This window comes from Anabrus simplex, chromosome 1 (assembly GCF_040414725.1).
Source record: "Anabrus simplex isolate iqAnaSimp1 chromosome 1, ASM4041472v1, whole genome shotgun sequence".
NCBI lineage: Eukaryota > Metazoa > Arthropoda > Insecta > Orthoptera > Tettigoniidae > Anabrus > Anabrus simplex.
In genome coordinates this window covers 808,588,365-808,876,722 of record NC_090265.1, presented here as the reverse complement: position 1 = coordinate 808,876,722, position 288,358 = coordinate 808,588,365, and the positions used below count along the sequence as shown (strand labels likewise).

At 39.2% G+C, this 288,358-nt stretch overlaps 2 protein-coding genes across 10 annotated transcripts; both read left to right on the top strand.

Moving 5' to 3' along the window:
• Positions 1-34,145: 34,145 nt before the first annotated feature.
• LOC137496979 (uncharacterized) lies at positions 34,146-55,301 on the top strand. 6 transcript variants are annotated; one of them, XM_068225237.1, is made up of 4 exons: positions 34,667-34,728; positions 38,440-38,658; positions 47,853-48,109; positions 54,881-55,301. In XM_068225237.1, exons 1-4 carry the CDS (start codon positions 34,726-34,728, stop codon positions 54,882-54,884), a joined length of 483 nt encoding a protein of 160 aa, XP_068081338.1. In that variant the 5' UTR covers positions 34,667-34,725; the 3' UTR covers positions 54,885-55,301. The 6 variants fall into 6 exon arrangements, 4 of the variants coding, with proteins under 4 accessions (XP_068081338.1, XP_068081337.1, XP_068081336.1 ...); XM_068225236.1 differs by having other exon boundaries at positions 47,853-48,129; XR_011017560.1 differs by lacking the exons at positions 34,667-34,728; positions 54,881-55,301 and adding an exon at positions 34,146-34,215 and having other exon boundaries at positions 47,853-48,280.
• Positions 55,302-113,311: 58,010 nt separating this feature from the next.
• LOC136857041 (uncharacterized) lies at positions 113,312-253,645 on the top strand. Of its 4 annotated transcripts, none has more exons than XM_068225231.1 (5): positions 113,312-113,611; positions 141,446-141,598; positions 179,885-181,575; positions 202,225-202,407; positions 253,219-253,645. In XM_068225231.1, the coding sequence occupies exons 1-4, from the start codon at positions 113,483-113,485 to the stop codon at positions 202,403-202,405; spliced, it is 2,154 nt and encodes a 717-aa protein (XP_068081332.1). In that variant the 5' UTR covers positions 113,312-113,482; the 3' UTR covers positions 202,406-202,407; positions 253,219-253,645. The 4 variants fall into 4 exon arrangements, with proteins under 4 accessions (XP_068081332.1, XP_068081333.1, XP_068081331.1 ...); XM_068225232.1 differs by lacking the exon at positions 253,219-253,645 and adding an exon at positions 243,858-244,491; XM_068225230.1 differs by lacking the exons at positions 202,225-202,407; positions 253,219-253,645 and adding an exon at positions 192,986-194,334.
• Positions 253,646-288,358: the final 34,713 nt, after the last annotated feature.

Sequence of the window (288,358 nt, the reverse complement as noted above, 5' to 3'; positions counted from 1 at the left end):
CCGGATATGTTAGATGAAAGTGAGGAGCCTGGCACAAGTAAGTGGAAGCAATGCCAGGACTCAGCTAAGGGCCCCGTGGTCGCCAACCCACGCTCCAAAGTTCAGAGCCCCTGGGGCCCCTTTTAGTCGCCTCTTACAACAGGCAGGGGATACCTTGGGTGTTATTCTACCTCCCCCACCCACAGGGGGGACTTGCAGGGATTAGCTTTGTTTGTAACTGAGGGGTTTTATTGTACCAATACCTTCCGATTCATGCTGTGGATATCTGTTATCAAGCAGTCTACACCAATTTGTAGCTCGTCCATGTAGGTTAGACATCATTGTTTAGAGTCAATAGAGTTGTTTTACTCATGTTCTTCAATGGGGAAAATCCTATTATATATTTTGTGTCTGAACGCTTCATTGCTAAGTTTACCACCATGGTTGGAAGTGCGACTATATCATATGTCAACATACGATATAAGAGTTTCCAGTAAGGAAGGCTTAACATCACCGGGGCTGTTCATTGGGCTGGCATAATCATTTCGGGTGTACTTCATTTTCATCATTTTCATTTTCTTCATTTTCATCGAATGCTGAACATTAGAAATTGTCCACCACTGCGAAACTAAGACAACACGTTATGTTTCATAGTTCTTATGAGAGTGAATAAATCGAGGAATTTCGCACCTTGAATTATTTTTAAACATTCAAAATGATGTTATAAATATCATTTTAATAGTTTTATAATGTATTTCCATCTATCCAGCGAAGTGTAATCTAAGAGAAAACGTTATTTTACTAAGTGACATTTCGAAATAATCAGCTGTCCATCTATTCTAGCAGAATATGCATGATTCTAGTTGATCATATGTGATGAGTACTTGTTGGGGAAGCGTTTTCAGAGATGCAACAGTGATTTTCCTTATGATGTTACATTTAAGATGTTAAAGTACCTACCACCGTTTGCAAAATATGTACGTGATCTTTTCTTAATTTCTGGCGGATTGAACCAGATATTGTGTAGCTCTTTCAGTGGTATCAGCACAAGTAATTTAATGTGACGCCGGGCTGAGTGGCTCAGGCGGTTGAAGCTCTGGCCTTCTGACCCCAACTTGGCGGGTTTGATCCCGGCTCAGTCCGGTAGTATTTGAAGGTGCTCAAATACGTCAGCCTCGTGTCGGTAAATTTACTGGCAGGTAAAAGAACTCCTTTGGGACGAAATTTCGACATCTCCGAAAATCGTGAGTTGGTTTATCGTCGAAATGAAGTTATTGCGTGCTACCCTAACCTTCATCAGTCGGCAGCTACTGCGCCCACGACGTCCACCATCTTGGTTTTGATATTACGGTCTGATATATTGTAGTCGGTCTTGCTAAGACGTACCATTCTTCTTTACGTAAATACTTTTCCAATATTACGATGCTTAACCTTGAACATTGCGTTCGTGCCACCGCCTATATACTGCCTGCTCTATGCTATGCGGTTAACATGCTTCTCAGCGTGAGCTCTTAGTGTCACGAACCTCCGCTAGAGGCGCCAGCTAACGCACCCAACTTATCTCCGTACCCACGTTATTCTGTTCCAGTGCGTTTGCATCGAGCATTTATTTGTGTGTCTCTGGTTGTAAAATGATTAATTGTTGTGTTCCTCACTGCATATCAAAACAGGAAATCCAAATTTTTCAGGTGTGAGGATTCCTGTTATCCCCGCAAGTAAAGACTTCGAGAAAATTGGCTTAACGCAATATCAAGGCAAGGACCAACCAAGAGTAATCAATATTCCATCCGATTATTCTCGTGTTTGTAGCCTGAATTTTAGAGATGGAGATAAAAGGTAAAACTAAAAGAAAAAATATTGAAGCCAGAGAGAGTGCATAGTCGGTCTTCGAATTATCCCCATTACCTTCAAACCAGAAAAATAGCTCCACGAAAGACCAGGCAGCGACAAGGTATTTCTTCGGAAGAAATCTGTGATGAAACAAGCTCTTCGGCCGCAGGAAATACACTGGATGACGAGTACGAAATTAATTTGAACAACGATTCCAACGAGTAAGAATGACAGCAGTGATCGGAAAATCAGACATTAGAGGCTCCGATCAAGAATTCTGAGACTGCGATAACAGCTGATGACTAATCATAATAAAGTTAAAAGAGTACAGAGACAATTCGAAGACAACCCAGAAATTGATCGTCTGAATAAAATAAAGGAAGCAGCCGAACAAAGGAAAAACGACCGTTTTTAAAAATCAAATCCATAATTTTCGCAAGACAAAATCCGGGCAGTCAGAACAAATCACGCGGTACTATGTGGCGTGGGGAATAGTATCCCAAACGGTTACGAATATGGCAGGACTGCTGGTGTAGTGTCAGCTCCGTCACTAAGTACTCTGGACAGGTAGCCTAAATGAAAAATGTTGATGGTGTTTGTCGGGATTTCCCAATTAGTGAAGGAGACACTTAGAGCTGAATGTAAAACTCTCAGACCAACAGATAGGAGTGTAACAGTGATCGCAGATTAAATGGCTAATTAGGTACGGCTACTCTACGACCGAACCAGTGACAAGTTCCTTTGTGTAGTCAATGTTGAAGGTGTATTTGGCACAGATATTGTAAAATCTTCTGCTCTCGCGAATAAACTGTTGTGTTTTCTTGTAATCCGACTTTCAAATAAGTTCTCTAGCGCTGCTTCCTACTTCCATTAAAGGCGTAGAGTCTACGATCTATCCCTTTTAGTTCAGAAATGATTACTGTAATGCCTTTCGGCAAAACAATCCAGACGGTGTGCATTTCTATTCGCAAGCAGATAAAATACTTATAATGGTTGATTGATGATTTCATCGAGTACGTTAAGATAATTCGGTTGGAATCAAAACGTGAAAAACTGAAGTGTCTGACTAATGAGACGGCAGATGCTGTCTCGCGAACGGTGAAATCTATAGTGGAATGTGTGTCTTACCTATTAAAAAATCAGTTATTTAATGTTCTCACTAGATGATTTTCTGGAGACGCAATAGAAGCTCTATTTAGTTCAGTGAGATTGGGTGGTGGATTTAATGACATGACGAACGCACGCACTGCATTATGTGCTATAAAACGTATCCTTAAAACTAGTCATGAACAAAGGGTCAACGAAATAGTGATAGACATTTTTTTGCGCCCACTGCTGGTAAATAACAGAAAGAAAAGGACTGAGAAGGTGCTCCGTTACTCGTGTCGAGAAAATTCTGAAATTTGTATGTACCATGCAGCATAGGATGATCCTAATATATCTACTGTAACTGGTAAGATTTTATATATTTTACGTTTCTATATCTTAAGCCAAGCTCAAATGTGAAATATTAGTTTCTGTATGGGCATTATCCTCTCAATTAGTAACATGTTAAGGATTATTTTTCATTTTATATTGGTGTTACGGACCAACTCTCATTTAACCAACATGTGCTGTGGGTGCGGTAAGTGCTGCCATCTGCAATGTCGCTGTAAACGCAATTCTCGCGGCACAGAGCAGGCAGTAAATAGAGATTGAGACGGCGGTGGTTCGTGCATTTAACAACATTACTTTACAAGGAATAACTCGACTATATCTTTCACTTCCTCTCATGCGATCCACCTGTGACGTAATCGTTGACTGAATGGTTTCGCGAGATCCGTAGATATTATTCACCATACGATAATCTTTGTATTCAGCTGTTAGATAGCTTTTCTTCCTACTCGTATTTTCAATTACCTTGGTAATTCACTTATTTCATGCATAGCCATACTCCACGAGATATCAATCTAATTTAACTTAATATAGTATTAGCAGATTAAATGTAACGCACTTCACTTAACTGTTTCACTTGCACTCTTAAATATTTCACACTTAGAATACTCTATACTAATGCATATGCCTAGCTAAACTAAGAATTATAATACTTAAGGCAAACACTTAGCTCGTCTTTCATCATATCAGTTGTCAGTTGCTCTCCTCCTGCTGCTCGTCACATCGCTGGTTCATTGGCCATGGTTCGAGGTCCGGTTGGATTCCTCATCTCATCTTAGGTAGGGTCAGCTGGTTGGATCATATCTCCCTCCAGGTTGGTCCATCTGGATGTTTAGCAAGTCATCTTCTTATCGGAATAACTGCCAATATAATCGAATAATGTCGACAAGTAAATGTTCATTTTAAGATTTTCTTAGAGTAATATTTTTTAAAATATTCTATTAGTCTTCTCTTGCGTTCTAGTTAACCAATTCTCTAAATCTGCGTAAATTCTTCCGTCTAGTCTTATAAAAATCTTCAATTTTAAAATTATTTGTTTTTTGAAAATGTTATTCGTTCCTCGATTCTTTTTCTGACGGAGTAATTCTTTCCTTTCCTTCTCTTCTTTTACGACTTCCAACTAATGAATTCCGATGTATCGCTAATCTTGCGCCTCGGGTCTATCCGTGTACGTATTTAAATAAATTCTCGTATATCACGCTGTCTCTATATTTTTCACAGTGTTTCTGCAAGTATCTTGCTGTCTTCTCCTAATTTATAACAGTTATTCTTCAAAACTTCCACCGTAATCTTGACTATTTTCCCTTCTTCGATGCAGCAACAGCAGTTTGCTTCCTCTCGTCTCGAGTTCAATTTTTTAAGTATATTTTTAATAATATCTATTATTTTTCTTGTTTTTTTGAAACAATTCCCCTGACATTGCTCTGTTCTGCGCCGCCTTTGAAAGGTAGTCGTTCCAAGTTCATCATGGCCTCCTATTGTATTCACATGTCAAGACTTTCTTGTATATACTCTCTTGGGCCTGAGTGGTCTATACCTTTCCTGGACGCCATTTTGGAACACGTCCGAAAATGCAATGGGCACAATATTGATGAATTATATTCAGAACTTTCTCTGTTGAAAGAGTCTATTAACGTTGCTGCAACAACCCCCTGTGGGTGGGGGCAGTAGAATAATACACAATGGTATCCCCTGCCTGTTGTAAAAGGTGATTAAAACGGGCTACAAGGGTTCTGAACTGGGGAGCGAGTGTTAGCGACGACGGGGCCATTCTGAGTCCTGGCATTGGTTCTACTTACTTGCACCAGGCTCCTCACTTTCATCTAACCTATCCGACCTCACTTGGTCAACTCTTGTTCTTTTCTACACCGACGGTATTAGGTTGCGAATCCTAGTGGATCTTTCATTTTCACCCCCTTCGTGTCCGACTCGTTGGCTGAATGGTCAGCGTACTGGCCTTCGGTTCAGAGGGTCCCGGGTTCGATTCCCTGCCAGGTCGAGAATTTTAACCTTAATTGGTTAATTCCAGTGGCCCGGCGGCTGGGTATTTGTGCTGTCCCCAACATCCCTGCAACTCACACACCACACATAACACTATCCTCCACCACAATAACACGCAGTTACCTACACATGGCAGATGCCGCCCACCCTCATCGGAGGGTCTGCCTTACAAGGGCTGCACTCGGTTAGAAATAGCCACACGAAATTATTAAACCCCCTTCGTGGCCCTTGTCTTCCTTTGGCCAGCATCTTCATTTTTCAAAGTGTCGGATCTCTTCCCTTTTTTCTCTCTGATTAGTGTTAATAGAGGATGTTTGCCTAGCTGTACAACCTCTTAAAACAATAATCACCACCACCACGTTGCTGCAACAAACATATGTGTAGAAGATAATCTTGTTTATAAAGATGGATGGTTATTTTAAACTTTCTACCAGAAGAAAAGCAAATTAATGGTATTTTTTTTTTTTAAATGGTACGGTTCTTGTGTTCCATTCCTCCGTCAAATGCCTTTGCTGAAAGAACCTTTAGTCATGGGAAAATGTCATGCCCAGATCTTAGGAACGGACACTTAAATCAGAACTACGTGTCAAAATACATTTTGTAATGAGTTTCACAGACATCTATAATGCAGTACTGTGAATGACAAAGAAATGTTGGCTTGTGCAAGAAGTGCATATAAACACAATGTTTTTTTTTTTTTTTTGCTTGTGGCTTTACGTCGCACCGGCACAGATAGGTCTTATGGCGACGATGGGATAGGAAAGGCCTAGGAGTTGGAAGGAAGCAGTCTTAGCCTTAATTAAGGTACAGCCCCAGCATTTGCCTGGTGTGAAAATGGGAAACCACGGAAAACCATTTTCAGAGCTGCCGATAGTGGGATTCGAACCCACTATCTCCCGGTTGCAAGCTCACAGCCGCGCGCCCCTAACCGCACGGCCAACTCGCCCGGTAAAGACAGTTTCAAGCAATATATATGATGTAATAGGTTTTCAGTATGTCTATACTTGGTATAGGTTGACATTTAGCGCAAATTCTGTTAGAAATTATGTCATGTAACTGATAAAACTAAGAAGTGCTACAAACATGACATTTTTCTTCTATTCCCAATTTTAAACAGGTTGTGATTTAGGCTAGAAAATGTTCAATATTTATTTTATTATTTCAGAATTTTGTAGCTTTTTTATGTTTTCATTGAGATGAAGGGTCTTCAACCTACAGACTACAAAATACATTTTGCAATACAGATGAGTGGAATGTACTCTTTTTTTTTTTTTGTTAGTACTTCGGTGAAAACACTCTTGGTCAAAAGAGAGGGAACCTAGCAACACAATGCTTTTGAAAATGTTAACATTTTGTCGTTTTAAAATTTATGATAAAATGTAGATGTCCCGCAAAATTGGGGAATGTCCCCCCTTTTTGATTGTCTTGTCCCCCGTTCCTTCCTTCAACAGTTGGTTACCCTACTCTCGCTCCACATTCCTTACCATCACAGTTCTGCTCTGTTTACCTTTATTTATCGACTAGCTAATGCCTTGTATAATACGAGATGTCTGTATTCGAGAAGAAACAGTTGTGCCGAAAGTATAAGATCTGAAAAATCACGTATGTCATCTTTTGACTGGATTTCCTATTTTAAAATGTGTGCGGTTCTAAGGGAAACATGCCGTACGATGTTTCAGAGAATCTACAGAAAATAACCTGCGCAGTAATGGTGATTATTTGTTTTAATAATAATGTTTGCCGGGCTGAGTGGCTCAGACGGTTAAGGCGCTGGCCTTCTAACCCCAACTTGGCAGGTTCGATCCTGGCTCAGTCCGGTGGTATTTGAAGGTGCTCAAATACGAGAGCCTCGTGTCGGTAGATTTACTGGCACGTAAAAGAACTCCTGCGGGACTAAATTCCGGCACCTCGGCGTCTCCGAAGACCGTAAAAGTAGTTAGTGGGACGTAAAGCAAATAACATTAAATTAATTAATAATAATGTTATTGGCTTTACGCCCCGCTAACTACGTTTGACGGTTTCCGAAGACGCCGAGGTGGCGTAATTTTGTCCTGCAGACGTTCTTGTATTGTACACGAACCGCCGCTGATCTAGAGGATGTTCTTATAGAACGAAACATGCCATTCCACTTATAATTGATCACTTTTTACTGATATTTTATAGTGATCTATGTGTTATATTAGTGTTCGACAGACTTGAAAGCTTATAAGTCGTCATTGTAACGAGTTAAATGGCAATTATGGTCATTATTGTCATACTACATTGCGTTGTCATCACGACACATTGATCAGGAAAAAAAATTAAGGTAACCATCGAAAAAAGAAGGAAGACGCGAAGAAAAGGGAGTAATAAAGGGAGATGGAAAAGAAAGTTTCCCTTGACCTTGGTTGCCCTAATATCGCCTAGCGGGCAGAAAACTAAAAGCGGTGGGCTACAATGTCCTAAGCCCGTAAAACTGATGAACATGATCACAACGATCTGTACCCACAGCGGGCACACCTACGTCATCATCCGACATCCAGACGTGCAGGTCGCCCTTGGGAGTCAAACAGAAAGACCTGCACCAGATGAGCCGAATATGCCCTCGGACACTCCCGGCACTAAAACCCATACGATATATAAAAAGACATAAATGGGACTGAGACTCAAGTGGAAGCTACATTTTACACGTCCCATTGGTTAGGATCGCGCAGCTGTGAGCTTACATTCTCGAGATAGGAGGTTCGAACCCCACCGTCAGCAGTCCCATTTTCACACCAGGCAAATGCCGGGGCTGTACCTTAATTAAGGCCATGACCGCTTTCTTCCGAACCCTAGTCCTTTAGTGTTCCATCGCCGCCATAAGACAGATGCCAAGTGACAGATGACAAATTACAACATCTATCAAGAAATAGCAAGAGGCGGAACACAACAGTTATTTGTCATATAAATCCCGGCTGAGACCCACAAACTAGCGCACCGACCTGCATAGTCGTCCCTAGCTCCCACTGGGGTAACGACAAGGAGATGCTGTTGGTTATGACGAGGCAGAGTGAAGTGCCAATAAAGTGGGTAGGGGGACATATTGGTGAACTATCCGACGATGTAACGCTCCATTTCAGTAGGAAGAGCTGTTTTCTGCTCCAACACTCCACCCCCCTGTCCCCCTGGCGTATGGCCAGAGCGATTACGAGTTCGTTCCTTCCCACCGCGTTTGGAAAACGGCCAGCCTTCTCGGGAGCCAGGAATAGCATTTTATTATAATATAAGTCACACTCTCCACATCACATGTCTACCACGTCGCAAAACTATCGGAAGAAAATTTCTACCACTCAGAGACTCACATGTAGTTCCATTCAGTTACCGGATATTTCCGGTCAAGGAGATTTGCGGTCACTGAGATGTACTTGTACCCACTCACAGAAATTCCCCCAGCAGTCGCACGAGATTTGCGATCACTCCAGCATGGGGTGGGCCTTATTACCTATGGAGGGCTAGCGGAGTCTACTGGAGTGGGTGCGGTGTTATGCGGTTTTGCCCTGGGGTGCTCTTTGGTTGGTAGTGGTGATTTCTGCACCAGAGGATTAAAAATAAAAAACTCAACAAGAAGTCACTACGTATGTACAAACATACAACAAAATCAGAATTAACAAAACAACAATACTGCCCTTACAATGGCCCAAGAGCCACTGGCCTAAACGGGTAGGAATAGAAAAAACATGGTTCGGTTCGGTTAATTTCAGGACATGCTCGCTACCTGCCTGGGCTCCTACACGCTCGTTTCGAGAATCGGCTTACACGAACTCCACAACTAGCAGCAGGCTTGTGATTTTTTCCCGGCCACACCCCGCAACACATCAGTAAGCCAAATAATAACGAGCTCCAATTGCAAATACTGTTGTTCAGGAGATATTCTTAAGTTGACTATAACATTAGGGTCACGAAGAAGTGTTTAGAAAATAAATTATACAATGGCGAGCTTCAATTGCAAGTACTTCAGTTGCAAGCATTCTTTCCGATTATATTAGACATGTTTGCGAAATTAATAACTGGTTCGATAGAAGGCAGTTCGGGTTTAGGAAAGGTTATTCCACTGAAGTTCAACTTGTAGTATTCCAGCAGGATATAGCAGATATCTTGGATTAAGGAGGTCAGATGGACTGTATCACGATTGACCTATCTTTGGCATTTGATACGGGAGATCATGGGAGCTTACTGCCAAAATTGAGTGCAATTGGACTACACAACATAGTGACTGAATGGGTGGCTATATTTCTAGAAAATAGATGTCAGAAAATAAGAGTGGGCGAAGCTTTATCTGGCCCTGTAATAATTAAGAGCGGAATTCCTCAAGACAGTATTATTAGACCTTTATGTTTTCATGATATGAGTAAAGAAGTGGAATTAGAGATAAGGCTGTTTGCAGATGACGTTATTCTGTATAGAGTAATAAATAAGTTACAAGATTGTGAGAAACTGCAAAAAAAAAAAAAAACCTCGATAATGTTGTGAGATGGACAGTAGGCAATGGTATGAAAATAAACGGGGTTAAAAGTCAGGTTCTGAGTTTCACAAATAGGAAGAGTCCTCTCAGTTTTAATTACTGCGTTGATGGGGTGAAAGTTCCTTTTGGGGATCATTGTAAGTACCTAGGTGTTAATATAAGGAATTTTCTTCATTGGGGGTAATCACATAAATGGGATTGTAAATAAAGGGTACAGATCTCTGCACATGGTTATGAGGGTATTTAGGGGTTGTAGTAATGATGTAACGGAGAGGGCATATAAGTCTCTGGTAAGACCCCAACTAGAGTATAGTTCCAGTGTGTAGGCTCCTCACCAGGATTACTTGATTCAAGAACTAAAGAAAATCCAAAGAAACGCAGCTCGCTTTGTTCTGCGTGGTTTCCGACAAAAGAGTAGCGTTAGAAAAATGTTTCAAAGTTTGGGCTGGGAAGACTTGGGAGATAGCTGCTCGACTAATTGGTATGTTCCGAGCTGTCAGTAGAGAGATGGCGTGGAATGACATTAGTAGAAGAATAAGTTTGAGTGGTGTCTTTAAAAGTAGGAAAGATCACAATATGAACATAAAGTTGGAATTTAAGAGGACAAATTGGGGAAAATATTCATTTGTAGGAAGAGGAGTTAGGGATTGGAATAGCTTACTATGGGAGATGTTCAATAAATTTCCAATTTCTTTACAATCATTAAGAAAAAGCTAGGAAATCAGCAAATAGGGAATCTGTCACCTGGTCGACTGCCCTAAATGCAGATCAGTAGTGATTGATTGATTGATTGATTGATTGATTGATTGATTGATTGATACTTTTATTCAGAAGATATTTTTAAGCTAATGACACATTTAAACTTTGTGAGAAACACATTTAATAAAGTGGAATCTGTCCATTTTACCATTTTACCATTGCGCAGTTTTCTTCTGGATGTCGTTCTTTGGTTTTCTTGTCAGTTTTCGGCATGGAACCAGAGCCGACACTATTCAGCCGAATGTAAGGGTCTTTGTGTACTCTTCTCAAGATGGATCGTGAGTGTGATTTCCCACGCGCCTAGACGGAACATAATCACTCCCCAGTCTTAAGAATTTTGGCGTTACAGTTCTCTTTCGAGCATCTCCAACCCTGACCACCAGTATATTTCACTTTCCTATAATGTCTGAATGTAAAGTTTTAAAAGTTAGGAGTGTCTGACCCCTTTCACTAAACAATACTTCGACACTGCTCTCCATTTTCAGTAGCACTATCCTAAACATCTAACAGCACTTTTCAGTACCTTCCTTTCTCGGCGCTAGGTTCACCACTACTATGCAAGTTGCGGAATTCGTGTAGGGGAATTAGTGGACACTTCTTCCACCTTTTTCTGAGAAGTGGAGTTCGTGTCAGTCCTCGAGAACAACGTTCTTCGTGCGTTATTTATAGACTGATAACTTCATCCACAAACACCATCCTATTACAAAAGTTCATGGTGTAAGTATTTACTGTTGTGTGCTGTAATGGAGTTGACAGTTACTAATAAGCCAAATCGTTGTGCACATTACAATGGTTATATGTACAGAAAGTATAGGGAAAGTCAACATGGCCTGAAGGAGATGAACACGGCTGAGAACAAGCGGCAATGAAATACTTTACATCTGAACGAACCCAACTTTTAACACAATATACATTGGGAAGGTTTATACTTCGTTTATAAATTGCAGAAGTTTATGGTTTTGAAAGCATGACAACATGAAATAATGTCTTAATGTTGACGCATGGTTAAAACGCATTTCAAAACGAGCAGTTTTTGCATTACACCTACGATTAAAAGAAATAGGCCTATTAAAATATAAATTACACATTCCTTACCTAAATGATCTAACGTGAAATGAAACGATCAAAATGATGCTATTATTGGATTTTCTGTAAGCCTATTGGATATTTCCAAACTCGAGTGCACATTAAGCTCAACCTATAGTTTTGCAAGCCGTAGTGATATGCACTGGAAAGATTTAAGCTGTGTGTGAATTTGTATATGATAATGCTGGATTTAGAATGTTAAACTAGTAGTATTTCTTGCAATGTTTTCTTTCCATGGAATTGCTTGTTGTACTCTTGTTGTTGGTAGTTGTTGTTGTTGTTGTTGTTGTTGTTGTAAGTCACAGTGTGAATTGTTGAAATACTTACTGTACGTGTGAATTTTTTATATGAGGGTCTTGTAATGTTAAGCACTGGAAATATTTAAATTGTGTGTGAATTTTGCATGTTAAACTAGTAGTATTTCTTATAATATTTTCTTTCCACGGAAATGCTTGTTGTACTGTTGTTGTAGTTGTTGTTGAGTAATTATGTCTTGACTTTCTTATCACATTACTGCAAGTGGTCATTGCCACCGGGGTATTTCCCAATTGCGATGTATTTGTTACTAATAATAATAATAATAATAATAATAATAATAATAATAACAATAATAATAATAATAATAATAATAATAATAATAATAATAATATTTTGGTCGACTAGGTTGATGACCCCCCCCCCTCCGTGCTGTAAGGGTAGCGTGCCTGCCTCTTACCCAGAGGCCCCGGGTTCGATTCCCGGCCAGATCAGCGATTTTTACCTGGACCTGAGGGCTGGTTCGAGGTCCACTCAGCCTACGTGATTAGAATTGAGGAGCTATCTGACGGTGAGATAGCGGCCTCGGTCTAGAAAGCCAAGAATAACGGCCGAGAGGATTCGTCGTGCTGACCACACAACACCTCGCAATCTGCAGGCCTTCGGGTTGAGCAGCGGTCGCTCGGCAGGCCAAGGCCCTTCAAGGGCTGAAGTGCCATAGGGTTTGGTTTGGTTTGGTTTTTTAGGTTGATGACCGCAGTTTTCAGGAGGCACATACCTCTCGCACCTCGGCCGACACAACCCAAGCACAAACACATCTCAGTGACTGCAAACGTCCGTGATTTTGTGGTGACGCAAATGTCCAGACACCGTCCCATTCCACCCCTACTTCTCCTTCAAGGACATTTTTGGGTTTAATGGGCATTGCTTCCTCTCATTTTTCTGGGCTAATCTCTTCCCATTTTTTGTCCTACTTCGCCTACTCTTCTCTAACGTTCACGGTGTTAGGGGTTCGCGGCAAGAGTAAGTACATCTTGACATCTATCAAGGTCCTAATCTCCTAAAGCGGGACCATAGCATGTCTTATTCATCTTATTCTTTCTTGGCGTTTCCTCCATTTACTTGGGGTCAACACTGCATGTGGATTAAGCCCAGTTTACGACCGGATACCAACGTAATGTACACAACGATTTTCCTTATTAGTAACTGTCAACTCCATTACAGCACACAGAATTAAATACTTACATCATGAACTTTTGATATAGAATGGTATTTGTGGCTGAAGTTATCAGTCTCTATATAGTGCACGAATGTTGTTCTCAAAGCGAACGAGTAGGAGCCCAGAGAGGTTAGCGAGCATACCCGGAGATTAAGCTAATGGGGCCCACCCCGTGCTGGAGTGATCGCAAATCTCCTGAGACTGCTGGGGTGCTGGAGTGATCGCAAATCTCCTGTGATTGCTGGGGAATTTCTGTGAATCGGTACACGTATTCATAGTGACCGTAACCCTGTTGCGTGTTTATGTGGTGGTGGTGGTGGTGGTGGTGGTGGTGGTAGTTGCGGTTCGAATCCTGATCAGTAAACTTGGAATTTTTGAAATGGAAAATCACGTCCCTGTGATTTCGGATTTCACATCAAAATCCCTTGTCTGTGATCACGATATAAAGTCACGTAAAACTACGAGTTTACAAGAGGATTTAACGAGATGCGACTAAAATACCCGATCCGACCGGGAACCGAACCCGGGATCCTCTGAAGCGAAGTACGCTACGCTGACCAGCATTCCGAACAGGATAGCTCAATGCGTTGTGGCACGATCAGTTCGCTTAGCTCTGTACTCAGGGGGCACTTGGGTTCGAATCCCTTGTTGGCCGTCTTCGAAATGGTTTTTCAGTAGTTTCCCTATTCAGCTCCAGGCAAATGCCGAGATGGTACCTTTATCAAGACCGTAGCCGCTTCCTACCCCGTACAATTACACCTACATCCACAGACAACGCCCTCTCTCAGTCCCGCGGACTAGGTGTAACAACCCCGCCTCTTATCCCGAAGCATCGGGTTGAATTACCGTTCAGTTCAGGGATTTTTACCTGGATATGAGGACTGGTTTGCGGACTACTGAGCCTACAGTACGTGAGAACAGTTGAAGAGCTATCTGACACTGAGACAGCGACCAAGAGGTTTCTTCGCTCGGACTACACGTCACATCGTAATCTGCATGCCTTCGGGCTGAACAGCGGTCGCTTGGTAGCCCAAGACCCATCAAGGCTGTAGTAGCATGTGGGTTGGTTGGTTCGTTTTTTTTAAAGGAAAACTTGTCGCTACTGGGGATCGAATCTCTGCCATTCAGCACCATTATCATTAGACCAACGAAACTTTTGGAGGATAAGGAGAAAAGCATAGTCACTCATTGAATGAATTAAAGGCGATGATACTGAATTGCGATGCTGGAGGGAATAAAGATTGGGAACTTGGCTGCAAATGGGATTGATCACACCCTGAGAGAGAGAGAGAGAGAGAGAGAGAGAGAGAGAGAGAGAGAGGATTCCAGCCACTGGTTATTATACAGAACAGGTAATGTGAGACACGAGTAATGGGATGCAATAAAATTAAACGAACCGTAACTCACGCGGCATGAAACTAGAAGAACTTTCTGTGAGGAGTAGAAAGTTTGTATTCCCTGCCAAAAGTGACGTATACCGAGCAAGTGGCCGTGCGGTTAGGGTCGCGCAGCTGTGAGCTTGCATTCGGGAGATAGTGGGTTCGAACCCCACTGTCGGCAGCCCTGAAGATGGTTCTCCGTGTTTTCCCATTTTCACACAAGGCAAATGCTGGGGCTGTACCTTAATTAAGGCCATGGCCGCTACCTTCCCAATCTCCCACCCTTCCGTCGCCGAAAACCTTCGATATGTTGGTGCGACGTTAAACAAATAGAAAAAAAAACTGACATATAGAAATAATATTAGATTTCCGTCTCGTTCACTGATCTGAAGCTCAGTCTGAGGGTTGCGACAGCGTGTAATCAGCCTCACGAATTAGAATGTAGGCTGTGTGATAAGAAAGATCGAGAACCCAGTCAAGAAAGCAAAGTGTTATTGTTGTTGTTTGAATCATCATCAGTCCATAGACTGGTTTCATGCAGCTCTCCATGCCACCCTATCATATGCTAACGTTTTCATTTCTACGTAACTGCTGCATCCTACATGTGCTCTAATCTGCTTGTCATATTCATACCTTGGTCTACCCCTACCGTTCTTACCGCCTACATTTTCCTCAGAAACTAACTGAACAAGTCCTGGGTGTGTTAAGACGTGTCCGACGTGTCCTGTCATTCTATATGTTCTTGTCAAATTTAACCAAATCGATCTCCTATCATCAGTTCGATTCAGTATCTCTTTATTCGTGATTCGATCTACCCTCCTCACCTTCAACATGCATCTGTAACACCATATTTCAAAAGCTTCTATTCTCTTTCTTTCTGAGCCATTTATCGTCCATGTTTCACTTCCATACAACGCCATGTTCCACACGAAAGTCTTCAAAAACATGTTTCTAATTCCTGTATCGATGCTCGAAGTGAGCAAATTTCTTTTCTTAAGAAAAGCCTTCCTTGTTTGTGCTAGTCTGCATTTTATGTGCTCGTTACTTCTGCCAACGTAATTTTACTACCCAAGACACAATATTCATCTGCTTCCTTTAAGACTTCATTTCCTAATCTGCTAACTTATTACATGCATCACCTGACTTCGTTCGACTGCACTCCATAACTTTTGTTTTGGAGTTATTTATTTTCATCCTGTATTCCTTCTCCAAGACTCCGTCCGTACCATTCAGCAATTTCTCCAGATCTTCAGCAGTCTCAAATAAAATAACAACATCATCGGCAAATCTCAGGGTTTTGATTTCCTCGCCTTGGATTGTGATTCCCTTTCCAAGTCCCTCTTTGATTTCCTAGGCTGCCTGTTCTATAAACAATGAAAAGCAGGGGAACAAACTGCAGCCTTGCCGCACTCTTTTCTGGATTGCTGTTTCTTTTTCAAAGTACTCAATTCTTATCACTGCAGACTGATTTTTATACAGATTCTAGATAATACTTCGTTCTCGGTATCTGATCCCGAATACCTTCAGAATCTCAAATAGCTTGGTCCAATCAACATTATCGAATGCCTTTTCTACATCTACGAACGCCATGTAGGCTTACGTGAGCTTGTCCTTTTTAATTCGATCCTCTAATATCAGACGTAAAGTCAGGATTGCTTAACGTGTTCCTACATTTCTTCTCAAGCCAAATTGTTCTCCCAACTCAGTTTCAACTTATTTTTCCATTACTCTGTAAATAATACGTGTTAAAATGTGTAGTGGTGAGATGCTAAACTAGTACTGCGGTAGTTTTCACACTTGTCGGTACCGGCTTTCTTGGGAATAGGTATAACAACATTCTGCCGAAAATCGGATGGCACTTCTCCTGTCACATTCATATTACACATTAAATGGAATAAACTCGTCATGATGGTTTCTCCCAAGGCAGTCAGTAATTCGGAGGGAATGCCATCAGTTCCAGGTGCCTTGTTCCTATTTAGGTCTCTGAAAGCTCTGTCGGATTCTGATCTCAAAATTGGGTCTCCCATTTCATCAACATCAACAGCCTCTTCTTTTTCCATAACCATATCATCTAAGTCTTTACCTCAGACGGAAAACCACTTCTAGGCGAAGAAAAAAAAGGCAGGGAGATGGCAGGAACAAATTCAACAGTTGTACCACGGGAAAGAAGTAGATAATAAGATTCTGGAACAAGAAGAGGCTATTGATGCTTATGAAATGGGTGACCCAGGTTTGAGGTCAGAATTCGACAGAGCTTTGAGAGACCTACGTAGGAACAAGGCACCTGGAATTGATGACATAGCCTCAGAATTAGACTAACTGCCTTAGGAGAAATCAGCATGGCGAGGTTATGCCACTCAGTGTGTAAGAGGAGAACTGCCATCCGAATTTGGACAGAATGTTGTTGTACATATTCCCAAGAAATCAGGTGCTGTAAAGTGTAAAAACTGCCGTACGTTAGTTTAGTATCCCGTGCCTGGAAAATTTTAACACGTAGGCGTATTATTTAGAGACGAATGGAAAAGCAAGTTGAAACTGAATTGGGAGAGTATCAGTTTGGTTTCAGAAGAAATGTAGGAACAGTGAAGCAATCCTGATTTTACGTTTGATCTTAGAGGATCGAATTAGGAAGAACAAGCCCGTATAGGCCTACATGACGTTCGTCGATCTAGAAAAGGCATTCGATAATGTTGACTGGACCAAAATATTTGCGATTCTGAAGGTGATCGGTATCAGATACCGAGAAAGAAGAATTATCTACAGTCTGTACGAAAATCAATCTGAGTGGTAAGAATTGAGGGCTTCGAAAAAGAAGCAGCAATCCAGAAAGGAGTAGGCCTAAGACAGGGCTGCAGTTTGCCCCTTCTCATTTTCGGTGTTTATATAGAACAGACAGTAAAGGAAATCAAAGAGTTTGGAGGGAAATCTCAATCCAAGGACAGGAAATCATTCCGGCATTTGCCTGGAGGAGAAGTGGGAAACCACGGAAAACCATCTTCAGGTCTGCCGACAGTGGGATTCGAACCCACTATCTCCCGGATGCAAGCTCACAGCCGCGCGCCTCTAACCGCACGGACAACTCGCCCGGTACTTCGAACATCAATACAGGAATTAGAAAGATGAAGATTTTCGTCTGGAGGGTGTTATTGTACGGAATTGAAACACGGACGATAACTAGCTCAGAAAGAAAGAGAATAGAGGCTTTTGAAATGTGATATGTCCGCCTCTGTGGTGTAGAGGTTAGTGTGATTAGCTGCCACCCCCGGAGGCCCGGGTTCGATTCCCGTGTCTGCCACGAAATTTGAAAAGTGGTACGAGGGCTGGAACGGGGTCCACTCAGCCTCGGGAGGTCAACTGAGTAGAGGTGGATTCGATTCCCACCTCAGCCATCCTGGAAGTGGTTTTCCGAGGTCTCCCACTTCTCCTCCAGGCAAATGCCGGAATGGTACCTAACTTAAGGCCGCTTCCTTCCCTCTTCCATGTCTATCCCTTCCAATCTTCCCACCCCTTGCAAGGACCCTGTCCAGCATAGGAAGTGAGGCCGCCTGGGCGAGGTACTGGTCATCCTCCCCAGTTGTATCCCCGACCCAGAGTCTGAAGCTCCAATACACTGCCCTTGAGGCGGTAGAGGTGGGATCCCTCGCTGAGTCCGGGGGAAAAATCAACCCTGGAGGTTACACAGATTAAGAAGAAGACGAAGTAGAAGAAGAAGAAGAAGAAGAAGAAAAAGAAATGTGATATTACAGAAGAACACTGAAGGTGGGATGGATAAATCGAATCACGAATGAAGAGATACTGAATCAAATTAGGGAGAGGAGACCGATTTGGCGAAATTTGACTAGAAGAAGAGATAGAATGGTAGGACACATCTTAAGACACGCAGGACTTGTTCACTTAGTTTTTGAGGGAAGTGTAGGCGGTAAGAACGTAGGGGTAGACCAAGATATGGATATGACAAGCAGATTAAAGCAGATGTAGGATGTAGAAATGAAAATGTTAGCATAGAATAGGGTGGCATGGAGGGCTGCATCAAACCAGTATATGGATCGAATATTCAAACAACAAAATCAACAACAACAACATTCTTAGAATAACAAAACACGTGTTGTGTTACTTTCCTGACAGCTAACAAACATGTGTTTAATGCCTGTCGTTGTCAATCCCTTTCTAAATGACAGCTTTGTTTCTCGGAATGTCACTACTGGTAAACAGTTCTCTTCTCTGCTAACCATAGGCTAAAGAGGAGTGGCTTGTCTGACAGCCACTAAAAAAAACGAAAAACGATATATAACCTTGATCGACTACCTTAATGATTGGTGAATTTATTTACACCTTTTAAAGTTGTCAGATTCTGAATTGTGTAATTTTAAATATGACTTGTACGGGAATAATCTTCTGTAGTAATATCAAATACTTGACTACTGCTCTTTCTCTTGGAGGGCGCATGTTATAATTGTCCTTAGGGACGCACCACTGCTTATAACACTTATTGAAACTAAATATTTTGATATTCTCGAAACTTATAATAATTCAACTACGGTAAGTAGAGATTTTCCTGAAATATTTCAGGATATTTAGTGAGAGAACTGTTTTTTCTTTAATAATTTTCAATTAAAATAAAGGCTTTACCGAATTTTAAATTAAATATTTCATTGGCAGGTATTGTTCATAGAATATATATTTCAGGTTTTAAAATGCATTGCTGCAAAATAGGCTCTTTTTAAAATTTTATTATATGAGATTAAATTAGTAAAGAATGATCTAAGAAAATTATTCTTGCAAAAGTTAATATTCTTTCAGGAACGTCCTAAATACAGTACATGACGGACGGTCCTTTAGATACCAATCGTATAGATGATATACGAGTTAACGAAGATGGATGCCACAGATAAACCACATTGTACGGTCCTGAAGTCGAGTTTCCTGCGCTCTCTCTTGGCTTCATGTTGAACCGAGTACGTCTTGTCACGGCCGACTTGATGCGACTTGATGCGTCGCTCTAGCTAGAAGCGCAGCGAGCGATCTAGTCGGCCGTGGTCTTCTGGTTAAGCCAGGTCTAACCAGTGTCGCCATCATCCCGTGAAGAAGGGCGGCCCAAGAGTAATCTTTCTTTTGTACCGTTTGGTACAGCTGCTTCACAGGTTGGTCAGCAAGAGTTTTATAAAATGAATGAGAATAATTAATTGAAGGTAATTTGTATGAGTACTACTGGTGATTCCCGGCTCTGCCACAAAATGTGAAAAGTTGTGCGACGGCTGGAATGGGGTCCACTCAGCCTCGGGAGTTCAACTGAACTGAGGTGGGCTCGATTCCCACATCAGCCGAAGTGGTTTTCCGCGGTTTACCACTTCTCCTCCAGACAAATGCCGGGATGGTACCTAACTTAAGGCCACGGCCACTTCCTTCCCTCTTCCTTGTATATTCCTTCCAATATTCCCATCCTCCCCTACAAGGCCTCTGTTCAACAAAACAGGCGAGGCCGCCTGGTCGGGGTTCTGGTCCTCCTTCCCGGTTGTATCCCCTGACCCTTAATCTAACTCTCCAGGACACTGACCTTGAGGTGGTAATGGTGGGATCCCTCACTAAGTCCGCGGGAAAAAAACAACCCTGGAGGGTAAACAGATTAAGAAATTGTTACGGAGTTATCCGTGGTAGTTAGAGGTGAAAGAAGGTGCTGGGATGAACAGGTCTCAACTTACGAAATTAAAGTTAATTTAAAATTTAACAAAGGTTATATTTTCTTTTCAAGGTCAAGAAATAACAAGTATAACAGGAACTCAGTTGTATATCACCAAGTTAAGAAAGTACAATTACAGTTTATTAATGGATTTTGGGCTTCGAGCCCCAGATTCACAATTCTTGAGCAATTAGCCCAACTTTACTTATGTATAAGGTTCAACAAAGGGGCAGAAAACCCCAATCATACCAAGGAGCACTAGCTCCCAATTACCCAATAAAGCCTCCTCGAGGCACACAGAACCCGAATTTAAGAAAGAGCAACCCGCTCTCAAAGTTCAAGCCCATCAACGGCCACACCAAACTCCACCTTCAAGCTGTCCTCCGGACACATAAAAACAGGGGTAAAAATACCCAACCTACTGAGGCCTATTCAGTAAAGAAACAGGACAATGACATGGCCCCAAAATACCAACTTGAGTGGAGGCGTACTCAGCACTCCTAATACACTTTATTAAAACCTAATTTGGCCCTAGGCCGCTTATGCAAGGGCTAATCCCATACTACGGAGGTGACACGAAATAAAACTTGATTACATTACGAAGAGATGGGAAACTGTTATAAAAATGTAGTCACCTCAAAACAATATGAGTGGGAGCTGGAGAGGGTAAGGCACTCTCTATCCCAATTTGTAGTTAAAGAGACAGAACTTTATACCAAGTGTCTTTTACATTTTAAAGGAAGGTTACATGATAAAAGTTTCGAACCTGCCCCGAGGGTTAAACTGCTGAGCTAGCAAACAAAGAAGTTATTAAAAGGCCATTACCTGATGGATGAACTGCCGCCTGAAGAAAGGGGCGCTCCCCCCCCCTGCTATATAATCACACTAGGAAAGATGTTACTGAAGTGGCCCCGAGACCAGAAAATCAGCAGTTTATATATCCTCGTGGAAGATTCAAGACGTTTCATGAATGATTACAACCCGCCCACAAAATTTTATTGGTTACCGAACACAGTTACAGAGCAGGTTGGGGAAGAAAGCCCCGATTGGTCGAAGATGAATTTAAGAAATTCGGGATTGGCTAATTTCAAAACTGGCGGAACGAACGGATTAACATTGCCAACTCAAACAATGACAGAAAGAAATTTAACAAAGAACAAACTTATGACTACAAAATTTCTTCAAAAAAAGGTTCCTTCACTTCGCACTAGGGTGCACAATTGTAGTTCTTAAGTGGTGCCATCTAGAAAAGAATGTTCACACTTCTTGCTACAGAGAAAACAAAAACGAATCGAAACTGACATAGTTCAGAACACTTCAAAATTTACAGTAGGGACATCTTCTGAGAAATCTTAGAATTAATGTGGTTGTTAAAGTTCAGGCTTCCTCCAATAGAGGAGTTTCAACTGGCGCAATGTTTGAATTAGCGGCGTGGAGGTGTACCGCCCGGTACAGAAATAATAATAATAATAATAATAATAATAATAATAATAATAATAATAATAATAATAATAATAATAATAATAATAATAATAATAATAATAATAAAACATTATATAGTCCACCTCCGTAGCGTAACGGTTAGTTCTATTAGCTGCCGTCCTTGGAATCCCGGGTTCGATTCCCGAAACTGTCAGAAATTTAAGAATGGCAGGAGGGCTGGTATGTGGTTAAAATGGTACATGCAGGTCACCTCCATTAGGGGTGTGTCTGAAAGAGCTGCACTACCCATGGGCGCCCGCAGGATCTTTTCCGGGTAGGGGGGGGGGGACATTAACAATTTTCTTGAATATAAAAACCAATATAACGTCAGCAACATTAAATTGTTTACAGAAATTTTTTTTTGCTAGGGGCTTTACGTCGCACCGACACAGATAGGTCTTATGGCGACGATGGGATAGGAAAGGCCTAGGAGTTGGAAGGAAGCGGCCGTGGCCTTAATTAAGGTACAGCCCCATCATTTGCCTGGTGTGAAAATGGGAAACCACGGAAAACCATTTTCAGGGCTGCCGATAGTGGGATTCGAACCTACTATCTCCCGGATGCAAGCTCACAGCCGCGCGCCTCTACGTACAGAAATTTCCGGTTATAACGGATGTTAGGTGACTGTCAGTAAGTTCAGTTCATGAAATAATCTGGTATGATATTAACAATTGAACATCTTTTTTTTGCTAGGGGCTTTACGTCGCACCGACACAGATAGGTCTTATGGCGACGATGGGATAGGAAAGGCCTAGGAGTTGGAAGGAAGCGGCCGTGGCCTTAATTAAGGTACAGCCCCATCATTTGCCTGGTGTGAAAATGGGAAACCACGGAAAACCATTTTCAGGGCTGCCGATAGTGGGATTCGAACCTACTATCTCCCGGATGCAAGCTCACAGCCGCGCGCCTCTACGTACAGAAATTTCCGGTTATAACGGATGTTAGGTGACTGTCAGTAAGTTCAGTTCATGAAATAATCTGGTATGATATTAACAATTGAACATCTTTTTTTTGCTAGGGGCTTTACGTCGCACCGACACAGATAGGTCTTATGGCGACGATGGGATAGGAAAGGCCTAGGAGTTGGAAGGAAGCGGCCGTGGCCTTAATTAAGGTACAGCCCCAGCATTTGCCTGGTGTGAAAATGGGAAACCACGGAAAACCATTTTCAGGGCTGCCGATAGTGGGATTCGAACCTACTATCTCCCGGATGCAAGCTCACAGCCGCGCGCCTCTACACGCACGGCCAACTCGCCCGGTCAATTGAACATCAACCTTTTTAGAATTCCAGGGGGTGGGGGGCAAACGCCCCCTGTTACCCCCCCCCCGTTTGCGTTCGCCCATGGACTACCTCAGGATGAGGACAAGAGTTTACCGTTATATAAGGCTAGGGTCTACATTTAAAGTGGTAGGTATTGATTGTTTGGCCTTCGCTGACGATATTGTAATCATTTCTGAGAATATACAAACAACACTTATCCAGGTAAAACTTTTAAAAGAAATTGCAGAGAAAGTTGGACTTCAGATATCTTTTGAGAAGACCAAAATTATGACTAACATTGGACATTCACCCGCAGTATTAATAACAGAACATGTAAAAATCGACAGGAAGTACTTGGGGAAAGTAATTCATATTAATGGTCTGGACAAAAAACAAATAAATGAAGAGCAAGGAAATTGGAACAAGCTTACCAACTGACGAAGGATACCTTTAACAAGAATGATCTCTCCATCAAAACTAAAATCATGCACTACTACACTGTAATTAAACCAGAGTGTCTCAGTGCTACAGAGTGTATGTTCTCCATGGAAACTGGAGAAATAGAAGAGCTAGAGAGAAAGAAAAGAACAATTCTAAGAAAAATCTGGGGCCCACTAAAGACTCTGAATGGGGAGTTCAGACCCAGGAAGAATGAAGACCTGTAGAAAAATAAAGAAACTGAAGGAATGTCTGATACGATCAGGAAGCGGAGAGTTAAGTTCTTTGGTCGCATAGTGAGAATGGATAATGCCAGAATCACAAAACAAAATTTTAATCACGTTTACAAGAGTAAGGATGGCAATTAGCGGATGCAAAGTATAAAGAGAAATATGGCAAAGATGGGAATAACAGCCGATATAATACAGGACAGACCAACTTTTAGGAGCCTGATACACAATTTCAAGGTTTTACAGGAGGAAGAAAAGAAGGAACGGAATAACATCTGGACAGAAGAAAGGAGAATAAAATACAGAGAAATAACGAAGAACTATAGGAAAACAAGAGAGGAAGCATGAAACAAACGGGAATGAATGCTGTGGGTTACATTACGTTGTCCTAAGATGGCCAAAATCAAGATGATGATAATAATAATAATGATAATAACCGTACACCTGAAACGAGGAAAAATTCCACGAAGTCCGCAGACAGACCTCTAAACTCATCAGACAAACCAAGAAGAAATGCCTGGAAGACCAACTGAAGTCGGCCGAACAGGACTTCCGCAACTACAACACCAGAGATTTTACAGCGTCTTCCGCAACAGATTAAATGGGTACACGCCCAAGAACCTCTGCTTCAGAAAACAAAATGGTAAATTGGCACTCACAGATGACGAAAACACCAAGGAGCTCGCGAGATACTTGGAGTCACTATTCAGCTGCCCAGAATCAGCAGAAAGGTTTCCACATAAACCCCATCCGAACCCAAACCCAGACTCATCCCCACCTACACAAGAAGAAATACACCGACACATATAAAGACTGAAAATCAACAAGGCATTCGGAAACGACGGCATCGTAGCAGAGCTTCATAAACATCTTGGAAATAATTCACTCCAAGAAGTCACACAAATCATATAAGAAATTTGAACAACGGAAAAATTAACAGAAAATTGGACAGACGCCCTCCTTGTTCCACTTCACAAAAAAGGTGACCGAACAGATGTGAATAATTACAGGGGAATTTCCCTGGTGCAAGTCGCATACACAATCCTCTCCGCAACCCTCTTCCAAAGAACACAGGAACAACTAGAACCACTCATAGGCGAATGCCAAGCGGGCTTCAGGCCCCACAGACCCTGTGGAGAACAGATACTCAACCTGAAAACCATCTTGAAATTACGACACACAAGAAAACAAACCACAATCTGCACCTTCGTGGAATTCCGGAAAGCATACGACTCCATTGACCGACAATCCCTCTTCCTAACACTGAATAAATACGGACTGGACAACAAGACTCAAAAAAATCATCGGACTAACTCTCACCAGTACAACCTCCCAAGTAAAATTCAGGGGAAATATATCTGAAAAACTTCAGATAAAAACAGGTGTTCGACAAGGAGATGGACTTTCCCCACTACTCTTTAACATAGCCCTAGACAAAATCATGAGAGAATGGGAACAAGCTCTAAAAGCTCAAGGAAATTGGCAACCATTAAGTACGACAAGAAAACATGTAAAAATCTCCTGTGTCGCTTTCGCAGATGATCTCGCGATCCTCACAACAGACGAACAACAGACAATCAGCCAAATGGAAACCCTTAACAAATGCTCAGAAAAATTCGGCCTACAAATCTCCTTCTCAAAAACCAAGGTCATGTGCAACCACTGCAACCTCCAGAATTTGAACACGAAATTTGGCACAATCGAAAAAGTAACTGAGTTCCGATATCTCGGAGAAATTGTAGTACCAACAGGAAAAGAACAGAAGGCCTTCGAGGTCCGCATCCAGAAAATGAAGAGAGCCCTCGGTCGAATGCAAAACATTTACAACAAAAAATGCCTCTCAATATTCACCAAAATTCGACATTACAACACTGTGATCAAACCTGAAATACCATACGCGATCACCACAGAAAAACAGTACTCGAAGACATCCTGAAAGAGGAACGTAAAATCATCAGAAGAATTGTCGGCCCAAAACTGACTGACGATGGATACTGACTGCAATTTCATACAAAAACCGAAGAGCTCTCAAACCTTGTGGCCGACATCAGAAAAAAGACGCCTGAAATTTTACGGACACATCAAATGCCTTCCAGAAAACAGACCGACAAGAATCTTACTAGAGGCAACAGAAAACATCAAGACAAATAGGTGGACATCGGAAATCCGCGAAGACCTGGAAAAATCAGGAATCAAAGTGGCCGACATCGCAGACCGAACCTGCTACAGAACGAAAATCAGCAAGTGGGAAGTAGAGTCAGAGTAAAACCACAAGAAGAAGACAGGAGCCATGTGGACAGAAGAACGATAAACCACGATGAGAGAAAAACTGAAGGCTGCCTGGCAAAGAAGGAAATGCACAACTTCTAAGTGAACTTTGCGTGATCAGTTTTCCGATCTTTTTCGCATCTATTGATAATAATAATGAGAGAGCCAAGAAAATGAAGCTTGCATTCCACCTTACGAAGAAGAAAAGTGATCTCATTTACAAGACCACTACTGATCCAACCAGAGTGTCTATACGCTTCAGAATACCCAGGATTAACAACTATAAAAGGCATCGAAAAAATCGAGAAGAAGGAAAGAAAAATCCTAAGAAAAATCCTTGAACCCTGAAAATGCGCTGATATTTACTGATTACGCAACAACAAAGGAAAGAACTGTACAAAACATATCAGACGTCATACGAAAACGGGGGATTAAATTATTTGGACACATTTCGAGAATGAGCGACGACAGGCTCACTAAAAGAATTTTCAACAAATCCAATAGAAAAGGCAACTGATATGAGAGATAGCAGATTAGCACCAAGAAGGAAATACAAGAAATGAGTATCATGGAAAAAGATATTCACGACAGAGCCACATTCAGAAATAAGGTACATGCATTTGAGGGGTTTCAGGAATCAGAAACGGCGACCAAGAAGAAACAAAACTGGACGGATGAAAAGAAAGAAGATGCAAGCAAGAGAATGACGGAATACTGGCGCTAAAGAAAACTGAAACCATAGTTTTTTTTTTTCGCACCGACACAGATAGGTGTTATGGCGACGATGGGATAGGAATGACCTAGGAGTGGAAAGGGATCGGCCGTGGCCTTAATTAAGGTACAGCCCCAACATTTGGCTGGTGTGAAAACGGGAAACCACGGACAACTACATTAGAGCTGCCGACAGTGGTGCTCGAACCCACTATCTCCCGGATGCAAGCTCACAGTTGAGCATTTGGCTGGTGTGATAATGGGAATCCACGGGCAACTATCATCAGAGCTGTCGACAGTGGGGCTCGAACCCACTATCTCCCGGATGCAAGCTCACAGCTGTGTGCCCCTAACCGCCCGGCCAATTCGCCCGGTCACAAGTAGTTATTTACGTGGTCTATACCTGGCTAAAATCGACGCAGAATAATAATAATAATATCCCCTGCGGGTGGTGGAATAGAACCCATGGTATCTCCTGCCGGTCGTAAGAGGCGACTAAAATGGATTCTAGGTGCTCACAACTTGGGAGCGTGGGTTGGCAACCACGGGGCCCTTAGCTGAGTCCTGGTATTGTTTCCATTGTTGCAGCGGGATCTTCACTTTTGTCTTTCCTATCCGACCTCTCTTGGTCAAATTTTGTTTTCAGATCCGACGGTATTAGAGCATTCGAAGTCTAGGGAGTCTTTCACTTTCACGCCCTTTGTGGCCCTTGTCTTTCTTTGGCCGATACCTTCATTTTTCGAAGTGTCGGACCACTTCAAATTTTTCTCTCTGATTACTGTTATATAGAGGATGATTGCCTAGTTGTACTTCCTCGTAAAACAATAATCACCACCACCACGTCAGGGATATAAAATATGTTTATCATCAACTTCTTCGATCCCAATATTATTGTCATTCTTAACTTCACAAGATTTGCAATGAAGACTTTTCCTCATCCGCCAAACACAAGTGTCAGACAGACCTGTTTTTGGACCGATTCCTCCAATCACAATGATATAAATCCTACAGGAAACTGATTAAAAGAATGGAAAGGAAACTGGTCCTGATGACATTCCAACTGATGGTTGGGAACTGCTTGGTCAACGTGGAGCAGAATTTCTTGTAGTCTTCTTTATTTAATCAAAATATGGAGGAAAAAACAGTTCTTCGAGTCTGGGTCACCTGCCTGAAAAAACAGTAGCGGCTCGTGGCTCAAATGGCAGGTGGGGCTGATGTGGGTATTAATATTCTTATTAACGTAGGGAGTCTTTCACTTTCACGCCCTTTGTGGCCCTTGTCTTTCTTTGGCCGATACCTTCATTTTTCGAAGTGTCGGACCACTTCAAATTTTTCTCTCTGATTACTGTTATATAGAGGATGATTGCCTAGTTGTACTTCCTCGTAAAACAATAATCACCACCACCTTCTTGCTTCTGCTGTGGTATATACACGCATATCAAACGTTGTCAATACAGTTTTATTGGCAGTATCAGTACAGTTAAGCATGCCTGATTTTAATTCATGCTAATAGTAATATACTTTTAAAGTTACCTCATTTATAAAGGAACTGCGCTCGTCGATTCTTCTGTGAGTTGCAGGGCAGTGAGGCTCCTACATCGGGCCAATCAGAGGCCGCGCTGCGGGTCACGTGACTGCTGCGTCAGCACCTAGTAGTGTAGCTATGCCGGTTCCAGACCTGAGGTATAGTAGGTGAGCAATGACGATTTGAGGATTTTTGCACAAGAGAGCGAGCCTAACCTCACAGTCGCCATCTTGAGGGGCGTCACCTCACTTTTACGGCTAGTTGCATTTCCCGACGCCTAAGAGAGCAATCCTAACTTTATGGAGGGGCGTAACCTTAGTTTTACGGCTAGATGCCCTTCTCGAAGTGGACAGTCGTTATCTTGGAGGGGATTAACCTTACAGGACGTAGTTTTACGGTGAGATGCCTTTCCCGGCACTATCTTGAGTAGTAGAACAATGATGATTTTCTCGATGCTGTTTTAAGTAGTAGAGCAATGGGGATTGACATAAGTACATGGAGGAGTCTTAACTACACAGGGCCATAGTTTTATGGCAAGATGCCCTTCCCGACGCCAATTGCACAAGATGGCGGCTATAAAATGTTCCTTATGAGACGGCTTAGGGGATGCTCGCGCAAGATGGCTGCTGCTCTTATGAGACGGCATAGGTGCTTACTGCGCAAGATGGCGGCTGCTCGTTTATTGTTACTATAACGACGCGATCTTATGCTTAAGGCTGGAGTGAGCAGGTGCTATTATTCTTTTTTTAACCTTCCAGCGATGACGTGATCATAGTTGTGCATGTTTAGACTTGATCATTATGAACGTTACTTACTGACTGAAAGTTTTATAAATAACATGAGTAAGAATTTTTCTTTAGTCTCCGAGATACAGTGATAAAGAGTAGAAAGCTTTATCTAAACATGGCGAGAACATTAATAGTTGATGTATAAGGCTTCAAAGTAAACGGCAACAAATTTGTGTTTAAAGAGGTGGCTGTGTTGGATTGCAGTGTGTGGTGGGCATCAAAACTTGTTAGTTTAGTATTTAGTCCATCTTTCCCTTACTGTTTACAAACAGATGAAGATCAAAAGCAGACTCAATGGATCGAAAATAAATTACGTTTCCAGTGGGAAGAAAAAGGAATACCTTATCGATTTCTGTCTTTAATGATGAACGCACATTTGTCAATAGCAGATATTGCCTTTTAAAAGGGTTGTGAAAAGAAGCAATGGTTGCGTGAGTATCTACCATCATCGTGTGAAATTATCGACATGCATGAATTAGGGTGTCCACCATTTAAAACTTTTCAGAGGGAACATAGAGAAACAAGTAAACAGTCTTTACAGCATGTGTGCATGCTCTTTGATCGGTTATGTTGTAGTGCATGCCGGGAGGTGAACAACATATGTAAATTGCAGTGTCGAAACATTTGTAAAGACATCATGTCATTTCTGACTGATACTAAGTGTAACGCAGTTGAAAAGGCAATCGCAAAGTTTTATTCATGCAAAAATAAACTAAACACTTTTACTGAAGAAGAGTTAAATGCATTACCAAAGGGATTTTTGGTTAATGTAGCTCCGATTGCTCTAAAGAAGATCTGGGATAAGGTGCCTCGTGAGTGGACTTAAGCTCCTGTTTTGTCAGAGTTTCAAACGTGTAGTTTACATCACGAAAAAGTGAGTTGAGGTAGGAGACCTATGAGACAGAGTCGTACATGTCAACTCATTAAACTGTATCACGGGCCTAAAACTATGGAGTTGTCATCGCTTATAAACACTTATCATGGCTGCGAAAAGAGTAAACAAGTTGTCGCAGAAAAAGTGAAGAAAAGTGCTGGGAGAAAGGTGAGGAAGCATGCTGGGAATGGGCTCATCAATAAAGTGATTGGTCTTCACTTCGAGCTTCATCTTCCTAGTTACCAGTACTGCAGCCCTAGAACACGACTTGACGTTCGTTTGGCACGTGGTGTTCCTGGTATTAATACTGTATGCTAGATGCTACCTGCAAAGAGCTTGACATTGCTTATCGACAAAACAATCTTAAACTAAGACGTGTAGTTGATGAAAATCTGCTTCGTAAAGCTATGCTGCGTGTGTTGTCACCTATTGCTTCAGTTGCTGAGAAGATAGCAGCACTTGTTGTTGCCGGTGCAATAAAAGGAAAACTGTTACTAGGTAGTGGCAAAGACAGTAAAATAAAGAAAGGATAAAACAGATTTACTTGAATAGGCTGTCCTCTGAGATCGCGAAGTAAATACGTAACTGGATTAGTAAGCTTAACACGCCTGATTTGAAAAGTAAATATGAATTATCAAAGCATATTACAGGTGTTGTTTAATATTAATCCTATCCTACAGCATATCCTAAATGATATAGTAATAATAATGTTGTTGTGTATTAACTTAGAAAAAAGGAGAGGTAGAGGATTGAGAATTAAAAAAACACACAAGATATAAAGTACATCCTCTTTATTAATCCAAGAATTAACGTTGTTATTAAAACCAAGCCATTTAACATACAGTTTATTCCCACGACGTCGAATAACACGTTCAATTAAATAGTGATCAGGATATTTTGTTTTCTGCAGTTCTTCGATGTAGAATCCTCCTTCAATAGACTGTCCTCTGAGATCGCGAAGTAAATACGTAACTGTATTAGTAAGCTTAACACTCCTGATTTGAAACAATTCAGTGCTCCAGTTGGGAGTGTATCCTTTTGCAAAGATAAACTTGTGTTTGGTGATGCGAACAAAATCACATTCTTTAAAGTGATAGCGGCGCGTATCAGCTGTTTTAATTAACTTACAAGATGAATAGCATCTAGGCGAGGTGTATTGCTTGTAACAAGACGTGGCTTTGCTCCGATAGTGCGATGAGGTGTATCGTTGTAGGTACATAGAAGTCTAGGTAGCAGATCAATCCAACGATATGAACCTTGTGCTGTAAATTCTCGCCACATCATTGTTTTGAGTGTACGATTAAAGCGTTCTACAACATTTGCCTTGAGAGTGCTGAATGTAGAGTAGGTAGTGTTCAATGCCAAGTAACTTGAGGTACCGGTAAGAAGAAAAATCCTTGTTGTAAAACTCTTTACCTTGATCGGTTTGAAGAAGCTTTGGGCAGCGTTTCGATTCTTCAACAATATGTCTAAATGCGTCTTTGACATGAGCTGTTGTCTTAGAACGCACAGGTTGTGCAAAAGCAAACTTCGAGTACACATCAATAACAGTAAGTAGATACTTATACCCCTTATTGCTAGAGGCATATGGAATCATTCCTACTAAGTCTGCTTGCCAGAGATCATTTTTTCCTCGTGTAATAACGCGTCTGCGACAGTAGGTGCGACGTGCTGGTTTATGTAACTCATGTGCGATGTTTACATTTACAGGTGATATCACATCTTGACGAGCCATTGCAAAATAATACCGGCATGTTGTAATTCTCTCTCCATTTCTAGCATTTCTGATTCGTGACCTGTGTGACCAGCATCTTGCGATGCTCTTAGAAGTTGTAATCGTTCAACGAGTAAGTTTGGACAAGACCGACTACAATATATCAGACCGTAATATCAAAACCAAGATGGTGGACGTCGTGGGCGCAGTAGCTGCCGACTGATGAAGGTTAGGGTAGCACGCAATAACTTCATTTCGACGATAAACCAACTCACGATTTTCGGAGATGTCGGAATTTAGTGCCGCAGAAGTTGTTTTACCTGCCAGTAAATTTACCGACACGAGGCTGACGTATTTGAGCACCTTCAAATACTACCGGACTGAGCCGGAATCAAACCCGCCAAGTTGGGGTCAGAAGGCCAGAGCTTCAACCGTCTGAGCCACTCAGCCCGGCGTCACATTAAATTATTGTGTTGATACCACTGAAAGAGCTACACAATATCTGGTTCAATCAGCCAGAAATTACGAAAAGATCACGTACATATTTTGCAAACGGTGGTAGGTAATTTAACATGATAAATGTAACATCATAGGGAAAATCACTGTTGCACCGATGAAAACGCTTCGCGAACAAGTACTCATCACATATAAACAACTAGAATCACACATATTGTGCTAGAATAGATGGACAACCCCACAGCAAAAGAGAACAACAAGCTGATTATTTCGAAATTTCACTTTGTCAAATAACGTTTTCTCTTAGATTACACTTCGCTGGATAGATGGAAATACATTATAAAACTGTTAAAATGATATTTATAACATCATTTGGAATGTTTAAAAATAATTTAAGGTCGAAATTCCTCAATTTATTCACTCTCATAAGAACTATGAAACATAACATGTTGCCTTAGTTTCGAAGTGGTGAACAATTTCTAATGTTCAGCACTCGATGAAAATGAAGTACATCCGAAATGATTACGCCAGCTCAATGAACAGCCGCGGTGATGTTAAGCCTTCCTTACTGGAAACTCTTAAATCGTATGTTGACATGTGATATAGTAGCACTTCCAACCATGATGGTAAACTTAGAAATGAAGCGTTCAAACACTAAAGATATAATAGGATTTTCCCCATTGAAGAACAGGAGTAAAACAACTCTATTGACTCTAAACAATGATGTCTTTAACCTACATGGACGAGCTACAATTTGGTGTAGACTGCTTGATAGCAGATATCCACAGCATCAATCGGAAGGTATTGGTACAATAAAACCCCTGAGTTATAAACAAAGCTAATCCCTGCAAATCCGATCTGTGGGTGGGGGCGGTAGAATAACACCCAAGGTATCCCCTGCCTGTTGTAAGAGGCGACTAAAAGGGGCCCCAGGGGCTCTGAATTTTGGAGCGTGGGTTGGCGACCACGGGGCCCTTAGCTGAGTCCTGGCATTGCTTCCACTTGTGCCAGGCTCCTCACTTTCATCTATCCTATCCGACCTCCCTTGGTCAACACTTGTTCTTTTCAGACCCCAACGGTATTACGTATGGATTTCTAGGGAGTCTTTCATTTTCATGCCCTTCGTGCCTCTTGTCTTCCTTCGGCCGATACCTTCATTTTTCGAAGTGTCGGACCCCTTCCCTTCTTTCTAGTCGTACTTCCTCTTAAAACAATAATCACCACCACCACCATCCCTGCAAGTCATTATTTCTTCTGTGTAACAGTGTACAGATTGCTCCATCTGTCACACTATAAGTTTTGTTATACACCAAGATCTAGTCAAATGTTCCCGCAGGCAAGCTCAGATTCTTTCAAATTACAATTGCATCTAAATCACACGACACTTTGAAACACATAGACACCATATCAATTATCACTATCTAAATGATTTTTTTTTGGGGGGGGGGGTAGAAGAATAAGAATAGGTCCACCATTTAGAATTAGAAAAATAGTTTTCCCTAATCTCAGACTTACTGTCAGATGACATATGCACACTACTGTTTTGTAGAAATATTCACGATGTATGTTCCTAATCCACTTCTCTCTTAATGTTTCATTCTTTAGCGAACTTAAGAATAGATGTATGAGAGGCATTGCCATAGTTCGATTTAAATCCGGTTCACAACACGATCAAAACAACCATATTCTCACATGACTGCATATAATTACAGATCTTAGTGACCACTGACCCATATAAATACACTCACACACTTATATTCTACATAGAAACTAATACTTATCGTCAACTTACATGAAATTACTCCGACTGAATAAGAAAACAAAAACGAATAGGCTCACCATTATCGGTTGGAAAGAGATCTTCCCTAACCACAAATTTTGGTTACACACATAGCCTACGATAGTTTGGTATTTGACTTCCAAATTTTCCCGGTGAATATTCCTTATCCATTTCTCCTGTAGAGATCTATCTTCAGGGAATTTAAAAGCTTCAGCAACGGTATAATTAGATCTACAACCACGAACGCAGCAGGAACGACCCATTTTGTACTATGTTACAGCACGGCAATATAAACACTATTATACATTAAAAATACCATCAAATAAACTTTTAACAAAACACCATACTGATAAACCGTTATAGATTACTATTTTACCAAACATATACTTTATACTTCAATAACTCGATCAAAATAACACTCTTTAACAGAATGTAAACACAGATATACACCAACCACATGTCTCAAAAGCTCGCCCACGAAGTCGCCATTTTCCTCCCAATCGATAGTAACATTAAGGTCTGATATATTGTATTCGGTATTGGTTTGGGTCATTCCAGTATCTAACGTCTACATTCGGCAACAAAGGCTTGTATATAACATTACGACCTCGTGCAGTCGGAAACAGCTTAGAAATAAACTCTCGATACTTGCGAATCTTATTTGCATTTACAGCTACTATCGTCTTGTAATTACGTCGTGTTGCGTCAGTAGCAAAACGTATTGCTTTATATTTTTTAAGATCATCTTGTAGGTAAAATTTTATCCTTGTCAGGTATTCGTGAGAAAAGAAGTTCCAAAAGTCCTTTCGTAGGTTTATAGGTAACACCTTTTACAATAAGTTTGTTGCTATTAATCTTAACATTTGAATTTCCTATTCAGAAACAGTCGTCTTGGTAACGAATACCGTAGGTAGTGTCAGTTTGTCCTGTAAGGAGTTTTTCTATATAAGGTGTAAAGAGAGATCCATAGGTACGGTATCTTGAATGAAAGTTCTAAACTGATTACGATACTCTGGAGTGATCATAACCTCAGACAAATCTTGTGTTGAAGGTGTTTCAGCAATAACATCTGTAGTTAAAAACTCAAGACGCTTAGATGGTGAAGTATCGCTAAGATCTTCTTCATTATCCTCTTCTTCAACTATATCTTGCTTCTCCTCTTCCTCTTCTTGCTTTTCTTCTTCTTTATGCTTTTCTTGTTTATGCTTCTCTTCCTCTACATGCTTCTCTTTATCATATGATGTTTGCATAGAAACAAAACTTGAAGTAGAATGTGGCAATGAAGGGCTCCATCCTCATTACATGCCCAAACCACCTCAGTCTGGACATGCTGGCACAATCTAACAATAATGCAACAATCCCAGCTCTCTTCCTAACCACAGCATTCGTTAATTTGTCCAGTTTGGTTTTCTGAATTGTGGACATAAGGAACTTCATCTCAGATGCCTGCAACTGTGATGAGTCTTTCTTAGTTGAGGGTGCAGGTTTCGATAACAAAGGTTAAGAGAGGTATGAAGTATTGATTGAACATCACTAGCTTTGATTTTGTTGGTACTTTAGGATACCAGTGGAGTGTTCGTACTTGCTGGTAATTGTGAGACCTCTTCTGCACTCAATTTACCACCACCTTTGTGGCTACTGTATCTCAAGATATGACACTGCTGTGGTATGTAAAGATTTCCGCTCTTTCTAGTGGATGGTTTCCTAGTATGATGTTTGCTGGTCGTCCCTCTCTGTTTATTGCCATCAGTAATGTTATGACTTTGAACATCTTGAGACTGAACTCCTGGAACTTAACCTTCCATTCTTTGAGTCTCAATTGTACTTGTTCCTCAGTTTGTCCCTAGATCATAACATCAGCGAAAACAATTGCATTTAGTTCACCAGAAGTTTTCGTGATGTTCTTCATTATGTCATTCATGATGGTGATAAACAATAATGGGAATAGTCCACTGCCTTGCTGGACTCCCATTTTGGTATGGAACCAGGATAAATATCCATCATACAGTCATACACAGCTGGTACAGTTCTCATACTGCATCTGAACTTTTCTCACCAGTCTCTCTATGTCTATGTCTTCTCTCTTGCAATGCTGTCATATTCGTTCTGAATATGAATGTCAGTAGGTCAGGTCAGGTACATCCTGCTACCGTATACGTTAGTACACAGTACTACCTGCGACTGACTCGCCGAGGTTGGGCGGCCTTTACCAAATCTGAGAACGAAGGGAGAACCAATGGCTATGGGCAAGAGTTCACCCTTACGAGGCTTGTTGAATCCATTGTGTAGTTAATGACACATAAATTCAATAGCAAGCTCCCGCTTTGCAGATGTGGCAAGGGACAGCTAAAGGCTAAGGGAGATAACCCTGAAAAAATATCTTCGCTCACGTTAGACCTAACAAGTCAGTTAGAGAATAGCTACAATTGCTTTCAACACTTATACGAGCCTTGGATGCAAGCTTCCTATTCAATCAACTGCAGTTTTCCACTGAAGAATGCTTGGCAACGACAATAAACAAAGCTCACAAGCAGTGTTTAAAAGTTGCTGGTGTGGATTCAAGGACTGATGGTTTTACACATGGCCAATAGAATGAAGCCAGTTCATGTGTAATCTCTTTTGACAGCCTTGCAATTCTGCAGCCACAGGGGCGAACACAAAAATGTAGTTAACATGGAAGTTTTATAAAACAACCTAACTTCATTAACCACCACCTTCTTTGACAGCATAACTTGAACCTCACTAGAATTCAGTTGTGATTGGCTGTAGGCAAGGAAACCTGCCATAACAATGAGAACTCCCCAAAAAGCGTGTGACAAGAAGTAGACAAGGGGCCGGATATTATAAGGAGAACTCCCTGAAACAAGTATGGCTGGCTGAGGGAAGGGAGCGTGCCATAATAATAAGAACTCCCCAAAACAAGTTTGATCTGCAGTTGGCAAATATTTTGCCGTTATAATGAGAACTCCCCAAAACGAGTTTTATGGGCAGTAGGGAAGGTGGCCTGCCATAATAATGAGTCTCCCCAAAACGAGTGTGACCAGCATTAGGCAGGGGGCATGCCATAATAATGAGAACTCCCTAAAACGAATGTGTCTGGCAGTAAGGACAATGCCATTATAATGAAATCACCCAAACTCAATCTTGACAGATTATAGGCAAGGGGGCATGCAAATATAATAATAATACATGATGATGATGATGATGATGAAAAATCCTCATCTCAATCTTCACTGGCAGTAGTAAATGAATGCCTGTCATTATAATAAAATCTCTCCAACTCGAATGTGACATAGTAGGAAATGGGGGCTTGCCCCTCTAGAAAAATCTCCCAGAATCAATTTCGATTGGCAGTAGGAAAAGGAGTGCCTGTCATTAAAATAAAATCACCCGAACTCGAATGTGACGTGGTAGAAAAAGGGGGCCTACTTCTTTAGAGAAAACTCCCAGAATCGACTGTGGCTGGCAGTATTGTACTGGTCATGTAAGACTAAACACTACAAAGCAAATATCGCGACCTTCCTGTGGTATTTCTCGGGTAACGCTAAGAGCAATGGAGTGTAATAAAATCTTACAGCACAATTAGTATTTTACTGAGAATTCCTAATATACTGTATGTAGTGCAAGCACATCAGGTAGTTCTCCATAGGTTTTCTTTTTTTTTTTCACCATGTACAATATCTAGGGATTGATTGAGCATGGGATACGGAGCAGAAAATGTCTAATGATCGTTTGTCCGGAAATGAGTGGTAAGTTTATTAGCGACAATTTATTGAATCACTCTTTGTTACAGAAGTGGTGGTCTATTACGGGCTGTACCATGCAGCCAGTTACAGTATGTGTTGAAAATAGTTTCCATGCACCCCCACGCATGTGCCTCAGACAAACGGTGAAACACTGTTGCAAACATTGAATGCTGCTGCTTGTTCGGCAGGGATAGGTCTCCGGTTACAACGTGCTGCCCACCACATGTTGCCATTTGCCTTGCCATAAGGAAACACCACGTCGCCAGGCTCTTGTGTCAAATGCGGAACCAGTGTGTACAGCGCTGTAACACATCCACTACCCAGTGGGTCGGCACGAGAAGTGACACGGACACAACGGTACCAATGACTATGGCAGGAGAGGGTGCAAGGGCATGATGTAGAGGAGCAGTACAACCCTCTATGCGGAAACCACTCATACTGTAACTGTGGTGACATGGTACAGCGTGTATTGGCCTGCAGTCTCTGTAACAAAGTATGATTCAGTACATGTTCACTAGCATGGACACCATGCATTTCCATACATACAATCATTTGACCATTTTTGTTCTGTATACCCTGCGCGATCAATCCCTAGCGTAGGTACACGGTTGAAGAAATCACCCTGTACATTCTAGAAAGTGTTACATAATTTGAATGTACTGGATATCTGATCAAGTTTGTGATACACACATTATAGTTCATTCTGATCTGTTTACTCTAAGGTATGATATTTAATTATTATTTGGGTATTATATAGGTTTCTGGAAAGTGATACTTGTAACATAACCTTCAGCCCATTTGCACTAAATATCAACTTCAAATCTGTTATTTTGATATTCACACCTGAAATGATTCTGTTGACTTTCTTGTTGAAATCTACAATTGTTAGTTATTATACAACCTATTTTTGAATGTGTCTCTTGGTTTAGGCAGCCCACACCTTTGTTTGTATTGCACAGATTCCACGTCAGTGGTATAACAGCAGGAAGCTACCGCAATAGTAACAAATAAAGTGCTGCAAACGTTGCCAGTAAAATGCTAAATACTGTATGTTTTGTTTGCAGGTAGATGCTGTAGAAACTCAAGAGAAGCTTGATGCTGAAAGAACTCCTAAGTCTATCAAGCTTGGTGAAAAGAAACTTGGTGCGGTTGGACCTAGGGTCAAGAAGGCTCTTACTATTGAAAAACATTCACCAATTGGAAAACAAATTGAAGCAAAGTGTGATAAAGAGCTTTCGAAGAAATATGAGAATTCCGAAAAAGCTATGGTTAAAATTGAACCGGTAAGGAATGTTGTAATTCAAGAGGAACATTGCAAATTGTAAAATGAAATAAGTACTGGTAGTGGATTTGTACATAAAAAATCACCCCACTCTTTGGTTTTTCTTATGTTGTATTGGTAAAAACAAGATGCGTATTCATGAAGTAGATGAGGTCTATAAATTAGACAAATAGGAAGAGAAATACTTCCTGAAATATATATTTTTGCAGATCTGTTCTCATATTCACATAACCAACCCCTTAACAGCACAGTTCTAATGAAACTATTGCTCAGTCTTGGAGATTTTTCACAATATATTATTCCAATATAGGTGAGCCATTAACTCGTCATAACAAAGGTGTTTTTTTAAATAAATCACTTCAACTTATGGGACTCAAACCACCTAATCACGGATTCAGACCGTATGGACTTGAAGCAATAACAGTCATAGCATAGGGATGGAGCCTGGTATATGTTTATTATAAACGTATAAATGTATTTTGAATAATTTCTTCTTGATAGAATCTTCTTGTACTAAAAGCAGAACAACAGAGCCAGGTTTGCTCGCCCATCCATGCCAGCCAATGGAAAATGCAACGTTGCCTAGGTAAATAAAGGGATACACTGGCGAGCTGTGTTCGATATCTATATTTCTTTCCATGCAGGAAACTCATTATACAATAGTTCAATTGTTTTGGTAATGCTGTGTTTGAGCACTAAAAATCCTGAAGCTCTCCTTCCAAGCCCTATGATTCTATGACTAAGCATTCGGGAGATACCATCTGCCCTTGAACGCGGATAATTTCAATAACTGCTTCTCCCACATGAGTGAGGAAAAAAAAGAAGGTGCTGAAAGATTTAGGTACTACCCACTTCCCGCGTCAAGGATGGTGTACATAAAAGGAATCTCATCTATAAATAAGATTTCATATTAGTTTTAGCTTAATATAATTTATTTAAAAAATGTAGGAAGAAACAATTAATGTAATGCATTTAAAATTCAAAATAGAATGTTTCATAATCTTCTAGTATGTTCAATTCATTTGTTGATGATTACATTTTATGTTATTTTTGCTTATCATCATTGAAATCGGCTAGAACTCATCTTATTCACAACATTGATAAATAAACATATTATTACATGCTATCTTCCCCTGTAACAAAGAATTAAGTTTCGTTACAATAACGTTCTCTCAAGGTAATATACTTCGTTATCTGAAATAGTCTTGCATGCTTATATCACAGTTCAATAAAGCACAATGCTTAATAACTTTATTCTTCAAGTATCTTTGCTTCTTTTTGTTTCACTTGTGTCGGGAATTTCAATTAGTTTCTTGTTCTCTTTTTCAGCCAAATATATGCTGACAATAAATTAATACTATTCTGTCATTCACAATTATATCATACAGTTACCATTCCTGTTCAAGGTAAAGATACCATAAAGTCTGGCTTGTCATATACAACCGTAAATAATTATAATTAGAACTATCATATTTCGCGTTAAATAACTAATTTTAGGGAAAACTCATACTTGAATACTTAATACGATATCAATCCTGTATGTGTTGTTATATGCAGTAGCAATGATCCTCTAATGATAATCTAATGATGCCATGATTCATTTAAAAGAGTGCAGCTATTAAACAGAATTTCTACTTTACATGTCCAAGTGCAATAAACAGTAGCTTTTGTAGGGATACCCTTAGATGACCATGACTTAACATCCTACTTCATGAAGGTTAAAACTATACATTGCCATTACTATAATGCATATTCTTGATATCATACAATATTACTCTACTTGTAGCAATTGCTATCCAAGATTGCATTCATTACGTACATGTCCGTCTCGTTGGCTGAATGGTCAGTGTACTGGCCTTCGGTTCAGAGGGTCCTGGGTTCGATTCCCGGCCGGGTCGGGGATTTTAACCTTCATTGGTTAATTCCAATGGCCTGGGGGCTGGGTGTTTATGCAGTCCCCAACATCCCTGCAACTCACACACCACACATAACACTATCCTCCACCACAATTACACACAGTTACCCACACATGACAGATGCCGCCCACGCTCATCGAAGGGTCTGCCTTAGAAGGGCTGCCCTCAGCTAGATATAGCCATGCGAAAAAAAAAAATCCTACACATGGCAGGTACCGCCAACCCTCATCGGAGGGTCTGCTTTAAAAGGGCTGCACTCGGCTAGAAATAGCCACAAGCAATTATTATTATTATTATTATTATTATTATTACGTACATTACTCTAAACCTTCCATCTCTTCTTTCATTTCATCGTAGTATATCCTTTGATTGAATTCATCTTTCATTTCCTTCCTATAATAAACGTATGTCCTCTTAAATTATGCATTTCAACACATATTTCTACTTATTAACCTCAACTTTTCAAAATAATGACTTCCCTCAACGCACAATTAATCTTATTCTCATATACTATTAACATAGGATCACATCTTTTTAATTCGTAATACCATTATCCTGTCTGAAGATGTTCCTACATATTATCTTACAATAACAACGTATTACCTCTTTGCATTCTCAGAATATATCACCTACATTCCTTTCATACTACTACTTGGAATCTTCTTATAAGACCGTCGTCTTCAGCTATTGCATAACGTTTCTTGGATTGTATATCTCTTTTAATTAACTGGGATTTGCTTATTTTCATGGATGACTACCTCACTCCTTTTGCATCAATCTATACTGAAATAACTCACGAGAGTCTAACTCTTTGTAGGTTATTTTTGACGATCTAAAACGGCACTAATTCAACACTTGACTATACATGGTCTACAAATATATTATATACCAAGTTACATATTTTAATGCAAGAAACTTATCTTATTTCCATCCGCTCCTGGAATGGCCTAGGTCTGGTTCATTTTCTGCATCTGACAGCGATACTCGTGGTTGGTGGCTGGCAAGGCAGACGTTCTCTGCGATTTAGGCTTGTCATGGTTCGGCTCAGGTAACCTCGGGTAGACTGTCACCCATCTTCCTAATGGGATTCCATCTTTAGATGATCGATTATGAAATTAGAATGCATAATTGATATCAGCTGACACATGTTAATAATATTCAAGGCCTTCTAATTGATCAGCTCTTTTTCTTTATAAATTTCTTGGGTTGGTCTCTAATTTGTATACTCAGACCTTCAATATGTCAGCAGTTATCACCAAATTTATATTAAACTGGTCTGTTTCATAAGTTTTGGCAAGATTAACACATTATTGTAGCCCCTTTCTTCTTTGGTCGTTTGATTTTTATCGGAAGACTTTTGCCTCTTATCTTCGATATGTCCATATGCTGGGATTGCCAATGAATTTATCATTTTTTTCTCAGTATTGGGTCTTCTAAACATTCTGTCTTTACACTGCCATCATGATTATACACTAACTGACAGTGACAATGCAACACCAAGGAGGAGTGGTTCAAAAAGGATGAAAGTTGGGGGAAAAACAGAGACGGCACGGATGAATAATTGATGTTTATTTCAAACCGATATGCAGGTTACACAATGCGCACGGCATCGACTCAGTAGGATGTAGGACCACCGCGAGCGGCGATGCACGCAGAAACACGTCGAGGTACAGAGTCAATAAGAGTGCGGATGGTGTCCTGAGGGATGGTTCTCCATTCTCTGTCAACCATTTGCCACAGTTGGTCGTCCGTACGAGGCTGGGGCAGAGATTGCAAACGGCGTCCAATGAGATCCCACACGTGTTCGATTGGTGAGAGATCCGGAGAGTATGCTGGCCACGGAAGCATCTGTACACCTCGTAGAGCCTGTTGGGAGATGCGAGCAGTGTGTGGGCGGGCATTATCCTGCTGAAACAGAGCATTGGGCAGCCCCTGAAGATACGGGAGTGCCACCGGCCACAGCACATGCTGCACGTAGCGGTGGGCATTTAACGTGCCTTGAATACGCACTAGAGGTGATGTGGAATCATATGCAATAGCGCCCCAAACCATGATGCCGCGTTGTCTAGTGGTAGGGCGCTCCAAAGTTACTGCCGGATTTGACCTTTCTCCACGCCGACGCCACACTCGTCTGCGGTGACTATCACTGACAGAACAGAAGCGTGACTCATCGGAGAACACGACGTTCCGCCATTCCCTCATCCAAGTCGCTCTAGCCCGGCACCATGCCAGGCATGCACGTCTATGCTGTGGAGTCAATGGTAGTCTTCTGAGCGGACGCCGGGAGTGCAGGCCTCCTTCAACCAATCGACGGGAAATTGTTCTGGTCGATATTGGAACAGCCAGGGTGTCTTGCACATGCTGAAGAATGGCGGTTGACGTGGCGTGCGGGGCTGCCACCGCTTGGCGGCGGATGCGCCGATCCTCGCGTGCTGACGTCACTCGGGCTGCGCCTGGACCCCTCGCACGTGCCACATGTCCCTGCGCCAACCATCTTCGCCACAGGCACTGCACCGTGGACACATCCCTATGGGTATCGGCTGTGATTTGACGAAGCGACCAACCTGCCCTTCTCAGCCCGATCACCATACCCCTCGTAAAGTCGTCTGTCTGCTGGAAATGCCTCCGTTGACGGCGGCCTGGCATTGTTAACTATACACGTGTCCTGTGGCACACGACAACACGTTCTACAATGACTGTCGGCTGAGAAATCACGGTACGAAGTGGGCCATTTGCCAACGCCTTGTCCCATTTATCGTTCGCTACGTGCGCAGCACAGCGGCACATTTCACATCATGAACATACCTCAGTGGCGTTAGTCTACCCTGCAATTGGCATAAAGTTTTGACCACTCCTTCTTGGTGTTGCATTTGCTCTGTCAGTCAGTGTATATCTTTTTATGTTATGTTAATCTCAGACTTCTGTGACAAACAATGAAATTATTCATCCACTTAATCTCGTTACAGGTAATCGCGTTTACTCTAACTTGATTGAAAGTCCACTTTTGGAAGGAATAGTGTAATAGTACAGTATGCTGGAGAAGTTGGTTTGGAGAAGCTCCTTAGGTGAAATATTGTGGTATCAGGTTACTGTTTTAGAAGTTGAAGAAGTGCAGTGAGATGAAGTTTTGTATTCATATTGTCTCTTAGCAAGCCAAGTAGCAGTCGTATACTGGATGGTGGTATCACTCATAAAGTTTTACACATTAAAACATGAAGTGTAATTTACAGTGTGTACGGCTTTTCAAATACAGAAGTGCGTGAGAACAGAGTATTTCCCCCAAAACGGGAGCTGACAGCTGAAGCACGCAGTGTGGGTGTACACTCAATGTCCACTATTCTTTCTGATCCCAGAAAGAATGTTGAAATAGGGAATAAGGCCATGATTAGATCACCGGGGAAAATTCACCCACGTCAGAAACATACAACAAATTTGGACGATTTTTAAGAGTTCGTTTTACACCAAACAATATTTGACTTTAATGTTGGAGAATTACCAGCACCTAAGAACTTGGTGTACTTAATGAAAGAGAATATTTACTATAAGGGCCTCTTCCATTCTGTTTTACTGTTGTTAATGATTTACTCCCGTGTCCTTCGCCGATCTGCTATGTCCACCTTTATGATGTCCATCCAGTGCATTCTTGGTCTTTCCACCATCCATTTTCCTGCCACATGTTTCTCCAAGTTAACATATGCTATCCTTGTTGGCTCCATCCTCATTACATGCCCAAAACACCTCAGTCTGGACATGCTGACACGATCTAACAATGATGCAACAATCCCAGCTGCTTTCTTAAACACAGCATTCGTTAATTTGTCCAGTTTGGTTTTCTGAATTGTGGACAAAAGGAACTTCATCTCAGATGCCTGCAGCTGTGATTAGTCTTTCTTAGTGACGGTGCAGGTTTTGATAACAAAGGTTAAGATATGTATGAAGTATTGATTGAACATAACTAGCTTTGATTCTGTTGGTACTTTAGATACTAGAGGAGTGTTTGTACTTGCTGGTAATTGTGAGACCTCTTCTGCACTCAGTTTGCCACCTCTTTTTTGGCTACTGCATCTCAAGGTATGAGACTGCCGAGGTATGTAAAGCTTTCTGCTCTTTATAGTGAATGGTTTCCTTGTATGATGTTTGCAGGTCGTCCCTCTCTATTTATTGCCATCAGTAATGTTATGACTTTGAACATCTTGAGACTGAACTCCTGGAACTTAACCTTCCATTCATTGAGTCTCGATTGTACTTCTTTCTCAGTTTGTCCCTAGATCATAACATCATCAGCGAAAACAATTGCATTTAGTTCACCAGAAGCTTTCTTGATGTTCTTCATTATGTCATCCATGATGGTGACAAACAATAATGGGAATAGTTCACTGCCTTGCTGGACTCCCATTTTGGGCTGAAACCAGAATGAATGTCTATCATACAGTCATACACAGCTGGTATAGTTCTCATACTGCATCTGAAATTTTCTCACAAGTCTCTCTGGCACATTTCTTTTTCTCAGGCATTCCTATGTCTTCTCTCTTGCAATGCTGTCATGTCCGTTCTTAATATGAACATCAGTAGGTCAGGTCAGGTACATCCAGCTACCGTATGCGACAGTACACGGTACTACCTGCAACTGACTCGCCGAGGTTGGGCGGCCGTTACCAAACCTGAGAACAAAGGGAGAACCAATGGCTTTGGGCAGGAGTTCACCCTTAGGGGGCTTGTTGAAGCCATTGTGTAGAAAATGACACATAAATTCAACAGAAAGCTCCCGCTTTGCAAATGTGGCAGGGTAAAGATAAAGGCTAAGGGAGATAACCCTGAAAGAAAATCTTCTCTCATGTTAGACCTAACAAGTCAGTTGGAGAATAACTGCAATCGCTTTCAACACTTATATGAGCCTTGGATGCAAACTTCCCATTCAAGCGACTGCAGTTTTCCACTGAAGAATGTTTGGCAATGACAATAAACAAAGCTCACAGGTATTCTTTAAAAATTGCTGGTGTGGATTCAAGGACTGATGGCTTTACACATGGCCAATAGTTTGTAGCCAGTACATGCGTAACTTCTCCCTACAGCCTTGCGATTCTGCTGCCACAGGGGCGAGTGAAAAATGTGGTTAACATGGAAGCTTTATAAAATAACCTAACTTCAACAACCACAACCTTCTTTGACAGCTTAATTTGAACTGCACTAGATTCAGCTGCGATTGGCAGTAGGCAAGGAAACCTGTCATAACAATGAGAACTCCCCAAAAAGAGTGTGACGGGAAGTAGACAATGGGCCGGATATTATAAGGAGAACTCCCCAAAATAAGTAGGGCTGTCTGTAGGCAAGGGAGCCTGCCATAACAATACGAACTCCCCAGAGCAAGTGTGATCTGCAGTAGGCAAATGGCTTGCTATTATAATGAGAACTCCCCAAAACGAGTTTTGTGGGCAGTAGGCAAGGTGGCCTGCCATTATAATGAGTCTCACCAAAATGAGTGTGACCAGCATTTGGCAAGGAGCATGCCATAATAATGAGAACTCCCCAAAATGATTGTGTCTGGCAGTTGGCAAGAGGCATGCCATAATAATAACTCATCAAGACTGGTATGACCAGCAGGAGGCAAGGGGCCTGCCATTATAATGAAATCACTGAAACTCGATCTTGACAGATTATAGGCAAGGGGGCATGCAATAATAATAATAATAATAATAATAATAATAATAATAATAATAATAATAATAATAATAATAATAATAATAATAATACATGATGATGATGAAAAATCCCCATCTCAAACTTGACTGGCAGTAGAAAATGAATGCCTGTCATTATAATAAAGAAAATTCCCAGAATCGATTTTGACTGGGAGTAGGAAATAAATGCCTGTCATTACAATAAATCTCCCAAACTCGAATGTAACGTAGTAGGAAAAGGGGGCCTACCTCTCTAGAGAAAATTCCCAGAATCGACTGTGGCTGGCAGTATTGCGCTGGTCAAGTAGGACTATACACTAAAAAGCAAATATCGTGACCTTTGTGTGGTACTTCTTGGGTAACGCTAAGAGCAATTGAGTGTAATAAAATTTTACAGCACAATTAGTATTTTACTGAGAATTCCTAAAATTCTTTATGTAGTGCAGGCCTATCAGGTAGTTCTCTATACTGGGTGGTTTTTGACCATGTACAATATCTAGGGATTGATTGAGGGCAGGATACGGAACAGAAAATGTCTAATAATCGTTTGTCCTGAAATGCATGGTTTGTTTGTTAGGGACAATTTATTGAATCATTCTTTGTTACAGAAACGGTGGTCTATTACGGGCTGTGCCATGCAGCCAGTTACAGTATGTGTTGAGAACAGTTTCCCTGCACCTCCACGCATGTGCCTCAGACAAACGGTGAAACACTGTTACAAACATTGAATGCTGCTGCTGTTTTTGGCAGGGATAGGTCTCCGGTTACAACGTGCTGCCCACCTACTGATGCCATTTGCCTTGCCGTAAGTAAACACCACGTTGAGAGGCTCTCGTGTCAAATGCGGAACCAGTGTGAACAGCGCTGTAACACATCCACTACCCAGTGGGTCGGCACGAGAAGTGACACGGACACAACGGTACCAATGACTATGGCAGGAGAAGGTGCAAGAGCATGATGTAGAGGAGCAGTACAACCCTCTGGGCGGAAACCACACATACTGTAACTGTGGTGACATGGTACAGCTCATATTGACCTGCAGTCACTCTAACAAAGTATGATTCAATACATGTTCACTAGCATAGACACCATGCATTTCCACACATACAATCAATTGACAATTTTTGTTCTGTATCCTCTCCGCGATCAATCCCTAGAGTAGGTACACGGTTGAAGAAATCATCCTGTATATTCTAGAAAGTGATACTTAATTTGAATGTACTGGATATCTGATCAATTTTGTGATACACATATTATTATCCATTCTGATCTGTTATACTCTAAGGTATGATATTTAATTATTATTTAGGTATTATATAGATGCCTGGAAAGTGATACTTGTAATATAACCTTCAACCACTATGCACTAAACATCAACTTCAATTCTGTTATTTTGTTATTCTCACCTGAAATGATTCTGTTGACTTTGTTTTTGAAATCTACTATTGTTAGTTATTATTCAACCTATTTTTGAATGTGTCTCTTGTATTACACAGATTCCACGTCAGTGGTATAACAGTAGGAAGCTACAGCCATAGTAACAAATAAAGTGCTGCAAACGTTGCCAGTAAAATGCTAAATATTGTATGTTTTGTTTGCAGGTAGATGCTGTAGAAACTCAAGAGAAGCTTGATGCTGAAAGAACTCCTAAGTCTATCAAGCTTGCTGAAAAGAAACTTGGTGTGGTTGGACCTAGGGTCAAGAAGGCTCTTACTATTGAAAAACATTCACCAATTGGAAAACAAATTGAAGCAAAGTGTGATAAAGAGCTTTCAAAGAAATATGAGAATTCCAAAAAAGCTATGGTTAAAATTGAACTGTTAAGGAATGTTGAATTTCAAGAGGAACATTGCAAATTGTAAAATGAAATAAGTACTGGTAGTGGATTTGTACATAAAAAATCACCCCACTCTTTGGTTTTTCTTATGCTGTATTGGTAAAATCAAGATGTGTATTCATGAAGTAGATGAAGTCTATAAATTAGACAAATAGGAAGAGAAATACTTCCTGAAATATATATTTTTGCAGATCTGTTCTCATATTCACATAACCAACCCCTTAACAGCACAGTTCTAATGAAACTATTGCTCAGTCTAGGAGATTTTTCACAATATATTATTCCCCCCGTGTGCTAGGCTGGGCTCATCAGTTGGTACCTAGCACACCTACCAAGACGCATGGCTAGTAGTGCATACCGTGGAGGCCACTGCATTGGTTAATTGTAGCCACCGGCAGTGCCAATGCACTATGAGAGACTTTGTCTCATTGCCAAAAATCGATGCCTGTTTGGCCATCAGATGATATAGATGTTGATTCGTATAGGGAATCTGAAATATTTGTTCCGAATTAGTAAATTTATAATACCCATATAAATGGTCCGTTATTGGACATTATAAATTTTCCAACTAACTCATTCCTGGTTGCCAGCGTTTTGCCCCCGTGTGTTAGGCTGGGCTCATCAGTTGGTACCTAGCACACCTGCCAAGATGCATGGCTAGTAGTGCATACCGTGGAGGCCACTGCGTTGGCTAATTATAGCCACCGGCAGTGCCAATGCACTATGAGAGACTTTGTCTCATTGCCAAAAATTGATGCCTGTTTGGCCATCAGATGATATAGATGTTGATTCGTATAGGGAATCTGAAATATTTGTTCCGAATTAGTAAATTTATAATACCCATATAAATGGTCCGTTATTGGACATTATAAATTTTCCAACTAACTCATTCCTGGTTGCCAGAGTTTTGCCCCCGTGTGTTAGGCTGGGCTCATCAGTTGGTACCTTGCACACCTGCCAAGATGCATGGCTAGTAGTGCATACCGTGGAGGCCACTGCGTTGGCTAATTATAGCCACCAGCAGTGCCAATGCACTATGAGAGACTTTGTCTCATTGCCAAAAATTGATGCCTGTTTGGCCATCAGATGATATAGATGTTGATTCGTATAGTGAATCTGAAATATTTGTTCCGAATTAGTAAATTTATAATACCAATATAAATGGTCCATTATTGGACATTATAAATTTTCCAACTAACTCATTCCTGGTTGCCAGCGTTTTGCCCCCGTGTGTTAGGCTGGGCTCATCAGTTGGTACCTAGCACACCTGCCAAGATGCATGGCTAGTAGTGCATACCATGGAGGCCACTGCATTGGCTAATTGTAGCCACCGCCAGTGCCATGCACTATGAGAGATTTTGTCTCATTACCAAAAATTGACGCCTGCTTGGCAACGTAGTGGGCTCCACGGTATGCACTACTAGCCATGCGTCTTTGTGGGTGTGCTAGGTACCAACTGATGAGCCCAGCCTAGCACACAGGGGCGAAACGCTGGCAACCAGGAATGAGTTAGCTGGAAAATTTATAATGTCCAATAACGGACGATTTATATTGGTATTATAAATTTACTAATTCGGAACAAATATTTCAGATTCCCTATGTGAATCAACATCTATATCATCTGATGGCCAAGCAGGCATCAATTTTTGGTAATGAGACAAAGTCTCTCATAGTGCATTGTCACTGCTGGTGGCTACAATTAGCCAACTCAGTGGCCTCCACGGTATGCACTACTAGCCATGCGTCTTGGTAGGTGTGCTAGGTACCAACTGATGAGCCCAGCCTAGCACACGGGGGTGAAACGCTGACAACCAGGAATGAGTTAGCTGGAAAATTTATAATGTCCAGTAACGGACCATTTATATTGGTATTATAAATTTACTCATTCGGAACAAATATTTCAGATTCCCTATGCGAATCAACATCTATATCATCTGATGGCCAAGCAGGCATCAATTTTTGGTAATGAGACAAAGTCTCTCATAGTACATTGGCACTGCCGGTGGCTACAATTAGCCAACGCAGTGGCCTCCACGGTATGCACTACTAGCCATGCGTCTTGGTAGGTGTGCTAGGTACCAACTGATGAGACGGGGGTGAAACGCTGGCAACCAGGAATGAGTTAGCTGGAAAATTTATAATGTCCCATAACAGACCATTTATATTGGTATTATAAATTTACTCATTCGGAACAAATATTTCAGATTCCCTACGCGAATCAACATCTATAACAGTACCCAGTATTCGGGAGGTAGTGTGATCAAACCCCACTGTCGGTGGCCCTCAAGATGGTTTTCCATGATTTCCCATTTTCACACCAGGCAAATGCTGGGGCTGTACTTTAATTAAGGCCACGGCCGCATCCTTCCCAGTCCGAGCCCTTTCCTGTCCCATCGTTGCCATAAGACCTATCTGTGTCGGTGCGACGTAATGCAACTAGCATTCTCTTTCTTTCTCAATCTGCTAACTGTGTTGATGCGACGTAAAGCCACTAGCAAAAATAAACCCGTAATAGTATGTTCCTTTAAAAAGGAGATAAAAGCGGACTGGAATTCCATACTGTCGTCTGCCAAGTTAAGCACTGAACTACCCGGAAGTCATCGAAGTGTTATCGCAATCTAAGGTGTTATATACACGGCACGTGTACGACCTTGATCAGTGACACTGAGTGGCTGCTCCAGACACTCGAGTGTAAGCTGTGATTCCGCTCTACATTTTTATTCACCCCAAATGCTGAGTGGAAGGCACATCAGCAGGGAGACGCTCAGGCACTCAGCGAGCACACGCTCACTCGCTTAGACTCATTTTTATTCACACCACCCATTAAGATATGAAGTATGGCATTTTAAAGAAGTTTTTCAAATACAGAAGTGCATGAGAACCGAGTTTTTTCCCCAAACCGGGAGCTGACAGCTGAAGCATGCAGTGTGGGTGTACATTCAATGTCCACTATTATTTCCGAACACAGAAAGAATGTCGAAATAGGGAATGAGGCTACGTTTAGTTCACTGGGTAAAATTCACCTAATTCAGAAGCATACAGCCAATTTGGATGATTTTGAAGAGTTTGTTTTACACCAAACAATATTTGACTTTTATGATGGAGAATTACCAGCAACTAAGAACCTGGGGTACCTACTTCATGAAAGAGAAAATTTACTATAAGAGCCTCTTCCATTCTGTTTTACTGTTGCTAATGATGTCCTCCAGTGTCCTTCACCGATCTGCAATGTCCATCTTTACAATGTCCACCCAGTGCATTCTTGGTCTTTCCACCATCTGTTTTCCTGCCACATTTTTCTCCAAGTTAACATATGCTGTCCTTGTTGGCTCCATCCTCATTATATGCCCAAACCCCCTCAGTCTGGACATGCTGGCACAATCTAACAATGATGCAACAATCCCAGCTCTCTTCCTAACCACAGCATTCGTTAATTTGGTATGAAGTATTGATTGAACATCACTAGTTTTGATTTTGTTGGTACTTTGGGATACCAGAGGAGTGTTCATACTTGCTGGTAATTGTGAAACCTCTTCTGCACTCAATTTGCCACCTTCTTTGTGGCTACTATATCTCAAGATATGACACTGCTGAGGTATGTAAAGCTTTCCGCTCTTTCTAGTGGATGGTTTCCTAGTATGATGTTCGCTTTTCGTCCCTCTCTGCTTATTGCCATCACTAATGTTATGAGTTTGAACATCTTGAGACTGAACTCCTGGAACTTAACCTTCCATTCATAAAGTCTCAATTGTACTTGTTACCCAGTTTGTCCCTAGGTCATAAAATCATCAGCAAAAGAAATTGCATTTAGTTCACCAGAAGTCTTCATGATGTTCTTCATTACGTCATCCATGATGGTGATAAATAATAATGGGAATAGTTTACTGCCTTGCTGGACTCCCCTTTTGGTCTGGGACCAGGATAAATATCTGTCATACAGTCATAGACAGCAAGTACAGTTCTGATACTGCATTTGAACTTTTCTCACCAGTCTCGCTGGCACATTTCTTTTTCACAGGCATTCCTATGTCTTCTCTCTTGCAATGCTGTTATATCCGTTCTGAATATGAATGTCAGTAGGTCAGGTCAGGTACATCCTGCTACCGTATGCGTTCGTACACAGTACTACATGCGACTGACTCACCGAGGTTGGGCGGCCATTACCAAACCTGAGAACCAAGGGTTGTAACAATGGCTACGGGCAGGAGTTCACCCTTAGGAGGCTTGTTGAAGCCATTGTGTAGGAAATGACACATAGATTCAACAGAAAGCTCCCGCTTTGCAAATGTGGCAGGGTAAAGCTAAAGGCTAAGGGAGATAACCCTGAAAGAAAATCTTCTCTCATGTTAGACCTAACAAGTCAGTTGGAGAATAACTGCAATCGCTTTCAACACTTATATGAGCCTTGGATGCAAACTTCCCTTCAAGCGACTACAGTTTTCCACTGAAGAATGTTTGGCAATGACAATAAACAAAGCTCACAGGTATTCTTTAAAAATTGCTGGTGTGGATTCAAGGACTGATGGCTTTACACATGGCCAATAGTTTGTAGCCAGTACATGCGTAACTTCTCCCTACAGCCTTGCGATTCTGCTGCCACAGGGGCGAGTGAAAAATGTGGTTAACATGGAAGCTTTATAAAATAACCTAACTTCAACAACCACAACCTTCTTTGACAGCTTAATTTGAACTGCACTAGAATTCAGCTGTGATTGGCAGTAGGCAAGGAAACCTGTCATAACAATGAGAACTCCCCAAAAAGAGTGTGACGGGAAGTAGACAATGGGCCGGATATTATAAGGAGAACTCCCCAAAATAAATAGGGCTGTCTGTAGGCAAGGGAGCCTGCCATAATAATAAGAACTCCCCAGAGCAAGTGTGATCTGCAGTAGGCAAATGGCTTGCTATTATAATGAGAACTCCCCAAAACGAGTTTTGTGGGCAGTAGGCAAGGTGGCCTGCCATTATAATGAGTCTCACCAAAACGAGTGTGACCAGCATTTGGCAAGGAGCATGCCATAATAATGAGAACTCCCCAAAACGATTGTGTCTGGCAGTTGGCAAGAGGCATGCCATAATAATAACTCATCAAGACGGGTATGACCAGCAGGAGGCAAGGGGCCTGCCATTATAATGAAATCACTGAAACTCGATCTTGACAGATTATAGGCAAGGAGGCATGCAATAATGATAATAATAATGATAATAATAATAATAATAATACATGATGATGATGAAAAATCCCCATCTCAAACTTGACTGGCAGTAGAAAATGAATGCCTGTCATTATAATAAAAACTCCCCAACTCATATGTGACATAGTAGGAATAGGTAGAAAAAATTCCCAGAATCGATTTTGACTGGGAGTAGGAAATAAATGCCTGTCATTGCAATAAATCTCCCAAACTCGAATGTAACGTAGTAGGAAAAGGGGGCCTACCTCTCTAGAGAAAATTCCCAGAATCGACTGTGGCTGGCAGTATTGCACTGGTCAAGTAGGACTATACACTAAAAAGCAAATATCGTGACCTTTGTGTGGTACTTCTTGGGTAACGCTAAGAGCAATTGAGTGTAATAAAATTTTACAGCACAATTAGTATTTTACTGAGAATTCCTAAAATTCTTTATGTAGTGCAGGCCTATTAGGTAGTTCTCTATACTGGGTGGTTTTTGACCATGTACAATATCTAGGGATTGATTGAGGGCAGGATACGGAACAGAAAATGTCTAATAATCGTTTGTCCTGAAATGCATGGTTTGTTTGTTAGGGACAATTTATTGAATCATTCTTTGTTACAGAAACGGTGGTCTATTACGGGCTGTGCCATGCAGCCAGTTACAGTATGTGTTGAGAACAGTTTCCCTGCACCTCCACGCATGTGCCTCAGACAAACGGTGAAACACTGTTACAAACATTGAATGCTGCTGCTGTTTTTGGCAGGGATAGGTCTCCGGTTACAACGTGCTGCCCACCTACTGATGCCATTTGCCTTGCCGTAAGTAAACACCACGTTGAGAGGCTCTCGTGTCAAATGCGGAACCAGTGTGAACAGCGCTGTAACACATCCACTACCCAGTGGGTCGGCACGAGAAGTGACACGGACACAACAGTACCAATGACTATGGCAGGAGAGGGTTCAAGGGCATGATGTAGAGGAGCAGTACAACCCTCTGGGCGGAAACCACACATACTGTAACTGTGGTGACATGGTACAGCTCATATTGACCTGCAGTCACTCTAACAAAGTATGATTCAATACATGTTCACTAGCATAGACACCATGTATTTCCACACATACAATCATTTGACAATTTTTGTTCTGTATCTCCTCCGCGATCAATCCCTAGAGTAGGTACATGGTTGAAGAAATCATCCTGTATATTCTAGAAAGTGATACTTAATTTGAATGTACTGGATATCTGATCAATTTTGTGATACACATATTTTTATCCATTCTGATCTGTTATACTCTAAGGTATGATATTTAATTATTATTTAGGTATTATATAGATGCCTGGAAAGTGATACTTGTAATATAACCTTCAACCACTATGCACTAAACATCAACTTCAATTCTGTTATTTTGTTATTCTCACCTGAAATGATTCTGTTGACTTTGTTTTTGAAATCTACTATTGTTAGTTATTATTCAACCTATTTTTGAATGTGTCTCTTGTATTACACAGATTCCACGTCAGTGGTATAACAATAGGAAGCTACAGCCATAGTAACAAATAAAGTGCTGCAAACGTTGCCAGTAAAATGCTAAATATGGTATGTTTTGTTTGCAGGTAGACGCTGTAGAAACTCAACAGAAGCTTGATGCTGAAAGAACTCCTCCTAAGTCTATCAAGCTTGGTGAAAAGAAACTTGGTGTGGTTGGACCTAGGGTCAAGAAGGCTCTTACTATTGAAAAACATTCACCAATTGGAAAACAAATTGAAGCAAAGTGTGATAAAGAGCTTTCAAAGAAATATGATTATTCCGAAAAAGCTATGGTTAAAATTGAACTGTTAAGGAATGTTGTATTTCAAGAGGAACATTGCAAATTGTAAAATGAAATAAGTACTGGTAGTGGATTTGTACATAAAAAATCACCCCACTCTTTGGTTTTTCTTATGCTGTATTGGTAAAATCAAGATGTGTATTCATGAAGTAGATGAAGTCTATAAATTAGAAAAATAGGAAGAGAAATACTTCCTGAAATATATATTTTTGCAGATCTGTTCTCATATTCACATAACCAACCCCTTAACAGCACAGTTCTAATGAAACTATTGCTCAGTCTTGGAGATTTTTCACAATATATTATTCCCCCCGTGTGCTAGGCTGGGCTCATCAGTTGGTACCTAGCACACCTACCAAGACGCATGGCTAGTAGTGCATACCGTGGAGGCCACTGCGTTGGCTAATTGTAGCCACCGGCAGTGCCAATGCACTATGAGAGACTTTGTCACATTGCCAAAAATTGATGCCTGTTTGGCCATCAGATGATATAGATGTTGATTCGTAAAGGGAATCTGAAATATTTGTTCCGAATTAGTAAATTTATAATACCAATATAAATGGTCCGTTATTGGACATTATAAATTTTCCAACTAACTCATTCCTGGTTGCCAGCGTTTTGCCTCCGTGTGTTAGGCTGGGCTCATCAGTTGGTACCTAGCACACCTGCCAAGATGCATGGCTAGTAGTGCATACCGTGGAGGCCACTGCATTGGCTAATTATAGCCACCGGCAGTGCCATGCACTATGAGAGATTTTGTCTCATTACCAAAAATTGACGCCTGCTTGGCAACGTAGTGGGCTCCACGGTATTCACTACTAGCCATGCGTCTTTGTGGGTGTGCTAAGTACCAACTGATGAGCCCAGCCTAGCACACAGGGGCGAAACGCTGGCAACCAGGAATGAGTTAGCTGGAAAATTTATAATGTCCAATAACGGACGATTTATATTGGTATTATAAATTTACTAATTCGGAACAAATATTTCAGATTCCCTATGTGAATCAACATCTATATCATCTGATGGCCAAGCAGGCATCAATTTTTGGTAATGAGACAGTCTCTCATAGTGCATTGTCACTGCTGGTGGCTATAATTAGCCAACTCAGTGGCCTCCACGGTATGCACTACTAGCCATGCGTCTTGGTAGGTGTGCTAGGTACCAACTGATGAGCCCAGCCTAGCACACGGGGGTGAAACGCTGACAACCAGGAATGAGTTAGCTGGAAAATTGATAATGTCCAGTAACGGACCATTTATATTAGTATTATAAATTTACTCATTCGGAACAAATATTTCAGATTCCCTATGCGAATCAACATCTATATCATCTGATGGCCAAGCAGGCATCAATTTTTGGTAATGAGACAAAGTCTCTCATAGTACATTGGCACTGCCGGTGGCTACAATTAGCCAACGCAGTGGCCTCCACGGTATGCACTACTAGCCATGCGTCTTGGTAGGTGTGCTAGGTACCAACTGATGAGACGGGGGTGAAACGCTGGCAACCAGGAATGAGTTAGCTGGAAAATTTATAATGTCCCATAACAGACCATTTATATTGGTATTATAAATTTACTCATTCGGAACAAATATTTCAGATTCCCTACGCGAATCAACATCTATAACAGTACCCAGTATTCGGGAGGTAGTGTGATCAAACCCCACTGTCGGTGGCCCTCAAGATGGTTTTCCATGATTTCCCATTTTCACACCAGGCAAATGCTGGGGCTGTACTTTAATTATGTCCACGGCCGCTTCCTTCCCAGTCTGAGCCCTTTCCTGTCCCAACGTCACCATATGACCTAACTGTGTTGATGCGACGTAAAGCCACTAGCAAAAATAAACCGTAATAGTATGTTCCCTTAAAAAGGAGATAAAAGCGGACTGGAATTCCATACTGTCGTCTGCCAAGTTAAGCACTGAACTACCCGGAAGTCATCGAAGTGTTATCGCAATCTAAGGTGTTATATACACGGCACGTGTACGACCTTGATCAGTGACACTGAGTGGCTGCTCCAGACACTCCAGTGTAAGCTGTGATTCCGCTCTACATTTTTATTCACCCCAAATGCTGAGTGGAAGGCACATCAGCAGGGAGATGCTCAGTCACTCAGCGAGCACACGCTCACTCGCTTAGACTCATTTTTATTCACACCACCCATTAAGATATGAAGTATGGCATTTTAAAGAAGTTTTTCAAATACAGAAGTGCATAAGAACCGAGTTTTTTCCCCAAACCGGGAGCTGACAGCTGAAGCATGCAGTGTGGGTGTACATTCAATGTCCACTATTATTTCCGAACACAGAAAGAATGTCGAAATAGGGAATGAGGCTACGTTTAGTTCACTGGGTAAAATTCACCTAATTCAGAAGCATACAGCAAATTTGGATGATTTTGAAGAGTTTGTTTTACACCAAACAATATTTGACTTTTATGATGGAGAATTACCAGCAACTAAGAACCTGGTGTACCTACTTCATGAAAGAGAAAATTTGCTATAAGAGCCTCTTCCATTCTGTTTTACTGTTGTTAATGATGTCCTCCAGTGTCCTTCACCGATCTGCAATGTCCATCTTTACAATGTCCACCCAGTGCATTCTTGGTCTTTCCACCATCTGTTTTCCAGCCACATTTTTCTCCAAGTTAACATATGCTGTCCTTGTTGGCTCCATCCTCATTATATGCCCAAACCCCCTCAGTCTGGACATGCTGGCACAATCTAACAATGATGCAACAATCCCAGCTCTCTTCCTAACCACGGCATTCGTTAATTTGTCCAGTTTGTTTTTCTGAATTGTGGACATAAGGACCTTCATCTCAGATGCCTGTAACTGTGATGAGTCTTTCTTAGTGAGGGTGCAGATTTCGCAAAGGTTAAGATTGGTATGAAGTATTGATTGAACATCACTAGTTTTGATTTTGTTGGTACTTTGGGATACCAGAGGAGTGTTCATACTTGCTGGTAATTGTGAAACCTCTTCTGCACTCAATTTGCCACCTTCTTTGTGGCTACTATATCTCAAGATATGACACTGCTGAGGTATGTAAAGCTTTCCGCTCTTTCTAGTGGATGGTTTCCTAGTATGATGTTCGCTTTTCGTCCCTCTCTGCTTATTGCCATCACTAATGTTATGAGTTTGAACATCTTGAGACTGAACTCCTGGAACTTAACCTTCCATTCATAAAGTCTCAATTGTACTTGTTACCCAGTTTGTCCCTAGGTCATAAAATCATCAGCAAAAGCAATTGCATTTAGTTCACCAGAAGTTTTCATGATGTTCTTCATTACGTCATCCATGATGGTGATAAATAATAATGGGAATAGTTCACTGCCTTGCTGGACTCCCCTTTTGGTCTGGGACCAGGATAAATATCTGTCATACAGTCATAGACAGCAAGTACAGTTCTGATACTGCATTTGAACTTTTCTCACCAGTCTCGCTGGCACATTTCTTTTTCACAGGCATTCCTATGTCTTCTCTCTTGCAATGCTGTCATATCCGTTCTGAATATGAATGTCAGTAGGTCAGGTCAGGTACATCCTGCTACCGTATGCGTTCGTACACAGTACTACCTGCGACTGACTCACCGAGGTTGGGCGGCCATTACCAAACCTGAGAACCAAGGGTTGTAACAATGGCTACAGGCAGGAGTTCACCCTTAGGAGGCTTGTTGAAGCCATTGTGTAGGAAATGACACATAGATTCAACAGAAAGCTCCCGCTTTGCAAATGTGGCAGGGGACTGCTAAAAGCTAAGGGAGATAACCCTGAAAGAAAATGTTCGCTCACGTTAGACCTAACAAGTCAGTTGGTGAATAACTGCAATCGCTTTCAACACTTATACGAGCCTTGGATGCAAACTTCCTTTTCAACCGACTGCAGTTTTCCACTGAAGAATGTTTGGCAATGACAATAAGCAAAGCTCACAGGCAGTCTTTAGAAATTGCCGGTGTGGATTCAAGGACTGATGGTTTTACACATGGCCAATAGTATGTAGCCAGTTCATGCGTAATCTTTCTTGACAGCCTTGGGATTCTGCAGCCACAGGGGCGAATGAAAAATGTAGTTAAGATGGAAGCTCAACCTAACTTCATCAAACACCACCTTCTTGGACAGCAAAACTTGAACCACATTAAAATTCAGTTGTGATTGGCTGTAGGCAAGGAAACCTGTCATAACAACGAGAACTCCCCAAAAAGAGTGTGACCCGAAGTAGATAAGGGGCCGGATATTATAAGAACTCCCCAAAACAAGTATGGCTGGCTGTAGGCATGGGAGCCTGCCATAATATTAAGAACTCCCCAAAACAAGTGTGATCTGCAGTAGGCAAGTGGCTTGCCGTTATAATGAGAACTCCCCAAAACGAGTTTTGTGGGCAGTAGGCAAGGTGGCCTGCCATAATAATGAGTCTCCCCAAAATGAATGTGACCAGTATTAGGCAAGGGGCATACCATAATAATGAGAACTCTCCAAAACGAGTTTGTCTGGCAGTTGGCAATGGACATGCTATAATAATAACAACTCACCAAGACAGGTATGACCAGCAGGACGCAAGGGGCCTGCCATTATAATGAAATCACCCAAACTTGATCTTGACAGATTATAGGCAAGGGGGCATAAAATAATAATAATAATAATAATAATAATAATAATAATAGTAACATGAGTTACGCTCCCTCGCCATTTATTTCCTTTTTCAGTTTCATTTATTTGTCCAGATCAATCTGTGTGTGTGTGTATTTTATACTTATGTATGTATTATTTTTCCCTCATTCCTTAATAAAATGTATTTCGTCCCTTCCCCTTTTATGACCCCAGAGAAAAGGGAATTTATTTCCGCCCTGGTGGATTTTTCCTTCTTAACGTTGGCAAGTCTTCTCCCGATCTTCACACCCGTCTCGCCGCTTCCCCGCCTCGCCCCGCTCCTTCGAGGAGGTGTGGGGCTCGTATTGCCTGAGGACAGTGCCTGTGGTAGTTGTTGTTCAGATCGCTCAGCACAAACAGGCTGTCTGGTCGAAAATCTGCGGGTCTCCGCTCATTCCATCTGCGGGTGTGGAGGTAGGGAGAATGCTTGTTAACCTTCTTTGGGCTGAGGAAGAGAGTTACTTAAACCTAGGGAATGTAATGTATTGGTTACGCTGCTAGGAGAGGCTACGGGCCTCATTGATTGATAAAAGTAAGCTTCCTGAAGGAAATGTTAATGAATGGGACTTGTTTTTAATGTAATTCATCATATTGTGTTTTATGGACATTGCTTACGAGGCTGATCCTCGCCTTTCTAGTATAATCAGATTCGTTATTTGGGCAGTTAGTGGGTTGTGATATACTTCTCTCATGTTAAGAAAAGAATAGTGGAGATTTTGTATTATGTAAGGGCAGGACGCCCCCCCCCCCCCCCTTAAATCAAAGTTTATTCTTGTTGCAATGCTTTGCAGTAATAAATATTTAGCACAGCAGATGGCTTCAGTTTTTGCTGACTTCACTACCGCCCCTTTTATTTTACGTGACTGGTAAATGGCTCTGATCTTGAACCACTTCCGCTGCCAATTCTTGGTGCAATAATAATAATAATAATAATAATAATAATAATAATAATAATAATAATAATAATAATAATAATACCAACCTCGATAGCTGCAGTCGCTTAAGTGCAACCAGTATCCAGTATTCGGGAGATAGTGGGTTCGAATCCCACTCTCGGCAGCCCTGAAGGTGGTTTTTCGTGGTTTCCCATTTTCACACCAGGCAAATGCTGGGGCTGCACCTTAATTAAGGCCACGGCTGCTTACTTCCCACTCCTAGCCCTTTCCTGTCCCACCGTCGCCATAAGACCTATCTGTGTTGGTGCGACGTAAAACAAATAGGAAAAAAAAAAATAATACATGATGATGAAGAAAAATCCCAATCTCAATCTTGACTGGCAGTAGTAAGTGAATGCCTGTCATTACAATAAAATCTCTCCAACTCGAATGTGACGTAGTAGGAAAAGGGACTTGCCCCTCTAGAAAAATCTCCCAGAATCAATTTTGACTGGCAGTAGGAAAAGGAAAGCCTGTTATTACAATAAAATCTCCCCAACTCATATGCAACATAGTAGGAATAGGTGGCCTGCCTCTGTAGAGAAAATTTCCAGAATCGATTTTGACTGGCAGTAGGAAATAAATGTCTGTCATTACAATAAAATCTCCCTAACTCGAATGTGACGTAGTAGGAAAGGGGCCTACTTCTCTAGAGGAAACCCCTAAAATTGACTGTGGCTGGCAGTATTGTACTGGTCATGTAAGACTATACACTAAAAAGCAAATATCATGAACTTGCTGTGGTATTTCTCGGGTAACGCTAAGAGCAATGGAGTGTAATAAAACCTTACAGTACAATTAGTATTTTACTAAGAATTCCTAATATACTGTATGTAGTGCAGGCAGAACAGGTAGTTCTCTATATAGGGTGTTTTTTTCCACCATGTACAATATCTAGGGATTGATTGAGCACGGGATATGGAACAGAAAATGTCTAATGATCGTTTGTCTGGAAATGCATGGTTTGTTTGTTAGCGACAATTTATTGAATCACTCTTTGTTACAGAAATGGTGGTCTATTACGGGCTGTACCATGCAGCCAGTTACAGTATGTGTTGAAAACAGTTTCCATGGGCCTCCACGCATGTGCCTCAGACATACGGCGAAACACTGTTACAAACATTGAATACTGATACTGTTGTCGGCAGGGATAGGTCTCCGGTTACAACGTGCAGCCCACGACCTGTTGCCATTTGCCTTGCCATAAGGAAACACCACGTCGAGAGGCTTTCGTGTCAAATGCGGAACCAGTGTGTACAGCGCTGTAACACATCCACTACCCAGTGGGTCGGCACGAGAAGTGACACGGACACAACGGTACCAATGACTATGGCAGGAGAGGGTGCAAGGGCATGATGTAGAGGAGCAGTACAACCCTCTAGGCGGAAACCACTCATACTGTAACTGTCGTGACATGGTAAAGTGTGTATTGGCCTACAGTCTCTGTAACAAAGTATGATTCAATACATGTTCACTAGCATGGACACCATGCATTTCCACATATACAATCATTTGACCATTTTTGTTGTGTATCCTCTCCGTGATCAATCCCTAGCGTAGGTACACGGTGGAAGAAATCACCCTGTATATTCTAGAAAGTGATACTTAATTTGAATGTACTGGATATCTGATCAATTTTGTGATACACACATTATTGTGCATTCTGATCTGTTTACTCTAAGGTATGATATTTAATTATTATTTAGGTATTATATAGGTGCCTGGAAAATGATACTTGTAACATAACCTTCAACCCATATGCAGTAAACATCAACTTCAATTCTGTTATTTTGATATTCACACCTGAAATGATTCTGTTGATTTTGTTTTTGAAATCTAGTATTGTTAGTTATTATACAACCTATTTTTGAATGTGTCTCTTGGCACAATGAGAATTCAAGAAGGTTCAACCTATTCAATAAAAAATGTGTTGTACAAGGTGTTCACAACATATTATTTATTATTACTAGTACCGGTTTTGACGCTTAATGGCGTCATCATTAGCTAGATATCACAAAGTGGGCAGAGTACATGTCATAAAAGTTGTATAGATAATATATACATTGCAAAATACAAATGATAGGCTGTTTTCTCATTAAAAGCTAGAAGAATGATGTGTAAAATATGGTGATATAATATAATACATAGAGGCGTTAGAGTCTAATGAGGCAAGTGAGTATTGTACAATAAAATTGGTCTGATGAATGAGAATAAAAATCTTCATATTATAATAAAACGATGCAGTAAAATTTTTCACTCTTCTATTGTTGTTCAATGGAGACATATATAAGTCCAGTTCCAGTGTTGTATGTGGTTTGCAAGACCATCAAATATTTGTCTAAGGCCGGGACATCTGACGTTGAGAGGTTGAATAAGGTTGATTTTTAAGGTTGTCTCAGCTCAACGTGGGTGGTGAAGCTTAAAAGGAAGAAAAAACTAAGTTAATGAAATGAATAGCTAAAAATGGGATCGCGGCCGAATATGATAGGATATGAGACTCACCTTGTTTAGCGTACTGGTTGTATGTTGTGAGAAGAGTTGTGGACGAGTGAGATGGGTGTGAGTAAGTTGAGTGAGTGTGAAGGTAGGGTGGGAGGGGCAGGAAGAAGAGGGAGAGAAGGAGAGAGGAATGGAATGGAAGGGATGGGAAGGCGGAGTTCAAGGCGTGTCAGGGGGGCGGAGTGGCGGTAGTGTGGGACATAGAAGAGTGTTTTGGAGAGCGTAAAATATCGATTTGCTCTCTGTGATTTTGATACCTCTAAAGACTTTGATTAGAAAATCGAAAACGATATTAGGTTTTTCTGAAATTTCATTAAGGTTTAGATTAGGATTGAAAAATTGATCCAAGTGAATAACAGTTTTCCGTAACATCGAGTAAAGGACCTTTGTTTATGTTTTTGAGAATTTCTAGGTCTTGTTCTATGGTAGTGAAATTATGCTTGCGGAACTCGATTGCTGCAGTCGCTTAAGTGCGGCCAGTGTCCAGTAATCGGGAGATAGTGGGTTCGAGCCCCACTGTCGGCAGCCCTGAAGATGGTTTTCCGTGATTTCCCATTTTCACACCAGGCAAATGCCGGGGCTGTACCTTAATTAAGGCCACGGACGCTTCCTTCCACATCCTAGACCTTTCCTATCCCATCGTCACCATAAGACATATCTGTGTCGGTGCGAAGTTAAGCAAAATTGCAAAAAAAAAAAAAAAAGAAATTATGCTTTGAGTTATGTATGTGTTGGCCTATTGCAGAAAAACCTATTATACTTAAAGGCATTGACGTGTTCTAAGTATCTAACTTTGAAGCTTCTCCCGGTCTGTCCAATGTGTGAGGAAAAACAGTTATTGCATTGTAAACGGTAAACATCTGATTTTGCATGAATGTCGGATTTGTTTATTGACTTGGTATTGTAAATATCCATATTTCTTTTGTTGGTTCTGTATGGTTAATGTTGTCTTTAGTCTATGTTTACATTTGTTGATAATGCGTTCTGTGAATGACGAATTATAACCGTTATATTTAGTGATGGCACGCATGGTATTCAGTTCTTTCTTTAGGTTTTCCTTGGATAACGGTATTTTTAGTGCACGGTCTACCATACTATAGTAGGTAGCGCACTTGTTTGCGTGTGCGTGTGTGGAGTCTCTTCTGATAGTTATCGCTGTTTGTGTTGGTTTTCTTCTTCTTCTTCTTCTTCTTCTTCTTCTTTTCCTACCGCTTTTCCCACACCTGTGGGGTCGCGGGTGCGAACTGCGTATCACATGTGGATTTGGCCCTGTTTTACGGCCGGATGCCCTTCCTGACGCCAACCCTATATGGAGGGATGTGAGCACTATTGCGTGTTTCTGTGGTGGTTGGTAGTGTAGTGTGTTGTCTGAATATGAAGAGGAGAGTGTTGGGACGGACACAAACACCCAGTCCCCGAGCCAGAAGAATTAGTCAGAAGCGATTAAAATCTCCGACACGGCCGGGAATCGAACCCGGAACCCTCTGAACCGAAGGCCAGTACGCTGACATTCAGCCAACGAGTCGGACTTTGTGTTGGTTTTCTGTAGATATTATATTCCAGTGAAGAAGGAAGTCTCTTAATTGTGAGGTCTAAAAAATTAATTGAGTTATTGGTATCGGATTCCAATGTAAATTTTATATTAGGATCTATCTTGTTTAAATTGTTAAGGGTGGTAGCTGCATTAACCGTTCTGTCATCCAGAATAACCAGAGTGTCATCGACATAACTGGACCAGAAAAGTATGTTTGAGAAAATATTATTGTTATTAATTGCCGTGTCTTCTAGGAAATCTATGTATATCTCCGCCAAAATTCCTGAGGCCGGCCCCCATAGCCGACATTCACGCAAAATCAGGTGTTTACCATTTCCAATGCAATAACTGTTTTTCCTCATACATTGGACAGACCGGGAGAAGCTTCAAAGTTAGATACTTAGAACACGTCAATGCCATTAAGCATAATAGGTTTTCTGCAATAGGCCAACACATACATGACTCAAAGCATAATTTCACTACCATAGAACAAGACCTAGAAATTTTCAAAAATATAAACAAAGGCCCTTTACTCGATGTTACGGAAAACTTAGATCAATTTTTCAATCCTAAACTAAACCTTAATGAAATTTCAGAAAAACCTAACATCCTTTTCGATTTTCTAATCGAAGTCTTTAGAGGTATCAAAATCACGGAGAGCAAATCGATATTTTACGCTCTCCAAAACACTCTTCTATGTCCCACACTACCGCCACCCCGCCCCCTAACACGCCTTGAACTCCGCCTTCCCATCCCTTCCATTCCATTCCTCTCTCCTTCTCTCCCTCCTCTTCCTGCCCCTCCCACCCTACCTTCACACTCACTCAACTTACTCACACCCATCTCACTCGTCCACAACTCTTCTCACAACATACAACCAGTACGCTAAACAAGGTGAGTCTCATATCCTATCATATTCGGCCGCGATCCCATTTTTAGCTATTCATTTCATTAACTTAGTTTTTTCTTCCTTTTAAGCTTCACCACCCACGTTGAGCTGAGACAACCTTAAAAATCAACCTTATTCAACCTCTCAACGTCAGGTGTCCCGGCCTTAGACAAATATTTGATGGTCTTGCAAACCACATACAACACTGGAACTGGACTTATATATGTCTCCATTGAACAACAATAGAAGAGTGGAAAATTTTACTGCATCGTTTTATTATAATATGAAGATTTTTATTCTCATTCATCAGACCAATTTTATTGTACAATACTCACTTGCCTCATTAGACTCTAACGCCTCTATGTATTATATTATATCACCATATTTTACACATCATTCTTCTAGCTTTTAATGAGAAAACAGCCTATCATTTATATTTTGCAATGTATGTATTATCTATACAACTTTTATGACATGTACTCTGCCCACATTGCGATTTCTAGCTGATGATGACGCCATAATGCGTCGAAACCGGTACTAGTAATAATAAATGATATGTTGTGAACACCTTGTACAACATATTTTGTATTGAATAGGTTGAACCTTCTTGAATTCTAATTGTGAATCTCAGTTCAATACGGGAAAATGAAGTTCTTAACTTATAGTGTGTCTTTTGGTTTAGGCAGGCCACACACTTGTTTGTATTGCACAGATTCCATGTCAGTGGTATAACAGCAGGAAGCTACTGCCATAGTAACAAATAAAGTGCTGCAAACGTCGCCAGTAAAATGCTAAATACTGTATGTTTTGTTTGCAGGTAGACGCTGTAGAAACTCAAGAGAATCTTTATGCTGAAAGAACTGGTCCTAAGTCTATCAAGCTTAGTGAAAAGAAACTTGGTGTGGTTGGACGTAGCGTCAAGAAGGCTCTTACTATCGAAAATAAACATTCACCAATTGGAAGACAAATTAAAGGAAAGTGTGATACAGAGTTTTCAAAGAAAGATGAGAATTCCAAAAAAAGAGCTATAGTTAAAGTTGAACCGGTAAGGAATGTTGTATTTCAAGAGGAACATTTCAAATTGTAAAATGAAATAAGTACGGTACTGGTAGTGGATTTGTACATAAAAAATCACCCACTCTTTGGTTTTTCTTATGCTGTATTGGTGAAAACAAGATGTTTATTCATGAAGTAGATGTCGTCTATAAATTAGACAAATAGGAAGAGAAATACTCCCTGAAATATATATTATGGCAGATCTGTTCTCATAATCACATAACCAACCCCTTAACAGCACAGTTCTAATGAAACTATTGCTCAGTCTTGGAGATTTTTCACAATATATTATTCCAATATAAGTGAGCCATTAACTCGTCATAACAAAGGTGTGTTATTTAATAAATCACTTCAACTTATGGGACTCAAACCACCTAATCACGGATTCAGACCGTATGGACTTTAAGCATTAACAGTCATAGCATAGGGATGGTACCTGGTATATGTTTATTATAATTGTATAAATATATTTTGAACAATTTCTTCTTCTTGATACAATCTTTTCAAAATTATTGTAATAAAATCAAAACAACAGAGCCAGATTTGCTCGCCCATCCATGCCAGCCAATGGAAAATGCAACGTTGGCTAGGTAAATAAATGAATACTCTGGCGAGCTGTGTCCGATATCTCTATTTCTTTCTATGCAGGAAACTCATTACAGTTCAATTGTTTTGTTGATGCTGTGTTTGAGCACTAAAAATCCTGAAGTTCTCCTTCCAAGCCCTGTGATTCTATGACTAGGCATTTGGGAGATACCATCTGCCCTTGAACTCGGATAATTTCAATACCTGCTTCTCCCACATGAGTGAGAAAGATAATGTGGTGCTGAAATATTTATGTACTACGCCCTTCCAGTGTCAAGGATGGTGTACATAAAAGGAATCCCATCTATAAATAAGATTTCAAATTAATTTTATATTAATATCATTTATTTTAAAAAATCTAGGCAGAAAGGATTAATGTAATGCACTTAAAATTCAAAATAGAATGCTTAATAATCTTCTAGTATGTTCAATTTATTTGTTGATGTTTAAATTTGATGTTATTTCTGCTTATCATCATTGAAATCGGCAAAAGCTCCTCTTATTTATGACAATGATAAATAAACATATTGTTACAAGCAATCTTCCCCTGTGAAAAAGAATAAAGTTTCATTACGGTAACGTTCTCTCAAAGTAATATACTTCGTTATCTGAAATATTCTTACTTGTTTATATCACAGTTCATTAAAGCACAATGCTTAATAACTTTACTCTTCACCCCCTGCTGGTGGGTGCCGCACAAGTAGAATACACCCGCGGTATCCCCTGCCTGTCGTAAGAGGTGACTACAAGGGGCCCAAGTGGCTCTCATCTTGGGATTGTGGATTGACGACCACGGGGCACTTAGCCGAGTCTTGGCATTGCTTCCACTTACTTCTGCCAGGCTCCTCACTTTCGTCTATCCTATCTGACCTCGCTTGGTCAACTCTTGTTCTTTTCCGACTCCGACGGTATTAGAGCATTTGAGGCCTAGAAAATTTTTCATTTTCACGCCCTTCACGGCCCTTGCCTTTCTTCGCCCGTTACTTCATCTTTGGAAGTGACGGATCCCTTCTTTCTTCTTTTTCCTCTCTCTTAACCCCCTGTGGGTGGGGTACACAGACGAATAATACACCCACGGTATCCCCAGCCTGTCATGAGAGGCGACTAAAAGGGGCGACCAAGGGATAATTGAATTAGAACCATGAAACTACTTTTGATTCGTACCATCATGCGGGGAACACTATGGGTTGCCTGTACTTGCGAGTAGTACCACTAAATTAGGTACGAAATAGGTTTGTGATTAGTAGCAGTAAAGAGGCTGGCCTGGGGGGCTTCCAGTACCCGAGCGTCGTACCAATATGAGCAACACCGCGGGTCTGGGCGTAGCCTGTGAGTTGTACCACTATATGAGCAGCACCGTGGGTCTGCGTTGCCTGTGATTAGTACCCACTATGTGAGGAACACCACGGGAATACCGGTGCCCGTGATTATTACACCTAGGTGGGGAACCTTCTCGGTTTGCGTTGGCTATGAGTGGCGCCATTGTGTGAGAAACACCATAGGTCTGCGTTCCCTGTACGAAGAGCATTACTTGCGAGTAGTACCATCCTGTGAGAAACACCGTGAGTCTTCGCTACTTTTGTTTAGTACCCCAACATGACAAATACCATGGTTCTACTTTACTCGTGACATGTACCATTCTGTGGGGCCTTAGACGTGGATTTTGCACTCCTTTAGACATCAAGCATCATTGTGCTTTCTAAGTGGTCCCTTGGTCAGTAATAATATTATTTATGATCTTTTTTGAGTCTGATCCACTGGTTTTGTTTGTTTTTTGTTTTTTGTTGGGTTCATGTCCATCCATTCATTCTTCATGACATTTTTTATTTTATTTTAGTCAGTGGATACATTTGAATATTTTGTCATTTCATTTCGTTCCATTAGGGGCCGATGACCTCGATGTTAAGAACCTTTAAACAACAAGCATCATCATCATCTTTATTCTTCAAGTATCTTTTCTTTTTTTCGTTTCACAAGCATCGGGAAATTCGATTAGTTTCTTGTTCTCTTTTCCAGCCAAATATATGCTGACAATAAATTAATACTATTCTATCATTCACAATTATTATATCATACAATTACCATACCTGTTCAAAGTAAATCTACCATAAAGTCTGGCTTGACATATACAACCTTAAATAATTATAGTTAGAACGATCATATATCGCGTGAAATATCTTAACTTTAGGGAACACTCATACTTGAAGACTTAATACGATATCAATCCCGTACGTGTACTTATATGCAGTAGCAACGATCCTCTATGATAATCTAATGATGCCATGATTCATTTAAAAGAATGTAGCTATTTAACAGAATTTCTACTTAACATGTCCAAGTGCAATAAACATTAGCTTTCGTAGGGATATCCTTAGATGACCACGACCTAGCATCCGATTTCATGAAGGTTAAAACTACACGTTGCCTTTACTATAATGCATGGATTCTTGATATCATATAATATTACTCTGTTAGTAGCACTAGCAATCCTAGTTTGCATCAATCGTTACCTAGGTACATTACACTAAACCTTCCATCTCTTCTTTCATTTCATTGTAGTATATCCTTTGATTGAATTCTTCTTTCATTGCTTTCGTATAATAACCTTATGCCCTCATAAATTTTCTATTTCAACTCATATTTCTTATTAACCACAACATTTCATAATGACTTCCCCCGTCGCACAATTAATCTTATTCTCATATACTATTAACACAGGATCACATCTTCTTAATTCGTAATTCAATTATCCTGTCTGATGATGTTCCTACATCTGATCTTACAATAACAACGTATTACCTCTTTGCATTCTCAGAATATATCACCTACATTCCTTTCATACTACTACTTGGAATCATCTTATAAGAACGCCGTCTTCCGCTATGGCATAACGTTTCTTGGATTGTATATCTCTTTTAATTAACTGGGATTTGCTTATTTTCGTGGATGACTACCTTACTCCTTTTACATCAAGCTATACTGAAATCACTCGCGTGATTCAAACTCTTTGTAGGTTATTTTTGACGATCTAAAATGGCACCACTACTACGCTTGACAATACATGGTCTACACAAATATTATATACCAATTTACATATTTAAATACAAGAAACTTATCTTATTTCCGTCTGCTCCTGGAATGGCCTACTTCTAGTTCATTTTCTGCAGCTGGGAGCGATACTCATGGTTGGTAGGTGGCTAGGCAGACGTTCTCTGCGATTCAGGCCTGTCATGATTTGACTCAGGTAACCTCGGGTAGCCTGCCGCCAATCTTCCTAGTGGGATACCATATTTAGATGCTCGATTATGAAATTAGAATACATACCGTAACTGATATCAGCTGACACATGTTAAAAAATATTCAATGCCTTCTTATTGATCAACTATTTTTCTTTATAATTTTCTTGGGTTGGTCTCTAATTTGTACACTCAGACCTTGTATATGTTGACAGTTATCACAAAATTTATTTTAAACTGGTCTTTTTCGCAAGTTTTAGGAAAGATTAACGCTTTATTGTAACCTCTTCCTTCTTTGGTCGTTTGATTTTAATTGGCGTTTGATAGCTGGGTGGACTTCACTTTTGTTATGTATTTAGTATGGATTTACGTGTTTTCTATTTATATTTTGCCTTATTTTTGAGATAACTTAATGGATCAGTATGGATAATATGCTCCTTTTGCTCAATTCTCTTCTTTTACGACGTTTTTATCGGAAGAATTTTGCCTCTTATCTTCGATATGTCCGTATGCTGGAATTGCCAATGAATTTGTCATTTTTTCCTCAGTGCTGGGTCTTCTCAACAATCTAAATCCCACGTTTATGTCTTTACACTGCCATCATGATTATATATCTTTTGATATTATGATAATCTAGACTTCCATGACAAACAATGAAATTTTTTTGCTAGTTGTTTTACGTCGCACCGACACAGATAGGTCTTACAGCGACGATGGGACAGGAAAGGCCTAGGAGTGGGGAGGAAGCGGCCGTGGCCTTAATTAAGGTACAGCCCCAACATTTGCCTGGTGTGAAAATGGGAAACCACGGAAAACCATTCTCAGGGCTGCCGACAGTGGGGTTCGAACCTACAGTACTATCTCCCGAATACTGGATACTGGCCGCAATTAAGCGACTGCAGCTATCGAGCTCGGTAACAATGAAATTATTCATCCACTTAATCTCGTTACGGGTAATCGCGTTTACTCTGACTTGATTGAAAGTTCACATTTGGAATAGTGTAATAGTACAGTATTCTGGGTAAGTTGGTTTGGAGAAGCTCTTTAGGCGAAATATTGCGGTATCAGGTTACTGTGGTGGAAGTTGAAGAAGTGCTGTGAGCTGAAGTTTTGTATTCATATTGTCACTTAGCAAGCCAAGTACCAGTCGTACACTTGATAGTGGTATTACTCATAAAGTTTTACACATTAAGACGTGAAGTATAATTTACAGTGTGTATGGCATTTTAAAGAAGCTTTTCAGATACAGAAGTGCGTGAGAACACAGTTTTCCCCAAACCGGGAGCTGAAAGCTGAAGCATGCAGTGTGGGAGTACACTTAATGTCAACTATTCTTTCCAAGGGCAGAAAGAATGTCAAAATAGGGAATAAGGCCATATTTAGATCACTCGGGAACCTTCACCCAATTCAGAAACATACAACAAATTTGGATGATTTTGAAGAATTTGTTTTACACCAAACAATATTTGACTTCTATGATGGAGAATTACCAGCACCAAAGAACCTGCTGTACTTAAGAAAGAGAAAATTTACTATAAGTGCCTCTTCCATTCTGTCCTACTGAGATAAGTCCTGTTGTTAATGATGTTCTCCAGTGCCCTTCGCCGATCTCCAGTGTCCATCCAGTGCGTTCTTGGTCTTTCCACCATCCGTTTTCCTACCACATGTCCCTCCAAGTTAGCATATGCTGTCCTTTCTGGCTCCATCCTCACTACATACCCAAACCACCTCAGTCTGGACATACTGACTTGATCTATGATGCAATAATCCCAGCTGCCTTCCTAACTGCATCATTTCTTAACTTCTCTCCAGTTTGGCTTTTTGAATTGTGGACCTAAGGAACTTCATCTCAGATTCCTGTAATCTTGATGAGTATTTCTTAGTGAGGGTGCAGGTTTCGATACCAAAGGTTACGACTGGTATGAGATACTGATTGAACATTACTAGCTTTGATTTTGTTGGTACTCTGGGATCCCAGAATAGGGCTTGTACTTGCTGGTAAAAGTGAGAGGTCTTCTGAACTCTATTTGCCACCTCCTTTGTGGCTAGTGAATCTGCCGATGTATGTAAAGATTTGTGTTCTTTCTAGTGGATAGCCCAAATAAGCAAGCAAATATGACCCCAAAAGTGACAAAATATGACTTAAAAATTACAAAATATGACCCAAAAATTATTAATCTAAATATGGCCATTAAAAATAAGTTATAAATCGAAACGGCAATTCCTTTGATACATATTTGTTAACTAAATTCTCTATTCTTACTTTCATATTAATTTTCTGAATATAGGCCTATATCTTTAGCAGTTATTCACAGTCTATTGTCCTTGATTTACTAATCAAACATTTGTGAATACATACTGTTGCGATACATTGGTACAATTAAATATGAGTGTGTATTTCCAAGTAGGTACTCGTAGCAATCGCTTGGCGAATATCAACGAAAGTTCGATACAGAGGGAGTGAAAGACTCCCATAAATATGTGCTGGTATGCCGCACAGAAATCTTAGCAAGCAGAGCGCAGGAAAACGTAAAGTACGGGGTAATGGCACTATTCAAATGTCATGCATCAAGTAACCACAATCAGTGCAGATAACATCCCAAGCCATGTGCCGATTAAAATTATGGGCCTTTTCCCAAGAGGAATTTCCGCGGTAGGTACATACTAAGTAGAACGAAAGGGGACACATAAATGAGAACTCCCAAAAGCACAGGTTTAGAAAAATGAACAGATATATTGAAACATCTTCAAAAGACATAACAAATGTTTTCACAACAGAGAGTAAAACGGACCATTTGATACACCATAGAAAAAGGGAATCATACAAGTTATTGATAGGTCTTATTTTGGTTAATACAGGCACTAAAAAGGGGTAACCTCACAGATTACAATAAATCTTTGGTATACTCAGGTACGAGACAAGGGCAATAGGAATAAATCAATATTCTCATTACATTCAAGTTCCAACATGACAACGTTTAGATGAAATGCCGTGTGAAAACAGCAAGAAATTTTGAAAAGGAACAAATAAAAGTTATACAAGCTGAAGGGAACTTTCCAGTACCTAAAAGGGTACGCAATAAAACGACATCATATCCCCAAAAATCTAACACACACTTGTTTGAGACAGGAAGATACTAGAACATTCAGAAGGTAAACAGCAGACGCAGTGCAAAATTGGCAGACCACAATATTACCAAATTTCATTAGCAGATTATGTGAAATTTACGAATGGGAGTCGAAAAGGAGAGTGGAAAGAGGAACAGGAAAGGAAAACAAAGAAACAAACAGCAGGGAAAGGGAAATTAAGTATTGATCAGGTTGTCAAGTCTCACTTCGAAACGAGGGAAGGCAAAGTTCATGCGCAACACTTTAGAAGTTGAAGGTCACCGTAATATCGCTAGTCCAGAACACTTCCTCCTTCACATTTCCACCACAAGTCTAAAGTCAATAGTTTGGCACAGCGTAATTTCGTAGAGTCCTGAAGGGACTAATGTTCGAAATCGAAGCAATAGCAAAGCCCATGCGGAGAGAGGGCAAAATTGAATGGATGATAATAAATGTCTGCTCACCCAGTACGTAGAGAAGAATGAATTAAAAATGCACGCGGTCCAGCCGTGTACACTGCTCAAGCTCCCACTGCCGATTACAACATCTCAATCACACCTGAACGCTGGACAAAAGAAAGCGGCGAGTATATATACGAAAGCGAAGCGAGCTCGAGAAAATACTGGAACCGGGTGACGTCATGGTGATTGCGCGTGGAGGGGCAACACTCCAAGCAGTGGTGAGACAGACTTGTAAACAGACAGTTCGTAAAGCAGCGCAATATAATGTGGACTGAATCGGAGCGGAGAAGTATGCATAAGGTAAGCGAAGTTGAGCTCGTAACAATACCTAATAAAGATTGTCAGACCACACAACATTTTAAAAGTCCATGTGATTGTTGTACTGAATATTCAACACTTCTCACAATTTCAATGCATGAATTTCTAAGCTAGCAGCTTCTAAACAAGTAATTACACTCGATATAATTCCAAAGTTCGACTTAATATATGCCACATGGCATTGAAATACAAAAATGAAGCCGCTGGATTGTGTTGCGCAAATGGCAAAGTGAAATTAGTGCCATTGATTCCACCACCAGATCTATTGTACTCATTGGTTTCAGGAACAGGAACAGATTCCATACATTTCCTTACAAATATCCAAAAATATAACAACTGCTTTCAAATGTCTTCATTCGGGGTAACAAATGTACTTCGGGACAATTTCATGCCAACTTTCAAGGTAACATATAACATTGCTTTCTTTTAACATATACCGAGCTCGATAGCTGCAGTCGCTTAATTGCGGCCAGTATCCAGTATTCGGGAGATAGTAGGTTCGAACCCCACTATCGGCAGCCCTGAAGATGGTTTTCCATGGTTTCCCATTTTTATACCAGGCAGATGCTGGGGCTGTACCTCAATTAAGGCCACGGCCGCTTCCTTCCCACTCCTAGCCCTTTCCTGTCCCATAGTCGCCATAAGACCAATCTGTGTCGGTGCGACGTAAAGCTACTAACAAAAAATATTAACATATAACAAACAACGTGATCAAAGCAACCATTCTAACGGGGAAGGATAAAGGAGAAGACGTTCTGATAACACGCATCTCTATGATTCCGACTGACATACCATTTGAATTTAAACGACTGCAGTTTCCAGTGCGGGTCGCTTTTGCTATGACCATAAATAAATCCCAGGGCCATTCATTGAGTGTTTGCAGCATTACTCTTGAAAACCCATGTTTCTCGTATGGCCAATTGTATGTTGCATGTTCCCGTGTTGGAAAACCATCAACTTTGTTTGTTTACGCGGCAGGTAATCAAACAAAATATATATAGTGTACCTTAAAGCTTTATAATGAAAAATATCTTTATAGTGTTCATTGGAATCAGTGTTTCCTATCATAGTTATTTCCTACGAAGAAAGAGGAGTAACTTTTGCCACATTATCTTCACGCCATCAACTTATCAAATTACTTGATTTACAACGGGGGATAATTAGCCTATGGCTCTGTGAGGGACTTGAAGACCTGCTGAACAGTTCCCATCTACGTTACAGTCAATCAGGGTTATTTCTGGGTAGTGATATGCTGTGTCCTATTTGAGCATTTCCTTATTCACAATCACGACATTTATATTGCAGGTAATGAAAACACGTTTTTCCAGTAATCAGTTGCTAACTTTTGGTAGCAGTAGAAAATTGACTCATTTGATGTTGGTAATGTAGTCATTTGTATTATTCTGATTTTTGCGTGCAGTACACACTGGATTTCAGTTCGTTCCATTGTCATTTATTTTTGACAGAACGACGTCAGTCGGGTCAGCTAGTTAATAATATTTGCTACCACTGCGCAAACACATCGTTACACGGAAACACATTTTGACGCAAGGAGGAATGGTAATAAATTGCACGAAATTCAAATCATAACAAACAGGTTAACAAACATGACGGCTAAGAAAGGATAGTGTGAAGGTGGCTGGGAACGGGAACCATATCCAGGCGGTGGAAGGTATTGGCATTGCTGAAGAACCGAAGTCAGTGATGATTCAAAATTAATATTCAGTTTCAATCAATCAATCAATCAATCAATCAATCAATCAATCAATCAATCAATCAATCAATCAATCAATCAATCAATCAATCAATATCAATCAATCAATACTGATCTGCATTTAGGGCAGTCGCCCAGGTGGCAGATTCCCTATCTGTTGCTTTCCTAGCCTTTTCCTAAATGATTTCAAAGAAATTGGAAATTTATTGAACATCTCCCTTGGTAAGTTATTCCAATCCCTAACTCCCCTTCCTGTTACTGCGCATATCGCATTAACAAGTATATTTAAGTAATTTTATAACTTATTTGTGTTTAACTTACATTATTGTAGTATTTTATTTATATTTCTTGAAATTGTGAATAGAGGGCAGCAGTTGGCTTCCGGGACTGTTTTCTGGCGCAAGTGACTGGCGAGAGAAAGGGACCAGGAGAAGCGCGTCAGACAGGCCGCTAGTGACATGTGGAGACAACAGTCTCACAAAATACTAGCACAACAGTGCTAACGTTTGAGGTGCAGCCAAACCATTGGCACAATAACAATTAGGAACACAAGTGTAAATAATATTTCTAGTGTTAATTTGTGTCAGTACGTACCGAAGGTGTAAATATAAGTGTATATGTACAAGAAGTACGTACAGTACTAGTGCGTTTTGTAGTTCACGTACATCTCAATAAATAAGTGACTTGTGTGCTCTTTATGTTTTATATACTGTATTGCCTTAATAACATTTAAGTGGTCCTCCGAAAGTGTACTTTATTGTTTTATGTGTGGTTATCATACGCGACCTCCAGAGGTAAAATTTTGATCGGAAACAAAACAACATTTTCATCTCGGTCAAACATTTTGGTCCTCCGGGCCGGATACTTCGAGCTTTCATTTTATGTAACAACAAACATAGTGCATTTACAGTGACTGGATTATGCCGATAATATATTGTGATATATCGTGGTGCAATTTATGACGCAATTCGCCACATGGCTGATTTACGCGCGAACTCACGCCGCTAAATCAGAGCTACCAACCGCGCCGGTCAAATCTTCCGCGCTGTGGAATACAACCTGTGGACTGTTGGCAGTAGCAACCCTGAGCCATATCAAGATGTCTCCTTGATGACAACAACTACTTCCCACACCTTACAAGGTCAGATCCAATTCATATCTTTATTCCTATCCTTTCATTATGGCAGAGGAGAGTATTAAAATTATAATACGCAAACGAGGTGTAATAAAGGGCAGCGTAACACGTATTAAAAACTTCGTAGATGGGTTTAACAGTGAGCAGGGATTTGTGGCTATTATCTCTCGTAGGGAAAGTTTAGAGGAATTGAAACAAAGGTATGAGGACATTCAATCCCAGCTAGAAATCAGTGAGGAGGGAGAAACATACGAAGCAGATAGAGAAATATTTGAAGACACATATCATCAGATAAAGGTCGACATAGACAGAATAATCACCCAGCATGAAATAACAGGTCTTTCCAGACACTCCAGTCAAGGGAATATCTCAGTAAGCAATAATTACAATGGGGCGCACATCAAATTACCTACTATTACACTGAAACCATTTGGAGGCGAGTACGAAGACTGGAGAGGATTTCACGATTCCTTTGTATCTATGATCCATAACAATCAAGATTTGCATGATATACAGAAATTTCACTATCTAATTAGCAGTCTAAGATACGAACCTCTTTCAATTGCACAAAGTCTCCCTCTATCTGCTGAAAACTACAGCATAGTTTGGCAAAGGTTAATAGACAGGTTTCAAAACAACAAATTAATTTCGTCAATCCACATTAAACGGATATTAGAGCAAGACTCAATCCAGAAAGAGAATGCCAATTCTCTCAGAGAGGCTATAAACACAAGTCAGGCCAATGTAAAAGCATTACAAGCCCTTGACTTAGATGTTTCAATTGAAGATTTATTATTGTCACAATTGTTAATCAACAAACTAGACCCAGCGACTAGGAAGGCATGGGAAATACACACTTCAGGTTCTGAGTTAGAATCTCTGGAGGTGTTGTGGACATTTTTAGAAAAGAGATGTTTAGCACTTGAGGCAATCAAGCCAGGTACTCAAGGTCAACAGATTAAACAGTCGATTAGATCCACACCCAAACATCAAGTAAGCAATGTGCATGCTAGTGTTAATTACCAATGTGTACTCTGCAAGGGCTCACATTACCTATTTAAGTGCGAGTCCTTCAAAAGGCTCAATGTCCATGAGAGACATAATGTTGTGAGAGATTACAAATTATGCTTTAACTGCTTGGGCAGTAATCATAATGTCAATCAGTGCCAATCAGGCTCGTGCAAGATGTGCGGAAAGTATCACAATTCACTATTGCATGATGACACCAGACGTGACCGCAGCAGGCCAATGCTTAGCTCACGGGAAACAGGGAGAGAACACAGCTCACGCCAAGCAGTAGCTAATCACACAACCCGTTCAACAGATGTTACTCACTGCGCTGTCAAGGAATCCGATCTGTCTACAGTCTTGATATCAACAGCGATAGTCAAGGTTAAAGACACTCACGGTAATATGCATGAGGCTAGATGTCTTTTGGATTCAGGTTCTCAGACAAATTTCGTGAGCGAAGAACTAGCTCAATTATTACGTCTAAGAAAACAAAAACATGTTACACCAGTAACTGGAATTAACGGTGCAGGAGTTCAAACCTCACACTGCATTACAGTTCATTTGCAATCTGCGGTCAGCCCTTTCAATATAGATGCCACATGCTTAGTGCTACCAAAGATTACAAACAATTTGCCAAGTAGAAAAATCGACATTTCAAGATGGAATCTACCCACCAATATAAAATATGCCGACAGAAATTTCCACATTCCAAGCAAGATCGATTTACTACTCTGTGCAGACATATTCTTTAAGGTTATATTGGAGGGCAAGAAAACTCGTGATGGGTATCCAACATTGCAGAATACGAAACTGGGTTGGGTAGTAGCTGGCCAGGCACCCATACAACACCAAGGGGAACATGCAACATCACTATTCATCCAGGTAGACCAATTAGACACACACCTTAAAAGATTCTGGGAAATAGAAGAACTGAATATGCCACCAATCACCAAAGAAGAAAGAGATTGCGAAGAACACTTCACTAAGAACACAACGCGAGATGCTACAGGAAGGTTCCGAGTTCGACTGCCACTTAAACAGACTTCATCGCAGTTAGGGAATTCATACCCTCAGGCAGTAGTGAGATTCTACAGTATTGAGAAGAAACTTAATCGTGATCCCAAATTAAGAGAAGAATATTCAGCATTCATGAATGAGTATCTGAAACTTGGCCACATGAAACCGGTACCCACGTGCACTGAAGATGGAGGATACTTCATGCCACATCATGCCGTATTCAAACCAACAAGTACCAGCACTAAAACTCGTGTTGTCTTTGATGCGTCTGCTAAGACTGACAGTGGCGTATCTTTTAATGACAAGTTACTCGTAGGTCCTACCATACAAGACGACCTGCATTCTATTGTACTACGTTTCAGATCACACAAGATTGCTCTTGTCGCAGATATTACAAAAATGTATCGACAAATACAAGTTGACAACAAGGACATGAAACTACAACGAATACTATGGAGAAACACTAGCACCGAACCTCTCCAGTGTTATGAACTCACAACAGTTACTTACGGTACGGCAAGTGCTCCCTTTCTCGCTGTGAGGTGTTTGAAACAGTTAGCCGATGACGAGTCAAAGGAATTTCCACAAGCAGCAGCTGTCTTTAGAACGGATTTTTATGTTGATGACCTCCTAACCGGAGCCAGTACTGAATCAGAAGCCATTCGCTTACAGCAAGAATTAGAGACATTACTGTTAAGAGGGAGATTTGAACTTAAGAAATGGTGTTCTAACAGCAGTAAGGTCATGTCAAAAATACCAGAAGAAAATAGAGAAACCAAATCACCACTTCAACTCGACAATGCAGACACAGTAAGAACATTGGGAATACTCTGGCACCCTTCTACGGACCAGTTTCAATTCGACATAACTGTTAAAAGGGTTTCCCATGCAACCAAGAGAAGTGTACTCTCAACTATTGCTGCAATTTTTGACCCTCTGGGCTTATTGGGTCCAGTTATTCTCTCATGCAAGGTCTTCATGCAAAAACTCTGGACCTTTCAATTAAAATGGGATCAAGACCTGCCGAGTCAGCTTCTTAACACTTGGAATGCTATTTACTCGCAATTACCAGAACTTAATGATATCAAAATTGACAGGTACATTTTAAGTAAGACTAAAGTTGTAAATTGTGAATTACATGGTTTCTGCGACGCCTCTGAACGTGCTTACGGGGCTTGCGTGTACATTCGTACCACAGATGAAGAAGGGCTTATTTCATGCAATTTGATGTGTTCTAAATCAAGAGTCGCCCCACTTAAACAATTGTCAATTCCACGCTTAGAATTGTGCGGCGCTCTCCTGTTAGCAAGATTACTTAAGCGAACGTTCACGAGTCTCAACCTGGATATAAGTTCTAATCATGCGTGGACAGACTCTACAATTGTCTTACAATGGATTGCGTCACCGTCGACGAGGTGGAAAACATTCGTCGCCAACCGGGTCTCTGAAATCCAGGACACGGCAGAAAACTGCACATGGCATCATGTATCTACACAAGAGAATCCAGCTGACATATTGTCACGAGGAAGCGAGCCTCAAGCATTAAAATCACATGACCTCTGGTGGCATGGACCGTCCTGGTTGTGCCAGCCTGAAGAATTATGGCCAATCAGTACTGCAGAATGTACCTCAGAAGCACTTGAAGCCAAACCCACTACATGTGCAATCAACAGCTGCGATAATGAAGACATCACTACACGGTTTTCCTCGTTATCAAGAATGAAACGTGTCTTTGCGTACTGTAAAAGATTCATCTACAATTTACAGCACTCACATGCGAAGATTACAGGAAATCTAAGCACGGAAGAATGCAACAATGCACTACTTTGCTGTGTACGATATATTCAACACCAGGAATTTCAGAAGGAAATTCAGTATCTTCAACTGAAAAAAGAAGTTGACAAGAGAAGTCAGTTAAAATCTCTCGCTCCATTTCTTGATAAAGATGAGTGTCTCAGAGTGGGCGGGCGATTACGTAATGCAGACGCAGCATATGACCAGAAACATCAGATTATATTACCAGCGCATCACCATGTCACGAAATTAATTATTCGTGACGAACACTTAAGATTACTACATGCTAGCACACAGCTCCTAGTTGCATCACTTAGAATGAAGTATTGGATTCCTCACGCCAGGACAACTGTCAAAGGTGTCATTCGCAAATGTGTGACATGTTACAGGTTCAAGGCAGAGAGCTCATCGCAATTGATGGGCCAGCTGCCTGCTGAAAGAGTTAAACCCACTCGTCCTTTCCTATATAGCGGTGTAGACTTTGCGGGACCCTTCTTCATTAAACAAGGTTCTCCACGTAGTAACACGAGAGTAAAATGTTACGTTGCACTTTTTGTCTGCTTAGCCACCAAGGCCATTCACTTGGAACTTGTAAGCAATTTAACCACCGAAGCCTTCATTGCTGCCTTAAGGAGAATGATAGCCCGGAGAGGAAAGGTACTTCAACTTCACAGTGACAATGGTTCATCATTCATCGGATCCAGAAATCAACTTCGAGAACTTAAGAAATTATTCCAATCAGAGCAACACCAACGTGAAATTGATAATGTTGGAACCCAAGAAGGATTTACCTGGAAATTCATTCCTCCACGAGCACCAAATTTCGGAGGTCTTTGGGAAGCTGGGGTGAAATCTATGAAATTTCACCTTACTAGAATTACCAAGCACGCTCGCTTGACATTCGAAGAAATGACTACTCTTCTCTGTCAGATTGAATCCATTTTAAATTCACGTCCAATCACTCTCCTGAACAATGACCCAAATGACACCTCTTATCTTTCACCCGGACATTTCCTGATAGGAGAACCCATGATGGCCATACCTGAACCAGACCTAACCTTATCAAATACTTCAAGGCTTTCCAGGTGGAATCATCTTCAAAAAATGAAGGGACATTTTTGGAACAGGTGGTCATCCGACTATCTGGGCAGCTTGCAGCAACGCATGAGATGGAGGTCAGCACAGCCCAGTGTATCTACAGGAACTGTTGTCCTAATTAAGGATGACAACACTCCACCATTGGACTGGAGACTAGGCATCATTGAGCAAACATTTCCAGGCAAGGACGGGTTGGTGAGAGTCGTTGATGTCCGTACACCCACAGGAGTTTATAGGAGACCTGTGTGCAAATTATGCCCACTCCCAATTGACTAGTGACCTCAGTGTAGTGCGTCGTCCATATTTTCTTGTGTATTTGTGCATATGTATTTATCTTTGCCTTGACAGTTTTTTTTGAGACAGAACTCAATGCATTACTTGTTTTATTTTCAGGGTATTTAATTTCATTGTTATTGCATTTAATTTGTAAAATGGGAGCACATTTTAAGTGGGCCGGTATGTTACTGCGCATATCGCATTAACAAGTATATTTAAGTAATTTTATAACTTATTTGTGTTTAACTTACATTATTGTAGTATTTTATTTATATTTCTTGAAATTGTGAATAGAGGGCAGCAGTTGGCTTCCGGGACTGTTTTCTGGCGCAAGTGACTGGCGAGAGAAAGGGACCAGGAGAAGCGCGTCAGACAGGCCGCTAGTGACATGTGGAGACAACAGTCTCACAAAATACTAGCACAACAGTGCTAACGTTTGAGGTGCAGCCAAACCATTGGCACAATAACAATTAGGAACACAAGTGTAAATAATATTTCTAGTGTTAATTTGTGTCAGTACGTACCGAAGGTGTAAATATAAGTGTATATGTACAAGAAGTACGTACAGTACTAGTGCGTTTTGTAGTTCACGTACATCTCAATAAATAAGTGACTTGTGTGCTCTTTATGTTTTATATACTGTATTGCCTTAATAACATTTAAGTGGTCCTCCGAAAGTGTACTTTATTGTTTTGTGTGTGGTTATCATACGCGACCTCCAGAGGTAAAATTTTGATCGGAAACAAAACAACATTTTCATCTCGGTCAAACACTTCCTCTAAATGAATATTTGCCCCAGTTTGTCCTCTTGAATTCCAACATTATCTTCATATTATGATCTTTCCTACTTTTATAAACGCCATTCAAACTTATTCGTCTACTAATGTCATTCCACGCCATCTCTCCGCTGACAGCTCGGAACATACCACTTAGTCGAGCAGCTCTTCTTCTTTCTCTAAATTCTTCCCAACCCAAACATTGCAACATTTTTGTAACGCTACTCTTTTGTCGGAAATCACCCAGAACAAATCGAGCTGCTTTTCTTTGGATTTTTTCCAGTTCTTGAATCAGGTAATCCTGGTGAGGGTCCCATACACTGGAACCATACTCTAGTTGGGGTCTTACCAGAGACTTATATGCACTCTCCTTTACATCCTTACTACAACTCCTAAACACCCTCATAACCATGTGCAGAGATCTGTACCCTTTATTTACAATCTCATTTATGTGATTATCCCAATGAAGATCTTTTCTTATATTAACACCTAGATACTTATAATGATCCCTAAAAGGAACTTTCATCCCATCAACGTAGTAATTAAAACTGAGAGGACTTTTCCTATTTGTGAAACTCACAACCTGACTTTTAACCCCGTTTATCATCATACCATTGCCTGCTGTCCATCTCACAACATTTTCGAGGACACGTTGCAGTTGCTCACAATCTTGTAACTTATTTATCCCTCTATAGAGAATAACATCATCCGCAAAAAGCCTTACCTCCGATTCCACTCCTTTACTCACATCATTTATATATATAAGAAAACATGAAGGTCCAATAATACTGCCTTGAGGAATTCCCCTCTTAATTATTACAGGGTCAGATAAAGCTTTGCCTACTCTAATTCTCTGAGATCTATTTTCTAGAAATATAGCAATCCATTCAGTCACTCTTTTGTCTAGTCCAATTGCACTCATTTTTGCCAGTAGTCTCCCATGATCCACCCTATCAAATGCTTTAGACAGGTCAATCGCGATACAGTCCATTTGACCTTCAGAATCCAAGATATCTGCTATATCTTGCTGGAATCCTACAAGTTGAGCTTCAGTGGAATAACCCTTCCTAAAACAGAATTGCCTTCTATCGAACCAGTTATTAATTTCACAAATATGTCTAATATAATCAGAAAGAATGCCTTCCCAAAGCTTACATACAATGCATGTCAAACTTAATTTTCAGCTTTATGTTTATCACCCTTTCCTTTATACACCGGGGCTACTTAAAATTAGATTGCAAAGAAAGCTCTAATGATCCACAAAAGTACACCTTTTAAAAATCGGAAATATACAATAATTACAACGATTACCCAGAAGTTCCAATTCAGTGATTCTACTTTATGCAATTTTAGGTCGGAACATTTCACACATGGCGTAACGTTTAAATTACGTAGAACTGTCAGAAGGAATAAAATTTAGGTAACATGCCGTTAGAAGGCTATTCATAGAAATACGGAAAATACATTTAAGATAATTATCCTAGTGCAGCGCACCCTCAGTAGGCAGCCTCCTCAAAAACACTTCCGAGCAAGGTACCTGTACTAAAAGCGAATACTTCTAGGATTACGCATAATTGAGAGACAGCCCCAAGGGGAAATTAATGTATAATAATTACATCAAAAGGCGTTGAACACACATTTTACGAAAACAACAAAATGGGAACTGTCTCTTTACAAATGTGACGCGACTTACCGAAAAGGCTAAGTCATTTTAATAAAATTTCCAAGCTGATAGAAAACACGGGTAAGCTCCGGCGAGAGAAATTAAATGAAACACTACATTTGAAAATAAATACCTGAAAGACAAAAACCAATTAAGTGCTTACCTGGTGGAGGGGCCATGAAGACCCGTTACCTTGTAGAAGGCAACCTTTCCCTTCACTGGTCAAACAGAAAAGACGCCTTGGAAGAGCAAGGCTCTAGCGAAACGCTTCTCTCCGGAAATTAGGAAACCTTACAACAACCAATGAGCGTCCGATCTTTTTCCTTCACCTACCAATCACATTTACGTTTATTTTCTCCAATTAGAGCCCAGAAATTAGTGCTGACCAAGAACATTTGAGAAGCATCGAGAAGTTACGAAATTGATGCAATATTACGAAACCGGAAATATCCCACGCCGATCTGGCGCGTGTACACTACAGTATGTTTCCTAATACATCTTACTTTAATCTTACCCAGGACAAAGAAACAATCTTGAAGCCATAATAAATATATTACATACCAAATTAACACATAAATATATACAATTCCTCGCCGTCTTCCAAGTCCAAGTAATCACTACATGCTGAATGACCTATTCGTATGATTTTTTGAAATAAGGTAGTTCTGGGTTGCTGTTTACAGAAGTGAGGATTGTGTTCAGAGTTGGTGATTCATCTCTAAAATAGAATTCATGAACAATGCGCTGTATTCCACTTCTGAAAAAATCATCGTATTTAATGAGCCTGGAGTTACTGCTAACTAAATCCTGTGGTAACCTTTTTATTTCTACGTAACTACTACATCAAATCTAAATCTGTTCATCATATTCATACCTTCATCGTCCGACTCGTTGGCTGAATGGTCAGCGTACTGGCTTTCGTTTCAGAGGGTCTCGGGTTCGATTCCCGGCCGGGTCGGGGATTTTAACCTTCATTGGTTAATTCCAATGGCCCGGGGGCTGGGTGTCTGAGCTGTCCCCAACATTCCTGCAACTCACACACTACTCTACCACAAAAACACACAGTTACCTACACATGGCAGATGCCGCCCACCCTTATTGGAGGGTCTGCCTTACAAGGGCTGCACTCGGCTAGAAATAGCCACACGAAATTATTTATTTATACCTTCATCTACCCCCTATCATTCTTAACACATACCCTTGCCTTAGAAACCAATTGAACAGGTCTTGGGTGTCTTAAAACGTGTCCTATCATTCTATCTCCTTTAAATACTGCCAAATCATTCCCCTCTCACCAGTTCTATCCAGTATCTCTTCATTTGTGATTCAATCTACCCATCTCACCTTCAGCATTCTTCTGGAACTCCACATTTCAAAAGCTTCTATTCTCTTTCTTTGTGAAGTAGTTTCCATCCATGTTTCACTACAATACAATGCCTCACTGCAGACGAACGTCTTCAAAAACATCTTTCTAATTCCTGTATCAACGTTCGAAGTGAGCAAATTCCTTTTCAGGCCTTCCTTGCTTGTGCCAGTCAATTACTTCTGACCTTGTTAGTTATTCTAATATCCAAGTAACAATATTTAACTGCTTCCTTTAAGACTGCATTTCTGTATCTAATATTTTCTGCATCACCTGACTTTGTTCGACGGCACTGTATTACTTTTGATTTAGACTCTTACCACACCATTCAGCAATTTCTCCACACCTTCTGCAGCCTTGAATAAAATAACAATATCATCGGCAAATCTCCGGGATTTTAATTTCCTCTCCTAAGATTGCGATTCCCTTCCCAAATTCCCCTTTGATTTCCTTTACCGCCTGTTCTGTATAAATATTGAAAAGGAGAGGGGACAAATTGGAGCCTTGCCTCACTTCTTTATCTATTGCTGCTTCTTTTTGATAGCCCTCAAACCTTATCCATGCAAACTTATTCTTGCACACATTGTAGATTGTTCTTATTTCTCAGTATCTAATTTCGATCACCCTGAGAATCTCAAATAGCTTGATCCAATCAACAGCTACAAAAGCCATGTACGTGGGCTTGCCCTTAATTCGATGCCAACATCTAAAGTGTTGCTGTTCAGTCTTCAGCCCTAAGGCTGGTTGGATCCTCAACAGCTCCGCCATCAGCTGTCATAGATGAGTAGTATAATAAGCGGGTTCGGCCGCATCCTCCTCCTCCCGCGGGGCGGGAAATTTGAATTCTGGCGGGAAATTCGAATTCTGGCGGGAAATTTGAATTTTTGCGCGAGATTTGAATTTGTAAACAAAGCCACGTGCTTTTTGACAGCTGTCATCGACAACAACGCATCGCTAACCTCACTGCTGCCATCTTGACGGGCCTAAACCTCAGTGGTACCAACTTAACCTAACTAGCGCGAGGTAAACAAAGCCACGTGTTTTTTGACAGCCACGTGCTTTTTGACAGACAACAACGCATCGCTAACCTCAGTACTGCCATCTTGACGGGCCTAAACCTTAGTGGTACCAACTTAACCTAACTAGCGCGTGGTAAACAAAGCCACGTGCTTTTTGACAGCCACGTGCTTTTTTGACAGTGCTGCCCGGTGGCGGCAAATTCCACGTGCTCTTGTTTGGAAACAAAGCCATGTGCAGCTGTCATCCGCCATCTTTAATCACCATGCTGCCCTCTTTAGCTACTTACCTTTGACAGTTGTCATCCGCCATCTTTAATCCAGAGAGAACAGTGCTGCCCGGTGGCGGCAAATTCCACGTGCTCTTGTTTGGAAACAAATCAACATGCTTTTTTGACAGCTGTCATCCGCCATCTTTAATCACCGTGCTGCCCTCTTTAGCTACTTACCTTTGACAGCTGTCATCCGCCATCTTTAATCCAGAGAGTGCTGACCGGTGGCGGCAAATTCCACGTGCTCTTGTTTGGAAACAAATCAACATGCTTTTTTGACAGCTGTCATCCGCCATCTTTAATCACCGTGCTGCCCTCTTTAGCTACTTACCTTTGACAGCTGTCATCCGCCATCTTTAATCCAGAGAGAACAGTGCTGCCCGGTGGCGGTAAATTCCACGTGCTCTTGTTTGGAAACAAAGCCATGTGCAGCTGTCATCCGCCATCTTTAATCACCATGCTGCCCTCTTTAGCTACTTACCTTTGACAGTTGTCATCCGCCATCTTTAATCCAGAGAGAACAGTGCTGCCCGGTGGCGGCAAATTCCACGTGCTCTTGTTTGGAAACAAATCAACATGCTTTTTTGACAGCTGTCATCCGCCATCTTTAATCACCGTGCTGCCCTCTTTAGCTACTTACCTTTGACAGCTGTCATCCGCCATCTTTAATCCAGAGAGAACAGTGCTGCCCGGTGGCGGTAAATTCCACGTGCTCTTGTTTGGAAACAAATCAACATGCTTTTTTTTGACAGCTGTCATCCGCCATCTTTAATCACCGTGCCGCACTCTTGCGTCAGCTGTCATCTGCCCAGCAATTCTCTTTCTATATAATAATTCCGTGTGGCTATTTCTAGCCAAGTGCAGTCTAAAAAAATAAATCCTAGTCTTGTTGTATCAGGAAGGGTAACTGGCTAAATCCCGGTCTTTCAGCGTCACTAAGGGCAACCAGCCATATCGTGAAACAACAGTGTATGATGTAAGAGGCTAGATACTGCTTTGAGCATCTAGCTGTAAAACCCCGATTCTCGTGTTAGAAGTTGTAAAACAGATTCTTAATCCGAGTTCCATGACGTCAGGAAGGGCAACCGGTCGAAAACAATAGTGTATGATGTAAGAGGCTAGATACTGCCAATTTTGCGTCAGGAAGGGCAACTCAACAAATTCTTGCGATTTAAAATCTTAGTTTTGCGTCAGGAAGGGCATCCGGCTGTAGTGATACAGCGATTTAAAATCTAAGAAGAGCATCTAGCTGTAAATCCCCGAATCTCGTGTTAGAAGTTGTAAAACAGATTCTTAATCCGAGTTCTTTGACGTCAGGAAGGGCAACCGGTCGAAAACAATTATCGAATACGCATCGCGAAGGCAAGAGTGTGCAGCGATATGCATGTTTAGACTTGCGGATTACGAAAGAAACATAACAAGACTTGAGTCTTAAAACAAATTCTTGCGATTTAAAATCTTAGTTTTGTGTCAGGAAGGGCATCCGGCTGTAAAACATTAGTTCGTGATACAGCGATTTAAAATCTAAGAAGAGCATCTAGCTGTAAATCCCAGATTCTCGTGTTAGAAGTTGTAAAACAGATTCTTAATCCGAGTTCTTTGACGTCAGGAAGGGCAACCGGTCGAAAACAATTATCGAACACGCATCGCGAAGGCAAGAGTGTGCAGCGATATGCATGTTTAGACTTGCGGATTACGAAAGAAACATAACAAGACTTGAGTCTTAAAACAAATTCTTGCGATTTAAAATCTTAGTTTTGTGTCAGGAAGGGCATCCGGCTGTAAAACAATAGTTCGTGATACAGCGATTTAGAATCTAAGAAGAGCATCTAGCTGTAAATCCCCGATTCTCGTGTTAGAAGTTGTAAAACAGATTCTTAATCCGAGTTCTTTGACGTCAGGAAGGGCAACCGGTTGAAAACAATAGTGTATGATGTAAGAGGCTAGATACTGCTAGTTTTGCGTCAGGAAGGGCAACTCAACAAATTCTTGCGATTTAAAATCTTAGTTTTGCGTCAGGAAGGGCATCCGGCTGTAAAACAATAGTTCGTGATACAGCGATTTAAAATCTAAGAAGAGCATCTAGCTGTAAATCCCCGATTCTCAAGTTGTAAAACAGATTCTTAATCCTAGTTCTTTGACGTCAGGAAGGGCAACCGGTCGAAAACAATAGTGTATGATGTAAGAGGCTAGATACTGCCAATTTTGCGTCAGGAAGGGCAACTCAACAAATTCTTGCGATTTAAAATCTTAGTTTTGCGTCAGGAAGGGCATCCGGCTGTAGTGATACAGCGATTTAAAATCTAAGAAGAGCATCTAGCTGTTAATCCCCGATTCTCGTGTTAGATTCTTAATCCGAGTTCTTTGACGTCAGGAAGGGCAACCGGTCGAAAACAATAGTGTATGATGTAAGAGCTTAGATACTACCAGTTTGCGTCAGGAAGGGCAACTAGTCTTAAAACAAAACAGATTCTTAATCCTAGTTCTTTGACGTCAGGAAGGGCAACCGGTTGAAAACTATAGTGTATGATGTAAGAGGCTAGATACTGCCAATTTTGCGTCAGGAAGGGCAACTCAACAAATTCTTGCGATTTAAAATCTTAGTTTTGCGTCAGGAAGGGCATCCGGCTGTAGTGATACAGCGATTTAAAATCTAAGAAGAGCATCTAGCTGTTAATCCCCGATTCTCGTGTTAGATTCTTAATCCGAGTTCTTTGACGTCAGGAAGGGCAACCGGTCGAAAACAATAGTGTATGATGTAAGAGCTTAGATACTACCAGTTTTGCGTCAGGAAGGGCAACTAGTCTTAAAAGAAAACAGATTCTTAATCCTAGTTCTTTGACGTCAGGAAGGGCAACCGGTTGAAAACTATAGTGTATGATGTAAGAGGCTAGATACTGCCAGTTTTGCGTCAGGAAGGGCAACTCAACAAATTCTTGCGATTTAAACTCTGTAAAACATATTTTTAATCCCAAGAGAATCGAACCCGAGACTACCGGGTGAGAGGCATGCACACTAAACTAAACTGTAGGCTATGGGTTTGTTCCACAGTCTTTGAAGTTGTATCGACGCAGTCATTCTGAGCGAGCGCGGAATGCATGTGTTAGCTGAAATTGTACACGTATCTTCCGGCTGTAGTAGTAACCTTGAACGAAGACACGGTGTGCTGATAAGCGACTTGTAACTCACGAACGTCTTCTTAGCTGAGTAGCATTCAGCCCATGTAAGCTCTTAACATATTATGATTGTACGGAGAGGTTAAAACACAGTACCAATTAAGGTTGTAAAATATTCTGTTCTGTAAAACTGAAATAGTCCTCCTCTGTGGTGTAGTAGTTAGTGTGATTAGCTGCTACCCCCAGAGGTCCGAGTTCGATTCTAGCCTACTCCTACCGAAGAAGCCTGCACAAGGCTTATTACCTCCATCCGACAGATGAATCACCATCAACGTCTTGTACTCAAAAATCATTTTCGAAGGAGTCTGCACAAGGTTTAACGCCCCCTATCAACAGCCCTTACTTAATGCTGGCTTTTTTGCACACCCCGCCTCTTAGATCATACACCATAGTTTTACGACCGGTTGCCCTTCCTGACTAGGATTTTAAATCGATAACTAGATATCCCGGTACCGGCACATAGCCTACTCCTACCGAAGAAGCCTGCACAAGGCTTATTGCCTCCATCCGACAGATGAATCACCATCAACGTCTTGTACTGAAAAATCATTTTCGAAGGAGTCTGCACAAGGTTTAACGTCCCCATCAACAGCCCTTACTTAATACTGGCTTTTTTGCACACCCCGCCTCTTAGATCATACACCATAGTTTTACGACCGGTTGCCCTTCCTGACTAGGATTTTAAATCGATAACTAGATATCCCGGTACCGGCACATAGCCTACTCCTACCAAAGAAGCCTGCACAAGGCTTATTGCCTCCATCCGACAGATGAATCACCCTCAACGTCTTGTACTCAAAATCATTTTCGAAGGAGTCTGCACAAGGTTTAACGTCCCCATCAACAGCCCTTACTTATTGCTGGCTTTTTTGCACACCCCGCCTCGTAGATCATACACCATAGTTTTACGACCGGTTACCCTTCCTGACTAGGATTTTAAATCGATAACTAGATGTCCCGGTACCGGCACATAGCCTACTCCTATCAAAGAAGCCTGCACATAGCTTAACGCCTCCATCCGACAGATGAATCACCCTCAACGTCTTGTACTCAAAATCATTTTCGAAGGAGTCTGCATAAGGTTTAACGTCCCCATCAACAGCCCTTACTTAATGCTGGCTTTTTTGCACACCCCGCCTCTTAGATCATACACCATAGTTTTACGACCGGTTACCCTTCCTGACTAGGATTTTAAATCGATAACTAGATGTCCTGGTACCGGCACATAGCCTACTCCTACCGAAGAAGCCTGCACATAGCTTAACGCCTCCATCCGACAAATGAATCACCCTCAACACTCTTCAATCATTCTCGCTACTTCGGAAGATAGCGGGTTCGAACTAGAAGCCGTAAAAATAGCAAATGCTAGGCGAGGAGCCTGCGCGATCGTCATAACGTGATCTAGCTAAATGTAGTTTTAGCTCAATACCTTTAAGTGCCTACAGGTAAAGAATACCGCGGATGTAGCTTAGTACCCTCCCGTTTAAGTCGAGAAGTCGAGGATCGCGCGCTAACTTTCCAAGGCTCGATCCGCTGCAGAACTCGTAAATTCTGACACCTCGGCATCAAAAGGAGGTTCGATTCCGGCTTAAATACATCAGCCTGCGGGACTTCAGGAGAGCTCTTGTTGCATAAACACTTCGTTCCGACTGTACTGCAGTTGTCAGCGATTTTCACATCCGCTTGGTAACAAGCAGCATATTTACTCGCTGCAGTCTGCGTGAAGTGCTCACAGTTCTCTGTATGCGTTTATTACGTACACACATCTGCCGTCTAAGTACTGTCTGCTGTGAATATTATTCTTCAGCCTTTATCTTAAGGTAAGGTAGAACTGTTAGTTACTTTTTGCAAAGCAACTTCTATGCTAGACATCTACATTCATATATGTTTGTTCTTTTTAGGTACCGTTCGAGTTACAGGCTTGAAAGTACGCATTTTATTCATCCGAGTAACAGTCTGCAGCACGTGCATTTTTTAAAGGTATGTTTTCGAACTTTGAGTTGTAAAGATAACTAGGCTAGCTGATACACCCTACACTACATTCATATATGTTTGTTCTTTTCTTTTTAGATTCGACCAGAATATTATCATTCGAGTTTCAGGGTTGAACGTACGCATTTTATTTATCCGAGTAACAGTCTGCAGCACATTCATTTTTAAGGTATGTTTTCGAACTTTGAGTTGTAAAGATAACTAGGCTAGCTGATACACCCTACACTACATTCATATATGTTTGTTCTTTTCTTTTAGGTACGACCAGAATATTATCATTCGAGTTTCAGGCTTGAACGCACGCATTTTATTCATCCGAGTAACAGTTTGCAGCGCGAAGATTTTAAGGCATGTCTGACCTCTATTCGTTGAAACTTGGTTTCTTCTAAAACATCGTAACTTTAGTCTATTGATAAATAGTCATTTTCTTTAATCCTCATGCTATAGACGAGGTTAAATTTATAATTTCAAACACGCACATAGCTATGTCTGTCCTCAGCAGGCTGAAACTTGGTTTCTTCTAAAACATCGTAACTTTAGTCGTTCTCTTCAATCCTCATGCTATAGAGAGGTTAATTTTATAATTTCAAACACACACATAGCTATGTCTGACCTCAGCAGGCTGAAACTTGGTTTCTTCTAAAACATCGTAACTTTAGTCTATTGACAAATAGTTATTTTCTTTAATCTGCATGTCATAGAAGAGGTTAATCTTATAATTTCAAACTCACAGCAATGTCCGACCTCAGTAGGTTGAAACTTGGTTTCTTCCGAACATTGCAACTTTAGTCTATTGATAAATAGTTGTTCTCTTCAATCCTCATGCTATAGAAGAGGTTAAATTTATAATTTCAAACTTACAGCAATGTCTGACCTCAGCAGGCTGAAACTTGGTTTCTTCTAAAACATCGTAACTTTAGTCTATTGATAAATAGTCGTCCTCTTCAATCCTCATGCTATAGACGAGGTTAATTTTATAATTTCAAACAAACACATAGCTATGTCTGACCTCAGCAGGCTGAAACTTGGTTTCTTCTAAAACATCGTAACTTTAGTCTATTGACAATTAGTTATTTTCTTTAATCTGCATGCCATAGAAGAGGTTAATCTTATAATTTCAAACTCACAGCAATGTCTGACCTCAGCAGGCTGAAACTTGGTTTCTTCTAAAACATCGTAACTTTCGTCTATTGACAAATAGTTATTTTCTTTAATCTGCATGTCATAGAAGAGGTTAATCTTATAATTTCAAACTCACAGCAATGTCCGACCTCTATTCGTTGAAACTTGGTTTCTTCCGAACATCGTAACTTTAGTCTATTGATAAATAGTCATTTTCTTTAATCCTCATGCTATAGACGAGGTTAAATTTATAATTTCAAACACGCACATAGCTATGTGTGACCTCAGCAGGCTGAAACTTGGTTTCTTCTAAAACATCGTAACTTTCGTCTATTGACAAATAGTTATTTTCTTTAATCTGCATGTCATAGAAGAGGTTAATCTTATAATTTCAAACTCACAGCAATGTCCGACCTCTATTCGTTGAAACTTGGTTTCTTTCGAACATCGTAACTTTAGTCTATTAATAAATAGTCATTTTCTTTAATCCTCATGCTATAGAAGAGGTTAAATTTATAATTTCAAACACGCACATAGCTATGTGTGACCTCAGCAGGCTGAAACTTGGTTTCTTATAAAACATCGTAACTTTAGTCTATTGATAAATAGTCGTTCTCTTCAATCCTCATGCTATAGACGAGGTTAATTTTATAATTTCAAACACACACATAGCTATGTCTGTCCTCAACAGGCCGAAACTTGGTTTCTTCCGAACATCGTAACTTTAAGCTAATCATAAATAGTTGTTCTCTTCAATCCTCATACTATAGACGAGGTTAATTTTATCATTTCAAACTTACAGCAATGTCTGACCTCAACAGGATGAAACTTGGTTTCTTCTAAAACATCGTAACTTTAGTCTATTGATAAATAGTTATTTTCTTTAATCCGCATGTCATAGAAGAGGTTAATCTTATAATTTCAAACTCACAGCAATGTCCGACCTCAACAGGCTGAAACTTGGTTTCTTCCGAACATCTTAACTTTAAGCTAATAATAAATCGTTGTTCTCTTCAATCCTCATGCTATAGACGAGGTTAATCTTATAATTTCAAACTCACAGCAATGTCCGACCTCTATACATTGAAACTTGCTTTCTTCCGAACATCGTAACTTTAGTCTATTGATAAATAGTCGTTCTCTTCAATCCTCATGCTATAGGCTAGGTTAATTTTATAATTTCAAACACACATAGCTATGTCTGACCTCAACAGGCTGAAACTTGGTTTCTTCTAAAACATCGCAACTTTAGTCTATTCATAAATAGTCGTTCTCTTCAATCCTCATGCTATAGAAGAGGTTAATCTTATAATTTTAAACTCACAGCCATGTCCGACCTCTATACGTTGAAACTTGGTTTCTTCCGTAACTTTCGCCTAATCTCTATCGGTCGTTCTCTTTTCAGATGTTCCCCTGCTGCGAGGAATGTAATGTAACGTTTACAAGGCGTGATAACTTCATGCGCCATATGAAATCAAAACACCCTAGCATAACATCTGCTTTATGTAAAGTTTGTAGTGTGTATTTCGCTAACGTAGAGCGATACGAGGCTCACTTAGCAGAGGTACATCAAATATCTACTTGCCCTCAGGTAGTAGTAGGGAAAAAGCGTGCAGCTACTGATGTAGCTGTAGAAAGTACTAGTAGTAAAAAACCTAGGAAAAATGAACTTCAAACTATTCACTGCGAGCACTGTAACACTGATGTACCATCTTCGCATTTTCAGGGACACTTACGGAGTAATGCGCATAAAAATAATGCGTGTAGAAGTGGTAGTAACGCAAACATCGAGGAAATTAATACAGCATTTAAAAGTAGGATTGCTAGTTACCGAATTCGCACCAGTCAAAAGTTTCAAAGCACTTCAAACTTTTTAAATTGCGTTCAACCGGATGTACAACAGCTTCTTGCTAAATCTTTGTCCAATCATAATTTATTTAAAGTTAATTTTGAACTTTTCGCCTTGTACATTAAAAGCACGGATGAATCCGAAATAACGAACATTAAATCATTTAATACGAAGAATTTTGTCATAAGTCAGACAACTAATTTTGGTGATGTACTTAGGGATGTCTATAACATTATTTCAACTAAGAGAGAGGAATTTCAGGAAAAGGAATCAGGGTGGGCTTTAGTTGAGATAATGTATCTAGAAGTTAACATCAATAAGTACAATCCCATGCGAGGTTCATCGTACATCGAGCTGCCGACATGGATTCAGCAAAGAAAAGCTGTTGTAAACATCCAAAACAATGACGAAGCATGTTTTGCATGGGCCTTGATGTCAGCTTTAAATCCTGCGAAATCAGACGTAGCTAAGAGAACATCATCCCATCCACACTATTCAACGCAGCTAAATTTATATAGTATAGAATTTCCTGTACAGTTAAAAGATATTAAGCGCTTTGAGGAACTAAATAACATTAGTATTAATGTGTATGGTGTAGAGAAAAAGTCTGTAGTAGGTCCTCTGTATTATACATGTCATAAGAAGAGTACTCATGTTAATTTACTCTATATTGAAAACAGTGTGAATAGCCACTTTTGCTGGATTAAAAATCTGAGTAGACTTGTTGGTAGTCAGTTATCCAAAGAAAGGTGTAAAAAGTGGCTATGTGATGGATGCTTGCAGTATTTTAAAACTGAAGATCAGTTAACGAAGCACTCCAAGAATGACTGCAATCATGTACGTACAGAGATAAATACTACAGGCAATAATGTTTTAAAATTTACAAATTTTCACAAGCAGATGTGGGTACTGTTCGTGATTTATGCAGACTTTGAAGCCATCCTCACGCCGTGCAACACATGCTCACCTAATCCTGACAACTCTTTCACTAATACTACGCACATGCATGTCCCGTACAGCTTCGCGTATTACATCAAGTGTAGTTACGATAGTACGCTTAACAAGTTAGAGCTGTATCGAGGACATGATGCTGCTATAGTATTTTTAGAAAGACTTGAAAGTGATGCAGTTCGTCTCGGTCGTATTTTGAATAGTAATATTCCTATGAAGCCACTCACCGAAATTCAGTTAAATGATCATGAACGTGCTACAGAGTGTAGCATTTGTGATGGGGAATTTTCCGAAAATGACCCTAAAGTTTTTGATCATGATCATTTAACTGGTTTCTACAGATGTGCCGCTCATTATAGCTGTAATCTTAAGTATAGAGTTCCTAAATTTATCCCTGTAATTTTTCATAACTTATCTGGTTACGACTCTCATTTCATCATTTCACAATTTGGAGCTTCAGATGAAAAAGTAGATATAATCCCTCAGAATAAAGAGCGGTACATTGCGTTTGCAAAGTCTGTAAAAGTAGATGCTGAGCATTCTATAAAACTGAGATTCCTTGACTTGTTTCGCTTTATGGCGAGTAGCCTCGATAAACTTTCTAGTCATTTACAGCCTGAACAATTTACGGAAATTCGATGCGTTTTTCCCGAAGAAGCGCAGTTTAATTTACTTCGGCGTAAGGGTGTTTTTTGTTATGAATATCTCGACTGCTTAGACCGCCTCGAAGAACGTGGCTTACCATCGAAACAATCCTTTTACAGCTCGCTGAATTCAGCAGATATTAGTGATGATGACTATTTACATGCACAACATATCTGGGAGCAGTTCCACATTCAAACGCTGGGTGAATACTCTGATTTATATTTAAAGACAGATGTACTTTTGATAGCTGATGTTTTTGAAAATTTTCGCTGTGTTTGCAAGAACACCTACAGCCTTGACCCATGTCAGTATTTTACTGCGCCTGGGTTAAGTTGGGACGCGATGTTAAAACACACGCAGGTGAATTTGGAACTGCTAACTGATATTGATATGGTGCACTTTATAAAATCATCTATTCGAGGTGGTCTAAGTCAGTGCAGCGGGCGGTATTCGAAGGCGAATAATAAGTACATGCCGAGTTTCGATTCTAGTCAGGAATCTCGGTATATCGTTTACCTCGATGCTAATAATCAGTATGGGTGGGCGATGAGTCAGCATCTACCGGTGAGTGGTTTCCGCTGGCTGACGCAGTGCGAAATTGATGCTTTACAGCTACACGCCCTAGGTGATGAAGCTGATAAAGGCTATTTCCTCGAAGTTGACTTACAGTATCCTAAAGAGTTACACACTTCTCATAATGACCTACCGTTCTGCCCTGAAAATATGAAGCCCCCGTACATCTCATCAACGACGAAAATGCTCATTGCTAATTTATGCGATAAATCTAAGTATATCATTCATTACCGAAATTTAAAACAGTGTTTGCAGCATGGTTTGAAGTTATCCAAAATTCATCGCGTACTAGAATTTAATCAGTCACCGTGGTTAAAGCCATATATCGATCTGAACAATAATTTAAGAACGAATGCGGTTAACGAGTTTGAAAAAGATTTCTACAAGCTCATGGATAACAGTGTGTTTGGTAAGACTATGTATAATGTTGACAAACGCGTTGATGTAAAATTGATTACAAACTGGGATAATATTAAGAAAAGGTATGGTGCTAACTATTTAATAAGTAAACCAAATTTCCACAGCTGCACCATCATACATGAGAATTTAGTTATTATACAGATGAATCGTGTTAAGGCTAAGTATGACAAACCTACCTACGTCGGCTTTGCAGTACTTGAATTAGCTAAAACACTCATGTATGAATTCCATTACGATTATATGATGAAGAAGTACGCGCATAATGCGCAATTGCTCTACACAGATACCGATTCGTTTATTTATCAAATCAAAACTGATGACTATTACAATGATATAAAGCCGGACTTGGGTAGGTTTGATACAAGTAACTATCCTGCAAATAATCAATATCATCTACCGCTAGTGAACAAAAAGGTTCTAGGTAAAATGAAAGATGAATGTGCTGGGAATATTATCGATTCATTTGTAGGTACTAAATCCAAGTCATATTGCATAAAACTCTTAAATGAATTACAAATAAAGAGATTGAAGGGGGTTAAAAAGAATGTCGTTCAGAATCAGCTAAGTTTTGAAAACTATAACAATTGCATTAAAAGTGATCCACCTGTTTTGCATAAGCAAATGTCTGTCATTAGAAGCAAGAAGCACCAGTTGTACACTCATTTAATTAGTAAGGTAGCCCTTAATAATGTTGATTGTAAACGGTTTGTCATTCCAAATTCTACCGACACGCTAGCCTGGGGGCATAGTAGTATTGATCGGTACTACTTTACATAAAGCAGATGTAAACATTATGCTAGAGGTGTGTACTTACGTTACGCTGTCTTACATCACAATTCACTGTACATATTGTAGGGAGAGGTATGCTGAGAGAGTAGTACGGCAAGTTTAAACTTGTACATTCAAGAATTGCTTCGAGAAGTACGCAAACATCACTAGGGTAAAAACGATTCGAGATAAAACTTGTACATACAAGATGTAAATAAATAATGTAGAATTGGCATATTCTTTTATTTTAGGTTAGGTATTACCTTCCACCCGCTCCTTATTTGCAAGATAGAGTTTTTGTTTATTACTCATAGAAGAAAGCAAGAAAGAAGGTGTTGAGCAGATTCGTAAGTATGTTATTGTCTAGCTCATGTTGAGAAGAGATTTTTTCTAAACAGTGTTTGATTGCAATGCAGTGCTAAACAAGAGCACGTGGAATTTGCCGTCACCGGGCAGCACTGTTCTCTCTGGATTAAAGATGGCGGATGACAGCTGTCAAAGGTAAGTAGCTAAAGAGGGCAGCACGGTGATTAAAGATGGCGGATGACAGCTGTCAAAAAAGCATGTTGATTTGTTTCCAAACAAGAGCACGTGGAATTTACCGCCACCGGGCAGCACTGTTCTCTCTGGATTAAAGATGGCGGATGACAACTGTCAAAGGTAAGTAGCTAAAGAGGGCAGCATGGTGATTAAAGATGGCGGATGACAGCTGCACATGGCTTTGTTTCCAAACAAGAGCACGTGGAATTTGCCGCCACCGGGCAGCACTGTGATTAAAGATGGCGGATGACAACTGTCAGAAAAGCATATAGGTTTGTAAAGCACGTGGAATTTACCGCCGCCACATAGAGGGCAGCACGGTGCTCAAAGATGGCTACTATCAAAAAGCATTTGTCAATTTATCCGCCACCACAAAGAGGACAGCACTGTGATTAAAGATGGCGGATGACAGCTGCACGTGGATTTGTTTATCTCACGCTAGTGAGGTTAAGTTGGTAGCACTAAGGTTTAGGCCCGCCAAGATGGCAGCACTGCCGATGACAGGTGACGAATTTTACATCTAAAGAGGGCAGCACAGTGCTCTGTAGTTTAAAGATGGCGGATGACAGCTGTCAAAAAAGCACGTGGCTGTCAAAAAGCACGTGGCTTTGTTTACCACGCGCTAGTTAGGTTAAGTTGGTACCACTAAGGTTTAGGCCCGTCAAGATGGCAGTACTGAGGTTAGCGATGCGTTGTTGTCTGTCAAAAAGCATGTGGCTGTCAAAAAAACACGTGGCTTTGTTTACCTCGCACTAGTTAGGTTAAGTGACAGCTGTCAAAAAGCACGTGGCTTTGTTTACCTCGCGCTAGTGAGGTTAAGTTGGCACTACTGAGGTTTAGGCCCGTCAAGATGGCAGTACTGAGGTTAGCGATGCGTTGTTGTCTGTCAAAAAGCACGTGGCTGTCAAAAACACGTGGCTTTGTTTACCTCACGCTAGTTAGGTTAAGTTGGTACCACTGAGGTTTAGGCCCGTCAAGATGGCAGCAGTGAGGTTAGCGATGCGTTGTTGTCGATGATAGCTGTCAAAAAGCACGTGGCTTTGTTTACAAATTCAAATCTCGCGCCAAAATTCAAATTTCCCGCCAGAATTCAAATTTCCCGCCTAAATTCAAATTTTCCGCGCCGCGGGAGGAGGAGGAGGCCGCAGAACACCCTATTATACTACTTAAATTGCCTAGGCACCACTGAAGAGTCGTACTAGGGAAATGAGGCGTGAGGTAGTTTCCCGTTGCTTTCCTCACTGAGCCAGAAGTTGCTATTACATACCAGTCTGCCAAGCCCACTGAAATGCATGCACCAACCAGCGCTATGAGCAACATTTTCACACCATTCATAGTAGGGACTGGCTACAGAAGAAATTGCATTACCAGCATCGCTCATACCTCAGCCACTTTCATATTGTCAAAGCCAAGGATAAGGCAGAGACAGATCAATGAAAGTAACAAAATTGCTCTAGCCCATACCAGAAGACATAGTGCACTGTAAACACTAGGTCCTGCCAGTAAAGGCATAACATCTGTACACTCTCGTGCTCGAAGACTGCACACGCCCTGTGTACTTCTCATGCTCGATCACGCGTGGAATTAAGTGCGTGTCAGTTACTGGTAGAGTAGTAAAAGACAAGTATCAACAATAAAAGAAAATGTGCACGTAATGTCAATATTAAGGAAGATTGTCTTGATGAACTAATGTAGTTGAGAAAAACCATGATCAACCACGTGTTAGTGTGGGAACGAATATACAATTGAAGTTTAGGAGGGCGGAAAAAATAGAGTATGCAGAACTACAATTAAATCGTTAATTGCCGGTTTATTTAAAATATTTATATTCACTACAACGTCAGGACAAACCTGCTGTTGAAATAGTCTATCAAAGCTCAAGAGTGAAGCGGGTCTTTGCGGCTTGAAATCTTATTTCGTACTTGAACAAATTCGAGCTATCTCCACGAAGAAGCGTAAATACAATGAAAGAACAATCAAAACTGACGTATTGCTGTCAGATAAATCACCGTCATCTTACCGCTTAGTGGGAGATTTGAATATTTTAGAACTTTCCCATCCACGAACACTGAAAACTTGCATTGGGTGCACGAATGAAGAGACAGGTGTCACGTCACTTGTAAAGGGAGTAGGTTTGACAGCTGAAGAAAACTAATTGACTCACTATAATGAGAAGTTAATTTCTCATGGCCACTTTGAAGGAATATTTCTGCGAACTGCACGAGCGGTAGTTCACGTTTCTCAATCTCATAAGTAAACCACCTGAGAGAATAATTATTTAAGTGACGTGAATTTCATCAAAGAATGAGCCGTATTTATCTTTCGGATGGAACTGAAATAAAGCGGTGGGAAAAGACATGTGTAAAGTGTATGTGAGTTGGATGTAATGCATAGTCAACGTCAAAGAGCTAGCACGGTTTATATAAACCGGTCCGACCACGCTCCCAGAATTCATTTGTGCCAGCGGCCATTTTGGGACCAAAGCTGCTGTCGTCTGCGTGTATCTAATGCAATGGGATTAACGTTATATTGGGTTACTGCGTCGCTCCAGATTGTAAAAGTCGCTCATCTAAAGGGACTAGATTATTTGGATTCCCGAAAGATAAGAATACCGGGTTAAATGGATGAAGAATTACCGATGTCATAAATGGCAGCCAGCAGAACATTCACATCTGTGTGAGGTAGCATAAATTTTGTAAGGGGAAAATGAAGTATCGGTAATAATCACAACTTTATTTTATTTTGTAAGAAGCTTGTCTTTCAAAGTATTTGTTTTCTGACCATATCTTGATTATAATCTTTTCCTGCGCTTCGTTTTAAGAAAAGTAAAGAGAGCAAATGGAAGGAAGCTGCTAAAATCGACTGCCATCCCTACATTCTTTGACTTCCTTAATCCCCTGAAATTTTTCTCGTGTGTCAACGTGTGTCAGGAAGGCACCGAACAGAAGAGATCTGCTTTCAATCTTCGAATATAAAACTGTGTTTGTCAATTTATTGATATGTAATCTATTGTAATAAAATTTTCTTTCTTTTTTAATCCGTATCCATTTATGGTGTAGGGTTGTTTTTTCCTTCGGACCTAGCAAGGGATCCCACCTCTACCACCTCAAGGGCAGTGTCCTGGATCGTAAGAACTTGTGTCTGGTGATACAACAGGAGAAGCGTACCAGGACCTCACCAAGGAGGCCTCTCCTGCTATATGGAGGATGGGAATATCAGCAGGAATAGACAAGGACGAGGGAAGGAAGAGGCCGTAGCATATTGTTAGGTATCATCCTGGCATTTACCTGGAGGGGAAGTGGGAAACCTCGGAAAATCACTTCGAGGTTGGCTGAGGTGGGAATCGAACCTCCTCTATTCAGTTGACGTCCCGAGGCTGAGTGGACCCCGTTCGAGGCCTCGTACCAGTTTTCAAATTTCGTGGCAGAGCCAGAAATCGAACCCGGTTCTCCAATTGTGGCAGCGAATCACACTATCGAACTACACCGCAAGGGCGTACTATTGTAATAATTTTAATAATTTTGTAAATTCATGTAATGACCTCTCAGATTCTTATCATTTAGGTACGATTTTCTTGATAATTGTAATGTGAAATTTGCCATATTTACTGGCCATTAAGTACCAAATTGCAGTACTTATATCGACACTTAAGAAGTACTTACTGATAAGAAAACTAGAACATTATAATCAGGCCAGCGAAGAAGATGGCGTCAGCGAAGGATGTAAGTGAAGATAGCTCCCAGTTCTCATGCGAATTAATCGGGAATAAGTGTGGTGTTAAGAAGAAACGAGTGAAGAATGGTATCCATTGTGAAAAGTGTTTAATTTGGTACCATTTTGAGTGTATATGTAGTGCTGGTTTCGCTAAAAATGAAGATACTTAGACCTGTGTGAGCTGTGGCGAGAGCGATTTGAATAGCGGTAACAAACCTAGGCCTACAACGGTCAACGAATCGCTGGCGTCTCATTCCTTGGAGGATGGAGGTAATGATAATGTACTTGTAATTCTCTCTTTATTGCAACAGGATTTACAAGCATTAAAAGCGGAGAATGTGATTTTAAAGGAGAAGGTACGTTTACTGGAATCGAAAGTACCGGTACCGTACCAGTAAACATTCAGAACACAGGTGGCTCCGTGAATTCTAGCGCGTGGTGTCAAGTTGCTTCAGATTTTAGGAAGAAAAGTGTACAGTTAAATAAGGACAACTTTGTAATTGATACCAAAAATAGATTTTCAGCCCTGAGGGAAGTAAGCGACACGCAAGGACTTATCCGTATGGGAAGCAGTCAAACGTATAGCGCAAAATCCGTTACGAGAGCGGCAAAGTTAGACCTAAAATCCCACACAGTGCACCGGCGAAAGTGTCGAACATTCTTATATTTGGTGATAGCCAGGCGAGGGGAATTGCGGAGAAAATGAACAGTGATGATATTGCAGCATCAGCCGTCATCTATCCTGGGGCCCCAATCAAGAAGGTATTGGATAACACCGAAGAGGCAGCAAGAAATCTCGGAAGTCGTGATGCAGTAGTGATCATCAGCGGGACGAACGATTTAGCTCACAACAACGCTAAGAATGTCATTTCTCAACTTAAATGTACACTAGGTAAGCTGACTCACACTAACATCTTTGTAGTGAACGTGCCTCACAGGCATGATTTGATTAGAGACTCGTGTGTGAACATTGAAGTGAACAAAGGTAATATAGATATGGTTAAAATTTGTAAACATTTTCGTATTACACAGGTAATTGATAGCAGCAGTTTCGAGAGACACTGTTACACAAAGCATGGCCTTCATCTAAACAATTCAGGTAAACGAAAGATAGCAAATATTGTTCTAGATTTTATTAATCTTAAGATATGTACTGTAAAAAAGGCAACTCCCTTGAGTTATAATACTGACCAGGAAAACTAGTAGAAAGAGCCAGCGGTACTTCAAGCTGGCTCAGCCAACTAGAAAATGTAACTCAGAAAAGTAAAGAATTTCAAGTTACCCAATTGCAACAGTCAAGTTTTAGGGAGGAAGGGGGTCGGAGATTGCTCTTGGTAAACTGTCAGAGTGTAGTAAATAAACAACTAAAATTCGGTACATTAATGTAATCTTATGAGACTGATGTGGTGATAGGAGTGGAATCGTGGTTGAGAGAAGGGGTGGGTAACAGAGAAGTATTTCCAGAAGGGTACACAGTCTATCGTAGAGACCGAGGAGATAAAAAGGGAGGGGGATGTTTATTCTGGTGAAGGAAACTTATTGTTCACATGAACGTTTTACCGATGAAAGGGATGAAATATTAGAGATAAAATTAGTTTGTAATAATATGAAGGACGTGGTAATTATAGGAACATACAAACCTGGAAGAGAGGAAAGAGACATGGAAATATTTGAGAAAATAATAGATTATACTCATAAAAACAATAATAATGATATGATAATAATTGGGGGAGATCTAAACTTGCCTGAAGCCCATGAACAGAAACTGGCAAATAAGTTAATTTGGGAGGGAGGATTTACACAGGTAGTACAAGAACCGACTCGTCTCAATAACTTACTAGATGTGTTCTTGGTTAAACCATGGGAAATTGTTGATAAAACTGAGGTAATTGAACGAATAGGTGACCATAAGGCTGTGATAATGGATGTAGGACTGGTGCCAAAAAGGCTTAATAAGAGGGTCATACAAGACAAGAAATTGTACAGAAAAACTAAAGTTGATGAATTTGGGACTTTCCTTAAATCACAATTCAGCTGTTGGATAAGTGAAGGGAGTAATGTGGATACACTTTGGGCTAAATTTAAAGGAATCATTTGGGAAGGAGAGAAGAGATTTGTACCTGTTAAGAAGGGTAAAATGACCTCAGACCCTGTTTATTATACAAGGGAAATAAGAAAATTAAAAAGAAAATGTAGAATAGTAAATAGGAAAATCAAAGAGGGTAAGGAGAGTAGAGAAACTAGAAAACAGCTAATGAGGGAACTGAATAGAGTGAAAAAGGAAGCAAAAGAGAATTATATGAATGGCATACTTCAAGAGGGTAATGACCACAAAGGGAAATGGAAAAAGCTGTATTCTTATATCAGGAATCAAAAAGGAAAATGATCCAAATTCCTACAATGGTGGGAGAAAGGGGTGAACACTATTTAACAGATACTGAGAAAGCAAACCTATTTAGTAGGGAATTCAGAGATTCAGTAGATGATTGTCAGGAGTTGGAAACCGAAATAGAAGATAGAGAGGGAGAGACACAGAGGGAAACAAGAAGCTTCTCATTCACAAATGAAGATATTTTCAGAGAAATCCAACTGCTTCAGCAAGGAAAAGCAGCAGGAAGTGATCAAATTACTGGGGAGGTGTTAAATACAATGGGGTGGTACATAGTGCCTTATTTAAAATTTCTCTTTGACTATGTCATAAATAATAGTGTAATACCAAAGGAATAGAAGGAATCTGTAATAATACCAATTTATAAAGGAAAGGGTGATAAAAGGAAACCAGAAAACTACAGACCAATCAGCCTGACCAGTATAGTTTGTAAAACACTGGAGAGTTTAGTATCAAAGTACATCAGAGGAATATGTGATGATAAAAATTGGTTCATGAGGAGCCAGTATGGATTTAGAAAGAAATTTTCTTGTGAGGCACAACTGGTGGGATTTCAGCAGGACATATCAGATCAATTGGATTCAGGAGGCCAGTTAAATTGCATAGCCATAGATCTTTCCAAAGCCTTTGATAGAGTGGAACATGGAATAGTATTAAAGAAATTGGAGGGAATAGAATTGGACGTAAGGGTTACACGTTGGATAAAAACATTTCTAAATTCAAGGGTTCAGAAAGTCAAAGTAGGAAATAATGTATCGCAGGAAGAGAAAGTTTGTAAGGCAATTGCACAGGGTAGTATAATCGGTCCGTTACTTTTCTTAATATACGTAAATGATTTAGGGAATAATATAACATCAAAAATAAGATTGTATGCAGATGACATAATTGTTTATAGGGAAATAAATAACATTGAGGATTGTTCAGAATTACAAAGGGACCTTGAGAGTATCCAACAATGGGTTGAAGAGAATAATATGAAGGTTAATGGAGGCAAATCAACTGTTACAACATTTACAAACAGGAGTTTTAAAGCTGAATTTGAATATACTTTGGATGAGGTAGTTATCCCAAAAGATGGCAAGTGCAAATACTTAGGTGTGAGATTTGAAAGTAATTTGCACTGGAAGGGTCATGTGGATGACATTATTGGGAAAGCATACAGATCATTACATGTCATAATGAGGCTACTTAAAGGATGCAACAAAGAATTAAAAGAGAAAAGTTACTTAAGTATGGTTCGTCCATTATTGGAATATGCAAACAGTGTTTGGGATCCTCACCAAGAATACCTAATAAAAGAAATAGATAGTGTGCAGAGGAAAGCAGCAAGATTTGTAACAGGGGATTTCAAGAGAAAGAGTAATGTATCAGAAATGTTAAAGGAACTTGGGTGGGAAACTTTAAGTAAGAGAAGGGAGAAAACTAGACTTATAGGATTATATAGAGCCTATACAGGAGAAGAAGCATGTGGAGATATCCGTGAGAGGCTTCAGTTGGAACATAATTATATCGGCAGGACTGACCACAAATATAAAATTAGAAGGAATTTTAGCAGAAGCGATTGGGGTAAATTTTCATTCAATGGGAAGGGTGTGAAGGAGTGGAACAGTTTACCAGGGGTAGTGTTTGATCCTTTTCCAAAATCTGTACAGATATTCAAGAAGGGAATAAACAGGAAGAGAGAAAATAAATGAAATGTTAGAGGGCATTCGACCAGTGCAGGTTAATGTAAATAAAAAATGTGTGTGAATGAATTAATTCTATCCCCTGGTCTAAGGAGTTTGGACAGCCAAAGTAGGGGACTGCCTGTAGGGGTGAAGTACAGTGGGGACTTCGAGGGCCCTGGGACCGCTACGGTAGCTGTGAAGGCCCTTCAGGAACCCTGAAAAGTGGTGGCAAAATGGGCTCTGGTTAAGACGCAACAGGTAGTTATGCTACTTAAGTTCCAGAATGGGTAAAAAAATATATAATAATAATTAAATAAATGCAATGTAAATTTTAATCTTATACCAGTTGTATAGTATCATCTGAAGTAATTCCACATACTGTATATCAGTTGACTATATTTGTAAGTAGTACAGGAGATAGTATAAATACAATTTTGTAAACAGTTTAAATTTATTAAGGATTAGCTGTGTGTTTAATAGAAAAAATTGTTAGCGTAAATTGTATAATATTGTATTATAGAAAAATTTTCTTCTTGTTAATTTAATATTTAGTGCTTGACAATAATGTATTTTAGTGTACCATTTGCCACCGAGGTAGACACCTCATTTGCAAATAAAGAGATTTTGATTTTATTTGATCTTCACATTAGCAGTTTAAGAGTGTAATAACAAGTATTACGCCAGTCAATACAACTTCTGATGATGGCCTTTTTCTTTTACGGGGGACCCCCGTAGCCCGCTCCCCCGCTGTGACCATCGACTCAATCTGCATGGCCTCCGACATGCTATTAATTTCTAAGAAGAAAAGAGATAGCTGGGTAGAGTGGGAAGTGATACAAGGAGTATCTGCCGGTTTCCGAGTCAGACTCGCTACCACGGTAAAGTTTATGTTGGTTGGACAGTGTTAAGGTGTGGTATTGAAGGGTCAGGGAAAAATCACATAGGTAGAAAGAAGAAAGAGCCTACATGTAAAACCTGATGTCTCTTGATAGCACATGCAAGGATGTGGGCTGGAAAAAGACCAGAGGTTGTGTTAGTTAGGAATAAGTGTCATGCAATCATAACCATTTCCTTGCCATTTTTTGTTATTATGGGGATCAGTCCTTCTTGCCACTGCCGGGTAGGCTCGGGTCTGCTAGCTTCTGGGCTTTGGGCCACAGGTTCGTCCCATTGTCCAGCAGCCAGCAATCCCTGGTGCCAAGTCTCCTTTTGGAGAGGGGGAATTAGAGCCAAGCCTTGCATGCAAGGGGCTATCTTCTTCCGCTTGTCAATGTTCCTCTATGCGGTGTTGTTGGAACACACTTGTCACTGCAGATCTAAAATTAAGGTTATTAATAACATATGTATATACAGCTTCTCATTGGAGTGCGGGCTGTTTGCCTGCTCTCATGTCCAGCGTTCTACCTAAATAGGGGTGAACTCATTAAACAGATAGACATTAGTGCTGTTTGTAGGGCGCGGGCTGGTGTTCCGCTCCCATGTCTCTGTCAGGGGGCGGGGGTGGATTGATTCGTCCTTGGCCGTCTGGTTGCGTTGCTGTCGTCTTCTTAAGTTGTACTTCTTATCAGTCTTCCTCGCCTGGGCCCTGGGTCTAGGACAGCTGAAACATATATTTACATATTTACATAGGTGTCTGCAGTGTGTGGGTTTATGTGGTATATAGGTGTCAGCTTGGCGGGAGGGGGTTGTCTATCGGTCCCTCGCCCACCCAACCCTGTGGCTGAACAGAATGTGCTTCGGTGTAGGATACTTTGTGTTAAGATCGACGTCGTAGAGTCCGATCCCGCTTATTAGCGGGTTGATCTCATTACTCCATGACTTTCTGTACATATTTAGTGTCTGTTTACGTATTTGGTGCCTTATTGAGCTGACTTTCGGAATACTGCGTAGTTGGCGTATTGGCGTGTCGTAAGGGAGTCTGGTCGCTGCTCGTATGCATTTATTTTGTATTAATTCCAGCTTATTCAGGTTCGTCATTGCAGTGAACCCCACGCTGGGGCTGCGTACATGATTATTGGTCTGATTAGGGCCTTATACATGTTTATGGCTACTTCCATGTTAATACTGGACTAAATAATAATAATAATAATAATAATAATAATAATCGTATGGCCTCAGCTACCGTGTGCAGACATTGCGATTTGACGCCATCTGGCTGTCTGCTCGTCAATTTCGACGTTCCGTTTTACTCTAGGTCCGCTAGATGGCAGACAGAGTAAACCGGATCTCTCTTGAGCGTCTATGGATGAGATTTAATTCATTTTGTCGGGTAAATACCAAATGTATTACCAGAGATCTTTTACATGCCGACATCGTACGACATGGAGTGTCGAATGGACTTTTTTCCGCCCTTCAAAAATCCGACTACCTCTGCCGGGTTTGAACCCGCTATCTTGGGATTTGGAGGTCGACACTCTACCAGTACTGGACTTTTTGTTCAGTATAGGATATAGCTGGCTAAGTCGTATGTGTGCTTTTGTTTGGATATCATTGATGTGGTGTAGCATGGTGTGCTTTCTGTCTAGGACTACTCCTAGGTATTTGCCTTTGTCATGCCACACTATATCTTCGTTGAATAGCTTTAGCGGTTTTATGTTGACTGGTCTGCGTGTGAGTCTGTTCTTCTTAGTGAACAGCATGGCTTGGCACTTGTCAACATTGACCTTGATGCGCCATTTTGTTAGCCAAGGCTCGAGAGTTCTTAGTGCTACTTTTAGCCTCTTTAGAGCGCACGCTAACTGTGGATGTTGAACTGTGATAGCGGTGTCATCAGCGTACATGTGTGTGGTAGTGAGTTCTGTAGTAGGCATATCGTTTGTATACAGGACGAAGAGGATTGGGCCGATAAGGGACCCTTGGGCTACACCCGCTCTAATCCTACGCGTGCTTGACAGTGCGTTGTGTACGTCTACTCTGAACTCTCGGCCCTCCAGATAAGATTTTATAAGTCTTATATAGCCTGTGTGGAATTCGTGGTCTATTAGTTTCGCTAGTAGGCCTTCGTGCCAGACTTTGTCAAATGCTTTCTGGATATCAAGGGAAACCGTACCTGTGTCTCTTCGTTTTTTGAGACTATGGTGGCTTGTTCTATGAATCGAGTGAGCAGTTGTGGGGCAGAATGTCCGTTCCTAAAGCCAAACTGCTCGTTGCGAATTATACCTTTTTCCTTGATATGCCCTATTAACCTTTTCAGTAGTATTTTCTCGAATACTTTACTGAGGGCGTCCAGAAGGCTGATGGGCCTGTAGTTGTTGGGGTCTGACTTGTCTTTGCCTGGCTTTCCAAATACGAGGATCTTAGCCCTTTTCCATTGTTCAGGGTAATCTTGGAGTCTGAACATTGCATTAAAGATGCTGGTAAGTAGTGTTAGGGCTTTGTGAGTTAATTTCTTAATTATAATATTCTGGATCTCGTCTGGGCCAGGCGCCTTCTTAGAGTTAAGATGACCTATAATCCAGTTAATTTCGTGTATATTTGTCCTCCTAACCTCCGGCTTAGGTGCGTTTTCAAGGAATTCTGCTACCTTTGCCTCAGTTTGCCTGATGAAGGCTGGGTCAAATGGTATTTCGTTCGGAGTGAAAGCCGCCTCTATCGAGTTCGCTATGATTTCGGCTTTATCACGGTTCTTGTATACCGGGCCGTTAGGTCCCTTAATGATAGGGATGCTGTGTGTTTCTCGCGTGAAGTGTCTCGCTAGGTTCCACACTGGCCTGGTGTTGGTGTCGAAAAGTCTGAGGTGGTTGTTCCATATTTCCGACCTGTATTCCAGTAGTTGAGTTTGTATTTCCGTGTTTAGTTCGTTTTTCATCTCTCGATCTTCGTCTCTGTGATGTCGAGCCCTGTTACGCCTGTGGCTGTTGCGTCCGTGTATTAATTCTTTTATATGAGCTGAAATCTCGAAAAGAGGGGATTCTTTGTGTTTGCTTAGCGGTATGCTCGCAGTTGTGGCTGTTTGAATTGCTTCTACTAGGGTTTTGACTGCTTCGTCAATTTGGGCTGTGCTGTCTAATAGCATGCCTTCGCTTTCCTGTAGGAGTGTATCTAGCTTGCGTTCGAATTTGCCCCAGTTGGCTGCTTTATAGTTGAGCCGGCGTTTGGGGTTTTTCTCATATTCCTCTGGGTTCGCATCTAGTGTAAATATCACTGGTTGGTGCCTCGACCCCAGGTCGTTCACTACCGTTATGCTATGCCTTTGAGGAACATGTCTCAATAGGGCTATGTCTAGTATGTCGGATACGTGATCGTTCGGTGCTAGGAACGTGGGTTCGCTGGGGGCTGTTACCACATAGTCCTGGGATAGCATGTGGTTATACAGCCTTATGCCTGCTGGGTTTGGTTTCAGGCATTCCCAGGTGGCGTGTTTCGAGTTTAAGTCTCCTCCTAGCACTGTGTTTCTATTTAGCCCTAGTGCTGCTTCTATGTCCTGAGTGTTTAGGCTTGTCGGTCTGGAGTATGCTGCTATGACATTTATAAGTGTTCCTTGCTCTGGTGGGGCTATTCCGCATGCCTCCAGTGTGACCAGCTCTGGCATGTCTACCTCCATGTGCTTGATGTCCTTGACGATGGCCACACAACACTCCGAAATTTGAACTTTGGCCCATTCTCCAAAGTTGGTTCCCGCCCAAGTCTTACGCCCACTACCTCTTGGAACGAAAAACCACGACAACCAATCACAAAATCTCAAGCTATCAAAGAGGACAAAGGGCTGGTATATACATACGACTACACCACAGAATTTACTTTGGTCGGGAGCCAAGGAGTGGGACTGCGAGGAACATCACAACCAACGACATTAAAGATATATAGACTGCTAAACATACTCGTTACAGCGCCCCTGGTTGAAGCACAGCGAACTAACTTTTGCCTACAACTGTCATGGCGGCTGCTACTTCTTAGTCTTGACAGTTAGCCCTTATCAGTTCAATGAATTGATGAGATTATACGTTATTGCAAATTAAAGATATATTTAAGAATAAACACGACATTTTCAAACATGCTTAATGTTGCATTGATGTTAGAATGAAATAAGCGCAGTGAATATGGTGAGCATTTGCTTGATTAAAACGAGAAGTACGTATGTAGAAGGATGGATAATTCGGCGTCATGCACTAACAATAAAGTCATTCACTACAGAAAGACATGTTATGCGTGCAGCAGTTCATTGAGGAATTCACACGCGTAGAGAAAGATACCCTGCCATTTCATGACATACCTTCAGTGTCATTCTGGTATAATTTTTGAATTTTGCTTCTTGGTCTGGTTTGTTACGTTTTATGCTTTTTGCTACTTATGGCTACTTTCTAAGAACTGCTGTGCAACATACAACACATACGTCCGTTGGTTGCGGTGTAGAATATCTCTACGGCATCCTCTGCCTGTCGTAAGGGGCCACTAAATGGGGTAACCCTAGATTCTAAAGTTGAGAACACCTGACCCCTGGTTGAGTGTAGCATTCCTTCCACATGCGGTATCCTACCAGGTTTACCACTTTAATATTTCTACCGGACCTCTCTTGGTCAAACCTCGCCTGACTTCATTCGACTGAATTCATAGCCTACATTTATGTATGTATTTATTTATTTATTTATTTATTTTAACCATGCACACCTTCTCAAAGACCGTACTCCAACACACAACAACTTCTGCAGAGCCTTTTCTATGGCAGATTCAGAGGAAATAAGCATATGTTTTGCCTACAAGTGTCATGGCTGCCAGTGGTTCAAGTAGATTCAAAGATGGCCATCAGATTAGCAGTCTATATTTTTAATGTCGTTGATCACAACTATCTACTCGCCGTTATTGCCATCCAGCTCTATCTAAAGGTAGTAACTGTAACTACGTGAAGTTTTGAGTTTCACCGTGCTTTTAATACTATATGGTTTTCTGACTGAACATTTATTCCATGTATTTATTGCTATGCCCATTGGCTGCATTATTAAATTATTATTTTTTTCAGTGATGGTTGGCTACACTGCATGGGTGCTGTGCCGTGCCGTGCCGTGGGAATGTTAGTTTGGAAAGAAAAATACAAAAGACTTGTTTGGAGTTGGGGCTTGCTAAGTGAAAAGTCTCGACGGAATGTTTTGGGTAGTGGGGCTCGTAGCCATTGGCAGAATGGTGTGAATATAAGTTAATTTGAATAGTTATTGATATCAAAGTTTGAGAGAAAGACCTAAAATGCCTTCAATATTGAAAGATATCTGTCGCTTGTGCGCCAAGCAGAGCAGCGTTTGTGTTGACGTGTTTGGTGAAGAGGGAGTTAAACAAAACATAGATCTGAGGCTTCGATTATGTACCCCGGTAAAAGTAAGTTGAATAATATCAACGATATCGTCTTTCATTGAGTAACATCCGATTATAGTTGTAATTTCTCTCTTGTATGTACTGTAGAATTGCTGTATTGTAGTGGCCACTTTTGCTACTTCAGATAATGTTAGAATGAATGTGTAATAATAGTCTAATAAATAATGTTATTTGTTTTACGTCCCACTAATTACTGTTATGGTTGTCGGGGACGCCGAGGTGCTGGAAATTTGTCCGCTGGGGTTCTTTTACGTGCCGGTAAATTTAGGATGAAGGTGTGGAGAGATAGAGTTATTAGCAACTCCGTATTTTGGTAAAGCATAATATGATCCGAAAACATTTGTCGGGACTCCAAAATAGTTCCGTATTTCTAGATTTAGAATTTTAAATACTATCCGTGCTTAGAGCAATGCTGAAAAGTCTGGACTTAACTCTGTTGTAAACAAACACTACAAAGTGATAAGTTCCTGCATATGCAGCATTTTATGTTTGATGAAGTAGCAAAGTGGAACTCCGAAATCACAAGTATAGAATATCTTTGGATGGAAATGTTCAAACACTTTTCCTCACGACAAATGCTGTGCAGTATCATTGTGTTAGTTTGTTGAGTTCATGCTCTTATTTACCTGGAACTAATGCTTCTTTGGAAACAAGTATGTTCTCAGCGAATAAGCCATGGTCCATTGAAAAAAAAATGCCATCTTCAGTTAGATGCTTTCAGAGCAATGCTCGTGTCTATGAAGGGGACATTATAAATCAGGCCAGAAGTGACTCAGATTTTTATTCAGAAATCTGGCCATTTTAAGTAAACAGTAGACAGCGTCATTTTTCTTATGTTGGTGATAATAACGTTATTGGCTTTATGTCTCACTACTTTTACGGTTTTCGGAGATGCCGAGGTGCAGGAATTTGGTCCTGCTACGGTTTGCGGATATGCAGAGGTGCCGGAAGTTAGTTCCGCTACGGGTTTTAGAGACGGCTAGGTGCCGGAATTTAGTCCTGCTGTAGTTCTTTTACGTGCCACTAAATCTACTGACACGAGGCTTGCTGACTTGAGCACTTTCAAATACCACTAGACTGAACGAGGATTGAACCTGCCTACAGCTCATTCCATGTTAAGAAAACGGTATTGCTCTTATGACAACAGGGTTGCCATATCGAACGGCTCTCCTCAACACCATCACGGGAAAACGGTGGCACATAAATTTGTGAAATTCAGTATTTAAGTTCAAGACAAAAAGCGCAAGAAGCTAAGCTATATTTTTTCATGAACTAAAGGGGACGGTGTTTATATTGGATATTTTTCGATTGTAAAGAATCAGAGTAAACTATGGCACATAAAAATCTCAGTGTTAAAGTGTAAGGCAAACTGGGGGTGAAAATAGACAAATAATTTTGATGGGTGAGAGGGGTGCGGGATGCATTTAATTGCATTTCATAAATTTCTCCAGGCGATGATGGCTAGAAATTAGACGCAACAAATAAATACTATAGATGACTGTACAGAAGATCAAAGTATTTCTGTTAAAGAAAGAAATCACACACGTAGGCTTATCGCATAACTCTCACTCAACACAAGACAATTACGCACTGATTTAAAGCCTAAAACACACATGCAAAAAAATGAATACTGTAGATGACTTCACTGTAGAAGTGAACTGCCGGCGTTTCACAGAGTGAGCGTCTACACGAGGCTTGTGCCATAGTAACACAGAAGGAAAATGAAGCAATGGCTGTTGCCGCTATTGTACTTCCTCCCTACAAATGTATTTATGAAGAAGGAAATGTTATATAGTTATTTAATAACTCAGGGCAAAAATGCCTCGCCCTTTTCATCTATCTTTCATAATACATTACAAAGTACGGTATAATATCCCTTAATCACGAGGAATTATGGGTGTCTCAGAGGGGGTGTGTTCACTCCTTGTAGGTCCATAAGAGCAATACTGTTTTCTTAACGTGGAATGAGCTATAGTTGGGGTCAGAAGGCCAGCGCCTCAACCATCTGAGACGTTCAGCCTGCCTTGTAATTGTAAATGAGCCGGGCTGAGCCTACGCAGTGGCCTCCACGGTATGCACTAGCCATGCGTCTTGGTGGGTGTGCTATTTACCAACTGATGGGCCCAACTTTGCACACTGGGGCGAAACGCTGGCAACCAGGAATGAGTTAGCTGGAAAATTTATAATGTCCAATAACGGACCAACTACATTGGTATTATCAATTTACTCATTCGGGATAAATATTTCAGGTTCCGTATGGGAATCAACACCTAGATCATATATTAGATATGTGTGCAAAATTAATAACTGGTTTGATAGAAGGCAGGTAGGGTTTAGGAAAGGTTATTCCACTGAACTTATAGGATTCCATGAAGATATAGCAGATATCTTGGTTTCAGAATATCAAATGGGCTGTATCACGATGGACCTATCTAAAGCATTTGAAAGGGTGGATCATGGGAGATTACTGGCAAAAATGAGTGCAATTGGACTAGACAAAAGAGTGACTGAATGGGTTGCTATATTTGTACAAAATAATCTCTGAGAATTATAGTAGGCAAAGCTTTATCTGACCCTGTAATAATTTGATGTGAGTAAAGAAGTGGAATCAGAGATAAGGGTTTTTGCAGACTATCTTATTCTGTATAGAGTAATAAGTAAGTTACGGTACAAGATTGTGAGCAACTACAAAATGACCTCAATAATGTTGTGAGATGGACAGCAAGCAATGGTATTAAGATAAATGGGGTTAACCGGGCAAGTTGGCCGTGCAGTTAGGGGCGCGCAGTTGTGAGTTTGCATCCGGTAGATAGTGGGTTCGAATCCCACTGTCGGCAGCCCTGAAGATGGTTTTCCATGGTTTCCCATTTTCACACCAGGAAAATGCTGGGGCTATACCTTAATTAAGGCCACGGCTGCTTCCAACTCCTAGGCCTTTCCTATCCCATCGTCACCATAAGACCTGTCTGTGTCGGTGCGACGTAAAGTCACTAGCAAAAAAAAAAAAGGGTTAGAAGGTTGTGAGTTTCATAAATAGGAAAAGTCTTCTCAGTTTTAATTACTGTGTTGATGGGGTGACAGTTCCTTATAGGGATCACTGTAAGTACCTGTATGTTTAGTCATCAGCCCGAAGGCTGGTTGGATCCTCAACAGCTCCGCCATCAGCTGTCATAGATGGCCTAGGCATCACTGAAGAGGCACACTGGGGAAATGAGGAGTGAGGTAGTTTCCCGTTGCTTTCCTCACTGAGCCAGATGTTGCTATTATATATCAGTCTGCCAAGCCCACTGAAATGCATGCACCAACCGACCCTATGAGCAGTAGTTTCACACCATTCATAGCAGGGACTGGCTGCATATGGAATGGCATTACTAGCATCGCTTATACCTCAGTCACTTTCATATTGTCAAAGCCAAGTATAAGACAGAGACAGATGAATGAAAGTAACAAAATTGCTCTAGCCTATACCAGAAGATATATTGCACTGTAAACACTAGGTCCCGCCAGCATAGGCACTGTAAGTACCTATAGTGCTATTAAAACAATGTGCGTGTTCTGACAGTTCGCAGCACGTGGCGCAGAACAAAGGAGTGGGAGCGCTGTGTTGCCACATGGTCCGGCCGGAGTTACTACATCACAGTTAACATCTCTCGTTCTGCGCTAGGCTCTGCGGAAAATTATATCCATTAACGGCGATTATGAAAGAGTTAGAAAAACGTTAAATTTCGTTGCTATTATTCCAAGGTGGCTCAGCAGTAATTTTATCAGCTCAAATATCGTAAGATAAACTCCTCATTCTCCTTCCTCATAGGCTTTAATCAGTCTATCTCCGGAAAATTGATTTTAATTTTAGGTAGATTTCAGTTTCAGAATGGCATTTTGACAGGCCTGCTCAACATTCTGGGTTCAAATCTGGGTGAGGGTGAGAAAAATATCTTTAGAGATTTTTGTACAAAGAGGAGAAATCGTTCGGACTCTGTCATAGGCAACGGCACAATTTAAGATGCCAGCTATAATTGGAATTATAGTTCCATTTTTATAAGTTTCGATTTGACAGTTAGCAGGAAGTCAGATGGTGGTGCCACATTGCTACGAATACAAACAGCTGATTTACGATACACAACACGAACATAAATGTACATACTGGAATATAAGTCCATAATCAGTTATTCTTTGTAGCGACATGCATGATTCACATAAGATGAACAATAATACACATCACATTTAGGATAAGGCTACAAGATAATAATATGTCAGTGCTCGAACAGATAAAACGTGAGAAATTTAAAGTAAATTTCTACTCGCCATGTAGAAGAGCTCGCGTTGCTGTTAGATTCAATTTCCTCTAAGGAAGGAAATAATCCTACAAAGGGAACACACCACTCATTTCTAAGTCACTATCGGCATTGTCATCGTTTGTTGAGGTTTCACTCTCGCTTGATCCTAAAGAGAAAATATAGTCTTCAACATAATCGTCTGTGAGACTTTCCTTCTCCCAAGCTTTAATCATCTCGGATTTCATGGACTCACAACGTTGCTCCAGTCCTCCGCACTTATACGGCCTACGGCTTCGAAAATAAGTCTTTCGACTTCCGAAATTGTGAAGAGTCGATTATTTTCACCTACATAATCCTTCACTTGGGCCCAAATCAATGGCTTTAAAATGGCAATGGTATAGGTGAAGGTGAACTACTTTATGCCCCTTCCTTCTGGCTATTTCATCCGCCACATAAACTGGGCACTGGGGCTTGTTTTTTTTCAAGAGATGCATAAGATCCCCCTTCCCCATGTCATCGCGAACAGAAATATTGTGCTACTTCAACCACTTAATCAACTCATTGTTTCTAGCCGCCATTGTTGGTGCTTTGTCAAGAATGACTCCCTAACATTGCAAAACAATTTCCCGGGCCTGGCTCCTTAGTGGAGTACCATGTCCGAAGGGAGCTTCATCCTTAGATGCAGGCGTCGACATGACAGAATATCAAATTCACACACGGGCCTAAAGTTAACCTACTATATAACTAAGTTACTGAACGAAATATTAAACTAAGCTGCTATATAAACTAGATCACCTGTTACACACTATTCACTACAATATAACGCGCTATAGTATTAAAAATACTAAACAATACATTTATGAACTCTACACTGCGAAATATAAACGAATAACAACCTAGCACAAAGACACACAAAGACAGCGAAATGAACTGAGCACAATACAACACATAGCTGATAGCACGTGGTTACAGTAAACAACAGTTTGATAACACTGCTAACCGGAACTGGAGTCTAACGCGCTCTATCAGAGCGATTGGCTGCCTATGATTGGCTGTTGATTAATTCACTTAGCCTCCACCAAAAGGCAGCGCTCAAACGTCAAGTCGAAACTCATAACTGAACTATAGAACTGATAGGCATTTTTCTCTTATGTGATAGGTGTTTTCCTGCCATGTTACAGTCATGTATTAAAAAAAAGAATAAAAGCATGAAAAACAAAGGTAATCATCAGCAGTTTACCTTTGTGTTAGCAGTGGAAAGAACTATCTGACCCAGTAAGATCTATCATTCAAAAACAGCATTATTACAGATTAGCCAAACACTCCAGAGCATGGTCGATTCTCAGGAAGCATCAAGCACTTCAAGTGCTGTGCCTACATTTATTGAATGCAAGATATGTCACAGAAAATTTACAAAGAGGGGCATTAACATACACATAGCAAGAGCTCATGAGCCACTATCTCAGGACTTATCATTGGTAGATAGTGCACAATTGCACGTTAATTTAGGAATTCCTCAGGCATCTCAAACTCTTCATACAAGTTTATCAGCTAGACGCAGTGCGAATTCTTCAAATCAGGCATTTGACAACATAAATTGTCAGTGTCCACACTGCGGATGTCATTACTCCAGTTCCCGTGGGGTCAAAATACATATCAGCAGAGCTCATCCTGATATTCACCGTCAAATTTTAGTTTCTAGAAATTGACAGGGGGTTGATCCCTCTCAAAATGTCGAAACAATCATTCAAGAAAGTGACCCTCATGCTAACAGACAAACTAAAGATGTCAACCCATTACCGCATGAATTTAAGCAGAAAATGATGCAGTGGTGAAGTAGATTTTTTTCAAAAATTTGACACGAGTAATTTGACCATGAGATTAACATTTGGTGTGAGTTCTTAGCTTCTGCTATTGATCTACTCCCTGGCCCCAAATATTCGTCACGGAAATACTACCAGTATAGGAAAAATAAACAAAACCACAGACAACCAACCCTGAACGGGCAACAAAACGGGACCGAATAAAACGCCGCAAAAAATACAAATATCAGCTTACCCAGTAAATTCCAATGCTGAAAACTATAAAATTCCTTCGGATGAAATATTTCATTATTTCTCTGAAATTCTCGGCCAACCTAATGATATGATTTGATCCGAATACCCATCTCATACAAGTGATAGTGATAGGGAACAAATTGACATTTTATTTAATGACACTATAAGCCCAGATGAAATCAGCTTTACTGTTAATCATATAGCCGTAGACACATCACCTGGTCCAGACCACGTCCTCGTCAGAGTTATCAAAGACAGTATTGCAATCGACATAATATCTCACATTGCCGCACATATGTTGAAAACTGGGGTTGTAGCTTCTATCTTCAAAAAGGCCGGGACTGTTCTAATCCATAAAGGTGGAGACACACTCAATATTAAGAACTGGAGACCTATCACAATCTGTTCAGTAATAAGGATAATAATTGAACGGGTCCTTGACAGGCGTCTTCGTGAACATGTTGTCTTAAACCCCAATCAACGAGGATTGGAACTCCTCTGGAACGCATGTTAACACTGCGATACTTGACTCTCTTTTCCATGAAGCCAAAAACAAATAAGCTAATCTGACTACTATATTCTTAGATATCCAGAAAGCCTTTGACAACATTGGTCATGCCCATTTAAATGAGACACTAAAGTCGTTACCAATTCTAACCAAACTTACGAATTTAATCATGAATCTGCAAACAGGAAATGTCACACACATTCAGACACAGGGAAGCAAAACAAGACCTCTCTTGATAAGCAGGGGAGTTATGCAAGGTTCTCCTCTGTCGCCAATCCGGTTCAATCTCGCCTTCAATCAGATTCTGGATGACCTTGGCGAAACGTCGATGTCTACCCAATATGGCTTTCAGATGAGTCCAGATCGTGAAGCTCTATTAAGTTTTGCTGATGTAGTTATTGTTGGAAAAGATTCTGAGTCAGCTTTAGTATTTACTCATGCGGCCATACATCAACTGCAAGAAATTGGACTTAACATCAATATTGGAAAATGTAAAGGAATATGCATCAAACATGGTCACCTATCAGAAGAAAAACTATTCACGGCAGATGAGAAACAGATACCATGTCTGAAGAAAGGAGAATCTATTAAGTATTTGGGTGTAAATTTCTCCAATGAAATTACTTTCCAGTCCGTCAAGGTCCAAAATAAGTTCAAAAACACCCTAGAGCTCATTTCTTCACCGCTTTTGCATTCCGATCAAAAATTTGTAATCAAAAACACTTCAATCTGTCCCAGTTTGGTTTATAAATTTCAGACAGTACCACCACAAAAGATTCCAGTCAAATTTACAAATGACGCCGATATTATGGTTAGGGGGGCATTAAAGGAAATTTTGCAACTTCCCATGGATGTCCCGAATGATATGATATACGCTGAAATGAAATTTAAAGGCCTGGGTTTATTTTGTGGATCATGGGAAATATATCTGCAACATATTAATGCATGCAATGTTTTGAAATCATCCAATAATAATTTTCTACACTCAACGAGAAACTTATGTCAAGAAATCAGCACGAGCCTCACATTGAATGTAGCAGAAACAGAATCTATTCAAGACCAAAGACATGGTTTTGTAGATACAAAGAAAGTCCGTCTCGAATTGAGAAGAAGAGCTTTTGACAACTGGAGGATAAAGGCAAAGGTGTAGTCCTGTTTAAACAATATACTCCAGCGAATACATGGATTCGTGATCATAAAGGATTGTCTTGCAGTGAATGGCGTGATGCAATAAAAATGAACGCCAGTGTTTCTGCTGTGCGTACTGTACCTGGCAGATCCCAGGGCAACAGCCTCTGTCGGCGTTGCCACAGAGAGTTCGAAACTCTTTCACATGTCCTGGGAGCCTGTCCACGTGGTGAATTACTACGCACCTCATGTCATAATGTAGCCAGATCAATGATAGCTAACGCTCTGAGAGGACAAGGTTATAATGTCTATGAAGAAGTACACGGTCTCTCCAACAGAGGAAGCAACCAACGCATTGACATTATTGCTTTTAAGCCATCCTGTTCTGAAGGTACCATCATTGATCCAACAATTAGATTTGAGACCAATGAAAACCAGCCGGAATAGGTCGAGCAGAAAAAAAGAAGAATTTATGGAGGAAACGGTGGACTTCTATAAGCGAAAATATAAGCGCTCATCCATTTCTGTAATCGGATTGATGATATGTGTTCGAGGAACCATACCTACATTTTTTGTCAACTTCTGCAATACCTTTGAGCTGAATAGAGATTTTATCTATAACATCGTGATTACCACACTCAAGTAGTCCATCATGATCTTCAGGAACCATGCTTGCGGACCTCAAATAAATGTTTGACATGCCTCTCTCGATTGCCTGCATTTAACATCATACGATCACATTATCTATTGTATCTACATCCATTATTGTTGTTAAGGTACTCTTTGTCTTTGGGTAACCTGCAGCTGTTGCAGGAAGATTGTATAATAATAATAATAATAAAAAATTCACTCAGAAAAGCAGCAGCATTGTACTTATTTGACAAAAATAGTTTTTAGATCATCTTTCAATGAGTAAGACTCAAACAAAATGTAAAAAGTGCAAAGGGAAGAATCACTTTTCAAAATTGAACATCAAAAAACCACTGAAAAAAATAAATTTATTGAAATATAAAAATATACAAAATGTGTAAAATTTTACCCTGATTCGATATATATATGTATATACATACAAATTTTGGGAAATTTTTAACCTGTGACCCTGACAAAAGGAAATATTTCAAAACATCCACAGTCGAAAATCACTGATCTCATTCCAGAGTTCCATACATGAAATTCTTTTGTATTGTCAACCTTACCCAGTTTCGATGTTCAGGCTCGATTTCCAGATCTTCGCTATTTCCCAGTTTCATCATCAGAGTCATTTTTATCCCTTATCGCATCATCATCACACGAAATATTGCTTTTACTACCAGAAAACACTTCTTCATTTTCCAACTTCTCACAAATGTCACTAGGTCTACTAGAATCCATCATCCAGTGTAAAATACCATAAGACAACAATATATCTGATACAAATAACCAGCAACCTATACTAGACCTCACCCGTAAAGCGTGGCAACCCAAAACTGCGAAATGAAAACAATGCCTCATTTGTTTTACGATCACCCCGTGTGGGTGGGGGACGCAGACGAAGAATTCACCCACAGTATCCCCTGCCTGTCGTAAGAGGCGACTAAAAGGGGCGACCAAGGGATGATCATATTAGAACTATGAAACTACTTGTGATTACTACTACCACGCGGGGAACACCATGGGTTACTTTTACTTTCACGTAGTACCACCATGTTAGATACCAAATAAGTTTTTGATTAGTAGAAAACGAGATCGTGACGGCTGTTACGGTACCTGTGATTCATAGCACTATAATGAGCGACACAATGGGATGAGGGAACCCATGGTTCTGGCTTGCCTATGACTAGTACCCACTATATGTGGAACACCACGGGATAGTATGAATCCCTGTGGTTAGTATACTTATGTGATGAACACCATACGTTTGCGTTGCCTGTAAATGGCGCCGCAGTGTGCTAAACATCGTAGGTCTGTAATACATGTGCGAATTTCATTACCTGTGAGTAGTACCATAATGTGTGGAATACCGTGAGTCAGCGCTACTTTTGATTAGTACTGCAACATGACAAATACCGTGCTTCCACTTTTCTAGCGATAAGTACCATTATGAGGGGCCGATGACTTGGATTTTGGACTCCTTTCGACTACAAGCATAATCTATTCAGTATCGTGCTATAGAAGCAGTCCCTTGGTCAGTAATACTATTGTTTTACACAAGCTTCTGTGCTTGTGAGGCACTGTGGGTCAGTTCCACTGATCGTTCTTAAATTCATATCCATCCATTCATTCTTCGTCCTTACGTTTTGAATTCTGGTCAGTGGAGGATTTTGGACTTTTAATTTGTCATTTCATTTTGTCTCATTTCGTACCATTAGGGGCCGATGACCTAGATGTTAGGCCCCTTTAAACAACAAGCATCATCATCATGTTTTGCAATCAGCGCTCAAAATAGCCCATTACGCAAATCAAAATTGCAATAGGTACGAAGTTTGTAACGTCTGCTTTCAAGACTATTTTAGACTGTTTCTATCAATTTGTGACGACTGCATTGCATCACACAGTGCGATGCTATCACTACAGAAAAGATGAATAACGTTGCAAATACGACGTGTATCAGTACTAGGGTTAAGAAAAGCTTTGAAGTAGTTAACTGTGTTGTCCACTACTTATTTGCGTGAAACAGTTTTCTTTCACCTCACGTATTTGAAATCAAAATTAAGAAATATACTTTATTTTGGGAGTGACTTCATATTGAAATTATCAGACATTAAACCCAACATGCAGAACTAATTGTATACAGCTTCATTGTTCACATTAAACTGTATTTGATGTAATTTATTTCATAATTTTATCTTTTGATTTTAGTACATTTTAATTAATAGGCAACATGTTCTCTGGCGTTTTGGAAGAGAGGGTGTGATTAGTAGTGGAGAATAAGTTGTATGAAAGCCAGTGTGGCTTCAGACTTACAACGGCGTTGTCAGTACCAGATACTCAGGATGCATCAAGTAAAAGTCCATTTACCTGCACAAGTTTCACAAGCTGCTCCATTTACAACAAATGTTCAAAATGGCATCTGCCTGCGTCAGTGCAGGCATGGCATCGTCGCACAAAAGTTCTGACCTTCGTGTTTTAATATCCCCGGTGTTGTTTGAACAGCGTTGCGGGCAGCGAGAATTCTTGCCAAGAGATCCTCTTCAGCTTCGACAGGTGTATCATACACAAGGCTTTCACATGACTCCACAAGAAATCAAGTGGGGTGAGACCTCCTCTTCCTATCCACTTTGCCGGGAATGTTTGATCCAGGTGTTCATGAACTTTCAATCTGAAGTAAGGTAGGGCTCCGTCATGTTGGAACCACATCTGTTGATGAAGGGTAAGTGGGATGTGTTCCAGGAATGTGGGCAGTGCATCTCTGAGCAACACTGTGTACACTGCTGCAATTAGGCGGGGAGGAAGTAGAAATGGGTCTACTATGCAATCATTGACTATGCCTGCTCACCCACTGACTGAAAGTTTGTGCTGATTGCTCTTCACAACGGTAGCGTGGGGATTCTCATCAGCCCAAACATGACTATTGTGACTACTTAGCATTCCATCTCTGGTGAAACAGACTTCATTTGCAAAAAGTACATATGCAGGAAAGTGAAGGTCGACTGCAAGGCGCTGCAAGACTCATTGGCTGAACACGACTCGTGGTGTGATGTGTCCTACATGCAAAGTCAGCAAGACTCAAACCCTTCATTTTCTAAGGATGTAGGGGTGTAGCTGCATTTCACGTAATACTTGTCACACAGTCATATGCGAAACATCCATTTCATGTGCAACTGCTGATTGCAGGCACCTCATCCACGCGAGTAAGCACTGCATCTTCTAAGTCGGGAGTCTTATGTAATTCGTTGTCCCCTTCGGTCATTGTACTATGGTACCAATTGCTCTGTTTCACTTAATCGTTGGAAGAGTCGTGGAAACATGGTGTGAGCCTGTACAACCGTTCGGCTTCTCTGCTGCCTCCATTTGTTTGCCCATACACAAACACCACATCTGCAAGTTCCGTAACCAGGTACAACTCCATTGTTTGGGACTTTTTACAATTTCTATGAACTGTCAGATACATAGTGCAACTCGCAATTTGGCAGATGACCTTAAAAATTGGTAAAAACTAGTTCTAATAATGTTTCTTCCGTAGTGTAACCCACATTACTTGATTTTGTATTGAAAAGGTGGAAATATTTTACTCTTAATTTTTAATTTAATTGTAATCACAGTTCAGTACGGACCATTCAAAATGAAATTCATATCTCTTAAAGATGTGTGATGGTCATCTTCATGAGACCCGTTGACTACTCAAGAATTCGGTCTACGTCTGAGCAGGCCTATTCAGGACCACCGCTGCCCACCCCAAATGGGGAAGGCCCTAGAAAATGTGGGTTAAACATCGGAAGTCACCCTTTCGCCTGGCTGGGCAGCCGCACCCAGAGATTAACCCCACATGTGGTCGAAATATGGTACATGAATGTAAAATTATAATTGGATCCTGGAATGTGAGAACATTGCTTGATAATGACAACAGTGATAGACCAGAGAGAAGAACAGCTCTCATCACCCATGACTTGCTAGACTAAACATAGACGTCACTGCACTGAGTGAAACTAGACTATAAGATGAAGGGAAGATTGTTGAGTCTGGATTGGGCTATACCATCTTTTGGAAAGGGAAGGAGGGGTTGGATTCACAGTTAAGACAAAACTGGTAAATGATCATCAGCTCACACCCGTTGCATTCAGTGAAAGATTCATGTCACTCCATATACCACTCTCCGGAGATAAGTTCATCACACTCATCTCTGCATATGAAGAAATTCTGAGCCATATCAGTGCCAAAACGGGAAGCCCACCTATCCCTTTTTCAAGATCCATCATCCAGTGTGATGAAAGCTGTGTTTCAAGATCTGAAGCAGAATTGTCAGACTCAAATAAGAGAAATGAAGAACAACTGATGGCAGGAGAAGGCTCTAAAGTTCCAAAGACTATCTGATGCCAGTGACCTGCAGAACTTCTACACGGGAACAAAAGAGATCTACGGTCCATCTCGCTCTTCAGTAGGAACTCTGAAAACAGTGTTGGGGCTAACACGTTTATCGATGGTAGAGACATCCTGGAGCGCTGGAACACTTCTCCACTCTTTTAAACTGAAACTCCACTGCTGCCGATGACTTTTTACGGGATGCGCCACAACTTCCCCCTCAACCATGGATGGCGATGCCACCATAGATTTAGTAAATAATATACTCTCTTGAAGGAGGACGTGAAACGACTAGAGGCAGTGGAAATGTGGCTATGGAGGAAGATGACAAGAACTAGCTGGATTGAGAAGAAAACTAATGAAGCAGTGCTTAGAGAAATAAACACCCAGAGACATTTAATAACAACGATAAAAAGGAGAAAAGCGTCAGTTTTCGGTCACATTCTCCGGCATAATAACTTCATAAAGAACTTGTTCGAAGGCAAGGTGATGGGAAAGAAAGGCAGAGGGAAACCAAGGAAGAAGATCATTGAAGAGGTAGTTGAGATGATGGGATGCCAAGGTTATGGAGAGATGAAAAGGATCGCAGAGAGAAGAGATCACTGGTTGCAGCGACAAGGCGAAGCCTTTAGATGATGATGATGATACTAGAGATAGCAGCAGCACTACCATCTGTGAGAGAATCAGTGTAGTGAGCAGATCATGTTGTAATCTCAGCTAATTTGGCAAAAAGCTCACTTTGCTGTAGTCATCAATGTAAATAGGGGACTTTTAAAACTGTGTGGGTATAAATATGGTTCAAAATTCTTACATGCAAACATTCTCAGATCCTACAGTATACTTGCCATGCTTCTCTCCAGTAAAAAAAGAAAGCCCAGAAAGCATAAATACAGGAGAAATGCATGATGAAAGAGGATGGTATTCAGGTGCAGTTAAGTAATACAAAATCAATTTACTGTTCATGTTAAGTCTTTTAACAACATACGTTTAGAAGGAGGGCACGTGTATTTTGCTATCTTTTGTCTAAATAACCAGGAATTTGGCATAATTCTGTTCAACAACCAAAAATGTCTTCTGTCGTACGAAACAAATGAGTGAGTTTTTAGGCCTATAAGCATTGGCGAGATTTTGGGGTAAAGTAGAGAAAATATTTTTGTCGCCAGTTAAGACGCTGGCTTTCTCAGCCCAAGTTGGCAGGTTCGAGCCTGGCTCAGTCCGGTGATAATTTAAAGTGCTCAAATATGTCAGCCTCTTGTAGATAAATTTAACGGCACATGAAAGAACTTCCGTGGGGAAAAAATCAGACACCTCAGCATCTCCGAAAACCATGTAAGTAATTAGTGGGGCGTAAAGCCATTATTATTGTTGTTGATGTTTTCTAAACATGATTACAAGTGGAAATATGACACACTGTTTTGGTTTCAGCCTATTATGGAGTTTTTATTTAGCTTTTCCTGATTGATTTGCTTGAAGATTTTAACTTGTAAAATGATTTCCCTTAATGGAAAGGGAGAGTGGTAAATTATATGATTGAAGAGAAGTGAAAACATACATACAATATTTTTTACAGTTTGCTTTACATCACACCGACACGGAGAGGTTTTATGGCGACGATGGGATAGGAAAGGGCTAGCTTGGAGTGGGAAGGAAGCGGCCGTGGCCTTAATTGAGGTACAGCCCCAGAATTTAACATTGCCATGTCAAACACCAAACTAAAACAAGTAGACCACTTCACTTACCTTGGGAGTATCATGTCAAAGAGCTGTACTTCAGAACAGGATGTGGAAAACAGGCTTCGTGCTGCCTATGTGGCCTTTAGCCGACCATCACACGGAGTCTTCAGGAATAAAAACCTTACAATTCGCACAAAACCAATGGTGTACCAGGCTGTAGTCATCTCTACACTTCTCTATGGCTGTGAAACGTGCACCTTATACCACCGTGACATAAAAAAGCTGGAGCGCTTTCACCAGCAAAAACTTCGCTCCATCATGAACATGAAATGGGAAAACTACGTCTTTAATGTTGAAGTTCTCGAGAAAGCCTGTGGTAAGTGTAGAAGCATTGGCCATTGACTCAGGTAGGCAGGACATGTGCACCGTATGAACGACACCAGACTACCGCGCCAGATCCTCTATGGTGAACTTGGCTCCTGTTCAAGACCACGGGGTGCCCCCCTGAGACGTTTCGAAGACCAACTGAAACAGACCTTAAAGATGGCAGAAATAAACCCACAATCCTGGGGAACACTTGCCAAGGACCGTTTACTTTGGCGTCAAAGTGTCTGTGCCTCAGTTCAACACTTTGAACAAGAAATGTTTTGCAATGTAGTTAATTTCCTGTTGCGCTCATGCCCTGAAAATGAAACAAATCAATGTTTCTATATAAAGTGAATATAGAATGAAGCCTCCGTGGCTCAGACAGTAGAGTGTCGGCCCCTCATCGTGGTTCAAATCCCGGTCACTCTATGTGAGATTTGTGCTGGACAAAGCTGAGGCAAGACAGGTTTTTCTCCGGGTACTCCGGTTTTCCCTATCTTCCGTAATCTATAATCTTCATTTCCGTATTGACGAATTACACAATTAGAAATAGGAAAGGATTTCCACCTATCAATACTTATTTATTGCACTTATTATGCTACAGGACCGGTTTCGACCCCTTACATAGGGTCATCTTCAGCTGAACCATACATCTATATCAATGTCATGAGGTATGATTAAGATACATTGTCTAGGGAATATATGATAATAGTCTAGGGAATATATGATAATAAACATTTGGTCACATCCAAATGGGGCATGTCAAAATGGGAACTGGCGTGTATGTCACTGTGCAACAATGCAATTGTATGTCTAAAATGATATGTTTAAGATCTTAATATTAGTTTATAAAACACACACATATATAAGATGAATACAATATATATAGGAACACTTCATGCACATGAACGTTCGTGTCTTGCATGTTGTTCAATTCATCGGTTGACTTCTGTGTTCAAGTCTTATTTACATAGTTGTACACTTGGTTGCTGTTCCTGGAGTTTAAATGATATGATTTGCTTGTAAAATTGTCACGTTGTATGAATAAAAGATTTTGTCTTCATGTATATACATAGAATAAAACACTTTCCAATTTTAAAAAGGGTGCCAGACATATGGATAAAATTAAGCTAAAATATGTTCAGCTCTGCTGTGTGTTGAATCTTGTTGCTTTATGTTAAAATCGAATCATGTTGTCCTGTGCCGTCCATAAAATTTGAGTGATATTGGGTTCAAAGTAGTGACTCCTTTCCCATTTGTAGTTGTGCAGTGATGTTATATTATCTCTGGAAGATAAGATTGAGCTATGAGTGATATTTTATGTTGGAGGAATGTCTAAGGGTTGTGTGTGCTAATTTGAATGTGTACTTACTGTTATTGGTGTGGCTGAGTTGTGTTTGATATGCGAGCTTGTTGTGTACTAGTTCGTGTTCTTCTTGGGCTCATACTAGCTGCTGTGAGGGGAAGGGAAGCAGGGATAGGGAGAGTTACTGTTGTCTTCTTTCATTCCAGCAACACTCTCCACTATTATTTCTTTTCATTTCATCTGTCAGTCATTAAACATTTAGTATGTTTACATGCAGGATTCAGGTTGATCTGAGTACACTTCCCGTGTTGAAAATACCATGTAAACGGAGACTCAGTTCGGATCGAGTCTTAAGGTCGATGCGGTAAAATCTGGGATCGCATCGTACTCGGTTCGAATTGAGTTCCATGTAAACACAGATCGTACTGAGATCGTATTGAAAAAGACTGCGCACACACTCCATGTTTGTTCAGACGAAATCATCTTCATCAAAGTTCTGTCGAAATAACAAATATAATAAGCCAGTAAATATATTTACCTGTATAAATGATCAGCAACTGCAATCATATTATAAGACGGCCAGCCCTTGCGATTAACAAAATCACGATAACCTTCTGTTGGGGGTAAAATTGGAATGTGCGTTCCACCTATTGCGCCAATTACATTTGGAATACCACTCATACTTTCAAAACTGAAAGTTATTTCTTAGGCTTCTTCTGCATTTAGCGTTTTGAAATTCTAAGAGGTGATATCGATTTTACTACAATTCTGCATTGTTCATATACGTCGATGTTGCCTGGCGGATTCAATACGATACTCAAATGTAAACAGGGATCGTATTCAGTACGGTAAGTGTACTCAAATCAGTCTCAATCCCCATATAAACGTACTAATTGCCCCAGAGGAGTGTGACAGGCTTCGGCAGCCGGCACAATTCCTATCCTCGCAGCAAGATAGGGCTTCATTCATTCCATCCCTGACCCGGTCATTGACTGGAAAACAGATTTTAAGTTTTCATATTAATATAGAATCTGCCTTCAAACTCTTAATAAGTAATACAAATAATACAATAATTTTTATCGTGATATGCAGTGTATTACCAAGTACTTCTCCATGTTTTCCATTGTGATGTTTTGGTGCTGATCAAATAAAATTCTATTGTAGGCTGAGGACCGTTCAGCAACTCAGAAGGTCACCGGTGCGTATTTAAAAAGATAAAACTAGCTGGGCGAAATATCTCCCGAGGGCTCTTCTTGTTCACCACTGATGATCTTGCAAACAGACAAGAGACCTGGAAATACCTGGATTTCGTTTCAGAACTGCATGGAGTTTGTTAGAAACTCTGACCAATGAAATGCATTTAGCCATCTCAGATTCTGAGAAAGGATTAGTGCTATTTTACACAGTTGAGGCATTCGGACCTACTGTACTTCACAGACAAAGGGTTAGAAATCCCAATTTGAAAGGATTTCGAAGCCAACATAATCAGTGTTCTATATGAGATGAAATTCACCAGTTATTTTACTACAATCTGAAAATTAAATGAGCTGACACAATTTTTAAGTTTTAAGCCTCCGTTACACGCGCCGCGGAGTGAGAGTCCGCACTTTATATTACTTTTTGGTATCACAGGCCAAAAAAGTAAGGCAGAGCATTCTGCCTTCCTGTAGCTTCCTTCTGCAACAATACAAAGTCCGTGACAGTGTGAGAATGTCTGAGTAATATATAAGTAATAATAATAACAACGTAAACGTTTCCACCTTTTCAGTACTAAAATATATTCACAAAATTATCAATTACACGGTACTAGTTTCGACCCATCTAGGGGTCATCATCAGCCGTATTGGAGCAAAGATCACATGTCATTTCAATACAGGAACTTACTGATTTCCATGATTATAATTTTTACAACACCCCATTTATACTTTATTCTTTGTTAAAAACCTCTTAGTATGTATATTCCTTGTATTATTAACTATTACCATAATAACATCTCATTTCACTTGTTATTCTTTAAAATAACATTTTCTTAGGATTTCGCCAAAAGTGATCTTTGCTCCAATACGGCTGATGATGACCCCTAGATGGGTTGAAACTAGTACCGTGTAATTTATAATTTTGTGAATATATGTTAGTATTGAAAAGGTGGAAACGTTTACGTTGTTATTATTATTACTTATATATTATTCTCAGTTCAATACGGACCAAAAACATGAAATTCATAACCATTAATGTCTGAGTAATCGCCGAGCTGTTGATTAGAGAAGTTTATATTGTCAATTGCAGACTTGTGGAGTCTGAGTCCGCAGGCGCGTATTGGGTCTGTTGTTAATCTTACTCTTTTGGCAAGTCATCCATTCTTCCGTTATTTTTTATTAAAAAATATATACTTTTAATAACTACAAGTGTATTAGTGGGCGAATTTTGATATACAGTATTTTCTACTTGTGGTTATTTACAGTGGGATGAACACCAGATTAAAAAATGGGCTATGAATAATGATTTTGCGTCCTCTTGCCAGGGAGTTAGTGCGATTTATTCCTAGAGTTTTGGATCAAATCAACTGTGGTTGGACAACGATGAAGTTGGAGCGGGTAATGACAGTGATTGGGACATTGTGAACGATAGTGATCATAATTCTGAGAGCATACAGTCCACAGGTGAAGAGGACGTGACTGAATGTCAGCAGCATGAAATGTATGTTGGAAAGGACGGGACCTGGTGGAATCATCGGCCTGTAATGAACCGTAATAGAAGGGTCAGGAAACCTGACATAATATTATAAAACACTCGCCTGGAGTAGTAGGATTTGCCAAGAATGCTGAGATGCCAGTTGAAGCAGCGCAATTGTTCTTTACGGATGAAATACCACAAGAAATCATAACATGGACAAATCGCTACATATCGACGATTCGTTCGAAATTCTCTCGACCCTGAGATGCAGCCGATGCTAATCTTGTTGAGATGAATATATGTTTAGGTCTTCTGTTCCTTGGTGGGACACTGACATTATCCCTCACAAATTTGCAAGATCTCTGGCAAACTTATGGTACAGGAATCGAGTATTTCAGGCTTACAATGGGCATAAATCTTTTCCGTTTCTTGTTGAAATGTTTGAAATTTGACATCATTCCTGAAACCAGCGTAAACTGACGGACAAACTTGCTGCGGTGCGATACTTAGCAGAAACGTTCTCTAGTAGCTGTAGGAAGCACTACAGTTTGTCGGAACTAGTGACCCTTTATGAAATGCTAGATGCATTTAGAAGTAGATGCGGCTTTCGTCAATACGTTTCGTCCAGGCCGGCTGAGTACGAGATAAAGATTTTTGCATTTGCTGATGCCAAGATTTATTATACAAGTAAGATGGAGATGTATTGTGGAGGACAGCCTGAAGGCCCGTACCAGTGTGAAAACACTCCTCGTCAAATTGTAAAAAGATTGGTTAAACCCATATCAAAATCTGGTAGAAATGTTACTTGTGACAACTGGTTTGTGTTATTCCTCTCGCACAAGATTTGCTTGAAAATGATAAACTAACACTTGTTGGAACGATTTGCAAAGATAAGTGTGAAATTCCCCCTTTCATGACAACTGCTGGCAACCGGGCGGTGGAATCGAGCATATTTGCTTTCATGAAAAAACTACTAACCCTTGTGTTATACAAGTCAAGAAAAGACAAAATTGTATTGGTTCTATCTACTTTCCATGAAGACTATTCAGATGGATCAAAACCCTCAATGATTACCTTCTATAATGACACAAAGTCGGGCATTACAAGGTGGATGAAATGAAATGCACCTACTCCATGGCAAGAACATCACGACGTTGGGCTTTGGTTGTATTCTTCTCTTTCCTAAATATTGCTGGTATAAATGCCTATAAAATTTTCAAAGACAGTACCAAGAGCACAGTCGCAAGGAAATTTTTTTGAATATCTTAGCCAAGCAGCACCTCACCGACTACTTGAAATCGAAGGTTGAACTTGAGCACATCCCAACTGCAATCAAGCTTCGTCTTTAGGAAATCTTGGGACTTTCTCATGTAAGACCTTCAACGATTCTGGAGTAGAACAATTTATGCGATCGAAGGAAAAACAGACTAACAAGGTTCCGGTGCAAAGGTTGTGATAAATACATCTGCCTAGAACATGCTCCCGCACACTTGTGCAGTGACTGCTGCAACAGAGCACACATTGTAATCAGCATGGAATCAGGCAGTGATGAATAAATTCCGAATAAGTTGTATTGACTTGTACAATAAATCATAGTGGAATACGTCAGAAGGTGGGATTCATTTTTCTGTTCATGATGTGCAAGACTGAAGTGTATATAAAAGGATTTGAAATTGTCTGTGTAAATATCGTTGCCTTTTCTACTGTGTAAGTGGTATGTATTTTGTATGTGGTGTTTGTTGTCAAAATAAGATGGTCGATAGCTGATGAGTCTGAGTTGTTGTTTCCCTGTTCCCCTTTTTCACATTTCATTAAAACATGTTCACGTGTTTCTCACAATAAATTTTGTTTACTGTTGTCACTGTTAGGGCTTATTTGACTTTGTACCTTAATGTAGAAATGCCTTGCTTATAGTTCAGATTAATTATTGTTAATTTACAATTGGTTTTGCTAACTCCTGTGATTTGCAGTTGATAACTTCTAATTTATCTTAAAGGACTGAAATGTTCTTGTAAATGTAGATTATGTACAAATGTATCAATATTCTGTAAATAAAATCAAAATAAAGTAATTAAGATGTAAGATAGATTGACAAAAGAGAGAAATAAGGAAGGGAAGGAAGCTTACAAACAAATGCGGACTGTCACTCCGCGCGTGTGAAGTGGTGATACAACAGAGCGCGCATTTAATGGAGGGTTAAAATAATTATCTAGATATGTACAAAAATATGACATTCTCCATATAATATGTAAAAATCTATATAAATAAAATCGTAATGACGGTGTGTCTGTACGTGTACTATTTTCGCAAAATTTCCGTACAGTTATCCGTTTCAGGTGTAATAATGACCTTCTGCATATTTTTTAGCTTTGGGTTCTGTCTATAACTAAAAACTATTGGATATATTTTTATCAAACTTCATATTTAGAATCCACCTGTCCTTGGGTAGCTTTTAAGGTCAATACTGTTTCTAAATCCCTGAACTGACTGCGAGTTTATATCAAACTGAATATGTAATTTTGCACTCCCACGAAATATACACAACCAAACTTCATAGAAATGTACCTGCCTTAATGGAAATCAGTCCATAAACATTTTTTTTCTTGTGTGCATCATTTTGATACAAGGATTAATATGGGAGATATCATTAACGGATCGTTTTTCGGTACAAGTCGGGTGCCTGTAGAGCGTATTCCTTATAACTTGAAAACTACTGAAGATATTTCATCCATCCACCTGTCGAAAGGTAGGTTTTAAGGCCCACACCATTTCAAATTCCTGGAATTGACTGGAGGCTTATAGGTAACCGGAACTGATTTTACTCTCTCACAGTATATACAAGACTAACCTGACTGGAAATCGACCAACCTTGATGGAAATCCATTTGTAAAACTGTTTTTTCTCACGTGCAGGTGGATTATTAAGGGAGATATCATGAACGGTCGGTTTTGCAGGCTAAGTCCAGCGGACATAGCCGAAAAGGTGTTGTATGTGGAGCAGATTCCTTATCTGTATACAGTATATAAATAAGATCGTAACAACCGTGTGTCTGTGCATTGACTATTTTGGCAAAATTTTCGTACAGCTATCCGTTTAATGGGTAATAATGACCATCTGCATATATTTTAGCTTTACCTTTTGACCCCCCTCGCCCAAAATCAAGATTGCAACACAATCTGCCAGACGAGCTAGAAAATTGAGATCAGGCAAAATTATACGTTTTAGCCTGTAACCGACGGAAAACTTCCAAGATCTTTAAATTTTTCACATTCATCCCCGAAGAATATCGAAATATGGAGGCAATTTTAATGGCCGGTACAGAGCTTTGTTTGGAGGTATTTCGCGGCTAAACGGTAAGTCCTGTCACAAAATGGATGGCACAATATCCGTTTGATTTAGAGTGATCTACAACTTTGGTCCTCTGTTTGTCGTCTCTCTCTCTCTCTCTCTCTCTCTCTCTCTCTCTCTCTCTCCCTCTCCCCCTCCCTTATACGTTAGATTTGTTGCCATAGTGGTCCCAGGGCACACAAAGTCCCCACCATACTTCACCTCTACAGGTAGTTCCTTACTTCATGCCGTTGCCCGCCCCCCCATGGACAAGGGGTTGGATTTATGGGGGACCATTGACCATTTACTATCATTTTTCAGGATTGCTATTGGCCTTTCACAATTGCCGTAGTGGTCTCGGGGCACACAAAATCCCCACCATACTTCACCTCTACAGGCAGTTCCTTACTTCATGCCATTGTCTGAACACCATGGACAAGGATTTGGATTTATGGGGGACCATTGACAAGTTTGCACAATTTATTTATATCGTGTCAGAAGCATACATAAGTTTAAAATTAAATATAAGGAAAAAACATAATATTACTACTTCAATGACGAAGAGCAACTTTAAACTATGTGAGCCCAAAACCTTGCGACATCAAGTGCATTTGGCTTTGCTGTAACCAGGTCTTCTGTTGTGCAACTGAATGGACATGAACTACATTGCAGCAAATGGGCTGTGGTCTGCTCTTCTCCACATACACACAAGGTACTGTCCACTTCGAAACCCCGTTTCTTCTGGTTTACCCTGCACCGCGTAACACCAGAGCGCAGTCTATTCAGTGCTCTCCAATTCACTCTTTTGGTGTCTTCCATTGACTGATACTCGTATGTTGACTCCTGATGCACCATTCTTGCTGCGCTGTTCCTGCAAGTGTTTCGGTTACTCTCAAGAAGCTTTTCCTAGACTTAAGCCGCTGGCGTGGTGGCTCATAACCAAACAAAGGGTGGGCTTCAGATGTCAACATCTTTCTCTTTTCGTTCTTGGCTGCCACTTCATGATGGATATCGGGAGGTGCTATCCCTGCAAGGCAATACACTTTTTCCAAAGGTGTAGGTCTCAAACATCCAATAATAATTCAGCAGGTTTCGTTGAGTGCTACATCAATTGCTTTGTCATGGCAAGATTTGTACCACACCAGGCATACGTATTCAGCTGCGGAATAGCAGAGCGAAAGGGCAGATGTCCTCACTGTGTCTGGTTGTGCTCCCTAAGATGTTCCAGTAGGTTTCGTTGAGTGCTACATCAATTGCTTTGTCATGGCAAGATTTGTACCACACTGGGCATGCGTATTCAGCTGCGGAATAGCAGAGCGAAAGGGCAGATGTCCTCACTGTGTCTGGTTGTGCTCCGAAAGATGTTCCAGTTAGGTTCTGCACAATATTGTTTCTAGCTGCCACTTTCTGCTTGATGTTCAAACAATGTTTTCTGTAGGTTAAGGCATGATCCAGAGTGACTCCGAGGTATTTCGGGGTACGATTGTGTTGTAATGCTATGCCTTGCCAAGTGAATTTCAGAGTTCGGGAAGCTTCTCGTTTGTTTAGATGGAAAACACAGGTTTGTGTCTTAGTTGGGTTTGGTGTTAGTTGATTGTTCTTGTAATGGCCAGCGCGAGTGTGTAGAGCTTTGGGCAATGTTTGTTCAATCGTCTCGAAATTATCCCCCTGAGAAGTGATGACACAATCATCAGCATAGATGAAATTATACGTCCCGGCAGGAAGAGGCTGATCATTTGTGTAAATATTGAAAAGCATTGGTGCCAACACTCTTCCCTGAGGTAGCCTGTTCTTCTGTATCCTCCACCTGCTTCTTTTTCCCTGGAACTCAACAAAGAAACATATATGCTAGTTTAAAAGTGATGCAGGGGTTTCATCTATTTTATGTGCTGTTAATTTTATTACTACAACTATTAATATACGAGCTCCTGGGATATCATTGGATCAAACACCTTTATTTGTATGAGCCGTCGCTATTACCACTGTACTTCTCCTTCCTTCCTTGCCTGTACTGGCAGGGCCCATTAGCATCTGAGGCTGTTCTTCTAGAATGAAACATGCCTTTCTGTTATTAATGTTTTTTTTTACAGGCATGTTACAGTGTTCTAAGTGTTATACTGTATTTTTGGCTATGATACACTGAAAAATGCAAATGTCATTTTAATAAATAAATCAGGCAGCTATAAACTAAAACCTCTTACAGGGAAAAGCCAAAATCCAAGGTGTTTTAATAAACACCACCATGATATCATGACCTTTCACATATAAGCATACAAAGAATGCTTGGATGAAAAGTGATATTTTGTGTTAGTGGTTCCATGAAGATTTCATACCATCCGGTCTCTTAACCTCGAAGGAAAATACGTACTCTTGACCACTGTCCAGCGTATCCACCTGCTAATATGTTAGTGAAGAGATGGAAACACCAGAGACATTTTCTTGCTGAAGAAATACTACATCACTCATCCTGCCATTAGATCAAGGCATCTTAAAAGCATTTAAAGCACATAATGAATTTCTGAGTGCTATAGTGAATTCTGATCAACAAAAGTAAATTCAAGTACCTCAAAACATTTGCATATTCTTTAGGGGTTATTTTTTTTTTTAACTGTTAGGCTCTTCAGTCCGCCAAACTAATTTTGAGTAGTAAATTTATCAACTCCCTGAAAAAGAAACACATATGGTAACAGTATTGTACTTAAATTCTATTTTAATTAAGTTGTTTCTTTTTCAAGTATAAAACTGTTAATATGTGTTTCTTTTTCAGGTAGTTTATAAATTCATTACACAAAATTAGTTTCGGCAGACTGAAAACCTAACAGTTAAAAATTAACCGAGTCAAAACTGAGAAGAGATGGCCTCAGATATTACAAAAAATAGAGAAAAAAGAAAGAAATCCATAGGTCTTGCATGAGAGATGTATTAATCTCGCTACCATTCGGAATCGCTGGAAGAAATGCTCCCTTGAACAGGACATCAGCGATGGAAATTGCATAGTTGCCAAATTTTCTGATAGGTACTGAAGTGATGTATGGTTGAAGTGCAGTGCTCTGCATTGCAGCATCACCTTCAATCACTTGAATGATTGGGCAGATGTTTGCAGTGGTCAGCTGGTTTCAGAATATATCTATATATATAAAATAACATGTCCTAACTGACTGACTGACTAATCATCGCCCTCCCATCCTGGTCAGCCCTATCTTTCCTGACAGCTGCAGAAGCTACTTCCTCCTCCCTTTTCTCCCTTCCATGGCCCTGTTCCACCTGTCCTTTCCTATCCACTACTCCACATTTCCCTTTGCTACCTTTTCCCTTCCTCTTACTTCCACACTTCTCAGCAATAGTTCCCTGTTCCTCATCTTCCTAGGTTGTTCTACCTGCTGTGACTCGTACCGATTTCTCACAGACACCTGTCCTGAATTCTGATCCTGAATAAGAGCCCTTAGCCTACAATCTCCTTCCCCTTAAAACATTAGACCACCTGTCTTCTGCAATTTTCCCCCCTTTCCTTCCCATCCCTCTTTTACATCTACAGTATCCTGTAAATTTTTTTGAGGGAGGCCTACTTTCCTTCCTGTCCTCTGAGAGAATCCTAAGTATCTCCCTCAAACTCTCCAACTCCTCCCTCATACTCCTTAATACCTGGCCACACCCACACTTCCTACACTTGCACTCCTTAGCCATTTTTTTACAGAATAGTGAAAAGAAAAGGAAAAATAAAAAAACTTGTTCTGTGCAAAATAAAATTGAAAGGAAAGAAATATTATCGTGAATAGTTCACAAAGATCACACGACAATTAGTTAATTAATATAGCCTACTACTGCACTACAATACTGCTTAGTCGTATGAAATTTATTTTTCCCTATAACACCCTAACAGAACGAAAATTGCTGTTAATTACTGAAAACTGAAAGTAATATACAAGAATTACACATTTCTGAACTGCAGTTAAGTCTACCCTAATTACTATAAAAGAATTCTTGTAAGAGAGTTACTACAGATACCACAGATACTATGCTACACAAATATTTCACAGTAATAGAATAAACACACTAATTTCTTATTTATAATACACTACAATAATTTTAAACTACATTCAGAGGTATCCTAATTACAACAGGTTATTACTAAGCACAAATGGAAATTACATTTAAAGTTTGAAATTCGCAAGACTACTGAAAATAATAGAATATGCCCTCTAATTTCTAATAAGTTGCTACAATACACTACAATAATTTTTAAACTTTGTTCAGACAATTGGATATTACTAAGCACAGATAGAAATGAAAATTGCAGTTTGGCCTAAAGTTTGAAATTTGCAAGAACTACTCAAGGATTACCAACAAAGTTAAACCTGTAGACAGATTATTATTTGTACTACTTTATCCTATTATGCTCTAATAGGAATGAAACCTGCCATTTGGTTAAATGCTAAAGTATTAATAGGGTTACCATACACAAAGATACACACGAATATAGCAGGCAAGATACTATCTAATATACTGTATCTACACTACAATTCTTAACTGAAATGTAGTTATGTGATTATTACAGCTGGTGGATTACTATTTTCCTTACTCCACGGGACGGGGAAGAAAAGTGTCCTGAAATGCTGCAAAATACAAGATTGTCTACAATAATTTCTCAAAAATATTTCTGTCAAAAGGTTACAGTAAGAATCTTCTGGCAATTACAGACAGAACTGCAGCTTTAAGATATAAAACAGACATGTGGTTAAGGAAAGCAAAGGTCATAAATGTTTGAAATGTTTAAAGTTGTCTAGTGAAAAAAGTATAAAATATAAGCAAAAAATATCATTGATTTATGATCACATTCTGCTGTTGAAAGAGAAAGTGAAAGGGTATTTTCCATGATTAATTAATGTGAATGAATACTGCTGGATAAGAAATCCATTGCCAGTCTCCAACGCTTGAAGCTTCAGCTTATTGAGGAACAGTTGGAAGATTTGGAAGACCAATTGAAGTTCCAGGAATCAAGAGTTAAACAGATTCTAGGTATCAATTCAATAAGATTTTCCTCTACTGAGTAAACATGCTCTCATTATTTTGTTGCAGTTTTCTGCCATGATGAATACAAAGACAGTGAAATGAAGTTTGAGAATGCGAGATGAAGAAATGTGTATGAATTTGTCATACTTTTCCTCTGATATAAAACAGATTGTAAAATTCGCCTAGCCCTTGCAAATCATTTAACTCTTCAATGACGATATTATTATGTATAACTTTTCTATGATATTCTGTTGTGGATACGTAGTGTTTCATGTCTTCTTTAACATGTTCAAGGCATTAAAATTACAAAAAATGTTGTATAAATTACTGGCAGTTAATTTATAATAATAATTATTATTGTGATTTCTATTTGCTTCATAATTAATGTTACTTGAAGGTTGTTGCATAAAATTAGATGGTGTCAAAAGGTGTCGACATGAGAAGTTTGGAAACTTTTAAAAGATTGTCACTCATAAATCAGAAATTTAAGTAGTATGTATGTGTCTTATTGCAGATGAAGGAAGATGATGACATGCCGAAGCAAGTATGCCTTGGGTGCCTGGACAAGTTGGATAAGTCGTATGAATTTTATATGGAGTGCGGGTCAGCGCAGAATATTATAAAGAAAATGCTTGGTAAACGCCAGACTAGAAGTTCTGCAGCTGCGGTAAATATTCTGTTCATTTGTGTAAACTGTTTCTTAAGTTTCCCTTTGACTCTTCTTTTCAGTCAAAACAAATTTTGGTCATTTACTATAAATTCTCTCATGGATATTGGGCTTTTCATGTGAATAGTCTTTCCCTTTGGTCTGGTGCTATTGAAAAAGTTTGAATGACAACATAGAAACGTTGAATATACCTTCTATGTATAGGTACGTACTAGATGTACTGAAAATGATCTAAGGCGGCTTTCAACTGCAGGCGGGGTAGAGCTTGTCCGAACTGGGTGAGACCGAGCCTAGCGAGTGCATATTCACACAAGCCACGCCAGTCGGTCAATCAAAACAGCCCGTTCCCGAGAACTGGGGCAAAAAAAAATCACCACCACCACCACTTTGACCCCTTGGCTCATGAGACCTTTTACAAGAAGGTAGTTGAGTGAGCAACTAACAATATTTAACTATCGCTTACCAAGAGGGAGAAGAGTTATGGAAAGCTATTTCTGTATACTTACTGCTAGGTAGAGAATTCTACATTAACTAATTGAAACAACACCTGAGAACATTGGCAAGATAATGCAGTGTTTATGCATCTTGTACAATGTTGTTATTGACACAACAAACTCGGCATCGACATACCTTGGAATACTTGACAGTATTTAAAAAATCAACTTCATGTTTCTCCTACAGGGAGCAGCCAAGCATAGTTCATTTGATGATAGTAAGGTGTGTCTTGGTCTGTTTAATAAATTCATGTGAAGGAAAAAAAAAAAGAAATTTGACAAAAAATGACTTTGTTATTCAATTGCATTGTTATTATTGTAATTGTGTACCTATCGCAATATAAAATTAAATAGGAATATTAAAAAATGTCTGACTACTTACCAGTTGAGTTGCATTCTACAGCCACCTCTTTCCACAATTTTGATGAAAAATCCCAATTGTGGTAATGTTATGATGTTTTGAACATCACAGCATGTACATAAAATTACCGAACTGTGTAATTAATTGGAAAGATGTATGAAGGAGTACCAAAAAATTACCGGAAAGCACTGCCATGGGCGAAGCTTGTGTAGTATGCATTTCTGCCGCTAGGCGTGTATAGCGCAACTCATTGCCAGTTCAGTCAGTACCTACTAATACAACAGGCCTCACAGCAAGGCTGATGGCGTCACAAGGATAGGCAGTCACTCCTGAAGTGCACAACGGCACTTTATTGGTTGTTGAACAAATTACATTGATGATGAGAACTTGTGTGCTTTACAAAACGTTTTCAAAAGATGCTCTTTCAGGGTATTACTGGAGAATGGCTTCAAGATAAACATGAAGAAATCAGCACAGGCGACATTCAGGAAAGGGGGAACAGCATCACCAAAGGACACGCTGTTATTGAGCAACGAAGAGATGGAAGTGGTTAATAAATTTAAATATCTAGGCATCACCCTGCAGACAACGGGTCGATCATCATTCAGCTACCATGTAGAAGAAAGGACAACAACGGCCATTAAAAATGTATGTGGACTTAAGAACCTTCACTGCTTATCGCTGAATACAGCTATGACGCTCTTTGACACCACAATAACACCAATAATAACATATGGCATAGAACTAATATGGGAAAATCTTCCGTACAAGAACTTTGAGAGAATTGAAAAGGTGAAGCAAGGTTCATAAAACACTGCCTGCGAATAGGGAAGTATGCACCATCGAGACTTGCCCATGAATTAGCAAGAGAGACCTTCTTCTTAGAGGACATCAGATATATGCTCAACCTGCCATCTACTGAAGCTTACCAAGCACTTCTAGCTGCTAGACAAAGGAAACGAATGGACATCGACTTGGAATTTTACAGTACCAATGCAATGCAAGACAGATCATGGACACACGCTAATGAAGAGCAAAGACACACAATCACAAGACTAGCCATTCATGGCTACCACCACAAGTTATGTAGCAATAAGAAATTCCATCTGCCAAACGAGAATTTTATATGTTCACTCTGTGGAAACTGCTGCGAAAAATACCACATTGTGTTCTGTTTAAAAAGGACCAAAACCATCACGCAAATTAGCAAAGAATGGTGTAATCATATTGTATATGCCCTTTCGGGTGCTTTTTCGTATTAATTAAAAGCATATTGGTAATACATTTATTTCAGTTGTACCAAGACCAATTAAAGCAGAAAAAAAGATGGAGAGATGGCGTACTCCGTTTCCTGGAAATATGGTAAAATTTCAGATTGATAGTAAATAGCAACAAGAGGTTTTAATTTGATTGTTACTATTTTTTAGTTAATAATAATTTTATGACCCTTGGTAATTAGTAATTAACCTACATTTTACTCGTGAAGAATTAATGAACATTTTACTGGAAAATCTATATATATAAAATAAGAGTTTTGTCTGTACATTGCTCATAACCAAAAAAGGATGGTATTTCTGTATTGGTCGTGTCCATAGTAGCAAGGAAATGCACTTTTTAATTTTCTGTAATTTATGTATGTATGTATGTATTTATTATCTGCGCACTTTTTAGTGATAGATTTACACCCTAGTGCTGAAGCGGTCGACTTTGATTATTTTCGAGATTCGTATTGGCAACCTTTGAAACACAAACTAAGAATCGCTTATCATCGCTGTGCGCCATCTGGCGTACACTTTAAGTACTCGTACTGTTGTTGTTTACACAGCAAAGCCGTTGCCTACGAGATACACCAAGGCCGGGAAATACAGCACTCTAAACTTGTCTCGAGATACTTCCGACAAGCGCCGCTAGAGTTCTCTTTACTATTCTGTCTCGCGCGCTCATTACAACACGTTGGTTTGTGAAAAACTATAAAATTTAATTAAAACTAGTAATTTCAGAGGACACCAAACAGATATAAGATAAAAAATAGACTAAGAGCAACTGTATGACTTATTTTCTAGAACGTAGGCCTTTGTCTCACACTGTATTAAGACGAAATAAGTAATTCACGAAAACTTCGTGATCAATTAAGACAAATACATATCAGCAGCATTAATGTTCAAATGATCACAAGAAACAATTAATTTAATCTCATAGAATATTATCTATAATGTATGACGTACCGATACATAAGATTAGCTTACCTGAGGTGCAGGAAGTTATCAAAATTTCAGCACTTTGCGGTTCAGGGATTTCCTTCGGAAATTCTTGAACGCATCATCCTGATCGGAAATTTTCGATGAAGTTCAGATATCTTAAAACGTTTTTCTGATTTCATTGCCCGTATCCTATTTCTCAATTTAAATATTGTTTCCCTTAACCTGGTTTTTGACTTTCTCGTCAATAAATATTTCGATTTAAAAGAGCTACTCGTAGACTTTCCCTTACATAGAAACGAGACATGTAACCCTTTTTCGTTTGTGACTGGTGTAGAACCGTTATTTGTTGAAGATATATCATTATCTGAATCAGAAATTCTACTAAATTTTGATGGTACGTCATTTCTGGGAGCTGGATCCTTCCTGCGCTTGTTACTGTTCTGTTTATGAACAGGGTACACACTAAAAACAGAAGGAACTTTGTTGGGAAGAATTCGCTTGATTGATGTGCTTACACTAAAATCTGACTTTTGTTTATTTTTTATTTTTTTGCTAGTTGCTTTATGTCGCACAGATATGTCTTATGGCGACGATAGGACTGGAAAGGGCTAGGAGTGGGAAGGAAGCATCCGTGACCTTAATTAAGGTACAGCCCCAGCATTTTCCTGGTGTGAAAATGGGAAACCACGGAAAACCACATTCAGGGCTGCCGACAGTGGGGTTCGAACCTACTATCTCCCGAATACTGGATACTGGCCGCACTTAAGCAACTGCACCTATCGAGCTCGGTGAATCTGACGTATTAAAATGCGAGCTACACACTCGATAAGAATTGTTAGGTACCTAAAGACATCCTAGTTTATCACCTTGCCTGGAAATGGCTTGCCTCCACTCCTCTCTTAAACCGTGCTCCGAAGGGAAGCTATGAAACGTCACATTTTCTTGCTTTTTAGCAGTATCGGAAGCACACAGAGGTACACAACAGTTCGCCATCTTCTCAACCTCACATACACACACCGACAGAAAAAATACTGACAATAAATTGCACAAAATCAACACAACATCACTATTAGTCCGCACATCACAATGTTAAAAGTCCACCAGGAACAGAACGGAAACCTGACATCTAGTGGCCAAGCCGTGAACACGGTCGGGCCGCTTTTTCAGTGGCAAATTGCTTCCTATTTCCCGGCCTTATGTACCTCGTAGGCAACGGCAAAGCTAAACTATAGAATTCATGCTAGGAACACTTGTCGCAACGGGAAATGTTATATAGTATTAAATATTGTGTGTGTGACACAGTTGTTTGCTTAAAATAATAAAGGTTTATAAAATTCATATCGATCGATCATATTATCGATTCAATTCAGATTTCATTTCCATTCAGTTGGCAGTATTAACGGAACCCTTCTTACTTCTCCAACGAGTACAAAAATCTATCACTAAAAAGTGCGCGGATAATATGTATGTACATGCATCTACATGCATCACGAGAAGATGGCTGAAGAGAATTTAATGAAAGTCGCTGTGTAGTGTCTGGGGATAAGTCGCTACAATCTAGGCCATAAATAATCTTATTCACGCTGAGAGAAATGGTAGTTCAGGGGAAGGCCTAAAATTTAATTCTCAGATATTTGTGAGACTAGTGGTCCTATCTTAATGAAAATTGGTATGCAAAGTCGGTAAATAAGTCGCTGCAATCTAGGCCATAAATAATCTTATTCACGCCGAAAGAAATGGTAGTTTAGGGGAAGGCTTAAATTTAAATTCTCAAATTTTTATGTTATTAGTGGTCGTATCATAATGAAAATCAGTATAAAAAGTAGGGAAATAAGTCGCTACAATCTAGGCCATAAATAGTTTTATTCAAGATGAGTGGAATGGTAGTTTAGGGGAAGGCCTAAAATTTAATTCTCAAATATTTGTGTTATTAGTGGTCCTATCGACAAATACTACATTACTAAAGTTATGTAGTATTAAATTTCCGATCATTTATGTCTTGTACATTTTGACCGTACCGGCTATGATAACAGAAATATTCGTGAATTTTGATTTTTGTTGCTAAGTCCATATCAGCGCCAAGTCACGAGAATATGGAATGATGAAAATCATTATGTAAAGTCGGAGAGTAAGGAACTACAGTCTACGCTATAAATAATTTCGTAAGGCGTCCTAATATCACAGAGTCGAAAGAAAACTAAATGTGAAGGCCTACAATACAGAAAGCTCATCTCATAACATTGAACAACAATAACATTACATCGACCATTGTTTGTTGTGATGTGCTTTGTGTCTTCTGTTGCCAATCATGTCCGATAGATGAGATTACTGCTGTATGCCAAGTATTTGTTTTAAATTTGCTTTACGTCGCACCGGCACAGATAGGTATTATGGCGACGATGGGATAGGAAAGGGCTAGGAGTGGAAAGGAAGCGGCCCTGGCGTTAATTATGGTACAGCCCCAGCATTTGCCGGGTGTGAAAATGGGAGACCACGGAAAACCATCTTCAGGGCTGTCGACAGTGGTTTTTGAACCCACTACCTCCCGGATGCAAACTCACAGCTGCACGCCCCTAACCGCACAGCCAATTCGCCCGGTCGTACTGAGTATAACAGCCTGCCTGAACGTTGGCGGGAAGTAGCTGGGGAGTTAGATAACTTTCTTCTTTAGCATGCCATCTGGTTCATAAATTTTCTGATACTACTGGTACATAACAAACTGGTTCATCATAGCATTCAAGCTATTCAATCCCTACTCTGAGGCACTGATTGGAATGAGCAGTGTGATGTTTAATGGAACAATGGCAGAAGAGTGTTCACGGCTGTCTGCGGTCTGGTCATTCCAGCACTGGGTCTTTGGACTGTTAGATAGTCATCGTAGTACTGTTCGTTAAAAGTGAAAAAATGTGCGGTTTTTCGTTTGAGCGAGTATTTTATATAATAACATTGCTTTTAATCCCTACATTCCTACTGACGTTTTTGTAATGGCCTAAGTTCACTGTAGTTAGGAAAACTACAAAGACAGTCTTTCTGAGAATCCTGTAGCGAAGCACGGGTACAGCAGCTAGTAAAATAATATAGTTAAGGTCCTTCGTATATACTACTAATTAGAAGCCAAAGTAAACTGGTATTTCGTCCAATTTAAGACTCTTTAACTTGCCGGAAACCTTCCTTTATTTCTTATTTAGAACATTTTATTTTTACTATTTTGGTAAATATTCCTATCTTGGTGCTGACTTAGTAAAAAAGAAATTGGAGATTATACATAACGGAAATAATTAGTTACAATATGAAAAATAGGATACAAAGGAGGCAATGATTCAGAGGATGGTAAAATTATGCTGGAATTCATAACAGGAAATACAACAATTTAACAATAATAATATAGTTTTAGTTAAACAACTTAAGTTTTCTGTATAAACATTAGGTTTGTTCCAACAAGAGCGGAAACAGTTTGCAAACTGTCTGACGCATGCACCGTATGGAAAGAGCGTTCCAACAAACTTCAAACTCAAACGCAGCCTCGGAGTTGGTTGTTCCAAAAGACTGCGGACCATTCATGAACCAGTTTGCGGACTGGCAAGGCAGTTCATGCTCCAGAACAAGAACTGTTCGTCAGTGACATGCTCTGTACACCAAAATAAGTGTGAGCTCTGCATTGCGGTTCATAGCTGTCACTTGGTGAAGCGTGAACAGCTGATCGGTATCATCTGGCGTGAGCAGACGACACGTTACACATACAATTAAATAGAAGTACAAAGTTGTTATACAATTATACAGTAACAGTTAAAGTTACACAGTTAAAAACTCATATTTCAGTACACACTAACAAAGTAAGAGGCACGAGATAAAAACGAGAATGATGCATGATATTTTGAAGGCGATTCCTTGAGCCATTAGCTCACTGGGACATTCTATAATCAATAAATAAAATAAATAAATTCTGATGATGATCTTATGAACTCAGACTCCAGTGAAGATGATCTAGAGATATATTACACTATCCCAATAGCAAAAAATGAATATTATTTAGGTAAATTATTATAATTTTTTACTTGTTTGCAATTATGTTTAAATGATATTTATTTTCACTACATGCACGAGTAACTCATAAAAGTAACCAAAATTCTCTTTCTCTCTCGCTCTTCACCTATAGAAGAAACAGTACCTCACTATAACAATGAAACGTTTTCACATCAGTAGGGAGATAATGGAAAATATTGCAGAATGGTATGAAGGAAGGGACCAGTACAAACATCAGTCTGGCCAATATGGAAAACTTTCTGCACTGAGTCAGGTTTGTCTGCAGCTGCAATAATAATAATAATAATGACCGTAATAATAATTTTTTCCCCGTGGTTTCCCATTTTCACACCAGGCAAATGCTGGGGCTGTACCTTAATTAAGGCCACAGCCGCTTCCTTCCAACTCCTAGGCCTTACCTATCCCATCGTCACCATAAGACCTATCTGTGTCGGCGCGACGTAAAGCCCCTAGCAAAAAAAAAAAATTTAATAATCGTTAAGTGTTGCTTTTCCATTATAGGTTCAAATTTTTCTGTGGTTTATTGGGCATCAGACTGCAAGTTTCCGGGATGTTGCAGATTGGTTTGACATTTCTTTGAGCCCTCTACATAGAATTGTCTAACGATTGACTGTCTTAATTAGCAACTTATCTCTACAAGTGATCACTTGGCCTACAGAAGATGAGAAAGTAAATATTGAGCAACATTTCAGGAAAAATTGATTTCCAGGTGTCATTGGTGCCATAGGTGGCTGTCATATTGAAATTGATAAGCTTGCAAATAATCCCGACTCTTACACAAATAGAAAAGGACACTATTCCATACAGGTATATTTTATTCATCCAGATATGTCTTCATAGTAAACCATTGTTATAATTAATGAATGCATGTGAGGAAAGAAAGGTGCAAGCTGTTGGTGACCACAGGCGAAAAATTTTGGATGTGTTTCTGAGTATTTTTTAAAATGCTATTTGTTCGGGGCGTCGACCCATGTAGATCTTTTGCACCTACTGGCACCATATTGTATGAACCTGCGTGTAATTGGAATGGCAGTAGTGTGGAATGTTGTGTGAGGAAAGGAAGGTTAAGGACGTCACGAACATTAATCTTTACAATTAAAAGCCCCTGACCCCGCCGAGAATCGAACCCGGGGCCGCCGGGTGACAGGTGGACGCGTTGTCCCCTACACCGCGGGGCCGGACTAGCAGTGCATTTAGTTCACCTCTTGGCAATAATGTAGAAGAAAAAAATGTGGTCATTATTTTCTTTTAGGTGACAGTGGCTGTCCTCTGAAGAGAACCGTCTACATCATCGGTTTTTACGCTGCCAGTACTCGTGGTAGAATTATAAATTCACGTAATTCTGGAATAAAGTAATTATTAGTTTAGGAACAGGTCCATTAGTCTATAATTTTATTAGTTGAGTCATTTTATTGCCAATTACCTTCCATTGAGTAGGCCTAACAAGTTGTTTGGCAGAGATGAACAAGAACAGCTGTTTATTTATCCTCAAACAGGAATCTCCAGCGAAATCTAATTGTGAATGCGTGGGTATTTTAGTTTTCCTTGACTGTTCACGAACCATTCCAACAGACTGCTGTTTAGCGACGGTTCACAACGAATACATCGCTCGCGCATGCGCTTACATCAGTCCATGAATCAATACAAAACCATATGCAAACTGCTTGTTGGAACAAACCTATTACATCAATACAAATTTCTGAACTGTTAATTCGTAATTAAGGGAATTTTCTCATGGAAACTTGTTTAAACGCTGTGCAGTTAGGAGCGCGCAGGTGTGAGCTTTCATACGGGAGGTAGTGGGTTCGAATCCCACTGTCGGCAGCCCTGAAAATGGTTTTCCATGGTTTCCCATTTTCACACCAGGCAGATGCTGGGGCTGTACCTTAATTAAGGCCATGGCTGCTTCATTCCCATTCCTAGGCCTTTCCTATCCCATCGTTGCCATAAGACCTATCTGTGTCGGTGCGATGTAAAGCAAATAGCAAAAAGAAAACTTGTTTAAACTCATTTGTTATTTAAATGAAATTAAACCCTCTAAATTTTCAGTGTTTAATAAGAATAAGAATAATATAATAATTCCACAAACATTACTGAAAGTCCACTGAAATTATCCTTAAGTCTTCCAGCGAAATAATCTGACACTTGTCCTAGATGTTCAGTACTTCTTTTCTCCATTACTGGCAATATGCATTAATTTACTTAATTTTTTACTTTATCAAGTAATACCCCTGTCAGTCACATTCCATTAATGTAAAAGCTCTCTTTCTCTCCAACACACTGGTTTAAAAGTCTTAAATAATATATTTCTATGGAAGACAATTCAACTTAGAAATTGGCATAACACAGGAAAAATTCTAAGCATCAGGAATCTAAAAATTCCAATAAGTGCATATTTTGCTCAAAATGCAAAAAAAAATGTTAAATATGTTTTTTGTGGAAGACACATTAAGCTAACTAAGAAACTAGCATAACATGGAAAAAATCTTAGCATAAGAAATTTAAAATTTCAAATAACTGCATATTTTGCTCAAATTACAAGAAAATTTTAAAATATGTTTTGTTGAATACAAATTAACTTGGAAACTAGCATACAATTAGCATGGTGGAAGAAAAGCCTTTTATGGCAATAGGCTAACCTTGAAACAGTGAATCAACTAGAATACACTCAGAATATGAGTAGGCTACATGGGCTCAATATTAGAGCCCAGAAATGCCTGCTTAAATTCAGATTACATGAAAGTAGGCTACTTACTAGTACTGAATTATGAACTCAAACTCAAAATTTCAAAAATTAAAAGTATCTGTTTGAAAATATTTGAACTTGGCTATAAAGTACCACGGACCATTAAGATAATGTTTGAAAGATATTTTTTCATTGCCAATAGAAATGTGCAAAGGTTTGGAGTATATTTTTTAAAGAAACAATTAACAGCATACATGGTAATATGGAAAGAAAGCCAATCATTAAGTGAGGTATTTAATTTCATTTCATTTCTGAAGGCTGCGCCTTTGATACAACCAGTCTCCCAACCCTTATTGTTCTCAAATTTCCACATAATTCATAACCTACTCTATGCAAATTCTTACATCTCTTTTGCATTCATCTCCTTCCCAACACACTATCTTTATTGTTGAAATAATCATGCATCCAAACCATAGTCTCTGCAAGATATTAATTCTTAAAATTACAAGACACATTTAAAAGGGTATGCAAGCACTTAATATTTTTCAAGGAAACTCATCAATGAAACTGTGCAAAGATTTAGGTTCATTAAAAACATGATGTGATTTAATTTCAATTTCAACCTTAGCATAGAGCTCGAAAGTGAATTGGTAAGTTCTTTGCGAAGGCAGTACTTAAAAATTTTAAGATTTTTTATTCTCCTTTGCAGGAACACGTACATCTTTTGGTTCTGTTGCCATTGTGATAGCAATCACGTTGAAAATATGACACTTTTTGAATTACACTACACTGCATGTATGAAAATATCTGAACCAGTTTATCACTGACTAAAGGGTGGAATATGACAACATAATAGCCAAGTTTACAAGGTACACCTACATTATAACATTTCATCTTCGTACTGTAGAACCACTCTGTTACAAGATAATTTAGTACTCTTAACCTATGAGACTGTTAATTTTTCTCCTCTTTGTACTGAGAGAGAGAGAGCGCGATACAGTACACGCCAGGCAGCCAAACTCAACACATCCCAACCACGACAGCAATAACACACACCAGCAAAAATATTATAGACGAGAAAAGAGCCACCAACCTGCATCTGAAATATTCACGAACAACGGAGACTACATTCAATACTTAAAGTCAATGTATCAATCACAGCTGCACGTATCTACCTCCGTTCATATACTGGAATTGCTATCAACAACATGATAAACCTATCAAATATACAAGTGGATATATCTTAATATATAATAGAACCCCCACGAGAGCATTGCCCATGAACACAAGAATATATACGTACGCAAGACGTATAAATCCATTCCAATGAAGTGATCTGAGCCATTATAAAGGATTTTAACATGCATGGTATATTTTAATATGTGATTTTAAAAAGTGTTATGCATTTTAGAGTGTAACAATAGAGTAAAATAATATATTATTATTGGTCCACCTTTTCAATACAAAATGAAAATTACATAGGGACTAGTTTCGACCTAGTAATAGGTCATCATCAGCCTGAAGTAAATTAAAGCGTAAATATCGAAGAAAAACATAAACAATGTAAACACAAGTACAGCCTTTTTAAAGGTACATACCATGTGGGAATTTGAGTAGAGATATATTAAAAATAATAATAACTCTTCCAATTGACGAAGCACTGAGCGGAAGTTATGTAAAGTTCAGTGCGCTGTATATTATAAAAGACCACTGTGCACTAAATGATGTAATAAAGAAGAAGAGTAGGTTGAATGCTGGCTTCTTCTTAGCTGTTGTATATTCGAAGAAGATTACGTCGTATTTTATAAGGTATTGAAAGACGTCAAAATACATGGATGTTGGAAATGCTCTTCATTTTTTGGAACAAGACAATTGTTGCGCGAGGAGGCTTAGGAAACCAGAGAAGCGCTATATTATGTTAAAAAATAGAGATCCTTAAAAAAGTTCCGTGCGTCGTATAAATTGTGGAAACGGAAATCGAAAAAACTTGGTTCTTAAGCGATAATGTTGTTCATTCAGAGATCAATTGAAAATAAAGAATCGTAACATTGTCTTCTCAAGATGTTTACAAAGTATAATTAATAGACGATGCGAAGTATGATACTAGGAGAAAGCTCTTCTGCTTCTGGAATCTTGAAGGACGATGGATGTTTCACGAGGTGGAATAACATATATGGAGTTAAATAAAGGTGGATATAAATTCGCAGTTCAATGCGGACCATAAATTTGATTCTGAATAAAAGACAGTAAATATTTTTTTGTTTTTTTATTTTTTTTTTTTTTTTTTATTAGCTGAAGAGAGAAACGGAGGTAGGTAAGGATCAAAGGAAAATTTTAGAGGAGGTGAAGGAAGGAAAATAAAGGTATGAGGTTTTTTTTTTTTTTTTAGCTGAAGAGAGAAACGGAGGTAGGTAAGGATCAAAGGAAAATTTTAGAGGAGGTGAAGGAAGGAAAATAAAGGTATGAGTTTTTTTTTTTTTTTTTTTTTTTTAGCTGAAGAAAGAAACGGAGGTAGGTAAGGATCAAAGGAAAATTTATTTGAGGAGGTGAAGGAAGGAAAATAAAGGTATGAGGTTTTTTTTTTTTTTTTTCCTTCACCACCTCTAAAAAACCTCATACCTTTATTTTCTTTCCTTCACCTCCTCAAATAAATTTTCCTTTGATCCTTACCTACCTCCGTTTCTTTCTTCAGCTAAAAAAAAAACTCATACCTTTATTTTCCTTCCTTCACCTCCCCTAAAATTTTCCTTTGATCCTTAACTACCTCCGTTTCTCTCTTCAGCTAAAAAAAAAATAACCTCATACCTTTATTTTCCTTCCTTCACCTCCTCTAAAATTTTCCTTTGATCCTTACCTACCTCCGTTTCTCTCTTCAGCTAATAAAAAAAATAAAAAAATAAAAAAGCAAAAAAAAATTACTGTCTTTTATTCAGAATCAAATTTATGGTCCGCATTGAACTGCGAATTTATATCCACCTTTATTTAACTCCATATATGTTATTCCACCTCGTGAAACATCCATCGTCCTTCAAGATTCCAGAAGCAGAAGAGCTTTCTCCTAGTATCATACTTCGCATCGTCTATTAATTATACTTTGTAAACATCTTGAGAAGACAATGTTACGATTCTTTATTTTCAATTGATCTCTGAATGAACAACATTATCGCTTAAGAACCAAGTTTTTTCGATTTCCATTTCCACAATTTATACGACGCACGGAACTTTTTTAAGGATCCCTATTTTTTAACATAATATAGCGCTTCTCTGGTTTCCTAAGCCTCCTCGCGCAACAATTGCCTTGTTCCAAAAAATGAAGAGCATTTCCAACATCCATGTATTTTGACGTCTTTCAATACCTTATAAAATACGACGTAATCTTCTTCGAATATACAATAGCTAAGAAGAAGCCAGCATTCAACCTACTCTTCTTCTTTATTACATCATTTAGTGCACAGTGGTCTTTTATAATATACAGCGCACCGAACTTTACATAACTTCCGCTCAGTGCTTCGTCAATTGGAAGAGTTATTATTATTTTTAATATATCTCTACTCAAATTCCCACATGGTATGTACCTTTAAAAAGACTGTACTTGTGTTTACATTGTTTATGTTTTTCTTCGATATTTACGCTTTAATTTACTTCAGGCTGATGATGACCTATTACTAGGTCGAAACTAGTCCCTATGTAATTTTCATTTTGTATTGAAAAGGTGGACCAATAATAATATATTATTTTACTCTATTGTAATCACAGTTCAATACGGATCTATCATTATGAAACTTATTTCTTTTAATTTTAGAGTGTGTAATATACCTGTACTTTTTAAAAATTAGCTAATTTACACGAATTTTAGGCCTAAAAACAAACTCGCTTTCAACCATCTAGAATGTACCATATAACCCATTTTTACTCTTAAACATGCCCAATTTGAATGCTTGACATAGTGCTTCCCCACAACTTCCCCATTTGGAAAGGCATTTCAACCAATATTTGACTTATGTAAAGGTACCAATGTGCAGCTGATGATGACTGTTCAAAAAGTCGAAACAGGTCCTGTAAGTTAATCTTATATAAATAAAATTGGTATTGATAAGGTGGAACCTTTTCTTATCTATATTACATGTTAACTATCAATACGGAAAATGAAACTAATTAATCAAGATCTTACTGAACATCTCGCAGTACATTTCATTACATTTTCTTTAGACTTTAGACATTTTCTCAGCTGATTATTGGCTTTGTCAGCCCTTGAAGGACTTGATATGCTCGCAAATTCTATCATGAATATCTGCTGGGAGTTTATGTGGTCAATTTCTGTGTTTCTCTCTGCCATCCTTAGGTGCTAACCCACAAAATTTCAAAGAGCACTGAATATTTTGCAGTCGTTTTTTCTTTATTCTGTGAAGGGATAAGAAGGCTTTCTGACATACCAAAACATTAGCAGCATTGGCTTCTTCGTCAATTCTCCTTATTCTATAGGAATACGAAGCATCGTGGCATGGTGCCTCATCCTCATTTTCCTAATCCTTCGTCGTGTTATCCACTAGACTGCTATCAGGCCCACCAGGTGAGCACTTTGTGTATTCCAGTCACCCAACGCATTAAAACACAAATAATTATCTGTATGTCACAAGTTTGTAACTTTCTGAAACACTTGTTTTTGCACCTGCATTCCTCAACAGTTTCATAACTCTGAGCTCTTAATTTCTTTGAAGCATACTTCTTTCTCTTCTTGGGTTTATAACAAGCAGACTTGGTTACTTTGTCACACATCATTTCGATTCAACAGCCAGCCAATAACTGAGGTATTGCTACCGTAAGAGATTGTTGAAGACAATGCTCTGTCAACAGTCGGCAGAGGATTTAAAATGAAAACTTGTCTCCTTCCAAACTAAGGACAAAGAAACAAAGTGAGTGTAATCAGTGACCTCCTTCTTTCATTGTTCACAATGGACTTGCCCCCTTTTTTCCCCGTACATGGAATCTTCAACTAGTAATTGCATGAAAACTATGAGCCTTCTTCCCCTGTGCCATAGAGAGCATGAAACTGCTCAGCGTCTAGTTTGTTATGGAATAAAAATCTGATAATCGCCAAAAAGTGGACAATCCCCCCTTTTTCCCCTGGGGTCTTCATATATGATATTCACAATCAGTACGTTTCTACCACACTTGGGCCTTTTTCAGCTGAATCATTTAGACAAAATTAATAGCTAAAACAAACATGTTAAATAAACAGAATTAATAATTTATCACTAGAGCTCGGAAGTTGAGGAAAAATCCTTTTTTCTCCATTGTCCGAAGGCGAGGCCCAAAATAATAAATGTTCATTCTGGGTCATTGCAGGCCGGAAAAGGTTGGGGTTTATTTTCCTGTGTTTGCCGTTTTCAGCAGGGTTTTTTGTTTATTGGTTCTTTTTCAGCCTCTTTTTAGTTCTTAACAGCCTCTTTTTAGTTCTTAACTGCCTCTTTTTTATTTAATTTTTTTGCAACTTCACCTTCTTTAGACTACATTTTTACTGTCCATTCTCATTTAGAATCATCATTAGTTCGTCCATCACTGCTTAAACATCTTTTCTATAGTAAATACATATATTTGAACCATATTTGAAAAGGGAGAAAATTAAATAAAAATGAAATGAAAAAATGAAACTAGTACTTGAAAAAACCAGACGTAAGATAAGTGAAGTATTGAAAGGAAGAAATTTTTAAGTGAGTGTGTCACTTGATTCAAGTATGAACCCTTGACATCCGGTGATGCAGAGAGGAGTTTCCCGATGTTTCACAACATGCTGTCTGAAAACCGACAATCCTGTACATCTAAGAACTTGACTAGTGTGATATATTGCAAAACCAACTGAAGTAAGGTTCCCGAATTCCAGTTTCTGTAACCCTAGTGTGGTTAAGCCAAATGTGATTCCAGGTGGAAAAATATTTCATTCTAAATTCTGCAAGTATTTTTAACAAATACAGAATTATTTTCTTAAATTACGTTAATCTAAAAATATATACTGTCTGAAAGAAGAAGTATTTCACTGATAATTTTACACTGTATGTTGCATACCACCAGAATTTTGTATTTTTAAGCATATTTCTTCATTAAATACGAAGGTCGATCAAATATAAACAGGATTTTTGTTCCTGATATCAACAGTAGGTAGAACTGGCTCCGCGCTTCTGCTACGCTTAGGCGAGACCGTTAGGAGTGGGGAGAGCATGCTGTTAAATATTTCCCGCCATTTGTCAGTAACTCTCATGGTGTCGGAGCAACAGGTGCACTCGTCCACTGCTCAACGCATAATTATAAAATTTCTTGCTCGTGAAGGAGTTACAGTGACAGAAATTTGCCAGAGATTGACTGCACAGTTCGGTGATGAAGCATTGTCAAGGATGCTTGTGTTTGCCTGGCATAGAAAGTTCAAGGAAGGGTGAGAACGTGTGGAAAATCAGCAACACGATCGCTGTCCTCAGATCAGCACTACGGATGAATACATTTGTGCGGTTAAAGATATTGACAACGATCGACGGGCGAGAGTATCAGAAATTGCACAAATCTGAATCGGTTATGGGAGCTGTCAAGCAATCATCACAAACGACCTACAGTTCTGTAAAGTGTGTTCCAGATGGGTCCCCTGCCTTTGGGCCGGAAATCTGAAGTTGAGATGTTTGGAGGTCTGTCAGAGGTTTACAGCAAGGTTTGCAGAAGAAGATGATGCATTTTTTAGTCGGATCATCACCTGCGATGCAACATGGGTCCACCGCTACACTCCTGAATCCAAACAAGCCAGTAAAGAGTGGCGGGGGAAAGGGGAGGCAGCACCAGTGTTAGCCAAGACTCGACTGTCAGCTGGCAAGGTTCTTGCAACCATTTTTTTTGATCGACGATGCATTTTGCTCATTGATATTTTGCATGAGCGACACACAATCAATGCTGCTTACTACTGCGAGCTATTGAACAAGGCGAGGATTGAATATCACCGCAAGAGACGAGACCAACCGACTCGACAGGTCATCCTCCTCCACGACAATGCACGGCTCCATACTGCAGCTATGTCTCCAGGCTACAGGAAATGCACTGGATTACACTTGATCATCCTCCTTACAGCCCGGACTTATCGCCCTGCAATTTCCATTTGTTCAGACCGCTTACAGAAGCTCTAGAAGGGCAGCAATTTGAAGATGACGAGTGTGGAAGACCGTGCACAACTGGCTGGTGACATGACCCTGTTCTTTTTACGATGAAGGCATCGAAAAGCTGCCCATATGCTAAACAAATGCATTTCCAAAGCAGGAAACTATGTGGAAAAATAAATTGTAATTGCCTTGTGTTTTTCAATAAATGAATTTAAATAAAAAATAAAATCCTGTTTATATTTGATCCCCTTTCGTGTGTAATTAAAACTAATTATGAATTAATTTGGATCACATTTTTATGTCCTTTTTGCCAGTTTTTAGGTCTTTTCTTTGATATCTTTAGGTCTTTTATAAATCATTTTTAAACAATTTATAGGTCTTCAACTTCCAAGCACTTTTTATCACCAACATATTAATATTGGTCAACAAGTCTTATACATCAGGATCGTAAAATGACATCATTTAACTATATTTTATTGAATGGGACATTAATATTTATATCCAGCGTTATGGACTTTTTTCCGGATAACGCTCCACTGGGCAAAGTCTTTTATCTTACATCTTAGCCGGAGCGAAGCACCAAGGAAATCTTGTTCGAATTCTCATTTTGTAAATAAATATGAATGAAGTCATTTACAGGAATACATAAATCCAGTATAGAACCTCGATTATCAATCTTCAGAATGTGCCACTCGTATACATTTTTTTAAATTAAGAATACCAGACACACAACAGAAACTGAATGTAATTAAAAACAGTAGTTCACAGATAATAATGTCCTTGAAGATCTAATGCCATTAGATTGTCATCCTAAGAATTTTTTATCTTAATATGTTTTACATAAACTATGAATTTTAATTTAACATGTTTGTTTTAGTTATTAACTTCATCTAAATTATTGAGCTGAAGAAGGCCCAATTAGTGTCTTAACATCTACTGATTGTGAATGTCATAAATACTGTATTAAATAAGTGGATGAACTTTTGTGATTTCTTTAAAAGGAATTTTGCATAACTAATATTGTAAGACAATACGAATCAGACCATGAAGTTTATCACATGTAATAAGAAAGAAGAGCTGCTGATATCCAACCATTCACCAATTTCTCTCTCATCAGACAGAAGTTTCTTTGGTTGTAACATTGATTATTTCCAGTATAGCTTGGCTTTCTGGTCGCAATGGGAAACCTGTAAAATCTTCATCATATTCGTTCTCCTTGAATGTTAACCATGGACCATACTTTATGCCAACAGCAACACAATATTATTGGTTTAATGTTCCTACATACGACTGTGATGAGATACACCACATCCTTTATTATGAAAGAGTTCTGAAGAACATTCACAACTCCTTCAGAATTGACACATTTCTCTGTGAAAGGGACCGATAGTTCGTATTGAAGTTCTGGACAGCACCTTGGTCCATAGGCTGTAGGAGACTCATAAGGTGGTGGTGGTTATTGTTTTAACCCTATCAGACCGTGTACGCACAATTGTGTGGGTTCGTATTTTGTTTATGTCTGAGCTTATTTGACGTTTTCGCGCTAGACCGGACTGCAGTGCTTGTGCGGGACACGTAGCATGTACTTCAGCTGTTTTTATTTAGTAAGTGACCACCAGGGGGCAGGAAGAAGAGTTTAAAAATATAGTTCATTAGCAATATGGCGGGAAGCAGTAATGCCTAAAGTAAGTATGTATTTATTGCATTCATATTAATCTAGAAGCTTTACTGAATATCAGCATATAATCAATGAAGTGTGTAGATTGTGTAGCAAACGTAAATTGTGAACTTACAACAACGTACGTAATACCGTGAGGTTTTGAATGTTGATACGTACTATGTGCGGGCTAGGTTTCCTTACAGGCAATGCATGCAGGAGTGCTGGATGCTGTCACAAAAAGGACTGTGAAAGAAAAACTCGTACTCTACATGAGAAATGTAATGTATAAGATTTTAATTGTTTAAAATCATTCCACACTCTAAAATAGAACATTTGATAATGTACATGTGCATATTCACATCTACTGAGTTGAATTTTTTATTTTTTGCAAGTAGTGAATGAAGTCCTGACACACACAATTGTGTGGGTTCTGTTTTTTAGCCGATAGTTCTTATTTTGTAAAATAAACTGTAAAAACATGTATTTGAGAGCATTTTAGTAAGTTTTTGACGTTTTGACACCTCCAGATTTCTTTCAGGTCTGACGACAAGCTGCTGCTGCCAAAAGGGCAGTAATAGCAAAACTCCTCCTCAATGTAGAAAATGTAACATTTACTTGTGTTTGAATGAAGATTTAATTGTTTTAAATTATTTCCCACTGTAAAATAGAACATTTGATCATATACATATGTATATTCACATGCATTGAGGTAATTTTTCTTTTTTGTAAGTAGTGAAGTAAGTCCTGACACGCACAATTGTGCGGGTGCTTTTTTTTTTTTCAGATGTTAATTTTTATTTTGTAGAATAAACTAAAAATATATGTATTTAAGAGCATTTTAGTCAGTTTTTGACGTACAAACAAAAATTCACACCGCCAGTTTTCTTTCAGGTCTGAAAGGGTTAAGAGGAAATACACCTAGGCAACCATCCTCTGGAGACTCATGACAGTGGGAGGAAGAAAGAGGATGTGAACATTTTCACATCCATCTAAGTGTTCTTCTGAGACCAGTAATCCACAGGGGTGCTTATGACATTTTTGAAACGTAGTGGATTTTTGAATTTCTCTTTCATTGCTGGTTTCACTTTGTATATATCTGCAGCATTGAGACCGAACAGCACAGTGTTTTGTTTAAATCCCGTAGGCAATGTTTTATTTTCACAGACTAGTCCTGTCTCATCAGCATTATAAATTTCGTCCCCACTAAAACCCTCACCTCTCACTGAAGAAGAAGAAAAAAATCCACAGCCTGTTTCCAGTCATTCGACTGGGTCGGGAATGGAATTAATGAAGCCCCCATCTAGCGGCAAGGATAGGAATTGTGCCGGCTGCCGAAGCCTGTCGCACTCCTCTGGGGCAATGATTAATGACTGACAAATGAAATGATATTGGAGAGTGTTGCTGGAATGAAAGATGACAGGGAAAACCGGAGAATGCGGATAAAGACCTGTCCTGCCTCCGCTTTGACCAGCACATATCTCACCATGGAGTGACCAGGATTTGAACCACGGAACCCAGCAGTGAGAGGCCGGCGCGCTGCCACCTGAGTCACGGAAGCACCCTCACCTCTCACTATTTAAAAAATATATTTCTATACATTTACTAGCAGAGACTTCATTTGCACTTTTCTGTTCACCTGAAACATCTAGCTTACAGATACCATCTGTCTGTCTGTCTGTCTGTCTGTCTGTCTGTCTGTCTGTCTGTCTGTCTGTCTGTCTGTCTGTCTGTCTGTCTGTCTGTCTGTCTGAAACAGTTAAACCAGCCAGTGGAATAAACACAGTCGCCCCAAATATCTGTTTCTTAATGAAATTTCCTTCCCTTTTCTGACAGCATTGGTCCTGACATATAGACACTTCTGATCTCTTAAGTGAAAACCACTCATAAAGTGCACAGTACTTTTCTACACTGTGAGACTGGTGAAGCATTTTACTGTTTTCAAAAGCTTTTGTGGATTTTGCAACAAGTAAATTGTGTGGGAAATGTAGGATAAGATTAATCAGAGAATATTTTGAAACAATTGATGTGGTTTTGTACTAGAAAGGCAAGAAGGTTACAATAAAGTACAAAAATGCTGGGAAAAACCCATTTAAGCTATTAAAAAACTTGAGTGGTTTATAAAATCTAATAATCCAGGCCCTAGTTATATCTTTCAGACCTGAATGAAAACTGGAGGTGTGAATTTTTGTTTGTACGTCAAAACTGACTAAAATGCTGTTAAATACATATATTTATAGTTTATTTTACAAAATAAATATTAACATCGAAAAAATGCACCCACACAATTGTGATTGTCAGGACTTAATTCACTACTTACAACAAAAAGATTAACTCACTACATGTGAATATACATGTACATGATCAATAATGTTCTATTTTACAGTGTAGAATGATTTAAAACAATTAAAATCTTTGTTCAAACACAAGTATACATTACATTTCTTACATTGAGTATGAGTTTGCTTTTACAGTCCTTTTGGTGGCAGCATCTTGCCGTCAGACCTGAAGTAAAACTGGAGGTGTGAATTTTTGTTTGTATGTCATAAACATACTAAAATACTCTTAAATACATATGTTTATAGTTTATTTTACAAAATAAAAACTATCATCTGAGAAATAACACCCACATAATAGTGCATGTCAGGACTTAATTCACTACTTACAAAAAATTAAAAAAGTCAGCTTAGTACATGTCAATATACACATGTACATGAGCAAATGTTCTACTTTACAGTGTGAAATGATTTAAAACAATTAAAATCTTATACATAACATTTTGCACATAGAATACTAATTCTGTGTTTACAGTCCTGTTGGTGGCAGCACCCAGCACTCCCGTATGCATTGCCTGTAGGGAAACCTAACCCGCACAATTGTGGATATCAACATTCAAAACCTCATGGTATTGCGTAGGATGTTGTATTTTCACAATTTACGTTCACTAAACAATTTATTTACACATTTCATTGATTACATTCTGATATTCAGTAAAGCTTCTAGATTAATATGAATGAAATAAATAAATACTTACTTTTGGCATTACTGCTTCGTGCCATCTTGCCGATCAACTGTATTTTCAAACTCTTCTTCCTACATCCTGGTGATCAAGCGCTAACTAAGTACATGCTATGTGTCCCGCACAAGCACTGCAGTCTGGTCTAGCACCAAGAAAACGTCAAATATGCTCAGATATAAATAAAATATGAACCCGCACAATTGTGCGTACATGGTCTGAAAGGGTTATAACCTGCCAATGCTAGGTTATATTGCTCTTTTCCATGCTGTTTGCAAGTTGTGTAATTCTGAAAAACAGCAGTGTAGTTTTTGTACCTGAATAAGTTCATTGTCAAAGGTTTTACGCAAGCTGCTATTGCTATGATCAAAACAGTGAATCACAGGATGAAAATCGTCTGTTTCCCAGCCACTGTCGTCAACTTCATGCTTCCTTTTATTGGTAACAGCTGTTGCAAAAGGAGTCTCTTTCACTCTGTTTCATGTGCTATAAATTCACTATCAAACAATCCATCATCATCATCATTATTATTATTATTATTATTATTATTAGTATACGATGCATACAAGACAGTAAGTATAAAATAATATATACAACTTACAGCATTAGGACCAAAAGGAAAGTAACCTTAAATATGGATTGGTAGATATTTAATCCATTCAATTGCTTCTGGATTGGCTGCATGAAGATTTTCCAAGGACTCAGGATACATATGTAGAGGGCACTCCTGTACGATATGCTTGATGTTGCCATTGATGCTTTCAAGATTTTCTTATGATGACGCAGAGCACAGTTCTCTGCGAAACATAAAGAATTTCATCTTATTTTCTTGACATGGCATAAGCCCAAAAGCCTAAATCATGTTGATGTGCTTGATGGTTTGCACTACATATCCACAGTCACAACGAGGCGAGTTTATCCAGCCCCACTGATGTAAGTTTGCATTGGTTTGGGCAGTGCCACAACAAATTCTGTTCAGTCGTAACCAGATAGTCCGAGGGAGATGAAATCCACTAGTTTTATGGTGGGGTTCATGGATTTCAATCAGACCACGAGGTAGAGATTTAGACCACTTATCCTTCCATATATTTTGGGGGTCAAACCGAGTTGAAGTAAGTTTTATAGCGGTTTTGTAGGCTGGTTTTCGTGGCTTTAACCTAGATGTAGCGATTTGGTTGGCATCATGGTGGATTGGGAGAACATCATTCTTCATTGTTCTGTGCCATAAACAGATGTGAGGGGAACAGTATTACTCAGTACAGGTAGCCACTGAGATGGGAGTGCAGTGAAGAGTGCCAGAGATTATCTGCATTGTCTGGCTGAGTTGTATATCAATCAGTTGCCTATGGGAGCTCTTCAACCATATTCCTGCACAGTATTCATCTGGAGAGTATACGACAGCCAAAGCAGTAATCCTGAGAGTGTTGGCATCAGTGCCCCCATAATGTTCCGGCTAACGTATGGCTTTAGTTTTGTAGCTTTTTTTTTTTTCAGTATGATGTCTGTCCAGTATCACTCCTAAGTACTTGATAGAAATAAAATCACAAATTTCATGATCTTCTTGTTTATCCAGTTTATTTCTCATGAAACTTGTGCTGCTTGACCGGATCAGCTGTGCTTTCACTAGGTGGGATATGATATCTCATGAAGTTGTATTCCTTTCTTTCACTAAACAAAAGATGGTGAAAAAGTTTGAAGTATTTCTCCAAACTCTTGGAAGGTGGTGGGAGTTGTCAGAAATGATACAGCCCATGTAGAAATAGTACAGTAATATTGTACATTGTACACTGAAAGCCACAATAGCAGTGTTTAGCACTGGCCCGTGGTAGCTGTCAATGCTGCAATAACAGTGTGTAGCACCGAAGAAGTGGAGAATGAGATGGTGAAGCAGCAATGAAAAGAGAAAAAAATGGAAGTTTATGCCATGGTTTAGGTTTTTGTGAAGGCAGAGCTACTATCGAAGATGACATGCACAGTGATCGGCCATCAACTGTGATTACCGCGCGTGTGTGTGGACGAAAAACTATTGGAGATAGTTCGAAGTGTACAGGTCTTCACAAAATTTAAATGTGCATTACATTTCTTGAAACTTGATCCCAAAATCTTAATTCTTGAACTGAAGAAATGTGAATTGCTCTTGCTGGGGACCTAATCAATATGACTAACCAAGTTGTTTTATTTTTTGACATAATCACGAGAGATGATACTTGGTGCTTTTTGAATGACGTGTCTGAACATCAAGCGTATGGATAGAAATCCAAAGCATCTCCATGGAAATGAAAAGGCCCTAAGGTTGTTACCAAAGGCAAAATTTTGCTGGAAATTTATTTTGATATCGAGGTCTTGTGTTACAATTAATACCTGAAGGCTTTTCTATAAAGTAAGAAATGTACAGACAACCTTCATCACCTCAGCGACGCAGCGAGTAGGAAACAACCAGAAAAATGGTTGGAAACAGCTGGTTTCCTTTGAACAACAACGCTCTGGTTCATATGCCAGTCTTTTAAAAAAAAAAAAAAAAAAAAAAAAAACAATTACCTAGCCAGGCACAACATAGTGACTTACGATTATCCTCCATACTCTCCTGGTCTGATTTCTTTCTCTTCCTGTAACTAAAAAGCAATCTGAAGGGTTACAATTCATGAGTGCTATGGATGTTGCTGCAAACTCTGTGAGATTAACGAGAATGGTGTCTTAAAATGGTTTTTCAGTAATGCTTCCAAACACTTTACACATGTTGGCTGAAGTGTGTCACAGCAGAAGGGAACTATTTTGAAAGAAAAGTTAACTTGATTTGTTTGTGTGTTATTAACAAATTCCAGAAAGTTTCTGAAGCTGGTATGTTCAACTCAAGAGTGTACAACTCTGAATTCCTTCTATGGCAAAATGAATTGTGCATAATAAACACTCGCTTAATACAATGAGACCTCTTCCAATCTCCTCCTCCTAAAACCAGCTTCCTTTTCCCAGGTTCTGCCGGGCTGAGTGGCTCAGATGGTTGAGGCGCTGACCTTCTGACCACAACTTGTCAGGTTCGATCCTGGCTTAGTCCAGTGGTATTTATGCTCAAATGTGTCAGCCTCGTGTTGGTGGATTTACTGGCACGTAAAAGAACTCCTGTGGGACTAAATTCCAGCACCACAGCATCTCCGAAAATCGTAAAAGTTGTCAGTGGGACGTAAGGCCAATAACATTATTACCAGGTTCTGTGTGCTCCTCAGAATCCATAATATTGATACTTGATAAAAGATTAGATTTTTGTTGCATTTTTGCTTCTTTGTACCCCTTGCCCAGTCGTATCAGTGTAGGGGTTATACAATCGAACGAGGCTACAATACTAGTTGCACACAGGGATCATCATCCCCGAGGCCTGAAATCTAAATCCTGGAATGTGTAACAGTTTGTGATTAAACTTTGTATATGTTTGGTTATTTTGGAGCAGTGGTTCCCAAATTGAAGGGGGTGAGAAATTTTCTAGGAGGCACAGACAGCTTACTCAGAAGAAAACAGAAACATGCAGCATGATTGAAGAGATGAACATATTGTACGTATGGTATTAAAACTTTTGAGTGAGATTTTCCATTCTTAAAGGTACATCGCTGTTTTTAAAAATTGTCAAGTAATTTAATATTAATGGAAATAATGATTTAACCCCTTGATGCTGACCTCCGTGCATCGTATAAACCTTTACTTCTAATGCTGCCCATATGTGTGGTATATATAGACCCCTGCAGGCCTAACTTCATTTTATTATAGCTTGTGAAGTTTTAAAGTTGTTGTTGTAAAGTTATTTAAAGCTGAAGATCTCTGAATTTCTTCTATGTATGAATCAGCCCAAGTCAAGGTTTCTTTTTGTGGAGTTTGAAATAAACAAGAAGTTAATATAAAGAACCACCTAATCGATACTTTATTTTTTGCCTCAGGCAAAATTGAATATATATTAACACTTACAGAACATGTTTCGACCACTTAGTGGTCATCTTCAGCTGTTTTTTCATCTTAGTTTTTTCTTTATACAGCTGAAGATGACCACTAAGTGGTCGAAACATTTTCTGTAAGTGTTAATATATATTCAATTTTGCCTGAGGCAAAAAATAAAGTATCGATTAGGTGGTTCTTTATATTAACTTCTTGATTATACTTATCGATACGGTCATGAAATGGACGACTTGTAATAGAGTTTGAAATAGTCAGATCTCTTCCCACTTGAGAGCATGTGTTGTTTAAGTCATCAGTCCACAGACTGGTTTGATGCAGATCTCCATGCCACCCTATCCTGTGCTAACCTTTTCATTTCTACGTAACTATTGCATCCTACATCTGCTCTAATCTGCTTGTCATATTCATACCTTGGTCTACCCCTACCGTTCTTACCACCTACACTTCCTTCAAAAACCAACTGAACAAGTCCTGGGTGTCTTAAGATGTGTCCTATCATTCTATCTCTTCTTCTTGTCAAATTTAGCCAAATGGTCAAAAGTGGTACATGTTTCGTATATTATCAACATCTTCAGCCACGTAACACAGTTTAGATGAAAAATATATAAATTGACAAAGTAATGCTTTAGAGGAAGTGTCCTTAAAATTAACATAAGATTGACAACATTAAAACAAACAAATAACTCAAGAGAAAATATATAAATTATTTCTACAATAGAAAGCAGTCGTCAAGGAAACACTTTTACACTTTTAATGTGAGGTTAATTAATTAATTAATTTAGTTAAGGCCCAGTTGCAGAAAAGCCAATCAGAGATTGACAGGAGTTTGATTGGCAATCATCCTATGTGAGTTGCAGAAACTGCAATCAGTGTTTGATCGACGATCAGTTTCCCATTAGATTTGAGCAGCAAATTCATGCTGATCAAGCACTGATTCTCCAATCAGTGCTTGCAGTTGTTAAATTCAAGGATGCTATTCTTTCATTAAATACATCTGATTAAACGTTTCAATGATAAATAAATTCAATTACATAAAATAAACTTCATTATAAAGCCCGTATTGTCGTGAGTATACGTTGAAGGTTAGGTCAAATGTTCCACCTTTACAATACCAAGATTCTTTATTAACTAAATATTTACATGATTTTTAATTATATCGGGACATGTTTCGTCTACCTTGTAGACATCATCAGCCATAAAAACTTTTGAGAAAAAGCTACAAGGACAAGGACAAAGTAACAGATTAAAATAATTCGGATAACCGAATATGTCATTTAAAATGGTGAAGAATTCAGAACTGTTTTGAGCACAGCACTTAAGAATACTGTTGACATTAAAATTAAAATTGTCCACATGGGTTGATTCAGTAAAAACTTTGTGTTAAAATTCTTCCTTTTTGTGTGATGTGTTAATATATAATATTATGTCGTGAAGGCTTGATAATGAATTGCACAATGTTCCAATAGGATAATAACGATGTATAAGAAATCCAGCGAGCAGATGTTAAAGCCGTCTTATTATCTTATTGGTGTAGTGTTGATATTTCTTGTTGAGAAGTTAGGTGGAAAATTTGAACGTGATAACGTAATGTGGAATGTGCAGTAGAGGGCCCTAGAACAAGAAAGATAGCTGTTGTTAGTGTTAAAATAGGCAAGTTTTTGTGTCTTGAGATGTAAAGTAATGAAAAAATGAAAAATAAGAAGTGCGGCACATCTGATTACTTACGTTCTCGCCTGTCTGACAGCGACTAGTTCAGTGTGGAAGCCTGTGGTTGACTGAGAGCGAACTATGGAGGTCGTGTGTGAAGGGAGCCGGCAAGAGGGGAAATTAGGGGAAGGTTAGGATCAGTAGGCGGGAAGCCGTCACATGGAAGCTTGTTAGTGGGTTTGTCAAAGTAAGAACTATTGAGCAATGCCTCAATAATTACGTTCGCAGTTTCGGAAATTTCATTCAAATTGTGAAAGGGATTGCATTTATGATCTATATTAATATAGATGTTTTCTAAAACATTGAGTAAAGTGCTTTTATTATGAAAATAAAGAAAAATAAAGAATTTTTAAGTCCTGTTCTATGGAAGTGAAGGAATGATTGGACTCTGTCATGTGAGTGCTCATGGCGGAGTACCTTCTATGTTTAGCGGTGTTGATATGTTCCTTATATCTAACTGAAAAGCCTCTTCCGGTTTGCCCAATGTAGCTCGCGGAACATTGGTTACACTTTAACTTATAAAAGCCTGACCTATTATATTTATTCATAGTGTTGTTAATTTTATGTTGGTTGTAAAAAAGATTAGTATTATTGTTGACTGTTTTAAAAGCAATGTTGATCTTATGTTTCTTGAGGGTGTTGGTGATATCATAAATCTTACTATTTGTATAAGTGAAAGTGGCGTATTTGTCTGTTTTTCTTTTTGTTTCTCTAAGTAAAGTTGAACTGGATTTGTTAGTAACTTTATTGATTATCCTGTCAATGAAATGCCTGCTAAAACCATTTTTACTCGCTATTAAGCGGATAAATTCAAGTTCTTTTTTACGATTAGCATTTGATAAAGGGACGTGAAAAGCTCTGTGGATTAAACTATAAAATGTTGATCTTTTTTGAGATTCCAACATGACAGAACTTCAACCTATCTGCAGCATGCTTGTTTATCTTTTGTAATTTTCGTAATTGATGTACTCCTGCCATGGCCTGTTCGCCGGTCAGTTGTTACAATTATATCTAGTACAGGTAATTTATAAATATGGATTTTTCTGACGAAGAAATCTTCAAACAATATATTAAGGAGATTTTTTCGTGATAGACATGAACTGTTTTTATGTGTAATGAAAGTGAGTTTGTTAAAAGATTTATGTTAAGTAAGGACTCGTGTGTTTTTTTATTGTCAATTCTTGAGGAAAGCATTTGTATATAATTTTAAATAGAAGGAAGGATCCACCTTTCAATACTCTGTTGTTAAGTTGAACCAAATAGAAATTACAACCTGTTAGCTTAGCTAATTGGCTGATGATGACGTTTCAAATGTGTTGAAACCGGTCCCAAATGAACAGGTTGTAACTTCTATTTGGTTCAACTTAACAACGGAGTATTGAAAGGTGGATCCTTCCTTCTATTTAATATTATATATTTCTCTATTCAATACGGAACAAACATGAAATTTTTAACTTTAAATGAAAGCATTTGTAATCAAACAAATAGAAACCACCCTCTCTCTCCCATGAACCAGCTTCTAATAACACTTCGGTTTTACATTACCGGGTATTTTCAGATGGTTTTGGGTGACTTGGTAGGGATTCACAAATCAACCATCTGCAGAGTGGTTAGGCAAGTGACACACGAGATTGCTATGCTCGCCGAATCTTTGATCCCCCCCACTACTGACAGAGAACGTCTAGGAATACAAAGAGAATTTTCTGCCATGTCAGGGTTTCCAAGAGTGATTGGCTGTATAGACTGTCACCAGGTCACCATCATATCACCAGGTGGAAATGATGTAGAACTGTACCGTAATAGAGAAGGTTTCTTTTCTATAAATGTACAGGCAGTCTGTACACCTGGAATGTTGTAGCCTGTTGGCAGGGATCTGCACATGACAGCACCATATTTTTAAAGAGTAGGCTGAATGGAAATTAAATCTGAATTGAATCGATAATATGATCGATCGATATGAATTTTTTAAAACCTTTATTATCTTACGCCAACAACTGTGTCACACACACAATATATAATACTATATAACATTCTCGATACGAAACGTGTTTCTAGCATGAATTCTGTAGTTTGGCTTTGCTGTGTAAACAACAACAGTACGAGTACATAAAGTATACACCAGATGTCGCACAGCGATCATACGCGATTCTTAGTTTGTGTTTCAAAGGTTGCCAATACGAATCTCGAACCAAAGTTGACCGATTCAGCACTAGGGTGTCCATCTATCACTAAAAAGTGCATGTACAATATCTCAACCATAAGTGCCTGAGTACTGCAGGGGGGCCTTGCTGCTGCCACTGAAACAGCTGTTCCTAGACATACAGTGTACAGATGACTCAACAGGCATGGAGGCCTACAATTTGCATTCCACTGGCCAGTGCCCACAGAGGAGCCTGTAATGCCTGGTATAGAGTGGACCTAGGCATGCTTCACTGACTACTCCAAGTATACTCTCAAGCGTGATTCTTGTCATGCAATCATCTGGCATGAAATATGAACGAGATCTACCAGCTAATATCCTCGAAATGGACCAGTATGGAGGTGGTAGTGTTGTGGTATGAAGCAGCATTATGGAGGGAACTGCAACACATCTGGTGTACCAGGATGTCAATCTGCAAAATTACATCTGCCTTTTTAGGGGTGCAGTGGGTCCCACGTTCCTACCGATTGAATGACAATGCACGACTACACTGGGGTGTGATCATGGAGGAGGACTGTGAAACAGAAGACACCAGATGAATGGCCTGGCCTACCTATTCCCATATTCTAAACCTCATCAAGCATGCCTGAAATGTTCTCTGTCGATGTGTGGGTGCAGGTCTTCCTCTCCCACAAATCTTCTGGAGCTATGACAGGCACTGGTGCAAGAATGAGAGGCCATCTCCCAACAGCTGCTCGACAACCTGATCCACAGTACATCAACCCATTGTACTGTATGTATAGTATCTATGTGCACGGTCATCACATAGCACATTGAAACCTGTGTATATGCTCAAAAGAATAGTAACGCATCACATGTGTGCATTGGTTCTTTGTTGCATGTTTGACTGTATCTATGCTGTCAGCACTAGTTTGGTACAAAGTCATGCCCCGTGGTACTAAAAGCTCAAAATATCAGCAATTCTGGAAAAGTCAAGCGAGATTCCTTACAGCTTATTACTTGATTGATGAATATCTGGAAAAGTATAACTTTTACTCCATCCAGTCATCCATGCATTTGCATTTTTGTCCAAGTTGTTTCTTGTATTACAGATGATCTTTGTTTATTATGTTACAAAGAAACACAAACTATTATTAAGCGTCATTATTAGAAAATATTTTATGTATATACTGTATTCTGAAAATAGAAATATTTTATGTTCTTTTCCATGAAAATACTATAAGTTACTGAAAAAATAGATCTCCATTCTCTCCAAATGTGTAGAATATCATTATGGAAATAAACCACAAAAATACTTAATATTTAAGAATTCAATTCAGTCAGGCAATACATGCCTGAAGTTTTAAAAATTTATATTCAGCAAAATTATGCAAAATAAATTTAGAATATGAACTTGTCTACATACTTTTGATTTTGCAAACTATATGATATAAATAAATAAGACTCCTGTAGGCTAGTTGCTAGATGTTCCACATGCAGCGCAGGCATCTCTCTGCAACATAACTTGTCTTGTTGCTAGTGAGATGCTCCACATGCAGCACTCACATCGGCTTACTTACAATGAACTGTTGTCAGTTGCACAACTCCAGAAGTTGTGTGGGGAAGAAACAGGTGAGGGTGTATGGGGGATAGGCTGTCTTTCAACAAATAAGGCTACAGCTTCCTTTTTTTTTTTAACTCTGATTTTGTGTAAGCAACTGGCCCATATCGTTTAGGACTTTTTTATTATTAGTCTATGTATGTATTGGATAGTGACAAAAACATTGATCTAACATGTCAGGGGTGTTCAACAAACAGCCCTCAAAGGGTATGAGTGGCTGTTGTTCATGTCAGCCTTGTAAAGGACTTTTTATTATACAGTAGTTAGAAACAAAATATCTCTCTCTTTTTGCTGCTGGGAAGATTTCCATTAACTTTTTGCTATAATTTCCTTTACACTCCAGAGGGTCTTATTAATCATCTACCCCTGGTCCTTTTGTAGTCATTAACAAGTAGGCTAATGTAGATAGGTACATATATTTTACAACCTAAATTATGCAAAGTTTATTTATACTTGCCTCAAGATGTGGACGTATCCTCAGAACTACCTTCAAACACCTGATACTGGCCATCGCTATCACAGGGATTGGTTAACGGTGCAAAATGGGAGTTTAGCCTGAATACCAGTCTCTCCCCATCGGTATCCAAGCTTTTTCTGAATATCCCCCCCACCAGTTTTGTAGAGTTCAGCCTGGAAAGATGATAAGAGAATTGATGAAGTAATATTTCAATTGCTCATTATGTTTTCCAAGTTCCTCTCAATGTATTTTTTTTTTTAATCTGAAGTTGTTTATTCTTCATTAAATATATAAATCTAATTGAACATTTTAGTGAAGGCAAAGTGCACAATACATTCAAGCTAAGGTACAAGGTAAAAGGAGTTATGTAATGTTCTGTTATCCGTAGTCAATAATCTAACATAACCTGAACTTCTACCAGTTTTGGACATCAACTTAGTTTTTAACAAATTATCCCAAACGAAATTCCTTGAAATAAATATTGGTACTTATCTCTGGCATATTTAAACTTCTGTACACTCAAAATTTGAATTAATTAACCAACAACGTAATAAAACATAACTTACCTTATAATTTACAGCCTGTTTCTTTTCTCTTCTTTTAAAATTTTTGTACACAATTTTCAGCTGCTGTGAGATCCTGGAACATTTGAATGGATGAAAACCATAACGGTATAAGTAGCATTTTGGTCATTCGGAGAAAAAGGCATTTAAACATCTTAACACGCATATTAAGCATGCTATTTGTAGTTATACCACCCATCACAAGAGCGCAGAATATTACCGCTATCACTTGTATCTCTTTGCTGGTGAAAGGATACATCCTCCTGGAGTTACATCCTGCATTTAACTCATTTTTTAAAAAATGTCACTTATACCGTTATGGTTTTCATCCATTCATTTGTAACTGGCTTCATTGAAGTCTGAAGCAATTTCCTTCCAAGCTGTCTCTTTCTGTTTTGTCTACACAGCATCCATTTTTTTATTTTCGATGATATGCATGTATCCCTCAACTACATTAAGTAAGAGGGCTCTATCGTTTAATGAAAAATTGGCCCTCTCACTTTTTTAGTGGGGATATCACTCATTTTATGTTAAAAATTAATTCAGTCGCCTCAAAATCCACTTTTCCAAACACGATCGAGATCAGCTGTTGCCTGATTCACTGCCACTTTGGTGTGTCTGCTACACACCATCCTTAACGAATCAACACGGCAGTGGTCACTAATTGCGCTGTTGCCAGTATATTTCCTTCTCAGATCTTCAATCAGTAAATTGCAGAAACCTGATCGGGGTTTCGGTTTGCTGCAACGCACTCTGAAATGAAAGTTGATTGGCAAATCAGCTGATCTACCATCAAGGACTGATTTGATGGACCTTTCTGCAACCAAGCATAAGTGTCGTTGAAAATTATTTCTCCTCCTCCTCCTCCTCCTCCTATTTGGATTGAAGTAGCAGCAGGTTGTGATATTGATACTTTGTTGACGTATGATTATTTTTATGTAGGCTACAGTATTTGTGAATTTTGAAATCCTCTCATTTATTGTTCATTATTTTTTAAAGAAATATTTCTAACAAGAAAGGTGAAAAATTACACTTGGACAGAATGAGTTGGCTTGTATACATATAACCTTGCATTTGGGAGATGTTGAGTTAGAACCCCACTGTTGGCTGCCCTGAAGATGATTTCCTTGGGTTCCCATAGCCTCCTTTTTCCTCAGTCCTAGCCCTTTTCTATCCCAGTAAAATTTATTACATTAGTGCAATGTTAAACAACTTAGAGAAAAGTGGCTTCACTTGATTTGAACAGTTTCCTCGCTAAGTCTTTGTCATTTTCATTACAATTTTGCTTTGGTGATGAGAGTGTTGTGACAGTGTCATAATGATATAGCCTACTGTGTATCATACTGTATGTAATAAATACTCCATAAGTCAGTTTACTACAGTACTGTGTAGGCAGATACAGGTAAGCTCTAAATAACATTTAAAACTACTGTATTATGTTTTGTGTAGCGGTGGTGATGATTGGTGTTTTAAGGCAAAAACCGTTTTGTGTAATGTGGAATATTGTCTAATTCATAAAAATAAAAATAAATTGGTCTCTTGAGATTCCACTTTGAGCAAGTTTTACTGTATTATGAACTGTGAAATTTCACTTACCATATGTTAGATGTTTCTTAATTGCCAAGTTTATGTTACATATGCCCTGCCATAGCAAAGTGACAGTTCATTGTTCCATATAAGGTTGTATGAAATAATGTGCAAACTATTGATATATAATTTGAGTGCCCTAGTGCATTCCTACTAGCTCTTTTTGTGGTGCCCCCCCCCCCGATCCCAAGATCACGGATGCTAACCCCGCAGAAGGAATCTGATCTTTGAAGGGCGGAGTAAAGTTCATTCTACACTCCATGTCGTATGATGTTGTAATGTAAAAGATCTGTGGTGACACATTTGATATTTACCTGACAAAATGAATTAGTAAACTCATGTCCTTGCCCCAAGGTGGTGCAGCTTTTTTAAGGCACATCCCTGGTGGAGGTGAGTTGCATGTACAATTTCAACCACATACCAGCACTCCTGCCATTCTTAAATTTCTGACTACTGGGAATTGAACCAGGGCCCATGAGGATGGCAGGTAATAGTGCTAACCGTTACGCTACGGAAGCGGACACAATTAATGAAAAGGCAGCTATTGCTCACCCAATAGAGATATGTTTCCCTGCCATCTAGTAGAATAAAACAGAATATCAAAATCTACATGCAGGCAGCCTAAATGGCTTGAAATTTTTAAAAAATGCCTGAACGCAGTAACTGCAGTCGTACGATTATTACTAGTAGAATCATAGTGTATAGGAGAGAAAGTGTGATCACTTCTCAGCGTGCCCATACAGTTGCTATTGTCTGTGGAAAGCAGCACGGCGTCTGGGCGAAACTGTGGCGGTCGCTACCTGATGTAGTTACTAGTGCAGTACTTCATATTGAACGCCAAAGTTCATTTTATTTTTAATGTTAATTTTTAATGTTGCAGACCTTCACACAGAATAAAATGAAGACAGTCCGAAAGTCACAGCTTATTGTTTACGCATTTTGAACGGCTGAATCTATCACAAACACCAGCTCATCACTCAACCAGATTTTTCAATAATAATGGTGAATAAATCTTACATCTATGACCCTCTTCAAAAATACTACATTTGATGATACACCACTCTGTTTCACAATGCTAGGTATGCCACTTTGGCAGCATAATGATTTTGTGCAGTTTACTCTTTTATTGTCAGCATGGCATTTTAATGAGTTTCTATATTCTTTGAGTATATTCTTATTGGTGTGACAGAGGCATGCTTGGTTGTTTTTAAATGGGTTGTAATGAGCAGGATGGGAAGAGTACAAGAAACAAAATCATTGGACTGAATTATAGTTACCTGAGAATTACAGATTACTTTTCAACAAGTAATCAATAAAATTACAGTTACTGTACAAAATGCTTGTCTTAAGGAAATCACCAACTTTTTTTTCTGCATGAAGCTGTAACAAGGAAAAGATATTATTAATTAGTGCTGTTTAGCATATAGAGATTAAGCAGCTATCATCTCTACATGAAACTAAAAACGACAGTGTGGAACTTCTGAATTGACCTTTTCCTGTCATTTGTATTTTGGTTAATACTTGTGGTGTTTAAAATAATTTGTTTTAAAAATTCTCATCTCAAACTTCAACCTGTTTCGGAGAATGCGTCTTTGCATTTACTGAAAAGATGCCCTACAGAAGCACTGGAAGGAATATCTGTGTTTAATTTGAAGGACATCACTAGCATAAATATGATATACTGTATTAGGAAGTACAGTGAAATTACTGGTTCTGCTCTATTAGAACCAAAAAATGTTATCTTCATTTATTTTTTTCCTGTTTTTGCTTCTGATGTATATCAGTTACTAGAAGTTACAATTACTATTATGTAACAATTACAATTTTCTTCAAAAGTGAATTACACGTAAATACTTTTTCTAATAAGTAACGGATTAGAAGTAAAAATTACTAAGATGAAGTCGTTACAAGTAATCCATTCACTTTTACGCAATTACTTCCCAACTCTGGTAATGAGGTAAGATTTCTTTGTACTATCGAAAGAGAGAGACAGGTTTTTGAAGTGAGCAAGTGCTATTCCCTGGAAAGACAGAAATCTCACTGTTAAATTCTATGCGTGTTGTTCATTTTCATGACAAGCACATTAATATGACTGATAAATTTGTGATTAACGTGAAGAGACGGAACTTATGTGACCGAGGTGGCTGTCATGGACGATAAGGATGAGGAGTAGAGTAAAATTTAATAATAATAATAATAGTTAATTGCTTTACGTCTCATTAACTACTTTAATGGTTTTCGGAGATGGCAAGTTGCCAGAATTTAGTTACACAGGAGTTATTTTACGAGCCAGTAAATCTACGTACACGAAGCTGATATATTTGAGCACCTTCAAATACCACCAGACTGAGCCAGGTTCAAACCTGCCAAGTTGGGGTCAGAAGGCCAGCGCCTCAACCGTCTGAGCCACTCAGCCTGGCGGTAAAATTTAGTGACTAGCTTCTGGTGAGGGTGAGTATTGAGAATTAATCCACAATAATAGTGTGTATACATACAATCATGACCAGTAAGTCATATCTGTCAAATGGGCCTAGCAATGAAATTTATTGCATACACAATCATATTATCTGTGCAGTGGAATTGGAGCAGAAGTTGCAGTGAAGTGAATATCTCAAAATTTTTTGTAACACTTTTGCTTGTTTTGGTCTTAACACATTGAGGTTGAAGGCCGTATGCTGTACGGGCTGTGTTATTTATTGCGAAGAACGAAGCCCGCATGGTGTACATTCACTGGTTTTCGTCGTTGTTACTACAAAACAAACATACTGTGCGCATTGATTGGCACTGCAATATAATATTTGGCTCATGTAGTTCTAAAAAAAGTAGATGACAGCAAACTACAGCTCTACACATCACATTCTTCCTTTCAAATTGTGTCAGAGCTGTGTTTATACCAAATGAACAGACCTAAAAGATCACAGATAATATTTATGTACTAATTATTATGTACATTTATCTCTTATACCAACAATTCTGAACAACCTAAAAAACCAGATAACCTCAATATCAGCCATATTTTGTTAGTTAAGGGTTATACTTTGAACTTAGAATGAAAAACGTACTCAATTCAATCCACAGTTTCCATTGTAAGGGATATATCAATTGTATTACAGTTATTACATGTATGAAGTGGAACGTATGAACTCATATATAGTGAAATAAAAAAAATAACCTAATTTCATTACTAGTATTTAATTTTAAAATCCAAAATTAGTGAAAAATGGCCAGTCCAGAGGATTAAAATGTGTAAAATTGAGCAAGACCTCAGTGTGTTAAAAGGTAATTTAGACTTAAAGGAATTCATTAAACTCATTAAAACTCTAGGTCATCATTTTGGAAAAAAATGGTTTCCCATTGTGTAAAAACTGCTTGTGCTTCTTGGCCCGTCCCTGTTCATTGCCGAGATTATACTATGTACGCTGTATATTTATTTACTCATGTGTCTAGAGCTGAATTTAAAATCTTGGAATGTGTTTATGTGTGTACATTACAATGGTAAGGAAATTACGGAGGGTTTGCATAGGAAAGGCCGCGTGTTTTTACAAAAATTTTTGACAAAAATAACTCCTCTTTTGTAGCATCTTACATTGCAGAGCACAGTACTGTGATTGTGTACCATAGCTAGTGCCACTCTGTGGCAGAACACTGAAACAGTCCTCTTCTATATGCTATGCTATAGCTCATTCAACATTAAGGAAACGGTATTGCTCGTATGGACCTACAAGGAGTGAACACCCCCCCCCCCCCTCTGAGACACTCATAATTCTTTGTGATTAAGGGATATTATACTGTACTTTGTAATGTGTTATGAAAGATAAATTTAAAAATGAGGCACTTTTGCCTGCGAGTTATTAAAATAACTACATAACATTTTCTTTTTAAAAATACATTTGTAGGGAGGAAGCACAATGGCGGGAACAGCTATTGCTTTGTTGCCTTCCTTCATTTTCCTTCCTCTGTGTTGGTCTGGTACAAGCTTTATGTAGTCCCTCACTCTGTGAACTGCCAGCAGCTCACTTCTGTAGTGAATTCATCTACAGTATTTATTTGTTGCATGTTTGTTTTTAGGCTTTAAGTCAGTGCGTAATTATCTTGTGTTGAGTGAGAGTTATGTGATAAGCCTACATGTGTGATTTCTTTCTTTAACATTAATACTGTGATCTTTTGCAGAGTCATCTACAGTGTTTATTTGTTGGACCTGTTTTCTGGCCGCTATTGCCTGTAAAAATTTATTAAATGCAATTAAATGCATCCCTCACCCCTCGAGCCCATAAAAATTATTTATCTATTTTCTCCCCCAACTTGCCTTACACTTCACTGTTGAGGTTTTTATATGACTTGGTTTACCTCTAATTCTGTACAAACCAGAAATAGCCCCTATAACACCCCCGTCCCATATAGTTCATAAAAACAATTTGTAGCTTAGTTTCTTCTGCTTTTTGTCTTGAACTTAAATACTGAATTTCTTCACTCATTTATGTCCCGCCGCTTTTCCATGATGGCGTTGAGCAGAGCCATTCAATATAGAAACCCTGTTGTCATAACAGCATTACTGTTTTCTTAACATGGAATGAGCTATAGAAAAATTCCATTGAATTTTGTCATGATATTTTCTTTTGTTACACTGTGTAATGCTTCTTTTATGAATTTTTAGTATTATTATTTTTCTTTTAATTTCAGGGTTCCAATGCTTCCACTACCGGAAGTGGAAATTGTGGCTTGAGTAATTCATTACTGGCTAGGTTGAATGAGGGTGAGGTGTCTTTGAGTGACTTTTTGGCTGATGATGGTGAGAGGCCTGCCAAGAGGTCTCGTCAAGAGGATTCCAGTCCAGAACATTCTGCTGATGATCACTCTGAAATGGAAGATATTAAGCCAGTGCCTGGTGTTGACGTACCTGATATAAATACGTTACTTCGGAATTCTTCCGTTAACAGTCTCCAGCAAGGCACCATGCCGCCAATCAAAGCGCGTCCGGAGTCTCCTGTTGATAATATTCAAGGTCCTATGGTAGTGATAAACCCATCCTCTATTGCAACTGCAGCAGCAGTTCCTATTCCGTCTGGTGCTGCTCCTCAATCTCTTCCTCTGTGTGCTCCTGGCCTTCCACCTGTCGCTGCTCTTACACCCACTTCTACCTCCATTCCCCTCTCTGTACCAGCTCCTACAACCACAGTGCCGTACGTGTTAAATGGAATCGATTCGTCTGCTCTTCATGGTGACTCGACTTTATCAAATTCCGCCGTTATTGTTCAGAGTGCTCGAGAAAATATCTACGTTTCTGAGCTGAGTGGAGTAGTAACAAACCCAGCAATATGCGCTGTAACTTCTGCTGTGAGGGAACAGAACTGCGAAGTCATAGGTAATCTTACTCCTCAGGGAGTAGTTCGCTTTGAAATGGGGACTGGTTCTCCACATCAGTTAGCATATGCTAATATAATACCATCTTCAGGTTCCTCTCTTAGCACTCAGCCCAGTATTTATGTTCACAGTATGAATACTAATAGGGAGTATGGTTCAGGAGAAATGTACTTGGTGAGTCAGCAATCTAGTTCACCTGCTATCCAAACAGATCCATTGATGTCTTCACTTCAGTCCGTTCCGTCAACTGTTGCGTACAGTCGGGCTAATAAATCTGATCCACCTCGTGTAGTGTATTCAAATCGTGCAGCAGTGTCCACTAGTCTGACCACATCAACTAAACAGGTAATGCCCACTGTTTCCTTGTCATCTCAACCGCAGCAACCCCTACAGATTAATGAACAGAGTGTGAGTTCTCATTCAACTCAAGGTAATAATATGTCAGTACCACATGCAAACAATAAACAACTGGTGGTTGTAGCAGCTTCTGCAGGTTCTATTCTTCCAACACCTACAACCACTCCAAAGGTTCTCAAGAAAACACAACCCAAGAATCAGGTACAAATACAACCACAGGGTGGCCTTCAACACACTCTTTTGAACCAGCAGCAGCAGCAGCAGCAACAGCAGCAGCAGCAGCAGCAGCCACAACAACAACAACATCATCTTACAAGTAACCCAGTACAGCCAAGGGTGCAATTGCAGCAACAGTTACCATTATTGAAACTACCTGTAGGCACATCTGTATCACAGCAGCAACAACAGCAACAGCAAATGCAGAAACAACAACAGCAACAGCAAGTACAGAAACAGCCACAACAGATGTTATCTCAGCAGCAACCTCCACAGCTTCAACAAGTTCAGCAACAGCTTCAGACACCAATCCTGAAGCAAAAGTTACAACAGCATCCTGTTGTTTCCAAACAAGTCAATGCCGTTAGTGTTGCACCTGCTACGACTGCCGCGACTGTGAAGGCAACATCCAATACTACCCAGCTGTCCACTCCAAGGTATGTCTCTAATTTTCTGCATTACATGTTATACAGGGTGGCACATGAAAAAGGCTGACTGACTTGTTTGTTTCATTTGTCATGAGTACAGCTCCCCCTACCCTCCCACCCCCACTCTGTAATATATTTTATTTTCTGTATACCACCAAGCAAGTGGCTACATGGTGTGGGTCATATAGTTATCAGCTTGCATTCTAGGGATAGTGGGTTAGAACCCCACTGTTGGCAGCCCTGAAGATGGTTTTTCCAGAGGTGTCAACTATTGTGGATTGTCTGTAATTATTACGGATCTCACCTCATGATTGCGGCATTGAGATTAAAGGAAAAATTATTATGGAAAAGCAACATTATCACGAAAAGATCATTTTCTACAGAAAGAAAGAAAGAAGGAAAGATGTTCAATCCTTTCCAGCATTTCTGATCAACCCTCCTCGTTTCAATGCTTGTGAGTTGGCAGTGATACTTATTCGATATCGTCACTTCCTTTTGCTACCCATAAGCGTTGTGAAATTCATTGTGTGAATGAAGGAGCTACTCTGCTCTTCTCCACTATAAATCCTTAAGTAATGTTGTATTTACAGAATTGAGGGCTACATTAAGCAGGTGTATACTGGAATCGTTTATGGTTCAGAAGACGAAAATGTCATCACAGGGGGAAGGAGGCTTCAAGAATGCCTACACTGATAAGCATTTGCTGGATGCTAAACAAGTTACAATATTTTATCACTGAACTAACAGGTAGTATGCAAATGTTATTGTGTAATATGTTAGAATAGATTTCTGTCAGGAAGGGAAAATTAAGTACCGTATCATTATCGAGAAGGGAGGACGTGCCTTGGACGTTACACGAAAATTTTCTCAGGGGCGGAGGATGATTACTGATAACCCACTTCAGGTTAGCACCTTTGTTTTCCATGGTTTCCCATTTTCACAGGTGCCAAATCCTGGGGCTGTACCTTAATAAAGGCCACAGTCACTCCCTTCTCAAAATTAGCCCTTTCCTATTCCGTTGTTGCTGTATGAACTACCTGCGAAAAGCAAATTGTGAAAAGATACAAAAAATATTTTTCTTGTGTTAACATTGATGCTTTCACAGCCCGTATGTGTAGACATGATACGAGTGGCTCAGGCCAGAAGTGACTTAAGCACCATCGCAGCTCTTTTTGACATTTTCAGTGTAATGAGTAGAAAAGATCATATTCTATCTATGCCACTTATGATTAACAACCTTACTGTTTCTGTAACGTGCTGCCATCAGTGAGTAAGTCTGGCACTATGAAGACTACTGTGATGTGTGAGCCATACATGACTAAATGCTGAGATGCTGGTGATATTACATAAGAGTTCATCTGATTTATCTACTGTTCGACGATGATAGGACATATCGAATGGAAGAAAAGACCTCTACCAATGAATCAGGTATGTCCCTATCTTTATTCAGAAAACTGGTTGACTGTTGTTGCATCAGCAAAGAAGAAGAAGCCTCATTTCCACGTCATTCACATGGCCAACTGCATGTTTTATTCCTGAAGACAACTCCCGAATGAGATCACCAACAGGAAAACAATTATTGCAGGACAAAAAGTGCAATGGATTTCAGATTCGACACATCCTTCTCCATAAAGACAGTCCACTTAGGTTCACAGCTTTTTACAACTTTCAAGAACGTGTTCCATTGACCGTTGATCTGAGTAAGAGAACAGTTGGTCGCCCAAGTGGATTTAGGGGCACAACCCCACTCTTGAATCCTCAAGGGCACAGATAATGACTGCAAAATAGACTGACCAATTGGAGCTGTTGAAGTATATCCCTCCCATTCATCATCAGTTCTACAGAAATCTGGCAACAGCAGATCAGGATGAAGAGGGCATATTATAGTTTAATTCGTGTGATAGTGCATGTTCAATTATCCAAAGAGTAAAAAAAAAAAAAAAAAAATCCTCATTGTCTTTACACCCTAAAACATGCTGACTGTCAGACGTATTTCTTTGAGGGCATAATTTGTAGAATTTGTAGTACTGATACGCATACTGGCATAAGAGTAATTTTGGAATAATTTTCATTATGAAATAGGATGTGTTTCTCAATGTCCAGGTGCTTCAGTAAATGATTTTGAAAGCTGCTATAATTTTAAATCCTGTGTTAACTTTATCCTTCATTTACTCAAAATGTGGCAGGTGCTTAGTCACCTCTGGCACTGAGCCTTCCATATGGGCTTTTGGGCTTATCTGTGTCAAGAAAGCAAGGAGAAACTCTTTATGTTTCGCAGAGAACTTTGCTCCGTGTCTTCAGAAGAAAATCTTAACTGTTCATGAGGAAGTCTTCTACAATAACGAAGGTTTGAATTTAAGAATGGTACCATTGGAGCTGTAGTGGTAAACGCATTCGTCATCACCAGGTGGTTCACTCTATGCTGGCACAGTGCTCGAAGCGGGAGCTGACAACAATTTTGAACTCCAATTAAGATGTTCATCACACCGTGTGTGCGTGAGGAGTATCGGAGAGGACATCAGACGAATCAGGGATGAATGTGGTAGAATAAACAGGAACTAATAAAATAAAATGCAATGAAAGACACCAGGATAGAATAGAACAGAACTGAAGAATGAAAAGAAAGTATGTGGAGAAAACCAGAGGATGATAATGATTTGAGACAGTGTGGAATGAACCAACTGGTGATGACAAACGTACAAATTTGGAAAATACCAAAACAAAATAACAATATAGAAAGAACTGGGAAGGGAACTAACTACGTGCATAAATCCTTAAGGACTATGTGTTATGTGTTAATGTCATGCTTTCATAACGTGTGTACACTGGTTATGCCCCCTCCCTTCCCCCGTCCCCCATTCCCTCTCATACATTATCATCCTCTCATTTTCTCCACATACTTTCTTTCCATTCTTCAGCTCTGTTCTATTCTATCCTGGTGTATTTCATTGCATTTTATTTATTTCTATTTATTTCTTCTACCACATTCGTCTCTGATTTGTCTGATGTCCTCCCTGATACTCCTCACGCACACACGGTGTGATGAACATCTTAATTGGAGTTCAAAATTGTCGTCAGCTCCTGCTTGGAGTGCTGTGCCAGCATACAGTGAGCCACCTGGTGATGAACGAGCGTACCACTACAGCTCCAATGGTAGCATTCTTAAATTCAAACCCTCATTATTGTAAAGACTTCCTCGTGAACAGCCAAGATTTTCTTCTGAAGACCTGGAGCAAAGCTTTCTGCGAAACATGAAGAGTTTCACCTTGTTTTCTTGACACGGCAGAAGCCAGGTCTATATTTATTTTCTTGTTTCTTATTTCAAATGCCCACTCTTCTCAAGAATCACATGATTTCCTTGCTTCACATCAGGAATGATTTGAAAGTTTTCTTTTCTACCCTTAGATTTTCTCTTTGGTTTTGCCAGTACCAGTACTAAATTGTATGTTGTTGTACAGCATGCTTTAAACCCACCATCCTTTCTGAGATTTTTTTGTTGCAAATTCAAAATCATTGAATTTAAAAGATACTATAAGGCTGAAAAAAGTTTCATCATTTTTGTGCTGTTCTAACTTTTTAGCAACTAGTCATGAGAATACTGAAGTATAATAAACTCTCGATTATCTGTGGTGATGGGAGGTAGCCACCCCATGAATAAACAAAAACACAGTTAATATAAAATTAGTAGAGATCTGTGAAAGCGTGCTGGATTTTTTTTCTTCTTCTTTTTTCATATCGAGTTGTGCCTCTATGGACTATGTGCAAACGACCAATTTCATTTCAGTGTGTAGATGTTCTTTTTTCTGGCTTTGACATCTTGAAAAGGGAAATGGGTAGACTAAAGTTAGATGCAGTTGGTATAAGCGAAATACGTTGGCAGGAAGAGCGGGATTTTTGGTCATGGGAAATACATGAGTTGATTTTTTTGGTTGCACCCTGTTTTTCAAGTTTTGTTGATGGACTCCTATGTATTTTTGTGCGCTGAATTCTAAAATGACCTTAGATTTTCTCCATCACGTCAGAATTTTTTGCAAATTGCAATTTTTCAAAAGTGCCATATATCAAAGGAAATGAAAAATATAAGACATACTGCCAGATTTAAATATGTAGGAAATGCTGCCATCCGTCGATTTATGATGAAAACAAGTCGTTGACATCATAAGCTGGCAGATGGCAGCACTTTCGTCCTTAAATGTTTTAAATACCTCAACTGTCAGTGTTGGCGCAACCGTTGTACTAACTTTAAGGGTTCAACATGCTATCAAGAGGCTGTAAAAAGTCTGCAGAATCCTTTTGATACATTTGTAGTGGGTTAATGGTATCAAGGCAAAAAAGGAATATAAGACCATTTGTGCGGCAAGTGTACCTCGCTTATTTCGGTGTAAAATTAGACCAAGATAAAACTTGGGCGCCTCACTATGTTTGCTATACATGTGTTGGACTGAGACGGTGGTCAAAGGATGAAACAACTTGCTTTCAGATTCAGCATTCCGGTGATCTGGTGAGAGCCAAAAGAACATACTGATGACTTACTTTTGTTCAGTCGGTGTTTACGGTTTCAATGTAAGGAATAAAAAGAACATCCTCCATCCAAATCTGCGATCGGCTTTATCTCCTCTTCCAGTGTCTATGCAACCAGAACATTTACCTGAAGTAGATGGTTCCAAAATTAAATCAAGTGGTGAAACTGAAGATAAGGAATAGGAGTACGAACCTGGCAATTCTGCAGCACAACCATTTACACAAAGTGAACTTAATGATTTGATTCGCCATTTACAGTACATCTGACCAAAGAGGCTTCAGAATTGCTTGGTTCAAGGCTTAAAGATAAGAATTTGCTTGCAGCTGGTGCTTCGTTTTCCTGGCACAGAGAAAAAGATATTATTCCATACTTTTCGGAAAAAGGAGACTTGGTATTCTGCAATGATGTGTGGACTGTGTAACGCATTCAACATTCCATATGAAAGCACTGATTGGAGAGTATTCATCAATTCATTGAAACGAAGCCATAAAGTTGCCCTGCTTCACAACGGAAACAGGTATGCATCAATACCCATAGTGCATTCTGTGCACTTAAAAGAACAGTACGACAGTTTACAATTTGTTCTCCAGAAAATTAAGTATGACAATTATAAGTGGCTCATACGTGGTGATCCCAAAATAATATCGATGATCATTGGACAGCAAGGCGGGTACACAAAGTTTCCATGTTTTTTGTGTGAGTGGGGTAGCAGGAACAAGGTAAATCATTGGAAAAAGAAAGAATGGTCACAACAACTTTTCATTGGAACCTGGAGTAAAAAATGTGCTTCAAAATACTCTCATCAAGTTGACGAAAGAAGAGGGTATCTTTACGGGTCTGGACATCAGAAAACTTTGTAAAGATGGAAATTCTGAAAAAGAAATGGAAGTTGCTGAAAAAGAAGCTTGGGACACCTTTATAGATGTAGTATCCAAGTTTCTGGGCAACACAAAGGATCCTAATTTCAAGTCTATCGTTGAGACAATGCTGCAGAAGTACCAACATTTAGGCTGTTCCATGAGTTTGAAGGTTCATTTCCTACATGCACATTTAGGCTACTTTCCTGAAAATCTAGGTGCGGTTAGTGAAGAGATGGGTGAGAGATTTCATCAGGACATCAAAAAAATGAAAAAGTGTTACCAAGGCAGATGGAATACTACAATGATGGCAGACTATTGCTGGATGTTGCATCGAGATGATCCTTAAAGTAAATACAAAATTTTAATATTCCACCTTCTCAATACTAAAAAATCATTTAATGTTTTTACAAAAACATTACAATGACGTTAAAAGGTACTAGTTTCGGTCCACTGTGGGCCATCATCAGCCTAGCCAAATTACAACAGTAAAAGACATAGTGATAAAAATAGTATGGAGAAATGAGAGATGATCTAGAAGGATGGGATGGTGGTGGAATGACAGATAAAAGTGAAAAAAACGTATTTGCGAATAATGATAAAAGTAACAGAAGTGTTCACAATGACAAGTAAAATCTTGTGAAGTCACGTAAAAACTCTTGATGAGATAGTCTTTGGTTGGCAGTTGCTCCTCTGTTGCACGATTGACGTATATAACTACGTATATGCTTCTAGAAAGTTGTAGATGTAAGTTCCACTTTTGCGTAGAGGGAAGAATTGTCCGATGAGACTAGCACCAGATTAAAATTGACAAAGTTGAACCTGTTCTATGGTGGAATTAAAGGCTTTCTGTGTTAAACAGAAGTAGTCTCAGTTCAATCGGGACCCCAATGAACCTGGGGAAAGAAGATAGTATTAACGCGGGTAATTGGATAGAGAACAAGCGAGGCACCGGAAAATATAAACGATGACTCACCTTGCGCTGCGTGGAACAAACTTGCTGGATTGAATGCAACTTACAGAGTGAGCGTGGCGCGGAGTAGATCAGCAGGAAAGGAGTAGGTGAATACGGAGGGGAGGAATGACGTTAGTGGTGGAGGGTGGGAGGGATGGGAAAGGTTCAAGGCGGGGTGGACGGGAGAGGAAGTGATGGTGTTTGTAATGTCGGGGGACCCTTAATTGACTTAAAGAAAGAATTTTGAACAACCGATTTGTTTTTTCTGTAATAAGTAATGAAAAGGTCAAATAAAATATTGGGTTTCTCAGTTATTTCGTTAAGGTTATAGTTGGCATTAAAGTATTGATCTAAATGAATGTAAAAGTTCTCTATTATATTGTGTAGAAGTCCTTTCTTAGCTATTTTGAGAATGTCCATGTCTGTTTCAATATTCGTGAATTTGTGGTTATAGTCGACCATATGTTGGCCGATAGCTGAAAATTTGTTGTATCTGACTGCATTGAAATGTTCTAAATATCTAATGTTGAAGCTCCGGCCGGTTTGCCCCACATAAGAAATATTAGAGCATGTATTACATTTAATCCTGTAGACACCTGATTTTGTGTACCTATTTATTTTATTAATATGTGATGTGTTATGTAAGATATGTGTGTTGTTGTTGTTGGTTTTAAAGGCTATTTTCATACCTTTTTTCTTTAAAACATTGGTGATCTTGTGAATTCCATTGACGTAAGTGAAGATGGAAAAAGTCATGTTTAGGTGGTTCTTTTTTAAGTGTGGTCTTGGGGCGAAATTTATGTTTGTTAATGATGTTTTCTATGAAATGGCTATTGAAGCCATTGAATCTGGCAATGTAGCGGATAGTATTCAATTCGGTATGAAGATCTTTTTTATTCATAGGAATGTTGAAAAAACAAATCGGTTGTTCAAAATTCTTTCTTTAAGTCAATTAAGGGTCCCCCGACAGTACAAACACCATCACTTCCTCTCCCGTCCACCCCGCCTTGAACCTTTCCCATCCCTCCCACCCTCCACCACTTACGTCATTCCTCCCCTCCGTATTCACCTACTCCTTTCCTGCTAATCTACTCCGCGCCACGCTCACTCTGTAAGTTGCATTCAATCCAGCAAGTTTGTTCCACGCAGCGCAAGGTGAGTCATCGTTTATATTTTCCGGTGCTTCGCTTGTTCTCTATCCAATTACCCGCGTTAATACTATCTTCTTTCCCCAGGTTCATTGGGGTCCCGATTGAACTGAGACTACTTCTGTTTAACACAGAAAGCCTTTAATTCCACCATAGAACAGGTTCAACTTTGTCAATTTTAATCTGGTGCTAGTCTCATCGGACAATTCTTCCCTCTACGCAAAAGTGGAACTTACATCTACAACTTTCTAGAAGCATATACGTAGTTATATATGTCAATCGTGCAACAGAGGAGCAACTGCCAACCAAAGACTATCTCATCAAGAGTTTTTACGTGACTTCACAAGATTTTACTTGTCATTGTGAACACTTCTGTTACTTTTATCATTATTCGCAAATACGTTTTTTTCACTTTTATCTGTCATTCCACCACCATCCCATCCTTCTAGATCATCTCTCATTTCTCCATACTATTTTTATCACTATGTCTTTTACTGTTGTAATTTGGCTAGGCTTATGATGGTCCACAGTGGACCGAAACTAGTACCTTTTAACGTCATTGTAATGTTTTTGTAAAAACATTAAATGATTTTTTAGTATTGAGAAGGTGGAATATTAAAATTTTGTATTTACTTTAAGCATAGTCTCAACTCAATACGGAACCTAACAATGAAGTTTATTACTTTTAATAATCGAGATGATCCCATAAATGCACATGCATGGAAAATCCTGATACAAAGCATAGTTGGTCCAAAGAGATGTCGACACAATGACGACTAAAATGGTGAGTGTTCTATTTTTCAATTGTACATACTATATTCTATTTCAATAGTATTTTGTTTATTATTATAAACCACAAAATAATATGTTGTATGTGAAACAAACCTATTTCAATCTGTCATTAAGTCTCATACTTGTGATATTTTTCGTCATATACCACATTTGGCATATTGCGATTTACAAAAAATTCTGACGTGATGGAACTGAACTAAGGTCATTTTTGGGTTCCGTGCACCAAGATACATAGGAATTAATCATTAAAAGTTAAAAAACAGAACCATTGCAGGCTAGTGTAATTAATATCTTAAAAGAGGTCAGCGGATAAGTTACTATGACCAGCGTAGTGAAAGGAATATTGTTGTCAAGATAGACACCAAGCCAATGTCCACCACAATAGTGCAGGGCTATATGCCCCCTAGTTCAGTGGAAGATGAAGGAATTAAAAGAATATATGAAGAGAGAGAAGATTTATTACAATATGTAAAAGTTGATGAGAATCTAATTTTGATGGGAGACTGGAATCCATTGGTAGGCCCAGGAAGAGGAGGTAATGCGGTAGGAAAATTTGGACTGGGACAAAGGAACAAAAGAGGAGGTTGGCTGGTTGAATTCTGCGCCAGTCATAATTTAGTCATTGCTAATACTTGGTTCAAACACCACAAACGGTGGCTGTGTTTGTGGACAAGGACCGGGAGACACTGGAAGGTATCAAATAGACTTCACTGTGATTAGGAGGAGATTCAGAAAACAGGTGTTGGATTGCAAAACTTTCCCAGGAGCAGATGTGGACTCTGACCACAACTTGTTGGCCATTAAATGCCATCTGAAATTGAAGAAAGGAAGGAATGCAAGGAGATGGGTTATAGACGAATTGAAAGAGAACAGTGTGGGGAATTGTTTCAAGGAATATGTTGCACTAACAATAAATAACAAGGCTGAAGGAAACACAAAGATGAAGAATGGACAGTCGTGCTGAGTGTGATCAATAGGACTGCTGAAGAAAGGGTAGGAAGAAAGGAAACATCAAGTAAAAAATCAGTGGATAACTCAGGAGATATTAAACCTGACTGATGAATGACAAAAATACAAGAATGCTAAAAAATGAGGAGGGCAGAAAAGAATACAGGCATTAAAGAATGAAGTACATAAGTGCAGGACAACTAAGGAAAAACCTCTGAAAGAGAAGTGCAAGGATGGTCATGGAAAAGTACATGCTGCATACAGGAAAATCAAGGAGACCTTTGGAGAAAGCAAATCTAGGTGTGTGATTAGTAAGAACGCAGGTGGAAAACCATTTCTATTAGCTACATAATAAAATGTTAACCAAAGTCAACCTAAACAATACTTGTACTACTCATGATGAGTTACAGTATTAATTGGTATACATTAAAAGCATATGAACCTTCATGAGGATGACTTAAAATTAGTAATGTTAAAATCAGTGTACCTTTTTTTTGCTAGTTGCTTTAGGTCGCACAGACACAGATGTGTCTTATGGCGACGATGGGACAGGAAAGGCCTAGGAATGGGAAGGAAGCGGCCGTGGCCTTAATTAAGGTACAGCCCCAACATTTGCCTGGTGTGAAAATGGGAAACCATGGAAAACCATTTTCCGGGCTGCCGACAGTGGGGTTCGAACCCACTATCTCCTGAAGATAAAATAATTGAACCTTCTTAGCAATTCTTAAAGTTAATGTTATGTTAAAACATTGCACATGAATTTGGTGATGAGTGCATGAATCCTGTGTTGTATTATAAGAACTCATTAGATCAATTCACATATGGGGATTTGTGCATTTTCATGCAGTTTGAAGTTGAAGAATTTGTGTTGTTCATGGAATGGGGCTAAAAACATATTAAAACACTGTATCTTATGCAATTCTTAAAAATTACTGCTTCTTGATGAAAAGAATGCCCTGTTTGAAACACTGTGGGCCCTTAGATCCAGGTAAAATTCTCTGACCTGGCCAGGAATCGAACCCGGGGTCACGGGTAAGAGGCAGGCATGCTACCCCTACACTGTGGGGCCAGAGGGCCAGCAAAGAGAAGACATACGGTAAAAAAAAAAAAAAGAGAGAGACACTTCTGTTCATATCTTAAGGAATGTAGTTGAAGTGAATTTTTTGGAGTTGAGACCCCCTGCAAAGTTGGTAATAGAAACTCATGTGCTGACAATCCTTGTACCTGTTATGATTCTGAGACTGGAGGAAGTGCAGAGGTATGTGAAGCATCAGAGTTTTGTGAAATGCCAGAGGTATGCGTAGAATCCATGTTTGGTGAGACAATTGTGATAAATAAGAAATAAATTGACAAGAACCGCCTTTTCAATACATCTCCCTTGGTAAGTTATTCCAATCCATTGTATTGAAAAGGTGGAACCTCTTGTCAATATATTTCTTATAATTGCACTTCAATACGGAACAAAAATTAAATTTATAGCTTATAATTGTTATAAATGGTGAAGAGTGAACCTGTGATGGGGGTGGGGGATATCTCATCCATAATACTGAAAATTTTGCGTTTGAATAGTTTAATTTGAGAATCAGTAAATTGTTCTATTTCAGATATCAAATTCAGTAGAATCATTTTGATAGTCTCTGTCCTGTAAATTTTGTGAGAAGTAGTAGCAGCTATGTTAGCAGGTTTTCAGATTTGCCTTTTTTGACTTTTGAAATCTTCAGCCACACAATTATCTGTATCTGCTGCTGATTTCTTCTTGACCTTCAGGCTTCTTTTAATTCAAGTCTTTTGCTGTAGTGTACTGTTCTCTCCGGTGATACTGTGGGGGATGGTGCTTGTATCTTATGTCGTGGTACTTCTGATGAATCCTCCAGTGGGCCTTATCATCCTCACATTTTTTAAATTTTCTAATATTTTGTTTGTCGTTTCGTGCTGTGGTATTTGCAGCAAATTTCTGGACGAGGGAGGAGGCAACGCTTTTATGAATGGCACACAAAACTGCACGGCATCTGCCAAATAGTATACAATTTTCTTTTTCCCCGCATGCACTTGGTGGAGGTTTCTGTTTGTGTATGAAAATTGTATGAAGTTAACTCTTTGCACGCAGCCACAGAATGTTCAAATATAGTGACAAATAAATAAATAAATAAAAAATATTTGTTTTTCATTTTTATATTTGATTTATTTCTCTTTACAGGTACTTGGCTACCGGATGTTCCTTTGTGACCCTTTCTTTATATTTTGCAAGAGGGGAGACGACAGTAGGAGTTATTGTTAAAGATACTATGAAAGTAATCTGGGATGTATTGAATGAAATCTATATGCCTGTATCTACAGGAGATGAATGGAAAAAAATTGCTGATCATTTTGAGATGATATAAAACCTTCCCATCTGCATTGGGGCTGTGGGTGGGAAACATATCTGAATACAGAAATTTCCAAATAACGGTTCTAAAAATTACAAGAACTACTTCCATCATTCTACCATCATAATGGCGTGCTGCAATACAGATTGAATTTTCACAATCATCCAACGACGTTACGTCAGATGAAACAGTGATGGAAATATTTTTAACACCAGTACAATGAAATTCTAGGTGACCCAAGGGTGTTTTTTTGGATATTCCTTTGCCTTCCCCATTGAGATACGATGAAACTGTCCATTTCCTTTCTACTTTGTGGGGGACGAAGCGTTCCTATTGTCACGCACTTTCATGAGGCCCTATGCAAAGAGAACCCTAGACAATGTGAAAAGGATTTTCAATTACAGATTGAGCCGGGGCAGGCAAACTATTGAATGCGCCTTTGAATGGCAGTGGAAAAGTTCACAGTATTGAATGAGCTGAAAAGCAGAAGCAGTGAATAAAATTGTAAAAGCTGCTTGCATCCTCCTCAACTATGTACCAGTGTACCATACGTAAGCAGAATAAGGGAGAAGATAATGAGACGGTGGGAGTAGCTATCAACATGAGAAGACAACTTGTAAAACATGATGGTTCTTTGGAGGCTACTTTAAGGAATAATTTGGCAAACTCTTTTCTTTCTCCTCATGCATCTCTACCCTGGCAACGGAAAGACACTGTACCACAAATAATAAATAATATTATTACCTATTAATAACAGTGTGTGTTGTAAATAAATACCTAACAAAAGAAATAAATACCTGACATTTTTAGTTCGGCTGCTACCTCTTGCCATGATTTTTTTCAGTGTTGTCTGTTGTTGAGTACCCAGGAAGGTTATAATTATATAGCATCTTGTGCATTTCCACCTCTTGAATTTTATATTCCATGCCTGATGGTTCATTTCAAATATCGACAAACAGCACTTCAAAATGTCAGGTATCTAATGTATAACAACACTAAAATAACATGTTTTCAACAATTTTACAATGCAACCGTACAACAAACTGTTTCACAACCCTTCAAGCACGATCTCTCGTAACCAGTTGGAAACTGATTTCAGACTGGTCCAGTTTCTTTCTACCCACTATCCCACGCATGATAAGTCACCGAACGGTTGTACGCAGAACCAGTTTCAAACTCTCATTGCAAAACAGTCGACCCGTGTGTTGTTCGTGTAAGGTTGAGGGAACTCCACTCACGATGTTTCTCCCCTTTATATAGAACTAACTGTAAACTTCGAAGCCTGATAACTCCCGAACTTTGTTTAATATGAAAAGCAATTCTACAAACTACCTTTCAGTGTTAGATGATATTCCATTGTTGTTCACCACTGTTGAAAATTAAATTCATGAGGTATTACATCCCTGGTATATTGTACTTTTGATGGTGTAAATATTAGTGTTTCATTTTACACAAATAAGTATGATCTGTCTCAGCTTTATCCTTGGCTTTGACAAAATGAAAGTGACTGAGGTGTGAGTGATGCTAGTAATGCCATTCCTTCTGCAGCCAGTCCCTGGTATGAATGGTGTGAAAATATTGCTCATAGGGTCAGTTGGTGCATGCATTTTAGTGGGCTTGGTAGACTGATATGTAATAGCAACTTCTGGCTCGGTGAGGAAAGCAACGGGAAACTACCTCACTCCTCATTTCCCTAGTACGCCTCTTCGGTGATGCCTAGGCCATCTATGACAGCTGATGGCGGAGCTGTTGAGGATCCAACCAGTCTTCGGGCTGAGGACTGAACGTATGTACTTGTAACTATTACCTAATTTGTTGTTATGCTGTAGATCAGTGACTACTAAAGGTTCTTGGTATAAATGTACTAAATTAGCATCTGATTTTAGCTTTGAAGCCCCCCACCCTTTTTTTATTGTATCGTTATTTGTAATAGCTTTTGTAATTTAAACTTGGAGCCCTTGCCTGTTTTGAGAAACCAAAGTCACTGAGTGACCAAATCTTTGTAAATCTTCCCACTCCTATTGTTTGAATCATTACATTAATGTGCACTTTTGGGAATTTCTGTAATTGTAAACTTTGGAGCTTATATTATCCTCCCTCTTTTATCTAGTTAGGAAGCAACTTCTTGACTTTAAATATATTCGTATACTTGCTTTAATAGTTATTTTACACCCAGTTTCTGTCTTCGTGTTCATGTGCTTCCTGTCCATGAAACCAGTCATTAGTCATTTGTTTTCACTGTGCACAAGCTGACTATCTTGACAGTTTATTCATGTGTTTAGTACTGGCATCACGTAAATGTTTGCACATGTTAACCTTCTTTTTCTTGCCCAGATATTTTCTTGTAGAGGACTGGGTTACTACTAGATAATGCAGTAAAGTAATACACACTGTCCCAATCCAATTTGGTAGGAAAAGAAATAGTATATAATTCTGTTGCAGCACGGGTAATGTTACCAACTTAATTGTGTCAAAAATCATATAACACTGCACTGGCTGGTACCGTCCTTTGAGCCAGTACAAGCAAAAGTATAGTAAAATAAGACATGAAAAGGCAACACACAGCAAATAACACAGGAAGCATAGATAAAACAGTTAAATTAGAGACCAACAAGACACTTACCTGAGAGAACATTTCCATGAAATAAGAAAACTGCTCAACAATGATTGAAATCCAGGAGAAGTTTCCTACATTCTACTGAGTGCCTTTTGGAGTCACCTCAATCAATAAGACTAACTTCCTGGAGATCCAGAAACCTTCATCTTAGTGGATGGATGGATCCATCTGAAACTCTTCCAGCCAGTTATGAAGAGTCGTCTATATGGAAGAGTCTGAACAGGCTGTGGTCTCGGGTTGGTTTATCTAAGATCAATATGAAGAAGTGGGGTCTATCTGATGAGTCAACCCTCTGTGCCATCGGAGAAGAACAAACCATGGTGCACCTCCTTCATTGCAGCTCCTGCCCTCTTGTTTGCACTATGCAAGATTTAGTGAAGGCCACACCAAATGGTCGAGATCTCGTCAAATTCTGGTCCAATATAATTGTCTTATACCAGTTATCTAATCATTCTTCTCATTCTTAACTAATAATTTATACTTGATGCATTGCTTCTGGTATGAATAAATAAATAAATGAGCTTAAAATTCAAAGAAAGTTTGAAAATCAGATATTCACATTATCGCACCGCATGAATTTATTACAAGATATTAAAATCATTCCGTATTGACGGCTTTCACTTTACAAAGAGACGATTTATTGCGTCCTCTTATTCAATACATGTATATCCATCTTTAGATGGAGTAATTCGGTCAGATATGTTTCAGCTCATTTTAGAGCCATCTTCAGTGAACATATTAAAAACTACATAATTAAAATTAAAACAATGTTATGAAAACACACAATGAAAAAGAATGTATAAAAAAACATGTGCAACATGATGAAGTTGATAAAATCTAAGGTTGTAGCAAGGTTGAGAACTTCTTGAGTCGGAAAGCACAATGGTCACACTAAAAACGAGGAAGAAAATCACAAAATAAAACTTGAGAAATGGTCCATCTTCAATGAGTCACACACTCCAAAAATCTAGTGGGCAACAGAAGTATAAGAAAATATTTACGAGGAAACGCGTGCCAAGTATTGCGTGTGTGACTCTGGAGTGGTCAATAACATCCGAATCTGTAATGGAAAAAATGAATGTGAGAAGCTTGGGCTAATAGAAGAAAAGATAAATGAAAAATAAAATTTAGACTTGCTTGTTAATAAAATGCCCTCTCGAATGGCCTGACCTTCTCAGTTTAGAGGTCCCGCCTCCACTGGTTGTATTAGCAGCTGGCTCAGCTATGTTAGTGAGGATAGGGGAAGAAGTGAAAGGAGTGAGGGAGGGCGGCCCTAAGTCGGTAGGGAGAGGAGGAGGGGGAGTGATGTTTAGTTGGAGAGCAGGAAGAGCAGAAATTTCAAGTAAAATATTCTTTTTTTTCATTGTTTTCATTTAAATTATAAGAGAGATTTCCAAATCCTTCAATTAATCTACAAAACAGTGAGGGTGCTGTTATCAGTTTTCAGTGAGTGAACTGTTCTGTGCATAGGAGATGTTAAGCATTTTTTAATAGTGTATTACATGTGCCATATACAACTCACAAATACTTTTAACACTAAAAGGACAATTTACAAAAGTAAACCAACTTTCATAAACTTTATAACATATCACTGGGGAGGTTATCACCACCACCACATAATGGACGGCAACACCATATAGGTTATGGTAAATGAAGATACCATCCAGAAGTGAAAGTAGTGTATCTTTTACCTTCTCAGAAGGGTCATATGATGATGATGATGATGATGATGGTGGGATAGGACAAGGCTAGGACTGGGAGGAAAATGACTGCGGCCTTAATTTTTTTAAATTTCCTGATAGCAAGGAAATTAAACCCATGTTCTTCTGGTCGAACCAAGCAATCTTTATCTTCTCAGCTACGCCACCCCTTCCTTATGTTGATAGGAACTCAAAATATGACAAGTAAACAATCATCTGTATTTAGGGTTGACACCCAGGTGGCAGATTCCCTATCAGTTGTTTGCCTGGCCTTTTCTTAAATGGTTTTAAGGAACTTTGTAATATACCAAACATTTTCCTTGATAAATTATTCAAATCCCTTATTCGTCCGGATGCGGGTCTGTGATATTTCGCGGGTGTTTTTCATATCATGAATTGGGCCCGCTCATTGAGGTGACCCCTAACATGAACCAGCATGTTTATTTAAACATTCTGGATGATCAGGTGTTGCCTTTTAGTCAACATCTGCATGATGAGTATGCTATTGAAACCCCGATTTTTCAAAATGACAACAGCAAAGTTTATCGGGCTGGACGCATATGTGACTGGTTTTATGAACACTCTCCCACCCTATTACATATCGATTGGCCTACAGAATCACTTACTTGAACCCCAGTGAAGATCTGTAGAACATGTTGGAACAGTGGGTAAAACGCTGACATAAGCTGACAATTTGGATGGAATTGCACGATGAAATCCTCAGCAAGTGGCTTAACCTGGATGCAGCATTCCTGTTGGATTTGGAAGCGATTTTCATTCGCAAGCTGTGAAACGCTTCGAGTAGGACATTTTACATACATACATCATCATTATAGACTGTTATGCCTTTCAACGTTCAGTCTGCAAGCCCCTGTGAATTTACTAAACGTCGCCAAAATCCTCGATTTGCAACTAGTGTTGTGGCCTCATTTAGTTCTATACCTCTTATCTTTAAATCGTTAGAAACCGAGTCTAACCATTATCGTCTTGGTCTACCTCTACTTCTCTTACCCTCCATAACAGAGACCCTTATTCTTCTAGGTAACCTATCCTCCATTCGCCTCACATGACCCCACCACCAAAGCTGGTTTATGCGTACAGCTTCATCCATAGAGTTCATTCCTAAATTGGCCTTTATCTCCTCATTCCGAGTACCCTCCTGTCATTGTTCCCACCTGTTGGTAAAAGCAATCATTCTTGCTACTTTCATGTCTGTTACTTCTAACTTATGAATAAGATATCCTGAGTCCACCCAGCTTTCGCTCCCGTAAAGCAAAGTTGGTCTGAAAACAGACCGATGTAAAGATAGTTTCGTCTGGGAGCTGACTTCCTTCTTACAGAATACTGTTGATCGCAACTGCGAGCTCACTGCATTAGCTTTACGACACTGTGATTCAATCTCACCGACTATATTACCATCCTGGGAGAACACACAACCTAAATACTTGAAATTATCGACCTGTTCTAGCTTTGTATCACCAATCTGACATTCAGTTCTGTTGAATTTCTTACCTACTGACATCAATTTAGTCTTTGAGAGGCTAATTTTCATACCATACTCATTGTACCTCTTTTCAAGTTCTAAGATATTAGACTGCAGGCTTTCGGCACAATCTGCCATTAAGACCAAATCGTCAGCATAGGCCAGACTGCTTACTACACTTCCACCTAACTGAATCCCTCCCTGCCATTTTATATCTTTCAGCAGATGATCCATGTAAACTACAAACAGCAAAGGTGAAAGATTGCAGCCTTGTCTAACCCCTGTAAGGTAAGTACCCTGAACCAAGAACTCATTCTACCATCAATTCTCACTGAAGCCCAATTGTCAGCATAAATGCCTTTTATTGATTTTAATAATCTACCTTTAATTCCATAGTCTTGTGGGTTCGAACCCCACAGTCGGCAGCCCTGAATATGGTTTTCCGTGGTTTATTATATTCACACGAGGCAAATGCTGGGGCTGTACCTTAATTAAGGCCACGGCCGCTTCCTTCCCACTCCTAGCCCCTTCCTGTCCCATAAGGCCTATCTGTGTCGGTGCAACGTAAAGCCAATAGCAAAAAAAAATTCCATAGTCCCCCAGTATAGCGAACATCTTTTCCCTCGGTACCCTGTAATATGCTTTAGATCTACGAAACATAAACACAACTGCCTATTCCTCTCGTAGCATTTTTCAATTACCTGGCGCATACTGAAAATCTGATCCTGACAGCCTCTCTGTGGTCTGAAACCACACTGGTTTTCATCCAACTTCCTCTCAACGACTGATCACACCCTCCCTTCCAAGATGCCAGTGAATACTTTGCCTGGAATACTAATCAGTGAGATACCTCAATAGTTGGTGCAATCCTTCCTGTTCCCTTGCTTATAGATAGGTGCAATTACTGCTTTTGTCCAATCTGAAGGTACCTTACCAACACTCCATGCTAATTTTCCTACTCTCGGAAGCCATTTCATCCCTGCCTTCCTACTATACTTCACCATTTCAGGTCTAATTTCATTTATTCCTGCTGCTTTATGACAATGGAGTTTATTTACCATTCTTTCCACTTCCTCAAGCATAATTTCACCAACATCATTTTCGTCCTCCCCATGAGCTTGGCTGTTCGCAACACCACCAGGATGATTTCCTTTTACATTGAGAAGATGTTCAAAATATTCCCTCCACCTCTCCAGTGATTCCCTGGGATATATGAGTTCACCTGAATTACTCAAAACACTGTTCATTTCCTTTTTTCCTGCCTTCCTAAGATTCTTTATTACTGTCCAGAAAGGTTTCCCTGCTGCCTGACCTAGCCTTTCCAGGTTATTACCAAAATCTTCCCAGGACTTCTTTTTGGATTCAACTATTTGTTTCGCTCTGTTTCTTTCATCTACATACAAATCCCTGTCTGTCTCGGCCCTTGTTTGATGCCATTTCTGATAAGCCTTCTTTTTACGTTTACAAGCTGCTCTCACTTCATCATTCCACCAAGATGTTCGCCTTTTCCCATCTTTACACACAGTTGTTCCTAGGTATTCCCTTGCTGTTTCTACTACAGCATCCCTGTATGCCACCCATTCACTTTCTATATCCTGAACCTGCTTACTGTCCACTGTTCGAAATTTCTCACTAATCATATCCATGTACTTCTGTCTAATTTCCTTGTCCTGGAGATTTTCTACCTTATTCGTTTGCAGACAGATTTCACTTTTTGTACCCTAGGCCTAGAGATAGTTAGATCACTACAGATCAGATAGTGGTCTGTATCATCGAAAAATCCCCGGAAAACTCTTACATTCCTAACAGATTTCCTGAATTCGAAGTCGGTTAAGATAAAGTCTATTATGGATCTGGATCTAGCCTCTAGCGGTGAATAGCCTTATGCTTGAAGAATATATTCGTAACTACTAAACCCATACTAGCACATAGTCCAGCAAATTCTTCCCATTCCCATTAGCTTCCATATCTTCCCCACATTTACCAATCACCCTTTTGTATCCTTCAGTTCTATTCCCAACTCTCGCATTGAAATTGCCCATTAGCACTATTCTATCCTTGCTGTTGAGCCTGACCACGATGTCACTCAATGCTTCATAAAACTTGTCAACTTCATCCTCATCTGCACCCTCACATGGTGAATACACGGACAGAATTCTTGTCCTAATTCCTCCCACTGACAAATCTATCCACATCATTCGCTCATTTACGTGCCTAACAGAAACTATGTTGCGTGCAATGGTATTCCTGATAAAGAGCCCTAACCCAGACTCTGCCCTTCCCTTTCTAACACCCGTCATGTACAATTTATAATCTCGTATCTCTTTCTCGTTATCTCCCCTTACCCGAATATCACTTACTCCTAGCACATCCAGATGCATCCTTTTTGCAGACTCAGCCAGTTCTACTTTCTTTCTTCCATAAGCCCCATTAATATTGATAGCCCTCCGTCGAATTCCATTTCGTTCGCCAAGTTGTTTCCAAGGAGTCCCTCGCCTGTCAAATGGGAGTGGGACTCCGTTACTCCCATAGGTCCGAGGCTTGCTTAAAATGTTCTGAGCTCGGTAAATTCATGAAGCAGGATGCTACCCTATTTGCACATAGTCCAAGTGAGGATCTCTCCTCTTAACAGGTTATGGACCACCGGTGAATTGTATAGTCCTAGCTGCGTGGGCACAAGGAGGGTTATGACTCAGAATATGTCCGAGATGCCCACTCCCATTCCATTGCAACTGGTATACCGACTCTCAGGACCACTTACTAGACCACTCAACCGTTGCCCATGGTTCACGAACTAGGACGTGACGACAGTAACCCACAAACATGAACCACTAGGACATTTTTAATTAATGAATGAATTAATTTATTTATTTATTTATTTAATGTGAATATACAGGCAGTAAATCCAGTTACATTATTCACTCATTCAGTGATACATTCTATATAATATAAGCACTACAAATTAAATTTTTAACACATAAGGAAAAAAGAAAGAAAATAAAACAAGAAGGAAAACATACAATTAACACAACAAAGCCACTGTATTGCAGAAACAAAAATGATACATGTATCCTGATTTAATATTAAAGAAACATAGTAATTTTGTAACCTTGTTTAGTAAATAATTAATTATGTAATATTAACCATACAAGAGAAAAGATACATTATGCATTTTTGACAGATCAGTGATATAATTAATTCTGTCTCTGTCATTAGGTCAAAATGGTGGTGTGAATGTTAATATTTGTAATTTGTCTCCTACATTTTCAGCAGGAAAAAGGATAATGAGCCAGAGGAAGTGTGTGAACATTGTCAAAAATCATTCCCACCTGACATATTGATACACCATCGGGTTCTACACTTCAGGGAACGCTTCTTTTCCTGCATTTCGTGTGGCAAGAATTTCAGAACGGAAGTTGGCCTAGATCAACATCGCTGCGACGTGGATTAAAGGTAGTTTCATCATTTGATTTGTATTGTGTTTTTTATAGAATATTTTGTTAGAGACATACCTTTAGTTGAAGTTCTTGTGTGGCCTAGCAGGTAGAGCTGGGTTGCCAACCTTGCATCATAAAAATAAGGCTTTGCATTCCAGGGCACCCCTTGAAAATTATTGGTATTTCTCACTTGCCTCAACATAGGGTGGGGGAGTAAAAAAAATATTTTGTTCAGTATAAAGCAAAATGTATTGCATTGCTCCATTATTTATTAGGTGTATTTGCATTATTTTAGTTTTATTATCAAGTTTTAAATCAAATAATGCTGATTTAAAAATGAAAAATTACTTTCCAGGCCTATTCCTCGCACCTTGCTTAGCTGGGTTTGGAATATTTCATCTTGTGGCCTCTGACATGGCACGGTTTTTGAGAAATACCAATTGTCTATGACTACACTAGGGTTGAAGTCTTCCTAAGGATGGTCCATGTACTGCCAGCTGTATGACATCTCCTGGTATAGTGATGTCCACGAAAAGTCCCTCCTTCCTTTTTATCCTGTGAACGAACCTGACTCCTCATTCACAAAATACTGTTGTTATTTCAAAGGATGTAAATCTATACAACACTTTCTTCAGCTCAGCTAAGCGCTGAGGAAACTTGCATAGAGTTTTTAATAGCTCGCCTAATCCTTTTGAAGGTATTTGCTCTTTTTTAACCATATTCTTTAGTTGAAGCCAGTGTGATAGCAAAAAGTACTAATTTATATTACCATCAATAAAAAATGCAGATGACTTGAAACTAAAACTTCTATAAGTTTGTTGTCTGGAAATGAAGACAATTGAGATTTTTGCTCCTCGTCGAGAAATGTAAATATTTTGATGGCTCCTAGAAAGATTCTAAGAGGAAGGTGCGGAAACTTGCCACTCTGTGAAGAAGTCGCACACCAAGCAGAAATATAATACATTTTGTTCAGACCCTTATTGGAAATGCTAAGGAAGCAAAGATTACTCGGGGTTCATTTTCTTTGTTTTTCGTGGATGGTATGATAAACATTATAGTGGTCCGAACAAATGAAGAAATAGAAAGAGGTCAGGTTACAAGTTGCCTACACACACAAAACCAGACTTCTCTAGAAGAAGTAAAGGCATTCCATGGAATCATTTTATTAATTGAAGCTTTGTAAAATCCTTGTCAGTGCGAGAAATGTTCAGTACGATTTGTGTGGTACTCTTAGTGGAATGCCAGGCTGAGTGGCTCAGACGGTTGAGGCGCTGGCCTTCTGACCCCAACTTGGCTGGTTCGATCCTAGCTTATTCCGGTGGTGCTGAAATACTTTTGCCTCGTGCGGGACAAAACTCCAGCACCTCGGCATCTCTGAAAACCGAAAAAGTAGTTGGGGGGGACGTAAAGCCAATAACGTTATCATCTTAGTAGAACGCAGTTGCACTTTTTTGTTGGCAGCTCCTTGTGTTGCAACATCATTGCAGCTTTAAAGTTGTTGTCACCTCATCTTATGGACCCAGCTGTTTATAGGCCTCCTTCGTTATAACGCAGGTAGCCGAAAGTCAAGGACTCCTTTAGCTAAATAGCTTTCGTCCTGTTTATTCACCTTCTCGAACCATGTCACCCACTCCCAGTGATCCTTCTTCCCAATTGTCTCGTTTACTTGGGCTGATGTGCTGATTTCAGTGTTTCTTTTAAACTGCTGCTGATATTCTTAGTGTCTTTATCTCCCTGGCATTTAGACGAAACTTCTGGTGTTCTTAGAATGTCCAACATTTAGAAGCATACGTCAGTGCAGGCCTCTCACTGTCATTTAGTTTTCCTTTAAGCTTCAGTGGCATCCTCTTATTGAAGACCACAGGCAAGTTTTGTTTCAACTGCAGCCAGCTTACACATATCCTTTGATTTACATCATCATCACATCCACCCAGTTTTTCCACCATGGCGCCAAGGTATTTAAATAAAACTGCTGCATTTTGGGAGTGGTTGGGATTTAAGCAAAATATCTGGCAATGAGGCCACAGGATCTTTGAAAGTGCAGTGAAGATGTTCGGTTTTTGAACAGCTCGCTTTGTCTGTTGACTTCTAGCACTTTTCGTTTTGTTAACACGTCATCACACACCCCCTTATTTTTACATGACAGCACGCCCCACGGCAATTTGCTCACGCACGTTATAAATTGTTGCTCTGATTTTAAAATGAAGAGAACAATTCTAAAATGTTAACAACATTGTAAGAAAGAGAATTTACGTAGCAAAACATCATATTTAGAATTGTAAATCATTATTAGTAATTTAAAATATGTTACAACACGAGAACACGCTATGTTAGCAAACTGCCGCAATTCCAAGGCTGTGACCTGACATCATAGCACGCCCCGTTAGCAAATTGCCGCATACTGTATTTTAGGCATTTTCAAATATTTGTATTAACAGTGGCCAACAGTGCTTGTAGTTACCAATTTCGGGTGTACAAAGAATGACTTTGGAGCGGCTCTTCACGGGATTTCGTTTGGCGTCATCGGCCATGATACTACGGTGTAGAAGGCAATGAAAAACCACCACATTACCTTACTAAGAGAATCCTCGATGGATATGGCTGCTACAGAAAGCAACCTTACTGAACTTGATAACTGCAGTCGCTTAAGTGTGGCCAGTATCCAGTATTCGGGAGATATTGGGTTCGAATCCCACTGTCGGCAGCCCTGAAGATGGTTTCCCTGAGCGCCTACTGAAAGGTTCAGTCCCTCTTCGTTGGACGGTGGGGTGTGTTGTTCGTTACCAACCTCACACGGTTGATTTGTTTCTTCTGCAACACTCTCTTCTGAGTCACTATTAACAAGCTCTAAAATATCTGTTTCATCAACATCACTATAATCAGAAGTATCTTCACCTAATTCACTTGAATGACATTCTGGAATACTGTCCACTAAATCTCTCACTGTAGCTTGTTGTACGTTGTACAGATCCGTTTCCAGATAGTGGCGCAAACAATAAAACAGAAATATTACAACTGTATCATATTAAATATACGCGAGAACTCGCCCATTAGCAATATGCTCACTTATGTTTGTACGCGATAGCATGCACGTTAGCAATCTGCTCACATAACGTGACACCACCAACACAAACGTGAACTGACGTAGAGGAGAGACAGCGACGAACTGGATTAGGCTACGGTCGTTATACATAGATGTGGGGAGAGGAATACCTGACAGCCCGCTCATTCTTGGAGACAACAAAGGAAGATATTAGCATTATTGTTCAAATGCGGCAAATTGCAGTGGGAGCGTGTGATGACGTGTTAAGAAGGAAGCCATACTTTCCAGTGTCGACATCGTCAAACGTAACTTGAAAGCTTTGAAGTTACTTTTTACAGTAGGTTTTGTCATTTTTCATTTACCTTCTGAAGCAATACCACATTGTTGCTGATCAGTATCACATCATCAGCAAACATTAATATTTCAAGAAGTGTATCTGTGATTTCCAATGCCAGGAAATTCATGACGAAAAGGAGGGGGGTTGAGAACACTGCCCTGGTGAACACGAACTTTGACAAGAAAATATTTTGATATACCTGCAGTGAATCTCACATGGTTGTTTGCATCCAGTCAGTAACCATACTCTACATACTCAAAAAATGTTTTTAGAGTATGGTGGACATTCTAGGAACACCACAAGTGTCGTCTAAATGCCACACTGATGAAGATTATGAGAATGTTAGCAAGAGTTTCAAAGAAAGATCACATCTGAAATCACTGCGTCAGAAGCGTGTTACACATTGAGGATCTTGGATGAATTTCACATAAGATTTTTTTTTTTTTTTTGGCTAGGGGCTTTACGTCGCACCGACACAGATAGGTCTTATGGCGACGATAGGAGAGGAAATGCCTTGGAGTTGGAAGGAAGCGGCTGTGGCCTTAATTAAGGTACAGCCCCAGCATGTGCCTAGTGTGAAAATGGGAAACCACGGAAAACCATCTTCAGGGCTGCCGTCACATAAGGTTCTATTATGTCATGGACTCCTAATGCTGCCCAAATCAGAGCCTTTGGTACTCTCTTGAATGCCTTCTCAAGATTGGTGAAAACTCTGTGTAGGTCTTTTATGACATCCCTGTGTTTTTTCATCAGAATCCTCATGACCTGAATTGCATCTAAGGTGAACTTTTCCAGTACAAATCCATACTGGTTAGCATGTATCTTTGCCTGACCCAACTTTTTCACACAATTTATGGTTACACATTCCCGAATTTTGAGAGTATATGGCAAGAGTGTAATGCCTTTGTAGTTTCCACAGTTCCTTGAATCACCTTTGATCTTGTAACATGGCAATAAGAAACTTTCCCAGAACATGTTTGGCATCAGGTCACTGTTCTTGATCTTGTTGAACAAAATTCGCAGAAATTTTATTGCATTGTCATCTCTCTTCCATAGCTCAATCTTGTCAGGGCATACTGCTTGTCCATCCTTCATTTTGCGCATTGATTCCTCGACTTCTTCAAAGGCAATGTCACCAGTGTCATGTTGTGAGCTAACTGGAGCAACAATAGGTGTTGTGTTCCATTACAACTTTTCATCCAGCAGTTTCTCAGACTATTTTCTCCAGCCTTCCTTGACGTCATCGTCCTCGATAAGAAGTCTGCCATAATCATCATTGATGATCTTTGGCTCCAAAATTGCCTTCATGTTGTTGCGTCTTTGAGCTGCTGTCTTGTAGAGCCTCTTCTGCCCCTCTGCAGTTTCCAAATTGTTATACAGACTCACACATCGCCGCCTTCGCTTGCGCCATTCCTTTACTGCTTTCTCCCTCTTCTGGTTACATTCATTTTTCAGTGAATGAACTTTGTCTATTCTTATGTCAATTATTCCTTCTTCTCAATCCAGTTGTGCAGATTTTTGACGTAAAATATGCCTGTTGTTTCTTTCCTGTCTAGATTCTAGGTTGTCACGGACTCAATGCTGCCCAAATCAGATTCCTCAGTACTCTATTGAATGCCTTCTCAAGGTCGGTGAAAACCCTGCACAGGTCTTTTTTGACATCTCTGTGTCCCTCAGTAGAAATCTCTCTCTCCCAAAAATGTGTATAACAGATTTCCTTCAATAATTTCAAAACTACAAAAGCTAGCAAGTATAATTTATGTACCATCAAATGGGATGAAGTTGACAGATTTTACGCTTCATATTTAAATATTTCTAGAACGAAATATGATAGGAACCTCATTTTTCTTTTAAAATTTATGTCTATAACACTACTAACAGTATTTGTGGTCTTTGCAAATGTCACATGTTTCAGATGAAGAGGAAACAGTCGTAAGTGTCCTGGTCAAGTTAATCCCACTATTGGGTGAAGCTGACCGGCTATTTGTTTTGCGTTAAATTTAGTTTTATGGTAATGTGACGTGAATGTGACTGGTCTAAATCTATGACAATCAATATGAAGAATGTGATATAAACTTACAGCAAAGTTTTAATAATTTTGTGTAGCTATTTCTAGCCGGATGCAGCCTTTGTAAGGCAGACCCTCCGATGAGGGTGGGCGGCATCTGCCATGTGTAGGTAACTGCTTGTTATTGTGGTGGAGGATAGTGTTATGTGTGGTGTGTGTGAGTTACAGGGATGTTGGGGACAGCACAAACACCCAGTCCCCGAGCCAAGGGAATTAACCATTTAAGATTAAGATCTCCGACTCGGCCGGGAATCGAACCCAGGACCCCTATGACCAAAGGCCAGCACGCTAACCATTTAGCCATGGAGCCAGACAACAAAGTTTTAATATACCTAAACAACCGATAAATATTACAAATTAAGAATTTTCACACAATTTTTCACAAATAAAATTCTTTCACACTAACAACAGTCTGACTGCCTTGATTTTTACCATAGCGACCATGAATTCGGTTCATGAGAGTTCCTTTAGGGATATTGTACACTTTGCTTCCTTTCTTCTTCTTCTTCTTCTTCTTCTTCTTCTTTTATGACCTCATAGGATCACTTTAGCATACCTGCCAACTTTCCCAATTTAGGCGGGTGACTCCCGATTTTCGACAGTTTTCTCGCCTCCCGATAATTCTATTATTTCTCCCGATTTTAGCTTTAAACATTTGTTTTCACATCCCGCCATTTCAGCATTGTTTGGCAGTGGCCGGAAGTCCTTCGCTCATTGGCCACTTTCAAATGAAATATAGAAGTTTATTAATACGAGAATTTCGCATGAATGTGCGATTTTTATTGATCTGTATATTGCAGCGCGTTTGTCAATCTCTCGTTCTCGCGTGTTATGTTCATGTTCATTCACATGCAGTCTAGTCGATTCTAGAGACTAGTTGGTAGATTTGGAGTCTTTTTTAGTAATTTAGTGACAGAATTTCAAAGACTTTCAAGTGACTTCTCTACAGATTTTAGGAGCCACTTAGAGACAATTCTGGAAAATTTTAATTTATCTATATATATAAACTAAGAGTTTTATCTGTACATTGCTCATAAATTAAAAAGGATGGTATTTCTGTATCGGTCATGTCCATAGTAACAAGGAAATGCACTTTTTAATTTTCCATAATGTCTGTCTGTCTGTCTGTCTGTCTGTCTGTCTGTCTGTCTGTCTGTCTGTCTGTCTGTCTGTCTGTCTGTCTGTCTGTCTGTCTGTCTGTCTGTCTGTCTGTCTGTCTGTACATGCATCACGAGAAAACGGCTGAATATAATTTAATGAAAACCATTATGTAAAGTCCGGGAATAGGCCACTACAATCTAGGCCATAAATAATCTTATTCACGCTGAGAGAAATGGTAGTTTAGGTGAAGGCCTAAAATTTAATTCTCAATATAAAGTTCGGGAATATGTTGCTACAATCTAGGCTATAAATAATCGTATTCATGCTGAGAGAAATGGTAGTTTAGGGGAAGGTCTAAATTTTAATTCTCAAATATTTATGTTATTAGAGGTCCTATCTTAATGAAAATTGGTATGAGAAGTCGGGAAATAAGTCGCTACAATCTAGGTTATAAATAATTTTATTAATGCTGAGTGAAATAGTAGTTTAGAGGAAGGCCTAAAATTTAAGTTTCAAATATTTGTGTTATTAGTGGTCCTATCGACAAATACTACATAACTAAAGTTATATAGCATTACGTTGCACGTAATAAATATCATTTTTGGTCCGTATTGATATTTGATTGAAATAATAACATTAAGTTATTTATTAGACCACCTAATCAATACGAAATCGTCTTGGATGATTTACATAAATTTGTTAACTAATAGTGGTACATGTTTCGCCTTCCCTGAAGGCATCATCAGCCATAGTCTTAACCTTAAATTAAAAATAAGCGTCTAAATAACATGTAATAATGAAATGAATTTTAAAATCTTGAAGTGATTTGAAGTAAATTAACATTAAAAATAACAATGATGGTTTAAAAATACAATGTGATGAGATATAATAGTGGAAGTATTAACAAAATTAACACTAGAAGGCTGCTAAAATAAGTGCAATGGATAAAACAACAGATTGTTATACAACAAGTAGTAAGATTGCATGAAAATAAAGTTGATAGTCTGGCGGTTATAATTAGACGATGGCGAAAAATCGTATATAATCAAAGTAAAGAAGAGAGAATAAAAGTCAAAGTTAGTTGAGAGATCCGAAGTTAATCATGATCTTGAAGATAAAAGACGAAAGTCAGAGGCATATGGTGAAGTTGTAGAACACGTTGAGGATATGAAGTTGTAGAATAGAAGTTGAAGAACAGTTTCAAATAGGATCTCTATGGACCATCTCAAAATTTGAAGTAATGCTCAAATGTTGTAAATTGTGAGTTTGTAGATATTCTAGTTGAAGAAGCATATAATAGTGGAATCTGTAAAAGGAAGCAAGAAAAGTGGAGTTAATTGTGTGAAAAGATATTTGAAAATATTGAAGTAGAATCGTGTGCACTTACCATTTGACGGTGACAAAGATAGCTTCAAGATTTTAAAATTCATTTCATTATTACATGTTATTTAGACGCTTATTTTTAATTTAAGGTTAAGACTATGGCTGATGATGCCTTCAGGGAAGGCAAAACATGTACCACTATTAGTTAACAAATTTATGTAAATCATCCAAGACGATTTCGTATTGATTAGGTGGTCTAATAAATAACTTAAAATCAATAGCATTACGTTTCTGATCATTTATGTCTTATACAATTTTACCATACCAGCTATGATAACAGAGATTTTCATGAATTTGGATTTTTGTTGCTAAGTCCATACCAGTGCCGAGTCACGACAAAATGGGTAAACAGAATTTAATGAAAATCTGTATAAAATACAAGACAGAACAACTTTCAGAAGATTGATACAACATTTCAATGGTTTCCAGGAGAAGGAAAAGAGGAAACAAGAGAGGAGGAAACAGCAAAGTGAAAGGATGAAGAACTATTGGAAGTCAAGAAAGGAAGGATTAAGATGAATGCACATGGTTACTTTCCATGGTCCTTAGATGGCCAACATCGAAGAAAGAAGAAAATCGGTGTATAAAGTCAGGGAATATGGAACTACAGTCTACGCTATAAATGATTTTGGAAGACGTCCTAATATCACAGAGTCGAGTGAAAACTAAATGTGAAGGCCTGCAATACAGAAAGCTCATAACATTGATCAACAATAACTTTACATTGACCCTTGTTTGTTGTGATGTGCTGTATGTCTCTGTTGCCACTCATCTCTGATAAATATGACTACTGCTGTATACAGAGCATTTTTTCTTAATTTGCTTTATGTCGCACTGACACAGATAGGTCTTATAGCGACGATGGGATAGGAAAGGGCTAGGAGTGGGAAGGAAGTGGCCCTGCATATTTAGCGGAATAATGGCCGAGGAGTGTTTATAGCTGTCTGCAACCTGGTCATTCCAGCACTGTAACTTTAGGCTGTTAGATAGGCACCGTTGCACTGTTCGTTAAAAGTTAGAAAATGTGCTGTTTTTAATTTGATCGAGTATTTTAGGCCTATATGATAACATTGTTTTTAATCACTACATTCCTACGGATGTTTTTGTAATGGCCTAAGTTGACTTCAGTTAGGAAAACCACAGACAGTCTTTCTGAAAATCCCGTAACGAAGCATGGGTACATCAGCTAGTTACTTAATAAAAATAGCATTAATTTATGCATTTGCTAAGTAATGGCATCTAAGTGCTTGACTGATTCAAACATTTGGAGCCTGAGTTTTTGGAAGGCTTTGTCTGATCATCTCTCTCACATACCTCCTGTGAGGGAATAGAAATGTGTAAATTTTAGCCTTGTAGCCTCATATAGCAACAGTCGGGTTTTGAGTCAATAAGTGTTAAAACATATGCCATAGTACCCCTGTATTGTACAAGACATGTAGAATAAGCAGTTTTGACCAATTAAATTTCTCCTGATTTTTCCTAATTTTCATATCAAAATCTCCTGATTTTTTTGTTTTGAAAAGTTGGCAGGTGTGCTTTAGTCAGTCCATGGTTCAGGTCTCTGTGAAGGGATTGTTCAGGTTTTGCGGTCCTCCCAGTACTTCTTCAGGCGTTCCGATCTTCGTGCCCTTTCCTCGGTTGAAAATGTGTGTTGTTGTTTTGTTTCGCGTAAGGGTAAAGCTGAGATTTGTATTCTTAAGTTTTGTATTCAATTTCATCTTATTTGTGGTGTCTTCTGTTGTAAGGCCTATTTCCTTCAGATCTCTCTTACTTCTCTGATTCATTTACATCCTGTTATGGTATTTTTTGAGACGAGATTGTGTTGTATTAGTTGTTTCAGAAGTCTCGAATCCTGCATCCTCATGATATGTCCAAAGAATCCCAGTCTCCTCTTATGCCCAGTATCTGTAATGGGTTCTAGCTCTTTGTACATGACTTTGTTAGGTATTATTTGCCATTGTCCATCTTTCTGGTATTTTTTATTGATGCAGGTTCTTCGAATCCTCCTTTCAATTTTCTGAAGTCTGTCAGTCTTTGATTGTTTATTCAGGGGAGAAAGTGTTTCTGCCGCATATTTAGCTTCTGGTTTTTAACTGTGTTGTAGTGTTTTATTTTTGCATTTATTGATAGACATTTCTTTTTGTAGATATCCCACGTTATTTTTTGTGCTTTAGCTAATCTATTTGTTCTTGTTTGGATTGAGATTTTTTTCATTTAGGTTATGTTTTATTACTTCTTGAAGATACTTAAATTGAGTTACTATTTTGATTGTATTACCATTTATGGTAACTTCTTTTAGTTGTGTTGGATTTTGGGGCATAATTTCATTTTTTTCAAATGCTATCTTGAGGCCAGTTTTATTTACAATGTTTTGAAGTTCTGATATCTGGGTTTTTGCTTCCTTTATGTCAACTGCTAGTAATACTAAATCGTCCGCAAAACCCAAGCAGTTTGTTTTGATTTTTCGGCCAATCTTTACTTTTGGGTGATATTTCCTAAACCATTCCCTCATTACCATTTCTGGAGCACAATTAAATAATAGTGGTGAGAGTCCATCTCCCTGCCATGGTCGAGTTTTAATTTCAAATGACTGATATTTCACCCCTAAACTTCAATTTTGATTTATTGTTTGTTTGTTGTTTAGTTTGTTGTTTTAGCATGTTTATCATGTTTATTAATTTGGGGTGTAGTCCAAGGTGTCTAAAAATTTTAAACAGGGATTCTCTATGGATGCAATCGTAAGCTTTCTTGAAATCTACAAATGTTATCACCATATCTCTGTTTCTTCTCCTGTTATTGTCCATTGTCATCTTAAGACTCATAATCTGATCAGGACAGCTCCTCCAGGGTCTAAAATCCTCTTGATATTCTCCTAGTTCTTTCTCAACTTGTAAACTTATCCTATAAAGGATGATTATTTAAAAGATTTTGTATGTTATGTCTAGGAGTGAGATTCCCCTGTAGTTTTGTCTCTTTTTTTGTGCTTCCTTTATTGATACTTATTTTTCCTTCTAACACTTCCTTGAAACACTTTTCTAAAACTTAATGATGTTTGTTTTATTTTTTTCACTGTAGATTTTAGTTCATAAACACATGGCATTTTCACACTCTGAATAGCTATGAACTAAACTGCATGAAAGAACGAGAACAAATGCGACACTGACAGAAAATTACTGCAGGTGTCAACTGAACCCCAGTTTCCTGCTTTCCACAGGGGATCTATTGTTGTGTTGAGAGATTACTTGTGAAAATAATTGTATTATTGTTGTTAAAATCAATCCTATTGTTAAAGTAAAGAAAAATGATGTAACTTTTTCGAAAGTTTGGATATGAACGCTCAAGTCAACAAGCCTGGAAATCACTAAATAATCTTAACGCTGTTCCTACTGTCTCGCCCTGGGAGTCGAGTAAAGTTACTCCTGATCAGATAGCCCATCAACTATTGCTGAATGGCAAAACCACGAAATGACCCAGAGAAATAAAAATCCAACAGTATGAAGAGGATAATAACCACCTTGGCCTACCATTCACGGAAGAACTGAGAACTGCTATCAAACGTATGAAAAATAACAAAGCTGCCGGCTTGGATGACATAAGATCAGAGCAAATAAAACATTTTGGGCCCATAACTGTATACTGGGTTTTGAATCTGATGAACACATATGACTAGAATGTTGATTCCAAAGATTTGGTACAAAGCAAAAGTTGTCGCCTTCCTTAAACCAGGAAAAGAGCCATATGACCCCAAAAACTTCAGACCCATATCTCTTCTCTGTCATCCTTTCAAAATTGTGGAGAGGATGATATCGAATCGTATTTCTGATTCTATCGACAGAAAGATTATAAAGGAACGGTCAGGTTTCAGACCAGGGAAGTCATGTTCTGGTCAGATACTTCATCTAACCCAGCATATCAGGGATGGATATGAGAGGAAACAAATAACAGTAGTTGCTTTTATTGATCTCACGGCTGCTTATGATACAGTGAATCATAAGAGAATGACAAGGTAGCTGTATTCAACAAGCAGAGACTATCGAGTGACACAGTTTATTCAATGCCTGCTCCAGAACAGACGTTATTTTTGTCACTCTTATGGACAAGAAAAGCCGATGGAGATGTCAAAAGAATCGGAACTAGGGCTTTCATCAACGCAGATGACGCAGCTCTTGCTGCTCAAGGAGTGACATTTGAAGAAGTAGAACTAGCTGTCTACTATGACGAGAATCACCTGGAAAACCAATCCGGAGAAAACTCAGGTATGTGCATTCCATCTGCGCAACAAAGAAACAAGAAAGGAATTGAACGTAACCTGGAAAGGACACAAATTAAACTATTGTGATCAACCCAGATATCTAGGGGTAAAGTTGGATCGTGCCCTAAATTATGAACAGCACTGTATAGATACCAAACCGAAGGTATGCAGCAGGAATAATCTCATTCGTAAACTCACACACACAACAGCCTAACATCCTCCTTACATCTGCCCTTGCCCTGTGTTTCTCTGCTGCAGAGTATGCTGCTCCAGTCTTGGAGGAATTCCGCTCATACGAACTAAGTGGATGTTGCCCTCCACGAGACAGGTCGCATTGTTAAATGCTGCTTACGACCAACTCCTGTTAATAAGATCTTTCCACTTATGGGAGTAGCACCTCCAGATGTTAGGAGACAATTTGCAGCAGAGATTGAGAAGAAGGAGTAAAAAACAGATTCAAGACATTCAATTTTTGGACTTCACTCCAAGCCATCAAGATTGAAATCGAGGAAGAGCTTCCTACAAACAATAACGTCAAACCCATCATCAGCCGAATCTCGGCGAAAGGAACTCTGGAGAAGGAAGTCGCCTGTAGGATTATCGGAAGTGAAAGAGATGCCACTGCAGGACATCATCTTCAATATGGACATTGGAAGACGCTTAACAGATTAAGATCTGGAATGACACAATGTAAAACCAACCTGAAAAGGTGGGGGTACGATGATCAAGATTTGTGTGAGTGTGGTGAAAAGCAAGATCATGGACACCTTCTCATCTGTAGAAATCTGCCTAAACCATATAGTATGAAGGATTTGGTGGAAGTCAGTGAATGTGCCATCTCGACAGTTGAATACTGGAAAAACAAAGTGTAAATAGAGTAGTTTTAAATATATTGTAGTGATTTCGGACACGGATGAATAAAAAAATTGTTAAAACAATGTTACCTATTGTTAAAATCAAATGTTAAAATATCTCCTTAATTTAGTAGTCAAAATAGTCAACTTAATGGCTGGTAACCAGGTAAGAATTTACGTAGGTAGTTTCCTTCCCTGTCCTTTCACTGTTGTTATTTCATCTCTGTGTTTTCCAAATTAGTGCGTTCCTCGGCGCCAGATGTTTCATTCCAGGCTTGTGTCTATATCATACACCTGTCAAGTTCATATGTTACGTACACACGTTATGTGAACCGCTTAGTCTGATGGTTCGGTCAGCTTCCGCTTCGAACGCTAGCATTGTGCCACGTCCTGGGAGCCATCTGGTGGCGAATGAACGTACCATTTCCACTTCTATTATAACGTCTAAATTGTGAAGTGTCCTTGTTTAGGAAGCCTTTCTCGTGGACAGTCGAGATTTCTTCTGAGGACGCAGGACACAGTTCCCTGCGAAACGTAAAGAATTTCACCTTATTTTCTTGACACGGCATAAGCCCAAAAGCCTATACAGCATCATGTCTATAAGTACGGGCCACGAAAGCATCAATGGCAATATTTTGGTATAATAACCCTGAAAACATTAAGCTATGCACAGTCCAACCTTGCACTCCTTGCACCAGCATCTACTTTCTTTTCGTGGTGCAGGTGAATCATCAGCCTGCATCTCTTCGTCTAAACAAAAAAATAAGCCAAATTCCTGGAGAGGTGAAGTATTCCCATCGTTTGTATTTGGAGTAAAATAATGCAGCTAAAACCTTGCATTCTAAAGTGACATAACAAATAAAAATATTTGCCGGACTATCACTCGATATGTTATCTGGTTCGTAAGTCGTCTTTATCACGGTCATCTGTTTCTGAACCCGCTTCTCCTGATAAAATATCCAAGATATCACTATCATTGTGCCGGCATGAGGACATGTTTGTACTGTAACGCACTCAGCACCTGGCACATCAAGTGCTTTGGTACATGTCACTGCAAGGATATACTACCCTTTTTATTGTTTTGGTTTGAACTTCACGTTAACGTCTGTGTTCTGTTGGACACTAGATAAACTTCTACCTCCGAGTAAGGGATGGGAACGTTATGGGATACATGCAGCTGCCTATAAACATGCGCGAAAATCACACCCATATAGTATACGGGTGCCGTCAACAACCAGGAAAGCAGTGCGGCCGCATCGCGTGTGGGCATAGTGGTGAAAATGTTAAACAGTGTCTGGACATACCGATTAGCATTAAGAGTTTGGTGAAAGAATCTTGTTGCGATGCAGACACCAAATCACCTTAAATCTTGCTGCACAAAAATGTACAGTATTGCTTACGCGTATAAACTTGCGCACCACACATGAATCTTGAGATTATGCAAAGGCTTTTTGATGTAATTATAGGAATTTTCGGATGCATAATGGAGTGTGTTCTCTGAGTTTACATACCTGGACAGGCTGAACCATGCCTCATCAGAAGAAATGAAAAACTGATGACCCAAAAATCCTGACTCCACTTCACTCAGAAACCACTGGCAGAACTCAACACACAAAGTTTCATCTGGATGCTTTAACGCATGCACAACAATAAATTTGTAAGGATGCAGATGCCAGGTCCTTTTTGATAATGTTTCAACACAATGATCTCTTAATTCCCACTTGCACAGATAAACGACATTGAGATTTTGTCAGACTTCGTTCCAGGCTTTCCTTCACTTAAGCAGTGTTTTCTGGTGTTCAAACTCGCAGACATGTGATAGCAACCTGTTGGTGTATCAGAATCAGAGCTTCCAGTATTTCCTCTGATGGGCAGTTCTTCTGTTAACAAGGGTCGATTCTGCATCAGTCTTATAAATATTTTCCAGGCCACTTTTATTATGCCCACCCTGTTTTGGTAATGAGCTGCAATTCAAGACATTTCTTATTCAATGCAGTTGATTTGTCAGTGTTCATAATTTTGACTTTTAGCAGTTTGAGTTTATTAAGGCTTTGTAACTTGCCTGACTGAATAATTAGAGGAGGAAGCAACTTAGTTAATATAACTTATATTTTCAGTCTGTTAAAAACACTACATTCATATACATATAAAACTGTAACATAACTCTGAAAAATACACACTATTGAACAAAGAATGACAAGTTTCATTCTATGAGAACCTCAGATTCTACCAAATCACCTTAAATCTTGCACAAAAATGTACAGTATTGTTTACGCTGTATAAACTTGAGAACTAGTGTTAGGTTTAATGGTCCACCCGATCATTACACTTCACTTTACAAGTAAAAACCATTTAATATAAAAATATATTAAACATACTTTGGAACATGTTTTGTCTCATTTGAGACTTCTTCAGCCATAACGTCTCGTAGCAGATTACAATGCTCATTGTTGCTGTCTATTGATTTTAAAATGGAAGAACCAATGTCCTTTAAAAACTGTTTGAGAATACACTAAATATAAAATATAGATATTCTTTACATAAAATTGTCCATCACTTCTTTCAAAAAAATGTTATGTTCAATGTTAAAATTTGAATGACATTTCTTGAAAATATGACATGCCAGCCATAACGTTTTGTAACAGATTACAATGCTCATTGTTACTGTCTAATAATGAAACATGTTCCAAAGTACACCTATATATATAAAATAAGAGTTTTGTCTGTTCATTGCTCAGAATTCGAAAAGAATGGTATTTCTGTATCGGTCATGTCTACAGTAACAAGGAAATGCACTTTTTACTTTTCCGTAATTTCTGTCTGTCTGTCTGTATGTATGTATGTATGTATGTATGTATGTATGCACACGCATCACTAGAAAACGACTAAAGAGAATTTAATGAAAATCGGTATGCAGAGTCGGGGAATAAGTCGCAAGAATCTAGGCCATATATAATTTTATTCAGGCTGATGGAAATGGTAATTTAGGGGAAGGCCTAAAATTTAATTTTCATATATTTATGTTATTAGTGGTCCTATCTTAATAAAAATTGTATGCAAAGTCGGGAAATAAGTCGCTACAATCTAGGATACAAATAATTTTATTCACGCTGAGTGAAATGGTAGTTTAGGGGAAGGCCTAAAATTTAATTTTCAAATATTTGTTGTTAGTGGTCGTATGTTAATACAAAACGGTAGCCAAAGTCAGGGAATAAGTCGCCACAATCGAGGCTATAAATAATTCTATTCACGCTAAATATAATGGTACTTTAGGGAAGGCTTAAAATTTTATTCTCAAATATTTATGTTGTTAGTGGCCCTTTCTTAATGAAAATCGGTATGAGAAGTCACGAAATAAGTCGCTATAATCTAGGCCATAAATAATTTTATTCACGCTGAGTGAAATGGTAGTTTAGGGGAAGGACTAAAATTTAATTCGCAAATATTTATTAGTGGTCGTATCGATGAAAGTTATACAGTATTCAGTTTCCGATCATTTATGTCTTATACGTTTTTACCTTACCGGCTATGATCACAGAGATATTCATGAATTTGGATGTTTGTTACTAAGTCCATATCAGCTCCGAGTCACAAGAAAATGAGTAAACAGATTTGAATGAAAATCGGTATGTAAAGTCAGAGAATAAGGAACTACAGCCTACGCTATAAATAATTTTATAAGACGCATCGAAGATTCACAATTAAGTATTTATTTTCCACCTAGTCGATACAATGATTGCTTAAGGCAATTTTTAATGGTCAAAAGTGGTACATGTTTCGTATATTATCAACATCTTCAGCCACATAACACTGTGAAAGAATGACAGGAGTTACTGTTCCAAAGGAAAGCAGGCTTAATAAGATTTGACAACTAGGAATTAGTTATATCTTCATCTACATTAATAATAAGAGCCGCACTGTGATATCAAGATTTCTTCATTTCGATAATTACTTGTAAATTGTATAATTTTTAATTTATAAATTGATCTTTTTTCATGAATTATTAAGAAAAGAATATTTATTAGGACAATTTCTCTATGGAATATTGTACAAGTGTTTCCTTGACGACTGCTTTCTATTGTAGAAATAATTTATATATTTTCTCTTGAGTTATTTGTTTGTTTTAATCTTGTCAATCTTATGTTAATTTTAAGGACACTTCCTCTAAAGCATTACTTTGTCAATTTTATACATTTTTCATCTAAACAGTGTTATGTGGCTGAAGATGTTGATAATATACGAAACATGTACCACTTTTGACCATTAAAAATTGCCTTAAGCAATCATTGTATCGACTAGGTGGAAAATAAATACTTAATTGTGAATCTATTGAAGTGCGATACGGACCATGAAGCTGATTTTATGTAACGCATCGAAGAGTCGAAAGAAAACTAAATGTGAAAGCCTACAATATAGAAGACTCATAAAATTGATCAACAAAAACATTACGTTGACCATTGTTTGTTGTGATATACTTTGTCTTCTGTTGCCACTCATCTCTGATAAATAGGACTACTGCTGCATGCCGAGTATTTTTTTAAAATTTGCTTTACATCGCACTGACACAAATAGGTCTTATGGCGACGATGGGATAGGAAAGGCTCAGGAGTGTGAAGGTACAACCCCTGAATTTTCCTGGTGTGAAAATGGGAAACCATGGAATACCGACAGTGGGGTTCGAATCCTCTATCTCCCGGATGCAAGCTCACAGCTGTGCGCCCCTAACCACACGGCCAACTCGCCTGGTCGTACCAAGTGTAACAGCCTGCCTGAATATTGGCGGAAGTAGCTGGGGAGTTAGATAACTTTCTTCTTTAGCATGCCATTCCTCAGGTTCATAAATTTTCTGATACTACTGGTACGTAACACATTGGTTCATCATAGCATTCGAGCTATTCATTTTCTACTCTGAGGTACTGATTGGAATGAGCAGTGTACATATTTAACGGAATAAGGGCAGAGGAGTGTTCACGGCTGTCTATGGGCTGGTCAATCCGGCTCTGGAACTTTGGGGTGTTAGATCGGCATCGTAGTACTGTTCGTTAAAAGTGAGAAAATGTGCGGATTTTCATTTGATCGAGTATTTTATATGATAACATTGCTTTTAATTGCTACATTTCTACTGACGTTTTTGTAATGACCTATGTTGACTTCAGTTGGGAAAACCACAAAGTCAGCCTTTATGAGAATCCCGTTGCGAAGCACGGGTACATCAGCTAGTTTAATATATGTCTGGCCCTGCGGTGTAAGGGGCAATGCGTCCGCCTGTCTCCTGGTGGCCCTGGGTTCGATTCCCTACTGGGTCAGGGGTTTTTAATTGTAAATGATTAATATCCCTGGCCTGGGGATTGGGTGTTTGTGTCGTCCTTAACGTTCCTTTCCTCACATTCAACACTCTGCACTTCCTCCATTCCAATGTACACGCAGGTTCATATCACATGGTGCAAGTAGGGGCAAAAGATCTCTATAGGTCGACGCCCCGAACTAATAGCATTTTATAAAAATAAAAATAACGGTTTAATATATTTTTATATTAAATGGTTTACAAGTGAAGTGTATTGACAGGATGGACCATTAAACCTAACACTAGTTCTCAATTTAAACTCTATCAGTACAGATCTATATGATGAAGTTCGTAAATTGTAACAACTGTATAAACTTGTCAGGGATTATGAATTGTTGATGTTATGAACAAATAAGAGCAAATAATGATTATAGTAGTCCTCCACTGACATTTTAGTAACTTTCAGAAAATTTTCTGTACTTACCTAAGCCACTAATCGTCCGTCACCCTCAGCTACAGCATTTGGATTGAAGCCAATCTCTCTGCTCTGGTCTTGGCAGTTAAGAGTAGGGAGGAGAGGGGAAATTCTGTAGGCAAAACTCTGTTCTGTAGAGAGGGGAGGAGAACCATAGGTGTGAGGAGAATGCTGCAGGCATTGACTACATTCATTAGATAGGGAAGGGGAAGTGCTGCTGCATCATCTTATAATGTATTTTTGTGTGTTCGGGAGTAAATGTACATTAATAATTTTGATGAAATAAAAGTATGGAAATGAATTAAAGAGTTTAAGCAGTATTTTTTATGACATTATTTTAGTGATAAATAATAAATAACCTACTAGCTGCCTCTGTGGATCCGTGGTAGAGTGTCGGCCTCCGGATCCCAAGATAGCGGGTTCAAACCCGGCAGAGGTAGTCGGATTTTTGAAGGGCGGAAAAAAGTCCATTGGACACTCCATGTCGTACGATGTCGGCATGTAAAAGATCTCTGGTGATACATTTGGTATTTACCCGACAAAATTAATTAAATCTCAGCTATAGACGCCCAAGAGAGATCCGGTTTACTCTAGGTCCGCTAGATGGCAGACAGAGTAAGCCGGAACGTCGAAATTGACGAGCAGACAGCCAGATGGCGTCAAATCGAAATGTCTGCAAACGGTAGCTGAGGCCATACGATTATTATTATTATTATTATTATTATTATTATTATTATTATTATTATTATTATTATTAATAACCTACTAAAACATATTGAGGAGTGAATACACTGGATGAATTCAAAGAATTTACTGCACATAATATCCTAACCCACATCCAAAATTTAAGTCACAGTAGCCTCTTGTGGGATTCATTAAGTGCTAATGTAAAAGTGTGAAATGATATACGGAAATTAAGTAGGATGAGTGGAGATGTTTTTAAATGTGTGTGATCGAGGTTGGTTTGTTTAGCTTATTTTGTGAGGTAGCGAGAGAGCTTAAGAATGATATGCTTTGACATCACCAACATGTACTGTAATTGAAAATTATAGACAGCCATCTGAAAGGCAACAATTCACTACAAGAAACAATTTAAATAAATAACCTTCTTAAAAAAAAACTTAAACCAAAACTATTTTACATTCAGCGTCAAAATCTGTTGACAAAAGAAAGGCTTAACCATGGGCTTACCATTATCTGGCATAAATAATAGCGAACATTTTACTAAATAACATCGAAAAGCATTTCTTACCAGCCAGCATTCTGAAGGAAACTAACACCAGATCAAATATGTAGCTGACATAATATGCTTACGTGATAATGATGTCGCCAACACACAATAAATATTAACCCACTGAATTCTTCACACAAGTCAATAAAACTCACAATGGGACCAGAAACTAGGTTAGCATAGACATTTTGAAGTTTTCGCACAACTGATAGAAATTGTTTGTTAACTATAAACTTCATAACCTATCATCATAACGGATAGTCATTTTGCATGTCATTTGTTATCAAATCACTACCACACTAGGCGCTTCCATCAGCATGCTTGTGAAACGTGCTGCCATCTACCAGCAATAACTCAACTACGTTGTATTACACGACAAGACTGTTTGAACTTCAAGAAAAGGACGCACTCTGCAGGCCACTACGGTGTACTGTTCACGTAAACAACAGACCCAGTGGCTGAGCAGCTGTCAATCAGGATTTATTACACGGCCTTTATGGCAGCTGCAGAAGGGACCGCCACTCGACTTGCCGACTCGACCACGACAATTCACAACTTGAAAAGAGAACTAGAGAAAGGAATAACGTTACTCGGTTCCTCACAGCTATTGACAGCTTTACGAGAGGCACGTCCATTAATGATTACCAGTATTACCGAGACTAACTCCCGGAATCTTTATCACATTTAACACAGCTGCACAACTCAATTCATGATCTTCTGTCAGATTCGGAGTTTAATTCTGATGTACCTACCTGCTTTGATTATATTGACAAAGCAAAACGTGGAATTTAAAAGGCTAGTTTGGAGACAGAAAATAAACTGTCCGCTACCACTGCGGAGTGGGTTAATCACTCGCTCTTCTTAAATAATCTGATTATAGAAACTGAAGCGAAATTACAAAACCGGACGGATAACCTGATGACGACCTTTGGCATGAAGAGGATAACGAAAATTGGTTTCTGGAATGTGAGGACCTTGAGGGAGAAAGGCAGACTGAATCAAGTGACACAGGAAATGAACTACGGGCTGGAAATTCTGGGATTGAGTGAGGTGAGGTGGCCAGGATTTCGCGAGGTACAGACAACAGATGGAATTACATTTCTATATTCTGGTAGTGAGGATGAAGAGCACAGGGATGGAGTGGGGTTGCTGCTCAGTAGAAATGCAATGAGAAGTCTTATGGAGTGGAAGCCGATTTCCAGTAGGCTTCTGACTGCTAGGTTCAAGACCATGATCAGGAATGTGACCATTATCCAATGCTATGCACCTACAGAACAATCGGAGTTGGAAAAGAAGGAAGAATTCTACCAAATGTTGCAAGATGCTACAATGAAAAACAGTAAGAAGGATATTCTCATAGTTATGGGAGACTTCAACGCGAAGGTTGGCTCAAGAAACGAAGGATTTGAACACATCATGGGTATACACGGTCTTGGCAAGATGAATGAAAATGGGGAAAAGTTCATGGAATATTGCCCCAGCCAAGACTTGTGATAGGTGGCACGGTGTTACCGCATAGGCGGTGTCATTAGGTCACGTGGGTGTCTCCTGATCAAGTCACGGAAAACCAAATTGATCACATTGCGGTGAGCAGGAGGTTCAGAAGGAGTTTGGAAGATGTTAGGAACAAGAGAGGAGTGGACATTGGCAGTGACCATCATCTTGTCGCCAACTTCTGTATAAAGATCGTGGCAGTCCACCAAAAGTTCATCACTCGGCACAAGAAGTTTGATGTTGGTAAGCTAAAGAATCAGCAGACATTGGAACAATTTCAACTGGAACTTAGCAGCAGATTCGAGGTGTTGGATTCTGAGATAGAGAAGGATGTGGAGACTGTATGGAACGAGGTAAAGAACATCTATGTGGAAACAAGTGAGAAGCAGCTCGGGTACAAAAACCACCTGCGGAAGGAATGGATATCTGATCAGACGTGGGACAGCATAAATTATAGGAAGGAGATAAAGGCCAAGCTAAATATATGCAAAACAAGACAGCAGAAGGCTCAAACACAAGCTGAGTATTCAATAGTAGATTGGGAAGTAAAGAGGAGTGTGCGAAAGGATCACAGCAAGTGGATTGATGAGCGGGCATGCAGAACAGGCGGCAAAAAGGGGGAATATAAAGGAGCCTTATGACATCACAAAGATGCTTTCGAAGAAAGGTTTTAATATAACTAGGCCTGTGAAGAGCAAGACAGGCGAGATCCTCACTACGTGCGAACAACAGCTGAGTAGATGGAGGGAGCGCTTTGCGGAGGTTTTTAATAGAGATATTGGACTGGAAAATGAGCAGCAAGGAGAAGATGAAGAAGCAGAAGGGGATCCAGGCATCGGCCTTGACCCTCCAACCCAGGGTGTGATACGGACAGCGTTGAAGCAAATGAAAAATGGGAAGGCACCTGGTCTGGACAACATTCCAGCAGAAATACTGAAAGCAAACCTTGATACTACAATCAAATTGCTGCACCTACTGCTGGAGAAGATATGGAAAGAGGAGGAAATACCGACCGACTGGAAGAAGGGGCTGATAGTCAAGTTACCGAAAAAAGGGGATACAACAAACTGCAACAACTGGAGGGGTATCACCTTGCTCTCCATTCCAAGCAAAGTGCTGCCGCGAGTCATCCTGAATCGCATAAAGGATTCTGTAGAAAGAAGGCTTCGAAAGGAACAGGCGGGATTTCGGCAACATCGCAGCTGTGTGGATCTCATAAGTACACTCCGAATCATCATAGAACAGAGTGTGGAATGGCGGAATATCCTCTACCTCGCATTCGTGGACTTCGAGAAAGCCTTTGATTCTGTAAACCAAAGAATCATGTGGAAGACCCTCAGTGAATACAGAATTCCATCAAAGATTATCAAGATCATGAAAGAGATTTACGAGGGGTATGAGTGTCAGGTTCTTCATGAAGGGAAACTAACAGAAAAGATAAACGTCAAGTCTGGAGTGAGACAGGGGTGTGTTCTTTCTCCCACTCTGTTCCTGCTGGTCCTAGACAGTGTGATGAAGAAGGTAATAGGACGACGGAAGAGGGGTGTTCAGTGGGGGATGAGAGACAGGCTTGAAGATCTTGACTTCGCAGACGACATTTGTCTTATGGCACAGCGGTACCGGGACATAGAAGATAAACTGAGTAGGTTGCAGAAGGAAGCGGAACGTGCAGGTCTCATGATCAACACAAACAAGACTAAAGAGATGAGGATTAATTCGGATGTCATGACCAGCTTGACAGTAAATGGAAAGGAAATTGAGCGAAGTATAGTTACAATGGATGGGGGAGCAGAGGAAGATATTCAAAGCCGTATCCGGAAGGCAAATGGTGCGTTTGCCCAGCTCTACCCCGTGTGGAAGAATAGAAACATCTCCAGGAAGACTAAGCTTCGCCTCTTCAACAGCAATGTAAAGTCGATTCTTCTATACGGCTGTAAAACATGGAAAGTTACAAAACAGATCAGTAACCAGCTACAGGTATTCATTAATAGATGTCTGCATCGCATAACAAATGTGAGGTGTTATAAGTTAAAAACTTCATTTTCCCGTATTGAACTGAGATTCACAATTAAAATATCAAGGAAGGTTCAACCTTTTCAATACAAAACGTGTTGCATAAGATGTTCACAACATAATATTTATTAAATAGTTAGAACCGGTTTCGACGCTCATTGCGTCATCATCAGCTACAAAAATCACAAATGGGCAAAGTACATGTCATAAAAATTGCATTAATAACTCTTGCATGGCTGAATACAAATGGTAGACTGCTTTTTCTTAAAAGCTAGAAGAACTTGAGTAAAATATGATGATGTGATGTGACACATAAAAGCATAGTAGTTTGATGGGTAAGTATTGTGCATAAAATTGAACTGATGCTTTGAACATAAAAGTCTGAATATGATGATAAAACGATGTGGTAAAAACAAAGTAGTAAAATTGTCCACTCTTCTGATGTTCAATTCAGGCACATAAGTCCAGGTCCGATGTTATATAGCAATACCAACAAAAAGATTTTGTCGAGGCCAGGACACCTGATGTTGGGCGATTGAATAAGGTTGATCTTCGAATAAGTCTCAGCTCAACAGGGTGGTGAGTCTTAAAAGAAAGGAAAGAAAAACTAAGTTAGTGAAATGGAAGTCTAAATGGAGTCGCGGCCAAGGATGATAGGATATGAGACTCACCTTGTTTAGCGTGCTGAATGTGTGGTGTAAGAAGAGTTGTGGACAAGTGAGATGGGTGTGACTGAGTAGCGAAGTTAGAGTGAAAGGGGGGGGGGGGGGGAAGTGGAGAGGAGAGGGGGGGAGGCGGAGTTTAAGGCGGGTCAGGAGGGCGGAGTGGCAGTGGTGTGGGGCGTAAAAGAGTACTGTGGAGAGCGTGAAAGATCGATTTTCCTCCCGTGGTTTTTATACCTCTAAAGACTTCTATTAGGAAGTCGAAAAGAATGTTGGATTTTTCTGAGATTTCGTTAAGATTTAAGTTAGGGTTAAAAAATTGGTCTAGGTGAATAAAACAGTTCTCCGTAACGTCGAGTAAAGGGCCTTTATTTATGTTTTTGAGGATTTCTAGGTCTTGTTCTATGGTAGTAAAATTATGCTTTAAGTCATGTATATGTTGGCCTATTGCGGAAAATCTCTTATATCTGATGGCATTAACGTGTTCTAAGTATCTAACTTTGAAGCTGCACCCGGTCTGTCCGATGTATGAGGAAAAACAGTTATTGCATTGAAAACGGTAAACGCCTGACATTGCGTAAATGTCAGACCTGTTAACTGATTTGGAATTGTGAACTATATCTATGTTTCTATTGCTGGTTCTGTAAGAAATTTTAATATTATGTTTCTTGAAAATATTCGTTACACTGTGTATGTTTTCGTTAAAGGTGAAGGTGGCGAATAGGGCAGGGTTATGTCTTTCTTTGGTTAATGTTGTCTTTAGTCTATGTTTACATCTGTTAATGATGCGTTCTATGAATGAGGTGTTATAACCGTTGAATTTAAGATGGCACGAATGGTGTTCAATTCCTTCTTTAGGTTTTCCTTGGATAACAGTATTTTTAGTGCACGGTCTACCATACTATAGTAAGTGGCGCATTTATGTGCGTGTGGATGTGTAGAGTCATTTCTGATAGTAGTCGCTGTTTGGGTTGGTTTTCTGTAGATATTGTATTCTAAAGAAGAAGGATGTTGTTTAATTGTAAGGTCTAGAAAATTGATCGAGTAATTGGACTCGGATTCTAATGTGAATTCTATATTAGAATCAATCTTGTTTAAGTTATTAAGAGTGGTAGCTGCATTAACCGTTCTGTCATCTAGAATAACCAGAGTATCATCAACATATCTAGACCAGAAGTGTGTATTTGAAAAAGTGTTATTGGTATTAATTGCAGTGTCTTCTAGGAAATCTATGTAAATTTCAGCCAAAATTCCTGAGGCCGGCAACCCCATAGCCAGTCCATCTTGTTGGTAAATGCATTTGTCAAATGCGAAATAGTTGTTATGTATTACGAGTTTTAGGACCTGCATAAAGTCTTGGATCTCTAGTTTACTTAGCCCACTATATGTTTTTAGGTTTTTTTGTATTATGGGAAGGAGTTTTTTGGTCTTGATACTGGGATACATATTATTAATATCGAATGAGTGAAGGGTGTGAAATGGTGTAGTATTTCAAATTTATTCAGTTTTTCGATTAGTTCGATGGTGTTTTTTATGGATTTATTCGACTGAAATTTATAGTTTTTACTAAGAAATTTTTGTATGAATTGGGCCAATTTATATAATGGGCTAGGTCTATAGTTGATGATGGGGCGTATGGGGACGCCGGTCTTATGGATTTTGGGGAGAGCTTTAGCGGTAGGCAGGCCGGGATTCATATTAATTAATCTCGTTTTTTCTTGTTCTGTAAAAAGGAATGATGTATTTTTTAAAGTTTGTTTTAGGAGACGTTGGATTTGTTGTGTCGGATCTTTTTTGACTAAAGAGAAAGAACCAGTATTGAAAAAACTTTTTGTTTTTTCGATATAATCATTTTTATCCATGATGACCGTTGTATTGCCCTTATCAGCTTTTGTGATGATAAGGTTATGAACTTTAATTTTTTCCGCGAGTTTTGTAATGTGTTCTCGTTCTGCGAAGGTTTTTTTATGTGAACTAATATTAGTGGGAGTTGTTCTGTTTTTTAGGTTATTGATTTTGTTTAAAGTTCGTTTGACATCGAATCTAACCTCATCTTGTGCGTCTAAAGGTATTTTATTTATGGCTGTTTCGGATTCTATGACTAGTGTGGTAGCGATGTTAACTTTATTTGGATTAGGCCAATTGTGTTTTGGTCCTTTTTTGAGGATCTCGTTTTCCTTGTCTGAAAGTGTTATTCGCAGTGGGGTCCCTAACCTTAAGAAAAGACGTGATTTAATGCGCAAAAAGGGGAGACAAAAACAAAATATAACACGCTGAATGGTAAAACATCCTATACACAAATATATACACCCCGAATCATGAGCAACCTCATGAAAACAACAAACAATGTGGATCGGAACCACACAAATCAAAATCACATAAATGGCAAATATACACATTCAAAGAAACAAAAACATGTCATATTTTCCAGGGCTCACCAAGAAAAGCACGCGGCATTCACGCAACTCTCATTCACTCAAAGCCTCGATGGAAAATATAAGGAAACAAATTATACTTTAAGCAACACTTCCTATTCAACGCAGGTTCCTGAAATAAATTATCTGACACAAATACAAAAAAAAAAGTAACAGAGTTGGCTTTAACTTTCAACACATAATTCAATGTTGCATCCTGAAAAAGATTACATGACACAAAATATTCCTCAGCGCGGTTATATCCTGAAAGAAAATCCGAACAAAACGTCGCGATATAAAATCGTCTACGGCAACACGTTGTGACACGGATCAACCCAATAAAATCATCACAAAGTGTAGGCCGCTCAAATAAACTCTCTTCAGTAGACAAACATATCACTCTCGCCAACACACGGCGGAATGACTCAAAAGAGGAGAATCATTCTCCCAAAATAAAGCAGCAAATACCAAAAACACAGGGTCCAACCCTTATGTACTTGTAAACCGATTAAACTCATTGTATTCGTAAAAGCATTGTAAGCAACCTTATGTATGTAACTCGTATGATGTATGTAACCCATGTATTTAACTCATGTATGTAACCCAGGTAAAATCTCAATAAAAAGCACAAGAGCAGATGCTGCACCCTTAGCCAAGAGGCCAAACCCCTTCACATCTCCTTTTTTAACTTCAAACCCCCACCAAATCCCCAAACCCCGCCAAATCTCCTGGCCAGAGAGAAGGCGTAACCTTCTAGGTGGCCCGCCCCTCCCGTTCGGGGAGGGGAATGAAAACATCCCCCTTGGTCCTTGATCCAACCCTTTACACACGCTGCTCAACAGTCTACTCAAGGCAAGTCACAAAAACATTTGTGCTCAAAGTTAAACATGAACAATAAAGTGGCCAACTCTGTAATAAATATGATAAACTGAAACTAAGAAATTGCCACATTCACAATCGATCATGTCTGAACATTGGAAAGTTACTGAAATATCTCAATCTTACAACTCGAGAAACTCGCACCGATAATAATAATAAAATAATAATAATAATAAATTGTACAGAAAATTTATTCTAATATTCGGAGATCTAAATACGAAACTGCGTTCGCGGAACTCATGAATCTATTACTAATTTACAACCTTGACATACAAAACAGTCGTGAAGATGACTCTATCAAAATTTGTGGATCCGAACTCGACTGTCTCTCACTCTCTCATTCACACACCATGCAATAAATCCCAGAAAACGTGTGGGCATGTTTCCATACACTTTGAGCTCCCATTAATAATACTTTATTCTAGTCTCCTTCCTGACTTCAATTTGAATCCTTATTTACACTTACCGAGCTCGATAGCTGTAGTCGCCTAAGTGCGACCAGTATCCAGTATTCGGGAGATAGTAGGTTCGAACCCCACTGTCGGCAGCCCTGAAAATGGTCTTCCGTGGTTTCCCATTTTCACACCAGGCAAATGTTGGGGCTGTACCTTAATTAAGGCCACGGCCGCTTCCTTCCCACTCCTAGCCCTTTCCCGTCCCATCGTTGCCATGAGACCTACCTGTGTCGGTGCAACGTAAAGCAACTAGCGATATTTACATTTAAGCCCCGAGACATACACTGCATCTCAAACATCAAAGCAAATCAAAAAATATACGAGGCTAAAATAAGAAACCGACTCGTAAAAGAAATGACGCTAACCACTCAGCTAAATAAATCAGAATAAAATGTAAGAAAGCAAGCTGCGACCTCATGCAAACAGTCCACATTTACGTTACAATTATATTTACATTAACAAGCTTCCTATCATGTACTTTAAATAAGACGCAGTCCTTCCAAACAAAGTAAAAATTACTGTAATTAAATTAAATATTAGAACTAGCCTATCCCCTTTTGCAACATTAAAACACATACACACATAATTACATTGAAAATTCTGTACTCATCTATTTCGTTGACCTATCGCCGCCAGCCTTTCAGGAAACAGCCAGCCCCATCAGGTTTTAGCCAGCCATATCGATGATGATGCCTTCAGAAAAGACTTGGATCAGTGCTTTGGTCTCCATTCTGGCACCGAAAAGTTATGTCGTATTTTCCGTTTCTGTTTCTGGATGTCGTCTAAAATATCCCCTCATTCGCGATGTAGAAGCTAGGTCAAGAATAAACCAGCCAAATACTAGAATACTACAGCTGGGTAATTTCCACTGACAGTGAAACCAGTTCCCATTCAGTCGCGGAACAACTTCTCTTATCTAATCCCGTAACTAGGTCAAATATTTCCCATTTAAAAGCTAGACTGGAAATGGTGGAGTTTATGCCCTCGGGAAACTATTTACACAGGCAGGCTACTATGCATTCTAAATGATTAAATGAAACTGTTCTTTCCCTCTGGAAATTTAAAGTTAAATGCCATTCTCCCAGTGTTAGAAAACTTGAATATGAGTAGATTAAATGCAGACTCACCGTCTTCCAACAAAATTTACCACACCAAAGAAAGAAAAACCCAACGCCTTCTCATTTTCTACTTTTACCTTTAATAAAGAACTTTATAAATTCACCAATATCTTCAAGAAACACAACATAAAAATAGCTTTTAAAACAAACAATGCTGATATCCCACACATCAGTGAACAAACCTAATAGTTTCTCAAATCAGGAATTTATAGATTGAAATATAATAGTTTCAATTCTTCGTATGTGGGGCAGACCGGGCGAAGTTTCAACATTAGATATTTAGAACATGTAAATGCCTTAAAATACAACAAATTCTCAGCAGTCGGACAACATATGTATCACAAACACAGTTTCACTAACATAGAACAGGACATGGAAATCCTTGAGATAATGAAAAAAAGACCTCTCCTCAACATAATGGAACATTTTTTCATACATTTGGATCAGTACTTCAACTCAAACTATAACCTCAATGATATTTCAGAGAAAGTTTGACCTTCTTATTAACATTTAAAAAAATGTTTTTGTCAATAAATCACAGCTCGATCTTTCATTTCATTCATAGTACCTTTCTGCAGCAATCACCCCTACCTCAAGTTTGCCCCCCTCCTCCTCCCCCTTCCCGTCCCTGCTCTTTCCCCTCTTCTTACCCCGCCTCCCTTTCTATCCTCACTCACACTTTTCTCCATGTCAGTCCCTCATTGCCTGTTAAACTCTTCATTTCGTTGCACAAGATGAGTCATATACTACTTATGCTTTTCATTCGGCCCCTTGTCTTTAGAAGTCCTTGAATGAATTTGGCTCTCATTATTTATCAGGTCAACTGGTTCCGCATTGAACTGTGAACTCTTACCACCTGTGACTAAGAACCAGTTTGACCTTCATATGCAACCTTCGCCTCCGCAAGAAGCACTTCAAAGCCAGCTTCAATGGCATCATCGAATTTTAACCACTTTCTGTGCACAATTGCATTCCACATACGTTATTTATCATAACGTTGATTGTATTCAATTCTCTTCAGCATCAAGAATAATTACCTAAAATCATTTTTATGGCTTTCAAGTGCCCCATTCTAATGTATTATACGCACGGCCAAGTTTTAACATTACTGTGACCATTCCTCACAGACAATTTTAACATTTTTAATTGATCACTTTAATCCAGGCATGTTTTATGTTAAGTGCTTGTACATCGTTTTTGGACTTTTGAATGCCTTGTATAATTGGTGCCATTGCCTGATGACCCAGATCTGGAGTCAAAAATATTACCATGTAATGAGCCCTTACTGAAGTGCTTATTTAGTTAATTAGTCATTTATTCGAATGTACAGAGAATATTTCATTTTTATTAAATATTAGTAACTGGCAGGGAACATCCACATTTAGCAGCACGTCGCAATTTCTGCAAGGAGCTTTGAGCTTGGGTTTGTTTGCTCGCCAGGTAAGTTTAGAAGGAGGAATTTTGACATGTTGTACACAACGCAGAACAAGGAAACAATAGAACTCCAACGTCCAGACCAACGGACAATATTTCGGAGGCCCGGCAAGAGGCTAGAGGAGCTGTAAATGTATGTTTGAAGTAAGCGTCGGGTATGTGATGTGTTGATCCAATGAAATGATAGAGCCACAGTCAATTTGGCTAGGCATTGGTCTATGCAAGCGATGGCCCCGATCGAGGATACAACGGCGTCTTAAAGGATGAATTAATAAAAGCGATGACCATGTTAGTTAGCTACCCTATTATTCGGCAAGATTCTGGGCAGGTAACATCGTGAAAAGAAGTTTTTCATTTACGCGAGTGATTGTAAATTTTGTATTGACATTAGGCCAATTATGCTTTGACCGGGCGAGTTGGCCATGCGCGTAGAGGCGCGCGGCTGTGAGCTTGCATCCGGGAGATAGTAGGTTCGAATCCCACTATCGGCAGCCCTGAAGATGGTTTTCCATGGTTTCCCATTTTCACACCAGACAAATGCTGGGGCTGTACCTTAATTAAGGCCACGGCCGCTTCCTTCCAACTCCTAGGCCTTTCCTATCCCATCGTCGCCATAAGACCTATCTGTGTCGGTGCGACGTAAAGCCCCTAGCAAAAAAAAAAAAAAATTATGCTTTGGGCCAAAAGCTAAAATTGAGTTTTCATCTTCATGTAAAGATTCCTAAAATTAATAACAGGTGGATTGAATTGTTCAATTATATTTGCAGTTATTTTGGTTTCTTTAACCTGACTCTTCCAGAGTGTCAAATTATTCTTTAGTGTGTTCAATATCTTCTCTAAGATTAGTTGTTTCCTTGATAATGCATCAAACAATCTATTGTTTATTTGGGTTTGAGAAAGATTCCATTGGGAGCCTGAGAGTAAGTTAGCTGTTAGGTGAGTTTCATATAGCCTGTGATTTAAGGAAGATTTTTTCTTATATAAAAATCTAATCTCATTTTTAACCAAATTTTGTTAGTCTTACAATGGGTTTTGAAAGTGTGAGACGAAAAGCGAAGGTTTTTTGATGTTACCTTTGAGAAAATAGGGTGTTAGGTTATGAGCAATACACTGCTTAAAAAAATCAATATCCTTGCCCAATTTGGCGATCTTGATTCTCAAGCCTAAGTATAGGTATGCTTTACGTTTTGCCTGGTAATCTGCATTATTATGGGATACAAATTTCATATTGATTGGTCCGTATTTAACTGAAATTACATTAAAAATTAATTATATTCTTTTGGTTCCACCTTTTCAATACAAAATGTTCTGTAGTGCGGGTTACATTACAAGTTGTTTATACATGGTACTAGTTTCAACTCCAGATTTGGGTCATCATCAGCCAATGGCACATATTATACAATAATTTATTCTTATTAAATTTTTCCACCTATTCAATACATTCTTTTTCAAATGCATATATTTACATTACATTAGGCCGCTTGGAACTAGTTTCGACCCTACTCGGGGTTATCATCAGCCTTAATCAAATAGATACACATTTTAGTCAAATTTATCCTAAAACAATACATATTCTATTAATGAACAGTATAAAACTAATGATATGAATTGTATGAACAATTATAATATGTGCCACGATTAATAGTTGACTTGGACCAAGTTCTATGGTTCTGAGGATGTTACAGATGTTAAAATGTTATGTAGCAATGAATGTACACATTAGATAAAAGTACCTAAAGTAATTACAATAATTTATGCAAAAATGTTGAAGTACAAATAGTATACAAGTGATTCTGTCTAGTAAATTCTGTAGGTATTACAATCTATGTTGTGACTCAGTTATACACTGCTTCAACTAGTGAACATATGTCATTGGGTAGAATTTAACTCTTAGTAGAGAAAGTACAGATATGTCTTCCATTAGTACGGACTAATATGAACATGTCAATTGAATATCTTCTGAGATTGTAAATACACACTGCGCGTGGTGGTTTGAATAGATGGAAGTCTCAGTCCATTGCGGAACATTTAGGACCTATTGAAATAAGAGAAAACCAGAATTAACGCAAAGCTTGGAAAAAAAGGAAGGGATGAAAAAACAAGTGAAGGATATTCATCTTGCGCGGCAGTATGTAAGGCGTAGCTAGTAGTGTGCAACGCTGGAGCAACTCAGTTCAATACGGATCATCAAAAATGAAATTTTTAATCCTTGACAAATTATACAAGGCATTAAAAAGTCCAAAAAACAATGTACAAGCACATAACACAAAACATGCGTGGATTAAACTAATCAGTCAAAAAAAAAAAAAGGTTAAAATTGTCTGTGAGGAATGGTTACAGTAATATTAACACGTTCACTGCGTATTAGCAGAGCATGACATACCCGCCAACCTGAACAAAATTTGTAAAAGTTGTAATTATCGAAGTTTTGTACGTTGGTAGGACGAGTCCTATTGAACTCGTGGATTTATACCACTCACGCGCCTGGTGCGTGACACGCACGGTGATTGAAATCGAGAAGTAATACTGGTCACCAGACGGATCACGCGCATTGGTAGATTACTGTGCATTATTTACCGCGGATACAAACAAATGTGTAAAGTATGTTACAGACATAAATATATTCATATTTACACTTCTCTATTGCAGAATTTGACAAACAAAAATGAAACACTTTGGCTAATTGGGTGGGTCTTGTGACGTTGAAGGAACCACATTGTCGGCCATTTGAGAAAAATGGAAATAAAATAATAAAATAAAATAAAATGACAACATAAGCATCATGACGCTGTCAAAAATGATTACTGCACGTTATTTCAAGTTACATATAAATATGATGCAGGAATAAACGACAATTACAAGTTCAATTCTTTTACTGAACATATTGCAGTAATAGAATTTATTTATTTCAAAAGCGGAATCACTCATAATTCTCTTGAAGTAATAATAAACAGAAAATGTAGTGTCTTACCTCGCATTGAATTGGTCTTGCTACTCAAAGATCCCATAAATCTTATGACAATGACTCTGGAGAGGAAATACGCGGGAAACGGAATACGCATGTGCAAATATGGCTACGGACGAATCTGCTAGTTGATTGGACTTGCACATGGATGACAATCAGAGCCTTTCTTACCATGCGGAAAACCTGTGGTTCACATTTCCCAGCAACCGTCCCATGACGCGCTAAGCGCGTGCTTATAAAGCAGCGTCACGCGCCCAGCGCGTGATCCGCATTGAACATGTTAAAACTACCCCCCTGCGAGTGGGGATGCACATGTAGAATACACCCGCGGTATTCCCTGCCTGTCATAAGAGGCGACTAAAAGGGGCGACCTAGGGGTGGACATGGATTGCAGTTTGGTACAATGTGTTGGACCTCCTGTGGATGGGAGGGGCTGAATACATTCACAGGTAATCCCTGCCTGTTGTAGAAGGCGACTAAAAGGGTCATGTGGCCATGGTCCCCTCTTTATTTTTTTATTGTTTTTTGAGGGTTAATTGTAGACCTATTCTAAATTTTTTACGTGCGTGCTGCTCGGAGATGGACCTCCTACATGTGCGACTACGCTCGAAAGCCCATGTCAGTAACCACCCAGGAAGCAGCAGGTGGGAGTGTCATGTACCCGGGCAGTAGTATCCGCCTGACAGCACTGGACCCCGCACAGCCGAATGCCAGAAGGACATGTTCTTATTAATTATTTTTATTTATTTTCATCTACTGTATATTTAGTGCTCTGTTCACGCTATGGGGTACATGCTATTGCGGGTGACTGGAGGAAGGGAGTCCTAGTACTCATTGCCTCAGTCCTCCCGTATTAGGGATCGTCCAACATCGGACCCCGGGCAGTACCGGCTATGACCAGGTGGGTATAGCCTTGGCTGCTTGGTTCGGCTACAGAGACCTCTGATCGGAGTGGGTGGCATTCGAGGAGGATGATTTCGAGCATGACGTCGAAACAAGTTCCGCCTGCCTCCTCAGGTAGTTTGCTACCCAAGTCTTTAACTTTTGATTCCCTAAGGGGGGCAACCCAGCTTCTCTAGGTTCTTGGTTGCTACCGGAACCGATGGGCATGATTTCAAGCTGGTAAAATCGATTCTTTTCAGTCGCACACTGAAGGTGTATACGGTGAACTGGAGGATCTGAAGAAAATGCGCAGTGGTGGTTTGCTTCTGAAGACAAGCACTGCGCTCCAAGTAGATTGGTTGCTTAAGTCCGACCACTTTGGCGACATCCCCCGTCAAAGTGGAAGAGCACAAAACCTTGAATCTGGTTTGTGGAGTTATTTTCCACCGTGATCTCGTTCTGAACACTAACGATGAATTCATGGAAGACATTAAGCACCGTGGCGTGACCCACGTCCGACGTATCACACGCAAAATCAACAGTGAAGACGTTTCCACAAGTGCGTTCTTACTCTCCTTCAAATTGCAGTATAACCACATTCTATTCATCAATGTTCCACGTCTTCTAGAAGGACTACATTTTCACATGAAAAAAAATCATAACCTGTCAAATACCCGAAAAAACTTGTCTCAAAGCAGCTTCGACCAACGTCTGTTTGCAATGGTTATATCAGATAATATTTTAGACCAATCAACTTAATGAGAATAACATCACAACATTCGCCTTTTCTCTTAGTCGGATTATAAGCAAGATTCACCCTCAAGTTTTCAACCATTTTAGTCTATTGAAAACTTACATTGACAACTGCCCCAGCAAATATATGTTGACTTTTATAATGAAGAGGATCCACTTCACTACCAGACGCGTGTCGTTTTTAGAACTTAATATTGACACAAACTTTCTTTTAGACAAGATTTTAAGTTAGTTTACAATAATTTTAGCATGTGTTGTACATGTTATGTCCCAACAGCATATTTCATAACCACTATTCTGTAAAGTTAACATCATAAGAAATCACAGTTCAGTTTTTACAAATTATAAAGTGTCATTGTCCTCTAAACAGTGTTTGTTTTAAGATTAAATTAATATGGCTGATGATGCCCAATAAGAAGGGTGAAACATGTCCCATAATATTTAGATTTTCTGTGTCTAATTGACCACATAACGTGGTATTGATTGTATTGAATAGGTGGAAAAATGAATGTACTCCATTTGTAAAAACTGAGTGAGACGAAGATCCAGGAGATCAAGACCCTGGATGGTCTTTCCTACCAGGAAGCGCACGGTAAGTTTAATTCTCTGAATGCCCCAGCCAAGACATTAGACGTCAGGATGATAGCACAGTCTCTCCCAGGTTCGTCATTTTCCCTTGAAACACCTTCCATGAAGATCGGTGCGCCCAAGGCGGCACTTGCTCCTGTGAGCAACACCGCAAAGAGAACGAGCTCGAAGGTGGTCCCACCCCAGCCTTCGACCACCAAAAAGCCTGTGCCGGCTAAGAAACCTACGCCGGCACAGCAGGGGAAGAAGACAACATCTCCTTCCCTCACAAGGTCGGCGAAAGCCGCGCCTAAGCTAGGGGAGGCTGCATCGTCGACCAGGGCTGGGAAATCGCCTCCCAGCCCATAAACAAGAATCGACAGCAGGGAAGATGAGCGCCCTTACCAGGCGTTCTACCACGTCTCGTACAAATGGGGCCTCGCGCCCTCCACCCGGAGGGTCTGACTCTACGCCAGCGTTTTTTCCTCCTGGAAAACCAGCACACTCCCCTCGTAGGAAGAAACCCCACCCCCAGACTACGTCGAAGAAATTCAAGGCACCAAATTCCCACCAAGGTCTGAACGAGGAGCTGTTGTATCAGAGAGACCAATGAGTAGATGGGCTGAAGACGACAATGGAAGATGTGTACTACCTGAGAGTACTGTGTGCTTGTGTACTTCTGTGGACTGGGGATCACCGTGAGTCAGCAAAGAAACCAGAGTGCGAGGATAAATGGACCTGTGTTAATGTTTGCTGTTGTGAGTATCGTCCTGCTATTGAATACTGTTGAGCTGTTTAGTTGTTCGCTGCATGTGACTGTGAATTACTGGACTGTCTGTGGAGTCGAACCAACGAACAGTCAGTCGCCCGTAGCCCTGTGTTCAGATCCAGCGGTCTACACACAGCTGCTGTATGAGGTGATTAGACTTGGGGTAAGTGAAAGTGAGGGTTAAGCGTCCCCAGCTAGAGGAACGGGCTGAACCTCCTGCTGTGCCGTAAGGAAGAAGGGCTTGTGAATAGACTTGTAATTAGTAAGTGTGGCCATTCATAACTGGTTAATTAGAATTTTTGTGTGTGTGTGTGCGTGCGTGCGTGCGTGCGTGCATGTGTGTTTTTTTTTGTTTATTCCCTGTTACACAAAAGAATATAACATGAGGAAGCAGCACTTCCCTCTCACCCCCTCCCGTCACTCCCCCCCCCCCCCCTACTCTTAGCTGCCTAGACCAGAACAGGGAGACTGGTTTCAGTCCAAACACCTTTGTTGACAGTGGAGGGCGATTAGCAGCTTGGATTAGTACAGAAATATCTCTAAGAAATTACTAAAGTGACAGTGATGGACTACTTCAATCCTTATTTGCTCCTAATTGTTTTTAACTAATTCACAATTGTTGACAAGTTTATGCAATATAAATAATATTGTCCGTATGTGCATGTGATTCAAGGTGATTTGATAGAATCTGAGGATGTCATTCTTTGTTTAATACTGTGTATTTTTTAGAGGTATGTTATAGTGTTGTGTTATAATTAATGTTTTTGATAGACTGGAATTCTTTAAAGCAGCAGTGGCCAAGCGCTGCACAGTTCTCTGTGTGTACAGTTACCGCACACTGACTTCGCACACGTTAAGAGCTTGGTAGGCATGTTCGCTCTCGGGGAGAGAGAGGCGTAATGTGGTGGGGAGCACTGACAGTAGAGATGATGTGATGGCTAGGAAATATACATCGCTGATACTGAATGAAAAAATGAAAGTTATTGAAGCGAGTGAAAAGGAAAAGTAGTCTGTGCGTGAAATCATGTCGCGATTCAGATGTGGAAGAACTCAAGTTTATGAGACTTTAAAATATAACGACGACGTTGCTAGGCAGTGGATGCATACCTGCCAACTTTCCCGATTTAGGCGGGAGACTCCCGATTTTCCACAGTTTTACCCGCCTCCCGATTATTCTATTATTTCTCCCGATTTTAGCTTACCTTTTGGTGAACTTCAAACATTGTGTTCAAATCTCGCCATTTCAGCTTTGTACGCCAGTGGCCGTAAGTCCTTCACTCATTGGCCGCTTTCAAATGAAATATCGACGTTTATTAATACGAGAAATGCGCTCAAATATGTGCGATGTTCATGTTCGTTCACATCGATCTAGTTGATTCTAGAGACTAGTCGCTAGATTTGGAGTATTTTTTTAGTAATTTAGTGACAGAATTTCAATGATAGCGACTAGTCACTTTTCTAGAGATTTCAGGAGCCATTTGGAGACAATTTGGCGAATTTTAATTTTTTACTTGATAAAAGTAGCACTGCGCTTTGCATAATCGTGCGGGCGCTTGATGTAATGCAGTATATTAATCTATGCATTTGCTAAGTAATGGCATCTTAAGTGCATAACTGATTCATACGTGTAAAGTGTGAGTTCATACTATTTTCAGAAGGCTTATCAGAGACCGATTATCTCACTCACACACTTGCTGTGAGAGAAGTGTGATGTGCAATTTTTAGTCTTGTAGCCTCGAATAGCAGCAGTCGGCTTTGAGACAATAAGTGTTATAATATATACCATAGTACTCCTGTATTGCACAAGACATGTAGAATAAGCAGTTTTGACCAATTATATCTCCTGATTTTTGGTTTTGTAAAGTTGGCAGGTATGTGGATGGAGGGGTATGGACAAATGAAGAGGAAATATAAGGTAAAAGGCAATGAAGAAATCAGTGATTTAGTTTGGAAATGGTTCGTCAGTGCCCGTTCGAGAAACCTTCCTGTTAGTGGACCTATTGTACAGAATGAGGCTCGTGCCATTGCCATATCTCTTGGCAACACCGCCTTAAAAGCATCAACTGTGTGGCTGGGGAGTTTCAAAACATGACAATATCGTATGGAATGAAGTCTGTGGCAAGTCCAAAGACATGGATGGAAATGTAGTAGCCGAGTGGAAATCGAAGGTGCAAAATTTAATTTCTGGCTATGAACCTCAAGATATTTTCAGCGCCGATGAAACAGGATTGTTCTTTGAGCCTTGCCTTCAAAGTCACTTGCGCTACGTGGGGAAAAGTGTGGTGGGGGTAAAATGTCGAAAGACAGTACTGTTGTACGGTAACATGGAGGGGGAAATGGAAAAGTCCTTGGTAATCGGAAAGTCAGCAAAACCAAGGTGTTTTGAAAACTTGGACTTGTGCAAGCTTCCGGTAACTTGGAGGAGCCATGGGAAAGCCTGAATGACCCGTGCTCTAATGGAAGAATGACTGAACGAATTTAACTGTAGGATGAAGAAGGAAAATCGCAAAGTTATTCTTTTTCTCGACAATGCCACTTGTCACCCACATGTGTTGCTTTCCAATGTCAAGCTCACTTGGTTTCCACCTAACACAACCAGCATTGTTCAACCTGTGGACCAAGGAGTGATTTACACCTTTAAATCTCACTACAGGCATTTATTGGTGCAGTCACTGATCAAGAATGTTGATACAGCTGACAACACCTACTCCCTTGCATGCTCAGTTTCCATACTGGATGCTGTCAACTGGATCAGTTTGAATATGAAGCAGATCCAACCTCAAACAGTTGTAAAGTGTTTTGAAAAAGCAGGATTTGCAGAAAATGATGACACCAGCGCACCTGAGGGAGTGACTAAAAACGCTGCACTGATATCTACGCTGAGCCAACAACAGAATTTCGCATGTAATGTAGATGAATACATTCGCAGCGATGCCCAGCTTGCTACTCACTACAGTTTTCAGTCTGCTGTACAGCTTCTGAACATCCCCCGTACAGAGAATGAAGATGATGATAATCCAAGGGACGAAGACCAGGAAGAGGAGGAGGAAAGAGAAAGTCAGGAAAAAATATGCACTCATGGACAAGCTATTGATTATGTCAGGGACATTATGAAATTTGCTGTCGAGTCACTCTGCAACTTCTTGAACTACTGTACAGCGCTAAAGACTGCATTGAGAAAGACATCCCATTAAGGAAGGTGAAACAGGTTTCTTTGTTAGACATGTGGAAGAAGGAATAATTTGACAAATATAGTATTGTGTGTAATGTGTTATATGCATACTGTAGTTTGTTAATTAAACATGCGGAATAAGGCAGAAATTGTGTTATACAGTATGTGTTACAGTATATGTATACTGTAGTTTGTCTATTAAACATGTGGAATAAGGCAGAAATTGTCCGGTTTTCATTAAGTACGGTACATACAGTACGTACTGTAGATAATATGTTGAGTGTGTTACAGTGCAGGCCTATGTGAGAGTAATAGAAACCTACCGTACATCAAGATATTGTGATACCTACTGAGATTTGCATCACCAAAACTAGAATAATTGATCAGGGGTAAGTAATTTGTGAATTTTTTTGTATAATTTTGTTCAATTGAGGAACTTGTCTAATCGTAATCTATAATCTTCATTTCCGTATTGACGAATTGCACAATTAAAAATAGGAGAGGATTTCCACCAATCAATACTTATTTATTGCATATATTAAGCTACAGGACCGGTTTCCACCTCATATACAAGGTCATCTTCAGCTGAACCATACATACATATTTATATAATGAAGCTTTGATTAAGATTGTGTTGTTAAAGGAATGCTATATGATGATGATGTATATTTAGTCAATACAAATGGGGCATGTAATGACATATACGCCAGTTCACGCTAAGACATGCCCCATTTGTATTGACTAAATGTACATCATCATATAGCATTCCTTTAACAACACAATCTTAATCAAAGCTTCATTATATAAATATGTATGTATGGTTCAGCTGAAGATGACCTTGTATATGAGGTCAAAACCGGTCCTGTAGCTTAATATATGCAATAAATAAGTATTGATCGGTGGAAATCCTCTCCTATTTTTAATTGAACTTGTCTAATTCGGAAAAGAAACTTGGGCCCGTGCAATTCCGCTTTGAGCAAGTTTTACTGTGTTAGGGAACATAGCATACACGGTTCAGGACGGTGGTTCGTTTCAACTGCTATTGCAAGCGCACTGCATTATGGAAAGCACATTTAAAAAAAGACAAGAAGTAGCAAAAATTTGTAATCCTTTAAAACAGGCTGGGAATTGCAGATCTTTTTCGTGTCCAAGGGAAACAATTCTAAATGCTTATTTTGCCATAGTACTGTCGGCGGACACTAGAAATTTATTATCGAGCGTAACTATAACGCTGTCCACTAAGAGAAAATATGGTACAATAGTATTTCATATGTGATATCTTGTTAAATAAAATGTTTTATCACAGGTTTACTCAAACAAGAACATATCGTATGGATTTGTATTTATTTATTGTATATGACATATAAGCCACAATTAAATAATAAAATATTGTGCATTGTGAAAGTTTCGGACTCAGAAAGGATGACTGCTATGTCTAGAAGGCTGGGGTGTCATAGTGTTGTTAACCAGTGGAAAGGGAGAGCAGTAATCCCCACTCGAATTGTTAGTCGAGTCAGTCACGCTGGGAGGAGCCGTTCCGGAAGGGTGGTAACCTTAATATGCGGCCAGCTCATCGCACAGCATATCAGTGTACTGCACAGGTGCGACATTCCTGGCCACCACTGCTTTAAATTATATTAACTAAGTCGATATTGAAAAAAATGGCTTCTTTCTTTACAAAAGATTAATAAATTCTTTTATTTCATTCTTCGCCCAGAACACACTTTAAACCTTGTGCCCCTGCTCCTTCAATATGACTTTCTTCCAGTGTTCTATTGTCCAAACCTGATGACTACTTGCCCACAAGAGATATTTCTTGTGCATTTCTCTTGCTAGAAATCATTCTGTTCTATGTTTGCAGGCTATGCTTCCTCCTGCTAGACGTCTACAACGAACATTGGTCACATGCAGATTCGCTTCCCTGTTACCCAGTTCACATGTCAAGTCCACAGCAGTGAGCCTTGAGTTGAATTTGGTTCTTCAGAGGAGAGATTGGTCTTCAGTTAGCATAGTTATCTTTTTCCTGCGACAGTTTCTTGGGTGACGAGCCGGGGTAAAATTGAACCTGTCTGTCTGTGTCACTGAATAATTCAGTTCACAGTGCCCTTAAACCAAACCCTATGGCACTAGAGCCCGGATGGTCCTTGGCCTACCAAGGGATCACTGGTCAGCCCGAAAGCCTGCAGTTTATAAGCTGGTGCATGGTCAGTGTGACGAATCATCTCTTAGCTTTCTAGACCAATGTCACTATCCCACCATCAGATAGTTCCTCAATTGTTTTCATGTAAGCTTAGTTGACCTCGAACCAGCCCTCAGACCCAGATTTTTAAAAAACCTGGTCTGGCTGGGAATCGAACTGAGGTCTCCCGGTAAGAGGCAGGCTTGCTACGCCTTGGCCAAAGGCACATTGTAATGCCTACACTGACACAGAGTTTGGTAGCTATCTCTCTTGGAATTATAGTAACATTCTGTAAAAATGCTACAAATGAATGCTTCCTAGGAATCATATCTATTGAAGATAGATGTTACAAATCTCACGAAGTAATGTCATATTTCTATACCAGTATCCAAAAGTTAAGCATAATCACTAAACGAGGCCATACTGCCTGATAGGAATGTCAAGACTGATTACTGAACAAACATAAGCTGACTCACACACCGTATGTCATACAACTTGCCAAAAAATAGTCACCGGGCAAGTTGGCCATGGGGTTAGGGGCCCGCAGCTGTGAGCTTGCATCCGGGACCTAGTGGGTTTGAATCCCACTGTTGGCAGCCCTGAAGGTGGTTTTCTGTGGTTTCCCATTTTCACACCAGGCAAGTGTTGGGGCTGTACTGGCCATGGCCACTTCCTTCCCACTCCTAGGCCTTTCCTATCCCATTGTCGCCATAAGACCTATCTGTCAATTGCAAAAAAAAAAAAGCAGTGTCAGAAAGGTTCTGATAGCTAAGATACACCTTTGACAACTAACAAAATGTCTTCCACAACAAAATATGCTGTTAATAGGGTGTATGGTTACCCCTAACGGCCACACATTCTTTGCAGCGACGTGGCATGCTCTCTATCGGATGGTCCAAGAGCTCTTGTGGCAGTCGATCCCATTCCTCCGAAAGGGCAATGCGAAGGTCTTGGATGGTCCTTGGTGGAGGCTGACGGGATGCAATTCACCTCCCCAATGCATCCCAGGCACGTTCTATAGAATTCAGATCTGCAGACCTCACTGGCCAATCCGTGCAGTGAATGTCTTCCCCAGCCAGAAATTCATCCACCAGAGCAGCGCGGTGCAGTCGGGCATTATCGTCCATTAAGAGAAGTCTGGACCAACTGCACCTCTGAAGAGTCGAACATGTGGTCTCGGTACCTCATCCCTGTATCTCCTAGCGTTAACAGTGTTTCTCAGACCACCCATGAAAATGTGCAGGCCTGTACGGCCATTCAACATGATGCCGCCCCACACCATGACGCCACCACCACCATACTGGTCCCGTTTCACGATATTCCTGTGGTTGTATCGGCTACCCGGTTCTCTCCAGATTAATGTGCGACGGGAATCATTCTACAAACTGAAGCGGGATTCATCTGTGAAGAACACATGTCTCCATTCGTTCATGGTCCAATTTCAATGTTGACGGCTCCACAGTAAAGGGGCCCGTCTCTATGCTGGAGTGAGCAGGACGCACACCGCTGGACGTCGGGCAAACAGCCCTGCTATTCTGAGCCTCCGGTACACAGTTTGCTGGGAAACGGCAACCCCTGAGATGGCTGCAAGCTCCGCCGACAATTGTCTTGCAGGTGCACTCCGATTTCGTCGGGTGGTTAAGGCCAGATATTGGTCCTGCTGTGGGGTGGTTACCCTTGGTTGACACCTGGTACCGGCCTACGACTAACATCTCCTGTGTCTCAAAATTGTCTCCAAAGTCTGGAAATGACACTTTGTGGCGCATTCAGGGATACAGCGACTTCGGTCTGTGTCTGGCCTGCTTCCAGGTGGCCAAGTATTCTAACCTACAAAACGGGGTCTAAATGGTGTCGTTGGACCATTATGTTGTCACGTTCACCACAAGGCTACACTCCGCACACTATAACAGGGAAAACACGACCGAGGAAATACGGGGCGCAGGCACTTGCTGTGTTACCTTGCGGTTACGCCGCCAGTCAAAGTAGGGAACACTCCTTTCCTATACAGAGCGAACACGTAAGGTTGGTAGGTGCATATGTCGTGTGATTTGCGGTCTATTTCCTGTCGCCCTGCTTACTCGTAACTTATGCTTAACTTTTGGACACGGGTATAAAAAAGATCAACACATAAAAAAATATGCACTTTTAGCCTAAAGCAATAGTCACACAGAGCAATACTCAGTCAGTGAGCAATGCACAGGATCTAAGAATAAGCAATGTATTGTGCACTGTTGCCAATGATTGAGAAAATTTATAAGAAAGAAACCTTGTTCTGATTAATTTGCATGAGACTGTAGTATTTTTATTTTAATATAAGGAATATATTTAATGGTAAAAGAACAAACAGATGTCAAAAAAGATCATCAAAGACAGAAACCTAGGAATGAGGATAGGAATATATAGAGTGGATAAATGCAATGACAGATGAAGGCAGTTAGATGAAGCTACAGAAAGTAGATAAGCTAGATCAATGATTTATTCTGGCAAAGTTACACTTAATCAGCATTTACACATATTTAGTATTTATAGTACTATACACAGTAGAAAAATATTAAGTCACCTGTCGCTGAAAATAAGCTAGGTGGTATTGATGATGACGACGTTGATGATAAAATGAAGTAATAATAATAATAATAATAATAATAATAATAATAATAATATGGCTTCAGCTATCATGTGCATACATTTTAAAATACCGCCTGTGAGTGGGGAACGTAGACGAAGAATACACCCACGGTATCCCCTGCCTGTTGTAAGAGGCAACTAAAAGGGACTACCAAGGGATGATTGAATTAAAACCATGAAACTACTTGTGAATAGCGCCATCACGCGGGGAACACTGTGGGTCGGGTTTACTTGCAAAAAGTACCACTATGTTAGGTACACAATAGGTTTGTGATTAGTAGCAGCAGAGAGTGGTTCACTGTGGGTTTACACTTACAGTTTACAGGCTTATGTTGCCTGTGATTACTACCATTATATCAGAAGCACCAGGGGTTTGGGCATTGCCTGAGGTTAGTACCATTAAGTGAGTGACACTGTGGGTCAGCATTGCCTGTGATAAGTACCCACTGTGTGAGGAGCACTGCGGGAATACTGGTGCCCGTGATTAATACACCTATGTGAGGAAAACCATGGGTTTGTGTTGCCTATGAGTGGCACCATTATGTGAGAAATGCCATAGATCTGTGTTACCTTTGCGGCGTACAATACTTGTGAGTAGTACCATAATGTGTGTACTGAAACATGAGAAATGCCATGGTTCTACTTTACTAGGGATAAGTACCATTATGAGGGGCCACTGACCTGGATTTTGGACCCCTTTAGACAACAAGCATCATCGATTCAGGATTGTGCTTTGGAAGCAGTCCCTTGGTTAGTAATACTATTGTTTTAAGATAGTTTCTTGGAAGGTTGGGCATTGCAGTCGGATCCACTGATTGTTTTAAGGTCATATTCATTGTTCATTGTCGTCTTATTTGAAATCTAGTCAGAGGATCGATTTTGGAATTATTTTTAACTTTCAGTATTGTATTCATATTCATATTCATCCATTCATTCTTCATCAACACGTTTTGAATTGTGTTCAGTTGATGAATTTTGTACTTTTAATTTTCATTACATTTAGTCTCATTTCGTACCATTAGGGGCTGGTGACCTAGATGTTAGGCCCCTTTAAACAAGCATCATCATCATCATCATCATCATCATACATTTTAATTTGACACCATCTGGCTGTCTGTTTGTCAGTTTTGATGTTCCGTTCTTCTGTAGGCTTGGCAGAGTACCAAATTTCTCTTAAGCGTTTATGGCTGAGTTTTAACCCTCAGCGGGCGATTGTCGGGCATTTCCCGACATCCTAGTTTCCTGTTCTGGACGTTTGTCAGAATATACTCGCCAGCTGTTTCCACAGGTAATGCAACGTATATATATGTGTGAAGCAATTATGCGTGCTGCTGCTATCTATTGTGTTATTGTATAGAACCTTTAGGAATGCATTAAAACTTTGATGTACGAGTTTTACAGGTAAATAAAGAACGAGCTGTTGTTTACATTAGTCAGCTGTGAAAATGGCAGCGCGCAGACTGGGTAGTCCTACTTCGTCTTATATAGCTAGTTTTTTAGATGAAATTGACAGCAGTGATGACAAATTATCAGTTATGGACAATGAGTTCTATGTTTCTGAGAGTGATGATGACAATTCTAGTGAAACGGAAGTAGATGAAAGCGATACAAATAGTAGTGAACCAGACAATGGTTGGAGAGTTTATCGCCCAGCTGATCCGAACTTGGTAAAGAAACCACACACTTTCATTAGTGTTTTTTCACCTCCTGCCGGTAAGAAACCATCTGCTCCCGTTGAATTTTTACATTATTTTTGCAAAATATTTGGTCCAACAAATTGAATACATCATTGAGGGAGAGGAGCATCTGGGCTAATTGGACTGATGTGACAGTCGCAGAAATTAGGGCTTTTCTCGGTGTAGTACTCAATATGGGCATGGATCCTAAACCACAGATGGTGCATTGTGCAGCAGTAGGAAGAAAAAGGGGGAGAGAAGGTAAACAGTGTATTTTTGTAACACCTGCAACAAGAAACCTGGGCTTCATCCTGAAATTTGCTTCGAGAAGTACCACACAGAGAACAAATATAAGTAGGACAGGGGCAAACTGTCTTTTTAAGTACATGTTTATTGCTTATAGTGTGTATCTATTCATAATGTTGTGAGTTAGACTTTGCATCTTCATTATGCCTTCATTGTAAATACACAGCTCTTTTGAAGAAAAAAATACGACTAGTACAGGACTATAAGGGTTAATGAAATGATGTTACCAGATATCTTTTACATGCCAATATCATACGACATGAAGTGTTGAATGGACTTTTTTCTGCCCTTCAAAAATCAGACTACCTCTGCCGGGTTTGAACCAGCTGCCTTGGGATCAAGAAGCTGACGCTCTATCACTGATCCACAGAGGTAGCTATAGTGATAGTAGGTGTAATATATTTATAATTAACCATAATAATTGCCTAATTGGGGTTGATAATGATCATGATGATGACTACGACGATGCTAATTGCCTTATTAATAACAATTCTATAATTGCATACCTGCTATCTTTCCCGATTTAGGCGGGAGACTCCCGATTTTCGACAGTTTTTCCCGCCTCCCGATTATTCTATCTTTTCTCCCGATTTTAGCTTATTTTTCAGTGAATTTCAAACATTTGTTTTCAAATCCCGCCATTTCAGCTTTTTTGCGCCAGTGGCCGGAAGTCCTTCGCCCATTGGCTGCTTTCAAACGAACTATGTTTATTGAAACGTGTCAATCTCTCGTTCTCGCGTGCTATGTTCGTGTTCGTTCACATCAGTCTAGTCTATTCTATTCTCTTTGGTCGATTCTAGAGACTAGTCGCTTTCTTAGTAATTTAGTGACATAATTTCAATGATAACGACTACTGTAGTGACTTTTCTAGAGATTTTATGAGCCATTTGGAGACAACTCTGACTAATTTTAATTTATCTCAATATAAATAAAATAACAGTTTTGCCTGTACATTGCTCAGAATTTAAAAAGAATGATATTTCCGTGCCGGTCGTGACCATAGTAACAAGGGGAAATGCCCGTTTTAATTTTCTGTAATTTCTATCTGTATGTATGTACGTACACAGGCTCATCACGAGAAAACGGCTGAAGAGAATTTAATGAAAATCGGTATATAACGTCGGAGAATAAGTCGCTACAATCTAGGCCATAAATAATTTTATTCACGCTGAGTGAAATGGTAGTTTAGGGGAAGGCATAAAATTTAATTCTCGAACATTTGTTATTATTGCCCCTAGCGATAAATACTACATAACTAAAGTTATATATTATTAAATTTCCTATCATTTATGTATGATAAATTTTTACTGTACCAGCTATGATAAGACATATTCATGAGTTTGGATTTTTTTTTTTTTTTAATTATTTTTTCTTTCTAAGTCCATATCAACGCCGAGGTATGAGAAAATGGCGAACAGAATTTTATTTAAAGTCAGGGAATAAGGAACTACAGTCTATGCTATAAATAATTTTATTCACTCTGTTCAAAATGGTAGTTTAGGGGAAGGTGCCAAAAATTTAATTTTTAATTACCTATCTTAGTGGTCATATTGAAAAGTACTACATAACAAAAGTTACAGAGAATGCAATTTCCGATTATTTATGTCTTATTCAGTTTTGCAAGAGACAGTTCTCATGAATGATTTGTATTGAAACTGACTTAAGCAAATTATCACAAAAATAATTTATTCTATTATCACTACCTGTTCAATACAATCCACATGCTACGTGGATGAAATTTACATAATACTATATACACTTCTCAGGGACATGTTTCGCCCCTTGTTAAGGGCATCATCAGCCTGTAGGTAACCTTAAGGTCAAATGTCTGAAACATTATCTATTCATACATGGATTACAATGAAAAGTATGTTATACATTAATCCGCTTCCTTCCAACTCCTATATCATCATCGCCATAAGACCTGTCTGTGTCGGTGCGACGTAAAACCCCTAGCAAAAAAAAGCATGTCTCTGAGAAGTGTATAGAGTATTATGTAGATTTCATCCACCTAGCACGTGGCTTGTATTGAATAGGTGGTGATAAGAATAAATTATTTTTGTGATAATTTGCTTATTCAATTTTACTGTTCCGACTATAATAATATTGGTGGTGATGGTGATTAAATTTTGAAGATGAGTATAAGATTGAGGAAAAAGTCGTGAAGGAACGATCGCTTGAATAATAACACAAGAGGGAGTCATGAAAGAAAGGACGAATCACTTTACATTAGATGCTGTAATATCACAGATTCGGAAGAAAACTAAAGTGAAGGCCTCCAATATAGAAAGCCCATAAAATTGATCAACAATAACATTACATTGACCATTGTTGTTGTGATGTGCTTTGTGTATTCTGCTGCCATTTATCTACGATAGATGGAATTACTGCTGCATTTCGACAATAACAGCCTGCCTGAATATTGGCGGGAAGAAGTTGGGGAGTGGGGAGTTAGATCTCTTTCTTTAGCATGGCATTCTTGTGGTTCATAAATTTTCTGATACTACTGGTACGTAACACACTGGATCATCATAGTATTCCACCTATTCGATCCCTACTCTGAGGTAGTGATTTGAATGAGCAATGTGCACACTTAAACGGAATAATTACACAGGAGTGTTCACAGCTGTCTGCAGCCTGGTCGTTCTAGCTCTGAAACTTTGAACTGTTAGATTGACACCGTAGTACTTTTCGCTAAAAGTGAGAAAATGTTCTGTTTTCATTTTATCGAATATTTCTTATGAAAGCATTGCTTTTAATCGTGACATTCATACTGGCATCATTGTAATGACATGTTGCCTTCAGTTGGGAAAACTATAAGGACAGTCTTTCTGAGAATTCCATAACGAAGGAGGGTACATCAGCTAGTTATTTGATCTTCGCATAATCACGCGGGCGCTTGATGCAATATATTAATCTATGCATTTGCTAAGTAATGGCATCTAAGTGCATGACGGATTCACACATGTGGAGCATGAGTTCATACTATTTTCGGTAGGCTTATCGGAGACTGATCATCTCACTCACATACTTCCTCTGAGGGAATAGAGATGTGTAATTTTTAGCCTTGTAACCTCGTACAGCAACAGTCGGGCTTTGAGACAATAAGTGTTGTAAATATATCGTAGTACTGTATAGCGCAAGACATGTAGAATAAGCAATTTTGACCAATTGTATCTCCTGATTTCTCATGATTTTTCCTGATTTTCAAATTAAAATCTCCTGATTTTTGGTTTTGTAAAGTTGGCAGGTATGTAATTGGTTAATGAATTAGAATGGAAGACGTAAAGCAGGGAGTGAAGGATACCTTTTTGGAGTTGAGGAGTAGTCACAATGGGAGGAGGAGAATATGAAATGACCAGGATAAACATGGAAGCATAAAAGAACAAGGAAAATCTCTAAATCTTCATCCACAGCCATCTTTATAACCTGTCTCTCTCGTCATCAATTCAAGTTTTTCCGTATCTGTTTATTTTCAGTTCTGAGTGACTTCTGCTTCATAGTTTCATCAGTTCAGCAGGCATCTGTATTTATTGGAGATGGTGGAGGGAGGAGGGGAATTCGTAATAGATTGCATGTTTAACCCTTCTGTCATTTTGTTTATCCATTCGGTACATTCCCACCTTCCTTTCCAGTTTCTTGCATTGAAGAGGAGAGGTACACCTTTCACTAGTTTAAATGTAGTAAAATTAAACTTTTTATAGCTCAACAACTACAAAAGCTTCTTGAAGAAAATTTGTCATGCTTAACACACATTCATAACCATTATGAAGCAATGTTTAATTATTTAGAAGTCGTCAACGTATGCGCGGCATCCTGCGGAGCGGCTGACCTTCTGTCGTCACATATGATTTGGTGTGTACGGTTGAGGCAAACTTTCGTGAGGATCGGCTGTATACAGTTTCGTCATTCTCTCTCCTTTGAGTGCCTTTCATCCACAAGCATCATCGTTCTGTGACAAAGGTATACAAAAATTGGTGCCCCATTATGACTAGTGCTGTAATGTTCATGGTGAATATGTGGAGAATTAGTTTATTGTGTGTAGAATCCAAAGAAAAGAAAATGTATTCAAAATAATGTGTTTCTATGAAAAAAATGTTCAGTTCTTACTTAAAAAGACATGTCTCATAATAAGATAATATTTTGCAAATATTTTCATTATTTTTTCAGTTATGTATAAAAAATACTGAAAATGAATTACAAACGATAACAAGAGTGGGACGTAACATAACATCCATGGATATTCACAAATTTATCATTTGAAGTAGTGTAGATGTTTTTCTCCCAGATAAAAGAGAAAATTATATTCTATAAAGAAAAAATGAATAGAACAAACTTTTTTATCCTTAAAAGTGTACCTGGCCCATTAATGTATGTTATTGTGATGTAGTGAATGTTCTGTGAGATTAATTCAGTTTCTTTGTATGTACTTCCAGGTTAAGACTGAGAAATATGAAGTTCATTCTTCCTCTCCTGCTTCCTTTTATTTTTTAACTCTTTGTTGTGGACGTGTAACGTGATGCTGGACATTTGTATCATTTGTTATTTGAATGTTATGAAGCTGAATATAATGGAACCCCATTTAGTGTTTGCCTAGCATGGAACATTTTGTACTTGTGAATAGGTACTCTAAATGAGGATTTCGTTTTATAATGTGTATATTTTTAATGTATCTTATTGTGTCTTCTCTAAGAAAATAAATCGTAAAATTGGCTTATGCTGTCCAAGTATTTCTTCAAAATTAATCATAGGATTAATTTACTTGGCATGTAGTTGAAGTACATACTCAGTGGCTTATTTGTAAACTGTGAAGCACCTTTGTAAATATGTGAATATAATAAATATGAAACTTTTGTAAAGTAACTACAATTTATTCCAATGCCCTTGTATCTGAAATGGGACTTGAACCAGATGTCGTCTTCTTGCCAGTATTTTAAGGAACTGTCTCTTGTGATTAATATGAAGATAAGGTAAGATAGATAGTTGAATTCTCACTTATCTGTGGAACGTGACTTTTGCCCATTGTTACCAACTCTCTGTACTACACACTCAAGTAACATTATTATGACAACCTGTAATATCCAAAGTAACCACCATGTTCAGCACAGACAGCAGCTATACAGGATAAGATAGACCAGTAAGATGGTAGTAGGTTGTCACAGATTTCTGGAGCTAGGCTGCTTACTGCTGGAGGGTGCATGGTGGAGTATCCACTTGGGTCGAGGTGGTCTCACAGATGTTCAGTTGGTTCAGTGTGATGAATTAGAGGAGCCGCAGAAGTCTTGTTTGTGCTCTTTCAATCACAGTCGGACATTTCTACCAGTTTGACATGCCGCATTTCCTTGCCGGAAGATGGAATCAGCATGTATGTATGTATGTGATCTGCAACTATTGATTCATGACTGAATTGCTCAAGAGTGCCTTTCACGTGGTTGAGTTGTCACAGAGAATGCCACAAAAACACACCCCCAGACCATAATACAGATATCACCAGCTTTTGTTTTTCCAGCATTAGTTCCATAGTGTTTGTTCTATGCTGTTTTTTCTTTTACAAAGGAAAAATTAAATGTTTCCACCTAATTCAATACAAAACATAATTCCATCATTAGATGGAGCATCATTCTGCTGATCCTTGCTTTGCTTGAGCGCCCCATAAACAGCAGGATTCACTGAACTGTTTTACCTCCCACCCCCCAAACTAATTTTGACGATGCGCTGCTCCACTGTAGCATGTTGGTTGGCGGGAGGCCTAAGATTCACCGTCATCTAGCACCATGCCTGACATCACGCACAGCCGAACATAGCCAACTCCGCTCCGACCCGAAACAGTATCTTACTCTAGTACCCAATAGAGGCCAGCGGCTGCGCACTCACTGGGGCTCGCATTAATGTCATAATTTAAGAAAATACTGAAATATACACTTTCAGTGTAGTAGCTACTCATTTTATAAATGATGTCATGAGATCATCCCCGTCGGTCTTAATTATTGAAAATACCTAAAGTGTAAATTTATCGTTTGCTGTCATAAACATTTTTTTTTTATTTTTTTTTGTGACTGAATACATATTCTTTATTTACAGAGAGTTTTCAAAGGATTCTGATTAAAGACACAACTAACACAACAGTTCTGAATAAAATTACTTGATGGTATATTCCTTATGTTTCTGACAAAGTGATATTTAATATCAAATTTATTGTGTAATTTGTATTTAAATTTTTTTTAAAAAGAACTTTGAATGCTAACGTACACTTCCAGTTATTTTTAATAATTATGACTAATGGGGATGATTTCATGTCATACTTTATAAAATGAGTACTACACTGACACTTAATTTCAGTAATTTCTTACATTATGACAATAATGCGAGTCCCAGTGCGCGCAACCACTGGCCTCTGTCGGGTGCTAGAGATACTGTTTCGGGTTGAAGCGGAGTCAGTTATATTGCTGCATGCAGACAGTTCACAAACTTTATTGTTTCAGAAGTACTGCCACCTTTGGCCCAGAAGTTAATTATCATCCAATTTTGCAACTCAGATAAATCACCCCTTTTACCATGACAAGTAACGTGCGCAAATGGCCTATCACACACCTTGCCCATAATGTGCTCGTGATATACTTCATACTTATCTCCCCTGTTGTTGACGGCTACATTTTGTTGATTTTGCACCTAATTTTAAAAATTTGTCTACATAGTTTCTTTTACTATTACTGTAAAGTGTAGTATAAGCAGTTCCTAAATCTCCAGCTTTTTCAATTTTAGTTTTATGTAGATTATTGTCCACTTCTCGTATAAATTTTACTTTCTCATCCAACATGTAACTTTTCCTCTTTCTGGCTGACTGACAGCAACTCTCAATTTCTACTGATAAAACCACAGTTTTAGTATTCAGAACAGCAAATGTTAGCTGTCGGCATAGTTTTAATGTGTCTCATTTTCATAACCTGCTTACAGTAAAAGGGGCTACTTGACCGAAGCAATAAAGGCGTTCACACAGAAGGACGTAGGTTCGATTCCCCTTCAAGGAAGTCAACAAATTTAAGAAACAAGATTTCCACTTCCGGAGGTGCACATGGCCTTAAGATTCACTCAGCCTACACCAAAAATGAGTTCCAGATTAATTCCTGGGAGCAAAGGCTTCACAAAGGTTTCACTTTACTTTTTCCTGCCTGCTGGCTCTTCAGAAATGTGTGCGCGTGCGTTTTGTATTCAGGAATCATTCAAGGCGAATATTTTCGCACTGCAAGATGTGTGGTTAAGGTTATTTTTAATATTTATAACTTTTGCTTTCTCAACGATTCATTTGTTTCTATATTCGTCCCTGTTTTTATCTCCTCGTAAGATGTGTATTGTTTAATGTAACGCCTTGTGTAATATAAATGTCTACATGCTAGCCTATTTCCCACATTTTGGCTGAAGATGACGCCAAACAGCGTCGAAACTAGTTCCAAGTGTAAATATATGTTGTAAATAAACTATAACATTTTTGTATTGAAAAGGTGGACCCTTTTAAGTTTCCTATCTTCCTTTCTAAACCCTATATAAACACTATATTTTAAAAATCGCTTAGCACGACATCCCTTATTATGACATATCATATAAAATGGCATATTTTTATTACATTTTCGGAGAAATGTGTCAACTATAATGCCCAATGTTGATTTTATTTGTTACGTATTTGGAGATTGCTAACAACATTGTAAAGCTTATTTTCAAACTCTTGTTTTCACTAGATTGTAGATTTTAAATCAGTCAGTCTGTTAAATAGTCAAGGGAAGCATCACCGCAAAGATGATGCAAAAGAAAGGGAAAGTGTTTGATATTGAAGAAAAGTCACGAATAATATGGCAATTACAAAATGGGGAAACAAATATCAGCATCTCCAAGGAATTGGATGTATTACAGTCAATGATTTCTACAATTTGGAAGGACAGAAAGAACATCTCATTTATTAGCCAAGACCGTGTGCAACATTATTGATCTATTTTCATTTTTGCTACTTCTTTTATTACTTATTATTTTACATTTTGCTGTTATATTATTGCTGTACATACTGTATAAACATTAGAAAAAACATTCCTCTCCGTCCCACTTCACAAATACAGTATTTATTTCACTTTTGATTTTTGAAGTTTTAACTTGATTATATTAATTAATCCTTAAAGTATGCAGCCTAAAATTTACAGATATGATATTTTTAGGATGAAAAAAATAGTTTATGCGACTATTGTCTATAATGGACGTTAATCGATGATCCCTTAAGAGTCATGCAGAAAAGTGCTGTGAAAAACTTGGCCTACACCAGAATACTGCATACGAATCAGTAAAGGTCTCGCTCCTACGACAACAACTCTTTGAGAAAGAATTTGATGCCTGGTGTGTCTTACAACAAAAGGGTGAGTGTATTACTATATAAGGAATGCACATCAGCCGATCAGTGGGTAAGAAAACCCGAAGGTCTAACCAGCAGCGACTGGTGAAATACCATAGAACTGACAGAAAATGTAGTTCCAGTTCATGCATTACCTGGCAGGTCCCAAGACGTTAGTTACTGTCGCCATTGCCACAATGAGATTGAAACACTTGGTCACATCTTGGTTTCCTGTCCGTTTAATGACACGCTACAGAATTTACATCATCGTATAAGGTCTATAATTGCTGAAGCCCTAAGAGGAAAGCAATATATATAGTCTACGAGGAGGTACATGGATTGTCCCAGGCTGAGTCAAGCCATCATATTGACATGATAGCTATACCACCGGGATCAAGTAATGGGTTCATAATAGACTCCACAATTAGAAGCGAGGCATTATCTACTCAACCACACGATGTACACGAGAAGAAATGTGTTATATATGAACCTACAATTTCATATTACACTGAGAAATATCATCTGGACTCCATGGAGGTATTAGTGATGATAGGAGTAAGAGGTGCCATTACATATTTCACAACATTTGTAAGAAATTTAATTTCGATAACGAATGTATTAAGGACATTGGGTTAGCAGTCCTGAAAGGCTTCTTAACAATAGTAAGAAATCATTTATACTTTTAGCTAAATCTTTGTCCATAAGGAGTTCCTCATGGATTTCAAAATTATTGTTTGATAAGATTTTTATTAAGTAAGAGGTAGGCTATAATATGGTATACCAATCATTTATCCCTTTCAGACCGTGTACGCACTATTGTGCGGGTTCGTATTTTATTTATGTCTGAGCTTATTTGACGTTTTCTTGGCGCTAGACTGGACTGCAGTGCTTGTGCGGGACACGTAGCATGTACTTCAGCTGTTTTTATTTATTACTTGACCACCAGGGGGCAGGAAGAAGAGTTTACAGATACAGTTCATTGGCAATATGGCAGGAAGCAGTAATGCCTAAAGTAATATTTATTTATTGCATTCATATTAATCTAGAAGCTTTACTGAATATCAGAATATAATCAATGAAGTGTGTAGAATGTGTAGCAAATGTAAATTGTGAACTTACAACATCGTACGTAATACCATGAGGTTTTGAATGTTGATACGCACATATGTGCGGGCTAGGTTTTCTTACAGGCAATGCATGCAGGAGTGCTGGGTGCTGTCACAAAAAGGACTGTGAAAGAAAAACTCGTACTCTACATGAGAAATATAATGTATAAGATTTTAATTGTTTAAAATTGTTCCACACTGTAAAATAGAACATTTGATCATGTAAATGTGCATATTCACATGTACTGAGTTGAATTTTTTTTATTTTTTGCAAGTGGTGAATGAAGTCTTGACACGCACAATTGTGTGGGTTCTGTTTTCAGCCGAAGTTCTTATTTTGTAAAATAAACTGTAAAAACATGTATTTGAGAGCATTTTAGTAAGTTTTTGATGTTTTGACGCCTCCAGATTTCTTTCAGGTCTGACGACAAGCTGCTGCTGCCAAAAAGGCAGTAATAGCAAAACTCCACCTCAATGTAGAAAATGTAACATTTACTTGTGTTTGAACGAAGATTTAATTGTTTTAAATTATTCCCCACTGTAAAATAGAACATTTGATCATGTACATATGTATATTCACATCTCTCTCTCTCTTAGGCCAACCCTTCGTAAGGGTGTAGTGGCATCACGCGACAATCCTTTTGGTGATCTTCCTCCAGGAGTCTCTGCTTTGGGCATGGTGACTTGCTTGCTGTAACCTCATCCTGGTTAAGTTCTTGATCTGGTCCATCCATCGTAACGGCGCACGTCCTCTAGGTCTTCGGCCTTCGACTTTTCCCTCTATGATAAGTATTTCCATTGCCTCCTGTCTTCTGGCAATATGACCAAAATATCCGAGTTGTTTTTGGTTGATAAGGGTCGACAGTCTTGTTCTGATGCCGAGCTGTTGCAGGATCGATTCATTAGTACGGTGTGCTGTCCATGGTATTCGCAGTAATCTCCTATAGCACCACATTTTTAGAGCATCAATCCTGCGGCGATCCGCCGTCTTCATCGTCCAAGTTTCTGCTGCATAGGTCGCGATAGGGAAGATCAGAGTTCGCATGAGGGTGAGCTTTGTCTTGGAAGTGATGGAGGTGTCCTTCCAGTTGCGAGTAAGTTTTGCTGTTGAATTTGTCACAATTGCAATGCGCTTGCGGATCTCAGGTTCACAGTCTCCAGTATTTGTGACAATAGATCCTAGATACTCAAAGCGACTGACAACCTCATAATCCGCAATTCTTGTTATGGCAGGTCTGTTGTTATTAAAACGGTCTACAATCATCACTTTGGTCTTTTTATTGTTGATTTCAAGACCATATTCTCTGCTTCGCTCGTCTAGCCTCCGCATGATGGTTTCTAATTCATGATTATCTGTTGCAATAATCACGGTGTCATCTGCATATCTGAGGTTGTTGATTTTCCTGCCACCAACTGTGATGCCGTCACTCCAGTCCTCGAGAATCTCCCTCATAATATACTCACTGTATACATTAAATAAGAGGGGAGAAAGAATGCAACCTTGTCGCACACCAGCACAAGTAGAAAAGACGTTTGATAGGTCGCCATTAACTTTCACTGTCGCAGTGTTCGAAGAGTACAATTGTTGGATCAGGTACACTAAATGTCTTGGTGTCCACATCTCAGTGAGTATAGCCCAGAGCTTTGACCATTTTATCTTGTCGAAGGCTTTCTTGTAGTCCACGAAGCACAGGAACATCTTGATATTATATTCCCTTGTCTTCTCTATGAGCTGCCGGATGTTTAGGATCTGCTCACGAGTTCCTTTGCCTGGAACAAACCCAGTTTGTTCCTCTGAGATTTGTGGAAGTAAGAAGGTCTTCAGCCTCTCGTTCAGCACCGTGAGCATGATTTTACTTGTATGGGAGATGAGGGCTATCGTTCGATAATTTGCACAGTCAAGTGGAGAACCTTTCTTGAACAGTGGTACGAAGACGGAGTGGCACCACTGGTCCGGCCAATTTCCAGATGTCCATATCTTCTGACATACCTTGTGCAGGATGTCGACACCTAGGTCACCCATGTTCTTTAGGATTTCAGCAGTGATTCCATCTTGGCCTGGAGCTTTCACATACATTGAGGTAATTTTTCTTTTTTGTAAGTAGTGAAGTAAGTCCTGACACGCACAATTGTGCGGGTGCATTTTTTTTTTCAGATGTTAATTTTTATTTTGTAGAATAAACTAAAAATATATGTATTTAAGAGCATTTTAGTCAGTTTTTGACGTACAAACAAAAATTCACACCGCCAGTTTTCTTTCAGGTCTGAAAGGGTTATAGGGGGCAGCCTCCAAATGGGGGAAGCAGATATAAATGCATTTCTCTTTCACTCTCTCTTACAGGCAGTATATACTGTACATTGCCTGACAAAGAAAGTTAAGCACCCAGAAGGAGTGGTTGAAAGTGAATTAAACTACACATGCTGAAACACTATGTGCCTTTATTGAATTGATTACAATATGAGGTGAAAGAAACAAGGCTGTTGGCTGTTACAGGTGGAATGTTGGCACCAGGTCAGTAGGTGTCGCAACCCTCCACTCCCACCCACCGGCCGCAATGCATGCCCTTATGCAGTTTGGAATGCTGTCAAACAGCCTTCGGATCCTCTTCTGAGGCAAATTTGTCCACGGTTATTGGAGCTGTCCCTCCAGATCTCGTAGGTTGTTACTGGAATGGAGTCCCCTTCCAATGTCATCTCACACGTGCTCAATGATGGAGAGGTCCGGGGATCTTGCTGGCCATGGAAGGATTTCAACATGCTCTAGGCAGTCCATAGACACACATGCTGTGCATGGTCACGCATTATCTTGTTGGAACACTGTCCCAGGGTGCTGTTCCATGAGGGGTAACGTCTGTGACATATCCCTGTGCCGTCAAAGTCTGCCGGAGTACTGTTAAAGGTGACCTGAACGCATATCCTATGGTTCCCCACACTATGATGCCAGGGATTATGCCTGTGTGTCTTTCCACAATATGGGTCAGGATCTGCCCTCTGCCCTTGATGCCTCTAAATCCAGACACGATGGTCATCGGAGGTTATGGAGAAGCGGGACTCATAACTGAAAATGATGCGACACCATTTGTCCTCTGTCCATGCCTCCCGGGCAAGGCACTACTCCGAACCCAGGCATTGGTGTTCTGGTGTCAACGGCAACCGATGCATTGGGTGGTAGGACCCCAATCCAGGGAATGCAAGTCATCGAAAGACTATGCGGGAACTCACAGGGTGTTGTAGAATTTTCAGTACATGTTTACAGATGGGGGATGCTGAAGTTAGGGAATCCCACAATGCTTGGCGCACCATACGACAGTTCTCCCTCGGGGTGGTGTTTCTTGGTAGACCCGAACCCGCACAACGTGATTGGGTGCCCTCATGTACCCACTGAGTCCAACATCGGGCCACTGACATCTGAATGGCCCACATTCCTGGCAATTGCACAATGTGACCATGCAGTCCCACAATGCGGCCTCAATCAAATGCTGCCCCTTGGTGGATAGGCTGTCCAACGCATCTGCGAGGCATCACGGGTGCTTTGTACTGTACATAGTCCTCTCTGCACATCTTCTTTAACTGTCTGAATCACAGTAATTGACTGGTAACAACTAATAAACAACAGGATGGTGCCGTCACAAATGCACTCCGGTGGGTGTTCTATACATTACAGATCCTTGTAAATCTAATCATTTACTCACACATCAATGATATGCTTGTATACTGAAATGGGATAATATTGGACCACTCCTGGGTGCTTAACTTATTTTATCAGGCAGTGTATATCCATTGGGAGCAGCACCTGTCTTAAGAGTTACAGAAATTATTTGGACTGTTTGTGCTTTACAAGACATTACTACGAAGGGAGTTCAGTATATAATGCAACACATTTTTTTCTAAAAGCAGGTCAGTTTTATTGAGGATTCAAGTACACCATGTTATTCCCCAATCCTTTTGCTACAATACCCTATTTTTCAACATAATCCCATTCAAAGTTACAGCCTTATGCCACCGTAATGCGAGAGCCTGTATGCCTGCATGGTACCACTTGACAGGTTGATTTCAGAGCCAACGTTGTGCTGTATTGATAACTTCCCCATCATTCACAAAGTGCTTCACACGGAGTGCATCCTTCGTTGGGTCAGCAAACAGATAGAAGTCAGAAGGCGCGAGATCCGGGCTGTAGAGTGGATGAAGAAGAACAGTCCACTGAAGTTTTGTGCACTCCTGTCGGTGATGTGATGATGAAACACACCTTGCCCAACAACTCACCATGCTTTCGTCCAATGCCAGGTCTTCGTAGACATTCTGCAAGCGCCTATGAACATCTGTGATGCCCTGGTTTTCCGCTAAAAGAAACCCAGTAACTTGCTTTCTGTTTGGTACACACCTCCATTACGACGCCATTTTGAAGGCTAGTTATAGTGCTGCCACCTATCGGAAAATGAAACTCTATGAGACAAAGCAGGAATATTCAAAGATGTCCCAAACAGAACACAATTTTTTAAAACCAGAATTGGCCTAAAAATTAAATGTGTTGCATTATATATTGAACGCCTCTCGTAGCAATGAATTTACTATATAAACTTAACAGCTTTTATGATATTATCAATAAATACAATACTCAAATGTTTTATTTTTAAAACAAAGTTAAAGGAACATGTTTCGTCCTTCTTGGGGACATCTTCAGCCTTGCAAAGAACAAAAGTTAAATGGTGAAGGTAAAAGCATATGTTATTACAATGCATATGTCTCCAATAAACTTAAATCTATAAGGTCTATTGAATGTTGAGTCTTAGCATGCCATTTAACAACAAAGTGGTGACATACCTTTAAAATCAACTTGAAAAGCTTAGTCAGTAATCGAAGTATAAAAAAGTCCTATGCTTGCCAATAAATATGTTATAAATGAAACTATAACTTGTTGTATAGTCTTGATTTCCTGTTACTACTCATAGTAGAATGCATTCCATTGATAGGTTGATGCATTTAAAAATGGTGTGTAGTAAAATTAAACTTATTTACACAGGTGAAACTTTTCATGTCATGTTGTCGGAAGTTGAATTGCCAGGCTTAGGTTAAAAGATGATGTCGTATATGAAGTAATCTAGAATGAAAAATAGTTTCATGAAAATTATGCGTAAAAATTAACAAGATAGAAAAGTGAGAAGAATATAAGGCACATCTGAGCATTTACTTTCTTACTGGTAAATTCCTATCTTTGCAAGCCTTGTGTGGCTTTGTTCTGTGTACTGTGTGTGATCTAGTTTGCTGGGAGTAGCCAATTAGGGAGAAAGTTTGAGGGGGTCGAGGGAGTGATGGGCTTGTATTCTTCTTGGGGTACCGAGCTCGATAGCTGCAGTCGTTTAAGTGCAGCCAGTATCCAGTATTCGGGAGATAGTAGGTTCGAACCCCACTGTCGGCAGCCCTGAAGATGGTTTTCCGTGGTTTCCCATTTTCACACCAGGCAAATGCTGGGGCTGTACCTTAATTAAGGCCACGGCCGCTTCCTTCCCACTCCTAGTCCTTTCCTGTCCCATCGTCGCCATAAGACCTATCTGTGTCGGTGCGACGTAAAGCAACTTGCGGGGGGGGGGGGGGGGGTCTTCTTGGGGTAGATTATCTGAAGAATGGTCCGACTCATTGGGTGAAAGGTCAGCGTACTGGCCTTCGGTTCAGACGGTCCCGGGTTCGATTCCCGGCCGGGTCGGGGATTTTAACCTTATTTGGTTAATTCCAATGGCACTGGGGCTGGGTGTATGTGTTGTCTTCATCATCCTCATCATGACACGCAGGTCACCTATGGGTGTCAAATTGAAAGACCTGCACCTGGCGAGCCGAACCTGTCCTGGGATATCCCGGCACTAAAAAAAGCCATACGACATTTCATCTGAAGAATGTATTAATTATCTCTTCGAAAAGGATGTTAAGATTTTGTGATGTTTCATTTAAGTTACCATTAGGATTCGTTCTCTGTTCTATATCGATAAATGTGTTTTCGTAAATATTTAGCAGAGTGCCTTTACTAGCTGTTTGGAGGGTAGAAAGGTCTTCCTCTACTGTAGAAAACAAATGGTTTGAGTTTGATACGTGGGAACTCACTGCAGAAAATCTGTTATGCTTTTGGGCATTTATATGTTCCTGGTATCGAATAACAGAATTTCATCCCGTTTAGCCTATGTAAAATTGGCTTGACATTGTAAACAACTAAATTTATATATTCTGGAATTCATACATTTATTACATTTTAAATATGCTTTTCATATTATTATTTAGTTTTGGCCGACTCTGGACCATGTTAATTCGAATTTAGCTTCATCTGTTTCTGGGCTTTAATTCTCATCCAGTACTCCTTCATCCTTTCACTCTTTCTTGAAACCTTTTCATGGCCTTGATCCTTGACTTGTAAGCACCCCTGTTGCTGATTTCCATTCCTTGTATTCCCATTTCTTCCAGGTCTCTCTTCACCTCCTGGTACCAGCACACTGTAGTTTCCCTGATTTGAAAATATCTGATTGGTCAGTCTTCCCGGGTTCATTTTGTAGATATGTCCGAAGAACATGACTCTCTTCTTCTGGATGGTATCTGAGATCTTGTCCATCTTGAGATATAATACTTGGTTTCCTTTCTTTCTGTATAAGCCATCATTGGGGTCCCAGTATCTTCCTCAGAATCTTTCTCCCCACTAGTTCCAACTTCTTGACCAATCCTGATTTTATCAGGTTCAAACTTTCAGCTGCATATAAAGCACTGGGAGGATCACTGTCTGGTAGTGTCTGAGTTTTGCATTGATCGAGATATCGTTCTTGTTGTAAGTGTTCCTATTTTAAATACCACGTTCATCTTGTTTATTCTCTATAACAGTGCCTCTCTTTCTGACAGATATTTGAATTTCTCCACTTTCTGAATCCTTTCTCCTTCAACTGTCATCTGTCTGGGTACTGTTTTGATGTTGGTCATATATTGTGTCTTCTCGAAGGAGATTCATAGGCCTGCCTTACTTGCTTCTTTCTGGAGTTGGGCAATTTGGTTCTGTGCCTCCTCTGTTGACTCTGATAGAACCACAATGTCATCCGCAAAGGCTAAACAGTCAACTCCAATTCCTTTGTTCTTGCATCCCATTTGTATACCACCTATTCCTTGAATTTTGCGGCACCACTCTTTAATCACTTTGTCAAGAACACAATTGAATAGAAGGGGAGTTAATCCATCTCCCTGTCTGATCCCAGTTTGAATTCCAAAAGATTCCAGTAGGATCACTCTGAACTTAACCTTGGATGTTGTGCCAGTCACTGTTTGTTTAATGAGTTCTCTTGTCTTCCTGTCTAGACCCATTTCTTTTAGGATATGCATCATTGTTTTCCTGTCTATGGAATTATAGGCCTTTTTGAAGTCCACAAATGTGAGCACAAATTTCTTGTTTCTCTTGTTTCTGGTATGCAATGATCAAATTTAGGCTCAGGATCTGTTCTGCACATGACCTGTCCTTTCTAAAACCTCTTTGATACCAGTTTGTGGCTCCAATTGTTTTTCTGACCTATGTAGCAGTGCCTTTGAAAATATCCTTTATGTCTCTGGTAGCAGTGATATTCCTCTGTAATTATCAACATCTGTCTTATCTCCTTTCTTTTGAAGTGGGTGTATCAATGCTGATGTCCATCCATCTGGCAGCTTCTCCTCTTCCCAAATCTTGGTCAGGATTCTTGATAGTTCAACGATCGCTCTGTCATCGGCATATTTCCAAAGGTCTGCAATAATCCCATCTTCCCCAGGTGCTTTATTGCTCTTTGTGGTCTTGATAATTCTCCTAACTTCTTCCACAGTTGGAGGTTCTGAGTCCGGATTTGGTTCTTTGCGATTATAGTCAAATTTCTTGGATGGTGGTTCACAATTAAGGAGTTCTACAATATGGTCTGCCAAGACCTGACTGTTCTCCATATCATTGTGGGCTACTTTTCCTTTTTGGTTTCTGAAGTTCAGACTTAATGGCTCATATCTACTCAAGGTACACCTGAATGTTTTATAAAAGTCCCGGGTGTTATTTTTCTGAAAGTTTTGTTTGATCTGAATCAAGTGTTCTTTCTCATACTTTATCCTCAGATTCCTGATGATCTTGACAGTTCTCTTCCTTGTTTTCTGGAACTTTTTCTGGTTTTCGAGTGTTTTCCTTCTTCTTCTTCGTCTCATACCTTATCCTCATTTGATGTCGGCTGTCATCAGGGCGATCTGTTTCTTGTTCTCAGCAACTCGGAAAAGATTGGTGGTACTGAGCCCATTACCATTCTCGTAGATTCTGTAGCCAAGATATTCTCCTTCTTCCTGTACTTCTCCTTCCTTCACTTTTACCTTGTAAGATAAGCTGAAGGAGTCTGTGTTTATCATTTCGAATGATGTGGCCAAGGTACTCAAGTTTCTTCTTTTTGATGTTGTGCATGACCTCTAGCTCTTTGTTCAGGCATTGGAGTATTTCAGTGTTAGGTATTGTCTCAACTCATGATATTCGGAGCAGGCGTCGGTAGCACCACACCTCAAAAGATCGAAGTTTATTGGTGGTGTTCTCTGTTAAGATCCAAGTCTCAGCACCATAAAATAAGACAGAAAATACATAACACAGCAGTAAATGAAGATGGAGATTGAACTTAAAAGTCCGTTACAGAGAAGTTTGCTCATTCTTTTGAATGCAGTCCTTGCCTGTTCAATCCAGGACCTAATTTCAACAGCACTGTTCCATCGGTGATCAAGCACGCTGCGAAGATACTTAAAGCTTTGGACTTGCTCCAGTCATGTGCCAGCTAGTGTCAAGTTAATAGGTTGAATGACATGTTTGCTTATGACCATTATTTTGGTCTTTTTGTGTGTGTGTTTTTTTGTTTTGTTTTTTAAACAAAGACCTGCTGCAGCACTGTGTTCAACCACACAGTTTAATAATGTCTGCATAACTTCAGCACTTGTTGCAAGCAGGACACTATCATCTGTATATCGCAGATTATTTATTGTGATCCCATTAACTATGATACCCTCCTGTTTTCCATCTAGTACTTCAGAATATACACTTTCAGAGTAAATATTGAACAGCAGTGGAGATAGAACACAGCTTTGCCTCACTCCTTGCTTTATTTCAATAGCATAAGGTGCTTGTTCTGTCAACCTTAACTGATGCAGTCTGGCAATAATTCAGATATCTCTATCATCCATGTTAGTATTATGTAGGATATGCAGCAATGGTTTATGTTTCACATGGTCATAAGCTTTTTCATAATCAATAAAACAAGCATATACATCCACAGACATATCTGTGCATCTTTGTACCAAAACCTGCATCCCTATCATTGCCTCTCTTGTACCAAATCCATTATGGATACCAAACTGGGTGCTACCTATGTAGGATTCACATTTGCTGTATATTCTTGCATGTATTACTTTTAGGAAGATTTTCAGAACATGGCTCATTAGGCTTATAATTCTATAATCTATATGAGATTTAGCCATTGTTTTCTTGGGAATAGGGATGAAAATTGATGTCAATCAGTCAGAAGGGATTAATCCACTGGTGTATACCAGATTGAATAGCTCTATCAGGATATCTAGTGATTGGTCTTCTTGAAGAATTTGTAATATTTCTACACGCCATCTGGTCCAGTGTTTTTCTGTTTTTGTAGTTCTTGAGGGCATATTCTACTTCGTGGTGAGTTATTAATGGTCCTTCATCCATACCACAAACAGAAGGACATGGTCCCCTATTATCATTGAAAAGATCAGTCACATAGACTTTCCAGTTGTTCAGTTTTCCTTCGTGTTCAATGATGACCTTCCCTTGATTGTTATATAACAGTCCATTTGTCTTCCTGGTATGTAACCCTGCAGCTTCTTTAACCTTTTTGTGCATGTTAAAAGTGTCATGCTCAGATTCACATTCTTCTATGTCCTTACACTGATTACCCAGCCATTCAGTTTTTGCCCTTCTAATCATTTGGTGGATTTTGGTCTGGAGTTCTTTATACTTGTCCCAGTACTTGTTCCTTACCATCCTCCATAGGTCCATCAAATCAAGGATTTTTTTTCTTCTCTTGTTAATTTAAAATTTAGTGCTTGACAATAATGTATTTTAGTGTACCATTTGCCACCGAGGTAGACACCTCATTTGCAAATAAAGATTTTGATTTGATTTGATTGATTTGATTTCATCAGTCATCCATTCGCTTTTTCTAACTCGTTTCTCGTGCATTAGATGACAATTTCCTGTATCCAGTACAGTTGGCCTTTCAGTCCGGTTGGATAGCTGTTCACTTAGGTCTTTCAGTACTGTTCTCTTAATGTTTGCATCTTGGAGTTTAGCAGTATCAAATTTAGGAGTGACAAACATTTTTTTTTAAAAATCCTTTAATTTCAGCTTAATTTTAGCGACCAATGGTTTATGATCCAATGAAACATAGTACCAGGATAAGTCTTCACTGACTTAATGCAGTTTCTGAATCTCTTTTTAATCAAAATGTAATCATCTGATTTCTCACAATCCTTGACTCAGTTCCAGCATTTAATTTCCGTGCTGGTAACCTATAGAAGGTATTTGCCACAACAAAGCTCTTCTGTTGACAAAATTGGACCTTCTGGTGTTCTTCAATTGCCTCATCACCTTCAGATAACCACCACACATGTCCGACTCATTCCCTGAATGGTCAGCATACTGGCCTTCGGTTCAGAGGGTCCCGGGTTCGATTCCCGGCCGGGTCAGGGATTTTAACCTTAATTGGTTAATTCCAATGGCTCTGGGGCTGGGTATGTGTGGCATATTCAACATTAGAAATCATCCTAGGTAGGGCCCTCATCTTCGCAGACATGCAGGTTGCCTAATAGGCCGTCTACAAGAAAAAGCCCTACACCAGGCCTCTCCGTAGGCCATACGCCCTTATTATTAACACCACGCATGTTTCCTCCTTTTCTCTAGAGGGACAGTGGTTTTTACAGTATCAATCACAGCCTTTTTTAATTGTTTGCATCCCTGATACTGCCTTTTGTTCAATTCTCTTGTGAAATCTGTGCATGTTCTCAGCTTTCCAGTGTTTAACTTAGTTGTTTGAACTATTTTCTTGCTTTTTTAATATCATGGAATGATCTTTACTTTGATCTTGGAAAGAAAATGATCTGAATCTAAGTTTGCACCCCTCAGGACTTTTACATTTTGGATCTCCTTTTCTGCATGTTTCGAGATTTCTACATGATCAATCTGGAACTCTCCCAGGCTGGGGTTAGGAGATATCCACATTTTCTGTTTTCTCCGGAGGTGTCTGAAGGCTGTCGATTTCATAACCATAAGGTCTTACATAATTCTATCTGTCCATCTCCATTTCAATTCATCCTTTTGTGTGCGGGATATTCTGTAATGATGTTTCTGAATCTCCTTTCTTTTCCCAGTTGTGCATTAAAATCTCCTAGTAGTATGATCACATTGTTAGTTGGTACGGTGGATATTGTTTCCTCCAAATCTTCCCAGAAGTCCCCTACTTTTTCTGGGTCTTTTTTGTTGCTCTCATTTTTGGGTGCATGTGCGTTGAATAGCGTGTAGAGCTTATTTGCTCCTTTGAAAGAAAGGGTGGAAATTCTGCTGTTTTGGGAAGTGAAGTCATTTGTTGCTCCTAGGATTAGTTTATTTACTATGAAACCCATTCCCAAGTGAGGTATGTTTTTCATCACTCTCTTGCCTGGTTTTCCTTTCAAAATCCCATACCCTTTTGTCCTATACCCTATCGCTATCCTATACATTAAATATGCTTTTATTTTTACCATTTTATTATTATTATTATCATCATCATTTAACCTTTGTTCTTTGCAATACTGAAGATGTCCCCAAGAGGGACGAAACATGGTCCTTTAACCTCGTTTTAAAGATAAAACATTTCAAGTATTGTAAAGGTGGAACTTTGTCACACACCCTGTAGGCAAGCGTTCGCTGCTGCGTACCAGCAAGTATGTGGTACTGGTAGTGTTTTACCATCCTATGGAGACAGTGGTCGACAAAAATTGTGGCAAGTGTTTGGAATGAATAGTACTATATTTGCACAATGTGTGAGGATTTTAATACTGAAAAATTTTTCTCAGGAAAGAAAATGAATGTTATAGACAATGACAAGAAATAGAACTGTTGAAGTTTTAATGTGTTGTTTTAAAGTAGATATTTTATTTTAAGGTTTTATGTGTTGTAAATTCGATCATCTTCTGAGGGATTTTGACATGTTTTTTATTATCACTGAAGAAGAAAATAGATTTATTTCTTGAAACATGTACGATGGTGGTATGAATTAATTTAGTAAGCTGTATTCACCAAGTGGCCAAAAGTCGTGAGAAGAGACTGAATGAGATGTTAAAAATACTTTGCTCCTCCACGAGCCCTCAAAACGGCTGCAATACGATGAGGTATCGACTCTACAAGGTGTTGGAATCGTTCTGGAGGGATCTGGACCCACTCATCTTGCACTGCTACCCACAATTGGTCTTATGTAGTTGGTGCGGGGTTGTTGAAGCGTACACCAGCATCGACAGCATCGCAAAATGCTCGATTGGATTAAGATTGGGGGATCTGGAAGACCAACCCATGGTCGTAATTTCACTAGAGTACTCTTCCAACCACCTGCGTGCCACCATAGAGCATTGACATGGCACATTGTCCTGTTGAAACATGGCATCTCCGTCAGGGTACTATAGGGCCAGATAGGGATGCAGATAGTCTGAAAGAATGTCTACATAACGTGCACCGGTCATCGCTCCCTGCAGTTGGACAGTGAGGCTTAATTGCGACCATGATAACGCCACCGAGACCAGAACTGAATCACTTCCCGCCTGGACACAACCTTGTTGACACGCAGGATCCATAGCCTCATGGCACATACGCCACACTCTTGTGCACCCATCAGCTTGATACAACTGTAACCGGGATTTATCGGACCATATTATATACCGCCACTGTTCCGTGGTACATTGCCGACCTTCACAGGCCCATGCACGTCACTTAGCTCTGTGTCGTGATGTCAGCAAAGGGACACGAGTTGGTTGTCAGCTGGTGAAGCATATCCGGTGCATTTGCCTCCTTACAGTCCTGGTAGAAATGGGTTCCTGACTCCCAACATTTAACTGGGCAGTGATCTGACTCACAGCATCACAGCAACCCAAATAAAATAATAATTGAGTTATTCCAACTTTTCATTACAAATTAAATAGTGTTTATCAAATAAACGTTTAATGGGACTAGTTTTGACCTATTTAAAGGTAATCTTCAACCATATTGCGTGTAGAATGAAACATTTGGAACACAGTTGTTTTAAAGATGGTCTTAAAACATATAAATTTGACACTATGAAAAATTGTTTATAGAATTCCCTGAAAACACATTTTTGTAAGAAATTAGTTCACTTAGCTGTAGGAATATACGAGAAGATGAAGTCTTAAAATATTCTTCGTAGTATTCAAGAACGTAGATACAATTCAAAATTCACAGTCTTGATGAGATGTGGAAATGGGCATATAAGCATAGTGTTATTGTGGTAGAGAAGAAGAAGTCTTATGATATTCTTATCACTGCGAAGCGTAAATACACCTTAAAATCATTCATAATCTTGATGAGGTGTAGAATAGAGCATATAAGTATTGTCTTAGTAAAATGTGAGTTGAACAAATATATTATTGCAGTGGAAAGGAGATCCTATGTAGTTGTGTATAAAGAAAACAGTGTAAAAAATATTGAAGGTATACATGGAGATTCATGACTTTAAAAAATGAAAGTGAAAAGGCACTTGAAGATATGAATTAAGTTAAAAAAGTTATATTCTTTGTATTAAAATGGTGGAATGAATTCTCATCTAATGCTGATATAAAAGAAAGGAAAAATAAATAAAATTAGAAAAATGTGGGAAATATTAATGAAATTTAAGGGATGTAAAATATTGAAAGAAAGAAAGGAAATAAGCCAAAATGTGGCTCATCATACGTAACCAAGTGTTCAACATATTAGTAAACTAACATACTTGGAAGCAAAAGACATGAAAAAATAAAAATACTAGTTTAAAAGTTGAATAAATATATAGTTCTAATGAAAGGTGTTATGAATGGAGGAAAAAAACATAAGGTGGGGCTGAAAAATTAGGGAATGCGGGTAAATGTTGAGGAGAGGTGGAATGAATAGAATGGAAGATTGAATTTAGATCAGTTAAATTAAAATTTTTAAGAATAATGATAAAAAGGTCAAAAAGAAGGTTGGTTTTCTCACTATTTCATTTTGGTTGTAATTAGAGTTAAAATATTGATCTAAATGTATGAAAAAATTTTCTGTTATATCAAGTATTGGGCCTTTGTGTAATGTTTTAAGAATTTTTACGTCTTGTTGAATCATATAGATGTTGATTCCCATAGGGAATCTGAAATATTTGTCCCGAATGAGTAAATTTATATTACCAATATAAATGGTCTGTTATTGGAAATTATAAATTTTCCAGCTAACTCATTCCTAGTTGCCAGTGTTTCGCCCCCGTGTGCTAGGTTGGGCTCATCAGTTGGTACCTAGCACACCTACCAAGACGCTGGCATACCGTGGAGGCCATTGCGTAGGCTACTTGAAGCCACCAGCAGTGCCAATGCACTATGAGAGACTGTCTCATTACCAAAAATTGATGCCCGCTTGGCCATCAAATCATATAGATGTTGATTCCCATAGGGAATCTGAAATATTTGTCCCGAATGAGTAAATTTTCCAGCTAAATCATTCCTAGTTGCCAGCGTTTCGCCCCCGTGTGCTAGTTTGGGCTCATCAGTTGGTACCTAGCACACCTACCAAGACACTGGCTAGTGCGTACCGTGGAGGCCATTAAGTAGGCTATTTGAAGCCACCGGCAGTGCCAATGCACTGTAGAGACTTTGTTTCATTACCAAAAATTGATGCCTGCTTGGCCATCAAATCATATAGATGTTGATTCCCATAGGGAATCTGAAATATTTGTCCCAAATGAGTCAATTTATAATACCAATATAAATGGTCTGTTATTGGAAATTTAAATTTTCCAGCTAACTCATTCCTAGTTGCCAGCGTTTCTCCCCCGTGTGCTAGGTTGGGCTCATCAGTTGGTACCTAGCACATCTACCAAGACGCTGGCTTGTGCATACCGTGGAGGCCATTGGTAATGAGACAAAGTCTCTCATAGTGCATTGGCACTGCCGGTGGCTTTAAGTAGCCTATGCAATGGCCTCCACTGTATGCACTAGCCAGCGTCTTGTTAGGTGTGCTAGGTACCAACTGATGAGCCCAACCTAGCACACGGGGGCGAAACACTGGCAACTAGGAATGAGTTAGCTGGAAAATTTATGATTTCCAATAACGGACCATTTATATTGGTATTATAAATTTACTCATTTGGGACAAATATTTCAGATTCCCTATGGGAATCAACATCTATATGATTTGATGGCCAAGCAGGCATCAACTTTGGTAATGAGACAAAGTCTCTCATAGTGCATTGGCACTGCCGGTGGCTTCAAGTAGCCTACGCAATGGCCTCCACAGTATGCACTAGCTAGCGTCTCGGGTAGGTGTGCTAGGTACCAACTGATGAGCCCAACCTAGCACATGGGGGCGAAACACTGACAACTAGGAATGAGTTCGCTGGAAAATTTATAATTTCCAATAACGGACCATTTATATTGGTCTTGTTGAATATCGCTGAAATTATGGTTATAGCTGACCTACAACTGAAAAGTTATTGTATTTAACGGCATTCTTATGTTGTATCTAGTGATGAAGTTTCTCCCTGTTTGTCCAATATTAGAAAAATTGCAATCATGACATTTGAATCTGTAAACACCTGATTTAGAGAAACAATTAAATTTATTAATAGAAATATCTATAAGATCCTCTTTTTCTCTCTCAGGTATATTTGTTATTAACATTATTGGGGGTTTGTATATTAATAAGTTATTATTAATTAATGTACCTTTTCTATATGAAATAATATTATATAAATGTGTATATATATAACTATTGTAACTGACCAAAATTTCTTACTAAACATTATCAACTAATCTAAAATTAATCTTAAATATGGCCTTTATTCAAAAATTTAAAAATTTCAGGTAATTTCAAAATTGTTGCTAATTTATATCAACTACATCTATTTTAATCATTTTTTCCTGAACCTCAAATTTTCCAAAAATCGTTGACAACCAAAAATGCAAAAAATGTGCACTTTTTCAAAAAATATTACCCCATATTAACTAATTTCTAATATGGCAGAATAGTGCTGTAGATTTAAGCTCTACATTTAAAGTTTACCCTTTTATTAGAACATGGCAACCTGATTGAATTTAAATCTACAAAACAGTGCCTCCACTTTAATAGAACAATTAATTTTTTTTCATGATATCTGAATTCCTATTATTAGTTTTGAATGCTATATTATATTGTATTTTTTAAAGGTATTAGTGATTTTGTAAATGTCCTTGTTAAAACTAAAAGGTTGAAATTATTGAGGTGTAGGTTTATCTTTTATTAAAGTAGTTGAAGGGCGATGTCTGTACTTATTAATTATTTTATCAATGAAAAAATTGTTGTATCTGTTTAATTTAGCAATGAAACGAATGGTATTTAATTAACTTTTTAGATCTTGTTTGGACATAGGAATAGTGGCATATTTGTGGGTTATAGGGTGAGTTGAATCCTGATGGATTGTGGAAATAGTTTGAGTAGGTTTTCTGAAGATTTTATAACCTAAAGAGGTTGGGTTTCTAGTGATGGTTAGGTCTAAATAGTTAATTTTTTGTTCTGGTTTGGATTCAAGTGTAAATTTAATGTGGGGGTCAATGTTATTAAGATTTAGAAGATTAGACTTGGCACTAGAAATTTTTTCATCTAACTAGGTCATCATTGATGTATCTAACCCAAAATAGGATATTATTAAAATTTTGGTTATTTTCAATCTTGTTGTGTTCTATGAAATCTAGGTAAATATCAGCTAGTATGCCTGAAACAGGTGAGCCCATGGCCAAACCTTTTTGTTTATAGATGATATTATCAAAGGTGAAGAAATTGTTATCCAGAACTAATTTCAAAACTGAAATGAAATCTTTTATTTCTAATTTACTTAAATGACTGTATTGATTTAAATTATTTTCAATAATGGGGTAGAGATTGGATATTTGTACACTAGGGTACATATTAATGACATCAAAAGAGTGAACTGAGTGATGAGGTTGGATATTGAAATGACTTAATTTATTAATTAGATCTGAAGTGTTTTTGATGGATTTGTTGGACATAAAGTGATAATTCTTTCTGAGAAATTTTTGAATAAATTGTGAAATTTTATATAAAGGACTTGACCTAAAATGAATTATAGGATGAATGGGTACATTAGCTTTATGTATTTTTGGAAGAGCTTTAGCAGTAGGGAGACTTGGATTCGTGCTTATTAATTTATTTTTCTCTTGGTCTGTTAAAAGGAAAGGGGTGTTCTTAAAGATTTGTTTTAGTAATCTCTGAATTTTCTGGGTTGGATCTTTTTTGACTATGGAAAAGGTAGTATAAGAAAAGAAATTATTTGTTTTATTTATGTAATCAGTTTTATCCATTATAACGGTAGTATTACCCTTGCCAGCTTTGATGATGATAAGATTATTGTCTTTTTAAGAGTAAATAAATGATGTTGTTCAACAGAAAACACTCTAGAAGTTTTATGAGGAAAAGGGTGAGTAAATTTGTTTTCTTGTAGAAGAATGTGGTTCATTTTCTTTTTCATTTCTATTCTTAATTCGTCTTGTATGTCAATAGCGGCTTTATTAATGGCTAATTCAGATTCTGTGATTAAAGTAGTGGCAACGTGGAGTACATTAAGGTTGGGCCAATTATGTTTAGGGCCTTTAGCTAAAATTTGAATTTTTAATATAATTTAATTGTACATTGGATAAATTGATGACTGGTGGATGAAATTGTTCATAAGTGTTTAGGGGTATACTGGTTGATTTCAGTGGCGGCTGGTGGTTTAAAAGTTTAGTGGTGCACAATTTTTACCATTGATATAATATGATTACAGGCTAATTTTCAAATCCAGATACATCAACAATACTTTTTATTGTTAAAAATAAAACAAACATTTTACATTTCTATTTTCAGGAATATTACTACAACCCAGTATTTTTCTCATTTAAAAACTCTTTTACCATATTGAAATGAAACACTTTGAGGTAGACTAATTCCGGTTTGTATCTGGTTTCGAAATTAAACGTCGTATGGGCCTACCCATTCGTTTCACCTCGGATTTGTCTTTGGCAGTCCATTGCGGAAACGGCCCAGACATTAAAGACTGCACCGAATTCATGATCTGGCAAAATGCCACTAACTGATAAAAACACACAATAATAAAAACACACACGCTGACACGAATGTTTACACAGTGAAATCAATAAGCTACTTAGCTTGTAAGTTACGCTCATAGCAAAGCTCACAACTATACTGAAAGAAATGGTGGTTTTTATTTTCAAATTTAAAGCCATTAGTTATAGGCCTACATCCATCCATGGCCGACTGGATCCCTCGCTGTGCTCCGAGCTAGCTAGAGCGACGCATCAAGTCGGCCGTGGTAGGAGAAGCCAGGTTGATAAGCCTCCATTTAAGCAATGTATAAGAAGCCACGCCTATCCTTTCCTCTCCCCGCGTACCCCTCTGGCAACCCAGGTTTCATCCTACCTCAGGTTGACTCTGCTGCAAACTTTTCGGCTCCTGCAGTGAACATCTAAGAGTACCGGCTTGTAGTCTCCTGTAGTCAATATTTGCTCTTTCAAGCTCTTGAAAGGTTTGTCTTGTTGAATGAAAATACCGTTGAGTAATCCAAATTATAAAAACCTAAAATAAACATAAAAAATTAATAGGGGTAGCGCAAACCTGCAACCTTATGGAGAAATGGCCCTTGGTTGATTTGAATTTGTTGTTGTGATAGTTGGATTTTTTTTTTTAGGGAATTAAGTTTTCTTTATGAAATTTGCTGGGTTTTTTTTGGTTAGTTCATTAAATAATTTATCAGTGTGGGATTGGAAAAGATTACCTTGAGCATTGGACAACAATTTGGTTACTTCAAGATGAGTCTGATATAATTAAAGATTTAGTATTCTTTCTTGTATAAGAATTTAATTTCATCTCTTAGCCATATTTTATTAATTTTGATATGGGTTTTCCAAGTTTGAGGTAAAAAGCAATGGTTTTTCATAGTGCCTGTAAGAAAATTAGGAGTTAAGTTTAAAGAAATACACTGTTTAAGGAAATCAATGTATTTTCCTAATTTTACCATTTTTAATTTTAAGCTTAAATAAAGAAAGGCCTGGTAAGCTTTATCATCTAGAGAAATGAATTTCATTTTAAGGGTCCGTATTGAACTTTGATTAAACCAAATAAAATAATGAATTATTCAACCTTTTCAATGCATATTAAATAGTGTTTAAGAAATAAACATTTAATGGGACTAGTTTCGACCTATTTAAAGATCATCTTCAGCCATATCATGTGTAGAATCAAGTATTTGAAACACAGTTGTTTTAAAGATGCTCTTAAAACATATAAGTTTGACACTATGAAAAATTGTTTATAGAATTCCTGAAAACACATTTGTTCTAAGAAATTAGTTCACTTAGCTGTAGGAATATATGAGAAGAAGAAGTCTTAAAATACTTTTCGTAGTATTCAAGAACATAGATACAATTCAAAATTCACATTCTCGATAAGATGTGGAAATGGGCATATATGCATAGTGTTGTTGAGGTAGAGCAGAAGAACCTCTTTTGTAATTTATTATACATTGCTATTTTCTTCTTGGGTTGGTGGAGTTTTTTTTTTTTGACAAAATGAGGAATGTGCGTCCATCACCATATACGAAGAGTTTTCAAAATTTGATGCCATAGTTTAAATCTATTCAAAACTACCGTTAGGTCCTGTGATCAATATATTAGGCTGTCCTGCTATAAATTAAAGACGGTCATTTCTGTGACTACCGTATATGACGCCTTGTAAGCCTGAACTGCAGTGTTGATCTAAAAAGAACCTTTAAAATTCAGCTATTTCTGGCTAATGTTTCTTTTGGGGGAAAATAATAGAAGATAATTCTATTAGTTAATTTTGTTAAAAAAATGTTTTATTGTTTTCAATATTAGAAACGTTACAATTAATAAACATCTTAACATTGTTATGATACACAGTATTTACAGTAATTTTCATGGTGAAAGATCCATGATCATACCCAGTGCCAATGCTCTTTAAGGCCACAAAATATTGCATTTCTTTATGTATGCTATAACTTCCTTGCTGTCCATCTCCATAGTGTAACAGTTAGCACTATTAGCTGCCGTTGGTGGTCCAGGTTTGATTTCCAATACTGCCAGAAATTTAAGATTGGCAGGAGGGCTGGTATGTCATTTGAATAGAATGTGAAGTTTACTTCCATTGGGAGGGTGTGCCTGAAACTTATTGTACACATCTTAGGTTACATGTATCGTACCGAGCTCAATAGCTGCAGTCGCTTAAGTGCGGCCAGTATCCAGTAATCAGGAGATAGTGGATTCGAGCTCCACTGTCGGCAGCCCTGAAGATGGTTTTCCGTGGTTTCCCATTTTCACACCAGGCAAATGCCGGGGCTGTACCTTCATTAAGGCCATGGCCGCTTCCTTCCAATTTCTAGGCCTTTCCTATCCCATTGTCGCCGTAAGACATATCTGTGTCAGTGCGATGTAAAGCAAAAAAAAAAGTATCGTCAAAGGCTAGTACACCAGATTAAATAAACAATAATTATTTATACAACTGCCATGGTAATTGGTCTTTGACATTATGAGTGAGATGCTTTACGGAGGTTAAAGATTTATTATGTCCTCCTATTGAGTACATAATAAATCTTTATCCTTTTTAAAGTGAAAACCATCAATACGGAATGATTTTAATATCTTATAACGAGTGAGATGTTTACGCCTGAGCCCAGAATTTCTAAACGAGTAACGTAAACTTATCACTTTCGTGGCTGTTGTGTACAATATTTTATTTCACACTATGGTGAATTTACCTATTTTACACTACACGAATTTAATTATAAATAATTCTGACAAGTTGTTATGCAAATCATCCATGACTGTTGACTCGTGTGGTGGCGTTTTTTGTTTTGTTGTGTGTATGTTGCTAAGAGGTCTGTACATGGAGTTATGTGATTAAAAAAACCATGAAAATCAATGTTATTTGAAGTAGGTAACAGTCCACTAAGCTGCCAAAGTTGTAAACATGGTCATCCAGTACTGGATTAATGAAGGCAATATGGAATTCACGATATACTGTAATATATGAGATATTTATCTATCAGAAATGGATTAACCTATACATTAGTCAACACGGTGATGGTGGCAGATTACTTGAGATGAGAATACAGAGACGCCATTTTTGGTGTAGATGGGTACAGAACTGCAGTGCTGCAATCAGACAGAGAAACAATTCAGCAAGGTTAGGTGTTCTCTGATTCATAATCTCTCTGGCTACTTGTGTTAACATCACAGTGAAGCGGAGTTCAACCAATCAGAGATAATTTCTTACAAAACAGTGCAGAAAATGATTGCAGTAGGGTAAAGTGCCATTTTCTATACCCTTTTGAGTATGGAAAGAAGGCAATTACGTCAGTGTATAAAATAAAATGCTTTACGAGCAATTCTTACTCGTTAAAACCCTCTTGGGATGAGGACACAAATTTGTTTTTACTTCTTTACTCTAAATTCTAATCTAAAAAGAAATGCAATAGGGTGTATTGAGATCTAGTAATGTTGCCAATAGGCACAAAGTATTCTGATGTTTTAGAAAAATGTTATGACTACCATTCTCATTATCTGTATGAATGGAAAACAAATTATGGGTGTATTGAGAGTTACTACCAAGTCTGTAAGTAAAACTTTGTATTCTGGTAACATAAATTGCACTGTGGACATTGACGAATGAAGGAAGTAGAGAATATGGATAATCATGTGATATACAGTACACTGTAGGCTATATGAATGGTGCATTTAGAATTCATAGTTAAATTTAGCCCAGGGTCATAAATGTATGTATGTATATTATGTTATTGGCTTAACATCCCACTAACTACTTTAATTCAAATGATTCAGCTGAAGGCCCTTGAAATCAGAAATTACTGATTGATTGATTGATTGATTGATTGATTGATTGATTGATTGATTGATTGATTGATTGATTGATTGATTGATTGATTGATTGATTGATCGATCGATCTTTGAAACTGAGATGATCAACACATGACTGAAGAAGAATTTCAGTCCTTTAAAGAACGAGTGTATTGAATGAAAGGTGGCAAACTGTGACTAACATCTTTTGGATCAAACGTTAGGAAAACTAGGGGATGGCCAGTAGCAGCAATTGGGGGAGGGGAAAAAAATGAAGAGAGAACACAAAGTACCTGGGCTTGCGGGGTATAGGGGAAGGAGGGCGGGATATAGTCTGTACATCAAAACTGAAAGAAAAGAAAAAACTACAAAATGGCAAGTTGTTTTGATGCTCTGTGAGCGAATTTCAACAGAGAAGTAAAGGTTGACAGTTAAGCAACGTTTGGTAATAATAGGTAAACTTTCATCAAAGGAACAATATTACACATGTATTACCATTAAATACAAGTACGCCATGATTATACAGTTACAAATCTCTTAGTAGTCTATTTCACTATAGACTAAGAAACAAACGGACACTAAAGAGACTGCAAGACTGACGAATGCATGCGACAAGCGGGTGAATCATATCTCAGTGTCCATGACCTTGGCAAAAAAAAAATATATACCTCTGCCACCCTTCTTCACAGCTCACGCAAAGTCCCCACTACTTGCTGTAGTGCTATACAAATCGGTTAGCCGCGACGAACGACATTTTATGCATATTTCTGCTAATAATTTTGTTAATAATTAAATTAAATAAAGGAAAGAATTAGCTGATAAGACAAAAGGGCTTGTACAAATTGCTTTTTTTTTTTTTTTTAATAATTGCTATAATTCCTAGTTTTAGCCAGCTAAAATGGAATCAAAATGTAATGTTTTCTCCGCAAAGGCAGGGGCAACTGGAGATGACGAGCCAATTCCTTCCAGTTATGAAATTTTGATTCTACTTTTCTTAAAACTAAGTGCATATAAGCACTAACCAGTATGGTTTAAAATCATGTAAAAATATTGAAAAAAGACATGTGGCCTATGTGATATTAAAATATCATATATTTTTACGGCTTTCAGAGGTGCCAAGGTGCCAGAATTTGATCCTGTTGAAATTCTTGTACATGTTATTTTGGCATAATGAGCATCTTCAAGTGCCACCACACTAAGCTGGGACCAAATCCTACAATTTCAGCTGAGAAAGCCAGTGCTCCACTATCTGAGCCACTCAGACTGGCTGAAATTAGATACACAACCAATTGCTGCAAGAAGCTTCAGACAAAAGATATGACAAGCACTGTCATTTCACATGGTTAAACAGTGGTATATTTTGTATTACACTGAAAGATCTCATACAAAACAGAACTTGAAATCATCATCATCATCATCCCACTCCAGTCGCCCGGGTGTGGTTAACAAGCCTCCTCCATTCCTTTCTGTCCTTCCACTTTTCCTGCTCCATTATTTCTGCCACATCCAATCCAGCTTCTCTAATGTCCTTCGAAATCTGATCCATCCACCTTCTTCTTGGTCTTCCAACTGGTCTCTTTCCCTTAACTTCTTTTTCCAATTCCCTTCTTGCTACCCGTACCTTTCCTTTTTTTTTTTTTTTTTTTTTTTTTTTTACAGGTGCAAACCATCTCAGTCTTGTTTTCTGCATCTTCTGTACTAATGGTTTTATATTTTGCTCTTCCCTGATTTTAATATTTTGAATTCTATCTCTTCTTTTGTCTTTTTAACTGATGTTCTTAAAAATTTCATTTCTACTGCTTGGATCTTACCACCTTGCCTCTTATTAGTTACCAGCGTTTCTAGTCCTATGTTACAATTGAACTTGAAATGTTTCCATTAAATGAATAAGAATTGATCTTGAAGTATTTTATTTAATCTGGTGTACTACTCTTTGATGATACATAAATTAAGATGTGTACAATAACAATAAGGCATCAATAATCTGAATGTCAGTTATCTGAACTATTTTTTATTTTATTTTCGGATGATTGAACACTGAATGTTTGCAGATCTTGAAAAGAAACTGTGAATATAGGTATAAATTTACTCGCGTGAATTGTTTACTACTGGTTTTTTTTACAACTTGCTTTACGTCGCACCGACACAGATAGGTCTTAATGGTGACGATGGGATAGGAAAGGCCTAGTAGTGGGAAGGAAGTGGTCGTGGCCTTAATTAACATACAGCCCCAGCATTTGTTCTGGTGTAAAAATGGGAAAACCATCTTCAGAGCTGCCGACAGTGGGCTTTGAACCCATTATCTCCTGGATGCAAGCTCACAGTTGCGCACCCCTAAGTGCACGGCCAACTTGCCCGGTTAACTACTGGAATATGTACTTCTGGCAGTTTGAGAATCAAATAGCAATGAAAATGACTCGACTATGGAAGACGTTAAGTATATGCTCACTGCTTTCATTACTAGGCATCGGATTTGTATGCAAATGCATATTTTGTTTGACAAGATGTAGACCTCGAAAACCAACAAGGGAAGGTGAAACTGGACAAATTACTAAGTTTAATAGTGTGTATATATATATATGCATCATTTGCATATATTTGAGATGAGTGCATACATTTCAAATTTCAGATTTATTGTGCTTGTTTTCAACTTTCATTATGCATATTTTTACATGTTTTGCAAGCTGTCTTCAAGAAAATGTAAAGTAATTAATGCCAGGAACTATTTCAGAGGGAACTGGCACTTATCAAGACACACTTCCAAATCATACCAGCTAAAATCTATCAAGAAGCTAGAACATGTGGGTTGCGTCTTGGTGATTTGTTGGATATTATGGAGAATATGAAGCGTGCAAATAAAATTTTGTGATGTTCTTAAACGAAATCCGGGCTACGACATCATGATACCTATAAACACATATCTGGGGGGTACTGATGATGTGGATCTACCAGAATGTTTAACACCTACACTCGCTCCCTGTCACATCCATATAGAGAGATCGTTGTCCGCATTGAAGGTGGTTTTAACAGACCAACACCACAGATTTATACCAAAAAACTTGGAGAAGACTGTTGTAGTGTACTGCAAAGCAAATTATGGACAGGAAAAGTAGGATGTGAAGAGAAAAATGGAAGTGGAATGTGTATTTAAGTGTGTTTCTTCGCATTTGTGTTTTTTCTCTCTACACGGTTTTCTTACAACCCCACTAATTGATCCATCAGGTGTATTAATTAACACACTGTGTCTTATCTAGGAGGCGTGTGCATGTTGTTTTAACAGTGAACACTGACAGATTGATATGTCTCACAAACTATGCATGGATTATTTGTACTAAAGGAACAACTGCAGCTATAACTAGTATGATTTTTCATTCAGTTGTTTATTCATGGTCATGATTTTATGTATTGGTGTGGATGAACCGTGTGAGTCTATAAAGGAATGTTAAGTTTGCATTTCATATGAGTGTTTATTAGGATGAAAATAAGTACATATTTTGCCACTTTTTGCAGCGTAGTTGCATGCTTATATTGGTGATTTATATAGCACGTAAATTCGATGTCGATTCATTACAGTGGAGTACATTATGCAAGTGGTTGTGCAATGTCTTTATAAAACTTATACAATTATGGCCTTCTATTCGTAGTTGAAAATGAAACAAAGGTTCATTACCAAAACCAAGATTGAAATTTCAAACAGACCTTCAGCTAAAATTTATGATACTGGAATTACAACCAGAACTATGTCACAAACAAAAAGGAGAATGGATCTTTCATGCAATGACTTAATTTTCAACAGTTAGCAGAAGAAAACAATGATTTTAAAAAAGTACAGTACAATTTTCTGAACTATGTTGATGTAGGCCTGTTCACTTCACTTCAAACCCTCTGTTTTTAAAACTTCAAATGTCCTGAAATACAGCTACTTTTGACTTACACTCTTTATATCTGGCAAAAAAATACTTAATTTTGCATCAAATGTTGAAAGTGCAGAACTGGTTGCAGCAAAGATATGTTATTATTTTTCAATAAGGAATGTAGCCACTTCTATTATGGGCTGTACAATGATGTCAAATATTTTCTCTTAAGGTGTAGTCTGATAATCCAAACTAGCCCCAGTTCCAAGTTCAAATTATCAACACTTGATTGCATACTTGTTTGAAGTAAAAAAAAAATGTTGATGTTTGAAGATTTCAGGAAGAATTCAAACTTTACAGTCACTAACATTTAAAAATTGGTCATACCCACAGGTACAAAAAGCATACAAAGTCATTTAAAAATAATGAGTCAAGTAGCCTACATTTTCTATGAGTTATAGAAACATTTAAACATTTCATTTTCAACGAAAATTTCAAAAAGTTGCCTTCTGTTTCACCATAAAATTTTCTTCTGTTACTTTAGAGCATTCGTTAACTGGGCATACATAATAATTATTTCTTCAGTATGTAATGTACACTTCTAATACTACATTTTCATCTAATGTACTTTTGTGGAATTCTATTTGTACAAATATTGAGATATATCAGTAACATTTGTCTAGACAGTCTATTGTTCTAGGTGGACTACAGGTGGATGGTTATCTCAGCTCTATACAAGGTAGAGCAAATAAGTTTCAAGACCATGTTCTTGTAATAGCACATTATGCTACAAGCAATAATTAAGACATGGGTATGTTTAAAAAACGAGCAAAGCAAGTTTTATAATCTCCATATGAGTGTCTTAATTGATGATGATGATGATGATGATGCTTGTTGTTTAAAGGGGCCTAACATCTAGGTCATCGGCCCCAAGTGTCTTAATTACCATTATAGGCAAGTTTCATACGACTGTTTATGTTTGACGATAATTATAACTCTTTTTAAATATTCATAAATTTCTGTCAAGATCTCCCTTGACAGTTGAGTTTACTGAACAGAGCTCAGAGCGCATGCGCTGGGTTATTGATTTTCCATGAGTGGATCAGAAATCTTGACAATGTCATATGTTTTCAAAGCTTTGATAGAAGGTCATCATAATCTAGCTTTATTTCAAATACAAATTGTTTATTGTACGATTGGTGAAGTGAATTTGTGGGAATTTGCCGTGTGGTTGTGGAATATTGGAAGTAGAAGGTGCATTGATATGTGTGTCCGACATGTTTGATTTTGGAAACAAGTGTGAAGCTAGTGCGTTGAGCGCAGGTGTGATGTTATCCTTACCTAATTGGTCGAACAGTTGTATTATAATGAAAATCTAAACTCTGATTGGTGGAGAACCTGTGTCATAATGAAAATCTGAACTCTGATTGGTGGAGAACCTGTATCATAGTGAAACTTGAACCATAATGAGCCTCATTCAGTTTTCTGGTATGTAATATTTATACTTTGGCATCGTTGAGCATAAAATTAATTTCAGAGGCACACGTATCTGTGACGAGCTGCTGGAAAACATATCAGCATCCAAAAAGTGTTCATTTGAACAATATTTTGGAATTAGCACAAGTAACATGTCCTTGGAGTAGAGAAGCAACAAATCTCAAGAAATATTGGAAAACACTTGGCTTGTGTAGCACTGGTAATTTTCAGAGTTTTTCATGCAACTTCCTGATTCTGATTTACACCTTTGACACAGTGGTATCAAAATAAAGATGCACACCTACCATTTACCAAACAAGAAGTTCCTCATTACCAGTACCACTATGGTCATTTGGTCAGTTAAAGGAAAGAAAACATGAGCAGGTAAAAAGTTCAGTGCATTTAGAGAGTTTTACTGTAGAGTTATAACTAGAATTCAGAAGTTTATGACCTAAAGAAGTACAAAATATGCCAGCAAATATGCCCTAAAAACTAGCTAAATATGATCTCAAATGTCAAATATGACTTAAGCATTTTTAGGGATGGATAGACTTAAAAATCTAGCCCTGTCACGAGTCAGGCAATGGGTTGCTACTTTAGTCAGTCCACATCCCTCCATCCCCTATTCCAGGCCCCATGGGGAAATACCCAGTACCCATGGAACCTCATCCCAGGTATCCATTGTTATAGTATCCCCTGTGACGCGGATCCTCCCTCCCAGGTTATCATTGGTAATACTGTACCCATGACCTACCCTTAAAATTCATAGTTTTCCGTGGACATGGGGTGGTTCGCTGTCTGGCGTGGGTCTCCTGCCAGCTCAAAGGCTAGGCTGATCCATCCCGATCCGAATCGAGTGGCAGGCTCGGCGTGTTCGGCAGTAGACGCTTTCCTCCTGGGATGCCATACCCTCCAACTCCCAACCCCAATATCCTCTCCTTCAACAAATATTACCCTAATCAGACAAGCCCCTCCCCTCCCCTCACTACAGGATCACCTTGGTGGATTGAGTAGCCAAGAAATTTGCTTACGAAGACTCCAAGTTATCCCCTCTCACTTCTGAAAACTACAAAATGCCGCCTTCTAAACCTAATGCCAGATCCAACCTCGAAACACCAGAAACCAGAAACGGAGGCGGGTGCACAAACACATAAACGCTGCCCATTAACGATGCTGATTTTATTCAAAATTTTAACTTCTGCACACCCACATTTCTAATATGTGACAGTCACTGCACAACACTTACCGTACAGTCCTGTTGCAGTTCCAAAAGCAACATAAGGGTGTGGTCAATTCCTGGATGGGCAAACCATCCAGGACTACACATACCAAACACAGGTAATTATTATGCCAGCCATTGCTCATATGGACTGATTTCTCGGTCACACACACATTATTGTACACTAACACACACATACAGAAAACAAAACAAAATTTCATTATACTGATAAAACCTACTTATGCTGATAAAACCTACCATATTGATAAAAATACACAAATTACACACACATTACAGACCGACAGAGGAGCGCGATAAGGTGCACCGGTATCGGAACTCACAAACCACCTATCCCTCCGGAGATAGGTGGCACATACAGGTAACCAGGGATAACTAGGGGTAGGTAGCAAGTATTAGAATATTACAGTACTAACATTAAACATGCCAAAAAGTGATTCGTGATAATACAGCAGAGACGTTTAATCATACAAACTGACAGAGCAACAGTAGGTATGTTAGCACTTTATACATTCATTCAGAGTACTGAAAATCCACAGCCTGTTTCCAGTCGTTCGACCGGGTCGGGAATGGAATGAATGAAGCCCCCATATAGTGGTGAGGATAGGAAATGTGCTAGTTTCCGAAGCCTGTCGCACTCCTCTGGGGCAATGATTAATGAATGATTAATGAAATGATATTGGAGAGTGTTGCTGGAATGAAAGATGACAGGGAAAATGGTAGTACCCAGAGAAAAACCATTCAGATTATTATTATTAAACATCCTGACACTTTGAACTCTATTATACATGAGTATATTAGGATAATAGTTTTGATCAGTTTTTCTTTAATTATTGGTCCTTGACACAAAATTAGGAAACTAAATTATTGAATATATGTTTGTAGTAGCAGGATTTCCTAAAGTGATGGTATAATGACTTTGAAAGTTCCACATTGCAATTGTTTAGGTGACACTCAAGTTTGAATCTTGTCCTTCCAAACATGGCACAGTCAAACAGTGAATGGTCCACCGTTTGTGAAGATCCACAAAAGCACTCATAATTGCCCAGTAATGTTAATTTTGAAGCGTTCAAAGTAGCACCGAAACTTTCCATGACCGGAAAGAAACTGAGCGAGAAAGAATTTGGGTGCTAATGTTTTGCTCTGGAGTCAGCTATATAAGTCACGAAAAAATAATTCTCTTGTGACTGACCTTTTTGTACTTAATGTCCAGAGGTTGTTCTACTGTCTTATTAGATGTGTTTTGATTTGGGCTTTTGCATAGCTTGCAGGTGATTTGTTGTAGGTGATTTCTATGTTGGATGAGGAAGCTGCTGTTGCGAAGATATCCACCTTTCCATTTCCAGGAGAACCGGTGTATCCTCGGATCTATTT

Excerpts from the sequence above, each read along its gene's own strand:
- LOC136857041 (XM_068225230.1), top strand. The coding sequence starts at position 113,483 with ATGCCTTCAATATTGAAAGATATCTGTCGCTTGTGCGCCAAGCAGAGC. Across the intron at positions 113,612-141,445 it reads GATTATGTACCCCGGTAAAA|ATGAAGGAAGATGATGACAT; the intron begins GTAAGTTGAATA and ends GTCTTATTGCAG. Across the intron at positions 181,576-192,985 it reads ACCCAGCTGTCCACTCCAAG|GTACTTGGCTACCGGATGTT; the intron begins GTATGTCTCTAA and ends TTCTCTTTACAG.
- LOC137496979 (XM_068225234.1), top strand. Across the intron at positions 38,659-54,880 it reads CTATGGTTAAAATTGAACCG|GTAGACGCTGTAGAAACTCA; the intron begins GTAAGGAATGTT and ends TTTTGTTTGCAG.